This window comes from Orbicella franksi, chromosome 15 (assembly GCF_964199315.1).
Source record: "Orbicella franksi chromosome 15, jaOrbFran1.1, whole genome shotgun sequence".
Taxonomy (NCBI): Eukaryota; Metazoa; Cnidaria; class Anthozoa; order Scleractinia; family Merulinidae; genus Orbicella; species Orbicella franksi.
Window position 1 is genome coordinate 20583831 of NC_138159.1, and position 285384 is coordinate 20869214.

General features: G+C 39.1%; 21 protein-coding genes, 2 long non-coding RNA genes and 1 pseudogene across 53 annotated transcripts in view; 8 read left to right on the forward strand and 16 right to left on the reverse strand.

The window, feature by feature from the left end:
• The window catches only part of LOC145470799 (tensin-3-like), a 52328-nt gene extending 50957 nt beyond the window's left edge, over positions 1-1371 (forward strand). For all 4 annotated transcript variants that reach the window (XM_081454641.1, XM_081454642.1, XM_081454644.1 and 1 more), the window contains exon 35: positions 1-1371. This exon is cut by the window's left edge and continues 2098 nt beyond it. The gene's annotated coding sequence lies outside the window, so the exon portion shown is untranslated.
• Positions 1372-11143: 9772 nt separating this feature from the next.
• LOC145470815 (tensin-3-like) lies at positions 11144-17589 on the reverse strand. The gene is given in 12 exon segments (XM_081454669.1): positions 11144-11692; positions 12043-12081; positions 13007-13075; positions 13656-13824; positions 14090-14146; positions 15426-15503; positions 15850-15948; positions 16426-16563; positions 16723-16818; positions 17033-17235; positions 17325-17547; positions 17550-17589. Coding segments are annotated over 12 exon segments (1344 nt in total). The 3' UTR covers positions 11144-11559.
• Positions 17590-22303: 4714 nt separating this feature from the next.
• LOC145470830 (uncharacterized) lies at positions 22304-37360 on the reverse strand. Of its 7 annotated transcripts, none has more exons than XM_081454703.1 (4): positions 37066-37360; positions 36536-36814; positions 35988-36056; positions 22304-23030 (listed from the first exon to the last, which is right to left on the reverse strand). In XM_081454703.1, the coding sequence occupies exons 1-4, from the start codon at positions 37159-37161 to the stop codon at positions 23004-23006; spliced, it is 471 nt and encodes a 156-aa protein (XP_081310829.1). In that variant the 5' UTR covers positions 37162-37360; the 3' UTR covers positions 22304-23003. The 7 variants fall into 7 exon arrangements, with proteins under 7 accessions (XP_081310829.1, XP_081310827.1, XP_081310830.1 ...); XM_081454701.1 differs by having other exon boundaries at positions 35988-36059; XM_081454702.1 differs by lacking the exon at positions 22304-23030 and adding an exon at positions 33916-34666.
• On the reverse strand, positions 23567-29756 carry LOC145470835 (tensin-3-like). The gene is made up of 11 exons (XM_081454708.1): positions 29396-29756; positions 29104-29306; positions 28794-28889; positions 28496-28633; positions 27920-28018; positions 27492-27569; positions 26155-26211; positions 25721-25889; positions 25072-25140; positions 24098-24136; positions 23567-23747 (listed from the first exon to the last, which is right to left on the reverse strand). The coding sequence occupies exons 1-11, from the start codon at positions 29659-29661 to the stop codon at positions 23615-23617; spliced, it is 1347 nt and encodes a 448-aa protein (XP_081310834.1). The 5' UTR covers positions 29662-29756; the 3' UTR covers positions 23567-23614.
• On the forward strand, positions 32859-55087 carry LOC145470802 (cap-specific mRNA (nucleoside-2'-O-)-methyltransferase 1-like). Of its 3 annotated transcripts, XM_081454650.1 has the most exons (28): positions 32859-33488; positions 33737-33867; positions 37612-37719; positions 38362-38468; positions 39033-39203; positions 39855-40010; positions 40262-40354; positions 40724-40795; positions 41159-41253; positions 41344-41416; positions 41960-42086; positions 42180-42245; positions 43682-43791; positions 44329-44425; positions 44560-44692; positions 45654-45768; positions 46283-46350; positions 46651-46707; positions 47422-47482; positions 47758-47826; positions 48210-48344; positions 48891-49028; positions 49302-49393; positions 51092-51160; positions 51858-51911; positions 52382-52494; positions 53267-53375; positions 54008-55087. In XM_081454650.1, the coding sequence occupies exons 3-28, from the start codon at positions 37653-37655 to the stop codon at positions 54150-54152; spliced, it is 2592 nt and encodes an 863-aa protein (XP_081310776.1). In that variant the 5' UTR covers positions 32859-33488; positions 33737-33867; positions 37612-37652; the 3' UTR covers positions 54153-55087. The 3 variants fall into 3 exon arrangements, with proteins under 3 accessions (XP_081310776.1, XP_081310774.1, XP_081310775.1); XM_081454649.1 differs by lacking the exons at positions 32859-33488; positions 33737-33867 and adding an exon at positions 37361-37445; XM_081454648.1 differs by lacking the exons at positions 32859-33488; positions 33737-33867 and having other exon boundaries at positions 37353-37719.
• A 1389-nt stretch (positions 55088-56476) lies between these two features.
• Positions 56477-93259, reverse strand: LOC145470804 (uncharacterized). 3 transcript variants are annotated; one of them, XM_081454653.1, is made up of 5 exons: positions 93240-93259; positions 61829-62617; positions 61381-61470; positions 59994-60077; positions 56477-59499 (listed from the first exon to the last, which is right to left on the reverse strand). In XM_081454653.1, the coding sequence occupies exons 2-5, from the start codon at positions 62572-62574 to the stop codon at positions 58170-58172; spliced, it is 2250 nt and encodes a 749-aa protein (XP_081310779.1). In that variant the 5' UTR covers positions 62575-62617; positions 93240-93259; the 3' UTR covers positions 56477-58169. The 3 variants fall into 3 exon arrangements, with proteins under 3 accessions (XP_081310779.1, XP_081310778.1, XP_081310777.1); XM_081454652.1 differs by lacking the exon at positions 93240-93259 and adding an exon at positions 63335-63461; XM_081454651.1 differs by lacking the exon at positions 93240-93259 and having other exon boundaries at positions 61829-63398.
• Positions 63608-71602, forward strand: LOC145470805 (uncharacterized). Its single transcript, XM_081454654.1, has 3 exons — positions 63608-64375; positions 67191-68401; positions 70522-71602. Exons 1-3 carry the CDS (start codon positions 63608-63610, stop codon positions 70604-70606), a joined length of 2064 nt encoding a protein of 687 aa, XP_081310780.1. The 3' UTR covers positions 70607-71602.
• LOC145470798 (uncharacterized) lies at positions 71616-81785 on the reverse strand. Its single transcript, XM_081454640.1, has 5 exons — positions 81662-81785; positions 79381-79495; positions 78484-78807; positions 77080-77340; positions 71616-76707 (listed from the first exon to the last, which is right to left on the reverse strand). Exons 2-5 carry the CDS (start codon positions 79487-79489, stop codon positions 72539-72541), a joined length of 4863 nt encoding a protein of 1620 aa, XP_081310766.1. The 5' UTR covers positions 79490-79495; positions 81662-81785; the 3' UTR covers positions 71616-72538.
• Positions 83221-88441, reverse strand: LOC145469296 (outer dynein arm-docking complex subunit 2-like). The gene is made up of 10 exons (XM_081452977.1): positions 88364-88441; positions 87617-87861; positions 87403-87481; positions 86741-86922; positions 86452-86515; positions 86284-86334; positions 85278-85355; positions 84917-85027; positions 83702-83923; positions 83221-83479 (listed from the first exon to the last, which is right to left on the reverse strand). The coding sequence occupies exons 1-10, from the start codon at positions 88439-88441 to the stop codon at positions 83330-83332; spliced, it is 1260 nt and encodes a 419-aa protein (XP_081309103.1). The 3' UTR covers positions 83221-83329.
• LOC145469297 (ATP-dependent DNA helicase RecQ-like) lies at positions 90538-90951 on the forward strand. The gene has a single exon (XM_081452978.1). It carries the CDS (start codon positions 90538-90540, stop codon positions 90949-90951), a length of 414 nt encoding a protein of 137 aa, XP_081309104.1.
• A 2827-nt stretch (positions 93260-96086) lies between the features above and the next one.
• Positions 96087-100299, forward strand: LOC145469299 (uncharacterized; annotated as a pseudogene). The gene is made up of 2 exons (XR_014042295.1): positions 96087-97030; positions 100073-100299. The product of XR_014042295.1 is annotated as an uncharacterized LOC145469299 (transcript).
• On the reverse strand, positions 100291-112760 carry LOC145470834 (uncharacterized). The gene is made up of 5 exons (XM_081454707.1): positions 112674-112760; positions 110775-110889; positions 109894-110217; positions 108253-108513; positions 100291-107914 (listed from the first exon to the last, which is right to left on the reverse strand). Exons 2-5 carry the CDS (start codon positions 110881-110883, stop codon positions 103749-103751), a joined length of 4860 nt encoding a protein of 1619 aa, XP_081310833.1. The 5' UTR covers positions 110884-110889; positions 112674-112760; the 3' UTR covers positions 100291-103748.
• A 1511-nt stretch (positions 112761-114271) lies between these two features.
• Positions 114272-117088, reverse strand: LOC145469300 (outer dynein arm-docking complex subunit 2-like). The gene is made up of 5 exons (XM_081452979.1): positions 117074-117088; positions 116299-116376; positions 115938-116048; positions 114713-114934; positions 114272-114490 (listed from the first exon to the last, which is right to left on the reverse strand). Exons 1-5 carry the CDS (start codon positions 117086-117088, stop codon positions 114341-114343), a joined length of 576 nt encoding a protein of 191 aa, XP_081309105.1. The 3' UTR covers positions 114272-114340.
• A 215-nt stretch (positions 117089-117303) lies between these two features.
• LOC145470807 (uncharacterized) lies at positions 117304-128484 on the reverse strand. The gene is made up of 20 exons (XM_081454656.1): positions 127946-128484; positions 127007-127075; positions 126114-126182; positions 125865-125927; positions 125424-125512; positions 124936-125055; positions 124432-124497; positions 123245-123362; positions 122462-122521; positions 122223-122369; positions 121301-121376; positions 120936-121072; positions 120406-120557; positions 120065-120176; positions 119262-119372; positions 118601-118755; positions 118297-118375; positions 117767-117948; positions 117478-117541; positions 117304-117360 (listed from the first exon to the last, which is right to left on the reverse strand). The coding sequence occupies exons 1-20, from the start codon at positions 127982-127984 to the stop codon at positions 117304-117306; spliced, it is 1965 nt and encodes a 654-aa protein (XP_081310782.1). The 5' UTR covers positions 127985-128484.
• Positions 128485-130161: 1677 nt separating this feature from the next.
• On the reverse strand, positions 130162-131461 carry LOC145470818 (carbohydrate sulfotransferase 3-like). The gene has a single exon (XM_081454671.1). It carries the CDS (start codon positions 131287-131289, stop codon positions 130165-130167), a length of 1125 nt encoding a protein of 374 aa, XP_081310797.1. The 5' UTR covers positions 131290-131461; the 3' UTR covers positions 130162-130164.
• Positions 131462-131884: 423 nt separating this feature from the next.
• LOC145470806 (uncharacterized) lies at positions 131885-134287 on the forward strand. The gene has a single exon (XM_081454655.1). The coding sequence runs from the start codon at positions 132008-132010 to the stop codon at positions 134063-134065; it is 2058 nt and encodes a 685-aa protein (XP_081310781.1). The 5' UTR covers positions 131885-132007; the 3' UTR covers positions 134066-134287.
• A 19787-nt stretch (positions 134288-154074) lies between these two features.
• LOC145470832 (uncharacterized) lies at positions 154075-160298 on the forward strand. 2 transcript variants are annotated; one of them, XR_014042535.1, is made up of 6 exons: positions 154075-154172; positions 154321-154355; positions 155257-155368; positions 156354-157105; positions 159555-159651; positions 160215-160298. It is a non-coding gene; the product is annotated as an uncharacterized LOC145470832 (long non-coding RNA). The 2 variants fall into 2 exon arrangements; XR_014042534.1 differs by having other exon boundaries at positions 156354-156425.
• Positions 160299-167673: 7375 nt separating this feature from the next.
• LOC145469301 (uncharacterized) lies at positions 167674-173356 on the reverse strand. Its single transcript, XR_014042296.1, has 5 exons — positions 173298-173356; positions 173177-173247; positions 172790-172896; positions 170303-170433; positions 167674-168739 (listed from the first exon to the last, which is right to left on the reverse strand). It is a non-coding gene; the product is annotated as an uncharacterized LOC145469301 (long non-coding RNA).
• LOC145470825 (homeobox protein otx5-B-like) lies at positions 168746-264741 on the forward strand. Of its 5 annotated transcripts, none has more exons than XM_081454690.1 (4): positions 168746-170024; positions 247753-253570; positions 258622-258773; positions 264337-264741. In XM_081454690.1, exons 2-4 carry the CDS (start codon positions 253450-253452, stop codon positions 264739-264741), a joined length of 678 nt encoding a protein of 225 aa, XP_081310816.1. In that variant the 5' UTR covers positions 168746-170024; positions 247753-253449. The 5 variants fall into 5 exon arrangements, with proteins under 5 accessions (XP_081310816.1, XP_081310815.1, XP_081310817.1 ...); XM_081454689.1 differs by lacking the exon at positions 168746-170024 and having other exon boundaries at positions 244313-251636; positions 253427-253570; XM_081454691.1 differs by lacking the exon at positions 168746-170024 and adding an exon at positions 244313-246324 and having other exon boundaries at positions 253427-253570.
• Positions 175680-185679, reverse strand: LOC145470824 (uncharacterized). Of its 4 annotated transcripts, none has more exons than XM_081454684.1 (4): positions 185161-185679; positions 182244-182382; positions 178652-178803; positions 175681-177766 (listed from the first exon to the last, which is right to left on the reverse strand). In XM_081454684.1, the coding sequence occupies exons 2-4, from the start codon at positions 182344-182346 to the stop codon at positions 177308-177310; spliced, it is 714 nt and encodes a 237-aa protein (XP_081310810.1). In that variant the 5' UTR covers positions 182347-182382; positions 185161-185679; the 3' UTR covers positions 175681-177307. The 4 variants fall into 4 exon arrangements, with proteins under 4 accessions (XP_081310812.1, XP_081310810.1, XP_081310809.1 ...); XM_081454683.1 differs by having other exon boundaries at positions 185157-185679; XM_081454685.1 differs by lacking the exon at positions 185161-185679 and adding an exon at positions 184074-184541.
• LOC145470823 (homeobox protein otx5-B-like) lies at positions 186226-194140 on the reverse strand. 3 transcript variants are annotated; one of them, XM_081454681.1, is made up of 4 exons: positions 193944-194140; positions 192770-192892; positions 191038-191189; positions 186226-188908 (listed from the first exon to the last, which is right to left on the reverse strand). In XM_081454681.1, exons 2-4 carry the CDS (start codon positions 192861-192863, stop codon positions 188495-188497), a joined length of 660 nt encoding a protein of 219 aa, XP_081310807.1. In that variant the 5' UTR covers positions 192864-192892; positions 193944-194140; the 3' UTR covers positions 186226-188494. The 3 variants fall into 3 exon arrangements, with proteins under 3 accessions (XP_081310807.1, XP_081310806.1, XP_081310808.1); XM_081454680.1 differs by lacking the exon at positions 193944-194140 and having other exon boundaries at positions 192770-193028; XM_081454682.1 differs by lacking the exons at positions 192770-192892; positions 193944-194140 and adding an exon at positions 191792-192750 and having other exon boundaries at positions 186227-188908.
• Positions 198439-215056, reverse strand: LOC145470822 (homeobox protein OTX2-like). 4 transcript variants are annotated; one of them, XM_081454676.1, is made up of 4 exons: positions 205578-215056; positions 204693-204827; positions 202449-202600; positions 198439-201039 (listed from the first exon to the last, which is right to left on the reverse strand). In XM_081454676.1, the coding sequence occupies exons 1-4, from the start codon at positions 205735-205737 to the stop codon at positions 200602-200604; spliced, it is 885 nt and encodes a 294-aa protein (XP_081310802.1). In that variant the 5' UTR covers positions 205738-215056; the 3' UTR covers positions 198439-200601. The 4 variants fall into 4 exon arrangements, with proteins under 4 accessions (XP_081310802.1, XP_081310804.1, XP_081310805.1 ...); XM_081454678.1 differs by having other exon boundaries at positions 214355-215042; XM_081454679.1 differs by having other exon boundaries at positions 210205-215042.
• Positions 222528-238225, reverse strand: LOC145470827 (homeobox protein otx5-B-like). 3 transcript variants are annotated; one of them, XM_081454694.1, is made up of 5 exons: positions 237910-238225; positions 235583-235705; positions 229498-229645; positions 228008-228159; positions 222531-225825 (listed from the first exon to the last, which is right to left on the reverse strand). In XM_081454694.1, the coding sequence occupies exons 3-5, from the start codon at positions 229598-229600 to the stop codon at positions 225475-225477; spliced, it is 606 nt and encodes a 201-aa protein (XP_081310820.1). In that variant the 5' UTR covers positions 229601-229645; positions 235583-235705; positions 237910-238225; the 3' UTR covers positions 222531-225474. The 3 variants fall into 3 exon arrangements, with proteins under 3 accessions (XP_081310821.1, XP_081310820.1, XP_081310819.1); XM_081454695.1 differs by lacking the exons at positions 235583-235705; positions 237910-238225 and adding an exon at positions 231880-233177 and having other exon boundaries at positions 222528-225825; XM_081454693.1 differs by having other exon boundaries at positions 235583-238225.
• Positions 264742-268043: 3302 nt separating the features above from the next.
• Positions 268044-280230, reverse strand: LOC145470808 (PHD finger protein 10-like). 2 transcript variants are annotated; one of them, XM_081454657.1, is made up of 16 exons: positions 279878-280230; positions 278205-278499; positions 277520-277597; positions 277004-277071; positions 276430-276495; positions 275875-276003; positions 275362-275471; positions 274517-274649; positions 274033-274119; positions 272758-272866; positions 272077-272189; positions 271461-271536; positions 270494-270582; positions 269270-269334; positions 268648-268757; positions 268044-268199 (listed from the first exon to the last, which is right to left on the reverse strand). In XM_081454657.1, exons 1-16 carry the CDS (start codon positions 280019-280021, stop codon positions 268063-268065), a joined length of 1809 nt encoding a protein of 602 aa, XP_081310783.1. In that variant the 5' UTR covers positions 280022-280230; the 3' UTR covers positions 268044-268062. The 2 variants fall into 2 exon arrangements, with proteins under 2 accessions (XP_081310783.1, XP_081310784.1); XM_081454658.1 differs by lacking the exon at positions 279878-280230 and adding an exon at positions 278840-279331 and having other exon boundaries at positions 278205-278493.
• Positions 280231-285384: the final 5154 nt, after the last annotated feature.

Here is a 285384-nt window from a genome sequence, read left to right on the forward strand (position 1 = left end):
TGCCAAACTTTGACGTAGCTCCTGTAATATTATTTCAGAAACTTCACAAAAAGCACTTTTAAATGATTGACAAGCTTAAGATTCCGCAAGCCAATCTCTCGGTTGATTGGAGAACAGCGAAAGAAAAATATATTATCTTTTTCCCCTCGCTGGCGCGCTTTTCGCTTACCCCCACCCAGGAGCCAGGGTAGCCAATCAGATGGCGCGCCTGACAATAGACAACAGCATCAATTTGACGCGGGAATATGCTTGGATCTTTGCCACTGTCCCGACAGTCGAACTGTTCGCTTTTCAAACAGGTCCGCCGGCGTTTTCGCGCCAAATTGAGATTTCCCAGTATCGGTTACATCACGTGACGTGTTCAAACCAATCGCAGGTTCTCTATCCTGGTCGAATTGAAATTTTAAGTGTTGGTTTTTGTGGAGGGAGGAAAACCGAAGTACTTGGAGAAAAACCCTCGGAGTAAGGCGTGAACCAACAACAAACTCAACCATCATATGGCACCCGGCCAGAATTGAACCCGGGACACATCGGTGGGAAGCGAGCGCTTTCATCACTGCGCCATCCCTGCTCCCCATAAAACCTCGGGACAAAGGTGCCGGGCCAAGCGATGTGTCGTGATACCCGAGTTTCTTAATGTTTCGCTGCTCGCAATCGGTCTTATCCTTACCTAGTTTCTTTTTAGTGATTCTGACTCCCTTAGCTCGTTGCCGGTTTAATAGCTTCTGTTGAAGGTAATTTTGAACGCTGTGTAAATATATCGTAGTAATTTACTACAGATAACGTCACACTGACTAAATGAAGGAAATGTTAGTGGTTGTGTTTTGCTCTGATTTACCTGTAAAACGATGTGAAGGAGATCGTGCTTGACTTTTACAACTCCTGCTTTTGTTTTTAAAGCAGTATTTGATAGTTTGTAGTTCTGGACGATAAATTGTGACATCTCAATTTTAAACTTAGCATGTCATTTCTTATGGCAGTCTCGCCCCCTTGGTATGTCTAAATATAGTTCAGATCACTATCTCATGCATGATGACGCATCGATGTCGAGGTGTGACAAAGGATCGGGACAAAAGCACGTAGTGATCTGAACTATGTTTGGACATAAAACAGAATGTGCCGCAGCATCACTATCTTTTAGATACCCTAGTATACAGATTCAACCAAGCCTAAAAGCGGAGCTTCTGGGCCAGATTGTTTAAATCCCGAATAAGCTAACCGCTTTAACCCAGGATAAGCGAGAATTTTGCTTTGAGTTTTGTGATCTTGTGCTTTGAGTTTTCTGGGCCGGATTTTTTAAAGCCCGAATAAGCTAACCCAGGATAAGCGAGAATTTTGATTTAAGTTTTGTGACCTTGCGGTGAGGTTTGCTGTCAATCGAAAAACCAGTACTTTGTCAGCGGTCAACTTTAAAAAACACGTGACCTCGATGAGCTCTAAGCTTGAGCTCTCAATATGGTCACGTGATACTGGTCAACGGATACCTTATTTTGACAGGTGTCAATTGACCATAACATGGATGTCCAATATCAAAGATGTACGCCGTAAACCAAGGCTGCATGTCTCGGTCAATTGGAGTATGACCGCCATGTTGCGCAACGTCGTCCTCGTCGTGCGTGCGCGCCCACGAGCAATACCCCTAGCCATGATAACCATGAGAAAATCAATTTGTGGGTTTCCATTCCTTTCCTATATGGGTATGGTGCTCCGCTTGGCGGCCTTCGGGCTGCCAGAGCTTCGCTAATAAGTCTAGCCATAGTTAATAGAAGAAAATGGTTAGGAAACCTGCAAAAATTCTCTGTTGTATGTTTTTGTTGGTTATTTTGGGGGTTGACCCGGCACAAAATCCGGAACACAAAAGGTGGTTATGTGCGCTCATACAACTAACCAATAGCAGCATTGCGATTATGTAATTCATGCAGTGTATGAGAATAAAACAAAAGATGTGCGGGGTCAAAGACCTTCCAACATTACATGACGGAATGCACGGGGCTTCTACTCTAAGTACCGCAGAGAAATGGTAGGAAATTTCCTAGCATTCCTTACATACTCTCACTAGCGTTCTTCGTCTTGCGGCCCGAGAAGGCGTCATAATCTGTTTCAGTGACATGTCGATGATATTAAATAAAAAAATAAACCAGAAAGGGCCGATGGAATATGAGACAAGCTTTTTAAAAAATGAAGTCACGATATTAACAGTGCTTTAAAAGTAAATAGTGCGTTCGAGCCATTTCCGATGCTTTCAAATGATGGCGGACTCCACCGACGCCAATAATCCGGAACAAAACAAGGTCATTATATATGGGATCACGTCTAAACACACGTGAAGAAAGACTTGGGCAGGAAAAAAACGTGAGCGAACAAAACCGGGAATGCCGATAAATCAAGTAATCCCGCAATGATGAACGAATTACACAACATGAACCTTCCTTTCCTTCTCCCCCTGAACCAAGTTCAGATCTAAGAACTGAACTTAAAGATACCAAAGTGCCTACGAATGGATGTTGAGCACGGCGAGCAGACGTAAATGTCTTGCTTACCCAATGAAAGCCATCACAAGAAACTGTGAGCTTGCATCGAGATGTCTGTCCGGGCGTAAAGGAGCGTTTGATTCAAGTTAATCAATCTAAAACAGATCTTAGGAATAAAAACCCAGATGATCTGGAATACTTGTCTAAGTATGTCGTTGGCAGTGGAAGCCACGTGCAGTATATCATGCTCGGCAATTAAAAAAGCGCGAGGAGAAACTTAGTACATGGAGCTAAGATATATTGTCGGTGCTTTAGGTGACCATGCACGGCTACCAATGGCTTGGCCAATGGCTCGTACACACAACGAATCGTGAAAGTCCGTAAGTAGCAACCTCCGAAAGAAGTGAGCCCACCCCCCATCCCGTGAAAAGTGGAGGAACTAAGGTTCAAAAGTATAATTATTTTTTCAATCAATAACCTGAATAACGTACGATAAACTGATGACGATTCAACTAGGGAAGGTATAGCTTATTCCAGGAGGCGTCATGAAGCGCCCTGGTAAAACCAACCCTGCAAAATTTTCATCAAGTAACAAGAAGGTACTAACAGCACCTTTTCTTCAAATTGTAATCGGAAGTTCTCGCGCGTTTAAAGATGCGCCACACTCGCGCTTTAGGTGCGGCGATCCCAACAAATGCTTACTTAACTTTTTAAAGATACTACTTTTAGCCCTCCCCCAAATCTACACACGTGTATTTCATATGTGGAAGTCTCTCGATTTACACAGTGCTTGGGTGACAGATTCTCGCCCCTATCAACGTTCTTTTCTCTTGTAAGTTCTCGCGCATTTAGAGATCCGCCACACTCGAGTTCTAGGTGCGGGAATCCCAACCAACGATTACCTAACTTTTTAAAGATGCTAGTTTCAGCCCTCCACCAAATCTATACTTGTGTATCTCACTTGTGGAAAACTGTCCATTTGCACAGGGTTTGGGGTGGAGATTCTCACCCATATCAACTTTCTTTACTCTCGTAAGTTCTGGCGCGTTTAGAGATGCGTCACAGTCGCATTTTAGGCGTGGGGATCCTAAACAATGCTTACCTAACTTTTTAAAGATGCTAGATTTAGCCCTCCCCCAAATCAACACACATGTATTTCACTTGTAGAAGTCTGTCTATTTGGACAGTGGTTGGGTGAGAGATTCTCGCCCCTATCAACGTTCTTTTCTCTCGTAAGTTCTCGCGCGTTTAGAGATGGGCCACAGTCGCGTTTTAGGTGCAGGATATCCCAACCAATGCTTACCTAACTTTTTAAAGATGCTAGATTTAGCCCTCCCCCAAATCTACACAGGTGTATTTCACTTGTGGAAAACTGTCCATTTGCACAGGGTTTGGGGTGGAAATTCTCACTCATATTAACTTTCTTTACTCATGTAAGTTCTCGCGCGTTTAGAGATGCGCCACACTGGCGTTTTAGGTGCAGCGCAGGGATCCCAACCAATGCTTACCTAACTTTTTAAAGATGCTACTTTTAGCCCTCCCCCAAATCTACACACGTGTATTTCATTTGTGGAAGTCTCTCGATTTAGACAGTGCTTGGGTGAGAGATTCTCGCTTCTCTCAATGTCTTTTTCTTTCTTAAGTTCTCGCGCGCTTAGAGATGCGCCACACACGTGTTTTAGGTGCAGGGATCCCAGCCAATGCTTACCTAACTTTTTAAACATGCTACTTTTAGCCCTCCCCCAAATCTAGACACGTGTATTTCATTTGTTGAAGTCTCTCGATTTAGACAGTGCTTGGGTGACAGATTCTCGCCCCTATCAACGTTCTTTTCTCTCGTAAGTTCTCGTGCGTTTAGACATGCGCCACACTCCTGTTTTAGGGGCGGGGATCCCAACCAATGCTTAGCTAAGTTTTTAAGCATGCTAGATTTAGGCCTCCCCGAAATCTACACATGTGTATTTCACTTGTGGAAGTCTATCGATTTGGACAGTGCTTGGGGGAGAGATTGTTGCCCCTATCAATTTGTTTTTCTGTTGTAAGTTTTCGTGCGTTTGGAGATGCGCCACACTCACGTTCTAGGTACGGGAACGCCAAACAATGCTTACCTAACTTTTTAAAGATGCTAGACTTGGCCCTTCCCTAAATCTCCACACGTGTATTTGACTTGTGGAAGTCTACCAATTTGGACAGTGCTTGGGTTGGAGGTTCTCGCCCATATCAACTTTTTTTCTCTCGTAAGTTCTCGCGCGTTTAGAGATGCGCCATACTGGCGTTTTAGGTGCAGGGATCCCAAACAATGCTTACTTAACTTTTTAAAGATGCTACTTTTAAGCCTCCCCAAATCTACCCATCTGTATTTCACTTGTGGAAGTCTATCAATTTGGACAGTGTTTGGGTTGGAGATTCTCGCCCGTATCAACTTTTTTTTTTCTCGTAAGTTCTTGTGCGTATACAGATGCGCCACACCCGTGTTTTCGGTGCAGGAATCCCAATTAATGTTCACTTAACTTTTTTAAGATGCTACTTTCGGCCCTTTCCCAAATCTACACACGTGTATTTTACTTGTGGAAGTCTATCGATTTGGACAGTGCTTCGGTGAGAAATTCTCGCCCATATCAACTTTCTTTCCTCTAGTAAGTTCTCGCGCGTTTAGAGATGCGCCCCACTCGTGGTTTCGGTGTGAGGATCTCAAACTATGTTTACTGGACCTTTTAAAGATGCTAGATTTGGCCCTTTCTCAAATCTACACACGTGTAGTTTACTTATGGTAGTCTGTCGCTTTGGACAATGCCTGGGTTGGAGATTCTCGCCCATTTATATTTTTCTCTTGCGTGGTTTAGTCGCGTGCTTTTTTCGAATTAGTTTAGAGTCCCTGAGACACGGAAATATCGCCCAATTTCCTGGAAATCGACCTAAAGTTGGCCAAAATCACGCTGTGCGTAGCCCGTTCTCCACGACTGTAAGCACTCTCCAAATCAATAGACTTCCACAAGTTAAATACACGTGTGTAGATTTGGTGGAGGGCTAAAAGTGTCATCTTTTAAAAGTTAGGTAAGCACTGGTTCGGATCCCCGCACCTAAAACGCGAGTGTGGCGCATCTCTAAACGCGTGAGAACCGTACGAGAGAAACGAAAGTTGATATGGGCGAGAATCTCCAACCTAAGCACTGTCCAAATCGATAGACTTCCACAAGTGAAATAAGTTTGTGTAGAATTGGTGGAGGGCCAAAACTAGCATTTTTAAAGAGCCCTCTAAGCATAGTCTGGGATCCCTACACCAAAAACGTGAGTGTGGCGCATCGGTAAACACGCGAAAACACGCGAGTAAAAAAGAAGTTATCAATGGGCGAGAATCTTTAACCCAGGCATTGTGTAAAGCGACAGACGTCCACAAGTGAAATACACATGTTTAGGTTTGGGAAAGGGCCAAATGTAACATCTTTAAAAAGTCCGGTAAGCATAGTTTAAGATCACGACACCAAAATCGCGAGTGTGGCGCATCTCTAAACGCGCGAAAACACGCGAGAGAAAAAAATATAAATGAGCGAGAATCTCCATCCCAAGCATTGTCCAAAGTGGCAGACTTCCAGAAGTGAAATATATGTGTGTAGATTTGGGAAAGGGCAAAGTTTGGGATCCCCACATCTAAAACGCGAGTATGCGGCCTCGCTTAACGTGCGAAAACACGCGGGAGAAAAGAAAATTGACATGGGAAAGAATATCTAACCCAAGCACTGTCCAAATCGATAGACTTCAACAAGTGAAATACACTTGTGTAGATTTGGGGGAGGGCCAAAACAAGTATTTTTAAAGAGCCCCGTAAGCATAGTTTAGGATCCCCACACAAAAAACGCGAGTGTGCCGCATCGCTAAACGCGCGAAAACACGCGAGTGAAGGAATATAAATGGCTGAAAATCTTTAACCCAAGCATTGTCCAAAGCGACAGACTTCCACAAGTGAAATAAACGTGTGTAGATTTGTAAGAGGGCTAAAAGTAGCATCTTTAAAAAGTTAAGTAAGCATTGTTTAAGATCCCCGCACCTAAAACGCGAGTGTAGCGCATCTCTAAACGCGCGAGAACTTACAACAGAAAAGAAAGTTGATAGGGGCGAGAATATCTCACCCAAACACTGTCCAAATCGATAGACTTTCACATGTGAAATACACGTGTGTAGATTTGGGGGAGGGCTAAAAGTAGCGTCTTTAAAAAGCTGAGTAAGCATTGGTTAAGATCACCGCACTTCTGGAAAATATACTGCGATGATCATTCTTCACTTTCATCTACAACCGCAGTTCATATATGAATTATTTCATATAAACTTCACATCATTTCACTCCTCACGGGAAGATATGAACTCAATTAAGTGGCCTCGCCCCCAATGTGTGGCTTCATAGCTCAGTTGGTAGAGCATCGCACCGGTATCGCGGAGGTCACGGGTTCGAATCCCGTTGAAGCCCTGATTTTTTTCAGGCTTCTTCTTTCCAATTGCTTAAATTGGAAAATATACTGCGAAGTTGTGTTGTGTTGTGTAAAAAGGGTAAACCTACGACTCGTATAAAATGCGAAAAAGTCTCTAAATTAACTTGAGTATTTTTGAGCAAAAATTCCTCTTGGGAGTTGGAAGGGTTATGTGATCGGTGAGTGAGGGAGTTATGCATGTGCGCGTATCACACCAATCACAGTGCGGGTTGTATCAAAGAACGAATCAAATTGCCTGTTAGAAAATAAGATGGTATCTACATTAATCTGGAGGCGTGTCAGATTACTGTAGTTTGTTCAGTCAAACATTTTATGGCTTACTATTTAGCTATCTTACCATGACCGATGTAACATCGCATTTACATCATAAATTCCCAGTTTGTTTCTTGCTGTACATCACAACCAAAAAAAACTTGTCAAATTAACCAAATCGTTACTGTAAACGGCTCCATGAATGCTCCTATCTCCGACACTTCACACAAAAAAATAATTCTTGGACGCCTTGCGTGCCTATGTTTTTTTTTTTTTTGCCCTCGGCTGTGTAATTGTGCGATATTTTCTACACAATAACTTCAATTGCCGAGCATGATAATACTGCACGTGGCTCCCACTGCCAACGACATACTCAGACAAATATTCCAGATCATCTGGGTTTTTATTCCTAAGATCTGTTTTAGATTGATTAAGGTGGGACTTAAGCTAAAAACACTTAAAAACACACCATGTTTCAAACATTTTTTCGTGGCTAAGAGTTAACTCCAAACCATGGCAAAGTATACATTCTTAAAAAGCTCAAAGAGCAAAGATTATGAAAAAAATTAATATTTGTGTACCCTATAACTGTATTGTAACCTGACACCGGCTGATTAAATCTGCCACCTGCTGGGGAATGCCAGGGCTTACTTGAGAAAAGATAACTCCTACTAGAACTGATCAAAAGGAATGATTTTTACATTTTACAAAAGAAGACAAACAGCTTGCTGGGATAAGCATAGAGATTTTTGAAAAGTTAAAAACACGTGAAATGATGACCAGTTAAATCTGATGCAGAAACTCTAGCATACGTTTCAATACATAACTTTGACAGAATGCACTGGATGGAAAAGGTCTATGCTTATCCCACAGAACGTACCAAAAACAACAAATCCTGAAAATTTGAGCTCAATTGAATAAATCCTTCTCAAGATATCTTTTCTAGAAGGCGCTATGGAAAATAACTCGTTTTGAGAAAACGAGCTTTAAACTTACAGTAACAGTACTTGTCAAAATAAAACTTCAATACCTTAAGATTCAAGTTCCTTAAAAAACAAAACTTCGAATTTCTTTCAGAATTTTAGGTTAAGTCCCGCCTTAATCAAACGCTCCTCAGAGTTTGTTGTGATGGCTTTCATTGGGTAAACAAGACATTTACGTCTGCTCGCCGCGCTCAACATCCATTCGTAGGCGCTTTGGTATCTTTAAGTTCAGTTCTTAGATCTGAACTTGGTTCAGGGGGAGAAGCAGAGGAAGGTTCATGTTGTGTAATTCGTTCATCATTGCGAGATTACTTGATTTATCGGCATTTCCCGGTTTTGTCCGCTCACGTTTTTTTCCTGCCCAAGTCTTTCTTCACGTGTGTTTAGACGTGATCCGATATATAATGACCTTGTTTTGTTCCAGATTATTGGCGTCGGTGGAGTCCGCCATCATTTGAAAGCATCGGAAATGGCTTTTAAAGCACTATTAATATCGTGACCATTTTAAAAGCTTCTGTTATATTCCATCGGCCCTTTCTGTCACTGAAACAGATTATGACGCCTTCCCTGACCGCAAGACAAAGAACCCTAATGAGAGTATGTAAGGAGTGCTAGGAAAGTTTCCTACCATTTCTCTGCAGTACTTACAGTAAAAGCTCCGTGCGTCCCGTCATGATGCCAGCCTGTTTGTTCGCTTCTTTGATGTTTACCGGCCTTCCTAACCATTTCCCAATTTTTAACCCAGTTTCCAGGCTAATCACCGGTTCTCTGTGACCGTTGTGCATTGTTTTAAAAAGCGTCACTGTTTTGAAACCCGGATAAATATTATCAATTATAAGCTCTCTCATTTTTACTAATTCTGGATTGTCGTGGTTCATTTTGTTTTGTGATCTACGTATTTTCAATTTCTTACACGAATACATGTAAGAAATTCCTTCAGTAAGTCTGTTTGGCCTTATCTGTAATACACAACGAATCTTGAGTAATTACTACGATATATTTTATTATACACAGCGTTCAAAATTACCTTCAACCGAAGGTTAACTGCAACAAGCTAATGGAGTCAGAATCACTAAAAATTACCTGGTTAAGGATAGGACGGATTGCGTGCAGCGACTTGGAAAAATTAAGGGATTTAGGGATCGCGACACGACACTTGGTCCGGTACCCTGGTCCCGTTGGTTTTCTTTCTTCGTTCTGTCGGTAAGGTCGTGGCGACTCGTTTTCACCTCTTCGTGGCTCACATTTGATCGATTGCCAAAAGGAAAGAGAAACCTCTGGAATCAGGGTAATGGCCCGAAAGTCATAAAACAAGAGAAATAATTTTCACTCGACCTCGATCTGTTTTCTTCGGTTTTATTCCCCGAGCCTTGATTGTCAACATATCGAAATGGGATATTCTCCAAGCTAAATTAATGATCTTCCGTAGCAAAAACTCTACGAATGCGCGCGGAACATCACCAGATACCATGCATTAAATATTTTCCTCCCGATCAATTGGTCTGAACACACCACGCGAGTGATGGAACAAAACTGGGAACCTCAATCTGGCGCAAATGTCCGCGAACGGACGGATATGTCCCCGGACAAAGACCCAAGCATATTTTCGCGCCAAATTGATGCTATTGTTTTTTTTTGTATAACTTACTGACCGACTATCAGGAAGGCGCGCAATATGATTGGCCATCCTGGCTCTTGGTTTGGGGGCGAGCGAAAATCCCGCTAGGTGGGGGGAAAAGATTTGTTTTGTCTTCTGCTATTCCCTAGTCAACCGAGAGCCTGGCCTGGCTGACGGAACCTTGAGCTGGTAAACCTTTGAAAGTGGTTTTAACATCGATTTTTTGGGTGAAGTTCCTGAAATAATATTAAGCGTTCACTACTTGAAAATACTTCTAACAACTAAGTTGCGATTAAAATTAAACAAACTTGCAAAAATGAGTACTTGTTTTAATATTTCCTCTGTTAAAAACTAGATATAAAGCATACATCAGGCAACCGCCATATTTAAACTACCTTGACGATGAATATAAATTATTTACAAAACATCAAAGCTAATATAAACTATCTTGTTACTACGGGATATATTTGTTGTTTATTTTGAGGGATCCTGGGATCAAACTGTGTCCTCATCAAGGAGATTACATGTATTTGGGGCCAATATGGCGTTTATTCATGTACGTATATAGGTAAAATTCTATCAATCTTCTGTAACTTCAAATTACCATTATCAAAAATTTACCTTTTCATAATTTTTGAGTACAACGTAACTTAGTCTTATTAAATGTTGTTTCTGACGAATGAGCTTGCGAAGAAGGCAGAAAGTACTCTTTTGTCGGCACGTGACCCAACGCGGCCTGGGCTTCAGGCCGGTGTATCATGGGTAGAAAGAAAGGGGTATACAGGGGGGAGTGTAGCACGTGATAGTCATCTAGGCCTCTGAACCAATCCTGTTCAGAGCTCCGTTTAATTTTTTCATTTTAGTTTTCAAGATAGTTTTACTTCACTATCCACAGTCTTATGTTTGTTAAGTCTCCGTAGGAAGGCTACCAATCGTCGGAGCATGAGCCATGGTTCTGTTTTTTTCCCCTAGGGTTTTTTCCCAAGTTTTTTTCTGGCCTTCGTTCTAATTGTACTCTATTGTAGGCGGTTGCTCAGCTCCGGTATTATTATTTTTTTTTTGTATTAGCGCTCTTTACTTGCAATTTCTCTAGTGCACTAGCTTAAATGATACGATATATATTTGTATTTTGGGTTTTCTGGTCCAAAGTAGAGGACAACCCAGCCTAACTGGCATAATATGCCTGTCTATGGGGTATTGGTCCAAAATAGTGGACAACCCAGCCTAACTGGCATGACATGTTTGTACATGAGGATTTCAGTCAAAAGTTGTGGACACCCATACTATCTGCTAGTTGTAGGAAAATTTCTTTGCTCTATAAGGTCTATTAGTTTTTAACAACACGTTATATTTCTATCCTCGGGAAATTTTGGCCCAAAGTAGCGGACACTCTCGCCATAATGGCAGTCAGATGTAAAGCTCGTTTAGTCTGCGTTATGTTCGTGCACGTAACAACTCCAGCGACCTTTGCATTTCAACAATTTTTCAGGTGCAAGGAAGTTGAAATCTGTTCTTGATTCGCGAACGTCATTGAGTGTGGACGTTCCGTGGAGAATCTCGTTGCTTGTTACTCTGCTGCCTTCGTGTTCTACGATAATGCTCCCCATGCATGACACGAGGCTTGTGTATATATGAGCTGATTACGCGACATTTACAATCCCAAGATGTCGATACCAAATCTATAATTCTAGTAATGTCGCTTGCTTGTGTACTGAACTATATTGCGTTACGATGCGTTATGTTACGTTACGTTACGTGGATGAAGTCATGGATCTGTTGAGTATGTTAACTAGGATGCTTGATGGCCAGTCCTTAGAGATTTCTCCGAATAAGTGGCACTCATTGTGTACTCCGCCAGTTTGTCGTAGCACAAGACCAAATGACCTGACGAACAACAACAACAGAGTTATCAAACACAACACAGAAACGCGCAAAATCCAAGATTCCCCCCACTCCTGTTACCCCCACCCACCCACCCCTCCGTCCTCCTGTAAGCCCTGTTACCCAGACCGATTCCTCCAATTCGCCATACACATTTTTAGACTCAGGTGGATAGTCCTTTACACTCAGCCTCTCCCTTTCCCCCTTCGGGGACAAAGTTCCACTATAACTCACCCCCCTTCCCTTGAAGATACTCTCTCTGACTGGTTAACCTTAGCTATCAACCACCCTTCTATCAGTATATTCCTTTTGCTGGGTTCCTGCTATTTTTAATGTTTGTACGCGTGACTTACTTTGACTTGCCACTGTATGTCGGCGTCTTCAGATCCCACCTGAAATAAATTAAACAGACAACAGAGGAGTTAACTCGGATGGATTGAACTGTAGAGATTTTACAGTTGGCTATAATTGTCTTAAATACTTCACAAATATCTAGAGAAGGTTTTTAAGTTGTTTTTATCAGTACTCTCACCAAAATCCATCGATACTAAAGAAACTAAAGCGAATCATACTCGTCTCAATAATCCTACAGAGACCAGTCATTCACGTTTTCGCCGGTGCGGACAAAAACGCTGTTTGTCACAACCTCGTTCCCAGGCCTTTTCCTGGCTTGGGGGCGGGGCGTTGAGGAGCATTGACTTGTCAAATCCAGTAGGTAGGACTTCAAAAACATCCTGACTGTGGAACAAGCGTGTGAATGCATGCGTGTGGAATGGGCGTGGAATGTGTGTGAGTAATGCAAATCAGTTTCATAACATGGGTGTGTAGCATTTTATCCGTTAGTTGAATAAATGGACTCGTCGAGTAAAGGTCGTCTCTTCGAAACTACACTGAACCTTCAGCATATATTCGAAACACTTCATTTGAAGAGGTTTTAAATTTAAAGATGGAATATTACCGTTGTTTAAAGAACATCCGACTCGACGAAGCACTGACAAAAAATCTGGTTCGCTCGAAGAGACCGCCATCTTGACAGTTTCGTTTAACACACGATAACTTAGTACACCCAGGATATTTGGGTAATCTGAGATCATTTGACCGGCCGATCCCAGGGCGTTTTCCCACCCCGCCCCCAAGCCAGGGAAAAGGCCCTAGGAACGAGGTTATGTTTGTCACCCTATTTGTCACTTTTGTTTTATTGCTTTAGAGATTTTTTTTTTTTTTTGCGTCACAGATTGATCTAGTCTGCGTGACAGATTGATAAACGTTTACGTGACGAATCGGGCAATGAATACAATTCTCTGGTCTTAGTCATACCTTTTATCACTGGGATCCATCCCACAATAGAGTATCGACTTCATGTGGAAATGTTGTCTGAAGAATACTCTGCAAAGGAAAATACAGGTAACGTTATTAATTTTTGTCATTTCAGAGGTAAACGAAATGAAATGTGACTATACATCTTCATGTTATACATTATGCATTAGGCCATCTTTGGTCCTGATGGGGAGCATAGGGCGTCAACCACTGATGGACCTCCACCTGACTCTATATTTTGCAGTTCTCTCTGCCTTTATCCAAGTGATATTCTTGTTGGCCGTTTCATTCTCGTCCTCATCTTATGGTCATAATTCGGTTTTAATGATCCCTGCTCGATCTCTACTTGTAATAGAGACCCGGCAAAATTTCCCATAGTTTCGGTTTCAGTAACCCGATGAATCCACCCCGTAGGGGGTTAGCCTTCGCAGCTGCACCAGAGCTCCATTTGCTGCCCCGTTTCAGAGTTCCAGTCAGGTCTTCACAGTTACCGTAGCGGCCCTGAGGAATAAAGGTTCTCCACCGTACTTCACCCTGATTGGCGATCCCCTACTTTAGAACGTTGCCCAGGGTGCATGACGGGGACGTGGAGCTGGACTTTACACCCCTTCATGTTATGCAATGGTGATAAATTCTAGCGAGTACTTACTTTCGTTCGTTATCAGTCAGAGTCATTCCTTGTGGTGTGACCTTGAAGCTGACAGTAGTGAATTTCTTGGCAGCCTCTTCAGTTGATAGTTGTTCCACAGTTCGCTGTATCGCGCTTGGTCCAGTAAACATTTCAACCTCACAGCGGCCGAGATACATGAGTGAACCAACTAAAAGACAGAAAAAAAGACACCAGTAAGTCTTATTTCAAACAAACAGTCGTTATTGTGAGTTTTCGTTATTCTTTGGTTATCTTCGGAAGCACTCGGAAATCCTCGTAGCTTATCGGAGTATGTTCGCACTTTTCGGCGACTTCTTGGGAAATGTTCGGTAAGAGATCGGAATGTTGCCGGGGATGATATAACGCAGTGGTTGCAGAACAGATTCCTCAGGATGTTCCCCGAGACAAACGAATAAAAAAATAGTTGGTATTACCTGCGCCCTCAGGCCAGGATTGGCTGTCTTCTTTATTGGTAGACTGATCCTTGTCCTCTGACAGGAGGTGTGAAAAAAAGAAAAAAGAAATTTCCAGGTCGGCATTTGTAGCCAAGTAAGAACAGTCCAGAAGATTGTCAAATTGGGGATATTATCTTGAAATAGCGCCTAAATCATTAACATAATGACACCAAAAAAAAAACTAACATAAATAAAAAGAAGAGTAAGAAATATACTCAGTCTCCAGCTGTGGGTGATTCAGTGCGCCTGTGATCCTCTCTAACGCGGGTTCACTGAAACAACTACGGCTGGAGACTGGGCCTAAGTAGGAAAGGGAGGATGGCATAGAAAGGGTGGGAGGGGAGGGAGATAAGGTAAAAAGAACAGTATTCTGACAGTGTTTCATACATCATAAGGAGGGGGAGAATAGGACTACAAAAATCCGCCAATCCGTGCCTTTTTCCCGCCTAATCCGTCGATCCGCCAATATTTCTGTTCAAATCCGAAACCACAATCCGGAAACAGAAGTATAAAAGTTCAAAAGTAAAGTGGTAAATGTGAATGCCATTGTTAATTTCGCAAAAATAGTAAAGAAAGCAGCATACTTGATGGCTATAACATAGTACAAGTCTAATAACAGTCTCACACCTGAGTTTAAATAAGTTTTGTTCGGACAAAAAAATTTGGGTGAACCCATTAACCCTTTGAGCCCCAATTACGCAGATATGCGTAATTAATGGTCGTGCTCTTTTTACCACTTGTGACGTCATCAATTCATATATCATCAGATATTCTTGATAAGCGGATAGTAGTACTAGGCTAGGCCTTTCCGTACAATGGTCAGGTTTAGATATTGACGACATTCCGACGTCTTTTTTGGCGAAAGTTTGGTATTCAAAGGGTTAACATACCGACCAAGACTGAAGAAAGATCCATGATCCAAATTTCGCTTAGGACCCAAGATCCGAACATCAAGACAGGCACAATCCGGAATCCGCGCCATAATTTACAGCTAATCCACGATCCACTGTGTTTTCAAAATCCGCGAATCCGCTCGGTTTACCGCAAAACTCCATAATCCACGCGCTTTTTAAGGCCAAATCCGTCGATCCGAAAACCTATTCACCCCATTCCATAAGTCAAGCTGTTTTAGAAGATTTTGTAATGTAGACAACGATCTTTAGATACAACACTGCAGGGATAATTCATGTTAAACAAGATTGAAACGAGCCCGAAGATTATTTGATCAACAATTAAATTCCTCTTTAACAAATCAATGCAAAGTCGAGCGCGTGGCTTATGCGAATTTGATATTTGATCGCGAAAATCAACATACCTTGAGAAGGCATGGTCAGTCTGATTGGTAACGCCAAAGGCGTGATGGTATGTTGATAAACGAAAGCAGCCAAACTCCCTAAACAAACAAACAAACAAACAAACAAACAAACAAACAAAGAGAATTACATTTATATCATTGAAAGTTGTAAACGATCTCGGCGAAGAAGTTTGATCTTAATCAGGTTTTCAACCGTGAAATCCCAGTTAAAAGTACATCACACAAGAACAAACAAAAAGCGACCTTAGACCAGTTGTTTTAACTTTCCGTGAGTATTGTAGAAGTCCTTTCCAGCGTTATCATTTTTCCGGTTTCCTTGCCCGCAAGATACTTCGTCCTTCGTATGCTCGTTTGTACGTTAAAAGCGAACAGTTTGCCGCAAAAATTCCATCAAACGAGTGAGCTGTGTTCGACCAGAACTTACCAAACACAGGTTCATCGTTGTATCCTTTCAGTCGGACGCCATTCTTAGTCGTCTCGATCAGGAAATGCCGCACAAGTTCATTGATAAGATCAACTTTAGCTGCAAAAGAAAACAAGACGCTGAATTTAACCGTGGTTGTCTTCAGACTTTGGTTGCTTTTTACTTTCCGGTATCACCATTAAAACAGGAAGTAACCAACTAAGTGAACCAGTAGAGGTACAAAATTGAGGGGCTAATTAAGCTACATGAATAAGAAGCCAAGAGGAAGAAATCTACTGAGAGAGCCAGTAGAGGGACAAAATTAAGGGGCAAATTGAGCTACACGAATAAGGAGCCAACAGGAAGTAACCTACTAAAAGAACCGTTAGAGGTACAAACTTGAGGGGTCAATTGAGCTATACGAATAAGGAATCAATTTAGCTACACATTTATAGAGCCAAAGGAAAGTGACAATTAAGTGACCAATGGAGGTCCACAAGAGAGGAGCCAGTGAGGCACACAATTAGGGTGAACACTCACAGGGAAATGCACATATCCAAGAAGAGAGGAAGTAGTTTCAAGAAATGTTCAACTTACTTAGATTGTCTTGTAGTCCCTGAAGCACATGCGCAGGAGGCACCGCTACCTTGGGAGCCAAACCAAAGGCTCCTGGGAAGAACTGACTATCCCGGATGATAAAAGAGCCTGGTTCCGAGTCTTTAAGAATATCGTTAGCTGCAAGCAGAAACGAAAGAAAAAAAAGACTTCCTCAACCACATACTCTGCCTGAATGCATGAATAGATTGTTAAAATACAGGAAACTTTTGTTGAACTCAAGCCACTCAGTTTGTGAGCAAGTAACGCGAAAGACAGCAAGTGAAGAGGAAGGCATACCCTCATTTCTTGTAATGGTGGGTTTATACCAAAATGAAGCCGTGTCCCGGTCGAATTTCAAGCCTGGAATCTTTGGACTGTCTGGATAAAAAACGAGTAAAAAAAAAGGAAATCAAATAAAAATCAAATGTTAATTCAGGGGCGACTCTAGTTATTTACCCTTACAATGTAAATGCATGGTAAAATAAGAGGGCATTAGGGTGTACATGCGTGTTCAAAAGCGTTCTCGCGCGTGTCAGCAGCATGTCCTCGAACATGCGTGGATTGCCCGAGACTAAGGAAGCCTGCACGGATAGAAGATACTACTTACTGTCGCCCGACAAGTCAGACAATACGCTATTTGTAGACCCGTATCCTTTGTCCGATTGAGAATGAGATTTCTTTCTCCGTGTCGTATTTTCAAAGGTACTAGATCTCTCCGACAACACAGAACTCCTGTAACTACTGTCCAGGCCTCCACTCTTGAAACTATGGGGAGTACTGAAGCGACTGAGTTGGGCTGGCTGTGGGACGCTGGCGTTGTGAAAAATAAACAACAGAAGTCGTGTAAGAGTGACCGATGTAAAATCTATCAATACAATGATATTGCAATAACTGTTTACCTAAAATCAGCGATCTCCGAAAGAATGTCCTTGATAGCCTCCCAATCAACGTCATCTGTTGGCGTCTTAGCCTGGATCTGCTCCACGCCGCCCTCCACCCTCGGGGTATCTACCGGGCTAATCCTCTCTAGGGTGGTGTGAGCCTCAGTTGAGACGCCATTTCCGGGACTACGAAGGTAAACAAGCAACATTGTAAGTGTAATAGGTAAATCTAATTTCCCAAACACTGTAAACACAGTGTCAGGCAAATCAGACATGAGAACATTAGAAACTATCAGGACTAACACCAGGCAGCGAATTCAACCCTTTTTAGTCAGCAAAGTCCTTAAAATTGTTGATATAAAGACAAACCACATAAAAGAACGGCATTTAGCAGTTTATGGTACATCAGTCGCCAGAGCCAACTTTTCAATACTATTCCAAGTACCAAGAAGAAAGTTCAAATTACGACACACAGCGAAGTATTTTGACAGAACTTTGAGGCGCGTTTGGATATTTGATTAGACATTGTGTCAGATTGTTTATAGCGTTTCAAACAAAGCTAAAAGTTAGGAGAATCGGAGGAACAGAATTCTAGAATATCTATACTACTTAAGATCATATGTTCACAACACCGTCACTGTTATGGTATCCTATGTTTTCTTAACTTTGATAATTTCTTATCAGTTCAGTAGGTTAGAAGTTTAAGCATTTAAACTGTGGTTAATGAGCTCTGTAGTCTACATCATAGCTGTCATCTAAGGTTGTCACCAGTTCTGTTATCTTCTCCCTATTAGCCATTGTGCAATAGCCTTAGGACAATGTCCAATGCAACGCAATCGTTTTACCATATAGGAAATCATACGACAAAGCTCCCAGTGATTTTCCACCTTGCTCTCATGTAATTTCAGCGTGCTATACCCCTTCCAACTCCTTCAATCCCCAGTTAGTAAAATCCCATTGTTTTCTGACCCTGTCCCAGTTGTAAGCTAGTATTCAAGCTAGGCCGTTCTCCGCTTCCCCTCCCTCCCTCCCTGTATTGGTAGCTTTGTCCTTTCCTATCTTTTTCCTCCATCTGGTTGTAATTACCTTACGTGAGAAGGTGGCTTTCGCCTGCTGAACGTTCTCGGTTTATTCACTGCCACGTTCTATTTGTTATATTGTGTGTAAACCATAGCTGCTTGGTCAATAAAGGTTTTTAACGTTCAAAGTTCCACTGCAGTTTAGAATCACAAAGTGGCAAAACTATCGATATAATTGTCACGTATCGTATCCTCGTCTATCATGTACCACAGGAAAAGTAAAGGAAACATTTATCGATATCTCTTCTTGTAGTATTTGGCTGGAAACGAGCGGTCAGAACTGTGATAATCGCAGTTATTTAAGTCAAAAGACTTTTAGTATGCTGCTAAACTGGCGTGACATTGGTGCAATTCGAATCATGATTATGAAAAAGTTCGGCGACTTACCAGTTAAAGAGAAACGACTTCATGGTCAGACGCAATGCTCAATGTGGATTAGAGAAGGGGGAAATGGGAAATATAACGCATAAATCGACTTCCGCACGGGGTCGGAAAAACTCCAGGTCTTGAACAAAAACAAAATACTGCAAAACACAGGAACATTGTCTAGAACGAGGCGCAATATATGATTGTCTTAGAAGCGGTATTGCGCAAGCTTTGAAAAGTTTTATCAACTGTTTCCATCAGGCTCCACACGCTAATTATTAGAACGCATGGGTGATTTGTTTTGTGAATTATTCTTACAATCAGATAAGAACTCCCTCGAAGGTACAAGCTAGTGCCTATTGCGTAGATTCGTCTCGTCTGGCAATGATAAAGCAGATTTGCGACAGTGAGATTACGGGTTGTTGGAAAGGTGGATAACGCTATCCACCTGATAAATCACTATCCAGTGTATAGCGCGGTTTGTTTTGTTAGCACTCATCCACTGGTAGCGATTTGTCCTGTGGATAGCGTTATCCATCCTTCGAATATCGAAAATCAATCGACTTAATAGATTTCGATCACCGATTGCTATCGATTGATATATCAATTGATAACAATCAAACTCACAGTAGCCTGCAGTACAGGCGGATTAGCAGGCTCTGGCGCGATAGTCCGCTAATCCACCTGTTCTGCAGGCTAAACTCACAGAAATTTTTTTAATCGATTGCCATCGATTGACAAAAATCGTTAGCAGTCGATTATTCCTGTCTTCAGGAATATCGATTGTTATCGATTAAAAAAAAACAACATTAACCTCTGAACAATATGTCAATTTTTCCGGACTACTCAAAGATGGTGTTGTTATTATGTAAAACAATACTTGAAGCCTGAAACAACACGACTCGATTTAAAGATTCAAAGTAAACTAGCAAAGGAAGGTGTAAAGCCCAATTGTTTCGGTTAGTTATTTTTGTTCTTGTTATTTTGCTGATGATTGTAAAAGATAAGCAGGCCATGAAGATAAAATGACTCAAAAAAAAAAAACCATTACAGACAAATTTTGTGCAACATTTTATCAGTGTAACTTGTACAAGGACAAACATTTTTTCCCATAATAATAGATAACAGTCGAGCTCACAACTTTTTTTCTTCATCGATTTTCATCAATTGCCATTGGTCAACGATTGATTGTTATCGATTGTTATCGATTATCGGCTTATTGATTGATTACACCTGGTATACAATGGTTAGACGTAATGGATTCTGGTCAAGATATCGTGAGCCTACCTCTGTGTGGTATTAAATTTTTTCTCGAGGTTAAAATTGCGGATTGACAATTTTTGTGTGTTGAAAAGATCTAATTTATCGGCCAGGGTTTAATATTAGTCTGTTTTGATTCGGTTCATTACTCTTGTGATCAACCATAAATAAGGAGCGATAACAACTGAGCCATTTGATGAATATTTAGGCCTCGTCCACACTGCACCTATAATCTAAAAACACAACAATCACCGGTCAGTTTAGATTTGTGTTGGAGGAAACCTCGGTCAGGCAAGTCGCATTAATATCGTGGCTACATAGTTGTCGAACCGAAGGTGCGTTGTCTAAATGTTTTTCGACCACACATAAACCAGTTTGAAGAGCGTTTTCAAAAAACGCCGTTTTTGTGACGGATTAGTGTGGACGGTATGCCTAACCGTAGAAATAAAGCTGCGTTTTCTCCGGCGTACTGTGGACGCTGCCTTAGTTGATACTGTCGTTTTCCTTTTGAACTCATTCATGAGTGAAACGGAATGGAGAAGGCAGAAGTTGTAGACCGTGAACGGATGTTGTAGAGCGTGGACGGAAGTTGTAGACCGTGAACGGAAGTTGTAGAGCGTGGACGGAAGTTGCAGGCCGCGAACGGAAGTTGTAGAGCGTGGACGGAAGTTGCAGGCCGCGAACGGAAGTACATACTACCCTTCTCACCTAAGTACAAGTCAAAATAAATCTCTATGCATTCTCGTCCCAAGAGGCCGCGTTCCTTTTTGGTCAGCATCAAGAATCGCGATTTCTGGCCGGGTCCGATTTTCTGAACATGCGCAGTGGATTCGTTTCGAACTCTCAGCCAATCAGATTTATCAACCGATCTATCAGACTTGACTCTGAGCATGCGCAAATCACAGTTTCTGAACTTCTAAAGCCCTGTTCACACTACGCTGGAGAAATTTGAAAACGCAGTTTTATTTCTGCGGTTAGACCTACCATCCACAGTAATCCGTCACGAAAACAGAGCTTTTCGAAAACGCTCTTCAAACCGGAGGAATTTGAAAACGCCGGCTTTGCGCTCTAGTGTGGACGAAAAACATTTTAAAAGCGAAGCTTTTCGGAAGCGATAACGTTGCGGTACACATGATGTTCCCCCGTCTGAGTTTTCCTCAACCACAAATCTAAAAAGAACCGGTTATTGTCGCGTTTTCAAATTCCTCCGGCGGAAAACATTTGATCCGTTTTAAGAGTGAATTCCTCCGGCGTATTGTAGACGGGACCTAAAATTTGCAACTTGAATCGAGAAACCGAAATGCCCACATATAGGGGACCCTAAATGAGTCATTTTAAGGTCATTCCCCAGTATTGCATTGCGCATCCCTACTGCGCATAATTTAAACGCGTGATTAGCGCGCGCGCATTAAAAAATGGCGGCTTTTTCTTTACGGCTGGACCTCGCCATAGAGGTAAATCGTCGTTTTCTCGCAAACGAGTATGGTGACCTATCATTTTTTTCTGTTGTTTTGAATTGAGTAATAAATTTCTCTGTGTAAAATAAATATGGACCAATTCTCAGTGTAGAACAAAAAACAATCGTCGGAAACGTGAATTGGCAAGCAATCGTGACTACAATCATGGTGCTATTATAAGGATTTATATAGGTATAAACAAGGTGCTGTTGCTGCTAAACGAACATGAGGACCCCTCATTTTTTTTCAAAATTTAAGTTCCTATAATATAAACAATCAATGGGCAAAGTTTCATAAAAATCTCAGTGCAGACTCTATTTCAGTGGAATGACCCTAATACGCGCTACCACGAGGAAATCAACGATGCAGTCATGGAAGCCATACTGGTTAAACGCATATTTGCTTTCGTATTGGTAAGTAATCATTGCTTTATTACTATGCTTTTCCTTTGGAACTCTTCAACATGAAACGCACACACCAGTCATGGCAGCCACTGGCACTGATGTTTCGTGCAATCACGCGCTCATTCACCCAAATCATTCGTGCTTCACGCATAAACCATTGCACGGATGAAACTGCTGGATGTCGAGCATTTTACATGACTAAACATGTAAACAATGGGGCATAATCACAGTGATTATTGACAGTGAGTTTTTTATAGGTGGATAGCGTTATCCACATTTTGAACAACTGGGAACAGCTGATTGCTCATTTTGTACCATGTAACCGCGTCGTCCATGGGCCTATCATTCAATTTCCAGAATTGTCAACGCAAAAAATTCCTGTTGGAAGGTACGTACTAATAAATAATATTAAGATTCGAACTGTTGTCAAGTCAAGTCAGTCAAGTCAACATTTATTCAAACACGAAATCGTATCATAATTACATGGTCTTCCTAACAGTCGTGTTAAGTGGAAGATACTGCCCACTGGAACTGGTACACGCCATGCGTAAACTCGTTCACACAGATCCCATCCACACTACGCCAGATAAATTTGAAAACGGAGGTTTCACTCTGAAAACGCACCAAATGTTTTCCGTCCACACTACGCGGGAGAAACTGTGAAAATGCAACAATCACCGGCCATTTTGGAGGAAACCTAGGTCAGGGAAATCACATTATTATCGTGACGGCATCGTTTTCGTAAAACTCCGTTTTCAAAATGTTTTCCGTCCTCACTGGAACGCAAAGCCAGCGTTCTCAAATTTCTCCTGTTTGAAGAGCGTTTTTTGAAAAGTTCCGTTTCGGTAACGGATTAGTGTGGACGGTAGGTCTAACCGTAGAAATAAAGCTGCGTTTTCAAATCTATTTACATCTTCTATGACACACCAAAAAGACATAAGTCAATAAAATATCATGTAAAATACCACAAGTGTTATTTTTTAAAAAAGAAAAAAACTGGATGACTTATAAATTGACGTTCAAATGCTTGAAAGGAAGTCTATGTACATGATATAAACAGAAAGTTTTTCCAGTACGAAAATGAGGAGCACGTTATGTGTATGACAAATACAAGTGGAAAGATGTCCTGCATCAACTTGTTAGATGGCTGATATGTCCCTGTAGACAAAGAAGAACAGTTTTTAATGATAAAGTAAGAAATGTCACAATAGGAAAACAGTGACTACAATGCACAAAATGCTTTTGTGATGGGTTTTGTACATTAGAGCGGTTTTGAATCGAGTGTCGAAAAACCAAAACCAACGTAATCACTCTAGCCAATCACAAAGGACACAGACAATCCAACGAACCAATCAAAGCTCGAAGTAATTACATGTAACTGACTCAAAGCATGGGAAAATGAGTGTGAGTGAGTCACAATTGGTTTTGGTTTTACTTCTGATTGGATGAAAAAGAGGCATGGATTTTTTATGCCAGTCGTGTAGTGCAGTTGATGTGAAACCAACCACCGTAGGAAAAAAGATGGCAGCTGTACATTTTATCACAATACCTTGCGACCCTAACACAGCCTGTAAGGCACAAAGAAAGCCAATTTTTTACAATATTTGTCCCTGTACAAAGGACATTGTTTATGCTAGGTTTGAAGATTTTGTAACTCTTCTGTACGTTTTTAGGAACGTTGTTGGCTTGCTTGTGTACTGAACTATATTGCGTTACGATGCGTTACGTTACGTTACGTTACGTTACGTGGATGAAGTCATGGATCTGTTGAGTATGATAACTAGAATGTTTGATGGCCAGTCCTTAGAGATTTCTCCGAATAAGTGGCACTCGTTGTGTACTCCGCCAGTTTGTCGTAGTACAAGACCAAATGACCTGACGAACAACAACAACAGAATTATCAAACACAACACAGAAACGCGCAAAATCCAAGATTCCCCCCACTCCTGTTACCCCCACCCACCCACCCCTCCGTCCTCCTGTAAGCTCTGTTACTCAGACCGATTCCTCCAATTCGCCATACACATTTTTAGACTCAGGTAGATAGTCCTTTATACTCAGCCTCTCCCCTTCCCCCTTCGGGGACAAAGTTCCACTATAACTCACCCCCCTTCCCTTGAAGATACCCCCACTGACTGGTTAACCTTAGCTATCAACCACCCTTCTATCAGTATATTCCTTTTGCTGGGTTCCTGCTATTTTTAATGTTTGTACGCGTGACTTACTTTGACTTGCCACTGTATGTCGACGTCTTCAGATCCCATCTGTAATAAATTAAACAGACAACAGAGGAGTTAACTCGGATGGATTGAACTGTAGAGATTTTACAGTTGGCTATAATTGTCTTAAATACTTCACAAATATCTAGAGAAGGTTTTTAAGTTGTTTTTATCAGTACTCTCACCAAAATCCATCGATACTAAAGAAACTAAAGCGAATCATACTCGTCTCAATAATCCTACAGAGACCAGTCATTCACGTTTTCGCCGGTGCGGACAAAAACGCTGTTTGTCACAACCTCGTTCCCAGGCCTTTTCCTGGCTTGGGGGCGGGGTGTTGAGGAGCATTGACTTGTCAAATCCAGTAGGTAGGACTTCAAAAACATCCTGACTGTGGAACAAGCGTGTGAATGCATGCGTGTGGAATGGGCGTGGAATGTGTGTGAGTAATGCAAATCAGTTTCATGACATGGGTGTGTAGCATTTTATCCGTTAGTTGAATAAATGGACTCGTCGAGTAAAGGTCGTCTCTTCAAAACTACACTGAACCTTCAGCATATATTCGAAACACTTCATTTGAAGAGGTTTTAAATTTAAAGATGGAATATTACCGTTGTTTAAAGAACATCCGACTCGACGAAGCACTGACAAAAAATCTGGTTCGCTCGAAGAGACCGCCATCTTGACAGTTTCGTTTAACACACGATAACTTAGTACACCCAGGATATTTGGGTAATCTGAGATCATGTGAGCAGCCGATCCCAGGGCGTTTTCCCACCCCGCCCTGCCCCCAAGCCAGGGAAAAGGCCCTAGGAACGAGGTTATGTTTGTCACCCTATTTGTTACTTTTGTTTTATTGCTTTGGAGATTGTTTTGTTTTTTTTTTTTGCGTCACAGATTGATCTAGTCTGCGTGACAGATTGATAAACGTTTACGTGACGAATCGGGCAATGAATACAATTCTCTGGTCTTAGTCATACCTTTTATCACTGGGATCTATCCCACAATAGAGTATCGACTTCATGTGGAAATGTTGTCTGAAGAATACTCTGCAAAGGAAAATACAGGTAACGTTATTAATTTTTGTCATTTCAGAGGTAAACGAAATGAAATGTGACTATACGTCTTCATGTTATACATTATGCATTAGGCCATCTTTGGTCCTGATGGGGAGCATAGGACGTCAACTACTGATGGACCTCCACCTGACTCTATATTTTGCAGTTCTCTCTGCCTTTATCCAAGTGATATTCTTGTTGGCCGTTTCATTCTTGTCCTCATCTTATGGTCATAATTCGGTTTTAATGATCCCTGCTCGATCTCTACTTGTAATAGAGACCCGGCAAAGTTTCCCATAGTTTCGGTTTCAATAACCCGATGAATCCACCACGTAGGGGGTTAGCCTTCGCAGCTGCACCAGAGCTCCATTTGCTGCCCCGTTTCAGAGTTCCAGTCAGGTCTTCACAGTTACCGTAGCGGCCCTGAGGAATAAAGGTTCTCCACCGTACTTCACCCTGATTGGCGATCCCCTACTTTAGAACGTTGCCCAGGGTGCATGACGGGGACGTGGAGCTGGACTTTACACCCCTTCATGTTATGCAATGGTGATAAATTCTAGCGAGTACTTACTTTCGTTCGTTATCAGTCAGAGTCATTCCTTGTGGTGTGACCTTGAAGCTGACAGTAGTGAATTTCTTGGCAGCCTCTTCAGTTGATAGTTGTTCCACAGTTCGCTGTATCGCGCTTGGTCCAGTAAGCATTTCAACCTCACAGCGGCCGAGATACATGAGTGAACCAACTAAAAGACAGAAAAAAAGACACCAGTAAGTCTTATTTCAAACAAACAGTCGTTATTGTGAGTTTTCGTTATTCTTTGGTTATCTTCGGAAGCACTCGGAAATCCTCGTAGCTTATCGGAGTATGTTCGCACTTTTCGGCGACTTCTTGGGAAATGTTCGGTAAGAGATCGGAATGTTGCCGGGGATGATATAACGCAGTGGTTGCAGAACAGATTCCTCAGGATGTTCCCCGAGACAAACGAATAAAAAAATAGTTGGTATTACCTGCGCCCTCAGGCCAGGATTGGCTGTCTTCTTTATTGGTAGACTGATCCTTGTCCTCTGACAGGAGGTGTGAAAAAAAGAAAAAAGAAATTCCCAGGTCGGCATTTGTAGCCAAGTAAGAACAGTCCAGAAGATTGTCAAATTGGGGATATTATCTTGAAATAGCGCCTAAATCATTAACATAATGACACCAAAAAAAAAACTAACATATATAAAAAGAAGAGTAAGAAATATACTCAGTCTCCAGCTGTGGGTGATTCAGTGCGCCTGTGATCCTCTCTAACGTGGGTTCACTGAAACAACTACGGCTGGAGACTGGGCCTAAGTAGGAAAGGGAGGATAGCATAGAAAGGGTGGGAGGGGAGGGAGATAAGGTAAAAAGAACAGTATTCTGACAGTGTTTCATACATCATAAGGAGGGGGTGAATAGGGCCACACAAATCCGCCAATCCGTGCCTTTTTCCTGCCTAATCCCTCGATCCGCCAATATTTTTGTTCAAATCCGAAACCACAATCCGGAAACAGAAGTATAAAAGTTCAAAAGTAAAGTGGTAAATGTGAATGCCATTGTTAATTTCGCAAAAATAGTAAAGAAAGCAGCATACTTCACGGCTATAACATAGTACAAGTCTAATAACAGTCTCACACCTGAGTTTAAATAAGTTTTGTTCGGAAAAAAAAAGTTTGGGTGAACCCATTAACCCTTTGAGCCCCAATTACGCAGATATGCGTAATTAATGGTCGTGCTCTTTTTACCACTTGTGACGTCATCAATTCATATATCATCAGATATTCTTGATAAGCGGATAGTAGTACTAGGCTAGGCCTTTCCGTACAATGGTCAGGTTTAGATATTGACGACATTCCGACGTCTTTTTTGGCGAAAGTTTGGTATTCAAAGGGTTAACATACCGACCAAGACTGAAGAAAGATCCATGATCCAAATTTCGCTTAGGACCCAAGATCCGAACATCAAGACAGGCACAATCCGGAATCCGCGCCATAATTTACAGCTAATCCACGATCCACTGTGTTTTCAAAATCCGCGAATCCGCTCGGTTTACCGCAAAACTCCATAATCCACGCGCTTTTTAAGGCCAAATCCGTCGATCCGAAAACCTATTCACCCCATTCCATAAGTCAAGCTGTTTTAGAAGATTTTGTAATGTAGACAACGATCTTTAGATACAACACTGTAGGGATAATTCATGTTAAACAAGATTGAAACGAGCCCGAAGATTATTTGATCAACAATTAAATTCCTCTTTAACAAATCAATGCAAAGTCGAGCGCGTGGCTTATGCGAATTTGATATTTGATCGCGAAAATCAACATACCTTGAGAAGGCATGGTCAGTCTGATTGGTAACGCCAAAGGCGTGATGGTATGTTGATAAACGAAAGCAGCCAAACTCCCTAAACAAACAAACAAACAAACAAACAAACAAACAAACAAACAAAGAGAATTACATTTATATCATTGAAAGTTGTAAACGATCTCGGCGAAGAAGTTTGATCTTAATCAGGTTTTCAACCGTGAAATCCCAGTTAAAAGTACATCACACAAGAACAAACAAAAAGCGACCTTAGACCAGTTGTTTTAACTTTCCGTGAGTATTGTAGAAGTCCTTTCCAGCGTTATCATTTTTCCGGTTTCCTTGCCCGCAAGATACTTCGTCCTTCGTATGCTCGTTTGTACGTTAAAAGCGAACAGTTTGCCGCAAAAATTCCATCAAACGAGTGAGCTGTGTTCGACCAGAACTTACCAAACACAGGTTCATCGTTGTATCCTTTCAGTCGGACGCCATTCTTAGTCGTCTCGATCAGGAAATGCCGCACAAGTTCATTGATAAGATCAACTTTAGCTGCAAAAGAAAACAAGACGCTGAATTTAACCGTGGTTGTCTTCAGACTTTGGTTGCTTTTTACTTTCCGGTATCACCATTAAAACAGGAAGTAACCAACTAAGTGAACCAGTAGAGGTACAAAATTGAGGGGCTAATTAAGCTACATGAATAAGAAGCCAAGAGGAAGAAATCTACTGAGAGAGCCAGTAGAGGGACAAAATTAAGGGGCAAATTGAGCTACACGAATAAGGAGCCAACAGGAAGTAACCTACTAAAAGAACCGTTAGAGGTACAAACTTGAGGGGTCAATTGAGCTATACGAATAAGGAATCAATTTAGCTACACATTTATAGAGCCAAAGGAAAGTGACAATTAAGTGACCAATGGAGGTCCACAAGAGAGGAGCCAGTGAGGCACACAATTAGGGTGAACACTCACAGGGAAATACACATATCCAAGAAGAGAGGAAGTAGTTTCAAGAAATGTTCAACTTACTTAGATTGTCTTGTAGTCCCTGAAGCACATGCGCAGGAGGCACCGCTACCTTGAGAGCCAAACCAAAGGCTCCTGGGAAGAACTGACTATCCCGGATGATGAAAGAGCCTGGTTCCGAGTTTTTGAGAATATCGTTAGCTGCAAGCAGAAACGAAAGAAAAAAAAAAACTTCCTCAACCACATACTCTGCCTGAATGCATGAATAGATTGTTAAAATACAGGAAACTTTTGTTGAACTCAAGCCACTCAGTTTGTGAGCAAGTAACGCGAAAGACAGCAAGTGAAGAGGAAGGCATACCCTCATTTCTTGTAATGGTGGGTTTATACCAAAATGAAGACGTGTCCCGGTCGAATTTCAGTCCTGGAATCTTTGGACTGTCTGGATAAGAAACGACTAAAAAAAAAAGAAATCAAATAAAAATCAAATATTAATTCAGGGGTGACTCTAGTTATTTACCCTTACAATGTAAATGCATGGTAAAATAAGAGGGCATTAGGGTATACATGCGTGTTCAAAAGCGTTCTCGCGCGTGTCAGCAGCATGTCCTCGGACATGCGTGGATTGCCCGAGACTAAGGAAGCCTGCACGGATAGAAGATACTACTTACTGTCGTCCGACAAGTCAGACAATACGCTATTTGTAGACCCGTATCCTTTGTCCGATTGAGAATGAGATTTCTTTCTCCGTGTCGTATTTTCAAAGGTACCAGATCTCTCCGACAACACAGAACTCCTGTAACTACTGTCCAGGCCTCCACTCTTGAAACTATGAGGAGTACTGAAGCGACTGAGTTGGGCTGGCTGTGGGACGCTGGCGTTGTGAAAAATAAACAACAGAAGTCGTGTAAGAGTGACCGATGTAAAATCTATCAATACAATGATATTGCAATAACTGTTTACCTAAAATCAGCGATCTCCGAAAGAATGTCCTTGATAGCTTCCCAATCAACGTCATCTGTTGGCGTCTTAGCCTGGATCTGCTCCACGCCGCCCTCCACCCTCGGGGTATCTACCGGGCTAATCCTCTCTAGGGTGGTGTGAGCCTCAGTTGAGACGCCATTTCCGGGACTACGAAGGTAAACAAGCAACATTGTAAGTGTAATAGGTAAATCTAATTTCCCCAAACACTGTAAACACAGTGTCAGGCAAATCAGACATGAGAACATTAGAAACTATCAGGACTAACACCAGGCAGCGAATTCAACCCTTTTTAGTCAGCAAAGTCCTTAAAATTGTTGATATAAAGACAAACCACATAAAAGAACGGCATTTAGCAGTTTATGGTACATCAGTCGCCAGAGCCAACTTTTCAATACTATTCCAAGTACCAAGAAGAAAGTTCAAATTACGACACACAGCGAAGTATTTTGACAGAACCTTGAGGCGCGTTTGGAAATTTGATTAGACATTGTGTCAGATTGTTTATAGCGTTTCAAACAAAGCTAAAAGTTAGGAGAATCGGAGGAACAGAATTCTAGAATATCTATACTACTTAAGATCATATGTTCACAACACCGTCACTGTTATGGTATCCTATGTTTTCTTAACTTTGATAATTTCTTATCAGTTCAGTAGGTTAGAAGTTTAAGCATTTAAACTGTGGTTAATGAGCTCTGTAGTCTACATCATAGCTGTCATCTAAGGTTGTCACCAGTTCTGTTATCTTCTCCCTATTAGCCATTGTGCAATAGCCTTAGGACAATGTCCAATGCAAGGCAATCGTTTTACAATATAGGAAATCACACGACAAAGCTCCCAGTGATTTTCCACCTTGCTCTCATGTAATTTCAGCGTGCTATACCCCTCCCAACTCCTTCAATACCCAGTTAGTAAAATCACATTGTTTTCTGACCCTGTCCCAGTTGTAAGCTAGTATTCAAGCTAGGCCGTTCTCCGCTTCCCCTCCCTCCCTCCCTGTATTGGTAGCTTTGTTCTTTCCTATCTTTTTCCTCCATCTGGTTGTAATTACCTTACGTGAGAAGGTGGCTTTCGCCTGCTGAACGTTCTCGGTTTATTCACTGCCACGTTCTATTTGTTATATTGTGTGTAAACCATAGCTGCTTGGTCAATAAAGGTTTTAACGTTCAAAGTTCCACTGCAGTTTAGAATCACAAAGTGGCAAAACTATCGATATAATTGTCACGTATCGTATCCTCGTCTATCATGTACCACAGGAAAAGTAAAGGGAACATTTATCGATATCTCTTCTTGTAGTATTTGGCTGGAAACGAGCGGTCAGAACTGTGATAATCGCAGTTATTTGAGTCAAAAGATTTTTAGTATGCTGCTAAACTGGCGTGACATTGGTGCAATTCGAATCATGATTATGAAAAAGTTCGGCGACTTACCAGTTAAAGAGAAACGACTTCATGGTCAGACGCAATGCTCAATGTGGATTAGAGAAGGGGGAAATGGGAAATATAACGCATAAATCGACTTCCGCACGGGGTCGGAAAAACTCCAGGTCTTGAACAAAAACAAAATACTGCAAAACACAGGAACATTGTCTAGAACGAGGCGCAATATATGATTGTCTTAGAAGCGGTATTGCGCAAGCTTTGAAAAGTTTTATCAACTGTTTCCATCAGGCTCCACACGCTAATTATTAGAACGCATGGGTGATTTGTTTTGTGAATTATTCTTACAATCAGATAAGAACTCCCTCGAAGGTACAAGCTAGTGCCTATTGCGTAGATTCGTCTCGTCTGACAATGATAAAGCAGATTTGCGACAGTGAGATTACGGGTTGTTGGAAAGGTGGATAACGCTATCCACCGGATAAATCACTATCCAGTGTATAGCGCGGTTTGTTTTGTTAGCACTCATCCACTGGTAGCGATTTGTCCTGTGGATAGCGTTATCCATCCTTCGAATATCGAAAATCAATCGATTTAATAGATTTCGATCACCGATTGCTATCGATTGATATATCAATTGATAACAATCGAACTCACAGTAGCCTGCAGTACAGACGGATTAGCGGGTTCTGGCGCGATAGTCCGCTAATCCACCTGTTCTGCAGGCTAAACTCACAGAAATTTTTTTAATCGATTGCCATCGATTGACAAAAATCGTTAGCAGTCGATTATTCCTGTCTTCAGGAATATCGATTGTTATCGATTAAAAAAAACCAACATTAACCTTTGAACAATATGTCAATTTTTCCGGACTACTCAAAGATGGTGTTGTTATTATGTAAAACAATACTTGAAGCCTGAAACAACACGACTCGATTTAAAGATTCAAAGTAAACTAGCAAAGGAAGGTGTAAAGCCCAATTGTTTCGGTTAGTTATTTCTGTTCTTGTTATTTTGCTGATGATTGTAAAAGATACGCAGGCCATGAAGATAAAATGACTCAAAAAAAACCCATTACAGACAAATTTTGTGAAACATTTTATCAGCGTAACTTGTACAAGGACAAACATTTTTTCCCATAATAATAGATAACAGTCGAACTCGCAACTCTTTTTCTTCATCGATTTTCATCAATTGCCATTGGTCAACGATTGATTGTTATCGATTGTTTTCGATTATGGGCTTATTGATTGATTACACCTGGTATACAATGGTTAGACGTAACGGATTCTGGTCAAGATATCGTGAGCCTACCTCTGTGTGGTATTAAATTTTCTCTCGACGTTAAAATCGCGGATTGACAATTTTTTGTGTTCAAAAGATCTAATTTATCCAGGGTTTAATTTTAGTCTGTTTTGATTCGGTTGATTGCTCTTGTGACCAACCACAAATAAGGAGCGATAACAACTGAGCCATTTGATGAATATTTAGGCCTCGTCCACACTGCACCTATAATCTAAAAACAGAACAATCACCGGTCAGTTTAGATTTGTGTTGGAGGAAACCTCGGTCAGGGAAGTCGCATTAATATCGTGGCTACATAGTTGTCGAACCGAAGGTGCGTTGTCTAAATGTTTTTCGACCACACATAAACCAGTTTGAAGAGCGTTTTTGAAAAGCTCCGTTTTCGTGACGGATTAGTGTGGACGGTAGGTCTAACCGTAGAAATAAAGCTGCGTTTTCTCCGGCGTAGTGTGGACACTGCTTTAGTTGATACTGTCGTTTTCCTTTTTAACTCATTCACGAGTGAAACGGAATGGAGAAGGCAGAAATTGTAGACCGTGAACGGAAGTTGTAGAGCGTGGACGGAAGTTGCAGGCCGCGAACGGAAGTTGTAGAGCGTGGACGGAAGTTGTAGACCGTGAACGGAAGTTGTAGAGCGTGGACGGAAGTTGCAGGCCGCGAACGGAAGTAAATACTACCCTTCTCCCCCAAGTACAAATCAAAATAAATCTCTATGCATTCTCGTCCCAACAGGCCGCGTTCCTTTTGGTCAGCATCATAAATCGCGATTTCTGGCTGGGTCCGATTTTCGGAGCATGCGCAGAGGATTCGTTTCGTACTCTCAGCCAATCAGATTTATCAACCGATTTATCAGACTTAACTCTGAGCATGCGCAAATCACAGTTTCTGAACTTCTAAAGCCCTGTTCACACTACGCTGGAGAAATTTGAAAACGCAGTTTTATTTCTGCGGTTAGACCTACCATCCACACTAATCCGTCACGAAAACAGAGCTTTTCGAAAACGCTCTTCAAACCGGAGGAATTTGAAAACGCCGGCTTTGCGCTCTAGTGTGGACGGAAAACATTTTAAAAGCGAAGCTTTTCGGAAGCCATAACGTTGCGGTACTCATGATGTTCCCCCGTCTGAGTTTTCCTCAACCACAAATCTAAAAAGAACCGGTTATTGTTGCGTTTTCAACTTCCTCCGGCTGAAAACATTTGATGCGTTTTAAGAGTGTATTCCTCCGGCGTATTGTAGACGGAACCTAAAATTTGCAACTTGGATCGAGAAATCGAAATGTTCACACACAGAGGACCCTAAATGAGTCATTTTAATACGCGCTACCACGAGGAAATCAACGATGCAGTCATGGAAGCCATACTGGTTAAACGCATATTTGCTTTCGTATTGGTAAGTAATCATTGCTTTATTACTATGCTTTTCCTTTGGAACTCTTCAACATGAAACGCACACATCAGTTATGGGAGCCACTGGCACTGATGTTTCGTGCAATCACGCGCTCATTCACCCAAATCATTCGTGTTTCACGCATAAACCATTTCACGGATGAAACTGCTGGATGTCGAGCATTTTACATGATTAAACATTTAAACAATGGGGCATAATCACAGTGATTATTGACAGTGAGTTTTTTATAGGTGGATAGCGTTATCCACATTTTGAACAACTGGGAACAGCTGATTGCTCATTTTGTACCATGTGACAGCGTCGTCCACGTGTCTATCATTGAATTTCCAAAATTGTGAACGCAAAAAGTTCCTGCTGGAAGGTACGTACTGATAAATAATATTAATTCTAACTGTTGTCAAGTCAAGTCAGTCAAGTCAATATTTATTCAAACACAAACTCGTATCCTATTTACATGGCCTTCCTAAGAGTCGTGTTAAGTGGAAGATACTGCCAATTGGAACTGGTACACGCCATGCGTAAACTCGTTCACACAGATCCCATCCACACTACGTCAGATAAATTTGCAAACAGAGGTTTCACTCTGAAAACGCACCAAATGTTATCCGTCCACACTACGCGGGAGAAACTGTGAAAACGCAACAATCACCGGTCATTTTGGAGGAAACCTAGGTCAGGGAAATCACATTATTATCGTGACAGCATCGTTTTCGTAAAACTCCGTTTTCAAAGTGTTTTCCGTCCACACTGGAACGCAAAGCCGGCGTTCTCAAATTTCTCCTGTTTGAAGAGCGTTTTTTGAAAAGCTCCGTTTTGGTGACGGATTAGTGTGGACGATAGGCCTAACCGTAGAAATAAAGCTGCGTTTTCAAATTTTTCCGGCGTAATGTGGACGGGTCCACAGATCTATTTACATCTTCTATAACACACCAAAAAGACAGAAGTCAATAAGATATCTGTAAAATACCAAAAGTGATATTTTTTTAAAAAGAAAAAAACAGGATGACTTATAAATTAACGTTCAAATGCTTGAAAGGAAGTCTATTTACATGATATAAACAGAAAGTTTTTCCAGTACGAAAATGAGGAGCACGTTATGTGTATGACAAATACAAGTGGAAAGATGTCCTGCATCAACTTGTTAGATGGTTGATATGTCCCTGTGGATAAAGAAGAACAGTTTTTAATGATAAAGTAAGAAATGTCACAATAGGAAAACAGTGATTACAATGCACAAAATGCTTTTGTGATGGGTTTTGTACATTAGAGCGGTTTTGAATTGAGTGTCGAAAAACCAAAACCAACGTAATCACTCTAGCCAATCACAAAGGACACAGACAATACAGTGAACCAATCAAGCTCAAAGTAATTACATGCAGCTGACGCGAAGCATGGGAAAATGAGTGTGAGTGAGTCAATTGGTTTTACTTCTGATTGGATGAAAAAGAGGCATGGATTTTTTATGCCAATCGTGTAGTGCAGTTGATGCGAAACCAATTACTTTTCGACACTCAAATGAAAACCACTCTATGATTCTTTTTTTTTTTTTTTTTTTTTTTTTTTTTTTTACAATCTGCAAAAGTAATAGCAATCAACCAAAATTTTATAGTTCTAAAACTAAATACAATGATTCCTTGCAAAGAGATACATGTCCTCAAATATTAACTCCAGTATTGAAATTTCTTCTCTTTGGCTGTACTTTTCATGCCTGTTTGTTTACAACTATCTAATGACTTACATTTTCTGTCACTGATTGCTATCATAGATTTTTACAAGGAAACCCTGTAAGGGGATCAACTGTGTGAATTTCAAACCTTGTAATGTCACAATTTTGGGAGTTTCTCACATCCCTTTTGGAAGTCATGTCATTTGTTGTCATTTTATTGGCCTTCACGCTACTACTTTCGTGCACTATGCATGTTAGAATTTTACTTGCACAGGGTCTCTTCAAGAGATTGCCATGGAAGTCCCTGAACAGGGTTGCCTCAAGACGTTATTTTACATTATTTTAGATGTACAATTTGCTCAAATTTCTTAAATCTCTACTGTCTGTTATGAGCACAATAACAGGCCAATTTCAATGTATTAAAATTCTATCTCCAAGGCTCAGGGGAATAAAACAAAGGAAACAAATGATCCGTTCCTTATCTTCAGGGCAATTTCTTTTGTGTTATTCCCTCAAGCCTCCGAGCCAAGTTAGAAAATTGGCCTATTTCCTTAGCATTATAGGGATGCAATGCATGTGCAGGACCTTGCAACAGTATGATAGGTAGTGTTATTTGTATTGCTGAGATTGCATAATTGAATATTGAGGAGCTCTGGCATCTAAGTGGAAAATCTATGACAAAAAATAGTGAAATACACCAGGCCCTTTTACACTGTAGACAATGCTGTAGAGAGATTCAATGATCAATAGACTCCTGGGATTACATTTTACCTCAATATACCCAGAATAAAGTTCTGGGTTCTGACCAAACTTACCGGTTCACCTCTCAAACAGCGAGAGCAGGAGGGTGAAGATAAATGATGTTCTGCTAGCAGTGTGGGAGTCTGCAAAGATTATCATACCTTTAATACCTTTCTTGTTATAAATCTCAATGAAAGTACTAATTCTTTTGATGTTGTTATCAATATTGCTAGTAAGTATAAGGCAAGGCAAAGTCTGCATCCAAGCCTTGTGGCCCATCAGGGTGGTGGTTATCTCCGAAAACTGGACAGTTTTCATGGCATGAAGTGACTATGAGTATTTTCTACTCCCCCCACTTAATGGGGTGCAAGTCCATTGCATAGATACCAAGCATTAAATTCTCCGCCATCCATTTGTGTGCCTGGGTGGAGATGGGCGTGCATTGTGGGTGTGAAGTGAAGGCCAACAACACAATGCAAATACCCTGGCCAGAGCTTGGACCCCCAAAAAAGGCTGCCAGCAGACTAGCCTGTCCACAACACTACTTACCATAAGACCACCAGACCTCCCCATTAGGAATTAAAAGTGTTGGTCAAATGCATCCAAAAAAATATTCACTTACTAAAAGGCTCTGTCGGTGTACTCCTGCTTGACTTCTTGTCATTGCTGAATCATATGAAATGTCCATTTCTTGACAATTGTTTGCCCGATACACAATGTTACAATTGATGTCCAAGTGGCCGTTATGTTCGGCGGCATTACGATCTGACAACGGCTGGTTATAATCATGTACTCGATTTTCTAAGATCGTAGGCTGTGTACAACTCAATAATCTGTTCTCTGTCTCCAGATTAGATGTATTTTCTGTGTGCCAAGAGGAATCTTCTAGACAAGGTCGTTTCTGAAAGTTAATTGGAACAAATTTGAAGTACAAAAATTCAAAATGTACAGTATTTCCGGCTTCGACGATCGAGCGATCACGAACACACCTACCACTGATCCGAAAATACGATGTATGTATCAAAAACCGCAGTATCTTTGTAGTGTACTGAAGCAGCAAAACAACTCACGGCGTCTAGCGAACCCTTTTTTCCGAAACAAAATTATAATCAACACGTGTTATTGTGTAGCATAAAAGCTCAAATAATTTACCTTCGATTGTATTTCTGTATAACTTTCCATGGCTGCCTGTCGCTTTCTCGCAAAATTGCAGGAGTTAACTAGATCTAAAGAAAGTTCGACTTCCATCTTCAGAGATGCTTGCAAAAACAGAAAGTATGTTGGTTTGCAACAAGTTTGCAACTGTTTACAAACCGTTTTTCTTTTTGTCAAGCAATGTAACCCATGATGCCCTTAGGTCCTTAACGGTATCAATTACTGTATCATATACGAAGAAGTGAATGAATATTCTTCTCTCCAGTCTACGGCGAGCACTTTGTCATCAAAATGGCGGTTCTTGATCGATTCCGAAAATGTCGAAAAGTTTTCCATTAGTTTGCGTGAACCGTTTAATCAGAAATACAGAGAAAAAGGTGCTATTTTTGCAGATGATGCCCTGCAACTTTCTTTTGTATCAAATAAGCTTCTTTTCACTAAAAACGTTAGTTTAACCCAGCTGAAAGTGTGGAAACTACTTCCGGCTTCCTGTCCTGTAATTGACAAAAATTAAGCTTACGTAGTTTTATCTTGTCCTGCAAGTATAATCACGGAGTGTTGAATGACCAAAGTCAGAGTGGACGATGTCTAAACGTAAACTTGAGGATCCGACACCAGCTGATGGGATCAAGATTTTCAAAAAGGAAAGAAGTGAGTTTTATATTAACAGAAGCGTGGCGGTTGATTATTATCGTTCATTGTTTTGAATGTTTAAAAGATTAGCTCTAACAAGAGGAAATCTCCCCAACATAGCTCTTGTTGTGCTCAACGTTTTTTTCCTCCACTAAAAGAGAAAAATATTTAATGGTAGACTTCTCCTAAAAACGAAAACCATAGTAATGAGGTAAATGCAGCTTTATGGAGATACAGCAAGTGAGAAGCTGCAAAATTTCAAAAACATCTTGGTCTCAAACTATGCTGCAATTGGTTCCTTTGGAAAAACAAAGACTTACAGTCTGCAAAGTTATAATTATTAGATGAAGAATAGAACTACCATAATTTATATTCATTTGTAAGGGTTTTTACTTGTCAGTGTTTTGTGTTGTTTCACAGAATATCCATACCCTCACTGAATTCTTTTTGGTTTGAATGATCACAGCTCTCTCCTGCTGCCCAGTTTTGATTTAGCATCATACTTTTCTCTGATAGTCTACATTTTGGTTTTTGAGACCTCCAACCCTGCAGAGTTTCCACTGACCTTCCAATGCTTCCATAGGGTGGATATAGATAACTTTCTGGAACCACACAAGTCATATTTAGCATTAAAATTATTAATCGTGTTTTGTATTCCAGATCTTTCAAGCAGTGAGTCTGAGGAAGAACTCTCCTCTCCTTCTTATGCAAGCTTCCTTCACTTTGATCAAAAACCAGTTTACAGTGATGTTGTCAAGAAACAAATGGTAAGTGTTACATATTGTGTCTGGATTAGCACAAGCATAATCTTTGTCATCAAATAATTAATTAAATCCAGTAAATATTTCTTTTTATTTATATTGACCATTGTGTTACACCTCACATTTTCTTACATTAATATTATACTGCAGGGTCGGTATACACAAGTATACAGTATTTTGATGCCAAAATTGGGCCTTTTATGGTACAAAGTATACATTGTTTTTCCAAATGTTGGTATTTCACATGAATTTAAGGAGAAATTTTACGTACAGTGGGTTTTTCTTTTCAGGTATATTTTTATACCACTATCTCACCCTCCCTCCCCTATGGCTGACCCTGATACTGGTGTCAGATCGTTTATTTGGTCTCACCTGTCTTTTCCTCATTTCTTATGCAGTTCATATGCATTCACCTGGCTCTTTGATCCATACTACACAACTGTAATAATTACGAATAATTATACATATATATTTCTCATACTTTATTACCATTAAGTTCTGTTTCCAACCAGTTCTTCTTAGGCCATGTTTAATCCCTGAGTCATCTGGATTTTTCATTATTGTTTTCAGGAAAGAATGGGTTACAAGGAAGGAACAGTTCTTGGAAAGTCAACTCAGGGGCAATCAAAACTTCTAGATCACTTCAAAAAAGAACATAGCCTTAAAGATGAAAAGCCTGCCGTACAAGAAAATGCCTCTCAGCCGGAATCAAGCTACAGTGACTTTGCTCAAAGACAAATGGTATAGTCCATGTACCCAAGCATTGCTTGCAGTTGTTAATTTCTTCTGATTGGTGCCCATCATAAGGAAATGGGGTGGATATGTAAAGTGCTGTTCTCTTTAAGTTCCTTTTAATCCCATCTCAGTGCATTCTCTTTCCACTGTTCTCCTCCATGTTTCCCTTGGCTGTTCTCATTTACTTTTCCCACTTGGTGCCCAGGTAGAAGTCACCATCACCTGTGGGTGTTGGCTTAGCGTCCTGTGTGGAACACGGGGGCGGATCTAGGATTTATCAAGGAGGTTGGCTGGTACCCCGGGCTTGCAGAGTCAATGGTCCCTAATTGTTGTTGGTTGAGAATTGGAACTGAATTGAAAACTGGTTTACTAGAAATACCAGCAATGCCACAAAGTATAAACTACAATGAGGTACCTGTTCAGAGAGTTTGCCTTTATTTCTACCATAATATTCACAACCTTTTTCAAATTTTTTTATGTTTTGCTTCTCCAAAAGGGGGAGGGGAGCTGAGGGGAGGCTAGCCACCCAATCCACCTCCCTCTCATGAATCTGTCCCTGGGAACATGAATTATCCATCTCCATCACTTGTGTCACTCTTGTATACTGATTCGTTTTTATTCCTGCTCATCTGTAATTTTTTTCTTTGTCTTCCCAAGGAAAACATGGGCTTTGAACCTGGAAGAGGTCTTGGGAGATATGGTCAAGGAAGAGCTGATATTATTGAGGCATCACAACAACGAGGAAGGCGTGGTCTGGGCTTTAGAGTTGAAGGTTTTGATGACAAAGATTTTACATGGGAAGAGGAAGAAGAGGTACATCAGTTATTCCATTGTATTCTATTTTCTTCATTTTTACTCTAGATAAGGCGATTGAAATAAACATTAATGAGATGTATAGGTGAGTTTTCTCGACTTTCTGTGAATAACAATGAGAATGTACTATTTTGTTCATCATGAATAGAAAGTATAACATCCAGATATAATGTAATTATGGTTTTGACCCCTTTCTCCATCTGCTTTTAATAGAATTTTATTGTAGGGAGTCTTGTGATTTTTTTTCCCAGGTGGTGATAGAGGAGCCTAAAGCTTGCATTCCATCTTGTACCAGACCCCCACCAACAAGAGAGGAGATGGAGGACTGGATCACAGTTAGCAAGGTTTGGTGGCACAGTTTTGTACATGCAAGCACAGCACTGAAAGTTCTTGTGCACCTCTCTATTATGATATCTTAAGAGGCAGAATTAAATAACTATTTCTGAGAAATACTGTAGTTGTATAGAGGTATCAATAAGAGTGAAATGTATGGATGAGTAATATCACAGTCAGGATGAAAACTCAAATGTTCCACCATTATCATGAGGTCAATATGGAAAATACCTTCTATTCATAGAGGCACTGATCTTGTAAGATAATGTTACTTCAAATGAACATCAAATTAAAATATGTTTACTTAATAATTTTATTTATTAACTTAATGCATCATTCACAAATGAATTAATTAAGATTTGTGTGTTTTTAACTTACAGAAAAAAACAACAATTGATAATGAAATTCAATTCTGCAGTGAGGATGTTCTGCTGGAGATTCTCAAGAGCAAGGTAAGGCTTAACCAACTATAATTGTAATTAATAACTGTATTCTTGATGAAACAGAGAACTTTAAGATAAAGATCAGGAATGAAGAAACCAGTGGAGTTATATTGCAACTTGATGGTTTGTAAAGTGCAAATTGAATAGAAGAGTGACTACTCCCCCTGGATAGGATACTAGCCCATTGTCATCCAGGTGGGTCTTATACAAGACTTGTACATGTACCTACTGTTTGATTAATGTGGCTGTGGAAACCACTGACTGTTGATGGGTAGAAATCAAGCTGGTTAATATTGGTACTAACAGTGCAATTGTTGAAATCAAAGCATTGTAAGTTACCAATATTATTTTTTATCCCTTTTTTGTCATCAGACTGTATTTGATGCTCTTGTTGGTGATGAGTTTCTGAAAGCAAGGACTCGAGCCAATCCATATGAGTTTATCAGAGGAGCCATCTTTCAAAACAGGTTAAAAAAACTACATTGATTCTGTTGACCGAGTTGTTATCCTTTTTTCTAATTTAATTAAACTTATTTATGAAATGTATTCATCCACAGGGCAGCTATGAAAATGGCCAACATGGATTCTGCTTTTGACTTCATGTTCACCAGCCCCAAAAATGACAGAGGGGTAAGTAAATTTTGTCTAAAATGATATGCACTTGCTCCACATGCTCTTGAAAATAAACAACTTTGCGGGGGATATTTGCATAAAATTGATTTTGCTGTTGTTCACACTTCTCCAAAGTCAACATTTCCTTCCTCACTGGCACCTCAAGATCTCAGGCTATAAATCTTCCACCTCTTTGGTTCTATAATTAACTGTAAATAAAGTGCAATAACAGGGCTTGATAAAAACTTGAATTCCAGCCCACACTTTGGACAAGCAGCTCTCAAATTTTGATTGCCCTGGACAAGTCCTAGTTTACTATTTTAAATGGAAAGTTGGCAGACGGGCGCCGATTGTCTGGGTCCTTGCCTATTGGGCAAGTGAGAATAAAACTTACTTGCCTGCTAAGCTATTTGCCTGTGAGGAAAATTATTTTGTTCCTTTCCTGAGCAGAGCTCTGTCTCATGATCTACAGTTGATCTGCAAAAAGACAGTAGATTTTCCCTTTTACAAACAGGCACTACAAATATAATAGCACTTTTTTCTGTTATCAATTGGTTCTAGAGAGAAGTGGTTGGACCCAATGAGCTGTTGTACTTTGCTGATGTGTGTGCAGGACCTGGTGGGTTTTCAGAATATGTGCTGTGGCGTAAAGGTTGGCAAGCCAAAGGATTTGGCTTCACCTTGAAAGGTACATGACTTTGTGCATTGTCCATACATTATGTGTTACAAATCAGAACTAAAAAAAATTCAAATCGTTGAATTTTTAATTCCTTTTTTAAAGGTGACAACGACTTTAAGCTTGAAGAGTTCTTAGCAGGGACACCAGAAACATTTGAACCACATTACGGTAAGAGTTAATGAAAAAAGGTCTGTGCAAATGCTACAGCAATAACTTAGTTCTTGCCTGAAGACCAGTCATTTTTAATTAAAAACAAATTTTGTGTTTGATCATTACTTTCTCCATGAAAATAATTCCTGTCCACTTGAAAATATACCCACTAGGAGAGCATCTGCTGTTAGTAGTTACGTCTTTGAAGCTAGATGTGAATCATACTCTGGTCTTATTTTACACATTGTTTGGGCTTTTACATAGTCCTGATAATGTAACTTGTTTTAGGTGTCCCCAATTAGCAGCAATGCTAAATCTTGTTGACATGTAAATAAAGTTATTATATTATTATCACTAAGTAGTTCTACATGTAATACTTGTAGAGTTGGGTAACATGATCCATTATGTTACCCACCTGACAGAAGGAAGAGGTTGCGGCACAGTGGCTCAACAGTAACTGTTATTGTTCTAGACTTTGGATTGAGCAGTCTAGGTTCAAGCCCTGGACAGGGTCACTGTGTTGTGTTCTTGTGCAAGGCACTTTATCCTCTTTTTGCCTCTCTTCACCCAAGTGTTTAAGGTCATTCCACTGAAATAGAACCTGCACTGAGATTTTTGTGAAACTTTTCCTATTGATTGTTTATATTATAGGAACTTAAATTCTGAGATAAAAATGAGGGGTCCCCATGTTTATTTAGGAGCAACAGCACCTTGTTTATAACCATATAAATCCTCATAATAGCACCATGATTGTAGTCACGATTGCTTGCTAAATTCACGTTTCCGACGATTGCTTTTTGTTCTACACTGAGAATTGGTCCATATTTATTTTACACAGAGAAATTTATTACTAATTCAAAACAACAGAACAAAATGATAGGTCCCCAACTCATTTGCGAGAAAATGATGATTTACCTCTATGGCAAGGTCCAGCTGTAAACAAAAAGCCGCCATTTTTTAATGCGCACTCGCTAATCATGTGTGAAATTATGCGCCGTAAGGACGCGCAATGCAATACTGGGGAATGACCTTAAATGGGTGCCTTCAAAATTAAGGCTGATTGGGGTAAGCCTGTGATGAACTACATGTAGTTTCCCATGCAGGGAGAAGTAAAAATACTCCTGGTTTCTTCAAGCTACAGAGACGAGGATAAGCTCTGGCTCTGTGGGCCTCTAGCCTGATGCAGACTTTACTTCTTTTACCCCAAGGAAGGTCTGAGGGGAGGGGCTAATTTCAAAAGCCAAACTTTGGTTTTTGAGGAAAGTTCACACACATGAAGCTAATAAGCTATTCAGTAATTTCCAGAGGTCCAAGGACTTTAAAGCAAAACCTTTTTGTGGCAGAGGTAGGGTATGTAATTTATGGAACAGTACTAAGAGTCATCTGGCCCCACTCTCCACACAGAGAAGCAGAACTGATGATGATGACTGACAAGCATATTTTGTACTGTCTAGGTGTTCATGATGATGGAGATATCTTCAATGAGGAGAACTTGGTGGAGTTTAGAAGATTTGTGATGGAGGCAACTGATAATAAAGGAGTTCATTTTGTGATGGCAGATGGCGTAAGTAAAAGTAGCAGGTCTTAACGTCATGTGTTTGGCCAAAACTGTTAGGTACTCATCTTAGTGATGTATTGTAAAATAATGTTTACTTAGTATCATTTACAGTTAAATGCATTTTAACTAAATTAACAATAAAGAGAAGCTGGCACTGACATCAGTTTATCAGCAGTTCCTGGATGTTAGCACAGGTGCATTATGGCCCATCATAGTGGCATGTTTTAGTGTGGCATAGTCCTGTGGTTTTTGGGTGGGGCTCCTGCTTTTTCTTGTTCTGCCCCTGCCTCTTCATCCCTTTTCTACTGTTATTTCAGTGCAATGGGTGCCTGGATGACCGTATGTTGGGACTCGTGGCTGGGTAGGAGGCCCCTTAACATCCTGGGCACCCATTTTCCATACTGCTTGATGCAGTTGTTAAACTGTAGTTGGAAGTTGATATTACAATAATTTGGAGTGTTAGAAAGTACACAAATGTTTGCATGCATTACAAGCAGTTTTGCATGATCAGGAGGCAACTCCTTTTTTCATTTTTGATTACAGGGATTCTCAGTTGCAGGACAGGAGAACATCCAAGAAATTCTTAGCAAACAGTTATATCTGTGTCAGTTTCTTTGTGCACTCTCCATTCTAAGACAAGGTATTTGATGTTTGAAACAATACATGTATATATAAATTATACCTGTTTAGTTACCTTTAGTTTACAGCTGTACATAGCTGCTTTTTTCTATTTTGGTAAATAGAAAATATATAAGTCGGTATTTTGTCCTTCAGGTGGCCACTTTGTATGCAAAGTGTTTGATCTCTTCACGCCATTTAGTATTGGTCTGGTATACCTGATGTACCGTGTCTTTGATGAGTTGTATGTCTTCAAACCTGTGACCAGCAGACCGGCTAATTCTGAGAGGTAAAGCAAATATTCCAATACAAAACAAGTAGACTTAAAAATATCATTGACTACAATATAAATGTATTGTCTTTGTGCAATGTGTGCACCATAAAATGCTCAGAACTAGCAGTAACTGAAATATATTAACTAATAGTGTTCAGAAATATGAATCGTAAGACTTAGAGGTGTGGCAATCTACTGGTAAATAATAGTTAGTGCATTAATCTCAGGTCTGATTGAGTTGTCAGAATTCATGCGCTGACAGCCAACATTTTCAATGTTAGTGCTCTTTGGTCAAGAAAATAATTAATCTTACAGTGCTTCTCAGCTCCACTCAACAGCAACAACAACAACAACTTTATTTTACCCCAGAATTTCAGTTAGAAACAAAAAAATATATATATAGGGGTGCTAGCCCATACCTGAAATAACCTATTAAGAGTTAAAAATGCCAGGCAGCCAATATTTTACATGTTTAGGTCAGGGGCACAAAACAAACAAACATAGATGCAAACACACATGTAAATGGGTAGTGGCAAATTGTCAGTGCAGCAACCTGTTGAAAATGTTTGGGAGTAGCCTGTGGTGGATTTTTTTCTTTTTAGTTTAAGGCTTGTAGTCAGTCTTATTTTGATCATTGTAGCTCAAATGATAAGTATTTTAACTGAACTTATCATATGGCTTGTTCTTGTAGCTAATATAACGCACGCTCTGATTGGCTAATTGTATAGTAGGACATTATTCTCCAGTAATGCCCACAGGCCAATTACGGGCTTACAAAAACAAAGCAAAAAGTCATAATAAACAACTTATCAACCTCAAACGTTCGGTCTTTACAGGAAAATCGCAAACCTCCACCTTGCTGTATTAGCCTCGCTATCGCTCGATCAATATGGCAAGATCCCGGTCTGAGGTTTTCCCATAAAGACCTCACTCTTGGTTAATAAGTAGTTATTATCAGTGTCTTTTCTTAATTCAGGTACATAGTGTGCAAAGGTCTTCGTGGCAACAGTCAAGCTGTTCATGAGCACATGTTTAATGTGAATGTTAGAATCAATAGATTAAAGGTTGAGGGTATAGAGGATGTAAATGAGGTCAGTGGTACTAACAGTTTAATTAAACTTGTATTTGTGTAAAAGATGTCCATGTTATTAATTATGCTGTCTATTAGAAGTGTCCATTTGGACAGGTGCCCTTAATGTGGTGTAATATTAAGCTAGCGTTTGAATGGTGTCTCATGTGCTAAGAGAGTTATGTATCTGTTAGCTCTTTGGACGCATTGCTGGCCTATGGTACAAGGTGGATCTTCTATTATTGACAGAAGACTTTACTCTTACAGTGCCTCTCTCTGTCAGGTCAAAAACTAGTACTGTTCAGATAAATGCTGGTGGTAACCCTGCGAGGGACTAACATCCCATCCAGGGTGGGGTAAATTAACTCCTAGTCGTTTCATGTTAAAGAAGGCAGAGATAAGTGCAGGCGTGTTGGACCACAAGGTTGGAAATGCAGATTACCTTAGTTGCCTATCTTCACATGTAGATTTTTTAAGTTAAAAAAAAGCCAAAATAAGGTAATATTATAATAATAATTATATCATTTATTTCCTAGATTGTCCCATTGCATATTTTGATGGAAGATGAAGAATTCTCCTCATATATGGCTGAGTCAAATGACAAGTATGTAAATTCAGTATTAATATCTATTGGATGGACAATGATTTGTTTATGATAAATTTAATCTATTTAGTAAACAGAAAACGTAAAAAAATATATATATTCTGCTCTGTAAAAAATTTCTCTGAGTCAACAACTTACAGAGTATAGTTATTTAAATATTACTATCCTTTGATTAATGAATACATACATGTACTATCTTTACTTGGGTACCTGGTGTACAAGCTTTAACCACTAGTCATGACTCTGTATAAAAAGCATTTAGAACTTTCAGTCAAACTTGTGCAATCCTACTTGTTTCAGAATAGGAAGGATACAAGCCAACTCACTGAAGAAATTAAGAGCTTATGTCCAAGACACGTAAGTTTTATACTGTGTTATCTTGACTAATTGCCTCTTAGTAAATCTCATTCATTGCTGTGCCATTTTGTTAACATAGTTATCGTTTTAGTTGTTATAATGGCTGGTAATTTAAATACAGTGCTTGATGGTAGAGCAGTTTTCAAGTGAGTGTCATAAAACCAAAGCCAAGTGAAAGTAATCACTCTAGCCAATCACAAAGGACATAGACAATCCAACGAACCAATCAACACTCGAAGTAAATACTTGTCGCGGACGCGAAGCGCGGGAAAACGCATGTGAACAAGTTATGATTGGTTTTGGTTTTACTTTCTGATTGGATGAAAAAGTAGCGTGAGTCTTTTAAGCCAATCGTGTAGTGTGGTAATGCAAAACTAGTAACTCAGGTCTTTGGGAATACTACTTATAGTTTACTAGCAGTAATCAGAGATTATGAGAGTGCGTTCGACACTCTCACTTTAATATATATATACCGTAAATAAATGATTTCACTAGCTGACTTTTAACCTTTGTCTATTGGTAAAATCAATTTTTTTCAGCAGCAACCGAGGTTTTACAGTTAGATACATGTATGTATAGTGTCAAAGTCCATGCTAGTGAAAAGGTCACGATTTGTGTAGTGTAGTAATGGAAAACAAGTAACTCAGGTCTTTGGGAATACTACTTATATTTTATTATAATTATTGCTGTTATTTTCCAATTTTGTTTTGTTAGAACGTTAATGGGACATTACGATCAGGGAGAGGTCAAGAAGAAATGTCTAGAAAAGTGGAAGGTGAGGATATCATCTCCTTTTTCATCGAAGAAGCTCTAGAAATTTTTTTAATAGGCAGGCACTTTTCGTAACTGAACTTTACGTAATGTTACCACCTCCTCCAGGAAGATACAATGTATTATCTCTCTAAGCTGTTTGAGGTTGGTAAGGTCAAGATTTCTAGCCGAGAGAAATTGACTATTCTGTTCAACGTACATGTAGCTCTCACAAACACATGACCTGAAGACATTTAATAATTTTTATAATAAATTATTGTAAATTCTGATTAATGTTAGATTCCAGAGCAGGCACGTGCAGCTCATAGAGCAGCAGATCCTGATGTCAAGTTTGATGAACTTTGGAAGGTAAGTTATTAAATTAAATTATTATATGGCTGAACTGGTCCGCGATGAAAAGGAGACTTCTGATTGGTTCTCTTAGCGGTCCGAATTTTGCTAAACGGACCGCTCAGATGGAGTGCTCACGAATTAATCTTGGTGAATTGCTTTTTAATTCATTGCACAAATGAACAGTTTTTTGTTAAGTAGAAATCTTTTACTATCATGTTTGGAGGACAATTTCAGTTAAATGTTCACAAAAGCGACGTGAGAAACGTGAGAGCGTAAATTTTGTTTTTTTGCATTGCACCTCATCATCTTCATTACCAAAACCAAAATCAAATTTCAATCCCATTTGATGAGAATTTCATCTCCTTGCCTTTATAATCATGGCTGTTTCTTTCTTCAAGGGTATTGATGACGATCATTGTTTTGATGCCGAAGCTACGATGGTGACATCCAAGAACATTCAGAACCTTAAATGTCTGTACAATTACAAGTGCTTTGTATCTGGAGGAGAAAGATTTTTTATCATGGGTCTTGGGGTAAGTGTAACCGTTTATGTCACACACGTACGTCACGAAATAGTTCGTCACGCACTTAGTGCATCACATGGTCTATTGCGGTCACCCTCCCACAGGCGAGGCACTGTTTAATTATAATTTCTTGTTTTCCTCATTTCCAAATAGTAATAGACCACTTCCGAGTTGCCTTTCGCCTCTGTGTCATAACGAGTCTGCATTCGAAACCATTCATATGGAAGTGTGTTCCGCCTACATGTTCATTTTCTTGCAAATCAAACTCACTTTCATTCAAAAAGTTTTGCACGAAGACTCGTTTTGAAACAGAGACACATTACTACGCTACGTGATTGGCTCGCGCCACTTTTTCATCCAATCAGAACCGATCGTGACTTTCTCACACATTTTTTCCCGCGCTTTGCGTACGCGTTCCGCTACATGTATTTAAGTCGTGATTGGATCGTTGGATTGTTTGTGTCCTTTGTGATTGGCTAGAGTGATTACTATCGTTTTGGTTTTACGACACTCAATTTAAAACTGCTCTGCCATCATGGTTGTGTTTGGTTTTAGCGCAGTAATGTCTACAAGTGGGATGGCAAACCAAACTTCCGCAGCTCAATAAGATGGCATAAGCTGGAAAATTTTAACTTGGAACTTCCTCGCGACACTCTGATTGAAGTGGAAATAGTGCAAGAGCTACGGGGAGAGGTAAGTGATAAACCGACAACTTCTCCTTCTCTTTTTATAACAAATCAAAGAAAGCAGGTAATGAGTACAAATGTTTTGATCATCTCGAGTTGTCATTTGGATTGTCACGGATCGCTCCTCTCCACAGAAGTATCGTGATTACCCGAGTAAACTCGGGAAGGAGATTACGTGACATAAAGAGGTGACAACTTGTGTATGATTGAATTCTTGCAAGAAAAAGTTAAAATACAGTACTTGTATTCATCTTGCTTTGCGCTTTTCTCTTAAAAAAAGGGCAAAGGCCAGAGGAGGGCTGCAGCTGTTCACATCGTTGATGCGGTAATTCTCGGAGGCAAAGATGTGAGGAGTAAGCACTATCATGAAAGGTAACACGAAGTATCCACATTTGTCTCTCTCAGAAAGCGCTTACTTGACCTTGGTTTCGTTAAATTGCAGCTTGAAATGAACAGGAATGTTGCTAAATCCTCTCATATTCTCCACTTTAGAAACATTTTTACAGCAAACTTAACACTATCGACTGACAAACACTGACTTTTTCATTCGACTCTGAAGGTGACTTCTGCTCAGGTTTTCAACACGTCCATCACCTACACCAGTCCTTTTCAGGGATCTCTCCCGAACCATCACACTAGATAATTTACTGAAGTACCACAGCTGAACTTTTTGTTCACTTGTGTTTTAACAACCCATTGTTATCACTTTAAAACTTGGAGATATGCCGTATAAATGTAACGCATAACTGTCTTACGTTTTATCCTTCAATTCAAATCACACATGCTGGAGAAAATAAGCGTTATAGCCATCATAGAAAACACAGTGTCAAGCTGTGTACAATAGGATCGAATACTTTATGCCCACCATTCGCCAGTGGCAAAACTACCAATCACAATCAAGAATTCTCGATCCGCCGAACGAGTATATAATACCAAAAAAATATGCCAGGTGCGGAGTGTTACCGAGTATTGGTCTCTACCACTCCATTCTATCGGCAACTGATGAGATCCAGAAGGATCGAAACCGCGGTCTTGCCTGATCTACAAGGCTACGAGCCTCCTAACAAAAGAGGGACTATTAACAGTCTCCAGAAAACCTGACAACATCGCAACTAAAAGCAATGACAACCACAACGTGGAGCTGGATGAACAATCATAGGAAGAACTCCTAAATTCAGAGCTTTTGCCTGAACAAAACCACACAATATCATAAGCAACACGCTAAACGGTCCACAGACTTGCGCGTGAACACCTACTTTTGCAGTTCCAGAACGAACAAACTGGAAGGACAAAAAGCTCGATGAAATTGATGCAAGAAGCATAAGAACGTCTCTCTAAGACAGACTCATAGCTTTCAACAAGGAAAGCTACAGCTATCTCTGGCGAAGCCGGACAAAGATAAATATGACACCCGTGATAACAAGCAGCATAACTTGCAACAGTAAATCAAACAGCCGGGCCCGGCGAAATAATACAAAATGCAAGTAACCAACATGCTCACGGAATATTTCAAACTTTGTCCCTCCAGAGCTAATATTTAGAGAGCTTAAAACATATCTTGCAATCAAATGAGCTAAAAAAAATAGCACGTGGCCAAAAACAGAGGTGTCAAACTCAACAAATTACACGCGGATAGCAGCGGAAACCACGCAGACCTATGACCTCTAACGGCTCTACTCTGGTGAAATGTCCTCCTAAAAACAGGATTATTGCTTAGCGAAATATTCAAAGATCCCCCTATCGTACAATACAAAAGGGGCAGATCCTCAAAGATATACTAGTTCGAGCAAAACTCTCAAAGCGGCTATGACACGTGGATAGGAGTTGTGTAGGCCTGTCAACCCATTGTTATCACTTTAGAAACATTTTTACAGCAAACTTAACACTATCGACTGACAAACACTGACTTTTTCATTCGACTCTGAAGGTGACTTCTGCTCAGGTTTTCAACACGTCCATCACCTACACCAGTCCTTTTCAGGGATCTCTCCCGAACCATCACACTAGATAATTTACTGAAGTACCACAGCTGAACTTTTTGTTCACTTGTGTTTTTGGCTTGGCTTATAGAATGGCCATGGCTGGATTACTAGTTAAGGCTGTCAACAAACCAACACGTCCAGAGATGGTTCCATTAAGGTATGTATCGATGTTTCAGAACTTCAGAAAGAGCTCTGGGGAACTTAGGACATTAGTCAAATATCTGACTAATAGGCATAAGTAGAAAGACGTCAGGTTCTCGAAGTGGGTCGGTTCTTAACGTGGAATTGAAGACAATAACCACAGTAGTTTGAGTTACTTTGGCCAGGTACAAAATTACCCTTAATTGAATGAAACCTGAAAATAGTAGTTTACTAAGATAGAAAAACACCTAAGAGATAATAATAAACCATAAAGAAACAAGGGTGGTGAAGGATGGAGAAGATTAACACGGATTACAAACGATGAACTTGAAAACTTTAGGCTAAACTTTTCAAGATGCGCAAACCGTGACGTAGCTCTTTTAAAAAAAGTTACTTTTTGGAGAAAAACTGAGAAAATTTTATTAAATATTGTACTGGTCGCACGGTGTGACCATACAGGCCAGAGGAGCCAGGCAGCCAGTTAAGATAATTTGTAGGTATAGATAAGAGACGAGAGAGACCTCATTGCAGAATGATTTCCTTCGTGTCTTAAAAGATTTTGACTGATGTGCTGCAAGATTTTCTGCCTAGTGAAAATGTGAACCATATTCCAACGTATTTTAGAACCTTATCTCAGAAGTAGGTAGTGAGTAACGGATTTTCCTGTGTGGATGTATTTTAAGAATGAAGACTAATATAATTTTGTATTTCAGGCTCAAACAAGTTTTCCGTCTGGATAGCAGTTCACTTAAAGATATTTTCTCGAGGTAAACCGGTTTCACTGTTGGATTAAGGCCTGGTCAGTTCAATCTTTTCGACTCTTTGGGAAGCGTCTTTGTCAGCCTGGATGGAATACTAGTCCATCGAAGGCTTAAAAGGTTAAAGACATTGCAGAAGTTATAATACTAGTGTATTACTAGTGTCTAAGTAGGTAGAGCGGGTTCAATTCAGTATCGTAAATCCAAAACCATAGCAACCACTCTAGCCAATCACAAAGGGCACAGACAATGCAGTGAACCAATCAAAACTTGAAGTAATCACATGTAGCTGACGCAAAGCGCGGGAAAACGGGGGCGAACGAGTTACGAGTGGTTTTGGTTTTACTTCTGATTGGATGAAAAAGTGGCGCGAATTTTTTAAGCCAACCGTGTAGCTTAGAGATGTAAAACCAATTACTTTTCGACACTCAATATAAAACCTTTCTAACATAGCTAATAGTGTTTACAACTAATTTCAGAATCGAGATGAAAGTTGTCAAAGGAATGGGCCGAGTACCTCGAGAGTGTTTTGTGCTGGAGGACGGCAGCCATCTTCTTCCCAAAGGAATTTTCTTTATTAAACGTATTCAAGGTATGCTATGAACATTTTCCTATTACAACTGGTCAGCAAGATCACCACTGTTTTATTTTTTCGTAACAAAATAACCACGTACGTTCCATCTTTTGCTTGCTTTCAATTTGTCATGTGAATGAATGAAGAACGCGTTGCAGCCCCAAACCCTAACAATGAAAAAACATAGCTTTCTCTACAGTAATTGCCTGGACGCCAGTTGTGGAATTTACCATCATTTACCTGAACACTGCAAGGTCTTTACTGAAATAATTTAGCTTCTCCTAGACACTCAGTAGAACCCCACGCTCCCCTCCCTCTCCTGCACATTCTGCCTCCCTCCATTAAACGGCTTAATGCTGAATAAAACCCCAATGAGGATAGAATCCAAGATACAACGCTTCAGCGTTCCCAGACAGAAATCATTGCACTCTAAATCTCCATTACATTGCCTTTGGGAGCAGCGAGAGTTAGCAATTTTGTCCACATTTTAAGAAGAGAAAAGCTCTTGGCTCTTTGGGTGTAATATTCAAGGTTAAATTGGCTTCAAAAAACTGCAAAAATTCTAGGTGGTGAAAGTGCTAATGATACATTCTTTGTAAAATTTTGAAATTTTAAACCTGCATAAATCGGTCTCAAATTTCTTGGTACAATTTATCTTGCTATGCTCTTTCAATACCCAGAAGTGATACTTTTGTAGCTCGACCAAAAACCGAATCGCTTATGCTGAGGAGGCAAAGACTCCGCTATAAATTGACAGGTTTTTCTTTTTATTAAATCTGCCTCCACACAGAGCCGTGGACCTATGCTCACAGTCGATCAGCTAAAAGGTTGTATTTCTACAATAAAGATACTAACGAGTCGACGTTTGAGAGTCCACGAGATTCAGTGGCGTCCTTCAAGTGAGTTTTCTTGCTAAGGGTGTCCTCATAATTCTATCATGTAATGAAACACGAACATCTTTGATTTTATAGATTTACCTTGAATAGCAGAATCTCGTTTATAGCTGCGAGGGTTGCCATAGGTCTGGATAAAGGCAAGGGGGGGGGGGGGAATCTTCAGTTCAGGGAAAAGTCGCAGAATTTTGTATCTGGTCAGAGACATTTTCGATTTCTTGTGAAATTCAGCAACTTTGCACTTAAAGGTTTTGGTAAAAGATGTTCTTCAAATTATCCGTATTACTATGGCAATTAGAAAATTGTTTTCTGCAAATGAAATTTGCAACTTTAAAGTTGGCTTCTTTTCATTAGACCAGTCTATCTACAGTATCATTAGTGAAAGCTGTTTTCTGGAAAGTAAGGGAAAAGTCAGGAAATTTTCTCTTTAAGGAAACTCTCTTCATTGTACTAATTGACTTAAGTTTCACTTGTTCTCAGTTCGGAGAATACGGTAGTACATGTACATCAACGGCGAAATTTTTCAACCGGCTGTTATTGTTGTTGTTGTTGTTGTTTCAAATCGTATAGATAACTATTTTGAAAAGAAATTCAGATGTGCATATAATTCTTTGTTTTGCTGTTTGCTCCTGACACAGATCATCTCTCGGTACACGTTATTACTGGCCATGGGATGATACGGAAATGAGTCAAGATGACGAGACCAGAGTGGATCGGACAAATCTTAATGATTTCTTTACTTCGGTACAAAACGACTTTTTACAAGGTCCAGCAAGAAAATGACAGCGCGATTGTTAGTTTAGTAACGGCCGGTCCTCAGCAGAAAGGTACTTCTCATCTTCAAGCCAAGAAAAGAACACTATTTTTGCAGAGGGATGTTTGACCATCAGTCACATATCTGTTATTTATTGGACATACGCGACAGGCTGGCGCTACAATTCAGCCTTGGAAAGCAAGCCAAGTTCAGCAAAGAGCTGTTTAAAATTTCCCCCCTTGGCGCCGCCCACATTGATGCATTTTCGAACCGCTTCGCTTTCACCGCAAAACGCTTGCATCCAAACTGGTGTTTTCCAAAGTCTCCCTTTTTCGCCGTCCAAACCAATTCGTTTTCGAAATGCTCTTTAAGTTGCCCCCAGTTTTCACACAGCTTTTAATCCTATGCATCTTCATTGAAAAAGGTTCAGCATTTTCGTTTGTTGTAGGGTGGATAAGATGAAAAGACACTCATCCAAAAGTATGCCTTTAATAACGCATTTTCATAGTTTACGTTATTGAGTGTAACTTCTATGTTTGTAAGTCACACCCAATCAAATTGGGAAAAAAAAATTGGGAATTGCGTTTTGTATGACTTGCGTAATTTTGTAAGATAGTGTAATTTCGGTTGTGTTTCGTGTAATTGTATACAGTATGGTTGTTGTTTTTAGGTTATAAAAGGCCATAAGTTTCACCAAAACTGACATGACTAACACTATGATTCTATGCTGTTTTTTTGCGGACATTTTCACATTTCCACAGAAAATGCCGAATTTTAAACTGACAACATGAAACCTTAAATTCTTGTGTTGCATTTTAGTAAATCTTAGGTAAATTTTAGCGTCTGATTTCAGTACTCACTTGCTGTGTACATTTAAAGGCTATTTATAATTTAAGGTTTATTTTAAGAAAGAAGCTACATCAGCCTGTGAGACACTGAAAATAAAAGCCAATAAAAGACATGTTCGAGAAAACGTTGGTTGGTCTTGGTTGTCATACAATAACAAATGCCATGCTGCACAAGGAAAGATGTCGCCAGATTGCTGCAAACTGAAAATTTACAGGCGCACTATTTTGATTAACTGATTTATTCCTATGGTTTCTTCACCATACTTTAAAATGCAACTTCATCCCGTGTTAAAAATAAATTATTGCACTGGAAAGAAAAGATTGTGGATCCACAGAGAGAAGTATAAAAACGGCCTGCATTTAGTTAATCAGTTGTCAATCATAAGTCACTCAGTTGTGTTTGTTCCTCTAATTAGAGACTGGTCACAGACTGTAAACAGTGTTGATGTCTCTAAAAAGATAACTATGGATAACGATCTTTTTTTTTTTTTTAAATAGTACTGTGCCTCTGATAAGCAGACACTTACCAGGGTCACTACTAAACATTTTAAACTCTCATGAGGGGAAAGCTCTTGGAAGTGGACACCTGCCCTGGTCCAAATTGTGCCCACCTGGGCGAGTCCACACGCTCATTGACCAAAGGTTTATTCTGATGGGCCTTCCACGAGTTTTCAAAACTCTAAACTCGTGCAAAATATCTTTGGTGCCGTTTGCTTTGTGTCTACTGACACTGCTTTGTTTTGTGAATTGGGACACTTCTTTGAAAAGTACTTAAAATAACAAGGTCATCTCTTGGGGAGGCTGGGCATTAGCCTCTGTATGCTATGCACAAGGAAATCTGAGATCCTCTATTTGAATTAAGAATGGTCAATGGTTGCCTTGCCAATATATTTATATGAAAACCTTTTTTCAACACTGTATGAAGTCTGGCTAATTTCTTTTTAATTTGCCAAGTTGACTTCACATTTGTACATTCTAATGGTTGTCACGCACTCCTCTCTAGGGAGGAAAGATTGCATGGCAAGCCTTTGGAAGCACCCCTTATAATTTTCTTGTAATGTCTTCCAAATAAGCACAGAATTACAAGCAATATATTTATTTTAGTACCTTTATTAACCACTTCTTAAATTCTAAACACAATATGATGAAAAAACAACAAAGAACAATAATATTTTGCATGTCTGCCACTTCTTTTTGTTATATCAAACTTGTGATGAACCAAATTGGACTCCAGACACATGGTCGTCCAATTTGGATCATCACTGGTATGATTTTGGAGTGAATTGGATTCTGCTAAAACCTGTTACCATTACTCCCTAAATCCCAAATTATGTTTGAACAATAACATTACATAATTATGTATCACCCACATGATTTTTCCTCCAAAACAAATTTTTGAACGTTATAAGGATAATTACATATTATACCACAAAGTGATTCAGAGTACAAACACTGAGAACCCTGTAGTTGTTGTACATGTATAAAGTTCTTTTTTAGTTCACAGAACAGTTTCCTTGCCTTTATTGTTCTGTATACATATGTATTTGCTTTTGCAGTCTTTTACATGTAGTCTCTTTGTGTATTCAGTTAGTAAGGGTGCAACTTGAAAAATGACAAGCGTAAAAGGGAGAGAGGGGCTTCGGGTACCGCACTCCCCGCTAACTTTTTCCCTTACTGTTTTTTACATTGCTCACCAACTAACCAAACACCTAGAAGGGGCTAAGTACATGTAGTGTATTATAAAAAACTCTTTTGCAGCAGTTAAGTACATTTATATGTATCCCCTTGCTATCTCATTTATAAACACATCCCGCCTGCCTGTTTATCATCAACAATTATAACCAGAACATAGAGTTCTGCATACACTCTGATTACCTGAAAAATAATTAGGTAGGAAACCCCCCCCCCCCCCCAAAAAAAAAAACCTTTACAAAGTTCAATTAAAAGTCCATAAAAGTTTGTAATTTAAAGTCATACCCTATTAAATCCAAGCCTTACACGCTGGATACTTTGAAACGTTTTTCTTGTTACATAGCTAATTACATGTATTTATAAGTTATCACGGAAATCAGAAGTTAAATGTTGAGCTCTCAGGGACCCAATTTCAAGTTCAGTAGGGATGTAAGGAAGTCTTCTTCAGTAGCCTGTGGGTAAAGAATTATTTTTGTCCACCTTAGTAGATTTTATGCCCCGCCTGGCCAATATGCAGAACTTAATTAGTCAATTGATGAATTCATGATTGAACTACTGAGAAACACTTTAAGGCCATATCATCCTGCTTGCTCTAAATTGGTTCTACTACAGTGATAACAAGGTCTCTTCGAGCCTCAGATTTGGAGCAACTGGTTCTTACATTGTACATAGACCCTTTGCATAAATGGTGCCAATATTTGAATAACATATACTTATACATCCTAAGCCTCACACACATGTGAAAAATCCTTTGTCTGGAAACATCAGTACAATGCTAAGGATGTACAAAGTATTGATATTCAAATTCAGTTGCCATTTATACAAAGAACTACATAATACCATTATGTATCACATAAGCCCTTGAGTTTCCTGGAGTGACAAAAATCTAATTTCTCCCTAACCCTAAGAGAATTGGCCTTATGGCCAGTGACATGTCATGACGTGCGCTGGGAAATGACAGATACAAGTATAGCAAGTAGCATACATCTGAAAACCACCCCTTTCAAAGACATCAGATATCATTCAAGGGTGGTTTTCACTAGCGCATGCGCATAAAGCATAAGCAGATGCAGTAAAATGCTGATAATTAGCGCCTTTTGTTGGAAATTTCCCAAACAATTATCAGCATCTTACTGTGTCTGCGTATGTCAGCTTATAAGCACATTAATTAGTACTTGACGAAACCATTAAGATTCAGTGCCTTAAACCGTACATGTACTCTGTCCTGCATTTTCTGACTGTTCTGTTTGGTTACTATGCTCCATGCTTTGATGTCTTCACTCAACTCAGGATCCTCTGTGTACTGATTCTCTCCGATGTGTTCTAAAATTTCAGTTTGATTACTCAGTTCTCATTCCAGCTGTTCACTCATTCTATTAATATCTGATTGTTCAGTTTGATTTTTAAGCTTGGAATGTTCAACATGTTCACTTAGCTCAGCATCTTTTGTTTGCTCACATGTTCATGTACATGTACATGTAGTTCCCTATGGTTATCATCTTCCATTTATTCAATGTGGCCAGCATTTTCTGCTTGTTCAGCTTGATCACTCGGCTCAGAACATTTTATCACTTCACCCTGTTTAGCATTTCCCATTTGCTTGCTTTTACCATCATTGTCAGCATTTTCCATCGTCTTATGTTGTTCACAATCTTCAGTTGTTTGCATTGATTTGCTTTGCTCGCAATGTCCAGTATTTTCTGTTTGCTCATTATGTCCACAATGTTCAGTTGCTTCCTCTTCTTTACTTTGTTCAAAACTTTCCGTTGTTTCCATTGGTTCACTTTGCTCGCAATGCTCAGTATTTTCTGTTTGCTCATTTTGTCCACAATGTTCAGTTGTTTCCTCTTCTTTGCTTTGTTCCAAATTTTCAGCACTTTCCACTTGCTCATCATTTTCACTTCTTTCTTTTTGCGCACATTGTTCACCATGTTGAGGACTTTCTTTCTGTGGACTCTCGTCAGACTGAACTGTTTCCATTTCCTCTGTTGGTTCAGACTGCTCAGCATCTTCCCCCTTTTTGGTACCTTTCCTTGCTTTTGACCCCTTGCCCTTAATTTTCTTGATGCAATGATCGAGATTCTCATTTTTATCTGCGTGGAGTCGAATATGCTTTTTAAGGGAATGCTGGTGACGGTAGGTTTTCTTGCATACCCAACAAGTATAGGGTCTCTCTCCAGTGTGTATTCGAATATGCTGAATAACATTTTTCTTCATTGAAAAGCACTTCTCACACTGCGGACATTTGTACGGCTTCTCTCCTGTGTGCATCCTGTAGTGTGCTCTTAGCCGCTTCTTGCATCCAAACGCTCTTTCACAGCGATCACATGGAAATGGTTTTTCACCTGTGTGAGTTCTTTCATGGATTTTCAGATCTGAGTTTTGTATAAAACTCCAGCCACACACTTGGCATTTGAATGGTTTCTCCTCAGCATGAGAGTTTTGATGCCTCTTCAAACTTGACAGCCGCGAGAACACTTTATCACATGGAACACACCTGTAAGGTTTTTCATTATTGTGTGTTCTGATGTGCCGGCTGAGACTTGAAGGCCCTGAGAGACACTTTTCACAATGAGGACATTTGAATTTATTTCCAGGTACCAGAGTTCCTTCTTCTTTGTCCTGACCCAAGTTTTCCAACGGTGTCGTGAGATCTTCAACATTATTGTCTGCCTCAGTCATGCTGGCCACAGCTGTATCACCATTAAGGGCAGGCAAAATGTCTTCCCCCGCATCAATAATGCCATTGCCATCTGTATGGTGTGATGTCACAAGCAAAAAATGCTCACTACTCAAGGCTACTTGAATTGTTTGGCATGCAAGAACATCTTCATTGCTGAAAAAGATTTATAAACACACCTTTAAACATTAAATTGTAGTTCCAATATCCAAAAGGGGGAGATGCAGTGGCCTCATGGTTAGTGCACTTGTCCCTGGATCAAGCGGTCTGGGTGTGAGTCCTGGCTGTGGGCATTGTGTTGTATTCTTGGGTACGACACTTTACTCTCACAGTTCCTCTCTCCACCCAGGTGTATGAATGGGTACCGGCAAACTTAATGCTGGGGGTAACCCTGTGATGGACTAGCATCCCATCGAGAGGGAATAGAAATAAGAGTTCCTAGTTGCTTCAACTGGCCACTTAGCTTGTATGCAGACTTTACCAGCTACATACATTTTCCTACCAATATCCAAAGTGAACCCAAAAGATCAAAGCTGTACTTTAAATAAAGTTTAAAAGGATAAATAAGAGAATCAGTTAGATTTGAAACAAAACAAGCTATTTGTCTAGACTGATCACTGCTCTTGCTATTTAACGTATTTGTTATGTACCTGCAGTGGACATCTGAATTATCATCTGCCGAAGTTTGATTTTGCTCATCAGGTGTTGCAACTAATCTTTCACCGTCTTCCTTTCTGCTGGCCAAAGAAAAAGAACTCTAAACACTCTCAAAGGTTAGAGCATTTGTATTTAACCAAACAAAAACCCTCAGAATGTACACTATAAGCTGAGGTAGTTTCACGTCACAAGTAAAAAAAAGTATAATTTTTGTATTTTTGTAGTAAACCTGGAAAGTCGGTCCAAGTGACCCCATACTGCTAGAGCATAGAGCATCCTGGTTCCATAGCATTAAGTATCAAGTATCTCTACCTTTAATTCGATAGGGGAGGGTTAAACCCCAGCATTCAATTATCCAGATCCCACCTATAAATACACCTGGATGGAGGTGCACTGTGAGAGTAAAGTGCTTTGCCCAAGGGTCACGCAATACAATGACCCTAGTCCAGCATGCAAATAATTAGGTTAAAGCTAATGATCTTAGCCTCAAACACAGTAACAGTGAGCAAGGCTGTCAATAGGTTTTCAGTCACCTGTTGCCTTGATCTGCACACCAGTAACAAAACTGTTACTTAGTGGGCGAATTGTATCAACAAAAGCAATTTCACCTGTAACGTCAAGTGCCTTAGTATCACACATACTTAGATGTAACAAGTGTTACAGGTTACAGCCCTTAATTACAGCTCTGGTGGGGGTGGGCAAGCATTAACTTCTATCCTTGTTAGGGATGTATGTACCGGTAACCAATGTTATATTTTTACATGCCCAGAGGAACAAATTGGGATGGTAATTTGTCTTATCAATGCATTAACAACACTGAGTTACTGCCTTGCAAAGTGGAAGTTGGGTGCCTGGGGTATCCAGGAGCTTCCACTATTGGCAGCCAGCTCCTACATGTAGATGAAGACTGCACCCGTGACTGGCAACCCAGCCATGAGCCCCCATGCAGAAGGGAGAAAAGCAGGTACCCATAACACTGATAAAGACAGTGGAAAGAGAAGGGAGGGACAGGGGAGGGGAAACAACCTCTGAGAAGAATCCCCATGCTTGAAACTGTAATGCTCATGGAAAACCCTGACTCAATGCAAAACTACAATGCCTTGTGGCCCAAGAACACATGGAGTCCTGGCTCATGCACAGATATAAATGCCGCTGACTGCAAAGGCAAGAATTGCGCTCCTTGTTGTTAACTTCTGTTAAATTGCATTTACTGCATTATAATATATGCTTTGCTATCAATTTCTGCTCCTTTCAGCTACGCTGTACTCATTTACCAACAAAGGATGTGGCCAATCACAGTGAACTCCAACTTAGAATTTCACAATAGAGTCAAATCAAGAATTGGACAGTCTCGTGTCTGGAACAAATTTTGAACTGTACCTGCTTGAGGAAACAGACTTCCTTTGCGTCACTTTGGTTTTGTTTTTCTTGCGAGGCCAGGCACTTGACTGGTCACTGAGCGCCTTGTCACTAAAAGCAAAGGCAATAATTAAAAATATGCCATCCATTTAATTATTTATAACTAACTGAATTCCCTTCCTAAATACTCTAAAATATTAGGGTTGAAAGGGTTGAAAGACGAGGTTTTTTCAACAGTTTTTGCAGAGGACCACAAAAATGGTGCACCTGGGTAAAAGATAATAAAACTAAAAAAAATATTGGTCAATATCTTTGTTGAAAGCCACCAGGCAAAGAGAGGTTCAAAGTTAGTCAAATTTCCCTTTTTTCCTAGCCCTTAACAAAATCCCAGAAAGGCCAAACAAAATATACAAAAGGTTGTCTAACACAAATGTTACAGTGTAAACCTGAACAAGCTTACTATACTAACCTTGATGAGGTAAAATCTGGTCTAGCTGTGTGAAGTCGCATGTGCTTCTTAAGCGTGTGCTGATGACGGTATGTCTTCTTGCACACTTCACACATGAATGGTCTTTCACCAGTGTGTATTCGAATGTGCTGGATGACATTTTTCCTCATTGAAAAGCACTTCTCACACTGCGGACATTTGTACGGCTTCTCTCCTGTGTGCATCCTGTAGTGCGCTCTTAGTCGCTTCTTGCATCCAAACGCTCTTTCACAGCGATCACATGGAAATGGTTTTTCACCTGTGTGAGTTCTTTCGTGGATTTTCAGATCTGAGTTTTGTATAAAACTCCAGCCACACACTTGGCATTTAAATGGCTTTTCATCTGAATGAGAACTTTCATGCCTCTTCAAACTGGACAACCGGGAAAACACTTTTTTGCATTGAACACACTCAAAAGGTTTCTCGTTGCTGTGGGTTTTAATATGCCGACTAAGACTTGATGGCCCTGAAAAGGATTTGTTGCACTGAAGACATTTAAACTGCTTGTCACCTGTGGAGTCTTTCTTGGATGAACTGTTGTCATGAACAGTCTTCAACAAGGATGTGCTATCACCTGGAACAAGTATGCCCGCATCTTCAGCCATCATCACGGTCTCAACTTCAATTGCTGACACATTTTCAGATTCACAGGGTGTCCTTTCAATGCTAATGTCAGGACTAGCTGACAAAATCAACAGCTGCAGCTGGTCAGGATTGACCGTATCCATGGGCTGAATTTGAAACTTCTGTAGATCTAAGATTACTTCATTCCTAAAGGACAAACAAATTAAAGACACAAAACAAAACAGTGAATAAAAGAGATGTTTTTGCACCCTACTGCCTGAAATAACAAGCATGTACAGCTGAAGAATGAAGCAGTTACATGTACTAACAGCAGTGTTCCTGTACTGCTGTGCACTGCCATGATCACAAAACGTTTCTTGCAATTACATGTACAGGGTGTGTGCTACAAAATACATCGTTTTGAGAGCTTTGTCGAAATCCAATTAAATCGCCTAAGCAAATTCAACCTCTCTATAGTCAGCCTTGCAGTCTACAGGATACTAAAGGGCTATAAATTTAATTCTCCTAAGACTGTTAACCGCTATGTAAACCACAATTTTATTTTTCAGAACTATAAGAAATGCACATAGATCGGTGAAGGAAGAAAAAACGAACAAACCAAATAACATTAAAACCGATCTTACTGCTGATGATCTGGACTACATGAAACCAGTTGGTTCTAACATACTGCGAACTAAAAGACAGCATTAGGAGGCTGAAGCGAGTAAGCTTAGTTTTACAAATTACATGTATCGCTTGAACTGATCAAGTTGAATTTAATCTCACTCGTACAACGAATGGTCTTTCCTTTCTCTCCCGTTTCTCTAATAGCGACCAGTTTCGCATGAAGTGAAAACCGAAGCGCTTCAGCTTACCTGCAGATAATAGAAACAAGAGATTCACAGTCTAAATAAAGCAACTTACCCTCTTTGGGCTAAAACGCCCGGATCACTGGCCGCCATTTTCCTGTCAGACAATTTCTGTCCCAGAGTTCTTTTCAGCCTAGTACACGTAAACCGCGCGCGTCGCGTCAAAGCGCGCGTTTGGAGACACGCACGTGCCCACGATGAAATTACAAGTTTTTTGTCGGGTAGGGAGGGAAGTTTTTAACCAAACGAGCCCACCATCATACCTATCAGCGGATAAACTAGGACCCTCCATTTTCATTTCGCTTTCATTATTTGCGTGAGAGCGATCATGACTTTTTACCCTAAAGCTGGCGTTAATGTGGAAAAATATTACAAAGATTCGTATGGCTCAATCGAAAATTTGATCTCTTTGGCCAAGAATGGTGATATCACTGCCCAAGCAGACCTTGGCTCAGCTTACTCTGAAGGAGTTGAGAATTTTGTGGAGAAGGACGTGGAGAAGGCAATCGGATGGTTAAATTCCGCTGTAGATAATGGTTATGTTCTTCCTTTTATCCTCACAAGACTTGGTGCATTGCTGGATGGGAAAGGAACGCCACATTACCAGCGAAAGGCGTACGAGATGTATCACAGGGCAGCAAAGTTTGGATGCGCCCAATCACAGTTCAATTTAGCAGAAATGTATCGTTGTGGGGTTGAGGGAGTTGTAAACAAAGACATCAAAGAAGCATTTGAATGGTACAAAAGAGCCGTTAATGAGAGTGAATCTGAGGCATCTACAGATCTGGGGGGAGTTGGTCGACTTGTTGCTGGAGCAATGAAAACAACGGAGAATGCGCTTGGTGGTGGAACAAGAAAAAAGGTTTTGACACTTTTGCACAAGTATTACCTTGATGGAGATTGCCCAGAGGGCCGACCACAACCTACCAAAGCTGTTCACTATTTGACCAGAGCAGCTGAGCTGGGCGATACTGAGGCACAATTGAAGCTAGGAGAAATATATTTGAACGGAAGTTGTGAGCAAATCAAAGATGTTAAAAAGGCAAAGAGATGGCTTGGAAAAGCTGCTGCTAGTGGTGATGTCATGGCGAGTCAGGTAAGTAGCTATTACTAGGAGCTATTGTAGCTTATAGCGGTTGTTTTAGTGCTACTGTAGGCTTATTTCCAGTTAGCAATGGTTTAATTGTGAAACCAAAGCCAAAATTATTCAGGGCTACAGCAGCTTGGTCATTGTTAACTGAACAATGTGACTGAAAGTTGCTCTCTGCCTCGTTCACCCTGGAAGTAAAATACCATGATTACAAGGAGGTTCAACAAACTTTGAAAAAGCAAACATCAGTCTTTTCTCCATGAATGTTGCCGCACGTTGCTTGATCAGTGTTGTCAAGTCCTAGGGTTGATTTCTTTCAGTAAACTAGATGCTCTTGTGCTTGGTTAGCAAAACACATTGCCTTGCTACTTAAAAAAAGTGTGTTAATGCTAACCGGTGGCTCTCTTTCACTTGAACTTATCCATTCCACCCAATCATTGCAATTAGTTTTCATTCCATTTGGTAGCTATTGAGTTTCATTAATCAACAATCAAATCAACTGTGTGCATAATGTCATGACATATTCCATATACATGTCCCACGTACACATATTTAACAGGGCTAACCAAATAGTAGCCTGCGTAGCAAGCGTTTCCGTGGGGTTCGGAAGCAAAGAAAGACCGAGGAATGGGATTTTCGTTGTTTTGCCTATGCCTAAAATGGGGCGAAAGCCAAAAAAAAAAGTAAGAGGGGGTGGGGGAGGGGAAGGAAGGAAACGCTTGTGGACAAACCCCTGGATTTTGAAAATCCCTATTCATCAGCGAACGGGGTTCGTGATTGGCTGAGCTAGTCCAATATTATTGACATGTGTCGATCAAAGGTATTAACCTTCTGAGTACCAGAAAAAAGGGGAAGACGCGCTCGAAGCTTGTTTACAAAACGCTTTAACTTTTCTCGCCGAATGAGGATTTAGTCGTGAGCTTTGACAGTACGGTAGAAAAGAAATCCTTTAGTACAATGCTGACGCTTTGGTTTTTCGAGGCCTGCACATTATTGCAGAAGCAAGTGCGACAGAAATATTTGCAGCTGTACCTTTAATTTTAACATCACTTTCTTGAATGCCACATGCGCCAAGGACAAGATAATAAACCACGGGCGGGGACAGAAAATTCACACTACTACGTGGGAAAACCTAGTGATTTCATCTGGCTTGTTACATAGCAACATGTTTTCGTAAGTACTCTGACATTTCATTAGAAGCATTTTTGTTGACAGCATTTAGAACCTCTGGGTACAATTCTGAATGATTTGTTTTAGGTTTAGCTGCTGCATGCCAGTTTTTGTCACACATTTGCCTTACCTCGTTGTGGGGAATTCTTACGAGGACATTTCCGGAGTTGGTTTATAAACAACTTTGACTCAGAGGCCACCTAGGGCAAGATTATCTTTATTCAGATACTGGTCAAGACTATCGTTATTTTCCCTCTCAGATGTTTGAAGCCTCTCTTGCCCAAATTCCAAAGTTTTCCGAGAAGACTTTCCGTTGTTTGTTTTGTTACAGGCGATAACACTCGAACCGATTTGCGGATCTGGCATTTCCAGCAAACGCTTCCTTACTGGAGTTGCCTTTGCAGGAGTTGACTTGCTAATTTTACCTTGTATCGATTCCTGGAGGAATGAATACAATGATCCAAGATTTCGAATCTTGCGTGCACAAGGATTACAAACGCAACTTGAATACTTCTCATATTTTAACTTTCTGGCAGATTTGTGCTAAAACTTCACCCTTGCAGTCCTTCCTTTTTAATTTAGACGGATTAAGTAGAAATATACCGTAGGTTATAGTTTGTTTTGGTTCAAAGTTCACTTCTGCAACGGAAGGCCGATGTTTTTATTGGTTAATTTATGACAGCCGATGACAGCACGAAATCTCAGTGTGCGCACTCAGGCATGAAAGGCCAAGTGGGCGGTTTTCAAAATCCAGGGATTTCTCTGCAAGCGTTTCCTTCCTTCCTTCCCCTCCCCCTCACCCCTCTTTTACCCTCTCCATTTTTCACACTGTATTTCTTTGCTCTCGAACCCCACAGAAACGCTTGCCACACAGGCTAACCAAATAGTACATTATACAAAGCATAATACATGTATATACATTTGGCCAAGCGTTAAAAGCGGAGCTCCTGGGCCAGGTTGTTAAAGGCCCGATTATTTTGTTTTTGTAACTCTGCATCGCGGTTTTCTGTTTATATTGTTTGGCCTTGTGTTTTGAGTTTAAATAATCTCAAACTACACACAACATAAGCTGTGAAAAACATTTTTATACAAAAAAAATTATAATTAGGTTAAGGCTTAATCCTGGGTTAGCGTTAACCGGCTTCTGAACATCCTGGCCGTGATTATAGCAAGTTAACCTGACATGAGCCAGTGATCCAATCGAAAACCCTGCTCTTGGTCAGCTGTCAACTTAATAAACCGTGATCTTGATGAGCTTTTAACTTGGGCCTGCGATATGGTCACATGATACTGGTCAGTGGATACCTTGATTTGACAGCTGTTAATTGATCATAACATGGATCTCTAAACAAAAATCTAAGATGTATACAATAAACCAAGGCTGTAGAATATGTATCTTCTTGTATATTTCCTTGTGACGAATTGAATAAATAAATTAAAATTAAAAATGTTGTGCAACATCGTCGTTTTTTGTGGGGTGCTTGTGCTGGGGCTCTATGCTGCTAGCCATGTTGACCATGTAAAAAGAGCTGCATGGTTTTTTATTTCTATGCATGTGTGTGGTTCTCTTCCTATAGTTAGGGTGTTCAGTTCTGCTTGGCGGCCCGAGCTTTACTATAAATTAACAGTACTGCATTTTTGTTTCATGTAGCTTCTTCAGGAGTGCGGACCTGGTGATGACACAAAACACAATGCTTCAGAAGTCAGTAAGGAGGTTTTCATTCAGTCATTTAGTATCATGGGTGAGAAACTGAGGCAGAGAGCTGAAGCCAATAAACACCCATTTGCGGTTACTCAACCTGTGCCTTTTTCAGAAGAAATGTTAAGACAGTTTGATTCCTTTCCAACAGCCAGAATTTACCTTCAAGCTTACAAACTGGTGAAGGAAGGCCTTGAAGTTCTTCGTAAAAGTAACTTTACTGATGCAAGAGGAATTTCTCTTATAGCTCATGGATACTTAACTGAGAATTCTATACTACAAGCATTTCCTTTACGACAAAATGAACTGTTACCCAACATTCTCCAGCTTTGTGAGGAAAACTTGTACAAAAATCCTTGTTTTTTTGAAGGGCTTCTTTTGTCTATTGCTTTCCGTGGTTATGCATTAGCAGGCAAAGTTTCTTTGGAAAGTATGAAAGGTGACAGCAAAACGCTTATGTGCTTTGACAACTTAATTCACTTTATTCAAAAGGCTGAACCTAACAGCCCTCCTTCAGTTGATCCCTTTGAGTTTGATAAGAATTACAGCAGCTGGCTTCATGTTTTGTATCACCACATGGCAGCAATTTACACCATTGCAGAAGCTGCCGAAAAAGCTGCTGAAGCTTTTGAAAGTTCCCTTAAGTGCTGCCCATCTTATTACGATGCTAAAAGGGGGCTTGGGTATAACTTAATGACTCTTTACAGCTCTAAAACTGTGGAATGCAATCAAGATATACCTGAAGAATTGCCATCTAATAAATCAAGACCATGGGACAGAGAAATGTCAAAATATGCTTCTTGGACCACAGAAGAATTGAGAGACACTGCGGTGAAAGTGTTGCAGGAGTACCTGGTGGAGGCACCACAGTGTGCTAAACACTACCCAAATGCTTGTTATTATCTTGCAAGGGGTGCGTTTCTTAACACAAACATGAGTGAATTCAGAAAGTATTTTGAACTGGGCCAAGATGCAGAAGAAAAGAGACTTCCTTTCTTTCGTCCTGTTGATCTGCCTATAAAAGATATGTTGTCCCCAAGGTACCAACTGTTTGCTAATGTTAAGAAACCTGTTAGTTGTGGCAACAAGTCTTGCACCAAGAAAGTTAAGGAGAGTGACTTGAAATCCTGTGGCCGCTGTGGGAAGCAAAAATACTGCAGCAAGTAAGTAACGTTTTTTATTTTAAATTATTTCCTGTTGTACTAAGTGTAGTCTGCAGTAAAGGAATTTTTGTTGGGCGATTTTCATCGCATATCTGCCACCATCAAGGAGTTGCAAAACATGGAGGGTTGAGTATCAGAGAATGAGGGTTGGGAGGAGAAAGAATCTCTCCCTCTCCCTCCCCGACCTTGTTCCTACTCCCGAGGCCACTTTTTTCCACTCCCCGAACCTAAGATGGTGCTAGCTCGCCCACCCAAAATGTGCCTGAAGTGCATTGAAGGCTATTTAGCAAGCAAATAATAAATTGTAAGAAAGATTAAAAGTATTTCAAACGACTTTTCGATGGATCAAGCCTCATTCTCAAGACTGATGTCGTTAATGTTAACGTTAAAGTTATTTTGCAAGTTGAGTTTGAAATGGGTTGCCTCTCTGATGATTAATAATGGTAATAGGACTGAGTGGAGTCCAATTCGGTCTGTAATCATACGAGTGATTAACAAAATCGGACGACCGCGAAGCGGGAGTCCGATTTGTTAATCACGAGTATGATTACAGACCGAATTGGACGACGCGAAGCCCTGTTACCAATTAATCAAAACTATGACAAAATTCGAGAAACGAACAAACCATCGATTGAGCGCTGAACGATTTAACGTCGTTATGAATGCTGAAAAACACAGCAGTTTACACAACAACTGTCCAGTTACAAGCATGACGCGTACACTGTCCAATTAATGCTCAAATCGGGCTGCTGATAGCCAATCACTTTCGAGAATTTTGTTATAGTTTTGATTAGTACATTTAAATAATCCACGCATACGTGTACTGGAATGCAATCCATTTCAAACTCAACTCGTAAGTATCAACTCTGACAACTAACATTAACGACCTCAGTCTTGAGAATGATACTTGATGCATCAAAATCTGGATTAACAATACTTGAATTAATCTTTGTTGTCAAATGCTTTAACAAGCAACCCATTATTTGATCAAATAATTATACCAAATTAAGAAGCTATGCGTAAAATTAAGGAACATCAGACTGAAATGAACAAATTAAAAAATATCTTTATTCTCAAGAGTTATCAAGCTCCAATCTGTTCATCCCAAGAATAAAGACCATTAATTATGGTTCTTAAGTATAGCTGAACTCTCTCGATGAAGAAATCGGAACTGCATCAACTTTAACAGTGCGACTACTCAAACCAGGCCACCTAGAAGAAAACCAACCAATCAAAACGTAAACCTAGAACCATGGACTGGCAGCTTCTCGTGATGGCAAGCAATAAAATTTCTTAACTCTAAGAGATTCAGTCCTTGATGGCAAATTATCATACTTATAAATTTGGCTTGAAAAATGTTGTCTGAAAACTCATTATGGGACAAGTAAACTGAAACCGTCGAAAAGGCTACAAAATTTAGGATCGAATCTTACCAATCAACAAATGGCAAAGTTTCCTGAGACGTTTGCAACACCTTGAACTTATATTCTTAACTGCTGGGTTGGGTTTTGTCCAATTTTACAGAACAGAGTAGAGTTCCACTTTCGATCTCAGGTCCTCTTAAGAAAAAAATGCTTGAAACTGCCCATTGCAAATTACTCAATTTACTAGAAGTCTCAAAGAAAACTAATTTTTGGGTTGAGATAGCGAGATGTTTGCGATAAGAGAGTTCGAGATTAACAGTGCCACTTTTAGTCTCTTACGCTACCAATATCTGGGTCTTCAGGCAACATTTCTTCCCAAATAACAACTAGGAGACTGCAGCTTTGAAATGATTACAAAAATAATTTTAAAAAAACAGTAATACTGTTGTGTTTAAAATAGGCAAGTGTGACTATTGGCTAGTAGCAGGTACTTGAGTAATAATAGGGCGTGAGTTGGAACAGTGTGCAAGAGCGAGAAAGCACTTGCAGGTGTAGATGTGACTTTACCGTATGTTTCGCACCACTTCAAATATTCGTGCCCTACATTATTATTCAAGTACCTGCTACACAGGCTTTTCTCACTGGTCATGTACTCCACTAGTTAAAGATGGTAGATTCCTATTGAAACTGCTTCTGTGCAAAGGGTTTAAACCATTGGCTTCTTGTATGCTTGTGTTGATCTCACTGTTTCTACAGGGGCTGTCAGACAGCAGATTGGAAAAATCACAAAGTCAGTTGCACTGCTTCAAGAGTACCAAAGGCAAAGAATGCTTGCCTATAATGTTACACCGTGGTGCAGCAAGTGATCGTAAAATACAGACTTCTGCTTGCCCTGTTTCCTCTTTTATCACAAAGCCATTAATCTGGCTCACCCTGGAGGGTGTTTTTTTAATTTATTTTAAATCTCTGATTTTGAGTAGCCAAAAATAGGCTAGTATCTCTAAGAAAATTGAAATCAAAATTTTTGCAATATTGCATATTACAAAAAAGGTATCAACATGTGGCACAATTATTGCTTACAAAAATTATACTATTTGAAATAAAACTAATATTCACTGTTTTCATACAGTTTTGTCTGTGGAAACTATTCTCCACACACCTTTCAATGGTCTACACCATTTTATGATAGTGAAACCACTCGCCTGCAGTACGTGCCTTCACTTGAAGTTTGAACATTTTATGTCTATTAAAGTGTACAGACCATGAAAAAAATGCCAATTTGTTAAACGTTATACTCAGAAGCTATTACCACTCCTGATAAGGAGCCAAATAATCAAGGAAAACTGTGAGCTTCTCTCCTTGCTCAGCAAACATGGCCCAGAAAAAGGCTTTCTTGTAAATTTGTGAAGTGCTCCAAGGACGCCACATTTCATTATCACGTTGAAGATTTCTGGACTGTAGATATCTATGGTGAGGCTTTTATCATAAGCAGTTGGCAACTGCAGTGGGTGGCTATCTAGACGTTGAGTTTGAACTTTTATGATGAATTTCTGACGAGAGTTGCGTTTGAGTTTAGGTCCCTCTCCAATACCTTTTAAATGAGTGCCGAACGTTCGCATTGAGACTGTTCGTCCATCTGATTTGAAATAAGGAATAGTGTCGACTGTTACAGAATAGCGACCTTTGAGGGCAAAACATAATGTCTGATATGTGGGTCTGTGTTTACTTTGACATTCCTTACTGTAGTTAGATGCAATGTGACAATTGGAGCACATCATGAGGCGTTCTACGTCATTTCTTGAACGAGTGCAATACGTGCAGCCGCTGTAAAGTCGTGCACAAACTTCTATGGAATGATACTTGCCTTCTTCATTGTTAAATTCTTTGTTTCCATTGAGAATCGGAGGATTTGAATACAACTCGTTCTTTTCCCCTGGTGGAAGATAAAATTCAGACCGAGAATCGTACTCTCCAAACAATTGGCTATCAGTAAGAAAGATATCTTTGTTCCTTTGATATTCGAGCCAAGGGTCACTATGATCTCCAACAATGTTAGATTCCAGATAAACTCGTCCGGAAAAATTGACACTAATGAAAATGCCACTACCTTTGTTGCCGGAAAGGACATTTCTTGCTATGTTAGCTGACGCTCGCGTTTTGGCGGGGAACCCCCAGAATCCATTCTCAAATATTTTGTTGTCGCTGATCATGACTTGAGAATTAAAATCCAGAGAAAGACCAAAGGGTCTGCTGTGATGAATATGGTTGTTTCGTGTGAAATCGTGGTCTTGTTTTGGACAGCAAGAATACCTCTCTTGCATTTTCGAAAATCTCATTTCCATCAATACCACATTCTCCTGCATCTGGACCAATCAAGATGCCGTGAACACCACCGTCAAATATCCTGTTTTCAGACGCAGTAAATTCCTCACCATTTCTTGCTTCCAAACCACCCTGGTGGTTTCGGTACACTTCACATTTCCTCACTGATAATCGAGAGCCTTGACGTGCATAGCAGTTACAAGTAGAGTGTTAAAAACGTACAACGCCATAAAGATTCCATCTCCAGGGATAATTTTCACCCCGTCGGTTTGTACTGCATGTGTAATGATCGAGGGGATGGACTGAGAACGTAAAATTTGAGACACTTGGTGTCTGGTATGCACCTATAAGTGTTCTTTTAGCGTAGTGTTTACGCGTACTTCTATCCTGGCGAATGCGTATTAAGAAAACCTGTATGTTGTACAACCTTATATGTCCTACATGGCAACCTTTACCACTCTTGATAAGGAGCCAAGCGATCAAGGAAAACTGTCAGCTTCTCTCCTCTCTTAGCAAACATGGCCCAGAAGAAAACTTTTTTGCTTGTGAATTTGTGCAAAGCTCCAAGAACACCACATTCCATTATCACGTTGAAAATTTCCGGACTTTGGATGTTGCAATCTATAGTGAGGCTTTTGTCGTAAACGGTCAGCAATTGCAATGGGTGGCTATTTAAAGTTTGCGTTTGAATCTTAACGATTAACTTCTTACTACTGTTACGCTTGGGTTTAGGACCCTCTCCAATACCTTTTAAATGAGTACCAAATGTTCGATGCGATACATTTCCTGGCTCGACGCTAGGGATCATCTCCACTGTTACAGAAAAGCGACTTCTGAGGGCGGCACATAAAGTCTTATGTTTTGGTCTGTGTTTACGTCGACATTCTTTGCAGCAGTAAGATGCAATGTGGCAATTCGGGCACTTAATAACGCGTTCTACTTCATCTCTTGAGCGGCGGCAATACGTGCATCCACTGTAACGTTGTTCAACAACCTCCCTGGGATGGTGCATGCCTTCTTCGTTATTAACTTCCTCGTTTCCGCTAAGAAATGGAGGAATGGAGTAACAGTCGTTCTCTCCCGATGGAAAACCTAGAAGAGCAGCAACTTTGCTATCTATTGAGCTGCGATGAATGCGGAGATTATTGGCTTTGTCTTGATACTCAAGCCAAGGACCACAATGGTCTCGAACGATGTTTGATTCCAGATGAACTCTTCCAGAGTAATTGATACCAATGAAGATGCCACCACATTTGTTGCCAGTGATGACGTTTCCTACTACGTGTGCCGATGTTCGTGACTTAGCAAGTATCCCCCAGAATCCATTCTCGAATATCCTGTTATTACGAATCGTCATTTGAGAATTGTCATCCAGAGAAAGCCCGAAAGGTCTATTATGGTGAATATCGTTGTTGCATATCTCTATTTCGTTCGTAGTATGGAGGGCAAGAATGCCTTCTCTTTCATTTTCGAAGATCTTGTTACCATCGATGTCACATTCCCCTGCATCTGGGCCAATCAAGATGCCGTGATAACCGTTGTCAAAGATCCTGTTTTCGGACGCAACAAGTTTCCCGCCTTCTCTTGCTTCTAAACCAGCCTGATGGTTCCTGTACACTTCACATTTTCTGATCAATAATCTAGCACCTTCGCCAGCAACTAGAGCGCCTCCACCCCCACAGTCACAAATGACACAGTTTTCAATCAGTGCAGAGCTCCCACATAACACCTGGACTCCAGGATAACCACCAATGCCAGACTTTGATTCTGAATCTCCGAACTTTCCTGTCCGATTACAAACAGGCTTCCCTAGAGAGGCTGCTATACATCCTGATCCTCCATTGCATTCTGGATAGTCGTCACAGCTTGTCTCTCCTCCTGAAATGCTACAGTGGTTCATGTGAATAGATCCTTTGTCTCGACAGACCAACGGAACATTACCTTTGGGAAATGTGATATTTTCAAAATAACAACTTGCAAGGGTAACTGCGCAGCCTTTTGTACAATTCAAAACGGTCCTGGGCCCTAGACCTACAATCTGTACATCCGTAAAAATACCAAAAAGAGTTAAATTATACGCTCCCTCATGCAGTAGCATGGTCTCGTTTTCTTGCGTGGTCATCAAAGCAAATGCAAGTTGTGTTTCATTGCTTATCTCTCTGCAGCGAACTTCTGAAAGTTCTGGAAACCTCTTGCAAAATGTTTTGTCCAGACGGAGATTGTTATCAAAATGAACGGCCACTGCTAATGCTGCTCGTGCCTGCCCCGTGAGCTGAGTAGATCCACGTTTAACTAGTTCTTGGAGAGCCCAAGCCTTGCGTAGCAGCGCCTTGTCGTAGCATGGCGTCAAAGAAAGACACTGTTGACAGTCATCAAGAGCATTCTGTGGCTGGCCAAGCTTCAAATAGCAAAGAGCCCTGTTAGAGAACAGTCGATAGTCGCCTGACGATAAAGCAATGGCGCTGGAGTATAGATCTAATGCCTCTTCAAACTTCTTACTTTTTACTGCAAGGTTTCCCTTTTCTCTTAGCTGGTTGGCTTCCTCTTCCTTCTTATTTTGAGAGATGTCTACTTCAGCCATGTCGTGGTGTTTAGGAAGAGGCTGTCTCATACAACAAGATATCAGCTTGTAGTCCCTGTCTTTGAGTGGCATATCGATGAAATAAGGTGGCAAATTAGGATCTTCCTCTGAGGATGACCTTTCGAGGTTGACCAGGAACTCTAGTTTCATTTCTTGTATTGCTTGAGCCTTGACTTTCTCTTGAGAGACACTGAAAAATATCGCTGCCTCATTGAAGATGCGCACGGTTTCTTCTGTGTATAGCAAGGTGGGGACCGATTCCTGATGTTTGGTTGAGAAGGTGAGCAAATGCTCCTGCAAATAAGTGGCATGCGAAGCCAACTTTCCCCACAGCTGTAACGAAGGAGGATTCTCTACACTAAAAACAGCGTCCTCAACAAAACGTTCGCACACTTCTGTAGGTGAACGTGTGTTGGCTAATGCGTAGTGAAGGACACGTACTGCACAAGTTAGAACGCCTAACTCAGTTTGTTCTTTCTTCATGTCACTTCGGATTACTTCTTGCACCAGACGATGTACACTAAAGGAATGTGTCCCATATCTTTGGAAAAGGGAGAACTTAGTAAGAAGAGACACTATCTCGGCCTGGTCACACAAATCGCCAATGGCTTCAGCATCATCTACTTTGTTGAGGCCTTCATTGATCACTTCATAAGGAATATCGTCGGGACCAAGAAAGGCGGACACTTTCATCACAAGAATCGGAATTTCTCCAAGTTCCTTCTCTTTTGAGATTTGACTGATGTGGTCAAAATTCAGCAACCATGTAGTGTGGATAGCCAGGCGTTCACGTGAAGTGTTTTCTACCAGATTCCGGGCGTTACTCTTTTTCAAGAGAAGTAGCTTCTGCTCCCTATATTTCTTCATGTACTCTTTTATGGGTTGACGAAGACATCTTATATAAGCTGCAGCTTGATCAAGAGCTAAAGGAAGCCCACCAAGCTCTCGTACCAGCTCACAAATCTCACTGTCGTTCTCTCCAGCTATTCCCGTTCGCATTCGCAGAAACTGAATCCCTTCTTCATCTGTCAAGCATTTTAACTCGATGCAAACGTTTTCTTCGATACCCGTTTCTTCTCCAATTTCCGTTGCTTCTCTCCTTGTGGTTATGATAATATGGCCATGCGCCGTTTGTTTCCAGTGGCCAGTGAGCAACTTTCGCATGTTCGCAGACATTTTAAGCTCGTCAAGATTGTCAACAACCAAACACCACAACTTTTCGCGCCTTCTCAGCCAATCAAGAGTTCTTGACAAGGAATTAGAAAACTCTTTTTCAAGAGTTCCAATTTGGCGCGCCATCTCGCTGAGGGATATTTGAAAAAGATCGTTGTTCTCGCCTGAGATCCAAAAAATACCGCCTGGATATTCCTCCTTCTCTTTTTGACGCCAGAGCAACTCGACAGCAAGAGATGTTTTTCCTACACCTCCGAGACCGCAAATCGCTACTTCAGCACAACCCCTCTTGATGTTTTTCAGCTGCTCTGCTATTGCCTCTAGCTCGGTTTCGCGACCACAAAAGCAAGGATTGCGACTGGCTACTTGAAAAAATTCAACGTCGGCTGTTGCATTTATATTACTCTCTTCTAGAGCTTTAAGCCGAGATTCTAACTGACTCTGCCCGATTTCTAGGTCCTCAACCTTCGAGGTTAGATTATCTTGTCCCTCTTTCAAAGACGTGACATCTGTCTCCAGGTCGCTCTGCCTTTCGTCTAACCGGGCAATGTTCCCTTCATTTGTATCTTGGCGTTTTTCAATGTTTGTTAAGCTGTTAGAAATATCTCCAATTGTACTTGACAAGACTTCGTTTTTTTCCAATTGCTCCTTTCGCTCTGCCTCCATTCGGCTTTCAATGTCGGTTATACGCTTATCAAATTTACTTATTTCATCTCCGACATCCTGAAATGCTGTACTTATCTTCTTGGCTTCATCAGCACTTGATTTTTTGATGGCTTCGAGGTCCTGGTTTAGGGTAGTAACCTCGGCACTTACGAGGTTCATTAAATCCTTATCCACTGGACATCCCATGCACAATATCATGCCTACCACGGAAATAAATAAATATGTCAGATACACGTACCATTTACTGTTGACAAGCAAAAAATGACCGACTATTTAGCACGCCACAGGCTCGGATATGGAGGGTAACCTCATTCCACGTTTTGACACAAACAAACTGATTGACTGAATTGATTGAACACAAGTTTGTTCCATAAATCTAGTAGACGTACCAGTGTTGTAAGTAGTGTGAATCACAAAGTAAAAATTAAATCAATAAATCAATAAAACACTAGTTGAAATCAGTATGCAGGTTGCCTTCAGGATAGGTTATTCCCAATAAAGAACAACGAAAGGGGCAGTGAGATGTTCTCAGGATCACTAGAAGATGGGCAAAACTCATTCAAATTACTAACCCTTTGTTTCCCAGTCATGGAGATCATCAAGTTCTTTATCTTCATCAGCTTTTGGAAGCCCCAGTGAGCGAATCAGTGTTTCCATGAGCTGAAAACACTTTTGGAATTCTGACTCGGTCCAGTGGTCAAAGTTGCAATGGCCCCACTCATTTCTCACTTTGGCGCGTACATCCTTTGCATTGGTTTGAATGCGAGCATGAAAAACAGATGCATTCGACAGAATCCCTAGCACCGCTGACAGGTCGCACGTGTTATCAAACCCTGTAAAGAGACACTAAAATTAGTATTGCATGGGTAAGCACTTCGCAGAAGAGTGTAACCCATACACAGTGGGGCATCCATTCTAAAGGGGTTGGTATGGAACAGAATTTGGGCGTATTTAAAAACGAAATGGCAAAATGATGAAATGGCACCGCGGTTAGCCGAAACAGCACTCAGGTTAGCCTAAATATTGATCACTAACACGAACGAACATAGCCCTCATCCAAAAATAGCCATAAAATTTCAGACTTCTTAGCGAATCCTGAAACTAACTAACTCGCCTGTATAAGTGTAACTGTCGCACCCAGCGTAGCAACTCAAACGCCACTTGATCCCCTTCACTCAGAAACAATCATTATGGCAACATCAGGCATTGCTAAATCCGAAAAGAACATGAACTGGTGTTGTATGAAATAATTATATAAGTCCATGCAGTAAGCAAAACTGCACGTTTGCATCTGAGGACCAACGATTTCCGGATCTGGAGGACGTGGACTTCTTCTGGTTCAATGTGAGGAGCTCCTTATTGATCGATTTCAGGGGAACAAGAATTACTTTCAAATAATTCTTCTCTAGAAGAGACACAATTGGCCATGGGCAGAAAATATCAGTTAGTTGGTTGGTAGTGAAAATCAAAAATTTTGCCAGCAACACAGTTGTTTAGAAGGAACAAGAATCACCAGTCAGCGCTCGATTCCACCAGTCTGTGATTATCCACAAGATAGCAGCATGCCTGGTGGTGGGGGACTCCCATACAAAGAGGACGGGGTGCATGCTTGTCGTACCTTTTAGAGTTCAAAAAAGTGGTTTTGATATCTCTTAGGGTGGTCAGCCTCAAAAGGTCCACCGCGGGGACCCCCGCAGGTGCTTTTGCGGTATGTTTTCAAATTGATAGAGATTTAAGACAATGCTTTCACAAACTTTACGAGAAGGTATTCAAAGCAATTGTTTTTATTGCAACAATTTCTGAAAATTATGAAAGTGTGAGTTAATGTGTTGTTTTAGAATTAGTACCTCTCAGGGGTGAAAAAATTTCAGGCTATGCCCACAAAACAGGTGCGTGGTACCTTGGTAACAAAATTTTGGACAAGCAGCCCTGTTCTTTCTATATGGGAGATTCCCCCAGGCAGCATATTGTCTCACCTGTGAACTTAGCCATATGTGGTTCAAGGTACAGTTTAGCCAGATCTACATCTGTGGTAACTTTATAATCATACAAATGTTCCTTTTTCTTGAACCTTCCCCAGTTGTTGTTGATGCTACTGTAATTCAACTTAAATGATCCATCGTGAGTTAACTGGGAACCAAAGACTTGAGTGTCAATTTTATTAGAGCCCTTTAGTGATGTATAGTGTTTGGAAATTTCTTGACCAGTAAAATCGCGGAGAACTGGTAGAAGAAGCCTGTTCAGGCAAATGCCGATCACAACCCATCTCTTCTGCTTGTCTCCAAGGTCAAAGCTGCTGACTGCAAAAATTAAATTTAAAAAAACAAACAAAAAGATTAGACATACAAGGGTGGAATCATCAGGGAATTGAAGTCTTATCAATCAGTCAATCCTAGCAGTGGCTGTTGATTCACCAATGTATTCAAGTGTCAATCATGTCGTAAAATCTCTTTTGCAAAAGACTCCTAAAAAAGCTCCCAAACTGTAAACTTCCCAAGCCATAAAAATGTATCAGTAAGTTTATATTATTAAAGCTACTTGTTAAGTTCTCCCCATTCAATATCACCCTTTGGATCAAGATGGCTTGTTGCAAAAATCATGTTCAACCACAATACAATAGGCCATTTCCATATAATTTCTCAATATTGGACCGGAACTAGCTTGCAAATGAAGCTAATGTGGGGGCTCTTTTGAAATGTAAATTACATTTAATCTCTTTTTAATGATTTATTCCCCTACATGAGCCTCCAACGCAAGCTAGTTCCAGTCGAATACCAAGAATACAAATATGGCCTATTCTGAGACCCCGTCAGTGTGTATTGTACATACATGTGAGCCTCAAATGCTACTTCAATCTAGTCATTAGTGCTTACCTGGTCCGGCTGCAGCTGATGGTGCAGATAGAATTATGGGGGCTGCAGAAGGCCCTGGAAGTGTTGTTGGCATAAATGAGATTATTCTGTGGCCCCCACCTGTTGCCATGCCAGCCTAAAATTAAATGTGCATCTGTCTTCAGTATAAAGTCTGGAAACCCCTATCTAGCTGCAGCTAGCATAGCACACTGTGTATTGCTAATGTGAATAGAGCTAAATTTATGCCTGTAATCAATGACTTCAGGTGCTCTTTCATCTTACATTGAATTATCAGCTAACCAGAGCACATGAAAAAAGATTAAAAAGGCTGGTTAAATATGCATTTTTACATAACTGCAGAAATTCTTGCCTGCTCATTGGCTAATTTTCATTTACAGACACAAGAATTTATAAGTTTGGTGATAATTGATTGACATCAGTTTTTCAAACCTCTGTCCTGTTATTGACAAGGAATTTTGTCATAACATTGTCAACACAGTCTGTGGATCCACTTGCCTGTCACCTCATGGATCCACAACTACTTTGACAATGTTATGATGAAAATATAAATGATTAATAACAGGACAGACACATGAAAAACTGACATCAATTTTTTTAAAATTACCACATATCCTTGGTTATCAATTCCCCCTTCTTATTTGCCCATCTGTTTTAGGCTATGTGATCTAGATCTGTCCTTTCAACATACAACAATGATGTGTATGTTTATTTCCGGTTTTAAGCCTCGCCCACAAGGGATATATGTCCTCCCCACATCTACCTTTAAAGGGCTTTTTGTGATACTCATCTCCTTGTGTGGTTAGAAGAGCAGTCATTTCCACAGCTTATATGTATTATTATACATTGAACTCACTATCTCTTTTCTGATTGGCTGAAAGCGTACCGTGAATTTTCGAAATCTGTGCCCGTGATGTCATAACTGCAGATTATACAATAATCATATCAAGGACACTCAAGGTCACGGGTAATCATGTCATGTATGACCGCAGTGCATGACTGTCTAAGGGTAGTCATGTCAAGTTCATGTACTTTGTGCTGCCTGCCATTAGTGAAGAAGCAAAAACATGACTTTCATTTTTTTTTCTGTTCAGTGTATAATAAAACAATTATCAGATTCCGTTTTTGTGATATCCAGAATAATCGAGGTCTCGGTAAGGGTTATCAACCTCAGCCTTCGGCTTTGGCTGATAAACCCTACCTCAACCTTGATTATTCTGGATATCACAAAAACCTCATCCAATAATTGTCTAATATTACAGTTTTCCTGTCATTTATTCATGTTCAGAAAAAGTAAGAAAATAAATGTAGTGTTCATACAATGTTTGGTTGGTTTGCATTAGGCAGGGGTTGGATATTCAAAATAATAATGTAAATTAAAATTTAAAGCTGTCAACATCCTCATGTTCCCACAGAGTGCTTAAAATTGAGAAATAAATTCAATGCATGCTTTAAATTCTGAGCCAAACTGTTTTCAGAGATCAAAATTCCGAACTATGATCTCCACCCTACATTTTTCTCATGTGGACCCAGATGAAAAATTATGTTGATTCTTGCTCTTATTTGGAACCCCAAAAGCTTTAGAAGTGAAAATTTTTCAATCATGTTAATCAATCACTAGCACAATTCAGTTATTGTTCACATCTGTTTATATAAAGATCTATTTCTGCCTTTTTGACAACAGAATATCAGCCTAATCATTGAACAACTGGGAATAGATAAATCATAATCTGGTGGATAAGAGTTGACAGAAGACACTATGTTACCTAGTGGATAGTGATTTGTCATTCCTCCTTTGAACAAGCATTAATTGGCCAGTAGTTTGGATTTCAGAATTTTGCTGACGTCACATGAAATTCGTTCGAACAATCAAACTGAATCAAATGCTTCATAAAGGTTCTAATGGCTAGAATATTGCCACAATTGTAACGATGAAAAGCAAGATTCTGGCTTTTACTTTTCTTTCACTGATTTTCTATTTTTTCCACTTCAGCTTTTGTAGATTGATTGTGCTCTAGTGTTGGTTTCTTGCGGATTCCGCCATTTTGACTGCTTCCGGGATTCATGTTTTGTTAAATTTATATAACCCGAAATTGAAAACGTCCACTTAACTGTACTTGAGATAAAAGCAGTCGAACAGAATCTAACGACACGAAGTGCACTATTATTTTACCGAAAAATCGTGCATTTCACTATCTTTTGCTCCAATAATTTAGCTTATGAATTAATTGATGTAAGCTTACTTTTCCTGTTACGTTGCTGCAAATATCATCTCTAAGCTTACCTCTCGTTTAAAATGTTACGCTTAACAGTAAAGAATGACTCGATTAGTTGTTAATTCCGTTTTCCACCTGCAATTCGCCAAGAAAACAGTTTTCAAAAGCAACATAAAATGAGAGACGAATCTCGACTTAGCTGATTCGAAGAACTCGACAAATGTTGATTCCCGGAAAAAATAGAATTCCCGGAAAAATATAAATCGATGAACTGGCATGGAGTGACGGGTGAATTGAACGGAGGAATATAGCTACGGAAGCGAAAAATTTGTATTTCTTTGACAACTTTCACAATTAATGGTTCATGAAAGGGCTGAAAAAATATTGAAGTAAAATCTGGAAAAGGTAAAGCCGTGCCGACATTTCACACAGATTCTGCGCGAACCTGAGGAGTCCTCCATTAGCTAGTACATTTCTATTTCCTGTTGTCTTCAAATCCACATGACCAGCACAAAATCGGAATAGAGATTATTTCTGCTTAATTGTTTGTAATTACTAACTGTAACTGGTCTTTTCTTAATTTTTTTTGACGTGAAAAAATCTTATTTTGTGATATCTGTGCAGACGCTTTGGCCACGCAAGACACTTGACATTCCACCGTTCAACGTTCCTCGTCAACCTGGCCCAGCTTCCAAAATTTCTTGTTTCTCTGACGAACCCTTCCTCTCTTTCCAGGAAAAGGGAATTACCACCTAGCACATTTTTGAGTTTTTATCGTTCGTTACAAACATCTAAAAAGTGATAATAGATTCAATCTTCATGACGCGTTGATTCTCTGAGAGATTTTTTATGAACATTACATGGATGTTGCCTAGTTCATAGACCTCTATATTTCGCCGCGATCAATCGTTTCGGATCACGTGATCCGGGACAAAACATGTGAAGGCTTGGAAGAAAGCCGCACAGGAACTAGGTAAACATGCGGAGTGTACGTACTATTTGGCTGACATAGGATGAGTAGTTTGTCATTTAATATTTCAGTCAAGTCTCTGAAACAGAATATTCCTCTTTTCACGGAACAGACTTATCTTCAGGAAAAAACTGTTAAATACTGAGAGGCTTATGTTGCTTTAAAAACACCTGCGTTAACCTAAATTAAAAGTTTATTTTCGACAGCTGTATTTTGTCTGTATTTTTATAATGCTATTTTTTAGGAGTTTCTGTCACGCTAAGTTTAAGAGTTTCTGTCACGCTAAGTTTAGGAGTTTCTGTCACGCAAGGTTTCAATTTATGCTTTTTCATTTGAATACTTCACTGGTGGTATTAGGCCTCTAAATATTGGGTTAAAACGACAAGAAAAAGAGAAAGGAGCACTACGAAGCCAGATTGAACTCAGATTATGTTTTCCCTGAGCTAAGGGAAACCAGCCTCCAAACGTTTCAGAGCATGCGGGGACAACCCCAATGTCATAGCTTCCATTGGAATTAAAGGTGAATTAAAAATGTTGAAGAATGAAGGGAATTAAACAGTCGTTGAATACAGTCGAAAGATGATAAGCTGTGTTAAGCGGCCTCTAATGACGGTTACAATAAAAACCCTGAAGCCTTTTTTTTGAAATAATTACGACTCGTTTTTAATAAAACCACAACTACATTGAAGACAATAATTATTGAGCTCGAACTTCGTGCTCAGTGTGATTTAAATATCGTGGGATATTGGGCTCTTTATACAGAATCTCAATCAGACTCATTTTCTAAGTTAGTGTTGGATTCCTTCTCGTATTTCGCGCGTTCGTTCGCCATTGCCAGTTGTCTCATGTTCAACAGACACCCTGCGGCAGCCTCTTGTAAGCCAGCATCTTCTGAGCCAACCATCTCCAGCAACAGCTGAAAAGGTAAAATAGATAAGGGGCTGATAAACTGATCATCAGTCGATTGACTGCGTGGTTGATTATCGATTGATTGATTGATTTGTTTATTGGTTGATTGTTGAATCAGTCCACTATAATATCAGTATACACGATATAACAACAAATTCTCACAACTACATTAAAAGATACGTATGGCGATTGGTAAGGAGAGTTGATATCTCGAGCTTGGAAGCATTACCTTGACAACTCCGCTGCGGTGCATTGTGATACAACTGTCAGGGTTTTTCCCAAGCTGCTCAAGAGCCCGCATTGCAGACCGCTGTACTATAATGTCATGTGACGCCAGGTACTCTACCATGGGCTTCACTGCGCCTTCCTCAGAGAATCTTTTGGCGTTGTTGCCCCATTTACTGCACATGGCGATGGCTTCAGCAAGATGACGCCTTAGAACTATATCAGTCTGAACATGGAAATAGAAAGCTGTTAATTCCTGAAAAAAATACTGACTGCATCGGCGGGAAAGTGGAACACTTCGCCATTTATCAACTTGAAGTTGATACAAAATTTTAAATCGTATCGTGTTCACAAATGAAAAATTATATCGTCTTGGTAGAGTTGATTCATCAAACTTCGCTTTCTGTCATGATGAAGATGAGTCCATCGGGCATTTACTTTTCTTCTGCACGAGATCTGCCGAGGTTTGGAAACACGTCTTGTCCTGGGTACGAGACAAGAATATCTATGTTGGAACTTTGACCGAAACAGATCTGATTTTTGGAAAATTTGACGAGAATTATATCTTGATCAATCACATCTTGTTTCTAGGCAAATATTATAATTCTTCTAGGAAGTGTATGAGTTGATTGCCTTCTTTTCGTGGTTTTATTGCCACAGCAGGACGCATATATATATATATTTAAGCTCCACTGACATCGCTAGGAAAAGAGACAAGATACTTCCCAACTTAAAGCTTATTCATGCTTTTTTAATGGTTTTTTTCTAATTAGTCATACCGTAACTTTATTATTTTGTCTTCGGTAATCGTAACCCCTTAATATTGTATTATTCTGCTGTAGTCGCGCCTTGAATTGTGTGTGTGTTTGAGAGTGATAGTGAATTATCATTTGCTCGATTATGTTATGTATTTGCTTTCTTTTGCTTCTTATTAAGAAGTTTGTAAGAATTTTTAATGCTGCTGTTTTTCTTCTCTTTTTTCCCTAAAAACTACTAAAAGACAAAACAAAACTTGAAGTTAATAGAAGTAGATTTACCAGCCGCAGTATAACGGGTCTGTGAAGCTGTAAAGCTAATGAGAGCTCGGCTATAAGATAAAATTTCAGCCCATTTCTGATCTATAATTCCTGTTATTGTCACCAGTAGGCCTGATTGACAAGCGCCTCGCCAACGTACTGTTGCTGCGATGCAATGTAACTGACGCAGCTGATGTTCTTACCTTATGTGTGAGGTGCGCCAAGTGACGAACAACCTCGTAATCTGTGATCACTCCTAAATTCTCTGGATCACACGCCACTATTGATATCACTGCGCAAGCGCTGGTCAGGACCTGAAATATTTGTAAACGTGTGTTAGTGAAGAGGGCGTTAGGTTAGCTTTTTTGTTTGTGTGTGTAAATAATAATAAATAAACAAATAATGAAAGTATTTCATTTTAGGAATAAGGACAGTCAGGATGGTCAATAAAACTCTTGCCTTAATGTTCCTGGTGTGATTTCATCCTGGAATTAAATATGCGTATTGATGTTTTGATATCAACAATAATGTATAAAATATCAAGCGGCATACAAGTGTACTTACTTCCAAATCATCAGATTTGAGCAAGCGAACAGTCAGATCCAGGCCCCCTACAAAGGATCGGGCGGTTTCCCAGGCTTCCTACAAGCAAAACCTCTTGTAAGGTAAATTAATAGCATTGTGTGACAAAAAAGTGTTAATGTATGTTTTTCGAGATCTTGATGATATCATACTGCGCATTCAACTCGAACAGCAATCTTTTGTAGTAAAGTAATTGTAGGACTACGAGTAGTTCTTTTTTCGCTTGGTCCGTCGAGCGAGACCGTAAATAAACCGCGAGGAAAAAATGGCCTCTCGCACGCTTCTCGCTCTCAGGATCTCCCGCGGCCATTTTTTTTCTTGCGGGAAGTCGCGTTACGCGCGACGGACTAGGCGAAAGGGGGACTACTCGTAGTCTAAGTGACTGTAAGCCACGGCCGCTCTTCTACACGTCCTTAAGGTCATTCCCCAGTATTGCATTGCGCATCCCTACTGTGCATAATTTCACGCGTGATTAGCGCGCGCGCATTAAAAAATGGCGCATTTTTCTTTACGGCTGGACCTAGCCATAGAGGTAAATCGTCATTTTCTCCCAAACGAGTATGGTGACCTATAATTTTTTTCTGGTTTTTTTTTTTTTTAACTGAGTAATAAATTTCTCTGTGTAAAATAAATGTGGACCAATTCTCAGTGTAGAGCAAAAAACAATCGTCGGAAACGTGAATTTAACAAGCAATCGTGCTATTATAAGGATTTATTGGGTATAAAAAAGGTGCTGTTGCTCCTAAACGAACATGGGGACCCCTCATTTTTATCTCAAAATTTAAGTTCCTACAATATAAACAATCAATAGGCAAAGTTATACAAAAATCTCTGTGCAAGTTCAATAATTTCAGTGGAATGACCTTAAGTAAAGGTCATCTACAACAAAGTAGTTAAATTTATGTCCACCTCAGAAATTATAATTAAATTATTCACCTAGAGTACCCAAAGAACACAACAGTTAGGTAACATAGAAGTTATTTCATACCGGTGTGTCTTGCATTAGTCTGTAAACGGCCCAGGTTGCCCCAGCAACTACCTGTAAATTAGAAAAATACGTCGTGTTATTCACATCAGTTGTACACTCAGCCTTGACTGTAAATTGCACATTTTGTTTTGACTGACAGGCTGAACTATTAGCAAAACTTCGACTTGCCCTGTTGTTTCTTGACTTCATAAGCGACCATAGTAGTCTTAGTCCTTCAAGCCTGTTGAAAACTCTGGAAACCATAAATAAAGCAATAACTGCAATTGTAAGGCGTCAGTCCAGGGCTTGGATTAAAACAGTGACTTTGCCATGCGCCAGGAGTACCCTAGACAGTTAAAATGCTCCTCACACACGATAACTGTTTGCATAAACCCATTCCTCTCCCCTATTTTATTATAAAACGTTCCATCAACTTTCCAACTACTTACAACTTTCCATCAACTTTTCAACTACTTACGCACGACAGTTACTATTCACAGCGCATGCTGCAATGGCTCTTGCCGCTGTTCCAGTGAGCTCTTCATTTGGAATGTTTAAGATGTCCACAAGTGTCTTACAGCCTTTGCACCGTAATACTTCCAATGGAACTTTAGGATCTTTGGCAATTTCTTCAATGGCTCCAACAACATGGAGTTGAACCTTGGTTGAACATCAAAATCAGAGAATTAAAATCAGGGATCGTTTAGTTTCCTTCCATGGTCACATCCAAGTCTGTTTTTGGGTACCCAACAGTGTTGGCAAAATAAATTAATGCATCAAGGAAAGTTCAACCACGTTTTATAACGGATAAAGTTGTGTGAACAACAGCAGCCATTTCCATATACACTGACTGCACGCATCCAATTCAACTGAATACTTCGCGCGAATGAATCCGCGAAACGTTTTACATTTATTTCTTTATGTCACCTTTGCTAATTATTTATTTACTCACATCGTAATTTCTATAAATATGCCTTGAGTTATTTTTGATTTATTCATTTGACAATGATGACACGAAGTCGTTGCTTTGCGTTCGCTAATTTTACTTAAATTTTTTTCGAAATCGCTTTTTGTTATAACAAACAAATCAAATATAACGGGTCCAAATCGCATTCATCCGGAAGTCCTTTCAATACTAACTTGCTCAGGAAGTTCGTCTCCGCCCTCGTCTCCCTGGAGAAGCCAGATAAGGGTCTCCAAAGCCTTGACCTCCATTAGTCTGGCAAAAAAAATCAACAAAAAGCAAATAACAATTAAAAGAAAAATAAACAAATGCTTTACACATAGGTACTGGAGATGGCTGTGAGTCCGATACAACACGTACGTGCTATCTGGTTTCTGTTTCTTTCATTACTTAAAATATACTTTCTTGACGTGAGCCTTCAATAACTTCCTTCGACCATGTTTATCACAGTCTAAACCACTGAAGTGCATGCACACTCGCCTTCTAACATTGTATTCGCTGATTGCACATTTCCACATAGCACCGGTCACAGCCGCCAACAGCTTCTTGTTATCTTGGCGGGAAAGAAGTGAGACGAGTGTGCCTAGGGCCCCGAAGTCATATACAGCCTTTCTTGTCTGTTCGTTCACGGCACACTGCCAAGTAATTGGTAAAAAGCACTCAGAGGTCTTTAAGCGACGGTACGGTTCGTATTAAAGTCGTACCTCCGTTAACGGAGATACTATAAACAAGCACTGCACTTGGTAGCCTCTAATAAGCAGATATTTCTGCTAATTTGCTCTTTTTTCGGGCCCCAATCGTTTCTGACAGCACGCACGACTGTTCGTTTTTTTGTTTCGTGTTGCGTTTAAATTTTAGTTCCCACTCAACCACATGTTGTAAACAGTTGTATCCATAGACAAGTGACGCTTACTTTTAAATCCAAATGGCATATTCGAGCTTTCCCCGCTTTTGGCGAATTAAGTGTTTTCCCGCACTTGGCTCGGGATGCGGATTACACGCTTTTTTATGGGACTTTTGATTGGTCCGTTGTCTTAATCCTTGTGTATGCTAGGAGTGATTTTAATTTAACGAGAGCCAATTAAAAAATAAACTTACCAATTAAACCAATCAACTAGTTTAAAAACGTTATTTTACCTTGAATATCGCATTGGCACAGTAACCCTGAAGCTCCTCATTGTCTGTTACCAAGCGCTGCACTATTGCCGTTATCATACTTTCCTTCAAACCCTCGGCGCAAGGACGAAACCAATCGCAATCTCAACATACTTGTAATGTTAGGTCCGGGATTCAGCCCAGACCACATTGATGGAAGGCGAGCGCTCTCACCTTCGCACCATCCCTACCTTCAAAAATACTCTATCATATAAAACCTGCTTCGCTTTACGACTGCTTCTTTCTAAAGAACTGCAGATTCGCAATCCTTAAATAACTTGCGTGGCCAGGCTCAGACTTATTCTTGGGCAAACAACACAAAGAAGTGGGGTTGAGACTCAAGAAGAGAATTTTGTGTTTAAAAATGGAAAAAGTGTAGTCAGGAGATGTCATAAGGTCTATGGAAAAAGGTTTGCCACTGACTTATGTTGGTATGAAATAACTTCTACTGCTTAAGGTGGCCGAACACAGTTTTCAAGTACCTATGCCTAATTCACCATTACTTTTAAACTATTTCTGCTTTGGCGCCCGTTTTTGCAAGAGTCAAGATTAACCACAGAAGGGTTTATTCTCGCATTTTGGCTAAGGTGTGTGCTGTTGCTATGGCAACGGGGCTGGTTAAAAACAAGGCTTAAAAAATGGTTTTTGTTTATTTAAAAAAAATCCAGTCGTTAGATTTTTTTCATCATTTGCCCACCACGAATTGACATTAAATCCCTTCTGTCAACACTGTTCTAATAAAATTTTGACATAGACGATTTTCGTAATTCCCCGTAAATCGTTTTCACTGCCTGTTCTGTATTATTAAAAATTCCCTATGTCAAAATTTAGATTTTTTGTGATACATCATTCACGTAGTTTCTGAACTATTTTTCTGCTAAATTTCTTGAAATTCTAACCACTGGATCGTTAGAAATCGGCAAGTTTCTGCAAAAGCAATCGGTCTCAATTTTTGGAGCAACTGCGCATGCGCTGCATTCAACTGGGTTCTTTCGGTAACAAAGAAAAAGTTGAGAATTGCGGAGTTCCGTGCATCGTTACCTTTTTTAATACATCTTTGTAATAAAAGACTAAAGCCATCAATACACTGCGTTCAAATATAGAGAAAAATAGCACAGATAGTGCGGGTGTTGAGTAAATAAAATGAACGCTGGATCGCTCTATTAACGGCATATTTGTTTTTTCCAATCCTTGTGCCCGCGCTGAATTACATCAGCAAAAGAGCGCGCGAAAACTGTGTTTGGCCACCTTAAGCCTTCATCAATGATATGAAAACGAAATTCGTTATCATGCGCTATTTAAAGTAACGTGACGCGAAGCTTGCGCGCGATACCTTTTAAGCTTCTGGAAGTACGATATGATCGCTTCCAGCGTTCTGGTCCAAAGTAGAGTACCAGGCTTCGAGGAAAAGTCGCTCGTGGTAATTAGCTTCGGAACCAATTCAACGACCTTGACGTTTTCAAAGTTCATGTTGTGGTTAAAATGGTGGACATGGCTTGCAACTTTGGAGTTTGCAATATGGCGGACGAAGGAAGGCTTATTATATGGTCTTATATGAAGAGGTAGAACAAAGACCAAAGACCCCAAACGCAAATGCTGCATAGGCAGGAACTTTCGATCTCCTACAAGAATACCCGAACAAAGTCCGATGATCACTCATAAAACGTTGTACGAGATTATCTACTTGCTCATCCGAAATCATCGAGCAGTCTGTTATCTCCTCTAGCCCATGTAACGTTTATGTTCAGTTGTGTATGTTTGGGGTCTTTGTTCTACCCCTTCTCCCCTTCAAAAAATAGGCCTTCCTTCGTTCAGAAATTATAGAGCAGGAGCTGGGACCTAATGATGCGTGAAGGCGGTGCGCAGAAAATGTTGAATGAATATTGCACCGTGTTGAACCAATATTTCGATCGTGAATGTGAATGAATATAAACCGTTGAATGTGAATGAATACATCCCGTAAATGTGAGTAAAGATATTCGTAAATACGAAATACGTCGTTAAATGTGAATTAATATATTTCTTGAATATAAATTTAGTTGTTGAATGTGAATAAATATATTCGTGAATAATAATAACAACATTAAATGTGAATGAATATAAACTTTGTGAATTTTGCACCATTTCGCCAACCATATCAAAGGCCACGGGATAACATGTATTGCGTGATTACCAGAAGAAAACAGTGTAAGCATGTCTGTCTGGAAGAGATAGATGTGTTTGTTCCTGCGCCAAGCGGAGCTGGGAAAAAGTTTGACTTTATAGCTCCATATTCGTTTGATTGTTTGAATGGAGATCAAGCGAATAGCAACTCCATCGTCCTGGTGGTGGTTCCGCTAATTTCCCTGATGAAAGATCAGGTCTCTAACCTAAATTTCCGTGGAATTCCAGCTTCCTATGTAGGAGACGATTGTTCTGAACAACAGATACAGGATATTTTAGATCTTAAAGTTAAACTGGTATTTGGAAGTCCGGAGGCGATTCTAAACAACTATCGCCACATTTTTCGTCGATTGAAAAGCAATTTAAAATGCGTCTTCGTCGACGAAAGTCATTGTATAGCTAAATAGTGAGTGCTGTTTTATTTCATTTATCTCTAATTTTAAACTAGGTCGAGTTTATTTAACTTTAACTGCAGTAATGGAATTCAGTAGTGGTTTGCGGCTTCGTTTTTGTCTGCGCAATTTCGGCACAAAATGTTTGTCAGAAGTGAACCTTCGCCACTCGATATCTCCTGTCCGGCGATCAATTCGAGACTCAAACAAGCTTTGGTCTTTTTTGGTGACCCGATATCGTCAATTTTCGTTTAAAATCTTTGTTCGTAATCACTTTAGTACAGAGTAAACAAATTTGCTCTTTCGACGCCTGAGGCACACACGTTCGATTGTTTTGGTCGGAGTGCAACCGATACTTCCCGCCATTCAATTCAACGATTTCCAAAATAACCCATGTTAGTATATTCTCAGCTCCGACTATTGCATTTCTAGCTCTCTGATTGGCTCAAAAACTCCGACTATGAGCCATTAGTCGGAGTTTTACCTTATATGGAAAACAGTGCGCCAAGTTTAAAAATTTTCCGCTCTGTAAAATTGTTGAAATAAAAATCGGCGGCAAAAACCCGATTAAGAATATACTAAAACAATTATTCCATTCGACCTTGTTGGATATGAAGTGATCATAACCAACTCGCGCTACGCGCTCGTTGGTTATTTATCACTTCATATCCAACGCGGTTTCATGGAATAATTGTTAATTATTCTCGCATTTTGATTAGTTCTCGCCTATGATCTATTAGAGGACAGACCCACGATTGACGTCATCATTTCAAAGTTTTTCCCTCTGTGTTTAAAATGGCGGAAAGTTTTGAGAATTTAGATAGTATTTTACATGACTGGGGAATGATAAGGTACAAAAAGCCTCGTCGATCGCGAGGCATTGAACAGGCATGAGAGTCTGGAAGAAGAAAGAAGCCGTTTCTTTTCTAGAAAATGACTCAGAAAAAATACTCGAGCAGTCTCAGTCGGCAGTCGAGCGAGACTGAGCCAAACACAAATTGATCTTGAAATTACTTTAAGGTAAGAAACTATTGCTTTGTCCCGAATTCAACAAAACCAATGAGCAAAATGTTTATGAGATTAATTTATTTAAAAGTTCAACTTTTCTTAGTCTCAAAATGATTGTTGACACAGTTGAAATAAACGCCTAAGCTTAAGTTTAACCTTGTTTTCCGACGCGAATGTTCCAGTCCGTTTCAGGGCAGAGTAGCGAGAAAAGCAGAGCTCACTACAGCTCACGGCCAACTGTATTCCAGCTATAAGGTGTCTCCGACACTATATCAAACTGATTTGAGAATCACCAACCACAGAAGACACAAATTTCCACCGTCACTAACGCTCCTTTCATCCAAAACTCGAATCGAATGGCCTCCAGTGTTGACCGCAGCTGCAAGTTTTCCTAGCGTATTTTTTCAACTCCTGTAATATTCAAGACAACATCCAAGCTTTTCGGCTAACACTGCCCCTCTGATGATAAAAACGAACTTGACTTTACAGCATTTTCTTAACGATTTGTAGATTTCGCAGTTCAATTCTGCTTGCGCTGTAAGTTTTCAATTCACGAGAAGCGATTTTCGACTAAAGTTTGACAGTGGCGTGATTTTTCTGGACCAATCACAATTCTTTGCTACACATAACAATCAATGAGATTACTTCATTTTGTATAGACAATAGATTACGTCATCAAATGCCTTTTTTTCGTTTTCGCCAAAGTGGGTAAAGGCCGGCTTTCGAGTTATGTAAGATTTTAAAATAAAGAAGTTTTTCTGTTGTTTCTTTATTATATAAAACAAATAGATTCCATGTTGCCGTGCGTCTGTTCAGTAATAGATCACAGAAGACGTCAAAATGTGGTAAGAACATCAGTGACACACTCGGCTATTGCCTCGTGTGCCACTTTGTTGTTCTTACCACATTTTGACGTCATCTGTGATCTATCACAGAACAGACGCACTGCAACATGGAATCTATTTGTTAAATGTAATCTGAGGCACCAGTTGCGAGTCACGCCACTCCTGATTTTTGGCGCGAAACGCAAATGAAAACCCTTCAAGCGAGATAGGTAGACCTCTCGCGACTTCGCCGCTCGCTCGGCCGCTTTGCGACCTTAAAAACGGCCGCTTCACGGCCTAACATATTCTACCCTGAAATTCACGAGGTCGACTTGTGGTAGGTCTACGTTTTTCCTTTCTTTCCCGTTTCTCTAATAGCGGCCAGTTTCGGATAGTGTGAAAACTGAAGCGCTTCAGCTTTGCTGCAGGTGATAGAAACAAGAGATTCACGGTCTAAATGAAGCAACTTACCCTCTTTGGGATAAAACGCCCGGATCAATGACTGCCATTTTCCTTTCAGACAATTCCTGTCCCAGAGTTCTTTTTAGCTTAGTACACGTAAACCGCGCGCGTCGCGTCCAAGCGCACGTTTCGAGGCACGCACGTGCCCACGATGAAACTGCGAATTTTTTGTCGGGTAGGAAGGGGAGTTTTAACCATACGAACCCACCATCATACCGGTCACCCCAAAACGTAGACCATGCATACTGCAGACTGCAGACCGTGCAGACTGAGTACTCTTTTTCTACCATTTGACTCCCTTTTTTCGCTTCTAGTGACAAAATAGTGTTCAATATGTCGTAATGTTTGTTATTTATCCACAGGCGGCACAAACTCAACGTCTGACTGTTGATTCACGCGTTTAATAGACTTTCTATGGGAAATTCATTTTACTGGTCCTAAATATACTAAAATCAAGCATAAAAATAAACTTCCATACATTCTGGGCGCAAATTGCGTCAATTTTCGACGAGTTTGTGGTTTTATTTATTTTGTCCAATTTGTTGTTGTGTGTGTTTTTTTTTTTTTTGATTTTCTTAGTCTTCGTTCTCCTCTTAACTGGTTCATAAAACAAAGCAAGGACGGTGACTCTAAGCGACCTCGTCCCACAAATCGCTCTTGCTTCACAAGGCACAGAATCGCCATTAGACTAGGAGTATTTGGTTTCCTCTTTCGCTTAGTTGAACATGACTGTAAGTAAACCTCGAGGAAAAAAATGCTCGCATGAAATTTTTTCCTTGAGGTGATGCGTCACGCACGATGGACTAAGCGAAAGAGGGACCACTCATAGTCTAAATCGCCATAAAATCAGAACTGCCCTAAGGACAGATAAATTAACCATCGCATCAACTCATCACGGCAACCGTACTGCGCTGAGAATTTCAAATGTTATTCGGTTTTCTGTGATCGATCTTTCCATGCGCTAGGCTTTTTTGGCGTGATCGCAGTCACACTCCAACAGCCATTTGGAATTACACTTTGTACACCAAGAGTAGAAAATGCACATGTTACGTGTGACATTACATTACAAGTGAAGTTTATTTCTACATTTTAAAATAGCTTTACTTAAGCATATTTAGGACTAAAGGGAGTTTCCCTTGCAAAGTCTATAACACATCAACAGACACATACCACCGAGTCTGCACGGCCTGTGGATAACAAACACTCCAACATATGATTGAACAGAACCAAAAAATATTCGAGTCAAAAGTAAATGCAAAAACAAGAATAAGAAGAACAAAGTACTCAGTCTGCACAATCTGCTTGCACGGTCTGCGGTCTGCAGTCTGCAGTCTGCATAGTCTGCGTTTTGGGGTGACCGCCATCATACCTACCAGCGGATAAACGAGGACCCTCCATTTTCATTTCCCTTTCAGTTTTATATATTTCCGTGAGAACGATCATGAATTTTTACCCTAAAGCTGAGGTTAATATGGAAAAACATTACAAATATTCGTATGGCTCAATCGAAAATTTGATCTCTTTGGCCAAGAATGGCAATGTCACTGCCCAAAGCGGCGTCGAGAAAACTTGGATCGGACAGGACCGGATCACGGATCGGATCACGGACCGGATCACGGACCGGATCACGGACGGGATCACGGACCGGATCACGGATCGGATCACGGATTGGATCACAGAAAAAAAAAAAAAAAACAAAGTTTTAAAGAAAAAAATCCCCCAAAAAATCAAATCGTTTATAAGATAATAATAAATAAAAGATAAAAGTGGAAGACTAAAATATGTTAAATAAAAATAAGAATCCTGAATTTGACGCAATGACATGTTAATTACAGAGAATGACAAGAGGTCTTTTAAAAAGCCACATAACCGCTTAATTTACGACGAAATTAAATTGTAATGAATAGGCATATGTAGTTATATTTGAACGTTAGTTGGCTCGAAGCTTGCGTGAACCTCCCATTCTCGTTTTTAAAATTGTTGTTCGTATCAGTAGCTAATTCTCGGCTACATTTTCGTGTCAGATGTGAGCGTTACAGTTAGCGTTACAGTTAATGAGAAAGCTTATGTACGAAAACTTACGGACATGGCTTGCTTTAAAGGAGCTACGTCACGATTTGCGCGCCTTGAAAAAACTAGCCTAGTTTTTCAAGTTCGTCATTTGCAGTCCTCGTTAATCTTTGCCATCCTTAACGATCCTCATTTCGTTTTGATTTGTTCTTGCCTCTTAAGTGTTTTTTATCCTAGAACACGATCATTTTAAGGTTTTATTCGATTTAAAGGCAACTCTTTACGACCCTAAAAATGACTCTAAAAATCTTGACGTAACTCCTAAAATGTTGTTTTTTCTCGGGTTGCGTTATCGTTCACACTATCGATGTTGTTCCTATAAACAGCTATATTTCCTTGAAATACAAATGGTTTGTTTCGTTTTATTCCAGTGCGAGATATCGTATTCCAAACTCTCATCTTGCAAAAGTATAGACTTGTCTCAAAAACGGAAATAGTTTGAAATCATCAGGTGTTTAATTTTTTTAGTGTTTTTAGTTTTTGTTTCGATTCATACGTTCGTCCTATTATCACCATGCTGATTCGTTTTATGACAGTTTACCATTGATGCAAGTGAATATATGAAATATCAACAGTAGTGTATCTTTGTTTCATGTAGCTCCTTCAGCAGTGCAGACCAGGTGATGACACAAAACATGATGCTTCAGAAGTCAGTGAGGAGGTTTTCACTCAGTCAATTAGTATCATGGGTGAGAAAGTGAGGCAGAGAGCTGAAGCCAGTAAACACCCATTTGCGATTACTCAACCTGTGACTTTTTCAGAAGAAATGTTAAGACAGTTTGATTCCTTTCCAATGCCAGAGGAATTTCTCTCATAGCTCATGGATACTTACCTGAGAATTCTATACTACAAGCATTTCCTGAAATACAAAATTTATTGTTATCTGACATTCTTTGGCTTTGTGAGGAAAATTTACTCAAAAATCCTTGTTTTTTGAAGGAGTACTTCTCCTGTCTGTGGCTTTGTGTGGTTATGAATCAGGGGGAAAAGTTTCTGAGGAAAGTTTCAAAGTTCAAAAGACTCATGGGCATCACAAACTTAATTCACTATATTGGAAAGGCTGAACCTCATAGCCTTCCGTCTGAAACACCCATTGAGTTTGATAAGAATTACAGCAGCTGGCTTCATCTTTTGTATTACTACAAGGCGGCAATTTACACTATTGCTGAAGCTGCTGGAAAAGTGGCTGAAGCTTTTGAGAATTCCCTTAAATGCTGCCCATCTTATTGTGACTCCAAAAGGGGACTTGGGTATAACTTAATGAGGCTTTGCACTACAACTTTGAAATGCGATCAAGATGAACCTGTACAGTTGCCACCTAAATTTTATGAACAAAAAAACTTTTGACAGAAAAATGTCAAAATATGATTCTTGGACTACAAAAAAATTGAGAGACACTACAGTAAAAGTGTTGCAAGAGTACCTGGTGGAGGCACCACAGTGTGTTAAAAACTACCCAAATGCTTGTTATAATCTTGCATACTGTGCTGTAGTAGACAAAAACATGAGTGAATTAAGTATTATGAACTTGGCCAAGATGCAGAAGAACAGAGACTTTCTTTCTTTGGTCCTGTTGATCTGCCTATGAAAGTTATGTTGTCTCCATTCTACCAACTTTTTGCTAATGTAAAGCAACGTGTTAGTTGTGGCAACAAGGCTTGCACCAAGAAAGTTAAGGAGAGTGACTTAAAATCCTGCTCCCACTGTGGGAAACAAAAATAATGCAGCAAGTGAGTAGAGAGCTTGAAATTAAGAGCAGAAAATATCCATGGCTGCTTTAATTTATTATATTTCATTTTCTACTGTATTCCTAACAATTTCCATGATATGATACCAGAATTTCATTCAGTATAGAACATACCCTCTGTGATTAGATTAAGAGCTAGTTAGCTGTGTTAGTTTCTGACAAATCAACTGCCTGGTCAGTTTCTAATTTCCCCTTGGTGACTGAGGTGTGCCACTCAGAAGCCCCTCAACAAATATGTTACCTCCTGGCTGTGACATAGAAATGTTACTTATTAACAAGTGTTACTCTGAGTTCTTCCTGGTCCACTTTTTTTTGTTTTGTGGGTGGGAAGGGGCGAGGTGGACGTTTTTTGTTGGTTTAAGTTAATCAATGTTGCTTTCTTTGGCCTTCAACTTTTCATGTTGCAGAGACACTCCACTGACTTTCTGCCTCCTCTGGTGGGGTTTGTCGAACTCTTGGGGAACATTTTAAAGGTTTCACCAGATCTGTTACAAGGATGTATCATAAACTAAAGAAAGGAGAACTTATTTAATAATAAAGTGTATTATCGTTTGTCTCACGATGTAGTCACTTGAGATGTAGATCGCGACGTTTCGACTGCTTACTGCTAGTCTTCTTCAGGCGATAAGGTCGACTGATTGCACGGTATCATTTATATCACAAAGGTCGGCTGTGATTGGTGCATTTCGATCCTCCTATTGTTCCATTGTTCCGGCGAGTAGCTGTTCCGTCAGTGGTCCGCTGTTGTACCGTTCTCCTGCTGTTGTGTTTCTTGATCGTGGGTATCCATGCTTCAGGAATTTCAATTCCACTGTCCCTGTTGATGTTGTTAGGGTGAAGTCTTATGTGAATAGCTTCCTTGACCCTACGTGTGTACCAGTGAGGATCTCGATCAATAAACTTGACCTCATTCCAGATAGGATAGTGGCCGGTCTCGTGGGTATGTTCAGAAACGGCGGAGGTCTGGGTACGGGCGAGTCGTATATCCCTGTCGTGTTCTTTGATCCTCTCCTGCATAGATCTCCCTGTTTCCCCGATGTAGACTTTGCCGCACTCACAGGGAATCCTGTAGACAACACCATCTTGTTTAGCCGGGTTGACGGGTGTCCTTTGGTCGCACTAAGTGTGACCGAAGTGTCGTGTCGGACTTAAAGACGGTGCGAATGCCTTGTTGTTCTAGGCAGCGGCGGAGAGACTCCGAAGCTCCTTGGACATAAGGTAAAACGACGGTGGATTTAAATTCCGCGACAGGCTCTCTTCTTGGGGTTGTTCGTGCCTTTGTGATCTTCTGTACAAAAGAGGAGGGATATCCGTTAGAAACAAGTACAAATGACAGATGTTTTTTCTCTCCAGCGATTACTGATGGTTTGGTGACGAGACGTTTAGCCCGGTCGTACAGAGAGAAGAAACATCTGTCATTTGTATTTGTACTTGTCCACTATCCTATCTGGAATGAGGTCAAGTTTATTGATCGAGATCCTCACTGGTACACACGTAGGGTCAAGGAAGCTATTCACATAAGACTTCACCCTAACAACATCAACAGGGACAGTGGAATTGAAATTCCTGAAGCATGGATACCCACGATCAAGAAACACAACAACAGGAGAACGGTACAACAGCGGACCACTGACGGAACAGCTACTCGCCGGAACAATGGAACAATAGGAGGATCGAAATGCACCAATCACAGCCGACCTTTGTGATATAAATGATACCGTGCAATCAGTCGACCTTATCGCCTGAAGAAGACTAGCAGTAAGCAGTCGAAACGTCGCGATCTACATCTCAAGTGACTACATCGTGAGACAAATGATAATACACTTTATTATTGCATCTACCACGATGAATAACAACAACCTTTTCCTCGAGAACTTTTTTATACACAATAACAAAAGAAGCCATCCATAAAAAGGAACATTACTGACTCAAACATACAAATCAAATTATGTAACCCAGAGGTTTTCACAGGCGGGGAAAACTATTTGAATTGAACTTGTTTTGTGAGAGAAACTTTCCACTAGATGGTCAAACCAGACGGGCAAAATCATCCTCACAGCTGGCCAATTTACACAGTGCCTGCCTGATGTAACCATATTTGTATCAGTGAGAGATCTTTTTGTGACACAATTTTTTTGCTTTTGTCTTGTATTGTGACAAGAATTACATAAATGAACATGTTTTTGGGTTAGAAGGGGAAGGAACCCAGAAGTGAATGGGGAAGGAACTCTATACTATGGAAGTTAGGAGAGAGGGTAGGAAGTGAGATTCCCAAGGTGACAGGAACCATAATAGAAAAGGAAAGCTTTTGCAATAATGTTATGCAACTATGAAGAAACCACAAAGAAATTCGAACCATAAAAAAGTGGCCTGTGTGCAGGCTCTTATGTGCTGCAGCGCAACCAAAGGCGAAGTCACAACAGACGAGCATGCACGCTAAGAGTGCCAGTGAGAGGCCTGACTTGTTCTGCAGCGCATGAGAGCTTGCTTGCAGGTACGTAGGAAGGGGTGCGATCTGGGAGTAAAAGCCATATGGGATGTGGAAGTTCAGCACCTTCTGTCCCTTTCCTCCTTTGTGGGTGAAACGTGTTCCTTAAGGGGGAATTGTGCCACCTATTTATGTGACGTCTTGAGATGTAGAAGGCTTGTTGATTCATTAAAATCCCATATTGTTATTTGGAGTGATTTTCCCATTTTAGCTGATACGAAAATACTCTATGATGGTTAAAGAAAGCTTGAACTCTGTACATTATACTGCCATGAAACACTCCGAGCATTTGAGAACACTCGAGAAGTGCAGAAAGATTCGCCTGCCATATGTTTTTTTCTAATTTTTTTGTGTTTTAATTTCAAATCCCTGCCGTGTTTTATGGCCATATAATACATGATTTAGATTTCTTCCTCTTCACGGGGGAGGGAGGAAGGCTTTTTGTATCTCAGATATGGGGGGCTTATTTTCGGGGGGGGGGGGTTATTGAATTTTACAGGAGATGAAGGCACACTTACAAATTTTCTTTTTCTACAGAGACTGTCAAGTGGCAGACTGGAAAAATCACAAAGTTACTTGCACTACTTCCAAAGAACCCAAGGCAAAGGGCAGACGTGTCTGGAGTTTGTTTGGGTTCGACGAAATAGGATTGTAAGCAGATTTTTGTCTGTGCAAGAGGGGTGACTTGCCCACTGTGTACATGCTTTTAAAGATGATTTCCAGTCCGTACTGCGCACTCTCTCCAATTTTTTTTTTTTTGTTTTTTTTTTGCGTTTTTGTTTTGCGTCATGTAAGACATCACAAAATGTAAACATTTCGCAACCAAAGTAAATTCAAAGTTTCAAAACAACCGCCATCATGGGTGCAAAGCGCGCGGTTGAAGTTTTATGCCTCGTTCTTTTTCATATCACTTGATGAAACAACTTCGCAGCTGTAAAAATCAATGAAGCTTTTGGAAAAAGAATTTGAAAGGCCTCAAAGATAAGATATGTGGTTCGTAACGAATAACATCGATTCACATTCCATCGAGCGAGATTTACAATGTTTATAAACATTAGGATGCTGAGATTGTGCGGTACGTCAAAGATAACAAAAATGTTTGTTACAGCTGTACAGCTGTTTTCTATCGCGGTCAAAAATATTTTAACTCTCTTCCCCTTGAGATCACTGGCTCTTCATCTCTTGTATCCTTCAGGAAAAAAACATAAAACATCTATCATAAGCAATTACTAATTCTTTTAAGCGTACAAATATGGCTTGCCAATACGTCATTCACTATAATGTATAGTTTTAGTCATGTATTTTTAGGGAGGAAACCTAAGTTTACATGCCCTGTGGTTTTTATTTGGTTCCCTCGCCATTTTTTTTCTGTATTTGTTTTGCATACTTATAATTGTAATATCTTTGTATCTTTTTTTTTGATGCCAGATGAAATAAATAAAGTCGAGTTTTTTAGTACTCTGTATCATCCTGAAGACGCGTTTGAATGAAGCTTGGTCGAACGCCTCGCATTTTTTTAGGTGCGATTTCAAAATGGCATATTGCGAGTATTCCATGAGTATTTATTCCCTCTTGCTTTCGAAATATTAGTTTTTGGAGTTTGAAATGGAAAGAAAGAATGCCATAGAATACTAAACCGGCAAAGAAGTGCACATCAAGGTCTTAAAAGTTATAAAGTGATACTAAATAAAGTTTTGTATGATTGACTGACTAACTGAAATTAAAACACTGTGTCCAGTTTGAAATGTTACATAGTACAATTGTCCATTGTCGGCTATTACCCAACATTTTCGCCTGATCATCCATTTATTAAGCGATGACGTCATCGTCATCGGTTCTAGCTGGCGAGCAGCATTTTTTTGGATTAGTGACTTCGCACTTTTTTCGGGCTCCGCTTATGTCACGCATGATTTACCCCCTTGTGGAAGCGAAATGCACTCTGGGAGCATAATAAACACCAAAAATTCGTCATCTTTGGTTTTTGCGGCCGACCTTTGGAGCTTGTAGGATCCGCGGAGTGCCTTTTTTTTCAGCTTTTAAACGAGGATTTTGAGTGTGGATCGTGCTTTATCGAGTATCGGATAAATTTGGGCTCACGGACAAACTCATAATAAGAACATATCGTCCATTTATTACAACTTTAGATCGACAAGCAAGTCGCACACTTGCTAGGTCAAGGGTCCACATTAAATTTACGTATTGGTGAGCGTTGTTTAGGCCGGATCTTTGCATGTCTTGAATTGAATTGAATGAACACCGTCAGAGCACTGTATGAGCATTGTATGAGCACTGAAATATCTGAACTAAACTTATCTGTGGACTGAAATATTGGTGAAATTGGACTTGAATTGAAGAAGAGCATTGAAACCAGTTGGCTGTGAAACCAGTTGAGATAGCAGAAAGCAACGGAGAACAGTGTAACGAAAAGGTGAGCTATCTGCAGGTTTTGTCTTGATCAGAATTGGTTTACGTTGCTTAGATCATGGTTTCTTTAAAGCAATACAGAGCGGCGGTAGGGTTACACAACATTCATTTGAAAGCCAAAGAATACTTAAGTTGTGTAAGAGGAAAGTTCTCGTCTATGCTATTGTTTAAGTTTTACCTGGAGGCGATATATCTTCCAACTTTGAAAAAGTAATCCGCTCGTGGCAAATGAGTTACTATGCAAGGTTTTGTTTCACTCAAATGCCTGTGTATCGTTTTTACATTCCTTTGTTGATTCGACTAGCTAATGATGTGGAAATGAATCCTGAGCGTTGTTACCGTGTGGATTGTTCTAAAACTGTCACGGCTGACTATCATCAAGGTGACGTTTCACTGTTTGGAATGAGTGCCAGTCAACAAAGTGTAGCTGGAGACTGACCGGAGTTTTTTTCAATGATTGTTGTATTGCATCTTGGTGTAGAGAAAAGCTAAATGAAATATTGATACAAGGCAATGTTATGTATTCTCACATTAGTAATTTAGCAGGAGAGGACTTTTTGTTATTTTAAACTGATAAGATGCTCGCGACATGTGCGACCCTGATGTCGCATAACTATGTCGGCGACATTTTAAGATCAAAGAACCCTATAATCAAAGCAGGTCAGTATCCTGCCTAATGGCCTTGAAAGAACATTTTTTCTTTTTCTTTTGTTGCAATGTCAATCCAATTAGATTTCAAAACACAAGCACGCCTTGTGCACAGAACTCTTGCTTCAACATTTTCTCAATTGTCACAAAACGTTAACAGTTGTAATTCTTCTGTACGGGCGCAGTAAAACGACGAACACTCGCAGAATTCGACATAGCAATTTAATCCGGTAGTATTACATCGAGACTTGTAATCCGACTCTTCAAGCAACAGAAAAACACACACGCAACAAGCACTCACACCCACACCCACTCGCATATAATTGAAATGTTCTACAGTCCCTTGGGACGTCTGATTGCACGCCCATAACGTTTCCTGTATTTGACATCTTTGTGGGCTTCTACATTTTCAGTATGGCGAACCACTTTAATCCGCGCGAATTTCAACGCTTTCAGTTTTCATAGCACAGTGGAAATGACTCGCAGCCGATTTGCTTTCAACAGCAAAACGCACAGCTACAAGCAGCTTCGTCGTTACCTCCGAGTCCAGAGCAGCCTTCTGTTTCACAACAGAAACATTCTCGGGAGAGAAAACGTCTAAAAAGAAAAAGTCAAGCCACAGGGAGCAATGATGCTGTAACGATGAGAAAGTGCTTTTCAGCTTTGGGCCGATGATATAATAGTTATTATCAGAATGGTATCGTATATCTTTTATGTCGCAAACGTGCGTCCCCAGTAACCCTCTGGGGGTAAATGCTCCGACAAACTTGTGTAACAAAAACAAAACAAGTCCGCAGCGCGACACATGCCTTACGTTTGAGCATCCGTTTGTTTGTTTCTTTTCCAATTTTCTAGACAGAATTTTAGAAATGGCAGTTGAATGTCATCGCTTCTGCATGCATTGCGTGCCGTTTATAGTCCTTGTTGGAGACTAAAAAACACAACCCAGTGAGTCTGGCCATGGATTGAACTGGGCCATTCAGGACGGAAAGGGCACCAACGATTATTCCCTGGCAAACGTCAGTATTCGGAAGTCTTCAGTGATAAATTGGCACACACTCGGCCAGTCAGCATGCAGACACTTGTTGTGTTGATTACACTTTGAAAGCTGATTACTCTTTGAATTTCCTAAGTAGGGGCTCTACCACTCTTGATAAGGAGCTAAGTGGTCAAGGAAAACTGTCAGCTTCTCTTGCTCAGCAAACATGGCCCAGAAAAAGGCTTTCTTACTTGTGAATTTGTTTAAAGCTCCAAGGACACCACATTCCATTATTACGTTGAAGATTTCTGGACTTTTAATGTCACAATCTATGGTGAGGCTTTTGTCATAAGCAATCATCGACTGCAGTGGATGGCTATTCAGAGATTGTGTTTGAACCTTTATGATGAATTTCTGACGAGTGTTGCGTTTGAGTTTGGGCCCCTCTCCAATACCTTTTAAATGAGTGCCAAATATTCGCATTGCGCATTGTTGCCCGTTTGGTTTCAAATGAGGAATAGTGTCGACTGTTACAGAATAGCGACCCTTGAGGGCAAAACATAATGTCTTGTGTGTGGGTCTGTGTCTACTTCGACATTCCTTGCTGCAGTAAGATGCAATGTGACAATTGGAGCACATCATGAGGGGTTCTACGTCATTTCTTGACCGACGGCAATACGTGCAGCCGCTGTAAGGTCGTGCACAAACTTCTCTGGGATGATACATGCCTTCGCTGTTATTAAACTCCTTGTTTGCGTGCAGAAAGGGAGGATTTGAATAAAACTTCTTTTCTCCAGGTACAAGACGTAGTGCAGCATTGACTTCCTTTATTTTACTGCAATCTATTTCAAGGGAACCATTCTGGTTTTCATACTCGAGCCATGGGCCACTATGATCTCGAACAATGTTTGATTCCAGATAAACTCGTCCGGAAAAATTGACACCAATGAAAATGCCACCACATTTGTTGCCGGAAAGAACATTTCTTGCTATGTGAGCTGACGTTCGCGATTTGGCGAGGATCCCCCAGAATCCATTCTCAAATATCTTGTTGTCGCTGATCACGAGTTGAGAATTATTATCTAGAGAAAGACCAAAGGGTCTGTTGTGATGAATATCATTTTTTCGTATGACAATCTTGGTCTTGTTTTGGAGGGCAAAAATCCCTTCTCCTGCATTTTCGAAGATCTTATTACCATCGATGTCACATTCGCCTGCATCTGGGCCAATCACGATGCCGTGAAAACCACTGTCAAATAACCTGTTTTCGGACGCTATGAGTTCCCCACCTTCTCTTGCTTCTAAACCAGCCTGGTGGTTTCGGTACACTTCACATTTTTTGACCAATAATCGAGAACCTTTGCCAACAACTAGCGCGCCTCCACCTCCACAGTCACAAATGACGCAGTTTTCTATCAGTGCAGAGCTCCCACATAATACCTGGATTCCAGGAGAACCACCAATGCCAGACTTTGATTTTGCATCTCCAAACTTCCCAGTCCGATCACAAACAGGCTTACCTAAAGAGGCTGCTATACATCCTGATCCTCCGTTGCATTCCGGATAGTCGTCACAGCTTGTCTCTCCTCCTGAAATCCTACAGTGGTTCATGTGAATAGATCCTTTGCCTTGACAGACCAAAGGAACATTCCCTTTGGGAAATGTGATATTCTCAAAATAACATCTGGCGTTGGCAACTACGCAGCCTCTTGTGCAATTCAAAACGGTCCTTGGGCCTAGACCTACAATCTGCTGATCTGTGAAAGTAACAAACATAGTAAAGTTATACGCTCCTTCATGCAGCAGCGTGGTCTCGTTTTCTTGCGTGGTCAAAGGAAATGCCAGTTGTGTTTCATTGCTTATCTCTCTGATGCGTACTTCTGAAAGCTCTGGAAACTTTTCCCAAAACGTTTTTTCACGACGAAGATTGGAATCGAAATAAACGGCGACTGCTAATGCTGCTCGCGCTTGCCCTTTCAGTTGAGTAGATCCACTTTTAACTAGTTCTTGAAGAGCCCAAGCCTTTCGCTGCAGCGCCTTGCTGTAGTTGGGCTTCAAAGACAGACACTGTTGACAGTCATCTAGAGCATTATGTGGCTCGCCAAGCTTCAATTGGCAAAGAGCCCTATTGCTGAATAGTCGATAGTCGCCTGACGACAAAGCAATCGCGCTGGAATAAAGATCTAATGCCTCTTTAAACCTGTTCCTTTCTACTGCAAGATTTCCTTTTTCTCTGAGCTTGTCGGCTTCCTTTTCCTTGTTATTTCGAGAGGCATCTGCTTCAGCCATGTCGTCGTGTCTAGGAAGAGGCTGTCTCATACAACAAGATATCAGCTTGTAGTCCCTGTCTTTGAGGGGTACGTCGATGAAATAAGGTGGCAAATTAGGATCTTCCCCTGAGGATGACCTCTCGACGTTGACTAGGAACTGCAGTTTCATTTCTTGCATTGCCTGAGCCTTGACTTTCTCTTGAGAGACACTGAAAAATATCGCTGCCTCATTGAAGATGCGCACGGTTTCTTCTGTGTATAGCAAGGTGGGGACCGATTCTTGATGTTTGGTTGAGAAGGTACGCAAATGCTCCTGCAAATAAGTGGCATGCGAAGCCAACTTTCCCCACAGCTGTAACGAAGGAGGATTCTCCACACTAAAAACAGCATCTTCAACAAAACTTTCGCACACTTCTGACGGCGAACGTGTGTTGGACAATGCATGGTGAAGGACACGAACTGCAATAGTTAGAACGCCTAACTCAGTTTGTTCTTTCTTCATGTCACTTCGGATTACTTCTTGCACCAGACGATGTACACTAAAGGAATGTGTCCCATATCTTTGGAAAAGGGAGAACTTGGTAAGAAGAGACACTATCTCGGCTTGGTCACGCATATCGCTAACGGCTTCAGTATCGTCCACTTTGTTGAGGCCTTTATTGATCACTTCATAAGGAATATCGTCGGGGCCAAGAAAGGCAGACACTTTCATCACAAGAGTCGGGATTTCTCCAAGTTCCATCTCCTTTGAGATTTGACTGATGTGGTCAAAATTCAGCAACCATGTAGTGTGGATAGCCAGGCGTTCACGTGAGGTGTTTTCCACCAGATTCCGGGCCTTCTGCTTTTTCAGGAGAAGTAGCTTCTGCTTCCTATATTGCTTAACGTACTCTTTTATGGGCTGATGAAGACATCGTATGTAAGCTGCAGCTTGATCAAGTGCTAAAGGAAGCCCACCAAGCTCTCGCACCAGCTCACGAATCTCACTGTCATTCTCTCCAGCTGTTCCCGTTCGCATTCGCAGAAACTGAATCCCTTCTTCATCTGCCAAGCATTTTAACTCAACGCAAAAGTTTTCTTCGATACCCGTTTCTTCTCCAATTTCCACTGCTTCTCTCCTTGTGGTTATGATAATATGGCCATGCGCCGCTTGTTTCCAGTGGCCAGTGAGCAGCTTTCGCATGTCTGCAGATATTTCACGCTCGTCAAGATTGTCAACGACTAAACACCACAATTTTTCTCGCCTTCTCAGCCAATCAAGTGTTCCTAACAAGGAATTACCAAACTCTTCTTCCAGAGTTCCAATTTGGCGCGCCATCTCGCTAAGGGATATTTGAAAAAGATTGTTGTTTTCGCCTGAAATCCAAAAAATTCCGCCTGGAAATTCCTCACTCTCTTTTTGCCGCCAAAGGAACTCAACAGCAAGAGATGTTTTTCCCACACCACCGAGACCGCAAATCGCTGTCTCAACACAACCATTCTTGATACTTTTCAGCTGCTTTGCAATTGCCTCTAGCTCGGTTTCGCGACCACAGAAACACTGATTGCGATTGGGTACTTGAAAAATGTCAACATCAGCTGTTGCATTTATATTACTCTCTTCTAGAGCTTTAAGCCGAGATTCTAACTGACTCTGCCCGATTTCTAGGCTCACAACCTTCGAAGTTAGACTATCCTGTTCCTCTTTCAAAGACGTGACGGTTGTTTCCAGGTCGCTTTGCCTTTCGTCTAACCAGGCAATGTTCCCTTTATTCGTATCTTGGCGTTTTTCAATGTTTGTTAAGCTGTTCGAAATATCTCCAATTGCACTTGACAAGGCTTCGTTTTTTTCCACTTGTTCCTTTCGCTCTGCCTCCATTCGGCTTTCAATGTCGGCTATACGCTTATCAAATTTATTCATTTCATCTGTGACATCCTGAAGTGCTGCACTTATCTTCTTAGCTTCATCAGCACTTGATTTCTTGATGGCTTCGAGGTCCTGGGCCAGGTTAGTAACCTCGGCACTTACGAGGTTCATTAACTCCTTATCCACTGGGCATCCCATGCACAATGTCAAGCCTACCACGGAAATAAATAAATATGTCAGATACCCGTAACAATAACTGGAGACAAGCCAAAAATGACCTGCCTTAATTTAGCACGTCACAAGCTCGGATATGGAGGCTCGGATATGGAGGGTAACCTCATTCCACACAAACAAACAAATTTATAAACTGAATAGATTGAACACGAGTTTGTTCCATAAATGTAGAGTGAAGAACAATTTAAACACTGCTGTGCAGGTTGCCTTCAGGACAGGTTATTCCCAATAATGAAAAACAGAAAAGGCAGCGAGGCCGAACAGCGGATGCTCTCAGGATCACTATATGTGCAAAATAAACATTCAAGTTACTAACCCTTTTTTTCCCAGTCCTGGAGGTCATCAAGGTCTTTATCTTCATCTGCTTTAAGAAGCCCCAGTGAACGAATCAATGTTTCCATGAGCTGAAAACAGTTCTGGTATTCTGGCTCGGTCCAGTGGTCAAAGTTGCAATGGCCCCACTCATTTCGCACTTTGGCGCGTACATCCTTGGCATTGGTTTTAATGCGAGCATGAAAAACAGATGCATTGGACAGAATCCCTAGCACTGCTGATAGGTCGCACGTGATATCAAACCCTGCAAAGAGACAATAAATTTAGTATTTTACGGGTTATCACGTCGCAGAAGAGGGTTAACCCACATATAGTGGGACTTCCATTAAAAAGGGGCGGGTGTATGCAACTGAATTCCTAGCCTACATGCAGTTCACACCAGGTATGTGCTACTGTGGGAAACGCTAGCCTCCAAGAATAACGATTCCCCACGAATCTAACAAAGAGAAAAAGAAATCAGGACAAATTATACTCACAAGTCCACGGGCAGGTTTATTGGCTCAGAGGCTCCTTGCTCAACTGGTTAAAACTCAACTGGTTTGGTACATCTCTCGACTGGTTTACAAGGTCAACTGAACTCAAATCACAAAACGCTTATCTTTTATACTCTTTACTGCATGCAATGTTGCATGCAAGCGAACTAAAGGTTAATTTCTGGTCCTTGACACATGTCTTTCTCGGCTATTTGACAAAATTACTTATTTGAATGAAATTGATATACCACGTGGGTCTGCTATCATCGACTCAAGTCTGCTCAAATCACGCTATCCATAATACTAGCTCCAGTCTCCGACACTACTGATAGCCATAAAGTTTGAAACGTAATGCCCCTTTCCCTGTCGAAACTAGCCCTCATCCAACACTAGCCTTAAATTTCAAAATTGTTAGCGAATCCTGAAACTAACTAACTTGCCCGGGAAAGTAACGTCGTTCCGAAAGTAGAGACTCAAACGTCACTTCATAAGTTATTGTTCGTAGAGACAATGGAAATATCAGGCACAAGAAGCTATATCGAACTGAACTGATGTTTGTATCAATTAGATGGCCAACACGCGGTCAAAAAATACGTTTTAGCTACCCGGAAAGTTGCGACCCTTAGAAAGTAACGATAAGTAGACATTTGAGAACCAACGATTTCTGGATCTGGAGGACTTTGACTTCTTGTGGTTCAATTTGGGGAGCTTGAGTCTTAATGCATACCATTTCTCTAGTGAACAAGAACTACTTTTAAGTAATTCTTCTCCATAATGGGTTTTGTCAGGTAGAAAACTCTACATTTAAGTAGCTGGGAATATTTTTTCTTGAGCAACCAAACCTAGATATAGGGCAGTTCAGCTGGCTGGTAGTGAAAGTCAAACATTTTGCCAACAACTTGGTTGTTTTCAAGGAAACAGAATTACCAGTCACAGCAAGATGGTATTCGAAGAAATTGTCTTTATCACTATTCAAAACATTGTGAAAGTGTGAGTTAATGTGTTGTTTTATAATTGGTACCTCAAAGGGTGAAAAAAAATTAAGCCACACCCACAAAACAAGCTCTTGGTACCTTGGTAACAGAATTTCCAATGAGCACTCCTGTCCTTTTATAAACGAGTCCCACCCCCCAGGCAACATATTGTCTCACCTGTAAACTTAGCCATGTGTGGTTCAAGGTACAGTTTAGCCAGATCTACATCTGTGGTAACTTTGTAATCATATGAACTTTCCTTTCTCTTGAACTTCCTCAAGTTGTTGTTGATGCTACTGTAATTCAACTTAAAAGATCCATCATGAGTTAACTGGGAACCAAAGACTTGAGTGTCAATTCTATTTAAGCTCTTTAGCGATGCATAGTGTTTGGAAATTTCTTGACTGGTAAAATCGCGAAGAACTGGTAGAAGAAGCCTGTTCAGGCAAATACCGATCACAACCCATCTCTTCTGCTTGTCTCCAAGATAAAAGCTGCTGACTACGAATATAAAGTAAGAAAAAACACAAACCAAAAGATTAGACATGCAAGACACATACATAATACCAATCAGTCAATTCTAGCAGTGGCCGACTGGATTCACCAAGTATTCAAGTAAAAATCATGACTTTGTGGTAGGATATATGTTTCCCTTGAAAAAGCACCCAAATTGTAAACATCCCAAGTCATAAAAATGCATCAGTACAAGTTTATTACAGTCACTAATGCCCAGTTCTTCTCATTAGATATTGCCCTTTGGATCATGATAGTTTGTTACAAAAATCATGTTGAAACAGAAGACAATAGACCATTTTCATGTTCTCGGTATTGCTCTGGAACTAGCTTGTAATGTAATTGAGGGTAATGGAGGGAGTCTTTTTGAATGCAAATGACATTAATCTCTTTTTCATGATATTCCCCTGCACAGGCCTCCATTGTGAGCTAGTTCCAGTCCAATACTGAGAATACAAATATGGCCTATTCTGAGACCCTGTCAGTGTATATTGCACATACATGTGAGCCTTAAATGTCACTTCAATCTAGTCATTAGTGCTTACCTGGCCCGGCTGCAGCTGATGGTGCAGATAGAATTATGGGGGCTGCAGAAGGCCCTGGAGGTGTTGTTGGCACACATGAGATTATGCTGTGGCCCCCACCTGTTGCCATGCCACCCTAAAATTAAACGAGCATCTGTCTTCAGTATAAAGTCACTCACTCGACAAAAAACTAACAGTGGAAACTCCCTATCTAGCTACAGCTAGCATAACACACTGTGCATAAATACTAATGTGAACGGAGTTAAATTTATGCCTGTAATCAATGAGGGTGGTTTTTAATCTAACATGTACATTGAATTATCAGCTTACCAGAGCACATGAAAAAAGATTAAAATTAGGCTGGTTGAATACGCATTTTTATATAACTGCAGAAATTTTTGTATGCTCATTGGTTCATTTTCATTTACAGACACATGAATTTATAAGTTTACTAATAATTTATTGACATCAGTGTTTCAAACCTCTGTCCTGTTATTGACAAGGAATTTTGTCATTACATTGTCAAACAGTGCGTGGATCCACTTGCCTGTCACCTTGTGGATCCACAACTACTTTGGTAATGTTATGATGAAATAAATGATTAATAACAGGACAGACACATGAAAAACGAACATCAATTTTTTAAAAATTACCATTCATCCTTGGTTATCAATTCCCCCTCCTTATTTGTCCATCAGTTTTAGGCTATGTGATCTAGATCTGTCCTCTCAACATACAACAATGATGTGTAAGCTTATTTCCAGTTTTAAGCCTTCCCCCAAAAGGGATATATGCCCTCCCCACATCTACCATATTTAAAGGGCTTTTTGTGACATTCATCTCCTTGTATGGTTAGAAGAGCAGTCATTTCCACAGCTTAGATGTAAATATTACAGTTTTCCTGTCACTTATTCATGTCCAGAAACAGTAAGAAAATAAATACAATGTTAATACGATGTTTGGTTGGTTTGCATTATGGCAGGGGTTGGATATTTAACATAATAACGTAAATTAAAATTTAAAGCTGTCAACATCCTCATGTTCCCACGGAGCACTTAAAATTGAGAAATGAATTTATTGCTTTGAATTGTGAGCCTAAAACTGTTTTCAAAAATCAAAATTCAGAACTTCGATCTCCACCCCACATTTTTCTTATGTGGACCCAGATGAAAAATGATGTTGATTCTTGCTCTTATTTGGAACCCCCAACGCTTTAGAAGTAAAGATTTTTCAATCATGTCAATCGATCACTAGCACAATTTATCAATGTTCACATCTGTTTATATAAAGATCTATTTCTGCATATTTGACAACAGAATATCAGCCTAATCATTGAACAACTGGGAATAGATAAATCATTATCTGATGGATAAGAGTGGACAGAGGATACTATGCTACCTAGTGGATAGTGATTTGTTGAAATTCCTCCTTTGAACAAGCATTAACTGGCCAGTAGTTTGGATTTCAGAATTTCGGTGACGTCACATGAAATTCGTTTGAACAATCAAACTGAGTCAAATGCTTCATAAAGTTTCTAATGGCTTGAATATTGTCACAATTAAAACGATGAAGAGCAAAATTCTGGCTTTTGCTTTTCTTTCACAGATTTTCCATTTTGTCCACTTCAGCTTTTGTAGATTGATTGTTCTCTATGTGTTGGTTTCTTGCGGATTCCGCCATTTTGACTGCTTCCGGGATTCATGTTTTGTTAAATTTATATAACCCGAAATTGAAAACGTTCACTTAACTGTACTTGAGATAAAAGCAGTCGAACGGAATCTAACGACACGAAGTACACTATTATTTTACCGAAAAATCGTCCATTTGACTATCTTTTGCTACAATAATTTAGCTTATAAATTAATTGATGTAAGCTTACTTTTCCTGTTACGTTGCTGCAAATATCATCTCTAAGCTTACCTCTCGTTTAAAATGTTACGCTTAACAGTAAAGAATGACTCGATTAGTTGTTAATTCCGTTTTCCACCAGCAATTCGCCAAGAAAACAGTTTTCAAAGGCAACATAGAATGAGAGACGAATCTCGACTTAGCTGATTCGAAGAACTTGACAAATGTTGATTCCCAGAAAATTTAGAATTCCCGGAAATATGGAAATGAAAGAACTGGTATGGAGTGACGGGTGAATTGAACGGAGGAATATGGCTACGGAAGCGAAAAAATTGTATTGCTTTGACAAGTTTCACAATTAATGATTTATGAAAGGGCTGAAAAAAAATTGAAGTAAAATCTGAAAAAGGTAAAGCCGTGCCGATATTTCACACAGATTCTGCACAAACTTGAGGAGTCCTCCATTAGCTGGTCCACATGACCGGCACAAAATCGGAATAGAGATTATTTCTGCTTCATCGCATGTAATTACTAACCGTAACTGTTTTTTCTTAATTTTTTGATGTGAAAAAATCTTATTTTGTGATATCTGTGCAGACGCTTTGGCCACACACGACACTTGACATTCCGCCGTTCAACGTTCCTCGTCAACCATGCCCAGCTTCCAAAAATTCTTCTTTTTCTGACGAACCGTTCCTCTCTTTCCAGGAAAACGGGGTTACCACCTAGCACATTTTTGAGCCTTTATCTTTCGTTGCAAACATCTAAAAAGTGATAATAGATTCAATTTTCATGACGCGGTGATTCTCTAAAAGATTATGAACATTACATGTATGTTGCCTAGTTCCTAGGCCTCAATATTTCGCCGCGGTCAATCGCACTGGGTCACGTGATCCGGGGCAAAAAGTGTGAAGACCTGGGAGAAAGCCGCACAGGAACTAGGCAAACATGTGGAGTGTACGTACTATTTGGCTGACAAAGGTGGAGTAGTTTGTCATTAAATATTTCATTGAAGTCTGTTTGAAACAGAATATTTCTCTTTTCACGGAACAGACATATCTTCAGGAGAAAATTGTTAAATACTGAGAGGCTTATGTTGCTTTAAAAAGACCCACGTTAACCTAAATTAAAAGTTTATTTTCGAGCGCTGTATTTTGTCCGTATTTTTATAATGCTATTTTTAGGAGTTTCTGTCACGCTAAGTTTAAGAGTTTCTGTCACGCTAAGTTTAGGAATTTCTGTCACGCGCAGTTTGTGAGTTTCTGCCACGCTACGTTTCAATTTATGCTTTTTCATTTGAGTACTTCACTGGTGGAATTAGGCCTCTAAATATTGGGTTAAAGCGACAAAAAAAGAGAAAGAAACATTACGAAGCCAGATTGAACTCAGATTATGTTTTCCGTAAGCTAAGGGAAACCAGCCTCCAAACGTTTCAGAGTATGCAGGGACAACCCCATTGTGATAGCTTCCATTGGAAATAAAGGTGAATTAAAAATGTTGAAGAATGAAGGGAATTAAACAGTCGTTGAATACAGTCGAAAGATGACAAGCTAAATTACAATGTAAGCGGCCTCTAATGACAGTTACAAAATAAAACCCTGAAGCCTTTTTGTTTTCAAATAATTACGACTCGTTTTTAATAAAACCACAACTACATTGAAGACAATAATTATTGAGCTCGAACTTCGTGCTCAGTGTGACTTAAATATCGTGGGATATTAGGCTCCTTATGCAGAATCTCAATCAGACTCATTTTCTAAGTTAGTGTAGGATTCCTTTTCGTGTTTCGCGCGTTCGTTCGCCATTGCCAGTTGTCTCATGTTCAACAGACACCCAGCGGCAGCCTCTTGTAAGCCAGCATCTTCTGAGCCAACCATCTCCAGCAACAGCTGAAAACGTAAAATAGAGAGGGGACTGATTAACTGATTATCAGTCGATTGACTGCGTGGTTGATTATCGATTGATTGATTGATTTGTTTATTGGTTAATTGTTGAATCAGTCCAATATGATATCAGTATACACGATATAACAACAAATTCTCACAACTATATTAAAAGATACGTGAGGCGATTGGTAAGGAGAGTTAAGATCTCGAGCTTAGAAGCGTTACCTTGACAACTCCACTGCGGTGCATTGTGATACAACTGTCAGGGTTTTTCCCAAGCTGCTCAAGAGCCCGCATTGCAGACCGCTGTACTATAATGTCATGTGACGCCAGGTACTCTACCATGGGCTTCACTGCGCCTTCCTCAGAGAACCTTTTAGCGTTGTTGCCCCATTTACTGCACATGGCGATGGCTTCAGCAAGATGACGCCTTAGAACTATATCAGTCTGAACATGGAAATACAAAGTTGTTAATTCCTGAAAAAAATACTGGCTGCATCGGTGGGAAAGTGGAACACTTCGCTACTTATCAACTTAAAGTTGATACAAAATTTTAAATCGTATCGTATTCATAAATGAAAAATTATATCGTCTTGGTAGAGTTGATTCATCAAACTGCGCTTTCTGTCATGATGAAGATGAATCCATCGGGCATTTACTTTTCTTCTGCACGAGATCTGCCGAGTTTTGGAAACACGTCCTGTCCTGGGTACGAGACAAGAATATCTATGTTGGAACTTTGACCGAAACAGATCTGATTTTTGGAAAATTTGACGTTAACCGACGAGAATTATATCTTGATCAATCACATCTTGTTTCTACGCAAATATTATTTTTCTTCTAGGAATTGTATGAATTGATTGCCTTCTTTTCGTGGTTTTATTGCCACAGCAGGACGCATATATATATAAAATTGAGCTCCACTGACATCGCTAGGAAAAGAGACAAGATACTTCCCAACTTAAAGCTTATTCATGCTTTTTTAATGCTTTTTTTCTAATTAGTCATACCGTAACTTTATTATTCTGTCTTCGGTAATCGTAACCCCTTAATATTGTATTATTCTGTTGCAGTCGCGCCTTGAATTGTGTGTGTGTTTGAGAGTGATAGTGAATTATCATTTGCTCGATTATGTTATATATTTGCTTTCTTTTGCTTCTTTGTAAGAAGTTTGTAAGAATTTTTAATGCTGCTGTTTTTCTTCTCTTTTTTCCCTAAAAACTACTAAAAGACAAAATAAAACTTGAAGTTAATAGAAGTAGATTTAACAGCCGCAGTATAACGGGTCTGTGAAGCTGTAAAGCTAATGAGAGCTCGGCTATAAGATAAAATTTCAGCCCATTTCTGATCTATAATTCCTGTTATTGTCACCAGTAGGTCTGATTGACAAGCGCCTCGCCAACGTACTGTTGCTGCGATGCAATGTAACTGACGCAGCTGATGTTCTTACCTTATGTGTGAGGTGCGCCAAGTGACGAACAACCTCGTAATCTGTGATCACTCCTAAATTCTCTGGATCACACGCCACTATTGATATCACTGCACAAGCGCTGGTCAGAACCTGAAATATTTGTGAATGTGTGTTAGTGAAGAGGGCGTTAGGTTAGCTTTTTTGTTTGTGTGTGTAAATAATAATAAATAAACAAATAATGAAAGTATTTCATTTTAGGAATAAGGACAGTCAGGATGGTCAATAAAACTCTTGCCTTAATGTTCCTGGTGTGATTTCATCCTGGAATTAAATATGCTTATTGATGTTTTGATATCAACAATAATGTATAAAATATCACGCGGCATACAAGTGTACTTACTTCCAAATCATCAGATTTGAGCAAGCGAACAGTCAGATCCAGGCCCCCTACAAAGGATCGGGCGGTTTCCCAGGCTTCCTACAAGCAAAACCTCTTGTAAGGTAAATTAATAGCATTGTGACAAAAAAGTGTTAATGTACTGCGCATTCAACTCGAACAGCAATCTTTTGTAGAAAAGTAATTGTAGGACTACGAGTAGTCCCTTTTTCGCTTAGTCCGTCGAGCGAGACCGTAAATAAACCGCGAGGAAAAAATGGCCTCACGCACACTTCTCGCTCTCAGGATCTCCCGCGGCCATTTTTTTTCTTGCGGGAAGTCGCGTTACGCGCGACGGACTAGGCGAAAGGGGGACTACTCGTAGTCTAAGTGATCGTAAGCCACGGCCGCTCTTCTACACGTCCTTAAGGTCATTCCTAAGTATTGCATTGCGCATCCCTACTACGCATAATTTCACGCGTAATTAGCGCGCGCGCATTAAAAAATGGCGCATTTTTCTTTACGGCTGGACCTCGCCATAGAGGCAAATCGTCATTTTCTCGCAAACGAGTATGGTGACCTATCATTTTTTTCTGTTTTTTTTTTTAAACTGAGTAATAAATTTCTCTGTGTAAAATAAATGTGGACCAATTCTCAGTGTAGAGCAAGAAAAGCTGTATATGACTGTATATGACGTTTCGTCGGAAACGTGAATTTAACAAGCAATCGTGACTACGAACATGGTGCTATTATAAGGATTTATTGGGTATAAAAAAGGTGCTGTTGAACCTAAACGAACATGGGGACCCGTCATTTTTATCTCAAAATTTAAGTTCCTACAATATAAACAATCAATAGGCAAAGTTATACAAAAATCTCAGTGCAAGTTCAATAATTTCAGTGGAATGACCTTAAGTAAAGGTCATCTACAACAAAGTAGTTAAATTCATGTCCACCTCAGAAATTATAATTAAATTATTCACCTAGAGTACCCAAAGAACATAACAGTTAGGTAACATAGAAGTTATTTCATACCGGTGTGTCTTGCATTAGTCTGTAAACGGCCCAGGCTGCCCCAGCAACTACCTGTAAATTAGAAAAATACGTCGTGTTATTCACATCAGTTGTACACTCAGCCTTGACTGCAAATCGCACATCTTGTTTTGACTGACAGGCTAAACTGTTAGCAAAACTTCGACTTGCCTTGTTGTTTCTTGACTTCATAAGCGACCATAGTAGTCTTAGTCCTTCAAGCCTGTTGAAAACTCTGGAAACCATAAATAAAGCAATAACTGCAAATGTAAGGCGTTAGTCCAGGGCTTGGATTAAAACAGTGACTTTGCCATGAGCCAGGAGTACCCTAGACAGTTAAAATGCTCCTCACACACGATAACTGTTTGCATAAACCCATTCCTCTCCCCCATTTTATTATACAACGTTCCGTCAACTTTCCAACAACTTACAACTTTCCATCAACTTTCCAACTACTTACGCTCGACAGCTACTATTCACAGCGCATGCTGCAATGGCTCTTGCCGCTGTTCCAGTGAGCTCTTCATTTGGAATGTTTAAGATGTCCACAAGTGTCTTACAGCCTTTGCACCGTAATACTTCCAATGGACCTTTAGGATCTTTGGCAATTTCTCCAATGGCTCCAACAATATGGAGTTGAACCTTGGTTGAACATCAAAATCAGAGAATTAAAATCAAAGATCATTTAGTTTCCTTCCATGATCACATCTCAGTCTATTTTTGGGTACTCAACAGTGTTGAATGAATCGTTTTACATTTATTCCTTTATGTCACCTCTGCTAATTATTTATTTCCTCACATCGTAATTTCTATAAATATGCCTTGAGTTATTTTGATTTATTCATTTGACAATGATGACACGAAGTCGTTGCTTTACTTTCGCTAATTTTATTGCTTACATTTTTTTTCGAAATCGCTTTTTGTTATAACAAACAAATCAAATATAGTGGGTCCAAATCGCATTCATCCGGAAGTCCTTTCAATACTAACTTGCTCAGGAAGTTCGTCTCCGCCCTCGTCTCCCTGGAGAAGCCAGATAAGGGTCTCCAAAGCCTTGACTTCCATTAGTCTGGTAAAATATCAACAAAAAACAAAAACAACAATTAAAGTAAAAATAAACAAATGCTTTACACATAGGTACTGGAGATGGCTGTGAGTCCGATTCAACACGTACGTGCTATCTGGTTTCTGTTACTTTCATTACTTAAAAAATACCCTCTTGACGTGGGCCTTCAATAACTTTCTTCGACCGTGCTTATCACAGTCTAAACCACTGAAGTGCATGCACACTCGCCTTCTAACATTGTATTCGCTGATTGCACATTTCCATATAGCACCGGTCACAGCCGCCAACAGCTTCTTGTTATCTTGGCGGGAAAGAAGTGAGACGAGTGTGTCCAGGCCACCGCAGTCATATACAGCTTTTCTTGTCTGTTCGTCCACGGCACACTGCCAAGTAATTGGTAAGAAAAAAAATCAGAGGCCTGTAAACGAAGGTGCGGTTCGCATTAAAATCGCACCTCCGTTAACGGAGATACCACAAACAAGCACTGCACTTGTGGCCTCTAATTAGCGGATATTTCTGCTAATTTGCTCTGTTTTCTGGTCCTAGTCGTTTCTGACAGCAGGCACGACTGTTCGTGTTTTTGTTTCTTGTTGCGTTTTTAATTCTAGTTCCCACTCAACCACATGTTGTAGGCATCTGTATCCATAAATAAGCTACGCTTACTTTCAAACCCCAAATGGCTTATTCGAGCTTTCCCGCGCTTTTCGCGAATTACATGTTATCCTGCGCTTGGCTCGGGGTACTGGTTACACTCTTTTTTATGGGACTTTTGATTGGTCCATTGTCTTAATGCTTGTGTATGCTAGGAGTGATTTTAATTTAACGAAATCCAATTAGAAAATAAACTTACCAATTAAACCAATCAACTGGTTTAAAAAGGTTATTTTACCTTGAATATGGCGTTGGCACAGTAACCCTGAAGCTCCTCATTGTCTGTTACCAAGCGCTGCACTATTGCCGCTATCATACTTTCCTTATAGAAAGCTTCTCTAAAACGACTCTGAAACACAAAGTGAAAATATTTGTCGCAAAAAACAACTTAAAATCATGATAAGGTTGCTAGAACTCCTAAGTTTAGTACTAGAAAAGGTCTTAATATCGCCTAAATTAACTGCATGCGAATAACTGTTTAAGTCGAGGGCTGCAAGGCGTAACGGTCTTTTCTCGTGATCTGCTTGCAAAAACATGTACTCTTGTTTGGAAAGAGCTCTGTGGCCGTCTTGAAGGCTTTGTCAAGAGCGAATTGGAATAAAGAATTGTTCGTTTTTGTATGAGGAGGAAAACCGGAGAATTTTGAAGAAGAACGCTCGACGCAAGGACGAAACCAATCACAATCTCAACATACTTGTGATGCTGGGTCCTGGATTCAGTCCCGGCCACACTGATTGAAGGCGAGCGCTCTCACCTTCATTCTGCGTCACCTCTGCCTTCAAAACTACTCTATAATGTAAAACCTACTTTACTTTACTGCTGCTTCGATCCAAGAAACTGTAGATTCTAAATCCTTAAATAACTTACGTGGCCAGGCTTAGACTTATTCTTGGGACAAAAAAAAAACACGAGGAAGTGGGGTTGAGACTAAAGTCAACAAAAGAATTTTGTGTCCTTCATATTCTTCTCGTGGCTTGATTACGTCAAAATAAATCTGGCAACGCAGTCTGATACTGCTATATAAGTGCATTTACTTATTACCTCCACTGCACACTCTTGAGCAAGTCCTACAATAGGGACGAGGAACTCCTCTTTGTCCAGCCGGATGAGTTTGGCAAGTAACGGGACACTACCAGCCTTGAAGATTGCTGACCTACAAGTACAGATGTAGGTCAAACAATCTGAAGTGTTAATTAAAATTCAAAACATTTTCATTTGAAGAGATTTTGTCAAGTGCAAGCCTTCTGCAAGAATCACAGGCTCGGTCTGCTTACAAGCGAGAGTTCGACCTAAAGAGGTGCCATTGCATGCCTCCCCTGTATGCTGTTCATATGCATCTTTGTTAGTTGGCTACTACGTGAAAATCGCGTGACAGAACAAACCTACTGCGCGTGCTCTTGCTGCAACTCCACAGCGCAAGCGCTGCATTTCGTGCAACTTCCAGATCTGATCCGTGGTGGCCTGGGGATTGGTTATCAGAGCTCCTTCTTCCAGTACTTCGCGTTCGTCCGTCTTCATAGTCTAGAAGACCAACCTAACAAAGGAGAAAAAATTCTTAGAATTCATTAAGTGCATAAGAGCCGCCACGAACAAAGCTCTTCTTGGAAAAGTAAAGGTGTGGTGCTCAAATTGTGCTTGAATAAAATTCTGAAGAAATTATAATTATATGTTTCCCTGGGTAGGAGTTTAGTCAATCGCTCGTTATTGCGAAGAACGTTGTTGGGGTTTGGCAAACGTTTGGCGATACCCATTTGTACACCTTGGTGGCAAAAGGCACTGTGAGAAACCTCTCTTGCATGCCCAAAAGCATAACACGAAACATATCAATGGAAAGGCACGAGTCAGGGAAGAACGAGTCGGATGTCAAACCCTCTCCTCCTTCAGCAACCTTGAACTTTATATGGAGTCTCACCAGTTTTTGTAGCCCTCCATGTCTTTTCAGAATATTTCTCCCTAGACTGGATTTCGCCATGTTTGCCAGGTTAGCTGCTGCTAAGCTTTGTACTTCCTGTGGACAATCGGTGATGAGGTTCACAAGGATCTGAACCCCTAAGGAGCATAAAATGAACACCTAAATTCTCCTTTTGATCTCCATGTATTATCATAGTAATAGTTAGAAGAATTGATCTAAGTATCAAGACAACTCCCCAAGATCAATAACACTTAGCCCTCTGTACGCATTGCGAACCTATTTTTCTTGATAGCGTTCCTAAATTCTTCTGGTCTGTTTGATTGATCATGTGTTTTGTAAGGAGATGTTGTATGTACATCACTAACCTCCCATGTTGATAACTGCTCGCCTGTTGTATTTACTATTTAATGTCAACTGTTGAAGAACCTTTAAGGCACCAACCTAAAAAGTGGATAAATTAAATCTGTATTTAGCAAAAGCAATAAATAACAAATAACTAATGATTGAAAATCAAGGCACGATTTCGTCCAGGAGGCAAAGACGCCTTTCTTTCTTGTTTAATTGGTTGAGAACTTTAGGACCCCAACAAAAATGCGCATAATGGTGCATGAGCAGTTGCTTGCTATTTGATTGGCTGAGAAATTAGGGAAAACGGCATTAAGATGTCAAAACGTTGCACGTGCAGTTGCTTGCTCTTTCATTGGCTGAAAAGTTGGGGAAACCGATGTAAAGACGTCGAGAAGTTGTTCGAGTTGTAACTTGCTCTTTGAGAATGTGAGAATGTTGTGAGCACGACCCAAAACTTTATTCTGACTACACTAACGCGAAACATTAAGTGCAAATAGTTCATTGAGGATGCGTCAGTCAGTCTTCTGATGCAGATGTATTCGGTCTTATGAGATAAACTTTACCCTTGCAAATTTCAACTATTGGTTCTAACAATTAGAACCTGTGCTACGCCAGACTCGATACACCACTAATAAGATGTGCCAAAAAATATGCGGAAAGGTTTCCTCAGCTAATGTAGCAGCACAAGACCCCGAAGAAAGGGTACAAAATCAATCAGCTAGAACACTTTCAATTATACATACAAACTGTTATAGCAAAAGTTTTATAAACAAGTGAATCACGAAAACTGACAAACCTAGAATGACCTAAATCTCCCGCCAAATGCCTAATAGTCCCTTAACGTCCCATGACACTCCGCGAGCCTATCCATCGTGACGGCAGGATAATAATTTCTGACTAATTTGTCCCTCAATCTTCAGAAATTACATCTGTTTATACCTGACAGGTCACGTGGTCGGTTCTGAGAATATTGACAAGGATTGTTAATCCATTGACATCTCTGATGGCCATCTGAGTCATCTCCTGTGTTAAGTTGAAGTCCGTCAGGCCGCACAGCGTGATAACCGTGGCGACCTGGTTGCCAATCTGAAAACAGGAATTTCAAGTCAAGCTGGATTTAGAGGAACCGTTCAGAGACGTCAATACAGGACCGATTAGTGAAAAGTACCTGTTCTTACCTTTAAAAACTTGACAAGCCTTTGTATTTGCCAATACTCGGAGGGAAGATCAGCCACGCTCTGTAAGATAAAGACAGTTGATAGAAGAGAATGGTTATTAAAACCCTACAAAGTTCTTTGTTGTGTGTTTTTGTGTTCGTTTTTGGCCTCGACCGTGTCCTAAACACAACAGTTGTTTACTTCTGACTTTAGGAACTAATCAATAGAAATGTTTCGGTTAAGTGATTCATGCCTAGTGTATGAGCGTAAAAATTAAGATTGTGCACAGTCGTGGACCTTTCGACATAACCCTTGCCATCTTTCTTTGCTCCTTTGATGTTTTCCGGGCTTCATAACCTTTCCCCTCTATTAACTATGATAAACATGACAACAAAGATGTAGACAGGGAAGATGGGTAGAAAAATGAAGCTTTTTTTCTCTCATCGATGGATCGCAAGCGACCCTTTACTATTTTTTAATTTTGTCCACAACTGGTTGTCTAGTTATATGATCAGCCCTTTTCGGCAAAGAAAACTCCTACTTGGCCAAGGCTTGCGTGGCATGCGTTGCGCCCTCTGGCTTTATCGCGTCTGTCAATTCTTCATTTTTTTAAATTTGCTTTTTCCATTGATGCGTTATTTCAGAAAATTTAAACAGAATCAGTGGACTTTAGCCGATATCTATGCAAAGTGATGATTAATTCATCTATCATTTGTTGTTATTAGTTGTTTTTATTTACGTGTATTTATTATCACAACACAGCAGTTATTTCAGCTACCACTGCCGGCCGTATAGCGGGCTCACCACTTTGCCGTCCAACACTCTGTCATCTTCCTCTTCGCTCTCTGTTGAACTCTCCGCCTGCTCTGTTGGAATTCTGGGAACCGTTGACCGCCTGTGGACGTTTTGCTTGTTGTTTCGGCTTGTTACATAGAATGATAAAAATTAAGACGGAATCCACCAGAAGTTCGAGTAACAATTAAGTGGACAAAAACCTAGTACTAAGATTATTTACATCGCATTGCAAACTTCTGTACGACTGTTATAAATATCTTCTCAAAAAATCATTTCTAGCAACACCGAATGTCGAAAACAAATGTTGAACTTTGTACGAAATACTTGAAAGTACAGGTGTAATGAAACGGAGGATGAGATTTTACCTGCGTTTGCACAATTTCTCTGATTTTTGAAATTTATTTTCTCTCGTTCCCATGGGAAATTATTTTCGGTGTTATTTCCGGCAACTATTTATATCTTTAGCTTTGAGAAAATGTATAAAGGACTGTAAAATACTTAAAATTATTCTGGTACCAGATTTTTGTCCACTAAAAACTGAAATTACTCGATTTCCTATCGGTTTTCGTCTTAATTGTGATAAAATACCAGAGCAAAAGTACCGCAAATACTGTAAGGCACATTCTGATTCTGGATCAACTTGATCAACATTTGTATTTCAGAGAGAGATGCACGGTAGAGCACGTTTTGCCAGTTTTAACAGATACCAGTTGCATGGTGGCAATTGGCTAACTGTGTTATCTGCATTTATACAGCTATCGTTGCTGTGTGCCTGTGAAACATAGTAATTGGTGAAATTGGTGGTCAAATTTCTGGGTGGCAAAGGCACTAATGAGCTCATACATTCTATGTAAAATCTTGAGTTTTTAAACCCGCGTCGCAAAAAAGTTTTATTATACCCCTTCAACATTAAGAGTTGATATTTCTGTAGCTTGATCACTGAGAAACTGAATCGATTATGCTGATGAGACAAATATTACAAAATACAAAAAGTAGTCACAACAAACTATAGCTCAGCTTACGGTTACAAGCACATAGTTATATTTAGAGTTAGTACAAATCCCAAGACTTTCTTTAAGGAAAGAAAATAAAAAACGACAGACATTGCATTCATTTTCGGTGGAGAAGTTTCGTTAACTAATTGGAGGAGCAATTTATTGGGATTGAGAAGGTTAATTAGTTTACTTCATGTGTACCTTTCTTTGCGAGTTTGTTTCACTTTGGGTTGTGGCGGCTTTATAACTTCCTTCGCTTCTTCATCACTGTGACAATGGATAAAAAAATACATAAACTAGCGATAAATTGCAAATACAGATGCTTGACATCAAGGTATAGCTTGTTTTTATCCTCATTGACGAAATACTGTTATTGCTCGATTTCCATTTTTGATAAGTTTATGGACCGGGCTGTTACGAAGTTGTTATTTAATGGCCCGTTTACAACTAAGATCAAGATTCATTTTTAATTAAAATTACACGTAACAATGTTGAGCGGTCCTGTACATTATTGAGCAACTTTTCTAGAAGTCGGAGTTAACTGTAAAACAAGAAAAGGAAACTGTATTTGTAGTACTTTTCCCAACAGACAATCCAAACACGGTGCGAGACGGCATCAATGGGAAACTAGCACTAGCACGCCTTGCGTGCCTACCTTTCCTACAGTTATCTGCTAGCTTGAAGCGACTAACAGTCCCTTTTTACCTGTCATCTCCAGCAACAAGTCTTATGTCTTTCCATCTCATGGAGCGCTGTCGATGATAAAGGTTTTTTTCGTTGCTAGTTTTGTTTGTTTTCTTTTGAACTTTCTTTTTGACCGGCTTTCTGTAGAGATAGGAATCAAATGAATTAAGGATGACGTAACGATTTTTCATGTGAAATACAGATTCAATTCTTTAGGAGTCTGCTACTTATAATTGCCTGCTTGCATAATGTGTGTCTTATATTCTTGGAAAAAGGAGTGAAGCAACTTCATTAATTTACGGTAGCAAGAAGCTTGTTGGCAAAAAAACTGAAGACAACACACGAAATTATAGATTTTATACAAGTTAGACAATTAAATTTCACATATACCAAACATTTAAAGCTGAATACGTGACACTTTCTGATAGGTAACATGAAAGGGAATCCCAGTGTTGGTAAGAAAACAGATTGTTGTTTTCAAGTTAATATCTTTATTTAGGGTTTCACACCTTTCAACTTGCTTTTCTTTTTGCTTTTCATCTTCTGACTTCCCATCCTCTGGCTCGCTCTCACTCAAATATTTATCCAGGAAGGAGTTCTACGAGGAAAATACCATAGAAATCTCAGTCAAAAAGATGTGTTAATTTTTGAAGGGAGTTCCCTTCCCCGTGCTGGCAATAACAAATTGCCAGCTTGATTTGACTCATCGTTGAAGTACAATTTGCATTGACTTGTCTATTTTATAGCTTTGATTTGCCGTGTTTGAAACGACATTGAGCCTGAGGGAAACCCATACATTATGACCATTATGGCCGAGGAGCTAATTTGTTACCAAACCGTTGTGTGTATAAGCTCGTATATATATTGCAATTGTGGTTCCCTTTTCAGTGCAAAGTTTACTAGAAATTTTACATATATGTCATGACAAGTCGTTTTTTTTTTCTACTTACTTTCCTTTCCAACTTGTCCTCCTGTTGACTTGGAGTTTCTTCAATCGACTTGTCCACTCGTGCCTGTAAAATAAATATGTCTATTATCAGTATGTGCCGCGTAGGCCCTTCACGATCAAGGCATGCTCTACACGCAGTTATATTTATCATATGCATTAAAAAGTAACCATGACCATGGCAATGTACAAAAGAAACGCGAAAGCACACTCTTTTCCATGCTGATCAAAACTGTTATTACATTGCACTTACCTCATCTTTGATGTTGCTTGATTCGTTCGGAGCATGGCTGTCATTCGTATCGCGACTTTCTGTGTTTTCCTGCCAATAAAGAAATGTTATAATCCATCAAATATTTTTGCTCGCGAGCGATTGGTCTACACGCGTCACGTGACCGAATGTTCCCCAGCTAAAACTTGGGAATATCCACGATTATTATACGGTAAGGTAGTCTTGAGGTAAATCCGAGCGTTCTGATTGGTTCTTTCTTAGTCGGGATTTCGCCATACGGACCGTTTCCATAGAAACGGTCATAAGCTGTGTATTTTTTGTTCTCGAAATCCGGCAAATTCAAAACAAGCATGGCCCGAGTGCCACTAATAAACTACTTACTAACCTAGCTAGCTCGAGCCGTACTGGGGAATGTTGGCCCTCGGTCGTTTTTGTACGGACCTCGCTGCGCTCGGTCCGTACTGCCACGACCTCGGGCCAATGTTCCCCAGTACGGCCCTCGCGCTCGGTTAGTTTTAAAATTTTCGAAACTGCGCTTGTTGCGAAAAATATTTGAAGGATAACAAACACAATAGCCTCCATTTGACTTTGAAAATATGCTCGGATATTTGCCCTTGGACATTATCTGTTACTCGAAGCTCACAGTTGTCCTCGAGCTTCGCTCACGGAAAACTGTTCGCTTCTCGGAACAGATAATGTCTGCGGACAAATATCCGAACATATTTTCGCGCCAAATGGAGGCTATTGTTTATATATTTACCAAAAGCAGACTCTGTAAATGGTGAGATTAGAAGCCGCTTACCTAACTTCATATCTGTTACTTTCTATCGATCGATCCGAAAGTTTGTTAAATTTACTTTCATTTACAGGGAGAGTGAAGTGTCTTATAAATGCAATACAAGATGAATACTTACGAGAATTTCATTTGTGGTTGTATTTTCGATCCGTGTCTTCTCTTTCACTGGAATCTCTTCACCTGCCGTCTGTAAGCTCAATACCAATTTCCATTAGTTTGAAACAAAGATTTAAACTATCGGCGCGGAGAGAGAAAAACAGCTTCATGCTGTTGGCTTCAAAATATTTTCATCTTTATGCTAAGGTTATATAAAAAAAACTGTGGATGATTCCACACGGCCCGATGAAAGGAGAGATAACCTGAGACATTGCTATTGTATTTTCTAATCACCTGCCAATTATGAAATGAGACTCCACCTTGCAAATGCCCTTTAATAAAAAGTCGTTAAAGAACGCTGCAGAATTTTTACCATAATCATTTCGTCTTGATTGTCTTCATATTTTGGCAAATTCATTTGAGATCCAGGCTTGATTGTTAGTTCTTAACACTTTCTGCCAATTCTTCATCAAATAACGTAAAAATATAACTAGAACAAACCTAGAGACCGCACTCGTCAGTGTTAGAGGGTGAAGAAATGATATAGCGACCCTCCTGGGGAAAACGGACCAGGGCGCTCGTCCTGCCTTTCAGGGGTTAAAAGAGTGGTTTTGATACCTCTTCGAGTGTTGAGCCTCGAGATGTCCATAGCAGGAACGTTTGTGGTACTTTTTAAGGTATTGAGCCGAAAAAAATGGATAATGATAATGAGAGATAATGTGTTGTTTTAGAACTGGTACCTCTTAGGGTGAAAAAAACTTCAAGCCACGCCCACAAAACAGGACCTTGGTACATCTTAGGAGTTCTTTTCAAAATTTCGGTCGAGCACCCCCTCCCTTTTAATATGGGAGTCTCCCCCCCCCGGATAGCGACAGGTGGCCTAATAAAAACTTCCCGGCGTACAGTTGTTTTGGGCCAAGTCTATCTTTATACTAATCTACGACTATAAAAAGAAACCGACCTCAAGCCGTGTATCCATTTCATTGTCAATGTCCGACATTGCGTGTTTTGACCTGCAAGATGCAAAAATATTAAACCGTACGTAATTTACCCTACCTGATGCTAATGTGAAGCTAGCGATAGGCTGGCTACTACCACGATTAGAACGAGGACGAGGACAAAGACGGGGGCGATGACAAGGACGAGGACGAGACGACGACGAGCTCGAGGAGAGGACGAGGACGAGGCGACGACGATGACGCCGACGACCAGACGACGACGCCGACGACGAGCACACGACGACGACAGCTACAGCTACTTCTACCACCAATACTACTACAGGCACTATTCTATACAGGTTTGTAATTCGCAAAGCCCCCTACTTTTTTCATGCTGTAACGATCTCTATTTATTTTCGGTTTGTTATTATTACTTCAAAACTTGCCTGCTATCGCATTTTGTAAAGTGTGGAATATTCGGCTGCAAATGCCTTGCTTTGATGCAGGACCTTGCGGAAATTGACTAGTTTTCAATTCAGCTCATCCGACAAGAGCTCTGTTGCTGTTTACTTCATGTTAATTTTCTCAATTTGAATTGTAAGCCAATCAACACATGAAATATTAAAAACAACGCACTTTACTCCACATGTCCAAATTGTAAAACATCGAATATTTGCATGTTTTATCGAACGCCGAATTAAAGCGCCATGAAGTCGAAAAAAAACTTCAGACAGAAACCCGGCTTTAAGTATTAGCCAAGGAAGCGAAAATACCGGGTAATGTTGTCTCACAAAATAGCTACTTTTGAGTACCCTGACAAATTCACAATTTACATGCGAAATGAAAAAAAGAGTTTAGTTTAGCTGTTGTCAATTTAGAAAAATATGCTTACTTCGTGGGAGAATCAATTTTCTCAGACTATACTGACATGTGAAAAGCAATATTTCGATATTTGATCATAGATTTCCCAGAAATTAACAAGAATTTAGCTCTCTTGCCACGTTTAATAAAGAAGAAATATTACAGTTTGCTTTTTATGTTTGAAATACATTAAACAGTGAACAAAAATGTAATACAAACTCGCTGCAAATTTCTCTAAAACGGTTTGCAAAATTGCAGAAGATAAAACTAGACTTGATGTAATGTGTTTGGGCCCATATCTTTTCGGATACCTGGCCTAAATCTGCCCTTAAATCACTTCATTGAATCCCTAAGAGACTTGTAATATATCCCTTTTTCTTGTATACATGAAGTCAACGAATTCTACTGCTAAGATTTAACCGATAACGTTCCGTTACTGTTTTGGAAACTTCCGTAACCCCATACATTAAATTCATTCATGGACGTTTAATTATGCGATGTTACTTCACTAAACTTAAGAAACATAGACAGATAACTTGAACCACTTACCTTAAAATAATGATCTCCGGCGATAACAGAATACGATTTCAAACCATCTGTTTCCACTTCAGAAAAAAAAAAAAGCCTAAACCACCCCTCCGCGTTTTTATTTAAATGCAGATCCTGCCAATAAACACGACCATTTTTGACTTTAAAATTTCGAAAACCAAATTAAAATGAAGACTGTGATGAAGGAACATGAAGGTAAACAATAGTACACTTAGGATATGATTGGGTTTCCATAGCAACTTATGCCATGCAGTTAGCAGGTGCTTGGACCAATTATACGCGGAAAATTGACACCCCTTTGTTCAGATATGTTTAATATTCAACATCAGTTGAATATCTGTTTGAATTCTTACTTATAGAACCAAAAAAGACAAAGGTATATGTCTGAAGAAAGTTGCAAAGTTAAAGGAGCCCAGTCACGGTTTGCACATTTTGAAAAGTTTAGCCTAAATTTTTCAAATTCGTCGTTTGCAATCCGTGTCAATCTTCGCCATTCTTGACCATCCTTGTTCCTTTATGGTTTATTATTATCTCTCTGATGTTTTTCTATCTTAGTAAACTATTATTTTCAGGTTTCCTTCCATTTAAAGGAGATTTTGTACGTGCCCCAAAAAAGACAAAACACCGTGACTGAGCTCCTTTAACAAGTTTACCAGATACTTAAATGCATGGTGGAGTAATTTCAATTTTGCCACCAGAATTCACTTTGTAATGTCTTGATATTTACGGCTGGAAATTGCAACCTGAACTTTGTAAACACTTTTGACGACGCCTATCTTCAAAGTCAAAATAACATGAATAACCTAGATAAATTTCGCTGTTTTCTTTATGTTTACAATGGAAGGTCTTTTAAGAACGGTATCTCCTTAGTTAGAAGCGGCTCGCTAAGGTCGTGCTGAAGATGTTCAGAGCCATTGGCAAAAATGTACCCGGTTAGTTTCATCAGTGGCGCACAGGCCTCCTCAAACAAGGAAACTAGCGAGGAGTCTCGGTCGAATCTCCAATGACCTATCCTCTTAACATCATTTTCCGACACCTTAAAAGTTGATACTCCGGTTCCCACAGGCTTTTCACCTTCCACAATCCACTTATATATCGACTCAACCATGGAGAGACCAACAAAGTTGTACAACTCGTCTGCCGTGCTGAGAGCATTTCCTACAATATCTTCATAACGGATTACCTTGTATCGGCCTTTAAACCAGTTTAACCAGTTTTCCTTTGCATAGTTTATATTGTTGGAAACTTGCGAGCACATTAACTCAGCGTGCTGCTTCACTAGTTCCCTTCCTTCCGTGGTTAAAGAACTTGAAGTAAGCAATTTTCTCTTTGGTCCTCCCATGATGAAGAATTTACGGCCCAGCAAAGATGACACCACAGCACGTGGATCCCTCACAAGATGTATAATCAAACAGTCAAATCTAGCTGGGTCCGCAGTGCAGACCCTCTGGAGTTCTTGGATTCCAATATTTCGTGGCAGTCGTGTTTGCATGACTTTCGCCACGGTTAATTTCTTAGCTTTGCAAGCATTACCTACTGCCTCTTTGGTGAATTCTGGACTTGAAAACCGCCAATAAGTAAATCTCTTTAATCTCCTCACGAACGGAGGAATTACCCTTTCCAAAGTAACGTCCTCTCGAAATCCGCAGTCAAAAACGTCCCTAAACAGAGTTGAAAAATCAGATTTGTACTCATCATTAGTTGCGTTATCAAACGGATTCCACTCGTTCCCATAAACAGCTCTCCTTAAGTGGTGCAGGGGCTCATACAGATAGAATACATCAGGATGCAGGTTAAATATGTTCCCAGCAAATGTTGAACCAGAACTCATATGTGTTAAAATGATGACATTCCATCTTTTGGTGTCTCTAGTTGCAGTAGATGGTTTAATTGAAGGGGAGGTTCCTAGTTCATCGATAACAGGTTCAGGCTGGAAATCTTGTGACTCCTGCGTCATAACTGAAACAACCAAGACAACAATGGCCGCAATACAAGAAACAAACAAGGCGAAGATTTTTCCACGATTACCAGGACAACTGCAACAACAACAACAATAACAGTAGAATTCAGTCACGTCAAATACATTTTACCTCAAATCTCTTTTAAGCCTCCTCTCTTCTCAAACAAGCCGTCACTCTAATTAATTACCCCTCCTTTTTGGAGCAAGAATCAAGCCCCCTGTCCATTTTTAGCACCCCCCCCCCCCCCGCCAACCCCCATTTTCGTTTACAGCCGGGACAAAAATTGGGGAACATAACTGGGTCTTGTACAATGGCTCTAGAGATCTGGTGTACTGATTTCCATTATGCTTTAACATAACGCTTTAATACAAAAATTGCTGAGTAAGAAAAAGCTATCGGATGTTTTATTTTACAATACCGATTATTAAGATGTAGATCATTGGATAATGAGTTCAAGAGTTTTAATTGGCTTAGCCAACACGTGTTATGAACCATTATACCATCATCTACAAATATGGTAAGCGTACGCGCGATATTTTTGGGGCGCTTTTATCTTTATATTAGTCTAGTTTGCTATATTTTGGGGGCGGTTTTAATAAAACAGTTATTCTACTCGCGCTTGTTGGATATGAAATCATTATAGCCAACTCATATCCAACGCACGCTGGTTGAAAAACTGTTAAATTCTCTTTCTGATAATGTGACAATTTTTGAATGAGATTAAATTTCAATGAACATTTCGAAATAAAAATGAGCGATAGAAATTTTACACAACGTTTCGATGTCGTCATGACATCATTATCAAAAGACAAGAAAATAACGGTTCAACAGTCTGGCGGTTCAACAGTTCTTTGCCGAGGTTTAAAGTTTTCCTTGCCACAACGAATATCCGCCATTAATGTACAAGCTAGTTTCGAGAAATTGTACTGGAAACTGGAGCGCACTCTATCCGATGACAAGAAAGAGTTAATCGCAGCCACCCTCCGATCGATTGCACTTAATTACATCGAGAGCAAATTACCGAAGCCACCGAAAACACTGCAAAGGGCCATAAAGCAGCTGAAACAACTAGATAACATCGTCGTAACGAAGCCAGATAAAGGTACCGGTGTAGTCGTTATGAACAAATCTGATTATGTTTATAGCCTTCTGGGTCAGGCATCTATAAACGATACATCTATATTCGCTCCTGTCAGCTTGCAGAGACCAAAAATGAAAGGCCGACCATTGAAACATTACCACCCCCTGTTGCAGAAGGAGAAGCACCTCGATTCTGTGGTTCGTAAGATTTTGCCAAAGGAGATTGCCAATTCCGTTTGTCAGAAAGGCTCACGCCTTGCCCACCGTTATGGTCTTCCAAAGACACGCAAAGATAAGTTATCAATGAGACCAATCTTGTCTGCCACGGGCACCTACAACTGTGCGCTCGCCAAGTGGCTTGATGAAAAACTGAAGCCGCTGTCAGTTAATCGCTACACGATTTCTGATACGTTCGCTTTTGCGGAAGAGATTCAAAACCTAAAAGTCGACGAAAATGACATTTTGGTATCCTATGATGTCACGTCTTTGTTTACTAATGTACCACTTAAGGAAACTATCGAAATAATCGCCGAAAAAGCGTTCGTAAACAACTGGTTTAACGAAACACACAAGTTAAACATCACTCAGCCTGACCTGATTCAACTTCTAGAAGTAGCAACTAAGAACCAATTGTTCCAGTTCGATGGCAAGCTTTATGAACAGACTGACGGAGTGGCAATGGGCTCACCTTTGGGACCCCTTATGGCAAACGCATTTCTCTCCTCCATCGAAGAGAAATTAGAACATGACAACAAGCTCCCAGAGTTTTATAGGCGGTACGTCGATGACACGCTTGCCACGATGAAGGATGTGCCAGCAGCAGAAGCCTTTTTAACAACACTTAACAACTGTCACCCATCCATAAATTTCACAATGGAACTAGCTTCTGACAACAAGTTATCATTTATTGGTATGGAAATACTTAAGAAAGGTCACAAACTGGAAACCAGTGTTTACCGGAAGTCAACGAATACCGGCCTACTACTCCATCACCAAGGCCATTTGGACAAAAGGAACAAGAAATCGCTCATTAAAACCACGGTAAACCGTGCTTTTCACCTGTCGTCCACATGGGAGTCTTTCGTGACTGAATGTGATCGCCTGAAGCTGATGTTTACGAACCTCAAGTACCCTGAAAGCCTAATTAACTCCATCAGTTCTCACTTTGTCACCTCAATGATGACCAAAGATCCTCTCGTGCCACCTCAACTACCCGTCAACGAAGATACTGTTCACCGAGTGGTATTGCCATTTAAAGATCAAACGTCGGCCGATGCAGTGAAAAAACAACTATCTGACCTGAGCAAGAAAATCGATCACACTGTTCAACCAGTATTCAAGAGTCGCAAAATCTGTGAAGATCTCAAGATGCGTGAACCAAAACCATCTCTAATTAATCAACAATGCGTAGTGTACAATTACCAATGTGATCTGTGCGATGCAGAGTATGTCGGGTATACCAGCCGGCATTTGCACCAACGTATTGATGAACACAGGTTCTCCGCAATCGGAAAGTATTTAAAGAACGATCACGGCCTTTATAACATCGACGACCTTGCCAATAATTTTTCCGTCCTAAAGAAATACAACGGAAAACTGGATTGTTTGATTTACGAAATGCCATTTATTAGAAAGAAGAAACCTAGCCTGAACACGCAATCGGATTCCATCCGCGCGAAACTATTTGTTTAAACAAATATGTTAATGAACAATCACACCTCTCCCCGCATATATAACACTGTTGAACCGTTGTTTTCTTGTCACTTGACAATGATGTCATGACGACATCGAAACGTTGTGTAAAATTTCTATCGCTCATTTTTATTTTGAAATGTGACAATTCTTAGTTTTTTTTACCCCCAAAGTAGTTGTTTCTCCCTTTCGTTTTCAGTGCTGTTTTCTTGAAGTTCTTTGACCGGCCTGCTCTCGACAAGTGCTACACCGGTATAGTGTCCCATGAACGCTCGTGGGGCCATTTAGGGTCCAGGCTATCCATCTTAGAGCTATTGTTAGCCGTTGTTAGGCAACCTGTTAACACGGTGAATTAATGTCCCCATCGCTCTTTGTCCACGTTGAGTTGTATTTTACTGCTTGATTGGTGGGTGGTCTTAATAGTTTTCGATCCAGCCGCAAAATATAGAATCTGAATAGCGAAACGGCTTGCACGATAATTATTGTCAAATGTACAAACAGACAAATATAAAATTTTAAAAATTCAAAATTTTACAAGTAATGTAAATTCGCATGAATATGCAACTGGCAATGTCTTCCCTAACTCGTAGTTACGATAAACCGGCAGGTTTATTTGACTCTTTCATTGTTTTTTTCTTTTTTGTGCCAGCGTGATGGCGACTCTTTTGTGATTTAGTAACTTCTATTGCTTCCATGTCTCCCGTTCACGGACTTGAAATCGGATAATGCAACGTTCCTTTCAGAAATACTAATCAGATCGCAGCTTTGTATTGTAATGCCTCCCAATTTAAAATCCTTAATCACCCCATACAGAGCCTGAGTGGCCATGAAAGCGTGGCAATTTCATTTTACATCTTTGTTCAAAAATAATTGAGTATATTCGTGTGATTAGTTTTGCAATGTAAACATATCGGTTTACATTTGCCGCCATTTTCATCAACGTGCGGACGACGTATCATTTAAAATCATGACATTTTAACATCTTTACGAAACGGCCGTTATTAGGTATTCTAAGTGTTTTAAATTTTTGAAGTGTTCAAGGTTAAATCGAGGCCAAACGCGCAGACCAACATTTTTTGCACGAAATATTTTGTTCAATACTTTTGTTTTCATGTCTTTCTTTACGCCTGTATGTATTTTTCTCGCTTCCTTTAAGTGTCACTTATGTTAATATATTTCTCATTCGTCCTTGTACTAGTAAAATTGTCGTAAAATTCTGTTTAGGAAAAGATAAACAGCGAAACGTTTCTTTTTTAGAACTGATGCTCTTCAGCTTTCTTTTTTCAGCGGAGAATATGCGTAATTAGACTATTAAAAATAAAACAACTTCCTTCACTAAGAGCGTAATGACAGTTTAAAAGTAGAATCAATATAATCTGTCATAAGCTTGTTCGTTTGTTTGATGTTGTCGCTCTTCTTTTTAAATGCTTGTTTTTACATAATCTCCAGAATGGTTGTAATTTTTAGTGGAAATGTTTAGTATTTTAAGTACAATTTTATGAATAGCTGTATTTTATATGTAAATGCTGATCGCCAGTTAATACCAGTGATCCAGTGATCACTGATTGGCCTTTCAGGTTAAATAAAGTCTTTTATTTTTATTTTAAGCTCAACGAAAATTGCAATTTTAAACTTTAACTGCGTTCTTTTTTATAATTTAATTACGATTCCAAATTTTTCAAGGTAGAAACATCAACTCGGAAAAAAATTCCGCGTTCCAGATGGGATTTGAACCCGCGACCCTCCGTGATCTAGTCGGATGCTCTAACCACTGAGCTACTGGAGACTCTATGGTGAGCAAGGGTGAAATGTGGGTCTTTGACTGGAACCGCATCGCGCAGTCATACAGCCAAATGATGTCTTGGCGCATATGAACTCACTAACTGCATCGCGCAGTCACATTAAGGCATATCAAAGATGCAACCAACCACCCTCCAAAGTGGGTATTATAAGGAAAATTTTCAAGGTAGAAATTTTTCAAGGTAGAAACATCAACTCGGAAAAAAATTCCGAGTTCCAGATGGGATCCCATCTGAGTTGATGTTTCTACCTTGAAAAATTTCTACCTTGAAAATTTTCCTTATAATATTGCAAATTTTATGGTTATATTTCATTGGTAGAGCAACTCTAAATACGTTTCAAAATGGAGATTCGAGTGGAATTAGTTAACCTAATTTACCGACCCAGCACAACGCGAGTAAAAAAAACACACTTCGATAAACCTAGTATTTTACCGTAGACTCGAAGGCGTGTGGCTCGCCATGATCAGTTGTATTGGTTGTATGATGTTCTCTCACAATTTAGCATCTGCTTGATTTACAGTGTGTCGAGACGACTACGTACGAGCCCCAGGTACTACGATGCCAAGGGAACGGAGATCCCTGGTAAAAATTGTCAGCTCTCACCAGGAGTCATATGGCTCCTGTTACGTTCTCACTAATTAAAATTTCGTTAAATAAATTCTCAAACACCCTTGTGAGAAAATAAACGTGTGTCGCACGTTAAAGCGCGTGGATCAGCAAAAAAAAAAAAAAAGGCTCATGGAATTCACAAGAAAGCACGAAAATGCTTTTCAAGACTAATACGTGTAGAACAGGCGTGAAACACGCGTGAAAATGCAAAAATCGAAAGAAAGGAAATGGAAATGTTACTTAAGTCTGAAACATAGACGTGTGTGACACACGTTAACGCGCGTGGATCAGCGTGAAAAAAAGGAAGGAATTAACAAGCGGTTAAGAAGAAGATTGACGCTTTTTAAAAGCAGGACAGATTGTGTTGAGAGAAAAATTCCTATCACTTTTTCTTCGAAAAATGATTCACATCTTTTTTGAGATCGCGCGCAGTTGAACGAAAGGTATAAACATCAATTCCGTTTTGACACTCGCTCGTCACCTTGCTAGAAGCAATTTCAGACGAAAAAGGTCAACTTTTTTTTTCCAGATATATACTGGAGAGAAAAAACATTGAAGAATCTCTTGCTTTGATTTTTAAGGGTGCTAGCTGATTCAAGATTTGAAGTGAGCCTTTCTTTTGTTAACCCTTCACCTTCTCCTCGACCTTGTTCGTAGAGCTTTTCTCTTTTAATTTGGAACTACGGTTTTTCTTCAGATATCACTTTTGACATGTAGACAGGTTAAAGATCGATTCCCAGTTCGCTGCATCCAGGGTCCACTCCAACGTTCCTAAACGTAAGGCGTTAGGACGATTTACACCCGTAGTTTGCTCCGGCCTCCTACACAGGCCACGGGAAATAACGCTTTACAGCTCTCGCGAAGGCACGTGGTACTGAAAAATATGGCGTGTTTTTAGTGTAATCTTACCCTCAGTAACTTCGAACTCTCGATAACTCGAACCTCCCGCTTATGGTTAGCCAAATGTTGCAAAATTCAACAACTTGCCCCTTCATATTCGACAACTTATATTTATGTTCAACAACATATATTTATATTCAACAATACGCATTTTCTTTCAACTTCAACCAAAATTCTTTTCATTCAACAAAAATATTTGTTCAACTTCGAATTCAACCCAAATGATTTTCATTCAACAAAAATAATTATTCGGCTTCTACCAAAATCATTTTCATTCGACAATATTTGTTCAACTTCAACCACAATCATTTTTATTCAACAACAATAATAATTCAACTTCTATCATGCATAGTGATTTAATAACATACCTTCTTTTATGACAAAGGTTTTCAATGTTCCCGGACATTCAAAATATCGTCATTCAACAAAATTCCCCGTCCCTTCCCCCGAACTACCCCGAACGCTGTTACAAATCCCTAGTGTTTTGGGTATCCGAAACACTGAAAGCGTAAAACTGACGCAAGTGAAATCATTCACAATTCTGCTCAAAACCCATTTATCTTCTTACGAAGCTTTGTCTTAATAAATTAAAGCGTTCTTTAGCTTGATATAAACACAATAGTCCGCAGTACATACAAAACCGACTGTTTTCAGCGACATACAAAACCGACTATTTTCAATTCCCGATAACTTGAACTCCGATAACTCGAACCTTTTTCGACCTTTTTTAATTTCCCTTGAAGGTTTGAGTTATCGGGAGTCGACAAGGCAGGTCTGAAACAGCGTTCTGATATAAGGGTCAGGGGCAGGTTATAAATATTAAGAGCGTTCGAATTTATTTTTGGTCAGGTCAGAAATAGGGTAGGGAAAATCGTAGATTTTGGCCATAAATAGAGTAAGGGTTTTGGGAAGCGGGCCGCACAAAATATTCAATTTTTCTGGGAGTAACCTTCCCCTCCTTCCACCCGCTTGCCCCTCCCCACACACACACCCGGGCAAAGTATGGATTACGCGCGAATATTGTCACGACACCAACTCGCGCGGGTAACGCGCGAGATCAGTGAACGCTCCAAGTTAGCCCAGCATTCTTTGCAACAACAGTTTGTCCATGTTGTTGAACGAGGCTGAAAAAAAGGCAGACTAACAGGTTAATTTGTTCTTATTCATTGTGTATTTAGTACCTTTCCTTGTAGTGCTTTCATGCTTTGTTCGTATGGAGGACTTTCTCCTTATCAGTGTACCTGATAACAGTGTATATTCAAAGAAGAACTTCGCTTGGAGCTGGCGAGCTTTGTTGGCAAGCGATTGAACTCGGATTACAGGTAAGCTTTTTGGACAAACAAGATATATTTGATTTATTTACATTGTAGTAATATGCATTTCTTCCCCTTTTGATTGGGTTCCAGCTTGCTTCTAAGTTAGCTTCGTTCTGCATGAAACATCATCACGTATGTCCCCCCCCCCGGCCATATGTGTATGAGTGTTGCCCCCCACCGGTGGTATCTTCAGTATCCTCGTGAGTATTGCCCCCCCCCCCCCGCACACACAGCAGACAAGATCAAATAAATAGAATGGCTATTTCTGCCTTTGAAGATGTATAATTTTATCTCAGATAAATTATTTGTCTCTGTTTAATCATAACGAGATTTTTTAGAGTAATTTATCTGGAATGAGACAACACATGGCAATTAAGTTTATGTGTAGACTGCTATATGTTATGGAAATTAATTTCTTGGAAATGCTTTTTTACTTGTATTGTACATACATGTATTTGTATCAGTCAATTTGATACCACCACATCCCCTCCCTATGCCCACGAGGGAGGGGGTACTCCCAGAAAAATTGGGTGGGGGCACTTCCGAAAACCCTTACCCTATTTAAGAGCAAACAATTGATGACCAATGATGACCAAAGATCCTCTCGTACCACCTCAACTACGCGTCAACGAAGATACTGTTCACCGAGTGGTATTGCCATTTAAAGATCAAAAGTCGGCCGATGCAGTGAAAAAACAACTATCTGACCTGAGCAAGAAAATCGATCACACTGTTCAACCAGTATTCAAGAGTCGCAAAATCTGTGAAGATCTCAAGATGCGTGAACCAAAACCATCTCTAATTAATCAACAATGCGTAGTGTACAATTACCAATGTGATCTGTGCGATGCAGAGTATGTCGGGTATACCAGCCGGCATTTGCACAAACGTACTGATGAACACAGGTTCTCCGCAATCGGAAAGCATTTAAAGAACGATCACGGCCTTTATAACATCGACGACCTTGCCAATAATTTTTCTGTGCTAAAGAAATGCAACGGAAAACTGGATTGTTTGATTTACGAAATGCCATTTATTAGAAAGAAGAAAGCTAGCCTGAACACGCAATCGGATTCCATCCGCGCGAAACTATTTGTTTAAACAAATATGTTAATGAACAATCACACCTCTCCCCGCATATATAACACTGTTGAACCGTTATTTTCTTGTCACTTGATAATGATGCCATGACGACATCGAAACGTTGTGTAAAATTTCTATCGCTCATTTTTATTTTGACATGTGACAATTCTTAGTGTTTTTTACCCCCAAAGTAGTTGTTTCTCCCTTTCGTTTTCAGTGCTGTTTTCTTGAAGTTCTTTGACCGGCCTGCTCTCGACAAGTGCTACACCGGTATAGTGTCCCATGAACGCTCGTGGGGTCATTTAGGGTCCAGGCTATCCATCTTAGAGCTATTGTTAGGCAACCTGTTAACACGGTGAATTAATGTCCCCTTCCCTCTTTGTCCACGTTGAGTTGTATTTTACTGCTTGATTGGTGGGTGGTCTTAATAGTTTTCGATCCAGCCGCAAAATATAGAATCTGAATAGCGAAACGGCTTGCACGATAATTATTGTCAAATGTACAAACAGACAAATATAAAATTTTAAAAACTCAAAATTTTACAAATAATGTAAATTCGCATGAATATGCAACTGGCAATGTCTTCCCTAACTCGTAGTTACGATAAACCGGCAGGTTTATTTGACTCTTTCATTGTTTTTTTCTTTTTTGTGCCAGCGTGATGGCGACTCTTTTGTGATTTAGTAACTTCTATTGCTTCCATGTCTCCCGTTCACGGACTTGAAATCGGATAATGCAACGTTCCTTTCAGAAATACTAATCAGATCGCAGCTTTGTATTGTAATGCCTCCCAATTTAAAATCCTTAATCACCCCATACAGAGCCTGAGTGGCCATGAAAGCGTGGCAATTTCATTTTACATCTTTGTTCAAAAATAATTGAGTATATTCGTGTGATTAGTTTTGCAATGTAAACATATCGGTTTACATTTGCCGCCATTTTCATCAACGTGCGGACGACGTATCATTTAAAATCATGACATTTTAACATCTTTACGAAACGGCCGTTATTAGGTATTCTAAGTGTTTTAAATTTTTGAAGTGTTCAAGGTTAAATCGAGGCCAAACGCGCAGACCAACATTTTTTGCACGAAATATTTTATTCAATACTTTTGTTTTCATGTCTTTCTTTACGCCTGTATGTATTTTTCTCGCTTCCTTTAAGTGTCACTTATGTTAATATATTTCTCATTCGTCCTTGTACTAGTAAAATTGTCGTAAAATTCTGTTTAGGAAAAGATAAACAGCGAAACGTTTCTTTTTTAGAACTGATGCTCTTCAGCTTTCTTTTTTCAGCGGAGAATATGCATAATTAGACTATTAAAAATAAAACAACTTCCTTCACTAAGAGCGTAATGACAGTTTAAAAGTAGAATCAATATAATCTGTCATAAGCTTGTTAGTTTGTTTGTTGTTGTCGCTCTTCTTTTTAAATGCTTGTTTTTACATAATCTCCAGAATGGTTGTGATTTTTAGTGGAAATGTTTAGTATTTAAAGTACAATTTTATGAATAGCTGTATTTTATATGTAAATGCTGATCGCCAGTTAATACCAGTGATCCAGTGATCACTGATTGGCTTTTCAGGTTAAATAAAGTCTTTTATTTTTATTTCAAGCTCAACGAAAATTGCAATTTTAAACTTTAACTGCGTTCTATTTTATAATTTAATTACGATTCCAAATTTTTCAAGGTAGAAACATCAACTCGGAAAAAAAAAATTCCGCGTTCCAGATGGGATTTGAACCCACGACTCTCCGTGATCTAGTCGGATGCTCTAACCACTGAGCTACTGGAGACTCTATGGTGAGCAAGGGTGAAATGTGGGTCTTTGACTGGAACCGCATCGCGCAGTCATACAGCCAAATGATGTCTTGGCGCATATGAACTCACTAACTGCATCGCGCAGTCACATAAAGGCATATCAAAGATGCAACCAACCACCCTCCAAAGTGGGTATTATAAGGAAAATTTTCAAGGTAGAAATTTTTCAAGGTAGAAACATCAACTCGGAAAAAAATTCCGAGTTCCAGATGGGATCCCATCTGAGTTGATGTTTCTACCTTGAAAAATTTCTACCTTGAAAATTTTCCTTATAATATTGCAAATTTTATGGTTATATTTCATTGGTAGAGCAACTCTAAATACGTTTCAAAATGGAGATTCGAGTGGAATTAGTTAACCTAATTTACCGACCCAGCACAACGCGAGTAAAAAAAACACACTTCGATAAACCTAGTATTTTACCGTAGACTCGAAGGCGTGTGGCTCGCCATGATCAGTTGTATTGGTTGTATGATGTTCTCTCACAATTTAGCATCTGCTTGATTTACAGTGTGTCGAGACGACTACGTAAGAGCCCCAGGTACAACGATGCCAAGGGAACGGAGATCCCTGGTAAAAATTGTCAGTTCTCACCAGGAGTCATATGGCTCCTGTTCTCACTAATTAAAATTTCGTTAAATAAATTCTCAAACACCCTTGTGAGAAAATAAACGTGTGTCGCACGTTAAAGCGCGTGGATCAGCCCAGAAAAAGGCTCATGGAATTCACAAGAAGGCACGAAAATGCTTTTCAAGATTAATACGTGTAGAACAGTCGTGAAACACGCGTGAAAATGCAAAAATCGAAAGAAAGGCATGGAAATGTTACTTAAGTCTGAAACATAGACGTGTGTGACACACGTTAACGCGCGTGGTTAACGAGCGGTTAAGAAGAAGATTGACGCTTTTTAAAAGCAGGACAGATTGTGTTGAGAGAAAAATTCCTATCACTTTTTCTTCGAAAAATGATTCACATCTTTTTTGAGATCGCGAGCAGTTGAACGAAAGGTATAAAACGTCAATTCCGTTTTGACACTCGCTCGTCACCTTGCTAGAAGCAATTTCAGACGAAAAAAGTCAACCTTTTTTTTTCGAGATATATACTGAAGAGAAAAAACAATGAACAATCTGTTGCTTTGATTTTTAAGGGTGCTAGCTGATTCAAGATTTGAAGTCAGCCTTTCTTTTGTTAACCCTTCACCTTCTCCTCGACCTTGTTCGTAGAGCTTTTCTCTTTTAATTTGGAACTACGGTTTTTCTTCAGATATCGCTTTTGACATGTAGACAGGTTAAAGATCGATTCCCAGTTCGCTACATCCAGGGTCCACTCCAACGTTCCTAAACGTAAGGCGTTCGGACGATTTACGCCCGTAGTTTGCCCCGGCTTCCTACACAGGCCATGGGAAATAACGCTTTACAGCTCTCGCGAAGGCACGTGGTACTGAAAAATATGGCGTGTTTTTAGTGTAATTTTACCCTCAGTAACTTCGAACTCTCGATAACTCGAACCTCCCGCTTATGGTTAGCCAAATGTTGCAAAATTCAACAACTTACACCTTCATATTCAACAACTTATATTTATGTTCAACAACATATATTTATATTCAACAATACGCATTTTCTTTCAACTTCAACCGAAATTCTTTTCATTCAACAAAAATAATTATTCGGCTTCTACCAAAATCATTTTCATTCGACAATATTTGTTCAACTTCAACCACAATCATTTTTATTCAACAATAATAATAATTCAACTTCTATCATGCATAGTGATTTAATAACATACCTTCTTTTATGACAAAGGTTTTCAATGTTCCCGGACATTCAAAATATCGTCATTCAACAAAATTCCCCGTCCCTTCCCCCGAACTATCCCGAACGCTGTAGCAAAGTATGGATTACGTGCGAATATTGTCACGACACCAACTCGCGCGGGTAACGCGCGAGATCAGTGAACGCTCCAAGCTAGCCCAGCACTCTTTGCAACAACAGTTCGTCCATGTTGTTGAACGAGACTGAAAAAAAGGCAGACTAACAGGTTAATTTGTTCTTATTCATTGTGTATTTAGTACCTTTTCTTGTAGTGCTTTCATGCTTTGTTCGTATGGAAGACTTTCTCCTTATCAGTGTACCTGATAACAGTGTATATTCAAAGAAGAACTTCGCTTGGAGCTGGCGAGCTTTGTTGGCAAGCGATTGAACTCGGATTACAGGTAAGCTTTTTGGACAAACAAGATATATTTGATTTATTTACATCGTAGCAATATGCATTTCTTCCCCTTTTGATTGGGTTCCAGCTTGCGTCTAAGTTAGCTTCGTTCTGCATGAAACATCATCATGTATGTTCCCCCCCCCCCCCGGCCATGTGTGTATGAGTGTTGCCCCCCACCGGGGGTATCTTTAGTATTCTCGCGAGGGTTACCCCCCAACACACACACAGCAGACAAGATCAAATAAATAGAATGGCTATTTCTGCCTTTGAAGATGTATAATTTTATCTCAGATAAATTATTTGTCTTTGTTTAATCATTACGAGATTTTTTAGAGTAATTTATCTGGAATGAGACAACACATGGCAATTAAGTTTATGTGTAGACTGCTATATGTTTTGGAAATTAATTTCTTGGAAATGCTTTTTACTTGTATTGTACATACATGTATTTGTATCAGTCAATTTGATACCACCACATCCCCTCCCTATGCCCATGAGGGAGGGGGTACTCCCAGAAAAATTGGGTGGGGGCACTTCCGAAAACCCTTACCCTATTTAAGAGCAAACAATTTTTTTTTATTTTTGCTATGATTTTTCCTATCCTGTTAATGCTCTGACCAAAAATTTGATACCCTATTTAAGTACTGACCCTTTCATCAATACCCTAGCTGTTTCAGACCTGGCAACATTTAAGAGTGTTTTGTACACACAACGTAAAGCTTGCAAGGGATGTTGCCATTTCAGCCAATTTTTTATCAAGATAGGTTAAATTTAAGTAAGAAATTTCGCCAACTACCGCATGTATTCTACTAGCTTTCTCTAAGATTTTTCTCGATGCTGGTTTATTATCTGATATTTTGTTGTGGGCATTGTCTGAAAAACAATACATTTTGCAAGTTACCCAAATCTGCAAAATACTTTGAAAATAATTTATGACGACTGGCAGTGAAAAAGTTTGAAATGTTTTGTTTTGTTCAATCTGTTAATCACCAGTTAAGTGCAATGTGCAGATGCTAAAATGAATTGTCGATGAAATAAAAAAATAATAATAACTGCACTTTGGTATTCAAAAGTTCTACAGGGCAGGGGGATGAGTGTTTTCAAGTTCCAAAATGTCAATTGTGTATCACCACAATCAAAGAGACTTAGTTTCGATTTCTACTGAATTCCAATTACTTTGACAATTAGGCTTTATCGAATTATTGATCAGTAGAAAGTGAAAATGGTGATTACAATTTGCCATTCAGTGGTTTTATCGTTGGTTTTTTTATGGAGTTCAAAAACATTGTGAGTTTTCAAAAATATTCAATTTTCATTTCTGCCAAACTCTCATTACTTTGACTATGCAGATTTATTACAATGCATTATTGATGAATTTAGAAATCAAAATTGGGATTTCACTATGTGATTTGGATATTTTATTTCTTTTTAAAACTAAACTCTCATAACTTTGTTTGAACTTTTGCTGAAGTGATAAGTACAAAATGAATGTCAATTACCTGTTCTGTTTATTAATCCCTTTGAAATTAGGCTACAAAGTCTTGGTTGTTTTACGGTCCAGAACTCACGGAGAATCCATGAAAATAATTACCCCCCATTTGGGTTGTGTTTTTCTTGACAAAACATTATGGGCCATTGTAAAGTTAGTGATGTGAGGGTACATGTACAAGGAAATCGCTGCTGAAATGCAATGTACGTTATAAAGCTCTCAGAACCACAAATACGCACTACTTGAGGATATAGCTGTCTCTACATTTCCATACAATATAATCTCGAAGTCATATTTACAGATTCTCTTGAAATATTGCAAAATTCTTTATTATAAATTTACACTTGCAGGAACAAAAATAAAAAGGCACTTAATTTTCTTGAGAATTTAGCCATCTCTAAACTTGGATACAATTTAATTTGTAATTCATGTTAAAAGATTTCCTTGAAACACTTGAAACTTCTTATAATTATTTTAAAATTTACAATTACAAAGAAAGTTAAAAACATGCATTTAATTTCCTTGAGGATGTAGCCGTCTCCAAAGTTGGATACTATTTCAATCGTTAATTCACATTTTATGAAATTGTCTTGAAATGTTGCAAAATTCTTAAAATTAGTTGGAAATTTACCATCACAATTTAAAGTTGCATTAAATTATCCAGTCGTTGTTGTTTTTTAATCCCGTTTATAGTATGTCTTTGTGTTTAATACCTCATTTCATTGCTGTATTTGTGAGGCAAAAAATGTGTTTAGTTGCTCAGTTTGGAAAATGATTTTCCGGATTTTTTTTTTTTTTCCGGGACCAACGCTTTTGAGGTCAAAATCGGTGAAAGCATCAAAGCTACAGCTCATTATGATTAGCAAATATATCGCTGTTTGAATTTGTGAGTATCAAGACAAAATGGGTCCAGCTCCAAAATGACGAGATTGGGCTCTCTGAAGCTCATTGACCCAATGACCAGTTTCTAATGTTTTAATATTGTGTTTTAATTTATCTGAGTTAATGTCGTTGTTCCTAGTGAAAGTAAGTGAACCGTGGCGACTTGCGATTGAACCAGAGCTATTACGCAAATACAAACAACTTGTGATGGCGTTAATGGGGGAACACTGCCTTGCGTTTGGTTAGCCCATGCGACTTCCGGCGATAGCGTGACAAAACAACCTCACTTATCTCCCCAGCACTATGAGCTGAATAACAGACAGCATGTGCTGGATCGGACAAGAGTATCGGTTAGCAAGCGATGTTCAAAGGCGATGAAAAAACAACAAGCTTGGGGGAAGTCGCTGCACAGACTTAACCGCACCACACAGGAGTGACCCCTTGTTTGTTATACAGGAATACATGACCAACCTCGTCTCCAAAGGGAGGGAGGGAGGGAAAATTAAATGATAGATTTACAATAAGTAATAGCTACGTTGCTTAGACGAACTCAGAATGGACTCTGAACAGTTTTCCGAGCTTTTATATGGAGACGTTCGTCTGCTTGTAAGCCAGTAGAAAAGGCTGTACTACCGAACAGCTTACCCTAACACGTGTAACATCTTAAACATGAATAGTGCTTTAATGCTTTGCACCAATGCTATGGTACGTTATAACGTTCAGAAGATAACAATAATAATAATAATAATAATAGATTTATATAGCGCCATATCCATGGCTCATGGCGCTTTACAGTAAAAAATGTTATTAAAAATAAAATTTACATTAAAAATTTACATCAGTGATAAAAAATTACCAACAAATAAAATAGCTAAGCTGTAAAAATGAAAGTAAAACTAGGAATCATTAAAACCTTTAAATAAAAACTGACTAACTTAACTAAGTGGCTGACTAACTAACTAGCTAAACTATCTAATCTACTAACAAAGCTACAATGTTTTAGGTTTAGCTACAATAACGCTTACAGTTTGTTGACCTTTGGAATATAGCTGCTCAATAGCTCTATAGAAAGTGATGCCGCCATGAACGGCTCATTCGGAACGTACGTCACGCTCCATTAACTATATTTTACTGACGTGACAGTAAAATCTCATTTAAAGAGGTTTTCCTGAACAATTGTAGTGCGCTAAAAGGGAAGTGCATATACATTGTAATTCGCTACAAATATTGGGAAATTAACAATTGACAAGCTAAAGGGGAGCATTCAAAATGCTACAGAAAATCCACGTAGTGCAAGACGGCAAAACTTAATTTCATAACAAAAGTTGTGAGGAAACGTGTGTGGGAATAAAAGAAAGATAGATACAAAATAACCTCTGGAAAAACTGCAAATCGCAAGAGGACACTGAGATACATTGGAGGCGCTGGAAAAAGCGCAAAACAGAGGTTGCGTAATGTAAGTGAGGAATGCGCAATGGGAAAATCTCAATTACTGGATAAGAATATGCATAAAAACAGGCACAGATAATCAACACAGGATGCAAAAGAGCGAAGCACTTTGAATTAATAACCAGATTTGCAGGGAAACGCGCACGAAAAGAAAGTTTGATCATAAGCATATCACCTAGACTAGGTTATATGCTTCTGGTTTGATACAATGGATCCTCTGGAAAAAGCACGAAAATGGTGAATGCATAATGCGGTGCAAGCGGGGGGGGGGGGGGGGGTGGAGGGGCTGACACACACTGGGGAACTTGCGAGCTAATGGACAAGGGGAGACGTGAAAAGAGGCAAAAGATAATCAAATTAAACGGATGATCAAATTTACTAGGAGTAGCATATTGAAAAAAAATTTAAAGCTCTGGGAGTGGCGCCAAAACAAGGAATACGGAAAGCGGGATTGGGGGAGGAACACAACCGGGAACCCTCAAGTTAATGAACACAGAGACTAAAGAAAATTGTGCTAAGACGATACAAGTTGAATTTCATGACCAAACTCGGAAATGCGTTAGAGCATTGGAACGGGAAAGGACAGTCAATGTAACCTCTGGAGATATTGCTAAAAGCAGGGAGCAACTGCGCTGTTAATGTGAAGCCTGAGGAACTGAATTTTTCCGTGTTTTGAAAATTAGTGGGAAAGTATTCTCTTGTCTCAAAGTATGAATGATCAAGTGATCTGTATAGAGTTTTTAGGAGTATGGGTTTTCTAATTCTTCCTCTTATCCCGAGAACTATGGAATCGTCTGTTTGCACCCGAGATGCTTGGGACTTTTTGTGTGGGACCATCTACATGTACAGTCATTCTAGTTTTTCATAGAATCTAAAAATTTCAGTTATGAATGTTAAAGTTTATCTTGGTTCTTTCTTCAAGTCATTATTGGCCCTCTTGCTGTAGTTTCAACAAAGTGCAGTATTCTTCAATGAATTTAAAAAGATTTATCTTACCTTTCGTTCCTCCAGTTTATTGCAACTGGGAAGCGTGGAAAACATGCTCGAACTCCTGGGAATTCTGGGTACTTTCAAGATGGGGGAACACTCGTATCAGAGCTCCCTGCATTCAAAATCCTGGTCGCTTTCATCGCTTTAACATTGTTCAAACTTCGCGACCCTTGGGCCAGCATTTTTTTAGCATTGTTCAAACTTCCCGATCCCGGGGCCAACATTTATGTTCAAAGTTTGCTAAAATTCCCCATGTGGGGTGTGCACAGATGTTCAAAGTGCCCACCTCTTCCCTTGGTCCCCCCCTCAGGCATAACACTGATAGCTGCATTAGTTAAAAATTCTGCAGTCTGCAGTCTGCAAATGTCATACACCATGATCGTGTGTACCAAAGGTACCCACAGTAGAGTGTCAACCAGTGTATTATATTTGCAGACCCCAGTTGCAGACTACACTTAGGCCTAAATAGTGATCAGTTTAGCCTGAATAGTGCCCAGGTTAGCTTGTCTACAGTTAGCTTTCGGTAACAGAAATGGAAGTACAATATTGGGTTGAAAATCTCCAGTCTGCAGTCTGCTGTCTACAGTCTGCAATCTGCAGATGTCATACACTGAGTGTCAAAGGATATCAGTGATAAACGTTCGATCAAAATTACCCTACAAGGGTTGGTACAGCTACATGCAGACTACTCTAAACTGTGGAAGAATTCAAAATGGCAGGAGCCAAAAGCTTCTTGTTTTCAGTAACTTCAACCTTGTATGTGTTATCTCCCTCCTTAGGTTTAAGGACTTTGTTTGTCTAAACATCTAAACGCCATTTTCTCCTGAAGCAATAAAACACAAGCTTGGCTTACATGTAGTTGCAGAACCAGCTAGGAAAGCAGACTTTTAGTGAAGAAGTGGTAAGTTCTCTGATCATTAAGCACCTTGATTAAGTTTACTATGATACAAATAAACTTTAGTAGATGTTTTAATTTTAGCAATAGGAATAAGCTTAACCCCAATTCTATATGGATTTATTTTAAAAGTCAGTCCAAGAAAAATTACTAGGAGCCTAAAGGTGCCCAGCACTTCAGCTTATATGAAAAAAGTAAGTTTTTCCAGTCGCCCAAAGGGAGAAGTTAGTCATCTGTGGCACCTGGGCACTTCTAGAGCACAGCCCTGGAAGTACACTTTGATGGCATGAAAAATATTAGCTCAAACTTTCCAAATGCACAGCTACTCAAACTGCAGGCAGAAGATCCAATACAAAAACTAAAAATATCTCAACAACAAACACTTTGTGCTTGTGTCCTTGTCACTGCTTCAGGGGGTGCCTGGAAAACCTGAATTGCGAATAGTGAATAATCGCAAATAGCAAATAGCGAATAGTCCCGAATAGTGCGAGTAGTCTCGAATAGTATGAATAGTGGCGAACAGTCGCGAAAAGTGACGAATAGTCATCAGTAGTCACTGCTTTAGATCTAATATCCTACATTAATTAATTATCTAAATAAGCAACAGAATTTCTGTGAATTTATTACCTTAAGTTCATGTCATGTCGGAATCCACCTTGAAGGATCTGCTCCAAAAGATGCCGCTTGGAAAACTGAGTTTTTTTGCATATGTTATTTCTCAAAAACGAAGCACAAATCAACAAAAACAATAATGCAATGACGCTTTTCATGTCAAAACAAGTAAGTCTGCCAAAAATTAGCTCGATCCTGCAAAAAATAAAAATCAGCCCAAAAAGCTATGTACGACCTTTTTGCATGAAAGCCTTATATTATGAACCCTTGGTGACAGGGATGGAGTGCAAATGAGCAATTTTAAATTTAAAATCAAAGCAAAATTAAATCAAAGTACTTTTTAATCCTTATTTTCAGTGTTTTTTAATCCGTTTTGGGGCTAGGAAATTCATAGCAATTGAAAGTTTTCGAAGGTCTTTTGGTATTATTCACCGTTTTTGTATTATAAACAAGGATTTTTCTTGCTTAAAATTAGTGGCAAAATTCTGCTTATTGGTGATAACATTATTTTACACACAGTGAGTCTTGGTTGCACACTTGCACTATTCAGGGCTCCCAAAAAGTGCTGTCTGATCTTACAGGACAAGTACTTGCCCAGGGCAAGCAAAATTTGAGTGCTACTTGTCCCAAGGGGAAGCTGGAATTCAATTTGTTTTTTTTCCTGAGCCCATACTGTTGAGTTAGATCACATGGATTTACTGGCCACATGTATTTAGTATATTGACCACTTCTTCCCCTAGACTCACAAAGCTCTTGTAGCCAGTAGAAATTGAGATGTCTTAAAATGTTTCAATTCAGGTGAAATCACTTCTCTTGCATTCATACACATTGTTAAAGGCTCTTACTTTGAATGTAGAGGGTATACATCACCACTTGTTTCTGAATTAAGACTTCACTTGAGTAGTTACATGTAATGTTTTTAAACTAAACACAGTTCCCTTGAGGATATTTTCATAATTTATTGTAAATATATTGGTCAAGTGATACACTATGTGAATAACTGTAATTTAGGCAATGTTTGACTTGAGCTAGTGCTGGTCAGCAGCCTTTCAGGGGGGAGGCATGCTCTGTGGGTTCTCATACAGGATTTTGCAGGACTTAAGAGTGTTGCTTGCTAGCTGTGGAAGAACTTGCAGTTTGCTTTGTGTGCCATTCATGTTTGTAGCATGCTTTTTCACCCTGCCTCCCTTCCTTTCACAGCTGACAGTAAATATACATGTGTGGGTAATAAGTATCTTCACTGATTCTGTCAGTATTACAGTGCCTGGTGGTTGCCGCTAACAGTGTTGCCATGGATACCTGCATGGGCTGCTTGAGGCTCATATCTTGCTTGGCTCCACCTTTCCCAAGGGACCTTTCCCAAGCTCATGAATTGGTGGTGAGTCTAACAGTTGGTGGGTTAAGCATGTTAAGCCTGTAAGGCATGTGCTGTATACAATTACATGACTGTATTCCTTTGGATTAATTAAATATTATTTACATGTAGTTTATAAATATCTTTCATTTGTTTTCCTCATCAGGAGAAAAGAGCTCAAGTGATAATGTTCTCTGTGACTAGATACCAAGAAACACAGAATTGCATTCAGTTAAGTATTTGCCCAACTTCATCCTGTATATCACAAAACGCTACACTGCTGCAGCCTTTATGTGTAAATTATTGTGAAGATGTCAAACCCAGAATAAATATGGCCTGGTCCTGTGACAATTTGTTTTAACTGACTGAGAAAATTTCATTCCAATTTTTCTGACAGAGACTATTTCAATAAATTATTGTTTACTATTTCAAGTTAATTAATAAATTAGGGGGCAAGGAAAATTTGATTTATCCATCAATCCAAGACAATTATTTTTATAAAAGAGTGTAAGGTCACACAAATATGGATATGGTCAGTTCCACCAAAAACTCTACCACAGTTTCTTGATCTGTGAAGCATAGACTGGTCCCTCACCCAAATTGCCTGTGAGTGCAAGATTTTAAGAAAACCTGTTCAGGAACAATTAGCTGTCTGCAAGTGCTGAGTGGATCTTGAGCTTTGGCCCACAAGGGAGCTGGTTCCACCAAAAATCTCTTCCTGAGTTTCTTGATCTGTGAAGCATCAACAGGTCTCTCATCCAAATTCCCAGCACAAGATTAAAAAAAACCCTTGTTTAGGGAACAATTGGACTGTGTTCATGCTCTGAATGGATCGTGAGCTTTGTACGGGAGATGGGTGTAAGAACTGGACCACAAGGGAGCTGGTTCCACCAAAAATCTTTTCCTGAGTTTTTTGATCTGTGAAGCATAAACTGGTCCCTCATCCAAATTGCCAGCACAAGAGAAAAACACTTGTTTAGGAACAATTGGACTGTCTTCATATGCAGAATGGATCTTGAACTTTGTACAGGAGATGGGTGCAAGAACTGGCCCACAAGGGAGCTGGTTCCACCAAAAATCTCTTCTGAGTTTCTTGATCTGTGAAGCATAGACTGGTCCCACATCCAAATTGCCAGCACAAGATAAAAAAAAAAAACATTTGTTTAGGAACAATTGGACTGTCTGGATGCACTGAATGGATCTTGAGCTTTGTACAGGAGATGGGTGTAAGAACTGGCCCACAAGGGAGCTGGTTCCACCAAAAATCTCTTCCTGAGTTTCTTGATCTGTGAAGCATAGACTTGGTCCCACAAAGAAGGTGAAAAATAAGAACTTGTGTCAGAACCAGCACTCTCTTCATGCCTGAGTGGATCTTGAGCTTTGTACAGGAGATGGGTGTAAGAACTGGCCAACAAGGGAGCTGGTTCCACCAAAAAATCTCTTCCTGAGTCTCTTGATCTGTGAAACATTGACTGGTCCCACATTCCAAATTGCCAGCACAAGAGAAAAAAAAAAACTTGTTTAGGAACAACTGGATTGTCTTCATACATGGAATGGATCTTGAACTTTGTACAGGAGATGGGTGCAAGAACTGGCCCACAAGGGAGCTGGTTCCACCAAAAATCTCTTCCTGAGTTTCTTGATCTGTGAAGCATAGACTGGTCCCACATCCAAATTGCCAGCACAAGATAAAAAAAAAATTGTTTAGGGACAATTGGACTGTCTGGATGCGCTGAATGGATCTTGAGCTTTGTACAGGAGATGGGTGTAAGAACTGGCCCACAAGGGAGCTGGTTCCACCAAAAATCTCTGTCTGAGTTTCTTGATCTCTGAAGCATAGAGTGGTCCCATATCCAAATTGCTAGCGCAAGATAAAAAAAAAAAAATGTTTAGGAACAATTGAACTTTCTGCATGCGCTGAATGGATCTTGAGCTTTGTACAGGAGATGGGTGTAAGAACTGGCCCACAAGGTAGCTGGTTCCACCAAAAAATCTCTTTCTGAGTTTCTTGATCTGTGAAGCATAGACTGGTCTTATATTCAAATTGCGAGTACAAGACAAAATTGATCTGGAACTCCACACGAGATTGGTGTAAGAATTGACCTGTGTAGGAGTTGATTTCATATTGCCTTTTTCTGGTGCCTTTGTTTCCCTGTGTGTAAAAGAAACTGATACTACAAAAGAACATGGTCAGCAGCCTAATAGATTGTTGCTCTGATTTGAATCTCAACTTTTGCATTATTGAAACTGATCTTGAGAAAGTTTTAGTTTTCTCTTTTCTTAGAATTTAATTAACTTACCTATTTATTTTTTTTTCTGACTTCAGTTTTACAACCCAGATAAAATTTGAAAATTTATGTGACTGCTCAGCTCACTCACTATATGTACTCTTTTGAGTAGGATTTTGCCAAGTATTAAATCAATTTTATTCACTGTTTTGATTACTTAATATTATTTATTTTCTGGCAAATAAATGGCTGGTGCTGACCTGCAAACTGAGGAGAAAATTACTAATTAAATAATGATTAGAATTTATGATAATTTATTATCATTAATATTAATAATTTACTGATTAATTAATATTCTTCAAATAAAATGTTTAACCTCCACAGGATTTTAAGACCAAAGGTATTCAACCTTACGACCAAGGATGTTGAACATGGCAATCTTTCATCCATTTCACCAGAATACAGGTAGTCTCATTTGGAAACGTCAGATTGTCTTGAAATAGGTCCGCTAGGCGTACATATGGAACTAGCCTTAATTACTTACCCTTTACCCATGTTCGGTTTGGTTATAATTCAATCAATCATTTTTTATTCCTTAATGTACATTTTACAGTTGGACTGGCTCATGGATAGCTAGCTCTAGTCTAGGTGGGCCAGTCTACCAATAGTTACAAATGCTTTTTATTATTATTATTATTATTATTATTATTATTATTATTATTATTATTGTTATTATTATTATTAGTATTATTGTTGTTGTTGTTAAAAAAATAGGAAAATAGAAAGTTAGGGAAAAGTGAATAGAATGAAAAAGAAAAAGTGGGAAAAGAATGAGAAAAGAAGTGAAGGGTAATTAGAGATCCAAATTTGGTGTTACCATTCATTGAAAGTGTAATCTGTCCTGTGGATCTGCACACAATGTTCTGTTTTGGATGCAACTCTGCAAGAAATTGTACTATGCTCGTAAAAGGCATTACAAAAAACAAGAAATCAGTTGGGGTATCTGCAAAACGATTGACTACAGTATTCAATCAGAATGCATTGTATACCTGACAGCCAATCATCGACTCAGATAACTGAAAAATACAGCTATTCGATCACAGCACACATCATACTGTATATTTCAAATGTTGTATATTTTTCTTTTTGCGGAAGTCTATGTTGGGATGATAAATTTATGAACCCAGCTTTGAAGTACATGTATGTAAATCATGGCAAAGACAATTATATATTTGTAATGTAGTTCTGAATTTAAGGCAAATTTTATTAGTGACGGTCATGGAAAAGTCAACGTGGCATTGATTATTAGTTAGCACTTCAGAACTGTTTGTTTAAAATCAGTTTATTGTAGTCAGTTAAATTGCTGTAGTGTAACACAAACAATTATAGTAGATGTGTTTACGTTAGACAATTTGCATCTTATTTGTGTTTATTCTTCGTCTTTTATTATAAGACGACACCTAGTACGAAATTTGATAGGGAAGTGGAATAAAGGTAAAACATTTTTGTTTTTGACACTTAAATAAAGGTTCTTATCTTGTTCTTTCAGGTATCAACGGTGGCTGGTTTCAAATGTTCAAGAAGGTGACTTTCCAAAGCATCATATACACTGTTGAAAAAGTTCCTCTCACATTTTTCGTTAACAAGAGAGACAAACTCAAGTAAGTCATATTGCTAACATTTACTGTGGATTTGATTATTTGATCAGCTATGCTGAATGTTACCTCAATCAGCGCGTTTGACTTACCCAGGTTTACCAGATTTAAAATCTGTGACAAAATTCTGTAGCCAGAATCAGTTAATGGGACGAAAACAGTTACCTGCTGGCTGTTTTAATGAAAAAAAATCTCGGTAAATAATTAAGTGAGATTTCAGACTAATTATCAATGCAGGTTTGAGTCAGATTTCGAGATATGATGTCACATCAGGGTAGCAGGAGACCTGCTCCTTGAAAGATGGGTCACTCAGCCAAAGTTGTGCTGGCTGGCAAACCCAGGGGTCTCTCCCTTATAAGCCTAACCCTATGCCAGGAACGGGTTGTTACCTGTAGGTTTTATGATCGAAACTACACGCAGATCTAAAAGAAAATATTACATTAAAGTACTTGCACAATGGTTGTAAGAAAATTGTTTGGTTGGCGTCTTTGCATTATCCCAACATGCTGTAAATTGTCTTGTTACAAATCTTGTGCTGTTAGAATGATGTTTTTGTTGGCGAGAAATTTTGTTAGAGAGAAATGCAGAGAGATGGGTGTGAGAACTGACCTGCAAAGGAGTTGGGTTCTCCAAGTATATTTTTTCTCCGGCCCCTGTGTTTCTGTGTCCTTAACATAGCGTGGTTTTCACATCAAAACAGTTCAAAATAGAAACTTGCCTGGTTTTGAAGTTAGACTATCATGATCTGCATCAGCATGATACAAATTGATTGAACAGCTGTTTTTGGAGTTGAGTCTGCGATCAAATATTATTTTGTCTTAAAAGGCATGCAAACGAGGCGAAAGGGTCAATACAATGCAGAATTGACCCTTTCGCCTCGTTTGTGTGTCAAGTCGCTGATAATTGCAATAACAGCTATCGAGCTAGCGTTAGTACAAACCCGCTAAATGAAAAGGAAACACTGTTCAAATAATGTTCTTACCCTCCACAGCTTTAAAAACCAAAGTTGTTCAAGTTAACAAAGATGTTAAACGTGATAATAATTGGTTTCGCTACAATACAGGTGAGCCCCACTTAGATATAAATGGCTACGAATAGGTCCAATATGCGTACATGTGGTACTACGTTCATTATACTTCAACGGCGTTTGGTTTGGTTGCAACAGCGATAGGGATCCGATTTGGTCATGATCAATGTTGGTTGAAATTGCAATTTAGTTTGAGAATTTTCAAAATAACATATCAATGCTACTGTGTGGACCGGAGTACAATGTTCTGTTTTACAACCTCAGAACCATATGTAACATGTGTGGCTGGCGGGATTCGCGCGCGAGTGATTTTTGGCGGCGGAACCGCCATTTTTGAGTTATTTTTTTGTAAAAAAAAATACCTCTTAGTTGGTGCGTCGGGTATGTTATGGACGCGTCAATGGATGAGTGAGTGAGTGAGAGATGTATGTATGTCACACCAATCAGATTGGATCTACTATAAACAGCCAATCAATTTTTTGTTGTAAAGGTAAATGGTATGTGAGAAGATTTGATCCCGATAGAGTTCAGAACGGCCATATTTATTCTTCTATAAAAGAGGAGGGAGCATTCATATGTTGGGTTTACTTCGACATTTTCTGTGGGTTAGGCTGAGGATTTTAGTTAAATGAATGAGATGAGCCTTGAGGTTTGAAACAGTTCGTGGGTTAGTGGTATCCAAATGCAACGACATATTTTTATTTTTAGTTACAAAGGTAACTTGATACTTTTGTTTTTCACAAGGAGTAAATTTAATTAGGTCACGAATCGTCGCGTCTAGATAGTTCTTAGGACATGTTTTAGAGGGGACGAGACAGTTCTAACGTTTACAATAGTAAGTGGGGGTAACGATTGTTTTGTTCTTGTTGCATGCAAATATAGAGAGGATATTACGCGGTGGCGAGAAGATATGAATTTTATGTTCGAGTGGCAAGAACAATATCTCACTCGTTCGCTTCGCTCACTCGTGAGATATTGTTCTTGCCACGAGAACATAAGATTCATATCTTCGAGCCAACGTGTAATGTTTTTTTTATTATATGGAGAAACCAATTCAACAAAAGCAAAAGGCGGGAATCGTGCCGTCATTGAACGATACGACACTCACAAAGGTGACATACGGAAAATACGCCACTCGGGTCCCGGATGAAGTGGCGTATGGAATCTACGAGTGGTTTAGTTCCCAGTAAAACACTCTTCTCCATATAATAAAACGAGATATTTTTGTTTTTTAGTTACAAAGTGTAACTTGACACTCTTGTTTTTCACAAGGGAGTAAATTCAATTAGAGCGGACGAACCGTCACCACTCTTTCCCATGAGATGTTTGCTATCTTTAGTAACAAATGGTAACTTAACACTTTTGTTTTTTATATGGGAGTAAATTCAATTAGAGCTGACAAGTTATCGGCTGTTGTTTCCAGGACATTAAACAAAAAAGAAGCCTTCATTTCTGCACGGTTTTTACGTCTCTGCTATAGCAGTTTAATAGTTTTATTTGATGACATTCATTTCAGTCCGATATTTTTAAAGGTAAAAAGTATGAAAACTGTTCAAATGTTCTTTGAAGACTGCCCGGCACCGAGTTAAAGTGCAATATAATTAAATCAGACTTTCAACGTGTCAGAGGTTTTTTTCTCTTTGTTTCTATTTTCGATGAAGTTGTGTTGTGTTGTGCAAAAAGGTAAACTTACGGCTCGTATAAAATGCGAAAAAGTCTCTCAATTAACTTGATCATGAGTATTTTTGAGCAAAAATTCCTCTTGGGGTTGGAAGGGTTATGTGATCGGTGAATGAGGGAGTTATGAATGTACGCGTGTCACACCAATCACGGTGCGGGTTGTATCAAAGAACGAATCAAATTGCCTGTTAGAAAAAATAAGATGGTATCTACATTATTCTGGAGACGTGTCAGATTACTGTAGTTTGTTCAGTCAAACATTTTATGGCTTACTATTTAGCTATCTTACCATGACCGATGTAACATCGCAACCAAAAAACACTTGTTAAATTAACCAAATCATTACTGTACCATGAATGCTCCTATCTCCGACACTTCACACAAAAAATACCTCTTGCACGCCTTGCGTGCCTATGTTATTGATTTTGTAGGAAGCGTGAACCAACCTTCAAAGCTTTCTTGAGTTTTTTTATTTAACTTTACCGCTACATAATTCAAGTTGCAAAACGTCAGAGAAATTTCACTACTGAGAATAACGAAACCGGTAATTAGACAAACATTGCGACATTTGCTGAACTTTGCTGCGTATTTAGTATAAGAATATCGAATACATCGAGCTATAAAAGTTTTGGAACCATGTAGCAAGTTCGTTTGGCCAGGAGAAGTCATATTGGCGTCCTTTTCCATCCGTGTAAAAAGTAACGGTTTTTTAATGGTTGAACGCGAATTACATTTTGCGATAAATTATTTGCTCTTTTTCCTTCAATGTAAGCGATCGGCTTTTGCATTGTAAAATTGATTTTTTAAAAATTGGTACACGAGGAAGGTTCGGTCAATTGATTTCTGGTTTTAAAAAGGAAAAAAAGTACTTCTATACGCCAGGGCCGGGAATCGAACTCGCGACTCTGTCTAGTCCCGGAGCGAGAGGCGCGCACCAAACCACTGCGCCAACTCGACTTGATATAACTCAATTTGGAAAACTTGACTACATAAGCGTACTAATGGTCAGCGTGACGTACCTAAACAGCGCACAATGTAATACTTTGGTGCTTAATTGTTTTTGTTTTGTTTTGGGGGGAAATTTTATCTCGCTAAAGATACAAACGTAAAATTTTTGATCCTCAGCTTTGAAAGTATTAAAACGTTGAACAAGCAAATAATTATAAATTTGTCATGTTTACAGTTATCGCAGCGTTCTGAGATAATGAAATCAGTCTAACTTTAATAATCACTACTGGTCGTAAAAAAGGTTAATTTAAAGGGAGCTGATTATTTGCGAATTGGAAAATATATGTATATATATATTTCAAAAAATAGCTTATTGCGTTGTGAAAAAAGCGTGACGTGTTTATCGCAGAACGGAAGAACGGCATAATTTGCATCTTATTTGCATTTATTCTTACCTTATATTTTAATTTATACGGAAAGTTAACAGTGACAGTCGGATAAGATTAACTTCTTTTTATTACTTTTTGTTTCCCTTAGGCTTCAACAGCGAGCAGCTTCAAAGTTTGAGAAGATGCTTTCAAGGACATCATGCACGTTATCGAATGAATCCTCTGAACGCGATGGGCAAATTCGGGTAAGTCGTATTGTTTATGTATTTGCTATAGGTAATCTTATCTCGTTCATATCAAGGCATTCAACAAACCCAAGTTTACGAGTGTGTAAGGAATTTTAGGTACAGAACTAGACAGATTTTAAAGGGTTGAAACCTTTTGTTGCATATTTGGCCGTTAACTTGATTAGATGTCAACAGTACTTTTGCAAACGTGAAGATCAAAGCAAATTTCGCTACGATCGATTTTGAATCGTGCCGGTTCAGGGACAGCTACATGCAGATTTAAAAGTGAAAGAAAATATTCTTTGTGAGAAATCGCGCAGTGAGAGTATCATAATGGAGGTTCAAGTGAAAAAACGTGTCTCGCTATAGTTGATTTTGATTGTGCCGGTTTTGGTACATCAAGTACAAGTGCATGTAAAATTCGGAGATATTGTTTAAGTTTAAGTCATCGAAGGTATTGTATAAGTCTAAGTAGCTTCTAACTAAGTTGTTACGATCACGTTCTTTTGGAATAATATTCTAAGTCTCTTAATTGGTGGGAAATATTTGTATGTTCTAAGTCACATTCTCTTCTATTTCAGATGCCTCTGAAATGACAAATGTGGGGAAAGTCGAGAGACAAAAGACAATCTTGCAAATGCCCTGAAAAAAATGAGTACCAGACAGGAAAATTCTCAACCTTGGAAGAAAAAAAAATTGATGTGAAAAACAACCACACCAATAACTAGCATTTCGTTTATACTTACAGCGAGAGTTTTGAGCTCTCGTCCTTGTGGTACAACTTTGCATGCACGCATGCGCGTTTGGTATCATATTTTATCATAAAATTTTTAAAGTCTTTTGGCGGGAAACGTTTGTATATGTAGAGTTCACTTGCGACCTCTTTCTTTCAGATGCCTTGAAAATGACAAGTTTTATGAAGTGGCCAAAGAAAAATTGTCAACCTTGGAAGGAAGGCAAAAATTGATGTGGAACACCGCCACCTCCCCGCCACCACCACTAACTAGCATTTCTTTTATACTAATAGCAAGAGTTTGGTCCACCCATCCTTGTGGTACAGTAGCCTCTAATACGCATGCGTACTAGGTGAGTGTCCCAGTTACAACAAACCGAATGTACTGTGCGTCGTGACTGTAAGTAACTGAAAACTTCGTGTCAGTTTAAGCCGAAGTTCAAACCTCGGGTTTCCCGACACGGAGGTATCAGTTACTTGTAAGTCGTGACTGTAAGTAACCGATAACTTCGTGTTGGGGAATCCGACGTTTTTTCGGGTTACCCGACACGAAGTTATTAGTTACCTACAGTCACCACTTACAAGTAACTGATACCGCCGTGTCGGGAAACCCGAAGTTTGAACTTCGTTTTAAACCGACACGAAGTTTTCAGTTACTTACAGTCACGACGTACAGTACATTAGGTTTCTTGTAACTGGGGCACTCATTTAGTACGCATGCGTATTAAAGGCTACTGTACCACAAGGATGGGTGGACCAAACTCTTGCTATGACTATAAAAAAAATGCTAGTTAGTGGTGGTGGCGGGGAGGTGGCGGTGTTTCACATCAATTTTTTGCCTTCCTTCCGAGATTGAAATTTTTCTTGTCTGGTACTCGTCATTTGTACGGCATCTGCAAAAGAGCCTTGTAAGCATGGTTTTCAGTAAACTGACACAAGTTTGTAACATGATTAAGTCAATTTATTTTGTAATACTACAGCAGACAAAAACCAATAAAGATTAATATTACAGTACAAATCTTTCGCGTTCAATAAACAACAGTGTACACGTACACGCTAAGTCCCTAACTCTTCGTCTTCTTACCTCCGCCATATTCTGAAGATGTTATGATCATAATAAAACCTTCATTTACGAACCCTGTGTTATTTTCCTCTAATAGCTAAAATTTTCTACCGCGATAATCACAATATGTGGAACTAGATTATAAACTAATGACCCGCGACAGAGCTATATTACTAAACCTTTGAGAAAAATAAAACAATTACATACCGCCGCTGTTTTCCATCGGCAACTACAAAGTTTACGAATAATTAATAGACTTGAAGAACATTTAAAAATTCTTTCAACATATAACTGCCACTAAGTCTAAATAAACTTAGAAACTTCTATTCGCGATTTGCTGCAAAAAGTAAGTACGAAAGATTGAAGGGTTTTAAGCTAGCCGCGCTGTACGCAAACAACAACAGTAACATGTGAATTATAATGATCACAGAATGACATTCGATAAAATTACGATTTGCATTGTTTTTGAAATAAACAATCTGAATGACTATGAACTTCGCGGATATTCCAGATCGTAAACATTAACTTTTGGTGAGAAAATGCGTCATCCTTTTCATTGCCGCGGCTTACAAACCAAATAAATTCATCGGCACAGGAGCAATTTTTGTCCCTACTCGATTGGAAATAGTGAAGTAAATAAAATTGAAATTTTCCTTTTTCTTTCACAAGAAGCTGTTGAAACTTGAAAAAAATACCCGAAACTAATTTTATCCTGCGAATTTTCACCAGGCTAAAATGAAAGCCTATTTTTTTCTTTGAGGTAGCCAGCCGGGTTTTTCCCCTTACGGTTTTCAAGTTTCCTTCCTTTGGTAGGTAATTCGACTATAGAGTCATGACTCCACTAAAATATTGTTTGCCACAAAGTCAGATTCCAAAAACTATTTCTTAGAAGTAAGAGATGTCTAACCTGTCACCGGTACATACACTACTCGTTAGACATATAAAACCTATCGGCTAGTCACTCTCAGGCATCACCATGGTGTATGATCAATTCATCTTGAGGTTATTAACAGTCTACCCAGGCCTCAGCTGCTCCTCGTGACTGAAAAAGCGTCCTACCTGGAATATATAAAAACAATTTCTCAGAATTCAGTTACAGCAATATTGTCTATCACTATTTTACGAATAATTTGTCGTTTCATTACGAACAAACAAATGATGACACGTAAAAGGGACCGTGTCACAGTTGAGTTTGGTCTATATTATTTCGTTTAGCCAAATACTCGCTATAAAACACTATAGATCTAAACACTACAGATCTAACTGACAAAACCATAGCTTCATTACAAACAAATTCCTGGGCGTTATAATTAAAGGTGACAAACAAAGGAGATTAAGTTTAAAAACTGTTCATGTCTAACAGTTTTTCAAAAACCCATATCGCAATCCGTTTCAATATAGGTTTTTGAAAACTTGAGAAATTTTCTTTCGAAGGCACAATTCCATAGGCCTTCAAAACAGCATTCTTATAAAGTAATGTTGCTACATCACTTCTTCACTGTTTTTAAATGGTTGTTTTTATATTTCACTCAATTTGGCGGCCATTTTTCGAATGTCAAACTTTGGCTTAGACTCGTGACACAGCTCCTTTAAGCACCATTCGGTAAATACTTCTTAATCTTAAAAATCCATTAAATACCGTAAATCCTCGAATTAGCGCCTCCTCGAATAAGCGCCGCCTTCGAATAAGCGTCCCTCCTATCGGCCGAAATTTAAAATAAGCGCCCCCCTCGAATAAGCGCCCCGCCTCCACCCATTTTGTGGACCAGTAATGAGACAAAGGGTGTATAGTTTTCGTCATGTAGTATTAGATTTGTACATTGTTTCAGTTTGTGAACACGTTTAGTGAACACGTTAAGTACTAACGGTGTCGCGATTTAAGCTTTAGGATCAGCTTTTTATGTCAATAAACAGCTTATATTAGTGTTTACGCGCAGATGATATATTAAAAAAATGATCATGTCAGGCTACGATTTAGGAAAAATTAAATAAGCGCCTCCCCCACTCGAATAAGCGCCCCCGTCTTCTCCTAAATTTGAAATAAGCGCCCCGGGCGCTAATTCGAAGATTTACGGTATTTAAAAGGAGTAATAGCTTAACATAAAGGGTAGCACACACACGAGAGTTCGTTAGACGAAGTTCAAGACACCACAGTAAGATGTTATATTTCTGAAACCTCTATGTAATCGCTGTACCCGCTTCCTCTCTTATTTTAAGGCTGATTGTATACTTGTGACTTGTTACTGATCTATTGTCTTAAGAATCATGTCTTAAGTGGCTCGTTCCGAGGGGAAGTGTGGAAGCTGTGTGCCGAAGAATGAATAATAACCAAAGACTAAAGTACCGGGCCATGCTTGCTTGTTGTGTATAATTTTGTTAACAAAAAACAACAACAACAACAACATAAAAAACTAGTAACTTAAGGCTGCCGCACACTAGCCGGTTTTTGTCGCTACTAACTGCGTTGAGGCTTAGGGCCGAGTCATCCAAAATCAAGATGGCGCTTATTTCACTGACGTGACTCTCGTGACATTTCCTAATTGGTTGAGGAGCGCGCGAGCTCCCACAAATTGTCTTGGTCCACCGCACACTAGCTGACAAGGCCCGACAAGACGTTTTGAGATCTAGCACCGTCCGATATCGCCCGACAAGCCCCGATCATGTCGCAGACTTGTCTGAATTCACTGCACACTAGCCGACAAGTGAAGATTTTTTGTCGGCCGACAAAAAATCGGCAAGTGTGCGGCGGCCTTTAATCTCTTATATTTTTGTCAAGCTTAAGATCCATGACCGGCCGGAGGAACTTTCGACAGAAAGTCTCGTAGCTAATGTTGGCTTTCCTTTTCATTTTGAAGCCAGAAAAAAAAAAATGCCCATTTCATATTGACCTGGAAGGGGGCGGGGCGAACAAAGTGTGAGTTCAACAGCAAAAGTGGCCAAATGTCGTGACTTTTCAAAGTTATTGGGGAACATAACGTGACTTCACGTCCTTAGATTTTCATTCCTTTTTTTCTCAAAAATACCAGTAATCCAAGATGGCGGATCGAAGATGTATGATGCCATTTTGGCTAGATACGACTTGATAACTGCCACGCGATTTGAACTAAACACCACGTTCGTTTGATTTGTCTAACGTTTTCATTCCCGCTCCACAGTCTAGATGAACATAGGTTCGGTTACGGCTCGAAACTTTTCTTTTTTGCCTTCTTGTTTTGTTTTTGGATGCGCCTGTTCACTGTTTTGACCGCTTAAAACTTTTCAAGAACGGGAAAAGATATAGGCAAAGCTTAAAATAGCATGTTCTTGTTTAACTAATTAATTTCTCCACCTAACTTCCAAGTATAAATATTCTCGTCAAGACATATTGAATAGACATTTAATTCTTTCACTAAGGTAAAATGAAATCGCAGCAAGTCTAACAGTGAAGATAAGTTTTGCAAGACGACGCAGTGGTACCAATCACGTCTAGATAGTCACGTGACTACAAAAAAAAAGGTCCCTACGCTCTTAGTAAAATACATGTTTCACGAATTCCACCAGCCAGAAAAAGAAATGATGAAGGATGCAAAGATCTGTTGAAATACACACAGCAGATTAAAGTGCCCCTATGATCAAATTCTCGACATTCATTTTCGTGCGCAATAGATCTCTCCTAATTATGTTGCCAAATTTCAATCTATTACGAACATCAGAACTCGCGTTTCTTGGACCTTTACTTCCGAGAATTTGCGGCCGGAATTAACTTTCCTTGTTCAAAGTTTTGGTTGAGAATTGGAGTAAATGAAGTCATTTTCTCAAAAATACCGCACGGGTTGAAATTATAATAACGATTAGTACAGCAATTCCCATAAAGAATAACAAAAACTTTGGCTCTTATATTCGTGCAGTTTTTCTACGCTAATTAGATTAGATTCTGAGCTCGGGATTTCTACGCGGTAATAGTTGATTCGGCCTTCGGCCTCATCAACTATCACCTCATAGAAATCGAGAGCGAATAATCTAATTGTTTTAGTAGAATCCTAACTGAAATTAACGCAAATAACGGTTTCCAATTATTTTTCTCCGCATGATTGAACTACAGGCTTTAACACAATCGCGCGTATTGAATTGTCCTTGGTAATTTGTAGTTGTTTACGCGCGCGCACCCGGTTTTTCAATAATTTCAAGTTTTTAAAGTCAAGAAACCGTCCATTTCCTTTTTTTTCAGTCGTCTCAGGAATTTAATTATCTATTTACATCTAAACTTCCTTCCAAAACTTCGGAAAAACGACAAAAAAAGTCGCATTTCGTGGACGATCGACAGCTAATGCACTCTAATGGCTGATAGTATACGAGTAGCTTAGCCAATCAGATTGCAGCATTTGCATTAGTATACTAGCAGAATTCTACTACTTGTCATTATAATTTTAACCCGTGTGGTATTTTTGAGTAAATGACGTCATTTACTCAAATTCTCGACCAAGACTTGGAACAAGGAAAATTAATGGCGGCCGCAAATTCTCGGAAATGAAGGTCCAAAAAACGTGAGTTCTAATATTCGTAATAGATTGAAATATCGCAACATATCTAGAAAAGACCTATTGTGTTAAAAAATGTTAAAAAAAAAAATGGATAAGAAGAATTTGATCATAGGGGCACTTTACACAAATCCTCTGAGAAAGGATGCTCCCCCATTCCCCCATACCCCCCGCCCCCACCAAAAGTAGCTGAAACGCTCCCGAAGAAAAGTCTCTTCTTTAAAGAAAAGTCCCCCACCACGTCCTGACAATAGTTTGATTCTGTCGTTTACACTGTCGGGTGCACCGAATCTCTCATGCGCTTACGTGTATATAACACAGTCACCTTCATGTCGATAAACGATCGGAAGTGTCACGAAAGGCGACGACCAGGAACCATTTCCAATCGTACTTTTTTGAAAGCCGCAAAATTTTGTTAAATTGAAAACGCATAATTTAGGTCAAAATTTATCCTTGGTTCTGAATTTAAAACTTTCAAGATATCAATGAAATACTCACAAAAAATCTTGCAGCATTCAAATGCTAAATAGGCAGAAGCTGTGATATTTGATGAATAGACCTTTTTCGACTGGGCGGTTTGTTGCCTCATCAGGAGCGTAGCCAGGGGAGGGTTTCCACCGGTTCTGGACCCCCCCTTTTGGGTTATGAAAATGGATATTATTTCAAGAGGAAAAAAAGTATCGGAACCCCCCTTTCGAAATACCGCGCGACGAGATTTTCGTTTTTGAAGAAGAACAAAAGAAAATCAATTTAAAAAGGCATCACATGCTATATCGCAGGTTACAATATTATAAGGGTGCATAAGTTGGACGGATCATACGAGCTTCCTGTATATAGAGCCTGCAATGTGGAACTTTTTCGTTGGCGGCGCAAGTGGCTAAATGCGGATCAAGACCTACCCAGCAGTGCAGATCAGGCATTAGAAGAATGCAACCGTGAATTCTTTCCAAACGTACATAAATTGCTGCGCATCTTATGTAGGTGGCCAATTACCTCTGAAGAATGTGAGCGATCGTTCAACACATTGCAGCTATTGAAAACTCATCTGAGGGCGACCATGACCAGTGAGCGAGAGTCTGGACTTGCGCTAATGAACATCCATTATGGTAGGCAAATTGGCATCGGTGCAACAATCGACATTTTTGCAAAGTCCTTGCAAAGATGTCGATTGTGGAAATTTGTGCTCGGAATTAAGGAAACGCCATTTCTGAAGACCCAAAATTCAAACATTTTCCGGGGGAACATGCCCCCGGCCCCCCTAGTAAAGAGCGCCTCCGGCGCTCGATTGTCAATCGGGCAAGCAATATACATTAGCAACCCCTCTATTCAAAAAGGCTGGCTACGCCCCTGCCCATTTCAGACCATGTGATGATACTCTTGAGAATTCTTCCTTTCAAATTTTCAAATAGTCGCGTGCATATGAATAAATAATTTTTAGATGGATAAAAGAACAATTCTCTAGAGAATATCACGTGGTCTGTAATGGGACAACAAACTGCCCAAGCGAAATAGGTCTATTGTTTGTGTAGACAATCAGATGTGTACTGCGTGGTGTACTGGAGATCACTGTCGCTATTCAATCCGGAATTCAAAACCGTCACAGGTTCAAATACAGCTCGCGTCTTTATTTTTCCTTTTTCTTTCCTTTTTATATCTTTTTTTTTTTTCCAATGGACGCGCTTGTTTACTGTTTGTACCCCTTTCAAAATTGAGATAGAATTAAAAAATAAAAAATAAAAAATAAACAACCAAAGAGGAACTGTCCGTGGTTGACTAGTAATTTCTTGGACTGATTACAATTCAACTCAGTCAGGGCGGTAAATCAGCATTGAGATGAAGGTCCACCGGATTAAATTTATAATTATTTGACAGCAGCTAAGCAAGGTTACCAAAATATCCACGTGGGGCGATTCATATTTTTTTGGTGTTCACAGTAGGAGCCATAGTTCTTAAATTATTTCAAAACGTTTATAACATTCTCAAACGGCAATCGCGTCTGCTTTGTCACATGACCACAAGTGACCAAGGCCCTATAGAACAATGAAGGCACGAGCAAAGAAAATTCACATTTTGATCAACCGAAACAAACGAATAATTTTCCTCTCTTACTCTCGCAACATTTTCGCAACGAAATATCAAACACTTTCTCCGTGTTTCTATCAAATTACAGAAACACTTGTGAAAGTTTGACGAACACGAAAAAGACGTTGAAACATTCGCTTGCGCCTCGCGTTCCCATCACTCGAAAAAACAAGGGGATTGTTTCTATATTTTGAATAGTATTTCACGCATTTTCTCCTGAGTTATGTTATCATAAGAAAAGTGAATGAAAACGAGATTCAATCGCAGCTAATCCGCTGAAAAATTATTATAGTTATTTACTCCACCCTCCCGAAAAGAATCAGCGAACGACAGAAAATTCTACTTAGAGGGCCCTAGTCAGACACACCTTTGTTTTTGTTCACATGCGAGCGTTCGGCTATTATATTTTACTCGGAGCATGTCGAAACGAAGGAAATCACAGTGAAACAACTAAAGATAATTAAACAGACCCAATAGAGCTCCTTTCAATGTAGATTAATCTAAAAATAGTATGGAATTTAGAAAGCTGTGCAAGTTGTCAAGAGTGCACTCAGATTCAGCTTCAGGAGGATAATTGAGAATCTAAGCCAGCTTACGTTTTGTGCATAAGAACACGTGTTTACCTGGGTCCTGGACTGCAATAAAATCATCCATCTCTAATGATGGTGAATGTGTTCATCCTCTTCTTGCTTTGTCCTGATTTGTCTCCACCTGAAAAAGAGAAAGATCAGAAAGATTAAGATCAAATGATTAATAGACCCTTTGCATAAATGGCGCCTACATTTAAATGACAATACTTACACATCATTAGCCTCACATTCATGTAAAGAAAAATTCTTTGTCTTGAAACATGAGTACGAGGCTAAGGATGTGTCAACTATTGTCATTCAAATTTAGGCGCCATTTACGCAAAGGATCTATGGCTGGCATGGTGTGCTAACTGGTTCCTAACCCAAGGAACCTGGCCAGTGTACTCTGTTAAGACACTTTACTCTCAGACAGCGGCTGTCTCAGCCTAAGAGTATAAATGGGTAACTACATTTCTGTTCTAACCTCCTACGTAGATGATCTTTGGGCTCTTCACAGAATCTGAATTTGCTGGGTGGAAGCAACCCTTTTGCAAGTCAGTTCTTACACCCATCTCTTGTAAAAAGCCCAAATCCATTTGATAGTCCAGATTCCAAAACAAGTCCTTATTTTGTATCTTTCTTGTGGGACCAAGTCTTTGCATCACAGATCAAGAAACTCAGGAAGAGAATTTGCTGGGTGGAACCAACCCTTTTACAGGTCAGTCTTTACACCCATTTCCTGTACAAAGCTCAAGATCCATTCAGCGCATGAAGACAGTCCAGGCTCCAATACAAGTTCTTATTTTTCACCTGTTTCTTATGGGACCAAGTCTGGGCCTAACAGATCACGAAACTCAGGAAGAGAATTTGCTGGGTGAAACCAACCCTTTGACAGGTCAGTTCTTTTACCCAAGATATCTCTTGTACAAAGCTCAACTGATCCATTCAGCACATGCAGACAGTCCAGGTTCCGAAACAAGTTCTCATTTTTCACCTGTTTTGTGGGACCAAGTCTCTACGTCACAGACCAACAAAGTGAGGTCCAAGAGAATTTGCTAGGTGGAACCAACCCTTTTACAAGTCAGTTCTTACACCCATCTCTTGTTCAAAGCTCAAGATCCATTAAGCCTATGAAGACAGTCCAGGTTCCAAAACAAGCCCTAATTTTTCGCCTTTTTTGTGGGACTAAGTCTCTGCCTCACAGTCCAAAAAACTGAGGAAGAGAATTTGCTGGGTGGAACCACCCTTTTACAGGTCAGTTCTTACAGTCATCTCTTGTACAAAGCTCGAGATCCATTCAGCACATGCAGACAGTCCAGGCTCCAAAAAAGGAGTCTTATCTTGTAACTTGTTTTTTTTTTTTTTTTTTTTTTTTTTTTTTGTGTGTGTGTGTGTGTGTGTGTGTGTGTGTGTGTGTGTGTGTGTGTGTGACCTATTCTTTGCTTCACCAATCAAAAAATTCAGATAGAGAATTTGTTGGATAGAACCAATCCCAATCTGGGCCAGTTCTTTCATTATACACATATTTCTTGTTCAAAAGGTCCATTTGGTACATGCAAAACATCCATGTTCCTAAACAAGTTTATTAGATGATATCTTGTTAGTGTGATTGTGATGTTAGACTAATCTTTTTTGTTGTATTGTACATCTAGAACTGAAATGTTCCTAGTAACCTCTGTGATCACAGGCCAATATGTGCACTTACCATACTGCTGTCTGATAGTCCAGCTCAGTGATCGTTAAGATACGATGCTTAATTTGAGTCTCCAGAAATTGTTAGGGGTCTTCATGTAAGTCACAATCCCTCTCCTCTTATCTTCCCAGTGTTACAGATCCCTTGATCAAACAAAAAAAAACATTAGTTTTGTAGGTCAAACTGATTCATCTGCCTAATATATCAAGTTAAATTGAAGCACACAAGTTTGGACCTAAAAAAACATAGCTATCTGGTTCAGCCAATTCCCATTTAACAATTATAATATTATTACCCTGGGAACTCAATGTTTGTTTTAGTATTGTCTCATAACCCCCTGACTGATCTATTTTTAACTTTAGAACCAATAGAACTTTAACTATTGACAGTTTTGCTTCAGGTGTCCATATAACCTAAATTATGTAGGTCAAATTATTCTCACATTTTTATTAGTTCTCACTTGTGATCAAATGGACCTATTAAAACATTTCTTTGCTTCTCCACTGGTTAAAACTGATTCCATGTTGCCATGTGCTTGTTCAGTAAAAGATCACAGAAGACATCAAAATGTGGTAAGAACATCAGTGACGCACTCAACTGTCATCTCATGCACTGTATATTTTTTTACCATATTTTGACCTCATCTGTGATCTACTACTGAACAGATGCACAGCAACATGGAATCTATTTGTTAACCTTTTGAGCCCCAATTATCCATATATCTGTGTAATTAATGGTCGTGTTCTTTGCATCACTTGTGACATCATCAATTTAAATGTCATCAGATATTCTTGATAAGCAGATAGTAGACTAGGCTAGGCCTTTCCGTACAATGGTCCGGTTTAGATATCAATGACATTCTGACGTTGCAAATCGAAAAACAACGATTGACTTATCAGTTTTGGTGCAAAAGTGGTGGTAAAATGGTCCACTACGTCTATGATTGATCAAGGTCCATTTCTAGGCTTCGCCCACAATTAACATCCAACTTTTCACAGCAGCCAGAAAGAATATGCAACGCAAAAGGTAGCCAGAGTAAAAGGGCCGAGAAAAAAAGAAAGGAAAGGAGCAACAAACAAAATTGAGAACGGTTAATGGCAAAAAAAAAGTCCAAATTTTGGCTTATGCGCATGCCCGCATGCTCAATTTTGTATGTAATCCTAAAAAAATCTCTCCTTTTGGTAAAAAAAAAGCTTTCTTAGCAAAACTTACTAACTTTATTTAGCATCATGGCAGCCAAAAAACCTGACTAAGTGGTTAAAAATGGTATTTTTGGCGAAAGTTTGGTATCAAAGGGTTAAATTGGCAATTTTAAAGAACAAGATTTCTCTTAACTTTCAGATTGACCACATTGAGACCTTATGAAAAAAATATGAAAAAAAATTTAAAAAGCAGACAGCAGACAGCAGTGTCACCAGAGTCATCAAGTTGTCACACGGTTGTTGCCTGAAGCAGGGTTGTCTGGAAAATCCTAATAGCGAATTGCAAATAGTCGCAAATAGCGAACAGCGAATAATCGCGAATAACGAATAGCAAATAGTACTAATAGTGCGAATAGTCTCAAATAGTGCGAATAATGGCGAACAGTCTCAAATAGTGGCAAACAGTAGCAAATAGTGGCAAATCGTAGCAAATAGCATACCCAGTATCTTGCAGTGAACCTTGCAGCTGCAACGTAGGATGGGATTTTCCCACTAAAAAGCACACACACTTAACAGGACAAAAGGTGTTTCTAAACATAATTTCTTCTGTTTTAACCACTGCAAAAGCGTAGTTACATCTATATTAGGTTATCCTTGTGTTTTCTGTTTTCTTAATGTTGGTGATGGACAGCCCTAGCCTGAGTCTGGAGAAGAAAAGAATAGTTCTCCATTTAAATTTGTACTTGGAAATGTGATTATAGTGTTTCAGGAAATATTCGCCAGTGATCCAATCAGGACCATCTGTTATTTATGTGCTCATTTAGTAATATGATACATCTTTCACAAATGGAATATTCCGTATGGAGTTGCTTTCTGTCTGTCTAAGTTCGTCGTTTCTCCTTGTTGTGCGTAGCTCTGATATGCTCATTGATAAGCAGACAAACACCGCATTTGGTGTAACAATTTCTCTGTTTCCAACAATAAAAGTAGCAAAATGTTGGGGGAGGGAGGGGGGTGGGGGTGCAAAAATCAATACTAGGCTCACTTAATGATGTAATTTACCACAATGTGTTCTCTCAAAATAAAACGTTCTTCTTATCTAGGAATTTACTCCCTTAAGATAAGATAAAAAGCTAGTAATGGTGATGTACATGTATACATGCAACATTCTAACGTTAGGAATTATTACTACAGGAAAACTACTTTTCCACATTTGCTGAAACTGTGTTATCTAGAGAGGCTCACTGGGTCCACTTTGTGTAGCTTCTTTGTACATTTCCTACACCTTTGCATTTTCAAGCAGGCTGGTAGTTCCTTGTGATTCATATATCTGGCATAACTTCACCAAAGAGCTTACCAGTTCACTAAACCACATTTTCGCCTCCATGAACTTTCCTGTTGCAAAAACCATACCAGTGCGAGCATGTAAGGGACAGCTTAGTCCCTGACCTAACCCTTCAGATCCTTAAAAATGCAAAAAGAGATAATTAATTTTAATATCAGGAGTTATGACATTTTTTTATTTACCATCTAAAACCACTGTCACAGTATTGTAAACTTCCGAACGTAATGTTCAACCCTTGTTACTCTCAGAATTAGCAGCCTTTGGGGCTTGTTACCTTGAGCAGTTGTTACTTTTAGGGACCAAAAAAACGTTATATTAAATGGGATTTTTTAGTGGTCACAATTGTTTGACATTACTTTTGGGGGTCATTATTTTCGGAAGTTTACAGTAGTTACTAACTGAGGTTACTTGTGCAGCTATACAGTGGCAGATCTGACAAGTCACATCCCTCTGCAGTGTCAGTATCCCCTCTGTTTGAAGATCTGAGACCAGGACTTGAACAATTAAAGAAAATCCGAACCCGAGACTCGCTAGGTAGAAGTGGAACAAGCCTGATGAAAAAAAGGTGGGGAGGCTCATTTAAAATAGAGGAAGGTCAGCCATCAGCTGCAACACAACACAGAAGAAAAAGGAAAAATTGAAATTGATGTTTAAAACTTTGAATGATCAGTCTCCAGAGTACCTGAAAGGTCTATTTAAACCATTCAGCACAGACTATGGACTTAGAAATAGTGAAAACAAATTGGCTCTGTCTAAGCCCCATGCCTATTTTTTGAAACGTAGTTTCTGCTACAGTGGGGCACATTTGAATAGCCTTCCACCTAACGTCAGAGCCATTAGATCTTTTATTAACTTTAGATATGAGATAAAATCGCCAACTGTCCTCCTGGTACTCCCACACGGTAAACATGTAAATCAGTTTGTTTTTTTTTTTTAAATATATCTCAATCTTGTAAATGATGCTTCTACCGTGTGTAAATAAAGTGCTAATGTATATATATGTATGTATATGTATGTATGTAAGATGGTGGCAAATAGACGAAGACGGCATTGATGATTGTGTATGTCCTTTGCTGGGGAGGCTCCCAAATGACAAGGGCGGGGATGGTTGTCAGAAAATTTGACGGAACAGGCTTGATTACCAGCCGCTGTTCAGGAAAGGAGCCTGTGCTAGTAGATTGAACTTGAGAGACTGGTGGAAATTGAGCCTACAAATGGAAATAAGAGCGTTTGTTTTGCTATTGTTTCATAGAGCGCACCCTTAAAGATAGCTAAAAATAAAGGCATTTTGTCACAAACAGCCTAAGTGAGACCAGAATCCTTAATTAAAAAATGGACCGTCCCATTTGAAGGACTTACAGTACCTGTACATTATGTATCGTTTGCTTTCATTGGGCCATTCCATTTTTCATCCGCACCTTCCCCAACCCCCCCCCCCCCCCCCCACCCACCCTATTGAGGACCTAGGAAATCTGAAGGGGAAGGGGAGTCTATAAAGGCTGTTTCTGACGGGGCAGCTGTGGCGACACCTTGAACTTGATCTTTTAATAAATTTTGAAGGGGGAAGTGTGTTGGCACTTTGAACTTCCTTTCTTAGGGGATAACAAGTTTACTTTTCTGAGGAGGTAAAATTGAAGGCTCCTCAACAGCGTGGGGGGCGGTGGGGTGGGGGTGCGGATAATAAATGGAATGGCCCATTTCAAAACACATTTCTGCGAGAGCAACCTTTTAACTCTGGGAGAATAAAAGAAAATTCCGCTTACTCTTTTGAGGAATCTGTACTCCATCTTAATTCTTTATCGCATGGTGGATCCCGCGGAGAGCGCCGTTTTGGTGGTAAAGACGTCTCGAAGAGTAAACAGCCGTCGGTTTATTTGACTTCGCGTAAACTGTGCGCTGCACGGCCGTGAGTAGACTTGCAACGAGTCGAACTTTACTTTAACAATCCTTCATTTATTCGTCGAGCCAGGGAAGAATTATTGGAAACGACTTTTAGAAAGTCTAGGAAGTGAGTTGAAAACGAAGACTTTCTCCCCCAAATGGCGGCCATCTTGGTTCCGCCGGTGCTACCCTGCGCCTGCATTCACATCGCTCAGCGAATTCTCCCCACTCGAAAAATACTATTTGAGCTTCTGTTAATGATCTGTTCCTTTAGTGCGAGACGATGGAGGGACCTTTTGAACATTCTGATTGTTGCTAAATTAAATGCCAATTGAGCATTTATAGTTTAGCACTGATGCGCGATATATTGTAAGACGAATGGCAAGATTCCCGTGTTTTGTTCACGTTTATGATGTTGGGCAGATTTCCTCCCTTGACTCAATATACATCTGATCTCAGTGCCTTCATACACCATTATTATCTTTCCTACGACTTCATACGACCTTTATTCACCTTCATGTGGCCTTTTCCAGGCGTTCAGTTGGGGCATAGTTAGGTTGGGAAGCAGTGCGAAAAATGGAGAAAGATGGTGTGCCGAGAGCTTTCTCTTTCTCGCTTTCTGTCGCCGCGCTTCTCCCCTATGTTTTCGCTTGCCGTTTTTTTGCGCCTGGCTAACATGCATACACCTCGAGCGACTTTTATTTTCACCCACTTTTGACCTGATAAGTAGCAATCAAGCCACTGGGTTCGAACCAAAGCAAAGAAAGAAATTTACAATGAAAACTAGCTCAAGGAGAGCAAAATTAAAGAACATTAAAGACCTTATTACTCTTAAGAGCACCTTTTGATTGTTTGGTTGTCGTGTTAAATTTTTAAGTCCAGGTCTGAAGAGCTTCTTGTACTTATTTAAATTATTGATAACGGTCATGGCAGACGATATTTATTCCGTCCTCATAGCATATTTTTACACTTAAAATTTGACGCTTTCAACTACTCGGAGCCAAACAAACCTCAACTGAATTGTGTTCTTTTCAGTTGGTTCTGAAACATGCCCCGCTCAAAGGAGGCTTTTAACAGATTATTTGGTCCTGGGACCGGTGGTGGGAAAATGAGCGCTCTTTACTTTTCTTTAGTTTACTTTCGGGTAACTATTTCGTAACAACAACTTCCTCAGTTCGTTCAAAGAAGAGCGCAAAAGAGAAGGTGTCGAAAACTTGCGTAAACAACGAAAAGTGTGCGTGCGGATGAGGTTTATTTTGTATTTCCTAGGTGTGAAGAAGTCCCATTTTGTGGACAGGCTAGTAAAGGTCTTCTTTCGGGTAAATAGATGTTGAGAAAGTATCACTGTGGCGTTCGATGAGAATGTCCAGGAAAGGGATTGTGTTGTTCTCTTCGAATTCAACGGTAATTTTGATATTTACGTGACAGTTACGGAGGTAAGGTAGTGCAGTGTAGAAACTAAGTTGCTGTGTTTTTACTGTCGAACAAGGTGAAGGTATCGTCAACGTATCGAAACCAAATAGAAGGGCGAGTGTTACTTTACTTTATTACAATTCATGGTACTAAAAATAATTACATGTAAACACAAAATAATCATAATATAAAAGAGTCCAGGACGTCATATATAGACAGATCACCGAATTGGTTAGAAGTACATGTTATATCTAAGTACTCAGTACTAAAAGTGTAAATAATATTGTTAAACAATATAAACCTGAATGAAACTGAATGAAGTTGGTGGGATGGATTGCAGCGGAAGTCAAGTCTGGCAGAGGGCTCTCAAAGATGTCACTGACTGATCGGGAAGGTTGATAACTTCCTTGCCCCTGGATGTTTGCTAGAGTTTGACAGTTTTGCTTTAGCTCTGTCACATCCGCCTGCGGTAATGTGACTCCTCTAAAATCGAGGGTGGTGGTTATTTTTTTGGTGGCTCTGGCTTGATCTGGTGGGGGTGGGGATGTCCTTCTTTTTTCTGCGTCTGGTTTATTTTGTATTGGATGTTACTGTTTTTTTCTTTTTTCTTTTTTCTTTTTTTTTTTTTTTTTTGCTGTCGATATTTAGCTCACCAAGTAAATTTAAGTGCCCTGTTTCGGCTTAACAGGGACCGCTGAATAAGAAAACCCAAGGCTCATTAGTACAGTGTTAAACTCAATGTGAAAATACATCACACATGCCAGCAGAAAAGTTCAGGAAAGTAAGATGAAACAATAAACATAGTCTTCGATAGTTTCATTCTCACTTGTATTTGCTAATATTGAGATGGAGACTAACACTGTACAGATCCTTTCTTGGGCTTTTTTATTTAACGGAAACTTGGTTAAATCGAGAGAGGACTATAGACCTTTCTTACATTCTAACAAACAATGGCACCGAGTCGAGGTTATGGTGGACAAAAATGCAGCAAATGTATGAAAATGCCCACCCCAGCCTCGCTCTGGTGCTATTGGACGTTCGCTCCGAAGTTGAATGCGGGAAAAGACTATTCTTTGCTATATTCTGGGATATGAGCGACCGGGATGTCATTTGTCATTTGTATAATGCGTAATAACCTCTCTGGCATTTTTCTATGCGAGTAAATTGTTATTTTCAGTTTCCATCGTTCTGAACGCGGTCAATTCTTGACCTTAATATAATATTTCGTCAGTCAAATTAGTGTTGCATGGTAACCGACGTGAAATAATTGGCTTGTATACCTGGGTTAATTGCCATATTGCTCGAGATCGGCGCACCAAGGTTAGCAGCATTTGGGAACCCTTGCACTTTGCTTGAATGAAGTTGGGCTGGTTGCATTGCAGCGGAAGTTAGGTCCGCCAGAAGGCTCTCAAAGTTGTTATTGACTGACCGGGAAGGCTGATAACTTCCTTGCCTCTGGATGTTTGTTAGAGTTTGACAGTTTTGCTTTAGCAGCTCTGCCACATCCGCCTGCGGTAATGTGACTCCTCTAAAATCGAGGGCATTGGTTATTTTCTCTTCGGCTCTGGCTTGATCCGGTGGGGGTGGGAGTGGGTGTGGGGATGTCTTCCCTTTTTCTGGCTCTGGTTTATTTTGTATTGGATGTTGCTGTTTTTTCTGCTGTCGATATTTAGCTCGTTTATTTTTAAACCAAACCTGGCGAAAGAGAAATAAGAATAGAATGTAGTTAGATATAATAAAATATAATACGCGACCTTATAAACAATCTGTTTGAAGTTTAAAAATGATTTCACATGTACATGAAATCTAAGCTCCGAGCTTCCAAAGTGATCAACGTCATCAACAGTCACCTGATTTAAACGAAACTCAGAAGAACTTTGAGAATGTTAATCTTCTAAAATTGAGGTCTAGTTGTAAATGAGACTACAGTCAATCTTAAATTGATTTTTTTTAAAATTATTATTGTTTTATTAGTTTTATGTTATTTCATGTTTTATATTTTACTGTTATACTTTTATATAATTTATCTATTTGAGTGATATTCAATTAGTTTTTTCCTCAAAAAATAATGTTTTCTATATGAGCGATATTTAACTATTTTTTCCCCTCATTTTATTGTTATCTCTGTCATGCGTTTTGTACATGAACCCCTGGCTCGGACACCGACGGCAACCTCTTCCCACGAATGACATTAATAAATTGATTGACTGATTGATTGATTGATTGATTGAAAAAAGATGCGAAAAAGCTTTAGTGTCCCATTCTCGTGTCTCAAGTCATGACGTGTAATTAATATCTAACAATGTAGAAATGACACGAGCTTCAAGTTAAGGATAAGAGAAATAAGGCAAAATTATTTATATCAAGGTTCGTTTAGGGATGAATTGTTTTATTCCCTCAAGCCTCGGAGCCAAATTAGAATTTTCAACTATATCTAACATATAAAGTATCAAAACAACCCCACCCCACCCCCCTGTAACAGATGCGCTAAAATCTCGGGAGAGTTAGGATGGAGTGAGCTGACCTGCCAAGAAACAAATAAAATTTAGGCAATACCATGGATATATTTGATATTTATACCTGCACTCGGCTCTCAGGAAGATTGATTTTATTCGCGACTTCTTCCCTCATAAACACGTCAGGATATTTTGTTTTTGCGAAGAGCTCTTCCAGAATTTCAAGCTGAGATTTCGTGAACGTTGTTCGCTCTCGGCGCTGTTTCCGTGGAGGAACTGAAAAAGAGATAAATTATTGTGCATTCAGACGCTTTCAAATCCTTTTTTACGTATTGACACTTGAGGCCTCGTCCACACTACGCCGGAGGAATTTAAAAACCCAACAACCACGTCACCGGTCATTTTGGATTTGTGTTTGAGGAAAACTCGGTCAGGGAGATCACGTGATTATCGTGACGCCATCGTTTTCGAAAAGCTCCGTTTGCAAAATGTTTTCCGTCCGCACGAAAACGAAAAACCGGCGTTTTCAAATTCCTCCGGTTTGAAAACCGTTTTGGCTACGTTTTCGTGACGGACTAATGTGGACGGAAGGCCTAACCCAGGCCTAACTCCTGGCCTTACCGGAGAAATGAAGATGCTTTTTCAAATTTCTCCACCGTAGTGTGAACGCTGTCTTAAACGTATCAACAGACGCGGTTATAGGGAAGGGTTTAGGGTGATGCACCCCCCCCCCCTCTTTGAGTAGCATTTTAAAACAATGCACATTTGGCAATTGCATTATTATTCTTGATTTCCTGCTTGATAAAAAGGAAACTCCAGATTTTATATCATGCCTTCACAAACGTTTTTCAAGTGTCAGAGTGTTTAGAGGGTAAAATCGGAAATATCTTTCGGGCGCATGGCCCCGGACCCCCTATACTAGAAGCTCTAGTCTGTGGTGCTCACCATCCACGCAGTAGCGTTGAAAAGTAAGGTGTACAAACACCCCCCCCCCCCCCCGTCCCATTTCAGGAATTCCTGGATCCGTCCCTGGTTAACTTTATCATTGACGTCTCTAGTCTATCTAGAAAGAAAATAATTAATACAAATATGTAAGGATAAAATAACATTGCGGAATCTGGACTTCTCGAACCTCTCGATTACTGAAAGCAAAAGTAGTTCAGTCAGATTTATTTTACTGTACTTTTCCACCTGATATCTCTACCTCTCATTCTCTCGAACCATTGAAAGCTTGAGAAACTTGATATCACACTTTATTTAAACAGTGACAAATGCAACGATTTAGGAAGCATGTGATGTATTTCAGCATGACTTATTAATTCCCCAACTCAGCGATAACGATTTAATTTGGTAGACAAGTAAGGACAAACGACATGATCACATAAAAAAAGGCGGGAATCACTAACACTGGCGAGCATGGAAATAGATTCACCAAATAATTTTCGAAAGAAAAAAAAATAGAGACATGCATATGAAGGCTTATCGAAGTTTTTCAAATTCCTTTGAAATTAAACAATTCTAGTTGTAAATTTAACCGTTTTAATTATATATCATACGGTAGTCGTTTAAAAAAATGTATAGCGAAGATATCAGTGATCTCTGTTACTCAGTGTTATTGATGCGTCAACGGGAGAACCGTAAGTTGGCTGGGGAAAAAAAGTGTTCTTTTGTTTTGACATTTAAATTACAGATTTCTTCCTTAACTAAATCTTAGTAAAACTACATGCTGCAACAAGGTCTTTGCTGAAGTGAAGGGAGGGAAACTTTCCTGTGTGTTGCATTGTACAGTTATAAGTAAACCCTTGACAGCGCCCCTTTAACAGGCCAACACTACTGTCGGGGAGTTACCGATGTGCTTTTCTTTGGGCCAGGGGTGTGTAGCGTGCTGGTCGCGTGCCAGTCGTGTGCCAGTCGTGTGCCAGTCGTGTGCCAGTCGTGTGCCAGTCGTGTGCCTTTCTAAGCCCTGCTCACTTTTCAGGCCAACAAGATAAGTTTTATCTGCATATTTAGGCTGGAAGGCACTTTTAATTGTGCTTATACCTTTTTTACTCACCCTCTCTTTCTTCATCTACTTTCTTGCTATTTTGTCGTTGAGAAACCGAGTCGAGGTTTTGAAAACTGAATATAAGCCGGCTTAGTTAACACAAAATTACCCCTAATTGTGATCCAATTTAATCACCTGTCTGTCGTCCCTGTTAATCCTTTCCTCCTTGCCAAAATACCAGTGGTAAATCAGTGCCTTTTGCTCCATAGTACTGTTTTCAGTAGCTAATTTTCAAAACCCTTTATCAATGGCACGTGAAATAATTAGTCAATTGAATTGATATAATTTAATTTCATCGCTAGCTCGTCGTGCTTGGCAATTCTTTCTATTCTTCCTATAAAAACGGCCTGCATCGATGGCAAGTGAATTGCTGCTAATACAAATCATCATTATTTGTGCCTTCTCAATTCTCACATCCAAGCCTAAACTGGTATTTCGAGAGGCCATTGAACAAAACTAGCATTAAATTGAACAATAATGGCTCAACATCAGCTAAAACAATAAATCCCCAATTAGAAGCTTCAGGTATATGTCGTTAATTTACTGGCGCCGTGACGAATTTGCTGCATAGACTTAGAGTGTTAGCCTTTCTTCTCTTTCCCATTGCAAGCGAATAACTCTTGAAATTCTAATTTGCTTCCTGTTCACCCTGATCGATCAAGTGTTGCGAAAGGAGAGAGTCACAAGTGAACAAGAGATTGAAAATCACAAGAGATTGAAAATCAGTATTTACCTTCCATAAATGGGCTTGGCGCTAAACATTGCAGACAACTCCAGTAGGGTGAATATACTGTCCAATTGAACGCCATTACTCCAAGCTCAAAAAAGCTAGGAAGCTAGAGATCTTTGCTTGACCGAACTAGCGACAAATGCTTTTGTGCGATTTGTTACTAAAATGTACAGATGAATGCCCACCTGAGTGCGTGACCTGTCTCTACATCTCGTGACACAGCTCTCACACATCGTTGATATAGATTAACCAGCTTATAGTAGCTTATACTAGTTTGGTTGGATGAGACAATGGTACAGTCGAGAGGACGCCAAACCTCCTCGACTTTAACTCGATTATTGTAGCAATCTCTCGGAAAAATTAAGCAGTGTAGTTTAAAATTGGTTGCTTGTCACCAACGGACTGTTTTGTTATACTGCCGGAAACGCAAACTGAAAAGTGTAACTAAGGAAACAACCTGCTAAAAGGGAGAAAATGTGAACGGAAAGGAACTGAACACTCGTCAAATTTTAAGTGTTCATGTGGATTTCGGAAGGGATCACTTAAAAGAAGAAGGGATAAACGTTTGCTTCGCCACCAGGCACTGTAGTTAACACGGACATTGCGTAAATCAACTTGTGCGACATTGGCATTTTTCTGATGACTTTGTTCCGTATTAAACGATAAGCTGTTTCCTTGTTAAGGCTAAGTCTACAATTCACACTTGAATACAGTAATCTAACACGAAAGCATAAAGTTTAACTTTTAGCGTTGAAACAGTGATTCACCACCTATAAACGCACACATCTGGGTGGAAAATAACATTCACTAAACAACATAAGCCCTGAGTTAAAGTGTTATTTTGTGCGTGATTCATATAGCGTGTATTAACACGAGAGATGTCCGTGAAAGGAAGTTCACTTGAGAACATTTCCGTGTAAGATTAAATACAATGAGACATACCTCCATATTGAAGCACCTCGGGGCTGATATAGTCCATATTGAACGAATTGAGGTTGATATAGTTCACTGAAGAAGGGGGAAGACTTCCAAACACACCATCCATTTCTTCCGCTTTCTTTTATCTTCAGCTTGGCAAAACCTGTAGTTTTAGGGAGAATGTCAGCCTTTACGGCGCCTTAGTTGGCCTAAGACCCTGTTAGGGTGTGTTTGCGCTAAAGTTGAAAATAATCAATGATCACGGAGAGCTGCCTAAGTTAACCTGATATCAACTGAAAGAGTTACCCTTGGCGAGTAGTTGGCTCAAGTTTGCTTATTTTGACTGAAACACGATCGAATATATCTTATATCTCGGCTCTATATACAATCTTTAGATAAAAAAGAAGTGGTATTCCACCGATTCCTCTGTTAGCTGAGTTTTCAGTCTGTTGGCAAAGTCTTCACGTAGCCTATTCCTGTTATTATTTTTACAAGCAATTGTTCTATCTCTTTATTATTGTAGCGCCCTAAATTAGCTCCGCTCGGTCCACGAAACAGATAAAATCATGTCATACATCCGGTTATCAGTTTGTTTTGCAGTCACAAGCAAGTCACACCCGAAGTTTTAATTTCCTTGTCTATTTCTTAGCAAAACATAAGTATGATTAGTCTAAAAACCCACTGACCTTTTCGATAAAGGGTGTCACTATAACCTTGATCTGTCAATCGACAGCCAGTTTCTCATTACACACAGTGTTTTGGTAAACGATACTAAAGTTCAAAAAGTTCTGATTTACAGTAATTTTCCTTATAATTTAATTAGTTCTTGATTATTCCAAGGAAAAAAATTGTCGGAGGAGGGATGGTGGAGGATGGTGGTGGTGGGGGGCTGGGAACTCAGAAGGGGTGGGGAAGCACTTCTGACTATGTTGGGAGGCTCCAAAGGTTTAACGTTCTCCAGCCAACCCAACCAAGCTGGAGAGATATGAAACAGTACGTATTTTACGAGTCGAAGTATAACAAAGGGAACGGGAAACTGTCGTTTAGGCAATCAAAAGGCCCTTTCAAACAAACGCATCTAACTGAGACATCTAAGTAGTCTTAAGGGCATTGCTCAATTCAGAATTATAAAAACTGAGGGCGATGAAAGTCTGTATACTGTTTGTATATAACTGGGGTATTTTTTTTGTGGAATATAATATCCATGAAAGGGTTAAATTTACCATAAAAAAATGTTATATACCGCTAGTACTAATGACTCCTGCTGTTTTCAAGATTCGTGATAAGTGTTGTTGGACTCAGACGTAACAACCATCAGACCATGATAACGATGCTTTTAGCCTTGTAGTCTGTTTCATTGTATTTAGTTTGTAACCGTTTGCTGTTTACAATACACCGTACAATAACAAACAAAACTTGATCTTTACTCAGAGAAGTCGATGTACTGAATACAAGTCAGGGCAGCCCAAGCCACATGTCTTTCTTGTGGACAATGTTTTGATATTTGATATTTCACCCACCACACACATCGAACAACCAAATCATCTGAGTTAGGATCAACCTCGATCTAATGTGATTCATTCTTGTTCTCTTGCAATAAAACGTTTTTTTATATTTATCTCGGAATTCTAGAGAGCTCAGGCTCTCTAAACGGCTCGTCATATAGTACAGAAAGATGTATGCGATAAGAGGAATTTTCACAGTTAGGGAGAATTGTTCAGCCAAGGAGATTGAAACGATTATAGTCCGAGCTTTCTTAACGGACGCTCTCAGCGGACAGCTTTAATACTTAGGGCTGGCTTTAGAAAATCCCCCTTGAGCTCAAATAAATACCTTTCCAAGACTTTTCTTTACCTTTCTTGGCTCCCCAAGCGTAAGGGAACATTCCGAGAAAAAAATCCTATTAGCCTCCATCGGATTTTAACTTCGCACCTCTGCCTTCCAGAATGATTTTTCACTGCAAATAAAGCGGCCACCCATAGCTTACACTGCGAATGGCAAGTTACAAAGATCAATCCCGTAAAGGATACTTTTTGGTGTCTGCCTACTAGTGGATGCGGCAGTGGAAAAGTTCCTAAGCATCGCGTGATTTGGCAAGGCCATTAGCGCAGCACAGAAAATCGAGAACAGAACTGACGTAATGCGTAACTGTAGGCCCGTGCTGGGCTTTGAACCAAAATAGGTCCGCTATGCATACATGAGCGATTCACATATGGAATCGAATTATGTGGAATGCTGTAAATTGAAATGAAAGGAAGCCAATTGGCGATTACAATGAGAGATTAACAACAACGGGGCGAAATAAGGTTTTTTTTGTCCGCAAGGCTTAGCTTTCTGATGAACGAAACTTCTTCGTAGACCAAGCTGAAAACCGCGTTTGAAATGATTACTAGCATTTACACCGAAACTTAAACAAACGCGATCGCTTTTTGATCTGAATTGAGAAGTTGGGGTTTTAATTTAATTGACATACTGTGCACAATTTAGGCTTTCAGTTTAATATGTGTAAGTTTCAATATTGAACATGTCAGAGGCGTTGTTAGTTCGCTAAGCTTACACGACAGCTATGAAAATCCGTTTAGCTTTTTTTTATGTCAAGTCACCACCACTTATTTTCCGTGGCAATAAGCAATGCATATTCAGTTAGAAATTCTAAATGAATTTCAAATCATTATTCGCATCGTTATAATTAGTTTACCTCTGCCTATTTTTCGCTAACAAAGTATACGGTCTTCTATGTATTCAATTAAGTTTGATTATGGAGTGTCCGTGATCACTGGCAACAGCCGAAGCGAAATCATTTTGATCTTTTAAAACCTTTAAAGAAGGATATAACCGCGACCTTTTAACGGAAAATGAGAGCTTTGGGAACAAATATTTTGTCTAGTTAAAACTAATATAGCTTCTTACTTTCTTATTTATAAACAATTGCCTCACCTACGTGTTTTTATCGTGGAGTAACCTGTTTATCCTTCGACGAGCCGAGTTTCTTACTAATATTTAAAAAAAATGACTTGCCGTTTTGGTATTTCCTCGTCTAGCAGTTTTCTGATCTAACCGTCTCTCGATACAAATACAAGATTCCTAATTTGGCTTTACAAATATTCCTTTCAACGGACACGCACAGGCATGACCTTAATGTAACAGGAGAACAGGAAGAGGAACTTTTGAAAAGCCACAGGCTCCCCCACCTCTGCTCAGACCGGAGACTTTTCAGGAAACCGTTAGACACATGTCCATTTCTTGTAGATGACTAGGCAGTTTTTCATGATTAACAGAGTTTTAAAAGCTTACAAAGCTGTTTAACGCGTTTTGACGATAGCGGGGTTGGGATTGCAGTACACTTGATGAAAGCCGTGGATTAGCAATTGTGCCGTTTTGCCCCAGGCTAGATTTACACTTTACTATTTTTGATGATCAGGTAACCTTGCACTGTCGAATGACTGCGTTTTTTTTTTTTTTTTTTGCTACCTACGAAGAATATTATGCCGAGAAACTGTTCAATGCTAACGTCACTTTTTTTTAAATTGGGCATATTTTTTTTGGATTGATCACAATATTCCTCTCCCTTTAACTGGATTTAATTAATAATTCCCTCAGTTTTGGTCAAGAAAACTTAAGGGACAATCGAAACTGTCGTCTGTTTTAACTTCCGTTTATAGTAAAAAGAAAAAAAGTTTCAAACACGTGCCTTGCTTGCTTGTCTTAAGTTACATGAATCGATTCCGCGTGTTTTGATCAAGTCTCAAAAAAGTGACAATTCTGTTTGATCTGATCAATAAAGTCGATAGTTAAAAAAAAAAAATTAAAAAAATATATAAAAATGGATTGATTTATTAACGAGGCTTTTTAAACTGCATTTCTTGTCCTCAAACTGTCTAGTCCTCTGCTTGTCAGGATAGAAATGAAACTTTTGGCACAATACAAGAGCTGATTATTTTTCAACTTCTAGCCAAGAGCTTGTCGGTTTATAGTTGTTGAAGTCATTAATTAACTGGATACATTTTATTGAATAGCTGGCTTGGACATGTCCGAAAACTTAAGGAAGTGCGCAATACCTGAAGTATGTTTTCACCGCCAGCATTTCGGTTTATCTAGTAACGAGGTTAAGGTCGTGGTATATTTCGCCTTTATACAATACTCCTCTTTGATGATAAACGACGCCGAAGATAGGCATTCATTAAAGCTAGACGTTGTTTCATTATAGCGTGTTCTTGTTTTTTCCTGTCCATGCCCTTGTCTCTAGGCAACGAGAAGAAACACTAAGAGCCTCTATTATTTAAAACAATCACCACTTCAAAACTGTTTGAGGCAATTCTGATACACACAGAAACTGTTTACATCTAATTAAGTAGCTTGTGGCACCGTTTGAATACAAACGAAACTTAAGAATTGTACGAACGTGCTTTACTGGTTAGGTTTATATCCGTATTCGTCTCACTCGGAAATGAAGTCGACCAACGGGAACTTGCAGTCTCTCACGTAATAACGTCTACGACTTCGAAACACTTTCTACAAGTTGATCATATCTGATATTCACTGTAATTTTTATTATCATTATGATTTGTTTGAATAAGCGCACTTTTATTCCCTCAATGTGTTATTGTAATTAATCCCACATCATTAAATGCTTAATACAGATGACGGTATTTGTCATAACCGGAACTTGCGGCAATTTCAGCGACAAAAACTCCTCTAAAAACGCTGGCTTTACATTTAAAAAATCACGAGAGATAGCTTGGAAGGAGAATTAAATTAATTAAAAGACCAGTGATGTCTCCAACTTTCCACTTCTTCGGTGTTTCTTAAAACACTGGTCAAACTCCAGCAGTTAATTTATATCCCTGTACTTTACGCCGCCCTGAGGCAAAAACATAGCATTGTTCATCCCCTGTTCTTTACTCTAATGCTGCTCGAGAGAAACGAAACAACATGTCTTTCAAATAAAGCCATGATTTTTTTTCTTCTTCTTCCCATGATTTTGACACTAGCTGTGATGCCTGAGGCCAAACAACAGAGAAGTCCACATCAAGCTAAAGCTTAAAAAGATATTCCGACCCTTTCACCCCGAGGTACAATGTACGTCTTTGGTAGCCTTTTTGACGTCTTCGTATTCACGTCACAGTATCAGGTACCGGATGAACAAATGATGTCTAGCTCATTCGATTATCATTCATCCAGGTTTAACGTCCAAAATGTTTTCGTGTTTGAGAAGAAGAATAAAGGAGCAATTAGAACAAGGACAAAAATGCCAGGAAGTTACGAGTGAAAATTAAAGAAGAAAGGCATGGCAAAGGCAACTACACGTGTTCTCCTTCAGAAGATATGGAAAAAAATTCCTATTTTGGTGCGGGAATTTAAAAGGAGATTGCCTGGGCATTTCATTTTGACCTATACCTCCGAAAAGGATAGATTTACTCAGCGTACAAAAAACAATATTTTCTGGGATCTGTTTAATGACTCACTGGCCACTTGTTAAACATTTCCGTCAGTTTCTGAACCAATACAAGAGAGCAGTTTGTTTTGAAACTAACAGCTGATTCTGAGCGAAGACGTTACCACTAGCTGTAATGATCTGCTATAAACAACTCTTCATACTACCCCTCAGTTTGGTTAACTTTAATTTTATTTCTTTTCATTCCTCGTAGGTAACAGTTTGTTTTCTGTTAACTTGGTTACGCGCGTAAAAAGTACATTGTGTTCTCATACGGTCTATTAGAGTTTTTAAAATTAATTTTGGGTGTGTTTACTGTATAGCAATAACTTGTGACTACAGTATAACAGTGTAAAGCGAAATTTTGCGCTCTTGATTTCTCATCTGACTGCAGTTTCCATAGGCAAGTACATGAACAAGCTGGTAAAATCAGCATCAAAATTTATCGTGAAGTAAAACGTTAGCCGATCCTAACCATAAGACAACATAAGTACTATTAATTTTTTACACACCTTAGTGAAGGGAAGGGAACAAAACAATGGCAGTGGCTGGGTGCAAACGAGAGGCTGGTTTGGGGTCTAATTCAAACACTAACAACAGCAACACAATAGCATAAGGCTAGACCAAGAAAACATGCACGATGTTTTTGAAACATGGGGTCTACAAAATGCATTCTACTGTAGATAACAATTAATGTTTTTCACGTGGTTTTGGCTACTAAATGTACAGTTCAAAACAACTAACCGAAATTTAAAAGTGCTGGTTACATATGGCACATGAAAGTTCTGCATTTAGATTTAAATATTTTTGTTACACTGGTATTTAGGTTATGTACTGCATATCATATAAAGGAGGGTGTAAAATAACTTGGTTGTACGTTGTGATTGATTGACATCCAGTTATTCATTGGTATGTTTTTGGCATAAGGGAAATCTTGCTTGTGGATGGACGGGCCCATCATGGTGTTATTGACCGCATTTGAGGGCTGATATCCTGTGTTTCTCTGGATATTTACCAGTGCTTGCATATTCTGTTCCAGGGTATTTGTGCTTTGCTGTGGCCATGAAGCTGCTGTGTTATAATTGAACTTGCTGACTGGCTTTGCTGTAGATATCTGTATGCTCCTCTTTGCTGGCTTCCCTGGATCTTGTACGAGCGGTGATGAGTTTTTTCTCTTCGCCGGGTACGTCTTGTTTTGGGTTCCCGTCTGTTTGTCTTGCTGCCGACATTTTGCGCGTTTGTTTTTAAACCAAACCTGTGAGAAGAGGCATTAATCTGGATGAGTGTGAACGTAAGAAAAAACCACTTATAGATTTGGTCTCGTATCTCGATTTTTCACGAGATAAACGTTAAACTCTCCGTCTGTTTTCAGGCTATTTAGTAGATCTTGTTCAACGAGAACATTTTTTTTTCAAATATAAATGCACACAAACTCGGACAAAGCAGAAACAAAAAATGCAGCTAGCAATTTTAACGTTGGTGCCGGACCCATACATCGCGTGCGTGCATTTCTCATCATTCAACTTATCAAAGTGCAAATTGACTAACAAAGAAGATCACGCTAACCAAATTGCCATACGTTATTCTATTTCTTAATCCTTTGCATTGCAGATGTCAAATTGCCCAACGTGATCACCAAAGTCTGTGTACTGTCTATCGAGATGCGCATCACAACGAATGGTTTCCTTTTTTTTTTTTTTTTTCCAGTAACACATGTTTCGTGCGAATCGCGCACATTACTCCAAGAGGTGGTGCATATCTGTCGACGCCGCTAACATTTCATTGACGAGATCACATTGTTACTCAAGAAGGAAATAACAATGGCTTGCCAGGGGTTAAGCTTTGATAAATTTGCGGGTAATTAATTGAACGCTTAAACATTGCCAATCGCACTAATTTGACTCTAATCTGGTTTGTTTTGTCCACCAAGGGACGCCTTTGAAAACAAGTCATGGGGATTTGCGGTCGGATTTGTCAACTTCACACGCGAGAATGGGTCTTAGCTGTGAGTAACATGCTGCATGGGATGGGGGACGAGGGAAGGTTATTTGTACATAAAAGTTGATAAGTACGTGCGGTAGATTTTGCTGTGGTTTTGGAACGTCCAGTTTGGTGCAGTCAGAAACGTTTCACATTCCATATTTACCCTATCTTGTACTTTAAATTTATAAAATTAACTCTGGATGTTTTTTTAGATGTGAAACAGGGCAGGGAATTCTGTATGGCAGCCCTCCCTAAAGGGATATACAGTTCCATCCATGCCAGTCGATTTTCAAATTTTTTCCAAAATAACCAGTGCTATTTTAAAACGTACTGTAAATGGTTGATAACAGACATTAAGCCACGCCAGAAATAAACCGCCGTAAGAAAACTACCGTTTTAGGACAAGAATTACAACGGTTTTGATGATGAATTAATCCAATCGTTTGCAGTCGCTGTCACTCGGTGAGGTGAGTTGGTCGGTCGGATAATAAACAAAATACAAAAGAAATATGGACAAATCTGACTGTATTTACGTGTAGACTGCCGGCATATTGCGTGGAAGCCACTAGAAGCTTTTTAGGTTTTTGAACTCTTAAAAGTTGTAAAACTCTAGAAGGTGTCCGAAGAAGTCTCTGTGAGGGCTCACTGATTTAGATGCCAGACTTACTTGATGCAGATGTAAATGATGCGTATTAAACTTGGAAATGCCAGAAAAATAGAAGCATTCAATGAATATAAAAACATTTTTTTTCCCTTCATCCAAAAACTGCGTAGGTGGAACATGGGGATGGCCATAGGTTTGTTCTTCTACAACAAAGTTGTTAAAGACCCTCCACAAATAAAAATCTAAGTGGTCACAAGTTTCATTGACCATTGTAAGGGTATGAGTTGTTTAGATAGTTTTTCAAAGAATCCTGATGACGTTCAAGACGAAAGAAAGCAGGTCTCTGCCATTTCGTAGACTCATCTTTTTTATATCAATTTTTTTTGTCAATGAAAACAGACAGATGACCTGACGGTGAATGGCAAAAACTCACATAGAGCTGAGCTCGTTGTCTTTGATGTGTCTCCAAACTCTCAAAGCGATCATTGGAAAAAAATAAAATTAAATAAAAAAGCGGTGCATTTGGTTGGGAGAATTGAAATTTTTAGCTTGGGATTGAAGTGATATAAAAAAATTCATCTCCTGAATCTCTGCTACCTTGCGCTGATTAGAAAAGGTCATTGTTCACAGACTCCATGAAGTCCGATTCCCACTTTTTATCTCAGCTGTACTGTTGTCCACCAGTATTACAAGGCCTGGTGAAATCCCTGACTCGCGAAAAATCAAGAGTTATTACCTGCTATTAATCATAATTACGCTACGTACGTTATTCTAGGTAGATATTTAGTGATATTCACCTGTACTCTGCTTTCAGGCAGGTTTATTTTCATGGCCACTTCCTCTCTCATGAAGATGTCAGGATATTTTGTTTTGGCGAAGAGCTCATCCAGTATTTCCAGCTGAGATTTGGTAAAGGTGGTTCGTTCTCGCCGCTGTTTTCTTGGAGGACCTTTGAAGGAGACGTTACAACATTAACTAGATATCATTGAAAATTCTTTTAGAAATTAACTCAATCAGTTGCTATCAGGCGAGCAGATCTTGTTTCCCATTTTAAGGGACAAATTAGATAGGACATTCTTTAGTCTTCCACCACGCATTGCATTTTTATGCCACGAATCACCAACAAATTAAAACATAATTTGCCCGAGCTCTTGCTGACCTGGCAAATTTCTTCTTTTGTGTTAAATTCAGTTCTGCTCTCCAAAAAATGAAAAAGAAGGAAAAAGAACTGTGGTTTCCGCTTTAGCAATTTTTCCGTGCCATGATCTTCATTTCTCTAGGGCGGAAATTCATATCTGTTTAGATCTCTCGTCTGGATAAATCCAAGACAGCTCAGCGGAAGATGTGAACACTGCTAAAAGTTCAGTATATGCTGGAATGGTATAACTACAGTAACCTTCCTTACTTTAATAAAGTTTTGGATAAAGATGAGCGAAGACATGCCTTCTCGGCCAACGAGGTTCAAACAATTTAGCCCTCAGGGAGTAATGTGAATGTTTGGTTAAGAAATAAAAATTCAGAATGGGATCTCAAGTTTGAAAGCTAATTTACCTTCAAAAAACCTTGACATTAAACACTGGGAACACCCTACACAGGGTAGTGAATATCCTGGCCAAAAGAACTCCATGAATATCAGAAAGACGTATCAAAAGGTTCCTTCCTCTTTCCCAGGCAAAACGTTTATGATCGGTTGATACGATGATGTGAACAGTTTGGTTAACAATCATAAACCTTGCCCCAGCCTTTGATGACGGATTATACCACTATTTGTGGCTTAGCTGGGAGGATAATGCTAAGCCGACAAGAATTAAGCCAGTCTTTAAATATCGATATTCCGTGACATATTTTGCAAGTTGAAGATAATAACAAGTTTTAAAAAAGTCGTATCTACGCACCAGGCGTGGATTACAAGCTTTTATAACTGCTGAATGGTAACAGCTGTGCTTAACGTGCGTTAAAACGACTAGGCAGAACTCCATTCACTGGAAAATTAATACTACGCCAGGCCAGAGATAACAACAGAAAAATAACAGGTTTTGGCACAGGCTATATCACCTCATATAAACTGTCCGGACCGAGGGGAAGGAAAGGAAGTCAATTAGACTAAATAATGTCAAACCCTTCGATCAAATAAAGATATTTTAGGTCCCCCAAGCAGTGCTAGTACAACTTGCAACTTAATCGACGGTCACTCAGATTAACTAAAGGAAATTATGGCCTTTTAAATGCATTGTACATTAAAACAGACAAATGAATATCGTGAAACCGAAGGACGAATGCTATTATGTTTCCACGCATGTTTACAGCTATAGCTACATTTGTGAGCACACAGTCTAAATATTAATAGAACTGCCTCCTGACAGGAACTAAGAAAAATTGGCTAATCCCAAAACCCACTTAGCGCTTTAGGCATTACCGAGGAAAGATTATCCCGGTTGAGAAATATCAAAGATATTAAATGGTTACAAACGACATCCAGACATGCAAGCTAAGTAGACCACCCCAATTAAGCTGAATCGAAAGCCTTACCGTACATTGGGACCAAGTCCGGGTAGAAGAACTCTGTGTTGGGAGCCTCGAAGTTAAAGCTACTCATTGCACAAGATGGTAGGCGAGTGTCCATTATTGCTCTTTTCTTTTGTCTTTCAGGACCTAGCGTGCAAGCCATGAAAAGTGTTATCATAAACTTTGACCTGCAAGGGAAGCCCTTCACACGTGCAAGATCTTGTGGCTAGGGTTGTCTTGCGAGAAATCACGAAAACGCTATCGATAACAAACCCAAGATTCCATTTTTGTCTTGGCCATCTTAAAAGGTCACGTCATTATCTTTTAAGTTGTGGCTAATCAGCTCTATACATCGGTTTCTTCTGATGAATGATTATTTCATTTGAGATCACGCAAAAAAAGCTGCATCACTATGCTTTCTGTAAACTGTTTGATTGACAGCCATCATCGTCCTCATCACTTATAGGCTTTTGTTCTCATTTGCTGTTTATTGGACATGTAGTGGAGAGAGAATGGAAACGAGTAGCAAGCTGCTTAGGGAGGGATGGAAAGTAAAAATTTTTTCACGCTGGAACTATTTTAAAATACAAAAATTTTATGTGTGAAAGCAATTCATAGCTAACTTGACTAAAGAAAGGCGATTTCTTACAAGGATCCGCTTCTGGGTTTCGTAAAACCTTTCCGGAACATTCTGTAACATAGCTCTGCCAATCTGCCAATCGACATGTCACCCGGCCCATAACTGATATATCAAACACATGAATTGTACTCTAAACTATCTCTAAAAGGAAAATCTTCTGCGACGTCGCCTTGGGTTACGCTGCTGTCACTAAAAATGCAATATTCATGCAATAATACAATCAATAGCAGAATAACAACTCTAGGCTTTTAGACCATAATCAAAATCGATGGAAGACGGCAACTTCGTTGGCTTTGTGCAGCTGAGTATCAGAGTCAGTTTAACTGAACACTGAACATATAAAAAATCGAGCATTGAAATCGATGATAACTAATGCTTCGCGCGCTTTCACATTGCAGGTTAGGTCGTTTGTTCTCTTTGCTTGTTTTTTTTTTACTGATTTAGCTTTCATTGCAGCACAAAGGTTGAGGCCAATAAAACTTGAAATCTGGCTTATTTTCTACTTAAAAAAGCAACGGAATGAACTTAAAAATTTCAAAAAATAAATATTTTACGTACCAGATAAACACTTCTCTCCCCTCTAGCTTTCAGTTCTTGTCCTCCTGTCTTTGAAAATCACTTCGGAATGTTCCTTCTACTCTACAAGCATCACGATTTTCATGTCGTGCGGTTTGCCACCCTCTCGAGTCGAACATGGATTCTTTTGTTGGAAATTCTAGAACAATCACAAAACTTTGTGGAACTTTGAAAAGCCACAGCAACATCACTAATTAAGACGACCCTCAGGAACTTTGTGATGAGTTGTGAACAAATGAAAGCCCCTATGTCATATTTATAGTCACGTCCGTCTTTTTCAGTCGTTCTGACAGTTTCACAGTGATGTAATTACGTAATTTTATTTTATTTAGTTTTTATGTCTTTATAGTCATTCATCGTTGAAATATTTAATTAAAATAACGATGAAAGACGTACCCGAACTGAAGCCTAGAAAGATCAAATTTAAGATGATCGCGGGCAAGAGAAAATATATTATTTTTGGTGATCACCAACTACATGAACACAAAAGACAAGTAGATGAGGTGTTTGCACTGAGACACTCCAACAGATTAGTATTATGTTTTAATTTCTAAAAGCAGTTTCCCTGTCGAGAACTATCACGCAAGGGAAAAATCTGAGAATACAATCAGGTTTCGAAATGTTGGGTTTTGTAGAGGAAGGAAAATAGGATCCTAGGGGGAAACCGGGATTGAACGAGACAAGGTCCTCGCCATTTTATGACTGGCATATCAGTCAGTGGCCAACCCCTGCTCTCCGTGCTATTGAGCAAATTGTCTGTCTCTAGGCCTTCATCACGCAAGAGCAGAGGTCATGGAAAAGGGGTGTTTTCAGGAAGGCAAGGCAAGAAAATTCAGATGCACGATGTGTTTGCATAACAACGAATTACTGAACAGAGTCAGTTGCTGTTTTCGTCGCAAAATAATCTCGTTGAAACAAAGAAAAATAAAAGCTGGATCTTTTAGATGCTATGCTACAAAGATAGCTGTTGCAAGAGGAGCGCTAGTGTCACAAAGCCTTTATTTGGCCAAAAAACAACATTGATGGCATAAATAACGATATCAGGCCAGGAAGGAAAAATATCAAGCCGTTAATTAAATTAATTAACCGCAATTACACCAGTCCTCAATCGAAAAGAGAAATGAACTAATACCGCAAATATCTTTCTGTTTTTCCAGTTGAAACAATAGGATAACACAAATCTCCTTGCTGCTTACATGATGAGATTAAATAAGACTAAAAATCAAAATTAACAAACTCATCTATAAATTTTAAGTTGTTCAGATTCCCTTTTTGACAATTTACCCAGCGAGTTTCAAAAAGTGGGATCACTGCGAAATGTCAAACTTAAAATGTAAATATAAATAATAAACTTCTGCCTTTTGTTTTGTTTTCAACATTTCTCGAATAAATCAGCCTCATAAAACTTTGTAGGAGAGGATGTTTCTTTCCTGTTTATCTTTATGCTGCGTGATATTGTTCGGATAATCATGGTTTTAATGTTAACCACAAGAATCAAAATACTGTTGATTTCTGGTCGTTTGAAAGGAAGCCGAGTGTTAAAAAGCAGCTAATTAAGTCCTGAAATAAAAAAGGGGAAATAATCCAATTTTTCTTGAATTCTTACCGACAGTTGAAATAATTCACAACTTTAAACGCCAGATATTTTTCAAAACGAATAATTAAACTGTAAACAGATGGTTCAAGAAACATTTTTTTTGCCTTTACAATTGCATGTTCGAAAGAACGTTGTCTGTCAACATATTGAAACACTTCTGCCCCACGGACGTATACTTGGGGCCGGAAAAAATACGTCGCATTATGAAAACTATGTCTAACATCTGCTTTAAAATCATCGGCTATGTCACGTCCGTGTGGTCGGCTTGGTACATTTTTTACTTAGAAAGAAAAATAAAACAAAAAATTGGGAAGAATAAAAAAAGCTGATGACACAACAGCTTAAAAGCACTTGAGCACAATCTCATACGAATTTCTTGCACCAAGTTAGAACTTAGTACAGTACGTAAAGTTTGCAGAAGGACATATAAATGATGGTGGCACTGCATTTTTTTCATTTTTTTTTTATTTTCACAAAAAAACTGGAAAACCACTGTTAACCTGACTGTATACGACAGATGGCTTGCTCCGCGCAGTGTTTTCCACCTGCTTTCAGTACGATTGCCTTACTATGAAAAACACGCAATAGGCACGCACTGATACAAAATGGAGGTTTGTAAGACAAGTTTACTCATGGCTTAGCTCCTTTTAATAAGTCCAGCAGAAAGATACATTCAGTAACTTGTGTGTGCAGTGTTCATGACCGACGTGGAACGGAGTGGGCGCGAGTCGTCGAACATGACTATGTATTTTACGTCAAAGACTAGAAAATCGAAAGCAAGTTTAAGGATCGGTGTGGTTTTAAGTTACTTTGTTGTTCAAGTGGATTTGTGGCGCATAGTTTTTTCGCTCTTTAATGTTATGTAAAAAGTGGCTCGTCAAATTCTAATGTTCTATCTTTGTATTAACAAGCCGGTCAAGCTTGTAACAATATGGGTGCAGTCATTTTTGCGGCAGGGAAACTCGTTCTCGACAGTACTCCACGTTGCGTGAGTCTAATGGCAAGCAAGCAGTGAAAGCCGGTTGAAAAACCTACTACAGCAAAACTGATGATATTAAAATCTCTTAAAATGACTGCAATAGTTTTAAACACAATAGCTTCCATTTGTACACGTACTGCAAATTGACCTTTAAGTCGGTCTGCTACTGCAATATCTTCAAAAGTGTAAGAGTACAACCTCCATATTGTAACATGAGTAATATTGTAGTGCTTGAACTTTTTTAATATTATTTTTCATAATTTAATTAAGTCCCCACACTGCAACAGTGATGATAATATGTAATTTGTTATAGCTGGTTTTCTTACCACAATGTTCAACGCGCTCTCTGATTGGCTTCTTCGAGGTCTCGGGACATATTACAATGAAACTGTTTCCCGCCAAAAGTTTCTGAGCGTGTACAGTATTGTAGAGTCTATGACGTCAAAAAGTCTGTGACGTCAGCGAGTAAAAGTGAACTGTGCCTTTCCCTCTTTTTTTCTTTTTCGTAATTTTTGACGCTTTATTACATTAAATTTAGCGCGCTCTTTCACCCTCAAGTTATTTTTTTGTCTGGTAAAGTTTTACCATGTAGTTCCCATCCTTTTTCATTGCGTTTACAAATATTTGTTAAAAGACAGCAATAAGGTCAGCGTTATTGTTGTTTTCAATCAACTCATGTCTTTGATAGCTTTTGATGAGCTATTTAACAAATTAACATACTTTCTTGTCCCCCCGCCGTGAGACCAATTATTAGTTCCCCTCTGAACCAATTATGTTACAGCCAGTAGGCGTGGTGCAATATTTTTTTTTTGTATTACAGCCTGTATACTTCTGCTCAACTTTCATTTCATCCCGTGCAATACAGTTTACAATGTATGAATAATTTAATTTTGCAGCCGAACTCTGTAGTACAGATTACAAGTTTTCCGTGCTCTCTTTGATGTATTTTTGACATTGAATTCAATATGCACACTACACTACAATTATTGCAAGCTCTTCACTGCAATAACTTTGATATTGAAGCATGCTATACTGCTTTATTTATATATTTCCGACTGCAAATTGCAAAATTTGTAATATTTCCGTCACAAAATTACAAATTTCACAACTGCAGCCTGCAAACATGCTAACATATTTTTGACAAGCAAGGATCTTCGGCTATTGTATCCAGTTTTGTTTAAGAGCCGTTTGATTGACTCTTCAATATTTTCATATCAGACAATGGAAATATTGGAAGGCGAGTCATTTAGATAAATTAATAACAAGTGAAGTGCAAAAATGCCTCAGTGTATTTTTGAACTCTCCGAGTTTACTACGGTTTCTTCCCTTCACTTACCTCTTGACTTTCCTTGTGCTTAATTTAGTTTCTCCACTGCTCAGACTGCTGAAGAGTTCCTAATCTTTGTTACGTTTGTTTATCCACGTCTTTAAAATGAATAACACGACCTATAATATATTCTGCCCTATCTAATATGTTGTTCAGTTTTCAATAGGCCATTCCCGAGTTGCCTCTCGCCTCTGTGTTAAAACGAGTCTTCATGCATGCAAAAACCATTCATATGAAAATGTGTTCCCCCTACATGTTCATTTTCATGCAGATCAAACTCACTTTCATATGAAAAGTTTTGCACGAGGCCTCGTTTTGAAACAGAGGCACAAGATGACTCGCTAATGACCTATTCAAAGTCAGATTTTCGAAACGATAACAACAAACAAACAGTTCTAATTTTCACGCAAAAACATGTACATTCCAGTTGTACAGAGATGTACATATTTGTCACATAAATACCTTGAACAGACACACCCTGCAGGGAGTTAATTAAACAATGATTTTGCAAGGGAACCAATGAATTACGCTTACTAACTTACGAATAAGGCTTGGTGGAGAGAGGGGAGGGGTGGGTGGGTGCTTTTTATGTTTGACGATGCCAATCAGAACTGCGACATTGTACCCGCGGGAGGCAGACTCCAATATAAAAAGGTACGAGGAGCACCCACGTCCTATCATATTGGAGTCCCCCCTCGGCATGGAAATTTTCCATTGCCCAAATCTTCACTTTGCCTGGCTTCTTCATTTTTCTTTCATTTTTTTCTCCCTTTCTTTTTCTGTTCTTTCCCTTCTGATTCACTATTCGTTTCGTTCCCTTCATTCTTTCTTTCTTCAATTTTACTAAAATAACGTTTGCCCTGACCTTTCTAACAGCAGAAAACGGAAATTTCAGCTGGATAAATGATAGATTTATCATCAAATTTGAGTACAGGCATTCACAGTGACTAACTTACGGGAAATACCTGAACTTGTTCATATAGTAAATAAGTTGCCATGGGAAAATATGAGGGTTGACGCTTCTTGTGCTATGCATTGCATATTTACCCTTTAATTCCCTTCTGTCCAGCGTGAGAGGAGAGTGGTACTGAAAGCAGGAAACCAGACAACGCCTTTATCAGGACCTGGTGAAGCGGAGACAAGTTAAATTATCTGCCTTTTAAGTTATTTACAGTAGATGTGAACTGCTCTGTTATCGTCGAGCTGTTTCAGACTTGGGCCAGGGTAACCACTTCTCAAAATGTTACATTTTTATTTAATCTCTTTACTACACCATACTTGGGGTTAATTCTGAGAATAACTGACTGTAGAAAAAAATGGAATGAAAAATTATCATGATTAAAGGAATGTCAATCTTTATTTAAGAAATAGAAAACATGTGCCGCGCTGTTTCTATCGAGTTTTAGTATAAATCAACTAGCGTTCTACCACGAAAGCCGTTCTCTGATTGGCTACGCTACTCACTATCTATTATGCTGTAAATAGTGAATAGCGTTGCAGTGTACCCTTGTTAACAAAATGACGGCCGCTTCTTGGCGTTTTCGAAGTGTCCGTGAAGAGGGTTTAGATAAAGTTTTGAACTAGAGTTTTACACTAAAACAATTAGATTGTTCACTCTCGATTTCTATGCGTGATAGTTGACTCGGACTGCGCCCTCGTCAACTATCACGCGATAGAAATCTCGAGCTCATAATCTAATTGTTAAATAGAAACACGAGTGGAAGTTTGGGAGAACGAGAAATGCTGTGGGAACACGAGCCGACAGTTACTCCCAGACAGTTACGAGCTACTTCCAGACAGTTAATCATGGATTCCTAGAAATTGTCGAGAACATGTCTAAAAATTGAATCCTGTGATCCAGGAGAGTAGTCTATCGGCTTCTCTAAATCATGAAAATGACAGATTACATTGGCGTTTTTTTTTCTCAAGTAGAGCCTACAAGTCTCCCTTAAATCAGCTTTAGTCCCCTGTCTGACACCGTGGCCACTGACTCAAGTATGTGCACGTGGTAGGAAAAACACAACCCTTTATTTGTTTTCCAAGCCTCAAATAATATCAAATACCTATCCTCAATAAAACATATAGTCCAGTGATGGTCTAAGTTTGTTCTTTACATACGTTTTTGCTGTTAATTATGAAGTGAGCTATTTACAGTATGTGACGTCGATCGTGAAAAGGTAGAAAGTGTTTACACTGGACAAGCTAATGGCTTAAATTGTTCCTTCACTTATAGCTACGACTAGATATAACGCCAATCTCATACAGGAGTCAATGTCCCGAATAATATTGTCAATCCCGAAAGAGTCAGTTTAATTCACGATGAGAGAGTTCATATGATGAATTACCGTACTTGGAATCAGTCCTCTAAAGCTGTCTGCAAGCACATGCAATACTAGCGCGAATTGTAGCGTAAACAAGAGCTTATGTTCGATTAATATAAAAACCTGTTCGATAATTGATGAAAGTTACGGTTTTCGTCAAAAATATTTACCTCTATTTATATGTACTTCTTAACTGGTCAAAAGCGAAATGGAAAACCTGTCTGGTTTCTTTGACAAATTTTGGCAAAAGTGGAACCTGTTTTTCTAGCCGGTTAAAAATACATTAAAAGCGATGCTATTCTTTTTCAGTTTGTAACTATGTCATATATACAGTTAATACTTCGTAGACTTATCCTCAACTTTGTAAAAGATTTCTATAGTTACAGATGTATCGGTAACTTCATCTGAACGTATCTTTAACACATCATAACGGATGAGTCGACTATTCTGTTCCTCGACAACTCGTTTGTTACCGGACCATTGTTTGCCATGTAAGAAAAATATTGTTCATGACTGGGGTGAAAGTGAGGCTGCGAAGACGTTGTGTTAAAGTTATTCGACGAAAATCCATTTATACCGTTATTGATAAACTTCTGGTAGTTGGCTTGTCTGTGGAAGTTTGCCATTTCTTGAATGTTGTGTTTATTTGGCGGCCAAGTGGTTCCATTCAAGCTGAAGTTGCTGAATTGTTGCGGAGGAACTTGGACAGTACTCTTAGCTGCAGGTTCTTGTGCCTGTTGTATGGCCGGTGCTGGCGATTTTCTCTTGGCTACTGCTGGCTTGGGCTTGCTTTGAGTGCCTTGTTGTTGCTTGTTCTGCTGTCGAAACTTCGCTCTTCTGTTTTTAAACCACACCTAGGCAATTAAAGGAGAAATCATGTTAATAAATCTTAGGTAAAGACTTGACTGCAAACGAGAACTGATAAACTATAAAGGCAAGCAAAACGTTTTAAATATGTTTCAAAAGTAAACTGAATAAAAGTCCAGTTCCAAAACACAAATTAATGTAAATCAGTCACAAAGAAAATAACTGCAAACTGAACAGGACAATTTCAATAAAATGTCAAAAATTTAACCTGGTGTCTAACAATCACAGTGCCTGGTTTATAATGAGTGGGGCCTGTGTGGATTTGAATTTAAAACTTCTCTTTCGCTTTTTCTCAAGCTTCAGCGTTTTATTTCGTTGCAAGTTCCTGAGCAAATTGATTACCGAGATAGAAGAACATTAGATAAGATGACAAATAGAAAGGAATATTTTTAGCAAAAGCGTTTTGATGGCAAGACATCGCGTGAGTATAGAGTGTGATTACTGTTACCCAACACTTGAAAGGGCACGAAATTCAAAAACAGACAATCACAAAAAAATGAGACAGCTCACGCTAACAACTATTACGGTTTCAGCCTGTTTTCATCCACTTTTTTAAGCCAAGTAGTAAATTATGGCCTTAATTTAATTATTCTCAACCAATTTGCTTAGTTCCGGGTGACTTTAAAAACTCAGGCCGAAGTTAAGCGCTGGAAGAGATTTCGTGCGCATTTTCAACACGTGTTCAAAGTTCGCCTTATCTGTCGCCGTCGCGGGCGTTCTGTTATAAGATAACAGTTCTTTGTAAACAAAGGAGTTAAATATAATAACACTGATAGCAGAGTAATTTGTGGGTAATTAAGTACCTATAATCCGCTATCACCTGAGTTACGCCCCCTTTTAAACGCAACAAAATCAAGACGATTTTGGACATATCTATCATCTTTATTAAACGATAATTGTTTCCGTGGGCCATGCAATGACAAGAATGCCCCAAGAATAGCTCGAAATATTTTGAAAGATAATTTCAATTGCTGGGCGGCGACGATCCCCGTTCGATTACAAAACACATCAGCGGCGAATTAAATTGTAAGTTCATCACTTCCTCTAAGTGAGCTTTGGGCAACGCCGATACTTTTTGGCAATCAGCATGTCAATAAAATATGGTTAATTCGCTCATTGATAGTAGTATTTCTTCTGACATCTGCGTACAGGCAGATCGCTTTTTATAAAAGACATACCGAACATTTTAGGACTACACAAAAATGAACCAGATGAGGCACTCAGGTGATGAAACTGTGATAAATACAGCGCATATTTTCTGCATGGCATATTGCTTGAGACCAGTGCCTCAGAAAATAAAGATTTGCGCGGGTCACTGGATCAACTGAGAATTATGCTCCATTAGAGTTGGAAGACGTTAAAATACTATTGACCTCAAAGAAGCAATCGCTCTCACCTGCACTCTGCTTTCTGGTAGATTGATTTTCATGGCAACTTCCTCTCTCATGAAGATGTCAGGATATTTTGTCTTGGTGAAGAGCTCGTCCAAAATTTCAAGCTGAGCTTTGGTGTATGTTGTTCGCTCTCGGCGCTGTTTTCTTGGAGGACCTTGCCAAATTAATAAAGAATGGTATAACTGTTAATGAAGAAATGCTTGCCTGAATTGAAATACGGCATTTGTTAACCAGAACACAAGGAGGTGAATTACATCAAAAATAAAGAATGGTGTAACTATTAATGAGTAATGTTAGCCTGAATTAAAATACGACATTTATTTATTGACGAAAGCACAGGGATGTGAATTTGTTTGCATGTACATCTTTGTATCTTGCCCGGCTTGTCTCAAATTTCTAGTCAGTTGAAATCCTCTAAGGTACCATAGAGGAAACAGTTCAATTTTTAGCGATTAGCAGGTTCCTGCTATTTGTAGCCTCTATATAAATTTGATGGCTCAGTTTAGACCAGTTAAAGTCAACTGAGTTTTGCACTGAAAACTAAGGTGAATTCCTTAGTTTGGCTTCTGAGTTCAGAAGGTGGATTTTTATGAAGATAAACTCCAGAAAGACAGCAGCTCGACCTTTTGAGCTTTTCATCTATCTCGACTAAACTCAAAATCCTCGGCAATGGTTATCAAGCATTTAGTTTCTTTGTGATTTTACCAGGGGCATAATTACAAATCGGGATATTCCCATTCTGACGATTCATTAGGGGAGATTATTTACCCTTTATCCGGTCCTGATAACCGAGTGGAAGGGCTGACTTTATGTTTGTGGCCTTCTGTGAATACTGCTCTCTTTTCAAGTAAACCACGATGACATTAGGCAAACATTTCAAGCAAACTAACTGATAAAACCGATGGGAAAATGTTTACCTTCCAAAAATCTTGACGTTAGACACTGAGGGCAGCCCAAGCATGGTAAATAGCCGGGCCAAGCGAACTCCATCGCATGTGAGCCCATTTAAGTCGAGCTTATTCTCAAAATTTCTTTCCACAATTCGTCCTCTTATACCGAGAAAAACACAAATTGAGTGCCGGGTTTGGATATGCGGCTCTATATATCGCTTTTTCAGCATTAATCTTCATATCAATTAAGAAACTAGTAAACCATCTCTTATAAGGAAATTGTCAAATAAGACGGATTATCCGGGGGTTTTGTGTCAGACTCACCCAGCTGTAAGGATTATAATGCGTGAAGGGAAAAATCGTCATACCAAAGAACCCTAAATTTTCAGTAAAATGCAAGACCTTCCCGAAACCCCTAAGTACAATTGAACCCTGCTTTTTCGAACTCTAAGGGGAAACGAAAAATAGTTCGAAATAGCGGGAGCTCGAAATAACCGATGGTAAATGACTGAAGGGCAAATCTAAGGGAAATGATTTTGAGTTCGAAATAACGAGGAATTCGAAATAACCGAGTTCGAATTGGCGGGGTGCAACTGTAATTAAATGAGTACAGCAGCGGTTAAAGAAATGTAACGGTTAGCTGGGAGAGACATTCTTTTTATCAACAGAGATTTATAGAAGTATAACAGCTACACCTAAGTGAAAATCCAAAGGCCAAGGACATGCTTATAGGAAGCTAAGTTGAACTCCTGACTGAATTAAGCACTGGGTACTGTACTTCTTCCCAAATCGGAACAGATTTGCTTGGCATTGCTTCAGATTATCTCTTGGTTTAACTGGGCGCTGTCAGATTAGAGTCGTGAACAGGAAACGAATCAAAAAATTATATTCTAAAGCATTTTACGATGACATTAATGAGGAAAATAATCCGCATGGTTGATGCATAACGAAAACGAAACACAGAATGGAAAGATTTGCAGGTTTTTGATTTTGCAGCTTTTCAGTTTGAATTTACAGTGTATCATCAATTTTGCACTGATTCCCTAGCAGATGCAAAGAAACTGGAAATGTCTCAAAATACTTAAAATAAGTAAACGTTAATTGAGCCATACATTTGAGTATAAAATATTGGAATTATTCAGTGATTAATCCCAAAGTTAAGACCGGACGAAGCAATGTTGTTAGAGGTTTTGTCCCAGTGACTTAGCATTTTAAACAAAGACTAAACAATCCTTACACAGGAAAAAGGTAAGAACGACTAACTCTAAAACCACTTAGCCATATAGGAAAGATTATCGGGATTCAGGCAGAACTAATGATGTCTGAGCACGCAAACACTTGTGTTTTACTTCTTACCATACATCGAGGCTTCAGCAGGATCGTAGAAATCCATGCCAGGTGGAGGCCCATAGTTGTACCCATTCATTGCACAAGGTGGCAGGCGTCCGAAAATACCATTCATTTCTGCTTGCTTGTCTTGTCCGGCAGTGTCTAACAAGTTAGCATGGGATACAGACTGTTAGCGTGAAACATTTGACCCAGACATCAGATTCGCATGTGACCTGCACGCAGGTTCGATGCTTCAGAACTGTCACCGTGATCAAGTGACAGCTTTGAAAGCTGACATTCCATTTCCCGTTCAATTTGGACATTTAAATAACGGCGTTATCTTTCGCTAAGAAGAGATAAATACGCTTAATCGGTCTGCTGAAGAGAGATAATTTCATAGAGATCACGCAAAACTGAACACGGTAAAGTTTCTGCCTTGTCTCTTGCGCGACACCTGATATAGCATGTGACTACCGCTGCACGTGGTAACGCACCTTTGACATAACAAAAGGTTCTAAATTCCACGCGGACATGCATAAGAAAACTAACAGCGGAAAGAACTGGCTTCCCTCTGTAAATAAATCACAATTTATTTGTTTGCTTAAAAAATAAATAAACTTATTTTACGCTTTTTGGTGTTTTCAGTGAAAAACCGTGAAATCGCCAGCTGTTAGATTGCGTTTCTACAGCTGTCTCGAATGGTCATAAGCGCCTCCCTAACTCTAGCTCTACGCCGTGGAAACAAGAAAACACAATTTCCTCAATCTTTGATAACACAAACACGAAAAGTATTGCCTCCCATAGATCTAGAGTTATGGTAAAACGGTTTTCAACCAATCGTTTGAGACGCAGTGAATTCTTTATGTAATAATTACGAATAAAAAATTATTTTGACAAAGAATTGAGCTTCACGTTCTTTCTGGAGTCGCCTTTTGGTAAAACGCCAAGCAGTTGTTGTAATCTGCTTGAGAGTCACTTTCAGGGTTTCCGACAGTTGCTGGTCATCAGATAATTGAGAGAAAACAATAGATGCCCTCAGGGAAGTTGGGACATAACCCGAGGAAAGAGCCATTGATTGCACAACCAATTTTTGATGTGTCGTAGTTGCTTCACGTTTGTTAAATCTTGAAACAGACGTTCACTAAATTTAAATCGCGGTCAGTGAAGTGTTAATCTGTTTCACTTGCAACAGACCTTTTATTTAACAATCTTATCAATATGAATGTGTTGTTGAAAATTCACCGGCAAATTTAGATGTGGGCGAAGAGCATATTTTTACTCTGACTGGTTATTTATAGCGCATTAACACCCCTTCCGGATAATTCTGACCAAATCTAGATTTATCGCGCAATGCCGACACTGAGATGACAATGACCACGTAGATGTTTTTTAAAATGCTTAGGAAATCGTAAAAGTACACGTTTTACTTGACAATTCTTGTCACTTTTCCTCACCTTTGTCCTAATTAATGTTTTGTAAAGGAATGCCCGGAAGGCGGTGACACTTTGATATTTTCATGATAACTGGGGCACTCTTCATTGCAAAGTATTGTTTAATGAAATGATCTGGCTACGATAAACTGGGTCAACATCATATGTGTGAACTTTACATTCTGAATACATCATGATCAAAAGTATATAAAAGCGGAAAGAGTTGTGAACAAACTAGTTTCTGATCTGTCAACAAATTTCACGAAATTGCTAACGTCAATTTATCTATTGGAAAGTGCTTCAGTAAGGCGGGGTGAACACTCCCTTAAGCTGAGCGTCAAAACAAATAGTAACAGAAATAAAACAACGAAATTCTCGAGTCTTCAAGGTTGGAGAGGTGCCAGTGTAGACACATACACGAACTAACTTGACGTCTACTTGTACGTCATAAAATATCCTGTTCTACATTGCACATCACGTACAGCGGTATGCGGAATGACGGTGCATTCCGCATTGCAAATATTCCTCCTTAATGTTTTTTTTTACATATTGAAAAAAAAAATCGTTACCAAAATAGTTTTGACATGGTCAGCAACTCAGAGATTATGAGAATTTGACTGAGGGTCATCTTAGTAGTAAATGTAGTTCACAAATGAATTTTCTTTACGTAATTGTCTGTTCATTTTCTTGAAGAAAAATGTCTTGACTGTAAGCTTTTCTGGTCTGCGAAACATTAACTCCCGTGAAAGTTTGGGAGCACTCGAAAAAGGCTGTGGCTCGTGTTCCCATGCTATTTCTTGTTTTCCCAAACGTCTACCTATGTTTCTGTCATGTTTATTATTTAGGATAATCTTAGTAGTAAAAGTAGATCACAAATGAATTGTCTCACGGTACCCATTATCATGGTCATTTTCCTGAAGGAAGTGTCTTGTTGGCTGTAAGCTGTGGTAAAAACACGTATCTATTCCTAATAAAACTGAAAAAAACACCCTAAAAGTTGGAGCTTGTTAAAATGGTTACTGTGATATAATTTTATACAAATTAAACGCAGAGCCAAATGACCTAGCAATGGCAAAGAAAATTGAAGAATTTACAATCATATTAGTGCCGGACTGATTTCCATCGTTTTTCTCGAGGTGTTTTTAAGAAGTAAAAGAAAACCATTCCTCCCTATTTCCATCGAGTCTTGGAAACATTAACGCTCATGAGGTTTGGGAGAACTCGAAAAAGTTTTGTAACACTCTCTTTCGGCTCGTGCTTTCGTTCTCGCAAACTTCTACTCGTGTCTCTATCATGTTTAATATTTGTTAAATAACATCACACACTCTTGGATATTATTTAAAGTGAAACACTTAAAGAACACTCCTAGTACACCAGAATAGGGCTGCCTTTCAACATGCTAATTGGCGTTTATGTAAGGATCAGTGTTCAAATTAAGCCTTAGCTTGACCTACCTAAAGCAATCCTTTGCCTTCTCAAGCGGGCTCTTGAATCAGTCTCTGCCTGAAGCCTTAAAGACGAGACTTTGGTAGTTTTATATCTGCTCAGGTTATAGCTATGGCGTTTCTTTGTTTTCTTTGCCGATGGGTTTCAATATTGAGTATTCGTGCTTACAGGTAAACCGCGTGTTCAGCATTTAAGGTGTGAATTCAAGGCTATATTTAGCACCCACTTCGAACTTACTGCACTACGTCAGAAAACTCAGGAAGTTTTAGCGCAACTCTACAACTGACGACATGACCATAAATTCCAGTCGAGGTTGCTGGAATTAATTCAAGTTGTTTTCACCATTAAAATGACCTTCATTCTTGCAAATTATTTTCCTTTGACAGTGCTTAGTCAAAAACGTTTTCCAGGCGTTTATCACATTTTTGAACCGAAATCACGCGGTATAGGAGTGCTTCTCATGACCCGTGCCGGCCGGTTGTAAACACAAAGCAAGTCGTATGTGACAGATTGCCAGGCAAAGTTTATTATCTTGATCTCAATGATTATAACCTCATTTATCGAAATCCTTATTACTTCCTTCTTCCAACTATAGGCGTTGGCTTATGAATTCTTCATTAAAATACTGCTCAATAGCTTTACTTGAATGGTCACACACCTGCGGTTTACTGTTAGAAGAAACGTCAGAACACTTAAATACCGACTCGCGGTTTGACTCAGAGTTTTAAACATAATCGAGGAAACACTCTTTGTCAACGGAAAGAAGCGACAAATGGATTAAAACGAAACCATCTGAGGACTGAGGGCCATTGCCAAGGTTAAGCGGCAGGGGTCTAGCTAAATGGTTTTAATTTCGCGAGCAAACCTGTCACAAGCAAATGGCTTGTCCCATGATTGTCAATGCAACCTTACAGTCACCCCAATTAAAATCTAGCTGTGAGTTTAGAACACTGCTATCGTTACTGTAAAGAAACACTCTCTGAGCAGCACTTCTTCCACGAACAGTTTTTATAAACTAGCCCATCGTTTTTAGTAGATGCTTGAGAACCACCAAACTAAAGAAAGATGTCCGGGGAGACCTCAATCATGAAAGATCAATTCTCTCGAGGTCCAAATGGATGACCTAAGAAATATCTTTACCTTAATTTAGTTTAATTTACCTTATCTTTACCTTAAGTTTTGTATAAATAAAGGTTGTATGTATACGTATGTATGTATGTATGTATGTATGTAATAAACATTGTATATTACTGTGTGGTCTTGATTAACACCCGCTGACAAAGAATAAGACGATATTTTAGCAATGAAAGGAAAGCTTCATCGGTTTGTAGAGGCTAATCCGCTCATACCTTACTTCATGCAACCACGAAAGCTTGTTTCTGGTCCACAACATTTCCTCTTTTAAGTATTCACTGGGTCAAAACATCAGAGAATCTCGGAGGTTTTCGTGATCTTTTTAACTCCATCGTGTACAATTAGTTTATAGCAATTTAAAGCGAATTCACGTAAAGTTCCTGGTAGAAGTAATATCATTATCATCAGCGTAGTTAAAATCTAGGTTTCAATCTTATTGCTAAGTATGGAAAACAGATCATTGTACAAGCTTAATATATTATAAAGCAATCGGTAAGCATCAATTTTACACTTGCTCGATTATACCTGTGTGCGAAAATCTGGATTGAAAAAGAAATTCTGCAGCAGAAATGCCCGGGGGGAGGGAGGACTCCTATATGGAGCGGACGGGGATGCTCGTCGGAAATTTTGAATTTAACCCCTAAAAGAGACCAATCTGGGCGTGGCCGAAGCTTATGCAGACCCCTAAAAGAGACCAGTTTATAAAACAGACAAATAAAAAGTACAGTGACTTTAAATGATGGCGAATTTGTTTATATGAATTGAGTAAATATAAAGAATCAAAATTCTTTCTGTTTTGTTATTTCTTCGCGTGCAACCCTTAACGAGACCTTGACGGCTAAAAATAATGACATTTTGCCCAGAACACCCTAAGCGAGACCAAAATCCGAAATTTACACCCCTAAGCGAGACGACGAGCGTCCCCGTGCATTCCATATGGGAGTCCCCCCCCCCCCCGGGCAGAAATGTCGTCGTTCAAAACACACCCTGCTGTAAACAAAGGACAAGCTCTGATTGGCTAACATGGTTTCAATCTGCCCATTGGCCGGTTGAATCCTCACGACAGCTCCTTAATTTGGTTTGATGTAAACAAAGGCTGATTTCACTTCAAATTGTTCTAAGATGGACCCATTATATAATTATTTATTTATTTCGAAAGTACAGAGTAAACAAAGAAATAAACAATGTTAAACGCAGTTGTGCTGCTAGATCAAGATCTAGTTTGGTCGCTACTGTGTATAATATTAATACGTTTAAACAAAGCTTAGCTAAGGTAAGTTTAAATCGAATTAATCTCAACAGCGAAGGGTTCCTTCACATGTACAACTACATGTATTTTACAATACGACGACAATCTGAGGTCCATATAGGCAAACAAGCTGAGACGAAAAACATATCCATAAACGTTGCAGATTGGGGATGGAACAACTGACGTTGTTTCTTCAATGAGCAATTTTTACAAATGAGCTGCCAAGATTCTGGACAATACAGACCGAAAAATAAGACGCTTTATTCTAAATTTACTTTACCTTTGTCGTTTATCTTTCCTGTTTCGTCTCTATGCGGCGTTTAACAAGTCTTCAAAGCGAAGTTTACTTTCCCATAGAACAATAACATAGCTTGTAGATTTTAGAATAGTTGGCATATTTCCCTTCCGTGCAGTAAGATTGACTTGGAGACACTTCAAGTGGCATGAAAGGAGGAAGAAAGTCTTAACATAGTTATCGTGTTGATGGTGAAAATATTGGAGTTATATAATGTCTTTGCTGTCCTACAGATCTCATCTTGTGAAGAGTATTTGACAAGTTCTTGTGCTTTTTGCCAAGGCCAGAAACACGAAATACGAAAAGAGTGGATAGAAAATCCGAAACTGGAATTACACGTCCCACTTAACTGAAATATCTTTATTTCATCGACAAATAAGACAATCTAGCATGCGTATGTGATGGCCTGGAATTTTGCTATTTTTTGTCGTATTTCAGGGCATGTAGTTTGCCTAATCGTGATCGATCAAAGTCCTTTCTAATATAATAAGACACTCACGGAGTCACGTCTATGTATTTATGGACGTGCACAGTCAAGTTTTGGGAAAACAGTTTGACAGAGATCTGTGTATAGTAAACCCATAGAATCAATTTGATCAATTTATTGAGAAACAAATTAAGCAGCAAAATACTCACTAGAATCGAATTTTGTCCACAAAAATCAACCACCTTGTAAGGCCTCGCAATTCCACGTGAAAGAATATTACTCAGTGCTAAACACTTTTTAGTTGCAGTCACACACCAGCAAGCTAGGGTTTCTCCACAAAATTAAAAGTTAGAGCCATGTTATAGAGCATTGATGTTGACACGGCAGTACCACATCAAAATGCTTAGTAGCTTTTAGCACTTCAATGGTTACATTCAAGAATTTCATACACAAAATAAAAAGCACACAACTAAAGGCTTGAGTCTATTAAGACCAGGGTTAATGCTGTCTAAGTAGTGCGCTGGGATCCGTGTGCTGTAGGGTCAAATTTGGCGATGCATGCAAGATTCACTTTATAGTACACGACGGTTTAAGTTAGCTATTTGGTAAAACATGTGGTTTTGCAAACCATGCTTGCTTTAGAGGAGAACACTTAAAGATCCTAAAAGAATCTCCTTAAGAAAAAAGAAAGAAAAAAAAAACCAGCCAAAGCATTCCTGAATGGCTACAAGGAGTTAACTATATGTACCTCACCATATATCTTTATAACTGTGGTTTACGAGGGTAAAAATTCTGGTGTCCAAATTGATTTAGCCAGTAGTTGTATAGATTGGAGAGAAGAGAAAATGACTGGGGGACAGTCTCCTTATTTTCTCTTGGTCTAAGATCCTGAGATTGCAGTTCTTTCAGTCAGATGTAAAGAAACGCAATTAGTTAAACTTTGATATTCACTCGACAGGAACTTACAATGTTATCCAAGGAAACAGACACTTCTCATAGCTCTTTTATTTAAATGAACGATTGTTTTTCTCTGCTTTATGAGCCAACGTTTTGGACCAAAAATACGACATGTGGTTCCATCCATTGTGTAACGTTTTGACTCAAAACCTGAACTTCGGACCAAAACACTTGTACCTTAGAATTCGCACCGTATGAAACGTATTTTATGAATCAAGAAGATTATGCTTTTACGTCAATAGTCCCATATGGACTTCATATGCTTTGTTTGTTCAGTAGCAACTAGTACATGTATGTTTTCTGTCCTTTGTTGTGGTCAACACCAAAACGTGTAAGCGACCACGAAGATAAAATCCATTTGCTTTTATTCTTTCAATGATTATTTCTTTCGTGACCCTTTCAAATTGTCAGTTCGAATGAATATCTGTCACGAAAATAAGCAGAAATTGAATCATGTTTTCATTTCATCAAGAAGAATGGAAATATTAACAACACGTTTAATTCCGGAGCGCTCAACGAAATGTGAGGGAACCCTTAGCTGAGACGTCAAATGAAAATGAAATTTCTCGTGTAAGCTGAATTTTGCAAAGGATGGAAATCTTCGAGGAATTTCTTCAATTGATTTCAACTTGTCCAATAGCTTTTACAACGCGTCGATTTAAACAAATAAAGGAGCTGATTTTCCCATTTTCCCCCGTTCTTACCAATACACATGTTCATTATCAGAAAACGCTACTGAAAACGGTAAATATAACATGAGTCATATGTTTGACAACATTAACGAGCCGGTTTACTTTGGAAAAAAACGCGAAAATAAACTTTCGAGGAAAATTGTGGCAGTTTATTTAAACGCCGTTTTGACGCATCCTTGGCAAACATTTTCCCCATATAAACATATTTCAATGTCCATAGAAAAAACAAATCGAAGCGTTTTAGTTGACATTGCGTGTTTCGTGGTTATGTTTCTTATCCGCGTGTCAATAAAACACGTCCCCCACAGATGTGAACTTGGCGGGAAATGTCACGCGCGGAACGTCACTGATTGTGTAACATCCGTTTCTTGATGAATGAAATAGACAGTGACCTGTTTTTCTACCGGAGACAGCGATAAATCATCTCTATTGTTAATTTTCAAGCCACAGGAGGAAAGTTGGACGTTAATTTGAATTAATTCCGACCAAAAATCACAAACCTTTTTTCGCACACACGAAATACTGTTTATCACGGATTAGCATTATCCCATTATCAACGTATAAAACGACATTCCCCATCAACGTTTAAGTAATTGCAATTATATTTTCGCTGAAAGGTGTTTCTGTGTCACCATTGTTGTCTCGGCATTGGCACTTTGACAGACAAAGAGCTGGGATTTGTAGGCGAGTGGGAAACTACTGCGTTAGTTGTTGGTTGCTTTTGTATGCACGTAAAAGCACACTTTTCCTTTCTCCAAGAACAGGAAATTGTCAAATTGGTTTGACGCTGTGGGTTTGTCAAATATTGATTACAGCAACGCCCCCTCATTTACACTTAATTTCGCACAAAACGGTTGTATGCATTGGACTTTGCCAAGCACTTAAACATTCGAGATGAGCAGTTTTTTTTTCATTTGCGACCTGCGTTGAAACACTAACTCTGCAACTGTTCACTGCACTGATTAATATACAAACTTTATCTCAATTTCTAGCTAGCGCTAACATATCATTTCTTCAAACAACTGATATGATAGCAAGCGATTTGTACTTTCCCGTCACTTCCCCGAGGATAACAAAACATTGTATCTGCACGCTTGGATTTAGATCACTAACCTTTTTCCTATGAGAGAATTGAGCCTAATCGTAAGTGTCTTGCAAATAAAGTGCACTACATGCTTTCAGTTAGAACGCGGGAGACAATATGAGCATGTTTTTCAGAGCAGGGTATTGAAAGATGAACAGTATGCTCGTTGTATTTGGCGTTATCAAATTGGATTTTGCTTTGACAGTTACCAGGACAATGTGTTAAAATTTTGGATTTCTCTTACAAAGTGTGGACTGGACATGTTTCCGCTAGCAGATGAAATCACAATTCGACCATGGTGTATAGTCGAAGAATTGAAGATTAGATACACTGTCCGCTTTGTGGTTAACACTGCAACTAGTACAGTTCATTAGCAGAACACAACACCCAGCTAGCAATCACTCGCCAAAAAATGTCCGGTCGCGTAGGCTCTGCTAGAGTATGTATCCGAATTGTTCATAGCGCGCAGTACATTGTTCATTTGCAAAGGCCTTTTAGAGCATTTAGGTTGTAAGACGCGCAAGAAATCGACACAGGCACGTGTGCCGCACGCGAAAGAAAAGCAAAGGATGTCAATTTTGTGCTGTACCCAGCGTTATTATATATTAAACACTTCTTATCGTTTGAGCTCCTTGTGCTTCCCATTGTAATATGTGGTAGAAATCCCGGGTAGAAATCAACTGCGGTGTAACAGGGGAGGAGGAGGAGCGGAAAAGGCGAGACGAGAATTTACGTTTATGCATATTTGCTTCACAACACGGTGTATGTTATGACTGCATGCATAGCTCGGTATTTCGCCACGGTTTAGTGACCTACACTGCAACAAAACACTGACGCCGACTTTCGTCGAAAGACCGGACGACATTGAAGTAAACGAACTTGTGTTCTCGAAGGCAAGAGGACATAGGACTCAAGATGTTATAAATTAAAGCACATTTACGATATATTAAGCCATTGTTCTATAGCCAGACTTACCTAAAGTTCCCAAGATTTCGTTAGCCTACTTCACTGAAATTGTGTTATAGGTATCACAACGCTGTAATTTCCTAAAATTAATTGATAAGGGCCAAAAACTCTTGCTTGGGGCTAATTTACCTCCTTTCTAATCCAGTGTCGTTGCTTCCAAATCTTTTCCGGGGCTGTCTGGCACTTTGGAGCTCTAACTGAAAGCTCTGCTACACATACGGGGTGTCTTGAGATAGAACAGGGTCTAAAGAATTTCTGCTCTGTGTCAAAATATAATGCCTCCAAATTTAGCTGGCGTGGCTCGGTGAAGACCCGTATGACCCCTGGTGGTTGAGGTATTGGCTTATTAGCGAAGGTGTTGTCTTTGTATCGTAATGGACACTAGTAAAATATCAAAGGCGCCAGAGTCTAGACATTTCTTTCTGTTTCCTTGCTCAAATTGCCATTTTTTCTAGAATTGTTTCTAGAATTTTAGAGTACAAAGATCTGGGATGTACGTGTTTCAACTCTAAAGCAATTACACTCCTCCAGCTTTTGTTAAAGATTTTTAATTTCTTCCTTTGTCAGCTCTGGTTTTGCATGACTTGGACAATTTCGGCATTTGGCACTTTTGGCAGACAATAGAAAGGGCTGTCTAAAATTCATTTCCGTTGAATACATTAAATAAATAAAAAATGTTTTTTGTTTTTGTTTTTGAATTTCCTTGTCCACCTTTACATTTTTCGTTTGGGAAAAACCTTTATTCCCAGATCAGATTTATAATTAGCAGGGAATTAATTAGCTAGGGAGGGAAGGAATCTCTACCCCTACGTAATATTTTGACAACAGTTCACAAAACAACAAATTAACAGGCATTTTTCAATGCAGGGGATTAGCAGAAATTTATAATAGGCAGGATTTACTCAAGTGTAATTATCTGGACTCGGATAATTCTCTTTTTATAGGCTCACGGCAGTCTTAGAACACCTTTTCTTATCGGTCGGAGGGAAGAAGAATTGCTCAACAGACTTATTTAGGAATGCAATGTACGAGCTAGGAACTAACAGCGGTCTAAATGACAAATTGAGCCAGCGGAGTTTTGAAATTTCTCAGGCATGTAGGTCAAGGAATGGAAACTTTAGATGAACAGAAAATTGAGAGTAGGCTGAAAGCGGATCAACTTTTAAAAATAGGGTTTATCGATGCGTGCAGTCAGTGTTAGATTTCCCACAGAATAAAAGTCGAGAAAACCTGGTAACTGTTGTAACAATTTCTTAGAATGACTGAAACGCGGCTTTTTAACTGAAACCTATGCTTGAAACGATCTCTATTTCCAAGACTGATCAACACCTGAATTCTCCTAACAATATCAATTCATTTTCAGTGGCGGATCCAGACCTTGAGCTAAGGGGGGTGGGGCGGTTTTTTTTGCTTGTCCTGCCGGTTTTTCCTTTTTTACCCAAAATAAGGGGAGCAGCACCCCGGATCCGCCACTGATTTTGAAGTAGACCAGAGTTGAGAATAAAGAATATCATCAGGTTGTGATATCTTTTTGTTGTACCACTGACTTCCATAGAGGTAACATTTCAAAAAGAAACCAACAACAAAACGTACATTATTTGCGAAAAATTTCGGACGTTCTATTTTTGGACGAAAACTTTTTATCTCATTTCGAACAAATTTCGGACAACAATTTCGGACGCTTTGCTGAAACACAACTTGTAAAGTAAATTTATCTAGCTAAAAAAACCCGAATTAGGCTGAAACAACATCACGAAATGGTAGTTTTACTTCAACCTGAGGGTTTTACGAATACAACGACGAGAAAATAACACAAATCCTAGCAAGCGTTACATATGTTAAGTAGTGTCTCAACTAGAGTTCCCTCCATAAAGCCCAGCATAAAGGAAACGAAGTGCTTTGGAGCTACTTTAAGTTGTATACTTTGCTGTAAATATTTCGGACGCTTAAAACTTTCGGACGGATGTATGGCAGACACTTTTTTTTTGTCCGAAATTAAAATCGTAGGAAAGTTTTGAAAATAATGTAGTAAAGAATGCGTTTCCAACCCTTGGCCAGAAAGGTTTCGGGCTCACTCTTCAAAGAAAGTATGAAAAAAATCAATAATTTGAATCCGTAACAAAACTGACTTTTGTCAATTCCAACTTACTTCGCCAGAATAGACTTAGATATTAGAATTTATTTCACCAAGACATACTTGATTTTACAAGTTCAGCCTTCGCTTAATAATAAGTTAGTACCTTTTGGTACTTCATGTCGTTTTCAAAACATTCACAGCAATCCTGATGTCTTGCTGCATTTAATTTTATTGACAACGTGTAAGTGAGATTGCCACTGAAGCATTGTCTTTATCAATCTAAATTCTGCGACATAAATGGCATAAATCAGAGGGGCGACTTTCGCTACTTGAAATTCGCCGACACCCATTTACACAAAACTCTGGGTTGATCGAAATCCAATTTTTGCTAATCTGGGTGCTCTGGCTTATTTCCCCTTGTTTGAAAAGTGTCCATTTATCTCCTAATTTTCGATTTTAGCCTTGAGCTAAGTTAACGTAAAGGAAAAAAACGAATGAAATTAAAGAAAAAATCCCTGCTTTGAATAACTTGGCCCTGGGCGAGAGAGACATTCGGCATTTTCATCAGGGTGTCCTGCTAAGACCATAGTCTCTTGGTCTTGCTCACGATCACAGCGAAATGAAATAGGTCCAGCTCAAATCCTCACCTCAAAATCGTAGAGCATTTAACCCTATCAAGGAAATCGGTCTGGCAATTCTTCAGATTTAAATTATCTTTAATTGATTGAAACGTTGTAATTGTCACATTTGCTAACTTGCACTCAAGATTGTTAAAAGTCGCGACGGAGGCCTTTCCTGAAAAATGATAAATTAACAAGATTGAGACAAAGGTGGAAGGAAAGACACTTGATTTATATGAGACGTGAACTGAGAACAATTTATATAATAACAGATTATTGTTACTGAGTTTTAAGGAACTTAGACAGTGCGACGAGGGCTGAAGACAAGGAAAGTAATGTGACAACTCATTAATAAAAACAACGCGGTGGGTGAGAATGGAATGAGAAGCATACGGATTGACCGGAGGTGTAGAAGGAAGAGAACAATATATTTATAGTAGGTAAAAAGGAAACGTTTCCAAGTTTGTTTTAAAAAAACAACAACAACAAAAACCCCCCAGATATTTCAAGATAAGGAGAAACTTAAGGCACAAGGAAACAATTCAATCGGGCGTGGTTGTTACCTGAGTTGTTAAGTTCTACCTTTGATAAAGACTCTCCCTGTACCTAGTCGTCGGTTAAAGACTGTTCTCGGTTGTCATGGAAACTATTTTTTTTTTCTCTTTTTTAAAATTCTTTTTTGTTATTTATTCCTTTCAAGTGTCAGTATTTTGCATTTTTCTTATAGCTTAAACGTTCTTGTAAAAAGCTATTATTATTATTATAATTATTATTATTATTATCATGATTATTATTACTATTATTATTATTATTATTATTATTATTACCATTATTATTGTTGTATACCTTGTAAATAGCTAATCTTATTATATCTATAACATTCTGGGAAGCACCTCGAATGGGTACCCTGGCGCTTTCTCTTTTGGGAATGAATCTCTTTTCTTCTTTTTTCAACTTTTTGCCCTTTTACATAAACCATTGTTACATAAAAACTGTTAAAGGAAAGGGAGGACGGACAACTACTGACGGTAAAAAGGGTCAAAACATTTAATAAAAACGTTTCGGTCAGAGACCTTCGGTTACTACAACTTTTGAATAAAAACTAGCTTTAAATGAGATTAAAGTGCTAGTGATTACGTAATTAAGATTGAAATGCTAGTGATTATGTAATAAGTGACAACTATCAAATAAGGTACAAGATTACATAAAAGAACAGAAAGTGGTGCTAATTAATTGACGACAAAAAACAAAACAAAACAAAACAAAATCAACGAAACAAAAAATACTGAATAAGGCGACAAAAAGCTACTCTGAAAATAATTAACAAAAGATGAGAGATAAAACCCAAAAATGCAAAAAAAAAAAAAAAAATTAAAAACCAAACCAGCTAAAACGAATAGGATGACTGAAGAAACAAGCGGCAAGTACTAGAAACAGGTGAACTCACCCTCACTTAACGTAAACATCAACCGAACCAAAATCCCAAAACAAGGCCTTTAGAGCCTGAAAGGGCTGATAAACAACAAAATCCCTGGAGGGGCCCTTAAACAATATTAATCATAATAAGTTCCCTGGGCAGGGCTTTTGAAACCACCTAACACCTAAAAGGCTGTCAAAATACAAGAAAAGGGTATTTCAACGATTAATCAGGAACGTAAGCTATGGGAGCGGAAATTAATTAAAACAAATTCTGTTTTTTGAATCAAATTCCCTTCTTTTATTTAAACCGTGGGATGCCAAAGAGAACAGCTGAGCACTCCAATAAGCCTCTTGTAATTAAAAACTTATCGATCTCAGAAGAATTGTTTGGGGCCTGCACCTGATCAATACATTGAAATGAAAAATCACCTAGAGTATGTTGGATATTGTTGAAATACACTGCTACTTCACAAGTTGCTTATTGGAATACACAAGAGGCTTATTGGAGTGCTCAGCTGTTCTCTTTGACACCCCACGGTTTAAATCTGATCTCTCATGCAGTTGCGAATTTTCTTTGGTCTTATAAAATTTCTGTTTAGCATTATATTAGTCGTACAACAAAACACTACAGATCGATCACAAAAGAAGACATTAGTTTCCATTTCTTATTTAACAGTCACTCCGTTAACATGTTCGCTGGTAAGGTCCACAATCAATATTTTAGCACAATAATTGACTCCAAAGTAAAAGTCAGTTGTGAAAAACGTGTTGATTGAGCTCAAAAGGCCATTAATGAAAAACACAACGTTACTGTGACTTATGGTTTAAAGAAAAAAGTTAAGCTTCTTTGCCTTCGAGATAAACTGGGTTTAGTTAAGTGTCATAAGAAATGGGTATTTCTTTGCTTTTAAATGAATTCTTATAAGAGAGTAAAGGGTAGATTATCCCACTAATATAATCATAGCGATTTTTTTGTCTGTTTATCAGCTCAAACAGGCGACCTGTAGGCAAGATTGTCCTCTGTTAGGCCTGTCTCTGCATAATCCGGATAGTTAATTGAGAAGCACCTCAAATGAAAACAATCGCAGACAAGATATCACTTATAGTCTTTAGTTATAATCTTTCAACTGAATTGATGTGATTTCCTCATAAGCCGCAAAAAGTTAATTCAGCCAGCTAACACACACAGTCTGAAAATCGGCAGAGAGAGAGATGAGCAGACACATTCAGAAACCGTGGAGAGTGTGTGGAGAAGATGAATACTGTGCGAATTCCACATTTCCAGTGAACTGCAGAATTTTGAAATTCATAGACATCGAAGTTCTCAGATTTGACAAGTTTCTATAACTCTACAAACGTGGTATAATATTAATGAAAATTTCCCACGCTTTTTTCTAATTAGCTTATTTATGAAATAATCGGTTGGATTTCTAATTGAAAAATGCAAACATTGATCTGTACTAGTTCTGATCTGTCTATTCACAGACGATACTAAGGTATTGTTAAAGCCGTCCCATAAGGTTTAGCACGTGCTGGTGTTCCAAAACTGTGATAAATCGGGATGTGGTAACCGCGAGATGTTATGACTATTCGAGAGTCGGCCAGTTTTCATATACTATACTGATTCGCCGCTCTAGAGGCATATTCTTTTCAGCTTTGATCTCTAGATCTGTTTTGAGACAAAAATAATAACAGATTCTGTCTTCTCACTTCTTCTTTAAAAAACGCTTGAAAGTTTACAAATCTGTCGATAATCAACTAGCCTGTAAATTTAGCCGCCTTTCAGTGTTTTTTCTCATTAATCAGGCAAAATAAATAACGTTAAGACTCCAGCGAGCTTTATCCAGTCTAATCTTTTACTCATCTGTCAGTTATTTGCGGTCTTTCTAACTTTCCAATCAGCGCGGATCTGCGCATTTTCAGCATATATAGTTATCACGGTGAGAAAGCACGAGTCTGTAAATACCGAACATTATAAGAAACGTGGGAAGACTTTTCCGACTTCGGGACGATAAACAACACGGTTTTTTAAATGTTTAGATAACCTGATTATAGAGAAACGATTCTTTGTCAGGTTAAGCTAAAATCTTCCCCTGAGCCGTCTACAAAAACAGTGCGGCAGCTTATACTTTGTTAGTCGGATAATTTTCCTTTTTATTTTATTCTCCTTTTTATTCTCAGTATCAGTATGTTGCCAAGCAGACGTCCAGACAAGTCACGAAAGCGAAGAAATTCGTCAACTTGAGTATGCTAGTTTTCTGTGCGAACAAGCTTTCAAAGATCAAAATAAACTTCAGACCAAACGTCTGACAATCAGTGTGCAGAATTAATGTCAAAGTTAGTAAGTTGGTATATCATGTATCCAGTGGCCCGAAAAATAAAACTGATGACGATGACGACTATGATCACGTGGATGATGATGCTGATGATGACGTCGTTGATGATGATGATGATGACGATGATGACGATCACGACTAATAATTAATAATAATTTATTTCTTAGACAATTGTAGCGTCTCACTTGCTTATCAAGTCCAGAAAGAGTAAGAGACGGCGGTTTGCTCTTTGGGTTCTACCAGGAGCCCATTACCGGGCTCCTGGTTCTACCATTTCAAATTTACATTCCTTAATTAATGTACATACTTATTCCAAAAGAAAACGAAAATTCAGGTTCACTACATGCCGTGTTTTCCATCCTCACTTATACTTTTCAGACATTTGACAAGCCTTTGTTTTAAGAGTTTGCTTGTTACACAAAGGCTGATCCTGATCTATAGATGATCTACAAAAATATCTGTTTACAATTTAGTCCTGTCTCTTCTGGTAACATCGTGAGAACTCCGAGAAAGAGAGAGAGCCACAGTAAATATATATTTTTACATTGAGTTCAGTTTAGTCCTAGGAGGGGACCGGAGGACAATAAGCCTAAGATTTATGATTTTGGTTTGATTTCGTTTTAACGTACCCTTATTTAGTGGGAAACGGCTTCTCAGTTTGACAATTCAATAGGATTTTTTTATTTATTTACCGGTATTGAACTTAACAGTGTCAAATCTTTCCTCGCGCACACTTCTGAACACTTCTCTTTGCTGTGAGAAAACTCAAATCACAGCAGGCATATATAGCGACAAATGCAACTTATCTGTAGGTAATTAACGATGTTTAAAAAAACTCTACTCCTCAGTAACAAGGTAACAGACTTATGTTAACAGACGTATGTTAACAGACTTGTCGAATATAATATTTAATACTCGCCACTTGCCCTTATTAAACAATATTCCACAAATTTAAATTATTAGCAATGTGTACAGAGGTGACCAAAATGAAGACTAAACTTATTTTCATAAATATCTCAGATTTCTGCATAGATCTTATTACTTTAAAAAACAACAGCTTAATCTTTTCGGCTCTAACTTCCAACTTCTTTACGGTCTCAGACCAAATAAAAATAAGTTATTTTATCTAAACCACTCACTGTTAGTACGTGAGAACAACTCGTCTCTTATCACTTTGGGAGAGCCTCCACTGTGTTTATACTCTGCTAGTTTTAAATCGCGTCTAATTGAGAATTAACTCAGCATTTCAGTCAAATTAATCTGAAATCTCATTAAAACGTTCAATTGTCTCCTTTAGGCCTTAAAGATTCACCGACTCTCCTCTATTCCCATCTCTTGAAAATCTTTCGCAAGAATAAGTTTCAAAATCTATAGTAGTTATGCAACAACAAACAATGTAGACCATTACTAGGGTTCCATGAAAGTAGCATTTGACGCTTACACAAGGGTGATTAAACTCTATTTTCGCCTTGTACAAATCGCCTGCATCTCAAGAAAATTGGTAAGGAGAATTTAAAACAGTATAATGAAATCTGACTTGATGTTTGAACAGATTCTCCCTAGTGATCCTTCAGGGTGTCTGTAGAAACTCTGAGGAGAGCTTGGAATTTTTCTGCTGACATTGAGCAGCGGAACGTGCATATCTGTGTTAGAAATAAAACAGCGTTCCTTTTTAAATAAGTGTATTTATGACAAATCATTTTAAATTGTATTGCGCCGAAGGGCAAATAAACTGTCCATTGTATCATCCCATTATATCTCTGACTTTTTTTTGAACTTTTTCGTTTTCCACGCAGATAGAAACTACATCAATAAATTAGCAGCTGATAAGCCCAGTTGAAGTTTCAATTGAAGTTGTTCTTTCGAAAGAAAACAATTATCTGAAATCGTTTCGATATGGAATGCAACGAATTACCCAGAGGGCATGGAACATTTTTGGATAGCTATCAACAAATAAAGGGATAGAAATTTTGATAAAGACGTTTGCTTTAAAATACGTTTATCATATATTTTTTACCCTACAGTCCTTTTGTGAGTGGATTGGTTGACCTCGAGCAAAGCCCTTATAACGCTACCCGTGCATCGATGACGCGAAAAGAAAGGTTTATGAATACAGCTGAACCACAGAGGAAACGAAAACTAATTCGAAATAGCGGGAATTGGAAATAACCGATAGTAAATGACTGAAGGGCAATTGTATCCAAGGACAATTGCTTTGAGTTCGAAATAACGGGGAGTTCGAAACTAACGGAGTTCGAATTAACGGGGTCCAACTGTTCCTCGAAATGTGTATGCATATGAATGATGCATACACATAAATCATGATAAATAACGGAGAAAAATATAAAGGGCGTATAGCAAACTGGCAATGGTCATGTTAAGAATCTCAACTAAGAAGAGCTTTGAACTTAGGATCATTAAGTTACAACCCTTGCTAAATAAGTCAATTAAAATATTTAGAGAGGAAGTTACATCAGCTTTAGCTCAGTGATTTTCATGCGGGCCCTCTATCGTGGTCGAATTCGAATTTGGAAATGTTGGTTCTTGTAGAGGGAGGAAAACCGAAGAACACGAAGAAAAACCCTCCAAGCAAGGCGTGTACCAACAACAAACTCAAGCCACATACAGCACGGGGCAGAAATCGAGGCGAGCGCTCTCACCACTGCGCCAACTCTGCTCCCCAAAAGCTTAGAATGTATAGAGTGCAGGTTTCAAGCCCTTGCAAGAAATTTTCGCAAATATACCGGGACCTGTCGACCGCGCTGGCGTCAACAAGAGGAAAAAACATTGCCCTGTTATATATGCACATCATTGTCATACAAACGACAAATCAAATTTTTTGACGTATGTTATTCCATGTATAATTTTTTTTGCGTAAATTCGATTTATGGCTGTTTAACATTTTTTACAATGAAGCTTAACTTATGCAATCATTTCGTATATTAAACGAATTCAAAATAATATAAAGAAACACTTTCCTTCATGAACCCATTCAGCCCTTTGATTCATTGGTCATCCTTGCAGATCCATGCAAAATCAAAATTACTGATCATATGAACTGCAAGAAGACCAGCAAAGATAGCTTGCTTTTTGGTATCAGAACTGAAAGAGTATGTCCATTTAGCTTCATTAACAAAAATATATAATTATATTTAAGCATATGATCATTTCATTAAATGGTTGGCCCATCGGCCCGTTTATATACCTATTTATAACACTATATGTCTAAAACCTTTCTCCTTCTCCTTATTTACATTATACAGGTTGGCTCCGTCGAATCAAACAACAGTTAGTTTACTATGACAGTATGTCGTATGATGTGATGGCACATATGCTATAATTGATAAGGGCTTCGTTTAACCTATCGAAACGTAAGCCAGTAAGAGCTAATGGCAAAAATATAAGACAAAATTATACGATAATACTTTCATTCTTCATGGAAAAGTATTTTAGTATACTGAATTTGTAATATTTTTTAAAATATCGATCAGGTAGCTTTCAAGTAAAAATATGCATGTTGTTGACATTAGAAACAAGTGGAAGCTACATTAACTTGATGGGCAGCAGAACAAACAAAAAAAGCGCTTCAAACACAGTGCACGCTGCAGTTGAAAGATCGCTATGGATACAGATCAAACGCCCCCTTTCCATTTGTCTGGGTCATGAAAGAAGATTCTACCTTGTGGATGAAATCCTAAAGTGTGACCATTCATATGAGAGCTAATGAGAAATACTTCTCGTTGATACTGTTAAGTAATTTACTTTCCTAAGTGATTGCTCCACTGAATTGTCAAGTTTGTACCTTTGCACATGTAGGAGCTAAAAGGTAATTCCTCTTGTTATTTCTTGGAACAATTTGAATACTTTTTGACGCGGGCAGGTGGAAAATATTACGAAAAATCACAGCTGGCAACAGCTAGCAGTACAAGATATGCATGGTGATCTACGAGGAAGAGTTAATTGGTCCAATCCTGGAAATCAAGGGCTAAAAAACCAAACCAATTCTTCTCCTGAGTGATAAAAGGACACAATAACACTTAATAGCTTCATGCTAAATCCGGAAGTTGCCAGCGTCGAACGGTCGGGTCTATTCAAAAACGCATGTAAGAGGACACCAACACTTGCAAACTAAACAACTAAGAAAAGCAGTCATCCACGCTAACATTTACTCGTTCATAATCCAACAAGGAGTCAATATACCTTATTTACCCACATCAAGTTACAACGCATCTGATTTCCCAGCTTTCGTGCCGAGAGAGCCAGGAGTCTGCATTCTTGTGGTCCCCAACGAACGGACGCGTTATTCCAAAGTCGACCTTACCTCACAGAAAGATATTGATAAAACTCTAAAAGGTTTTGCCCGCTAATGCCAAAGAAAAACAGGTTTTGTTTCTTGAAAGTCACGTTTTAGAGGATTCTAAGAATAAGTCTAGAACGTTGATCCCTTAAATGCGTTTCGGAGGAAGCGATACTTCTATCGTATTAGACACTAAACAAGGTTTCTTCAGCTGGCTTGTAGACTATATAAGGATTACTGTCAAAGAACTGTATTTGCAGAATAAGCTATTTACTAAACTAACTGGTTTTGTGAAAAACCCCGCATATATTAACATAGTTTTCTTACATTTTTAAAAGGGCTTTTTGCCTCTTTTTAGAATCTCCATGACAACACACAATTTATCTGGGTGCCATCGGATGCATGTGCGCATGCTCTAAAGGCATATAAGATCCACCGTTTGGACTTGAACAGTAATACGGAGGGGGAGGTGGTGGTGGCATAAATGAAGGATTTGCACTGGACATAGCCATACTGTTGTTGATAACGGCGTGTGATGGATATGTGGGCATAGGCCGAACTGAATCGTGAGCGGGGCTCCAGATATTGGCGCTGCAGCTGGCGTATCTGCAGGGAGAAGGCCCTGCTTGACTGGTGTCCTTGTTGGCGGCGGGTGTCTTTGGCTTGGGTTTGGGTTTGGGCTCTCCCTTACTCTGTTGCCGTACTTTGGCGCGTCGATTTTTGAACCACACCTGTTGTATGATCAAAATAAACAAAAAATACTCCGTTTAATTGCAAATGGCGCCTGCGAAACAAGTGGAATTCAATTGTTGTCTAGTGGTTTGTTTATTTTGTATCTAGTGGCGGTTTATACTGAGTAGTAATAGCGGTTTGAACAGATAAGACGGGAAAAACTAACGAAAGCTTGATTAGAAGCTTTACCAGGAAAAGTTGATCTAACAACTCAATAAAACTCAGTTAACAAGTTAGGAAGGTTACAGTGATGTTTTTTATCGCGGTTTTATACAACTTTTCGCCGGTTTAAGTGAGCGTGACTTTTGGGAAAGGCCTTAAGTAGTTTTTTCTGGAAAGTTTCATTTTGAAATAAATACAATATAGAGCTAGACACGTAATATAACAACGCACGCAAAACGGAGGTCAAGCTCACTGTCGAGACAAGCCTGCACACGCGATCATAAAACACGCGCATGTATAACATAAAGAGACATTCTTCTTGGAGTAAAATCAAATTTGTTTGATAATATCGCGAAATATAGGTTCTTTATTAGCCTAAAAGGTTCGAATGAAAGAAAAATTAACCTTAAAGACATTACGTGAGAACAGATGGGTTGTCTGAGGGCGTGAAATGTTTGACACTACAATTGTGTGTACGTACACAACACAGGCACCCTTAAAAGGCTAAATGCTCGGAAGTTGAAATATTTTAATTTAATTAACTGAATTACACCTGACTTGGGGCTAGGCTGGGGCCAAACTGCATACGAATTTTTTCTATCTGAAATTGGCAATTAAAACTGAAAAATTAAAATGATGCTTTACTGTTTTGCATCCCACTCAATTTTCATTCAGTTAAATTCTCGACAACAAAACGTCCTGTAGGAATGACGTATGAAGACTCAATAACATGTTTTTCAGTTTGGATGTGTCCTGTTTGAAAGTACCTTAACCTGGTCATTTTAGGGTAAATTCATCATTTAGTAAAAAAAATGGGTGCTCAAGTATTAAGATTTATCACATTTTATTGTTTAAAACACGAACTAAATGGAACAATTTTCCACAAACGACCGACTACGACTGTGAGTTTCAGTTGTACAATTCTTAAGTTGGGATTATGTTGACCGTTTTTCACTATCACGGCTTCTACGTAGTTTTCTTGTTAATATGGACAGGTTATTCCCTTTGTCTTCCTCCATATTTGATACTTTTGACGAGAAGGAATCATCTCTTAACACACGAACCAAATGAATTGGGAGACGTTGAAGAATTGACCCCAAAATTGGCAAATCAAGTAAACGTGCCGGAAAAAATGGGAAAACTTTTCTTCATTGCGCAGCCAATTTGCGGTTAACAAAAAACCGTCTTGTCTTCTTTAAATGTTGTCAAGTTTGGTCCAAAGCACGTATAGAAAATGTGTTTGCTGGAGGCCAAAAAGACAACCGATTATCTCTGTCCTAACTGAGTTCAGAGTAGTTCCAGCAGGATTTTGCCAAGAATTGACACAGGTTTATTGTTCTGAAGCCACCAACAAAACGTGAAACTATGCTATAGAGTAACCCCGATGTAACAGGAAAAAGTTTTGCATGCTTAACACACGTTTACATTTGGGGCCAAACATCAGTTCAAGAACCAAAACAAAGACATATTGACAAATTTGCGAGAAAAGAATTTGAAGATGCTTAGCTTGTTGTAACTCCATCAATTTGTGGAATTCAAGGAAACAGAGAGGAATGGCGTGCAAAATCTTTAACTTTGTATTTAGGGAGTTGTAATTCCACCTGAGTGACTCGACTGGGAAAAAGAGAGAAGAAGAAGAGAGAAAAGAGAACAAACTCTCTGATCTTTGTGAAAATACCTAGTGTATTCATATCAAACGTTTGGAGTTAAGCAGTGCCAACATTCCCGGCCCCACCTCGCTACCTTCGACTCTTTTGAAATACAAAGTTTCCTAACGTTCTCAGTTGTCTTTTTACAGTCAAAATCGAGTTATAGAAAAGACAGGTTTTACAATAATTGCCAGTAGGCAAGCTTCAGGCATTCCGATGGGCATATTTTATAGCTTGTCGCATGCCCCCCGATTAGGGACTCACTTGACACCGTTGTCGCCATCCTCTAGCTCTCCGCCTTCACTGCAATGTTGCACGTCTAGAGAATAAGAGTATTCATTAACTCAGAAAAAACTGAGATCTTTTTTACCTGAACCCTGGATTCTGGTAGATTGATTTTCATGGCAACTTCTTCTCTCATAAAGATATCAGGATACTTTGTCTTGGAGAATAGCTCCTCCAATATTTCTAGTTGTGCTTTGGTGAAAGTTGTCCTCTCACGTCTTTGTTTTCTTGGGTAGCCTGAAAATATAGTTGCATGGAATCACGAGAAAATTCTTTGAAATTTCTTCTGCATTGGTTGGATACCTCATACAGCAATATCTCAGCCTTAGAACATCGGCATTTCGTTATCCTACTGCAAGCAGTGGAACCTTCACCAAACCAATTAAATTTGAGTTATAGGAATCGTGGACAATTCTCTAAATTTTCTTTCTCTAAATGTCCTTTCTCCTAAACTTAAATACAACAATCAGTGAAGTCTTGATATGTTAAACATTGTATAAAAATATTTACTTTGGTGCTTTCTGAATTTCAAACAATGGTATGCTCGGCTGTGATCTTTAAAGAGACCAGGTGCGATATTTTCAGAGGTATTCAGTTTGGTAAAATTGAAAGAATAAATATTTGAGTTGATCTGTTTCTTCAGCAGGCGCCCATTTATCATTTGCAATGCCAATAATAAACTGGAAATAACATTGCACTGTTCAAATTGCGGTCTCTTTATCATGTTTTTTATTGTTTTACTGATCTCACTAAGAAGAACACTGACGATATTTCCGTTGTCATTGGAAAGATAACTGTAAATGCCGTCAAATCAAAGCTACAGTCATTAACCACAGAAGCGGCCAAATGTATATTTTCAGTAATAATGTTATCATTAATGTCAGGCTTCACAGCAGCGGCTTTCCTAGCCGCAAACGAGTAGTTAGGATATTTCAACAGGAAGAATGTATCTATGCCCCTTAATGGACGCTTGTCTAAAAATACGTAGTCGTTTGAAAATCGGCCTAACTTAAATAGTTTTCGCGCCCACAAATCCTAGATGAAAATCAGGCACGTTCCACGCTGCAGCAGATTTGAACGATTTGTGACCATCTTAACAAGAATCAAACTTGATGATTATATTTATGTGCAATAGGCAAAAATCCGTTGAGACAAATACGAAACAGATGTTAACGAATCTAGTGTGATTGCCAATATTTGGGAAAAAGTACTAATTTATCTCGCGTTTTGTCCCCGGTGAGGGCTCTTAAATAGGCTTTGTCGAAGCTTGCACTCATCGAAATGCCTTTCACGAATTCTAAATCCACGCATCTGGGAGGTCTCGCTTAACTAGAAAACGCACTAAATAGACAAGAATCGAGCTAACCAATGGTGGTTTCAAAGACCTCTCGAAGTATCTAACACAGCCCGAAAATAGGAAAAAACTTCCTTCTTCTGAAAAGACTATTCTTCTGGTCACCGCGAACTCATTCGAATTGTCATAACCATAATGTGTTAGTACAATGCCGACTCTGACGAGGCATTATGCATGTGTTCTTTCATGTCTAAAAATAAAGTTGAAATCTTGACTCTTACCATAAGGTGGAGCAACCATTGGGGAAAACATGTCGGCGGTTCTTGGAGGCATGTTAAGTCCATTGACCGGGTACGGTGGATAATGGTTCAGAAAGCCCGCCATTTTGGATTCTTGGTGTAAACTAGAGAGTGAGTTGTAGGCCGCGTGCTATGGAATCAAATGAAAACACGAAATGATGAGCTCGCGGCTTAGTCGCGCGACCTTCTTTACCGGCTTGGCCCCTGAAGGCCCCCCCTGCAGATCATACCTGTCAAGGTATTAATACAAAAGACGGGACAGAAAATCCGCTTGTTAAAGGACCTTCCTGAAATTCAACATAATAAAAACAAGCCCCTGAAAGCTACACCCAACTTGCCAGATTATTTGGATCCAGGTCAAGGAAACTATGCGTGCGATTAGGTGACCAAACCTTAGCGAATTTTGCAGCCCGCCGTTCCACGCCAGTGAACGAGGCTAGCGTTTTTATTTGTCGTACATCAAAACAAGAATATTCATTGCTCTTTTTCTAATTTAAGGCTATGTGGGAGGTCGAACAATTTGCAATGGTAGCCAAAAAGGAAGCCGCATTGCTCCAAAATGAAAAATTCACATTGGATTAAGACTGTCACGATGTCACGAGAATTGAAACCATGCACGTTTTCGCGCTAGAACCCTCTTCGTGAATATTCTCAAACGGAAACATTCAAACACTTATCTATCCTGGAACATTTCCCTTCCATTAACAGCTAGCGTTAAAATAACTACAAAAGGTTCGACGGCTCTCGTGATAAAATCCCATCGTAAAAAGGGAAAAATTCAAGTTTAACTGCGGAAAAATGCCGTTAATTTTCATTGCGGAAGTCCATTCCGTGATGATGGGTTACGAAATTAGTGACATTTGTTGAAGAGGATTCCGCAAATCTATAGCACTTGAAAAGAAAATAACAAAATCTGCAAGGAGACATAATAAAACTGACACGGTCTAGTTTTTGTTATTAATTACGAGAACCAATAGGAGCCATTGAGTTAATTAATAAGTATGATTTTTGCTCCAAAGAAGTCATTGAAATAAGCGAGAACAAAAGTATAATGATTGTTAACAATTGTCGCAGCGAATCACCTAGAAAGACTGCTTAGAACTCACTCGCACACAATCTATTAAGTTTTAAAACCGTTCTGATATATCCAGTTTAAAAGAAGTCGTATTGTTTAAGAAACGAAAAAGCCAATTGCGCTATCACGCTTTCGTTCTGTCGTTTAGCATCTAGTTAACGCACCGCTGACGTTAGTTAATTGGAAAACACGTCATCAGTCGTATTGTGAAGGAATTCTGTTGACGCCGATCTGAGCAGAGATCTATAGAATAATTTCATTTCATTGTCCACGAACTTTTCAACCTTTTTGAGCTAAGAAAAACCTCAGAACTTCAGAACATCAAAGTGGTTGAAAGTAGTTGATACGTTAAAGAGCTCTTTCCGTCCAAACGATGACAAAAAGTTAATCAGCAGTTACTTTTTTTTCTTTTTGGCTTGGAATTTATTCAAGTAGAATATGAGACAGAGATTTTTTTTTTCATAGCTTTGAAAAGATACCCAACCGATTGCAAGTCAAACAATCCTGAAAATCGTGTTACAAACAAACAAAAAATCATGCACATCAATGATTTTGTCCGACAGAAGGTCACAAGATTTATAGGCTTTCGTGTTTGTTTCACCCTGAGAAAAAAGGTAAAGAGACATAGAGGAGTCATATAGTATTTTCTTAATTCAATGATCTGATATGGCGATTAAGCCGACCCAGGTGAAACTTCAGATCGACCCTATCCCACCCACAAAAACTTGACTGAGCTACTGCAGTCCCCGATATTACAGTAAAAGCCGGGAACCTTACAATTACTGAACTCGGGTCCAAACTTTCTGTGAAGACATTTCTTTTGGCTGAGGATTAACTTAATTTCACTAGCTATTTTTCTGCTAGTAAATAGGAAATACAGGTCAATAAAGACCAGACGATCAGGATGAGGAATCAATTCTTTGGTGCATGCGAGCGTTTCGTGATGAAGAAGTCGTTGGATGGAAGTAATAATTGGAAATGAAAGGTCGTAATTCAAAATCTCGCTTAAAACACGTGTGGAGAATCAGTTTACAAGATTAATTAATCACCAAACTCGTTGTAAGAGTGAGTTGAAAAAGTGTAAGCACTGCGGATATGTTGTCGCGTTCTGATCCGCGAGAAGATAATAAAACAGACCTGGTACTTACTTTTGTCGTTAATTTACGAAAGGAAACCGCAGAGTCGTAGATATTGAAAGATTGCGATTGATAGCCTTGTTTCACGACGAGTGAGTTGTAGCTAATGACTAAACAGAAGGGTGAGTGCACTGAAAAACACTGAGTACTCACTAATTGAACAGCTCGCGTTTCCTTGAGGAAAGAATTGAGAACACATTTGGAAAAGTAAGAACTCGGGATGGGCAGGCATCCGTCTTGTGTCTCATACACAGAAAAGGACATTGCTTCTTTCTTTGATGTCCTTTGTCACAACTTGCTCGTCATGCAATAAAGCCAATGGCTTCCTGATTCGAGACATTGCTAGTGACTCCTTATGGCCGTTAAGTTGAAAGAATAACCTCCTTTAATTTAATTTTTCAAAGAATAGGACGGATGTTCCATGGATTCGCGCGCACTAATCCAGTGACAACTTCAGTTTACTGAAGGCTTTAATCATTTTGTTTAACGAAAGTATTGCATGAAATGACACAAGAATGGGGCGGCCTAGCGAAAAGCTTAATTCTCAAAGACACGAAAAACGTAGTGATCCTTTTATTCCATAGTTGTATTTGCGCCACCACACAACGGCCGCCAAAAGTCAACTTTTATCATGTCACTCAAGATGGATGGATTCGTATCTATCCCGAATTCAAAAGATTTTCAATTAGAACCAAAGGTGAACTAATTAGCGATTTAATTTTAAGACTGTTAGGTTTTTGGGCCTTGCTTATAAGCTCAGGCTATTGGAAAAAGCGGGCAGTCTGTAACACGCCACCCTTGGTAAACAAAGAGAACGACTGCCTCATCGGTTTAACACTGAAACTCTCGGCACCAAGTCAAAGTTTTGTTTTACGTGAAACAGTTGTCTCTTTTTTCTGAATTTAACGACATGTCACGGAGGCAAAGATCTTTTAGTTAGTGGGTCTGGAATTTTAAAACAAGAAAATGTCAGCTTCTTCCTTTTATATCGCTTCCCAGACATAACATCTAGATCTGCTGTCTTTTAAATGCTTATCTTGGTGGGTTCGAGTGAAGCTTCTCGACTTTTCATGAGTGGGTGGGTTACTCGGTTTTATTCAATCGTATAAATTGTTTCTACAGATCAGACAAAGCTGACAATAAAGCCATTCTTTTTTGAACACCCCCTCTCAACCCCCAGTTCCTTTGTTAACCAATTAAGAAAAAGGTTCTGTGCCAAATGTGCCTTTAGAGCCTATTATTTAGGTCAGTTGTTTGTAATCAAGATATTGAAACGTTTTTCTCAAAGATCGTGAAAGAACTTAAACCATTCATCACGGATGGGGCAAAAGGTTGGCCAAAGTTGTGGCCAAAAATTTTAAACCCTAATTTAATTCCCCTGTTTCATTTTATAACAAACGTAATGCTAAAAGACAAAGTAAGATATAACACTGAATCTTTAATCAAAAAATTTACTTTCATTTTCAACAAAAAAGGATGCGTTTTATTGAAAAATTCGTAGTAAAGCAAAATTCAAATTAAGTCGCCTGTTGTGGCTTTTCTCAAATGAAAGGCTGATATTCTACAGAATAAAGTGTTATTATACTCAAGCACAAGAGAGTGATTCAGTCAACCTTGAAAAAATTAAAAAAAAAATGCTTTCGCTAAGCTGAGATTTTGAGATTGTACTCTAAAGTTTCTTGGCAAAAGAGTATTAGATTGGAATAAAACCGAATACTCAGTAACATTTTATTGGCATTACTTCAATCAATTTTTAAATCCTAAAATTCAATTTGCTTTTCCCCCGAACACGGACATTTTTTGCGCATTGCAAAATTGAACACTCGAATCTTCTTTTTGTACCCTCGTGAGTGACGAATTCATGCACGAACATTTGCTTTGTTCGCCAAGTTTCCGGATTAGGATTTACGCTGTGGTTTTTCGATCAATTTCAGGCACACAACGTGGAACTAAGTGAGAGCAAGGCGACACGATCATGGAGTAGCTCAATGCAAACGTTGACAAAAAGAAAACAATTTCTTATTTCATTGGCTTCCGTTAGAAACCACATGGTGAGGGGTACTCCAGGACTCCCGCTTGGAATTCAAACATTTATTTAGAAAACCCTCCCGCTGCGCGTCAGCAGAACATTATTTTGTTCTTTTGAGTGGAATCCCCGTTTCATCTTAGTCCAAATGTTTGTCTGTTCACGCATTTTTGTGTTCAGTCAGTGACGACCTACATGAACAAGAAAACAGTTGCGCCATTAGTAAGTATCTAATTTACGTTCGTGATCTATAAACAGTCTTATATAAACAGTACTCCAAACTGTGTTTCCTTTGGTCTCAATGACTAAGGGATCGGTCACCCGATAAGCGATCTCAAACACCCTTTGCGTTGTTCAAATGGCCTAAGACAATTTTTACGCAATTATCTCCACACAACGTACAGATCGACACTTCGAAATACTGATTGCACCGAGTTCTTTCAGAGATAAAGATACTTTTAACTGTCCTTTATAACATGCTGATCTCGAAGTCGATATGAAGTGCAAGCAAACACAAACTTTAACACGAAACGCTCAATCTAACAGGGAACTGTAAAAACATCGACGTAAATATTGATCCAGGAAGGTCGTTAAATTCGTACAAAGCTTGTTGCTTTTTTGTAATTTCTCGGGTCATAGCAGAGATCAAGACAGGTAAGCCCCATAGCACATGTCTGTTGTAGGTCGTCCTGTCTCTTTTAATACTAATCTTAAAAGGTTGTCTGTCTATTAACCGCGAAACAGTTGACCATCTGTGTGGGAAACTCACCTCTTGTGTGAGTTCTCAGACTCTGCGGTTGACAAGTGGGAAATATTTCTGAGTGAAAACACAACGAGAACCGTTTGACAAGTGCTGTAATGACTACAACGTGAAGGCAGATATATCGATACAAGCGCTTTGCGGGATTTCGTGGATTCTTATTATCGGAATAATTGGTTTTTGAAAGCGTTTGGTGATCTTTCTTTCACCTCGAAGGATTATTTCTTTTCTATCCTATTATTAAAGGGCCTAAAGGAATAGCTGTTTCCAAATACGACAGCTTATAAAGGCAATGTCGCCTTATTGGTGTGCAATGCAATTTTCCTATCAAGCTACAGTAACTAAAATCATCGGGAACAAAGAGTTTATTGTTGGCTTTTTCTTCGCAATCCTTGGGGCGGTGTTTAACACAGCATGTTGTTGTGTTGATGAATACGACACGGTCATAAGCCTCTGTAAATTGTCCTGGATTCCGTGCTCGTCTAGCTGAAGAACTTGTCCCTCCCACAAGCTGATAAACAGGCAGGTAAAATTCGACTTAGCTAGAAAATACGCTCAGTGCTAAATCTCGGTCGAGAAGTACTTAGCACGTTTTTCGTAAGGAAGTGATTTCGCTCGACTTTCCGGGCATCAATGGTCGGGTCATTAACTACGGCTCTGACAACCTCTGCCTACAATTTAGTCGCGTTGACTTAAAGGTTAAAATTATTCTGCCTTCTAAGTAACACATATCTAAACCAGAAACAGAGCTGTGTAATCCAAGCACGGATTTAATAAAGACTAACGGGAGCTGCTTGTCAAATGGCGGAACGAAATCAGTCGAGATGCTCTGATTAGTATGACTGTCTGCTGCGCTTTCGTTTTGCAATGTTGCTGTTTCACTGGCTTTTAATAGCTTTAGTAGCTTATTTTTTAACCCTGTTTAATACAGTAATGAAAAATATTTAAAGATGTTCTGAAAACAAGAATGGCGTATAGATGGAGCATGGATTAAATTGAGAAGTCAAGATTACTCTACCACGGTAGAATAAAACATGGCGGGGGCAGATGAAGATGCGATTGTCACTTACCAGTTGCGATTCGCACTAGTAATTTCGTTTCTTGAACTGGCCGAGAGGTATACTCACAGAGCAAACCAGAACTTGTGCTCTTAGCTCTAACTGAAGACTGTGTAGAAATCCTTTCGGTCAGTGCTGGAATGAAAACAAAAACGGAATGAGCAGCGATGAGTGTGTTACCATCATGTGCGAGGCTCCCCGCAGAAAAAGGTTAATATAACATTAACATCGTTAGAGATCCTCGGCAAGAGATTTCCTGCGCTATGCCCAACGTTGTGACTTCTGGAGTAACTTTTACCTCTCAAAGCTGTGATGAGTCAAAATAAAGTACAATCCCCCTTTTCTGTCTTCCCTCAATCAGTTCTAAAGTGATTGTCTTGTAGCTTCCATTACCCTTTGCCTCTTATAATTGTTTTTATCCTTGTATATTAAACTTGGAAGGGCATGACAAGATAGAGTTTTGTTATTTTAATCACGAGAGGCGGGGTACATTTCCAGATGCTGCGGCGCGAATATTTTGCGGCAATGTTCTAAACCTCTTCAAAAGGCAACTGTTATTAAAATCGCGTTCAATAAATCCAAATTGTCCATAGTGTTTATTTCCACAACATTTTGCGAAGGATCTCATCAATTCTAATTTGCAGCACTTTAGCAAAGTAATAAAGTAAAAAGGGAATGTTTTGGCAATTATCTCATTCAGGTCTATTTGCATTCAAAAGGGAACATAGCTGGCGCTTTGGGCGCCCTTCAAAGAACTTGAACCAAAACCAAAACCCCTTGAACTAAATAACGATCTTAGAGCCACATTAACTCACACTGATACAATAGCATTCGTTTCAATTGTGCCAATATTCAACGAAATCGACTATTTTCCTGCTCTTGAGAGCAATTCTGAATTGTATTGATCACCGTAAAACAAAAGCTTACATCACTCGAAGTTCGTCATTCGGCCTTTCAAGATTCCGACTCTCGGTGGAAGAGAAGTAATTAGTTGTAATTAACAAGATCGATTTCACTGGTTGAAAGGAAACATTAACTAAAACGTTTGTTCTACCACAGGTCATGACTCTGCTATCAATAATAAATTTCAATATTTATATTTGCTACTCCATTATAGTTAAACATTGGCTCCGACTCTCACAATCGACGCAATTGACTTCTGATCTCTGAAATTTTTGTTTAAATTTGATAATTGAAAATTTCTTTTCTTAGGCAGATAATTTTCAATATTTCACTTCAGCTTTTCCTTTGTTTCTTCTGGGGTTGATAATTTTCAATATTTTACTTCTGTTGACCGTTAAAAGCGTTCGATCTTTCGCGTACTTTTTTCTTCGACGCCTTTTCTTTGAAGAAGATAAACACAGCTCAGTGTGTTGTGTATATTAATTTTTGGCGCCCAACTCTTTTGAGATGACACTGTTTTGAAATTTCTTGCAATAAAAATTGACAGGAGGTTCATAAAATCTGAAGTGAAATCGGAGGGATTAAACCTTGCTGTCCTCGCGAATTGTACCACTAAGGGTCTCGCCGGAAATTAAATCAAATCCGAATTTTATTAGTTCCTCGCTTCGTTTGCTCGCTTGGTTCTTTTACTAGAGCAACCTAAGAACTAGTTAACACAATTCGTAATGTAAAGGCAACAGCCATAGACATCGAATACAAGATGCTCACACTAATTATCGACATACCGACTATATAACTAAAACAAAGTCATGACAATTCATATCGTTTGCGAATCCAATAAATTTTGTTTTTATAAACATGATCATTCTGATAAAAGCAAAAAACAGTTTTTACCATATCTGCCTTTGTGCGGAGCGATCTCAGTTTCTATTGTCGTGTAACGGTTAGCTATTGGTTTGCCTAGATATTAAAGCTGTACTCGAGAAGAATCTTTTCGGAAATCCCTTCCTACAAGTCAGTGAAAGACAGCGCCTCTCACCGGAAAGAAGGCCGAGTCGTATATAAATTGCAATCCAACCAAGATCGACCATTGACAGAAATGGAAACTTCTACATATCAATTAACCCTCGCTAATTTTGGCGATGTTCTGTCATCGCGGTAAATTTTCATAAACGGATCAACGTCTTAAACCTTCGCCCGTGATAATTGCAGTGGTATTTTGAAGAGTAAAGCAGCGACCGCTTTTCGGAAGACGAAATAAAATTAGTAAGGTCTTTATTAGTTCTTACACGCGTACTTTGCAACTCTTATAAACAACCTGAAAATGAAATTCCCTCGAAATTTTTCTTGCAAAAAAACCTAGCGTGCACGAAAATAACTTCATTAATTAAAATATACACAGGACTCTACCGCGACTCCTAAAATTGTAGGCTTACCTTTATATTCAAACTCTGTGTAGGTTTCTGTTGACCGTTATTTACTGACACAAACACAGGAAATTTTAAACAAACCAGCGTTGAATACAACCGTAATGTGCACAGCAGTCAATATCAACCGGAGTTGTCAACCAAATAAAAGTACCTCGAATATCTTCCTTGCTCTCGTGATATGTACGTGATTTATATTCCAGCCCTTATGGACTTAAAGGTCAATACGACTACCACACCAGTACTCTGTCAATAGGCATATTTTTACTTGGGACACGCAAGGGCATTTCTGGAAAATGCTCATTTCGCCAGACAGATTTAACCTCAATTTAACAACAATATACAAAAGAGGACTTACTTTGAGATTTTGGATTTTTTCCAACTCAGAGAAGTTGAAAAGACGGTGGTTTGGCGATAAAAGCCGTGACACAAACGTATATTCAGGGAGAGTTATTTTCCACAAAGTTCCGGCTTAGGGGGTGAAAGATTAAGGCATTTTTGAGAGTAGAATTACGCGTTTGGCATTTAAACGCCTCGCATCATTGCTCTAAAATCTGACAAGGCTCAAAATTGTGAGCGACGCAAACCAGCAGAGCTAACTAGAGCAAGAGCATGTAACCAAGACACGTCATGGAGTCTGATGCACTGGTTTTCGCTGGTACTATCGCCTCAGTTCAACGCTTACAAAACTTATGTAAATCATCAGTTAACGGCCAGGTCGAAAACACACGTACAGGAGGGGTCGTTTTAAAAACTTCACTTGAGACGAATGGATCCAGCCCTGAAAAGCTTAAATTTTCTAATTTTGGAGTTTGTAACAATGCTCCTAAACTTTGAAGGGCCGCAAGTTTCAGAACATCATGTGTTTTGAAAGAAACGTCATGTCAAACGCGTCTCATCAACTGCACACAATGCGTATTCCACCCTTAAGTATATACGGATTAGTTGAGCTTACAGACGCGCTAAACCAGCTTTCGACATAATTCTCGCACTATGAGTAGCATCATTGCGTGTTTGCAAGAAGCTTTTTAGAGCCTTATAGGACATAAGAAACTAGATTAGCCGGCTACAGTGAGACTATTTAACTCAAATCGTCGCCGATTCTTCCCTCACCTTTTTGCAGCAAAGGTAAATAACATTTTGAAGCAGCCCTGTCGCATAAAGTTTTAAAAAATACATGCCTCATCAAAAGGCTTGTTAACAGGACGAAATGTGTTACTTAATATAGACCTGATAAAAGTTCTTTGCACCATGTTTTAATTTCCTCGATGTTTAGTCTCAACCATTGAACTCCTAAGAGTACAGCAGGAGATCAGTAGAAATTGGCCAAATTGTGTAAAATTTCCATTTGGTTAAAACTGAAAACAAACACCACATAAAAGCACTGTTCTACAGCTTTCATTTGAATGTTCATACTTCCTAACAAATTTAATCGCGGGACTCAAAACTTAGTCCACATTCTGATGTGATTGAGGGTGTCATTTTGGCTCTGGACGGGAAATGTTAAGCCTTCAATTTCTGTAGATATAACGTGAAATGGAAACACTGCTACATACGTGCAATCACTGTTTACAAATAAACCCTTAGATGTGTTAAACTTTCTGCGACAGCACGATAGAAAAAATTGTTTTACCCACTTCTAGTGCCATTTCCTGGCTTAGCGCTTTTTTTAGTAAGCCATTCTTGTTATCGGCGGTCAAGAGGAAACAGGTTTGATAATTTTGGGCTTACTGCTGGGTTGGAAAAATGCCGCATTATAAACATTAATAAAAATAAGCATTTACACATTTCTTGGAAAAGATAGAGTTAAAAATACATGCATATCAAGTCGAAATTCGACCGAGTGAAAGACTTATGTCTTTTAAAGTAATCAGGTCGTTTCGTGAGTAAACTATCTATTTCAGGAGAGTAAGTTTGCGTGTTTCAAGCATTCCAGAATTTAATCACTACAGACTGTGGTCCGTCTGGTATTGTACGCTCTCGAATCCAAGAGCTTGATTCCATGCAGGCAAACAAAATAGTATTAGGAGGTCGAGCATCTCTTTGTTGCTATAACTGACACGTGGGTTAAGCTGAAATGGTAAAAGATTTCAAAGTCTTTTAGATACTCACTTGAGATTTTTCCACAAGATAGACTGGAAGACCATTGAGTGAGGAGAAAGTGGTCTCTCGTTCGATGAACCTTCTATCCTTCGTGCACATGTTTTAATTGTGGGAAATCTCGACCGCACACTTCAAACACATTTAATGCACACGCGGGGCACGCAAAAATCTATTTTATAAACCTACACAGAGTGCTCATTAGAAAAATGAAAGAGAAAAACGTGCCCAGAGTACGACAAGTGCTCGTTTCTGAGCGAAGAACAGGACCTCTAAGTAACACGTGCAGACGAGAATATCAACTTTGAATACGAGTATACTTGTTCAATGTATTTGCAGTTTGGTAATTTGTACATTTAAATTACAAGAGCTGGCTTTAGAGTCTATGTAGTCGACTGGTGATGGAATTAAAGTTGGTGCGGAAAGATTTTCTATTTGCGAGACTGGCAAAGCTTGTACAGTTTTCCATTGCCGCACCTGACTTGGTGCGGGTTCTCAGGTTTCTATCCCCAACTACCGACGAAAACGTTTGAGAAGTTTTTCCAGTGTTTTATTCTTAGACAACATGGTATATCATGATTATAAGCAAATAATCAGCAGAACACCTTTGGATTCAATGCAACCGTTATCCACTCTGTTAAGAAGTTGACATTCTCTAAAGAAAGAGACGGTTATCCGCTCAACGACTGAAAAAAACCCAATGTCAAAATTCAATCGCTTTTCAATGACCACACGTGTTATCGACTCTAGACAGGAAGAAAATTCCGTATTGTTTCAATGGTTAAGTGATTTATAACTTTCACTAAATATTATAACCGGAGTCATTCAACGGTTTCACCAAGCATCAGTTATTACCTGCTATCCGAGGAAACGAACTAAACATAAATCAACAAAATTAATCAGCATTTAGACCCTCGTAGTTGGGAATCAGTCATTTTTTTTTTCTTACTAAAGCGTCGTCTCTGAAGAGTTCTCGAGACTTAACTTTATTTAGATTTACAAAGCTATGATCTAACTAGCGAATTTAATCACAATCGACTAGGTGACTGACTTGCTTTAAATCTTGATTTCAGTGAAATACGTCTAAGCCTGGTAGATTCGAATTTCGCATTGCCTGTGGGCTTTATATAATGCCATGAAAATATATCGCGTCAAGAGACGCGTCCCATCCCATGTATGGTATGAATAAAATACAAATAACGCTTTGTTAACTTAATGTTGAATACAAAAATTGAGTACCTTGCTTCTCCGAATCTCTTTGGCCTTTGAATTCAACTGAGCGAGTTTTAAACTTCTTCTGATAATTAGGTGTTTTGACTTCAATTTATCAGTCAACAACTGACTAAACGGCTCGTTTTGTAAATTTATGCGACGAGTTTTTTAGCACTTCCTTATCGGAAAGCCGTGAAATATTTGTCATAAATTAGCCCTGGAGGCCGCACGGAGCTTCAAAGACAATCTGTTCGGCCATAAAGTCGTAAGATTATTAAACAGAGGACGGCTAATGGTTTCGGGCCATGCTGCTTTTGACAAAAAAGACGACAGGAATAACTCATCATTCTATAGTAATCTTTTGTTTCGGGTAATTTGTCAGTGTAAAGTGAGTTTATAGAGGAAAAGAAGGAAAACAAATGTGTAAAACGTTATCATCCTTTGTGAATCGAGTACGTGCCAAAAACAACGATTTTTCTTTTAGATGAAAAAACAACATAAAACTTCGATATTATTCGGAAAGATGATTTTGCAGAGTCAGTGAAGAGAGTTTTATTCAATCCTTCTCTTGGATTGTGGATTATTGAATGAAACTGCTGATCCATGGGGCAAAGGGGGTTTTAGACGAAAAGGAAGAATAAAATATATTCCTTTTGATGTATATGATAAAAATGGTAGCTTTTGGTATTTCCTAGAAGTAACACGTTTCACAAAAAAGCGAAGGAATACTCTAAGGCAAACATTTCGCTATCTCAGCCTTGTAAACGATATTTTAAATAACCACGAATGTGTTTAAATCTCTTCCAAAATGTTTACTTCACACACAGCATAGAAGTCAAAGGCAAGACATTTGAATAAACTATGAACCCCTGTTGTACATCTTCTTGTGAAGCAAAATGCATCGTTGTTTTCACTTAAAAAAACGCGAAAAGAAAAAGAAAAAAAAGGAAGAAAATTTACCTCCTTGAATCGATTAATTAAATTTAAAAATTATTTGAATAATGCCCTGTTTAGTTAAAGATCGCCTTTGTACTAAAAACCTGACGTTTCTGTACAGGGAGTCTTGTCCAAACGCTGACTGTAAATTTGCATTATAAAGGCAGAGACAAGAGCCTACTTGTTTAACCTCGAAAATTTCTCCGCGCTTCGATTGCATCTCGGAATATTCTTAGAAAAGGCGTATATCTTGTTTGTTTAACGTTTCGTTTTATATTTCGCGCGCAGATTGACGCACAGTCCCATTCTACGTTGGCAAGCGAAAAACAGCAAGAAAATATAGAGACTTTAGTAGAGAACGTTCGCCAAAGATAACTGTTTAGTAAAAGTTTTTGAAAGTAGGTCGAGGCTTGCGAAAATATACCGAGGATGGCGATTGTCAAAGCTCACCGACAATTAGTCTTTGGATGAGTGGACCAGTGAACCTTGTCGGAACTTTGAAATATTCTTTGAAATGAAAATTAGGCCGATTCTTCAGATGCTTTGGCCAATTTGGAAAAGCTTGCCGCAAGCCTGAGATAATGAATTTTTCATCATGCAGACCAAGGTTTGTAACGCGGCAAACGGGGCGGCTTTGAATTGCAAGATAAAACCGCCATAACATCGAAAAATAAATTAAATTGCTTTGAATAAGTTACGGCGGAGAGAATAAATTCAGTTTGTCTCTATTCCTTCTCAGTTAGGTCAGACACAAAAGAGATATTCGTCGAAATCAGTCACCATTCCCTTAGATACGTGTTTTGTCCAAGTTTCAGCGACAGTTTCTCAATTCCTGGCGTATAATTCAAGGCCATGCAATAAATGTATCTGTATGATCTCGGCTTGTTTCCTTCAATGAACTTTCAATCATTGCTACTTTGACTTCGTATATATATTGACCTGCAGACGGACCAGTTGAAAATATAAATATCATATCGGCCCAGAGAACTTTAAAACCCTGTTGTTTACTCGCTGCAGTTGTTGTGTACAAAGCTGCAACCGATTTTGCAGCATGACTCACTAATTATACCGTACTGGGTTAAAAAATGTCCCGCGAACCCAGTGTTTGCATGGTTTGGCCTTAATTATTAAATATTTTGTCTTTCACTACCTTCTAGTCTCTTATTTGAAGAATAATTACAATTTATACAAAGAAAACTGGCCAGAATTGGTATAAAACATGCATTTTCAGCTCACTTGTGTCTCTTATGGAGGGATGAAACTTTTTAATTAAATTTCTGTCAATTTGGCGTGACCTTATGAGACGGTATACATATTGGTCGGGCCATTCAAGGCAGGAATATACAGGGTTTATCCTTCGCGTGCTCCTGCCTAAACTGTGCTTTATAATTGTCGGCTCGAGGGCGTATAATCTCATTACCAAGCCTGTAAGCATCAAATAGAATACACCTGTGAAAACAATACCTCCGATTCCACACACCAACGAATCACAACGGCCATGGCATTCTTCAACATGCTGTTTGAGATCCAAACCTTCGAACAAGCGAATTTAATATCGTGTCTTCTTACTCGCGCGAAAGAAGACGGAAATTACTTTCAACGAAGCGGTTAGACTAGAATTTAAGTAGGGTCTGCATCAAGCAAGGGTGTGTTTATTTTACGAAGTGTCTAAGACGCAGTAAAGCGCTTAGATATCAATGCTCACTCGGCAGGATTACAGAAGTGGATTCGTGTTGTTTTGTTGCCTTTAGGTAAACATTTAAACGGCAGTTGTGCAAACTTTGAGTTGAACATTCCAACAAACTACACCGTTAGGTTGTTTTTGAAACGGAATACACATTTGATCTTTTTCAGAAAAAAAAAAAAAAAATCGTGCACCATAAATTCGAACCGCTAAATGGCAACGCTTTTAAGATAAACAGAAAAGAGGATTGCTTGGTGGGATTATAAATTATTTTGCTTTTGCTTTTAAGAAGAGATGACTTTTTAAAAACAACGAAGTCGCTGTGGAGGACTCTCGCTATTTAATGAGAAATAACCCTTTTAGTAAAACGTTGGTAGAAATGAAGATCACTGTGTGCTATTTAATTTTATTTTCTTTTTTAACGGTCAAGGAAATATATCAAGTAAACAAATTTCTAAAGCAATAAGCTGTGGAGTTTTTCGAAAACTAAAAGCGATGAAATATTTTGCTTATACCGTCAAAATAGCGTGTACTCTATATTGATAGCAAATTTAAAGGGAATCGGATTTTCAGCTGAGAAGTACGTAAGAATTCGCAAGAGTTTAACTCGGTAAACGTTATATTTTGTTATAAAAACAATGTCTGTGGGTGCCCACAAAGCGGAGAGCGCTCTAACTTTTCACGAAGTTATGGCTTTGCCTCTCCGTAAGATATCTGAAGGGAAATTTAGAGTCATGATCGAGGTAACATAAAACGAAGGGGCATGGACACTCGCTGGAAAAAGGTAGCTTCAACAGCGCCTGAAATTTAGGGAAATCGCTCGCGCAAAGAAGTTTAAAAATGAGTTAAAGTAATTAAGTGATCCGTTTTTATCTCCCGTGTGAAAACAGTGATCGGTTTAAACAAGGGGAACATTGACTGATGCGTTTGAAAGAGCCGCAAATCAACACGGCGAAACTTGAATTGTTTAAAATGACGCCCAATGAGTCATTCCTCCGGCCGGGAAATGTCTGTTTTCCTTTGAAAATGTTTAGTTAAACCATTATACCAGCAAAGTGCAGGTTTCTTTAGGCCTCAAGCCTTGTTCAAAGGGATTAGAAATAATTCAGTTTGATCTTTCTGTTAAATGAAAAAAAGGCAATTTAACTAAGAAGTTAATTTTTCATGGAGAAAGTAAAAGAACCCTCAATTTCCGAGCAAAACTCATAATCGAGGCACTTGTACAGATGGCAAAACATTCAGATACCTTCGGCAAGCTTTTTATTGTTACGGAAAACTCATTTGCCGCCATAATTTCGCTTTTATTGAGGTAATCAAATCCGCAATTATATCTTCTTGGTGTCAATAGAAACAATTTTATTAAAGTTTTAATTTAATTAGTGGCATGAAAAAATAAAAGCGATCGCTTAATTTTGCCTCTAAGTACTCAACAACCGTGTACAGTATTTAGATTGAAAGGATATTGTTTCAGTAATAATTGTTAATATCCTTGCAGCAATCTTGGCGGTTCGCTTTGTTGGAAACCGTGTGTATTGGGGAAATTTACATTGGGCCCAAGTGAATTAACCGTGTCGACTTCTTTCAGTTTGGCCGTGTGACGCAGGCGTAACGCAAGAACTGTATTGAAGATTATCACGAGTTTCTCACCATGAAAACAGACGGGAAAACACTGTAGGTTTGGTGGTAAAATGTTCAAAGTTTTTAACTCGATGACATACCGCGGACTCGCAAAGAACAGTCAAAATACGTCACTGAAAAAGGGCCGCATTAACCGGAAAAGGATACGAGAGATATTAGAGCGAGTCAGAAGAAGCGAAATGCTTTCTGATGCAAATTATGCAATAAACTAATCAGTGATCTAATTTGTTCTTTTCTTGTCGCTTCACAGACGGCCGAAATGAGGCCGAGCCGACATTTAGGAACAAAAGGCGAGCAATGAATATTTTCCACTGCCCATATATTCAAAATGAACTACGCGGAATCGAAATTAACTCAATTAAGCGAGCGAGCGCACAGGGCAGCTGTTGAGAGTTGTGCCTCGCACCTTGAACAATTGCATTTGAAGTTTTCCATTGTTCCCTATAATGACGGTCCACAAAGCTCTCAGTATCTTGGAGGCGTGAGCCGAAAGGCAATACTCTCTTTCTCGCGCGCCACAGTAAAATGACCCTACTGTGCTTACTTTACATATAAGGTAAAAGCGTGTTTCAGGCCTCTTTGACTTGTCAGTCAATTGACACTTTACTGCACGCAACCGGCTAAGTCATCAAACAGGATTTGCTGACCGCGGTAAACTTACCACGAGTTGCGTTTCAAACGCCACGGACTCACTTTGAATTTTGACAGCGTTTTCTATTATTGAATTTTTTCAGCTCGCGGTGGCATCTCGGGCAAATAGGTTTTGCTGGTTGTGAGAGAATTCCGTTGTTAAAGGCTTTGCTGGTGCGGGTTCGTCGAGACGAAATTCAACTCAGTCATTCTAGGACGATAAGGTATGGTTCAACACGCTTGAATAGTTTTTTAAACGTTCTTTCAGGTAAATAGGAATTAAAAGTTCTGGCGAGAAAATGAATCGCGTGTCTTAACCAACAACAATGAATAATTATGATAAATTTATGCTACGGACGACTCTAACGCAATGTTATTAAGATTGTTGTTTAGCTTGGCTAGGAGCACTGGTTCGTCGTTTAAACGGTGTTGAGATAGCATATATTGCTTCTAATATTACTTATAAGGAGCTTTTTAATTATTGCTCAAGAGCACATATACATTGATATTAGACTCGGGGTAAAAATTGAGATAGAAATTTACAGTTGGAAGTGCGATGTTGAGTTCGCAACATGCGAGTATGTGTCAAACTGGCAGCACCGAGTCTGTGCGGATAATTGCTTATTTACCGAGACTTAACTGCTATTCAATTAATTGATAGTAAATGTCAGGGCTAAATCCAGTATTTAGAAGGCTTCGAATTTAGCAGGGCTCGTGTTTGTACAAGAACAGTACACAATAATCGAGTCCACAACTCCAAACTAACTCCAACTGCGCCAAGTCATTTTCGTATTCTCCAGAAAAATAACGCTCTTGGGTTGACTAGCGAGTCGTGCTGCTGTTAACTTGTCAAATCAATCGCTCTACTGAATCGATATTTTGATAAGCTTCACTGGATTGCATTCAAAGCAACGCTTTTGAGAACAAAATCCAACACTTTAATGCTTTGAAACCGATAATAGGATCTACAACGGGTTCAGTAGATATACGATTCACCCGACAAAAAACTCGTGGTCACATCGCCCACATACTACAACAACACAAATTCGTCCCCGGCGAGTTCTTCAGAGTCGTTCCATCCGGCAACACAGGCTTTCGATCATTAAAGTTTCTGCTTGGTTGAAGAGGTTGAGCGAGTCTTCTAGGCATTGCTCAGACGATTTCGTGATTAGACACCCAAGGAAGAATGTGGAAATATTTTTTTTCTCTCCTCTCCCGTCGACTCGACTACTGGATCACTCTATTCTTTTGAATCGACTTCCAGGAGGACAGGAAGCCGGAAACTTTCATGCTGCTGTCTCAACCGAGCCACATTTTCAAAACATGACACACTTTCATAGCAACCTCCGTCCTTTTCCTCACCTAAAACGAACAGAAAACGTCCTAGCCACAGAATTGGACGCAGCTGACGAATATCAACGGTCGAACGACCGGTTCCAAAGCACGACGTTGTTTTGGTGACGCGGTGTAGATAGTGATGGAACGCTCTCTTGGGGAGGATGTTGTTGTGTTCATCTGTGGTACACCGGGACAACGCAATTCAGGCCATGCGTGTTTTCCTTGAAACAACACACGGGCAGGAGTCCAAACCACTCTTTCCGTTGCCCCTTCAGATTGATTTTTTGTGGTATTTGTGTCATGTGTGTGCCGAGTATTTTTCTTTGTTGGCATTTCAGAGAACAAGCACCTTGAGAGTTTCAGATAATTAGTGCAAAAATCAATTCTACTTCCTATGCTATCTTATCATTTGTTTCTATTTTCGTGTGAAGCTCTATTAAAATCTCTAGAATCCAAATACAAAATTTGGTTCCTTGTGTACTTTGCTAGGCAGAATGACTAGGTCAGAGACTGACTGATTTTATTCATCCTCTCACTGAGGCACCCTTCCAGAACTTCAGATGGCAAATGTCTTCGTTCAACTTGTCGTTTCAGACACAGCCACTAGAAAATCTCAACATTGTCTGTGTGGAAAAACGCTATCACATTCCATCATGTAAGAACTAACAGAAGCTTCTGTTACTTTTCCTGAGTCGTTTCCTACCGGCGGTTTAAGGCAGATACAATCAGACGGTAAATTGTCTTTCACTGCACTGACAACATATCTACTTGTTGTTCGGCTGCACAGTATCACCTGGATCAAACATAAGAGCCCTTTGGACAAATTTTAGCCTGACACGGAACTTACTGGCCTGTATTATTTTTTCCTTTAGAACAGGTATGTGAGGGTTTTTGAACTGTTTCGTATCTCGAAATAAGATTCAGGCCCAAAAAGTGTATTGTAGAGAATTTCGCTACGATACTGTCGCAGTCCTTCGGTAGACTGAAGGGCCTCTGAAGGTATGCCAAAATGACCTATGACAATTCCCTTGGAAAATGTGCACCAAATATAACTTTGTGACGGTTTTGGTTATTACTTCCTTCTTGAATTATTGTGAGCCGATGTGTATAAGGCCAATTTGTGATCGAGTACAGCTTTTTACTGAATGTATAGGAAATCGGGTAATCAAACTACAGTGGAACTTCGTCATGCGGATACACAACTTGGAGTACAGTTCTGTCGTGACAAAAAAGCTGAATCTTACAGCTTAAAATGTAGATCCTCTAAGTGCTATTTCAAAGACATTTTGGGAAATCTAAGCTCGTTTTCGGCTGCCTGTTGATCTTTGAGACATTAGTGATATCATGCGTTGAGTTTTAAGAACTGAACTGGTCATTAATCGAGTGCGATAAAGCCTTTGGCTTTCAACATAATAGAAAGGAAGGTAATTGAATGCTGTTTCAGGAGCTTCTTCGTTTTTCAGTGGCGAATGAGAATCTTGTCTGTAAAATAAATTCTTCTTGGCAACGATTAGGAGGTAAATAAAGCCGAGAATTAAATACCCTGATTTTAGCCGATACTTGGCTTCGGCGTAAAGTCATTGGCATGATATTTCCACATGCAGTCACCTCGTCAAACTGCGAAACAATGAATTGAAGAAAACTGACTGTAAACGTTCCAATTCCATAAAAGCGTGTTCTTGCAAATATAAGTTCAAAGATGAGCATATTTTCCCTTGGTTTAATTTTTAGATATTGTGAGTTTGTATGTCCTCTGTTTTCCTATTAAAGGAAACGAGAAGAAAAAGAATTCCAGCAGGAGCTGTATTTGCGTGAATTTTCACAATCCCACCCATTCGAATGTAATTTTGGCAAACCAGCTCAAGGTTGGCTGATTTTTGATCAAATTATACTGTGAAATAGATGGATCTCCGATGATTTACTAGACTAATGAGACTGCTCTAATGCTCGTGAACATGAAGCTACCGAGCAAATCATAGGTAAGAAAAACTCTCTCACGCATCGAGGTCATTAGTTTAAGAAGCTTGGTGTCTTATCAACTTTTTCGTAAATGTGGATGTTTGGAGATTGAGATATCAAGACTTCGTGACTTCGTATTCGATATAAAGCAATAACCACATTTACGTTAATGTAGCTTCAGGAAACCACATAAAAAGGATTAAATCAGTTGAAGTAGCTTGTAAGACTTCCTTGACGAAGAAGTTAAACGGCTGCAGAAGAGAGAATGTGGTTTCGGTGACGCCCAGCTCTTAGGACATAGAGACTCACTGAGCTGACCAATTGTCTTTTAGAACAATTTAAATTGCTTTAAAAATACCATAGTTGGTTAACATGATTTATCCGAATCCACAAATTAGAAATAAAACGACACAGTCATTTGGCAATGCTATGGAGACCCCAAGGACTGCTTAGCTTGAAACATGCCTTTGATGAATTTCTTGACTGAAATCTATTTAGGGAGCTGTAAATGTTTCATTCGACAGGTGATAAATGGAAAAAAAAAAAAACATTTAACCAAAGCTGTGTGCGGCTTTTTTTTTTTTTCCCAAACTTAATTAAACGTTAACTTGTATTTCAAGGTTGTAATTCAGCTTGTCAAATAAAATTGCTTTCATCTCTGCTAGCACGCTATGCATGCGTCTGAAGTTTAAACACATTGCAGGGTCGAGTTATTTATGGTTTTGTGGAAAGTTAAAATAAGTCCTCCCCACATTTCCCTTTATAACTAAAATCGATAGCCTATAAACCGCAGACATAAAGGGAGCTAATTTTGTCTTTTCAACCAGATACGACGGTTCTGGTGACCTTTACAGGCATGCTTTGTTAAGCACACCACGCAAGTGAACAAACATGCCTTATCTTTATAAGATCTGCTTTTGAAACAAAGCATTCACATACTTTTAAAGGTAAAAGACATCATGAGAAAATTGAGTAAGTAGAGTAGCTGCTTTCTTCTCATGTTTTCCCCTTGGGATAGTTTTTCTCGTATTTGAACAGAAATTGAGTATTCATGTATTATGCACCGTCGGAATTGGTCAAAATATCCTGCAGTTTTCAACGAAACGTAATGAATCAGTAAAGAAGCATCTTTTAAGCGTTTTGAGGCATGGCTACCCAATTCAAGCTTTATAAATATCGTTTTTTCTTTTTGAAGACGATCGCTTTTTGGACTAAACAAAAGCAACGAATCCGCGATTTCAGCATTAGTTAATTACCTAATGTACCTCATTTGCTGTAACTCGTCTATCTATCTTTGCCAATTCCCTACAGTTCCACTGAACCAGACTGATTGTAATTCGAAAATGGCCTGAATGTGAGCCGTGTGAACCTCTAGCAAAGTAGGAATGAATTACATATCAGCTTTTATTCCGAAAAGGTTCCATTTGGGGTTCAAATATGAATACAATAGGGCATATGTATTTTTGATCAAAATAGTGATAGGCCATTGAATTGATGTGAAAGCTCAATGTTCCACTGAAGCCAAATGGGTGCAAACAGTTAACATGACTAATTTATCACGGAAAGCAATTTTATAGTCAGAATATATACCATACTTAACTTAGACTTGCGAGGAAAAACAACTTTGTTTTCGAATTCATAGTCATGTCGCAGTATAGCTGGCACCTTTTTGATATTTAGCTTGAATCATATGATGTCGTAAACATGGGTTAGGTGCGCTGATATTGGCTCACAATACTATACTGTGTTGTTTGGATGTTCAAAGTGTTTTAGTTGCCGCCCTTATTCCATTCCATCATGAAATGGACGAGAAACAAGCTTTTTACTGAATCTTTACTGCCCATGAATTGCTGATTAGGCAACTTCATCATTGGGTCTTTTCAAATGGGAGTCAACAGCATTTGTGAATTGTATCGTGCAGGAAAGCAAGTCTTGTCTTTTATTATTTCTTTTCTCTGGATGGGTTTCGTTAAAGGTGCAATATTACTAGTGAAAAATTAAACAAGAAAATACCAGTAAGGTAATTGCGTATCAGGAAGCAGTTTGCGTGCTTTTGAAGTAAGGACACGACTTTAAAAGGGTTAAGAGACGTGAAATATCGTGTTGCGTTAGAATGCTTTGGAACGTTTACAACCAGGGCCCATCTACAGCGTACCTTGAAAGTGAGACATTCTTATCTGAGCAAATCTGTTTCAGATTTCTCGTTTAAACAGTTTTACAGCTAAGTCGATCAGCACAGGTAAGTAACGAAACATTTCAATCAAGAATTCCTTGCAATAGCTTCTGTTCTGTGCACCCGATTGTTAAATCACAGTGAAAAGATCAGGCTATCAATGTTCCCTGGCGAATTTTCGCTCAGAGCCGGGTAGATTCGTCTTATTCCCTCAGAAACCATTTAGACAGTACCGGAATTAGATAACAAAGTCGTGATATCATTGAAGAGGTAAACTAAAGGGATGGAGAAAACTTTACAATTGATCAGAACAATGGAAACCTTTCGGAAAACTTACAAAATCGAAAATCCCTACATAGCGGAAATTGACGTATTGAGATAACGTTTTATTTTAATGGAGTTCATTAACATTATCCTCTGGATAGAAGATTTTGGTATGAATACACATGTAGACATTCAGAAGAAATATAATAGTAATCAGAGTAGCGTACTAATCCTTCAAAGTAAATGCAAAAACAACCACGTATGAAAAACCGCGAATCAAGATTAACTTGGGAAAATACATCACTGACGGTCAATGTAACAATCCTTACTCTTTTCTAGCTCTAAAAAAAATCTTACAAAAACATCGCAAATATGATAGAACTCCATCGTCTTGTAGCAATGTCTGGCTTGAATAAGTCACCTACGCACGGTTCTTAAATTCACTGATTTAAGTCTACGACGCTTCGGCCCTGAGGTGGACGAATGACACTTGACAATAGGTAATGGTTGGGCCGTAATGGTTGTGTCATTTCTTTCAAAACACAGAGAATGAAAGCATTCACGTCCGATTTTCTCTGACCGCAAAGAAAGCCCCAACACGTCCATTACGCAATACTTGCTTGGAACGTCACGAAGGATGTGATAAGCCGCAGAAAAATACTAATTAGATCTGGATCTAAAGCTTGTACGTTTCTTTGAAGAAACACAAAAAGCTATTTTAGAGGAAATGTGGTACAAATGTGGAATATTTTAAACCACAAACTAGGCATGACAGCTAGGCTTGATGACAATCATAATTCGCTTATTGCTCTAAATGAAATGAAACCCGCCCCCCCAATTAGTTGATTGAAAACACGACTCTGGTGATATACATTACACTGGTTGTCTCGGCGCCTCGCAGGCCATTATTTCATGTCTGTCACCGTAGAAGTCCTATAATCATTTGGATCAGGCAATTGGAGGTTAACTTTAGGGAACAAAACAACTTTGAAATGAGAAATTGCGTTGACACCTTGGGTTTAAAGCGTATCTTTTATCACCATGTGACTTTGGCGCCACTTAAACACCCCAGAATGCAGAGATAGAGAAAACCAGATATTTGCTTTTAGCACATAAATCACTGTCACCTGCCCACATGATAAGAAACATGTATGTTAAATCATTGCTCATAAACGTCGACGCCGATTTACAACAGATAGAAATACACCTTTACCACACACATAGCCAAAACAATAACTTGCGAATACAACACATCTTTACAAAGAAAAGTATTGTCCCAGCGAACACAAAAAAATCACATTAATCGAATCATCCATACCTGAGTGATCACTTACAAGAACGGAACCAGAGCTAAATTTATTTTGATGCTATCAGAGCCTGGTATCACATGGGCGTGTTGATTATTTGACTCACAGTAATTCAAGGCTATATATACTTTGAATAGAAACAGGGAAAACATAATTGAATGCATTCCTTTGTACGCTGAAAACTGACAGCTCGTCTCTCTGTTGGTGGTATCAGTGTTATAGACCAGAGACTGAATGGGAGTAATTTTATAATCACAAGCGCTGTCTGTTTCTCTCTCTTCTCAGCGGACTCGGTTGACTGCGACAAAATGGCGGGCTATTTTGGTCATGTCGGAGGACATGTGCCTCCTTATTCAGTAGGTGGCCATGGATTGAGTCATCCTGCTCCAAATATCGATTTCTTCAGCCAAATGGCACCTCCACCATGCGGTAAGTTGTTTTGTAATAGACATTAAAGCCAATTACGAGCTTTATAGTTTGGTAAATGGAGGGCATGATGAGGTTGCCGTTGCTTCAGTTACAGCCGTCTACTGTTGTTCCGGGCAACTTTGCTACGCCTAGGACGGTATATTAGTGGACATATTACATTCCATCTTTCTAGGCTCACTGGAACTGCTGAAATAATTGAGAGTTAGTAAGAAAACTTAGCTTTGCAAATTAAGAATTCCAAGTTCCCGAAGCGTGAAGGTCATGGGATCGAAAACGTCCTTGCAGATGAGGCGCAAATTTCATGAAAAGATGCGCCCTGAGATCTTTATGATTTCTTATTCACGTAAACTTATTTACCGACCATGCCAAAATTGTAGAAGTCCGACGGGCTGGGTTGCAGTTTTCGAGGTAATCCGCAACCTTGGGAATAGCGCAGCGACATTCGTTGGGGCACGTTGTAGCATGCTTATTTTGAAGGCTTTTTAACCTTTTGGTAACCTAAGAAAAGCAATTCAATTTGCTAATAGAAACAACGATTTACATGTACGGATTTTCACATAAAAGCATTGTTTAAACAGTTCTTGTTTGCTATATAATTACACATCGTTAGAGGCTTAATAAATCATCATTCCGTTTGCGGTAATGTGAATAAAATTGCAATGGACGACACTAGATGACAGAATTGAACCAGAAGGAGTTACGCGGTAATAGTTTTAGTTTTGTCTACACACTTGTCTAATTTGTCGAAGAAGGCTCCACTAATTTATGACATTGAGTGCAATTATGTCTGGTCTGTTGATAAAACAAACGTCCACATGCGTCAGGATCCACTTTTGATGTTTTGACACCACACTGTCGAAGTTTCTTGCCCTTCGTTCAATCATACTGCCAAGTGTGGTTTCCTTCAGCATTTTAGGTCATGTGTGGATCGTTAATGAGCCATTTTAATAACGATTCTAACAACTATTCGGTTAAACACGAGAATAAACTTTGTGTTCTAATGATTACCTTGTCAAAACACTTCATTCCAGTTATGGCGCGACATCCGTCTTTAATTAGAGTCTTGTGGTTACTTCAGAGATCGTATGCGGGCAAACAAAATCTCACATTTTTTTTTCTTTACAAGTCGTTACAGCATATGCAATGCACTTCTGATGCCATTCTATTTCTGTGAAAGCTCTCACATGTCATAAAATCGAATGTGTTTACTTTTCAAATGTTCAGACGCCCATGCGGTGGCAATATGGTGGACGTAACTTCTCCCTGCATGGGAGCAAGATGTTGTTGGGTTGGTAGCCTGGGATGGTGTCCATGCAGTACAAGGTCTCAGAAAACGTTTAACAGCAGCAATAATTTTCATCTCAAATAGTATTGTACATGTAGGTGCAAGAGAGTTACAGGGAAAACAATTTGGACAAAAACTTGTAGATGCTGCTTGGACAAAAACCTGAAGTATGACGATTCAATCTAATTGCTCGTAGAGAATTCTCGTGGTTCTGTCTTCTGCATGTTTTTCTTTGCTCTCTGTGTGCAGTGGCTGGTTGGTTTGCCACGAAAAAAGAAATCTAAGTTACGACTATGCGGTGAAGGCTGTCGTCAACTATGTTCTCGTGTTTGTTCTGTTTTTGTTTGTTGTTTGTTAAATGTGCTTGTAACTTTTGAATCTGTTAGGTTACCTTCTGCAGTGTAAAAATTATGAAATGAAAGCTGCTGATGATTTGGACAAATTCAATCGAAATTGTGAAAGTCGGTCAGTGGATAGAAATCTAGAACAGAAACCTAACTTAACGGTGTATGAAAATGAAGAAATTCCTTAATCCATTAAACTCTTTAATGGCAATAACATCAACTAAGAGATCGATCGTTCTAATCCAGTGGAAATATTTCTCAGTTACATGTGGACGTATGTGATATTGTCTAAAATCTGTACAATGCCTAAATTTGGGCCCCTCGTGAATTCGTCTAACAATTTATGTTTAAGTGTAAGTATTTTGGGTCCAGCTGTCGCTCTTAGCAGCAAGGAGATGTGTAGTCTGTAGCGTATGTTATATAAAAGAATTAAAGACATTTGTTGCTTGTTCAGTAGCATTGTCCAACTATGTCCGTAATGTTGGCTTGGAATAATAACGAATACAGACAGTATTTGGCCTCCGAAGCCGCTTATAAACTACATTTCCAAAATCTCTCCTCAAAATTTAAAAGTTGCAAAGAACAGTCTCTGTTCGTTTGGGTGAAGGCAATGTGAGCAACTCAGTGCTAAACAAAATTCGGTATGGAATTATCTAATCCATACATTTTTCAGTGTTGTGAAAGTTTCAACTGCTAGGAAACGGGCGTTAGGGTCCGGAAGCTCGGCGATATAGTCCTGCTTGGCTAAGTATCAGACGTTGTGGGTAATAACCACATATCTGGCGTTGGAGTTTACGGAAGGAATGAATGGCAACAGGGGCGAGGTCAACGTATTTGGCTGCTGCTAACATTGTTTACGGGTCTCAAATGCATACTTTGGGTTTGTTTTATTACAGGAGAACATTTTTTCGTTTTAATCTCTTTAAGGCAACGAGAGACACTTCCTCTACTCCTCCACGTCGATGATATTTCGTTTCGTTTGGTGTTCTTGTCTACCTGGCGACATTTACACAGGAATTAGGCATATGTTGTTATGATATTTCCTTATTTCCTTGAAGAGCTTATGAACTAACAGTTACACGAATTTAACGAGCATGCACGCAAAGATTAAAGAAATAGTTATGCATTACTGAATAAAGCTGACGGAAGTTAGAGCTACATTTGAAGGGCTGAAATTTTAAAACAAGTCTTACACTTTCACCTCGGAATTACAAAGTAAATTCAGAAATAAAGGGGACTTACAAATCTCAATTGCAAGTTATTGTGACATACTGTAAGATGTTTCAGATACGTTATTTTACTTCAAAGTGATACTCGACTGGATTGTTTTCAGCTAAACTAACCATTTCAAGAGTTAACTTAGATAAAGACAGTTTCTATTTCTCGCTTTACAGACTGAAAAAGATTTCGTTTCTGGTAATTCAGTAAGGCACACTGTAAATATACCCAAGTTATCGTGACTCAATTGACTTCAGACAAGTTCATTACGTGTTATGATTTGTTAGTGGAGTTTATCAAACCCCCCTTCACCATTGACTAAGATCATATCATTTCCTCTTTTCTGTGGTTATCAAAACATTCTTTGTTTTTTAACTTAGCATGAAGTCTTTTCAGCCTACCCTAGTTTTCGTAAACATTATTATTGCTCCATGAACGCTTCTTGAATAAAATGCAAAACCTGCGGGCGAAGAGTTAACAAACGGTGTGTTTTGACGCAATTTTCTCAGACACTCACAGAAGATGGAATATTGTCAAACAGTCCGTCGACGTTTTTGTGTGTGATTTTCCACTTGATACGAAGAACCAGATCGACAAAATTATAGATCACTGCATGTAGAATAAATTACGCCTAGAGGTACAGAATTGGTGACTTTTATAATCAATTAGCCTGTGTTCCTTGGCCAGGGTGAAAGATGTTTGTACATAATGCCTGGCTACAACCTCGTGCAGATACTTCGTTCTACTTAACCAGTGGCTCAAGCATGCGCAGTAGAAACCAAGCCTACCAGTGAAAGTCAACAAGTATGTATTACTACGCATGTTTGAAATAGGGCGTATAATCGCGTGATGCGTGAAGTGTAACACGGGGAGTGTAACACAAAATCTCAGTAGGTAACAAGTTCTCAAACACAATACAGTCTGTTTGTATTGAATTATTCATGACGTTATTTCAGACGTGAAAAATAATATAAAGTTGAAGCAGGGAATAAGGATTACACTGAAGTGTATAACCCTGAAAATGTCCAGCCAAGGAACCAATCCCAAGGAAATATGAAATTGAAAAGCCATTCTATCGTTTTATAATTTTATTTCTCCAACTGAACCAGGAATTCAGTGCAGTCTTCTCCAATTCTTTTGATAAATTCTCTGTTTTGGTATAATTGGTAGGCGAGGCAAAGTTCGAGGCAAATCCCAGCTGGTCGTCAATGTTACCATGAGTTTAACGTTTCTTGTGGTTTTGGGTTAAGCCATATGGTTAAGCGTCTAAGAATCTTTACCGCTCTACATGGATACTAATCTATCGCAAGTTCATATACCAAGGAAATATGTCTTCTCTCGAAGATGTATCATGGCCGTACAGTCATTTCCAGTCCAAACTCATTGTAAACAGATGATTAAAACATAGCTGGACGGTTTCATTATTTTTTTTCTCATCTACCTAAAACAGCTCGGCAACAACACGCTGTGTAAAAGGGGTCTTTATGTATGATGACACAGAATGTGTACGTATAACTAATTTCAAACTTATATGACAAATGACTTTATCTCACTTAGGTCCTCAAAGACACTGCCCTAGCGGTTAGTCTCCATTTAAAGGCAAATTGTTTCTCGTTTTACAAAGCATAACCAGTTGTTTAGCTGCTTAGATATATTTGGTCTTAACTCGTTTTGCGTATAGCAGTTGTTTATAGTGTTAACTGTCTTGGAAAATTACACAACGATACCTAAGAGCTTCTTTCAATCCAGTTTTCTGTTTTCTGACTTTTGATGTATTTTAGAGCTGTAAATTAAAGTAAGCATGTCCAGTTAAAACAAACAGCTTAAAATGTACTCTTGTCGTAAAATATTATTAGTTTTTGTAGAGCTGTACAAGACAGAAAAAGTTGATTACCTATCACATTGGGTAGAACAATTATGCTTTCACGATCACTTTTTATCTTCTCATGACATGACTGCTTGACTTTGTATTGATAAGACGCTGATCAGGTGTTAATTCTCAAAGGCTTAGTCTATCCTACTCTTATGCACTCCAAAGATCACTTCATAAATTCTCCTAAGTACTTGCTTACATTTGGTTTTAAATATACTAGTTCTAAGAATTTAATAGCATATCACTGAAGACTATTCTCTAGTTTATGGTTTTCTGAATACTTATGAGGGAGTTGAATTAAAGATGTGTTTTCTGTTTTCTCCCAACACAGCTCATCCACGAAAACAGCGCCGAGAACGAACGACTTTCACTAAAGCTCAGCTTGAAATTCTTGAAGAGCTTTTCACCAAAACAAAATATCCTGACATCTTCATGAGAGAGGAGGTCGCCATGAAAATCAGTCTCCCAGAAAGCAGAGTGCAGGTAAATATTTCGTTCTGCTGTTAATGATACTTTCAAATTGTCATGATAAACGAAAACCTGTAGAGGGATGTAGCAATTAGAGAGAAAATCAATTTGAGCTCCATTTTAACTCTTCCAGCTGCGCGAGATTTGCATATTGTTCTCAGCACGCGTTGCCGACCTATGATAAACAACGTGCGGAATAGTGTCAACAAACGCGCGCGGTTGTCGCGACTCGCGCGCAAAGACAAGCACGACATGGCATAAGGCTTTGACTCTCAAGCATAGGCTGCTAGACTTAAAAATGTGACATGATGTCAAGAGGTTGTTCCAGGTGACGCCTCGATAAATCGAAGGTAATTGTTGGACCCGATTTATTATCACCCTTAGACAAGATCGTTAAACTATAGATGTTGTTGCAAGTTATTTCCCGTTGTTTTTTCATTGAAATATCGGAGAAAAGTAAAGTGCAAGAAATCAAGTGCAAGACATCATTTCATGTTGCTGTACACAAAATTATCTTCAGACAAGCGATAACCTCTAAACAATAGATGATGAGGTTGAAAAATGCCACTACTCGAAATAGACAGGTGTGGTAAAGATGAGAGAAACAATTCGCAATTTTACTTTTATTCCTCTAGAGTAATAACCAAACACTAGCTACATTTGTGGAAAGAAAAAAGACTCAATAAATGGGGTTTCCTGCTTTGGAACCATTGTCTTAGCATAATGTTTTGCTTTTCCGTTAACCGTGAGCGTGTGAGAGCTTAAACTTCTCAACGAGAGAGAGTATTGGAAATCGCGACCTGTTTTAGTTGATAACACTTCCCCTAGTTTATTCACTTTAATTTCTGTTAAACGACGTTTTATGTTTTGGATACTAAGATGATAATTCACAAGGAGATTTCTTCGGTACCTCTCGGTCATGATTTATGTTTTATCATGGTTGGAAATAAACACAAATTCCATTCGTGAAGTCATGGGAGGACGGCAGTTCGATAGCAAAGATTGTCCAACACTTCAAATGGAAGTCCAAAATCTGAATTTGTTTACCTTTCACTCAGACAACGTAAATAGTTAGCTGAAGAAGACCATCCACAGTCGAGGGATATCCATGTCGTAATTGTATCATGATTTTGTGGAAGCCGTTGACTGATAAACCCCTAAATCATTTCATCTACAATTTATCATTTACACTTCGCTATAAGATAATGACTATATACCCTAGTAAAACAAGTACAGTGATGTGAATCGTTCAAAGTTTGAAATGTAGATTGCCAATGTACTGTTGTGTTATCTTTGTTCCCCGATAAGCTGCATTTTCTTTTTACTCTTACGATCATTCTTTTAATTCAATCCATGTTTTTTTTTATATATTGCGTGCTTTGAAATCGAAACATGGTAGTTAAAAGGTTACATTTGGAATATTGGATGTACCACATTTCTGTTCCTCTTACATAACATTCAATTGTTCTATCTTTAGGTTTTCATGTTAGCTATTTCGCCAAGTTTCGTTGACAGATTGTGAATCTAGAAAAATCTCTTACTGTCAAAGAAGTACTAATTTGGATCGTCTTTTAAGCCGAGAGAATGTTTTTCTCTACCCTACGTTTTCTTAAGTAAACTCTTCCTCTTCGAATACAAGCGTTTCGTTTCTGATATTAGTTGAAATGCAGAACTGTAGTCAAATATAAGTTTTCAGTTTCTGGCATATTATCTTTGCAGATCATCCGGACTACAAGATCATCTTTTACTTCATTTTCTCTGTTTTTAGCTACGTATTTTTCTGATATTACCTTCAATTATTTTTAACTGATTTGCCTAGAGATCAATATGTTTCTCTCTCATTTTGAGTACCATTTAGTTCATCTGTGAATTCATTTCGATTCTTCTCTAAAAATTAAGTTTTCTTTCAATGGGCAGAGGAGAGTCGGAAAAATGTTGCTATTCAAGTGTCGGTTCTTCTGTCGTTTACGGCTATCATTGTCCACCTCTGCCTTTTGATTTAAGTATGCGAAGTAACGTAAACAGTACGTTTTAGTAGGTTATTTTCGGGCGACCAGAGTCACTTCTGTTCTACAATAATGCAATTCATTCTAAGTAAGGGAGTAAATGAAACATCACAAATTTGAACTGCGGATGAAAGATTTGAAGACATCAGAGATAATCGCAGTTATGTATGTACGTGACTTGGGAAGTTGCAAAGATCAACATTACGTCTGAAAAAATTCAAGCTATATTTTCACAACTACTTAAGTTGCGCACACAACTGTCCTGATCCTCAAGTTTTTAAACAATTCATTTTGCTTATTAATCATTCAAAGATCAGCGTTACAAGGTCTTTACTGACAAATAGCGAAGGCTAATGGAGATGGAATACAGATAGCCTAACGAGACAAGCCCAGCATCATTTTGACAGTGAAAGAAGCCTCAGATAGTAGTCACACTATCGAAATACTTCGGGTTACAATTACAACAGAGAATGTTCTGAGTGTGGCTTAATTAAACTCTCGACGTTTAATGTAGACAAGGCGTTTTATATCTTGTACTCTAAAATTATGAAAACCTCATCAATACAATAAAGAAACTATGGCATCCTTTCTCAAGGCACTATGGAATGGTCAAAGGAAAAACAAAAGGAAAAAAAACCCGAAACATATCGTCGCGGTTCTTGTACGAAAACATTTTCAAGTTGGAGTTATGTTTACTACAGGAGGCAGAGGCTTTGTCGAGGCAGGAATTACTGGAAAATGCTGAAAAAATTAAAGTATATATCTCCGAACTAGTTAGAGAAAAGTGGAAGAAACAAAAAAGATCGAATTTATGTAAAATCATCATTAGGTTTTTGCGTGTTCTTGAAATGTTTTAGGGTAAGGGTGGAGAAAAATCTCTTTAAATCCTAGTCTGATAAAAGGTTCTTGAGTACATTTTTACTTTTCCTGTTTGTTTGATTACTTCATTTTAGGCTTCACGACAAAGACACATTACGTAAAACGTTTTCAGATATTTTAGTAAGTAATAGATTCCGAACCGATTCAACTAAAACTAAATGTCTGGAGTAGAACGTTGCAGCGTTTCAAGAAGACATTCCAAAACACTTTGGAAAACGAGAGGGTAAGAAGAGCGATGTTTTAAGATACTATTCTTCTAGTTTACCGAAAGGATTTGCAAAGTCAAAGCGAAAACTCAAGTGTTGCTATTCAGACTCCACTACATCATGGGTGTATAGAGGGTACAATGTCCGTTCATGCAGATAACTTATGGTTTTTAAGATCATCTTTAATTTACTTAACAGTTGCCAGTGACATCTACGACTTTATCTAAGTTATTCCTTATCACCGAAAGACCGCTGAAGATAACTTTCATCACGTGATTAACTGCCACGCCCTCTGAAAGAGTCGAGATTACATCGAGCGACGCCTTGCCGATGCAATATCTATGTTCTCAGTTCCATCACAGAAACATGTCAAATTGTAGCGGCTCGATTCATCCACGGTATTTTTAGCTACCTTACTTAAAATAGGTCGTTTGTGGTCTTAATTTGTCCAGTGCTTCAAGTGAGAAAGAAACCATCGCCCTGTACTGGTTTTTGTGAAATAAAAGTTATATTTTGTGGAATGTCAACTTACGATGCCAGAAAGAGCTGACAACGTAACTGCTAGAAAATGTAACACGGAATGTTAGAAGTATTTATCAGTTGATTACAGGTTATCGAAAAGTCTGGCAGTGTTAAATATTGTGCAAACAAAGAGAATGTTTCAGGAAATTTTCATGACATTTAGGAATGGAACTCGATCTATGCGCCATTACTGAAATAAGCTTAAAAGAAACAAGGACAACTTTATCAAGGGATCGACTGGTGTGGATTAGTTTCAACAAAAGACTTTGGCGATAAAAACTGTCTGGTCTTCTCAGTCACGGAAATTCAAAGTCACGAACTTGTGTTCAAGTTGCAACTCGATTCTCAGTAAAAATTGCGAAATATTTGTCATGCTCAAAACATGCACAGAATTATAAAAGTCGCATCTTTCTCATTGCGCGAATGTGAGAGAGAAGCAAGAAGCATTATGATTTGTTTTTACACCAAATCTCTTATTTTTTTTTTTATCACTTAGGGTACTCTATAAGGAGAAGGTATTTTAAAAAGAACTTCCTGTTGAAATGGAGGCAGACATTTTCATGTTGTAAACCGGAGTATGTTCTACTTTACATTTAAATCACTATGAAATTAACGTTTTCTTATGTATTAAAAGTCAGCTTTTGTGCTTAATTCTGCATAGAGGTTAGCTTGTTGGTGACATGACGGACCAAGTAAAAGCTATTGATCAGACTTTCATGAAAATGTTATACAAGCTCTACCTTTAAGTCTGTGGATGAAACCCTAGGATGTGACCATTCAAATGAAAGCTACTGAGCAGTACTTTCATGTGGTACTGTTTACTATGCTGTGCAAGGTGGCTCTATCTTTTTTTTGTAAGTCTGTGGATGAAACCCTGGTATGTGACCATTCAAATGAAAGCTATTGAGCAGTACTTTCATGTGGTACTGTTTATTATGTTGTACAAGGTGATTCTATCTTTTCTTCTAAGTCTGTGGATGAAACCCTAGTGTGTTACCATTCAAATGAAAGCTATTGAGCAGCACTTTCATGTGATACCGTTTGTCATGTTGTACAAGGTGGTTCTAACTCTTACGTGTGTGGACGAATGAAAACTCGTTGAACAACACTTCCCTTTGCCGTTAGTTATTAAAACTTCTGTTAATAATTTGAATCATTGTCGACTGTGACTAGTTTTTCACTTTTATATGTACCAGTATTCCACGCAAAACCCGTCACTTAATGTATACAAAACAGGAGTAGCTAAACCTATCTCTTATCTTGCCCATTTTACTTTGAAATAAAACGTAAAGAAGATTAAGATAAAAATCGCTATAGTTTTTTTTTTCTCTGCTTCTTTGTTACATCAAGCTCGCGGTGGTGTAATGATTTAAAAAATGCGAATAAATTGCGGTAGAAGATTGCGTAAATCGTCATTCCCATGGCCAGACAAAAACAATTTTAAAACTTTTAATCCCAGTCGGACGGTTGATACAAGCAGTGGGATAAATCCTGTATCACCGGTCTGAACAAAGAAGGCTGTTAGAAGGATTATCCATAGAGGAACGAAGGCATACTCCAGAGTAAATCCGATCAAGATCTGATGAAATATCTCACGCGAGACTGACAAGTTACGTTGACAGGTGCAATATAGAGATGACTATCTCAAGGCAGTTTTCAGTTTGTTGTATAACTGAGGTTTGGATTGAATTTGTTAAAACGACAACTAAAACAAAGTCAATCTTCAATTTTTTTGAAGTCTACCGTTGAATATTAAAAGTACACGTTTATCAGTGCAGTTAAAATAAAATGCAATTTCTTTGTGTAAGTAGCAATAGTCATATTTTAAGCGCAGTAAGATAATATCGATAAAGCAATCAAAGATTGGTTACGGTGAAATTAGTTTATGCTTCGCTAGCGGAGATCCTCCGAAGCTTATCCCAGCAATCATCATGACTGACTTTTGTTGTATTTTTACCGTTTTAGGTGTGGTTTAAGAACAGAAGAGCCAAGTGCCGTCAACTGGACAAAGCCGCCGAAAATAAACGAAAACTCGAGAAGAAATCCTCGCCTGGAACAGTTCCTCCTTCAAAAATCGAGCAAAAGAAATCAAGTCCTTCGCCTTACCAGCTGCCAAGCTGCAGTGCGAACATCAACAACATATGGCAGAACGGCCCAGCATCGACGCCACTAACACACAGTCAAAATTTCCCAACTCCTCCCGTGCTGACAAACAATTCTGGTCCGGTGTTCATGCCTCCCCCTCACCCTCCCCCTGCGCCTGCACCTCCGCCGTATTATCGACCAAACTCGGACTGTTCTTACATGTCGTCACCTTACATGCATATGAACAGGCCTGGCGAGCAGGCTTACCCCCCAACACATATGTAACGACTGTTTAGGAACAAACGTCTGTATATCTTGCTAAGAAGTCGTGCACAAGAGTCGTCTTCGCCGAAGGGAAGAGTAAGAACCGAGTTTCTCACGAAGATTGCCGAAGATGTCCGAACGTGACAAAGAGTACGCTAGACAAGCACATCGAACGTTTGGATTCGGCAAAACTCCCAAACGGGCAGTTCATGCTAACTTTAAGATGGAGTATTGTAAATAAGATTTTAAGCGCACAGCTGTCTCACTAGACGTGAGATTAGAACAACAACGATCGCTGTTAGAGTTCATTAATACAGAGTTTTATTGCTAAAGAAAGCAGGTTGGTCATTTATGAAACGAGGAGCTGCGTATCTATCATAGAGCATCTCAACGGCTCAAGAGTTACGCCGAATGCGAGTGGAGGAATGTGATAAGAAATGTAACAAGAAAAGGGTTGCTAGAAAGTTAGCAGGGAAGCATTGTCCTAAATACGAGTAGACTTTTCTAATGGTTGTCTTTTCATCTAAACACGTTCAAACTCTCAAAAGTCACTAACGCTGAGAAATGCTTTGTCATACAATGGGCAAATTGTTTTCTAGCCAAATACTTTGTTTACACCAAACACGAAAAAGTGACGATGAAACAGCAGGAAAAAAAGGAAGATAACTGAGATTCGGAAAAGTGGATATGGTTCATGAACTGGCAACTGGCAAACTATAACGCAACCCTTTAAGTTTTGATTCCTTCCCAAACCCTTCTCGTTTCAAAAGTGACCAGCAAGACATATATTTTTTTCTTAATTTTTCACGTGCATCCTTGTTCACTTATGTTTATATAAATGGAGGCTTTCCTCCAATGCAGTTAGAGACGCTAGTACATTTGCATAAATCAAAGCACATAAACACATATCAACGCATAGTAACTTGTTCTCGAATTTCCTTAACACATAATGAACTCAACGAACCAGTAATAAATTAGAATGAAGGGATATGCGGATTTTCATCACTTATCACTGTTCAACGTACAATTTCTTCTGACCGGTAGGCATGCATTTGCTACGCTTTGTTATGTAACTAGTTGGAAGAATTTGATTGCTTAGCGTTATTCTTGTGTCGACATTCCTGACTTTGAATTGTAATTTTGGCAAATTAGAGGGAACACAGTTATTAACACATTTTGGATTGGTTTTGCCCGTTGTAGCAACCCGTTTTTTCAATAGCATTGCTGAAAAGAGTATACCTTCCCCATTTTAGGTATTCCCAACCCTCCCCTCCCACCCTCTCAAATTCACTATCCTGCTGTAGTATGACAGTCGTTTACAACAACAAGACATGTTTCGCTAACCCGGCCCATTATACACGGAGCTTGGGTAGGTAAGGGAAAATAGGTTGAAGTCGCCATGTTAAACTGGGATTATATTAAAATACTCTCTACCCCGTGAAAGCCGAGAAATCAAATGCGAATAAGGCCATCGGTTTAAATCTAAATGAATCAGACGCCTGGTAACTACTGATTAGAGCGCATGCGTTTTAAGATTGCTCATGATCACCATCTGCTTACCAGTTACTCCGTAGGAATCACTGCTGACTGAAATTGCGCCAGCTATCGGAATGAGTCAGGCATTGTCAAACAAGAGCTTTTGCACTTACATCACATTGTAAAGTCAAGGTATAACTGACGGAAGTCACTAGACGGATCGGATATCTCACTGATATTAGTTATTTACACGATGAAGGCCATCATTCACTGAAATACGTTTGTTGTTGTTCTGAAGCAAATTTTAAGATTCCAATTTTGATCAGAACTTTGCAGTAAAATTAACATTTTGAAAAAAAAAACTTTTAAGATTGCAATAACTATCCGATTTCGCTCCTTCCCTTCAACAGTGCTCTTGATCTTAAAAAAAAACACTAGCTTTTTTTTGGCCCGAACCCCACCTCCACAACCATCCACGTTGTCACAATTTGTTAATCTCGAACCCAGCGTCAAACGGAGGGAGATCTGGGTACAAATTTAACAATTTGTTACCTAGAGAACTTTGTTTTTTTTTTTGTCAGGAATCTGCGGTGTATCGCAGGCCCTACTTTTTTCTCTGTGTTTGGATACTTCCATCTAATTAAAACCGCAAAATAGGCCCTTTACCCAAGTTAGACAGCCAACCAAATAAGCCTTATTTCATTGTCCCTCGGAGCGGACAACCATCTGGTTTAAAATAAAATGATTTTTTTCCCGTCACTTCGTTTGTACGAGTAGAAACCCATCTAGGTGAGACTGCAGTATACGCTATATTTCATGTCTCCCAGAGTAGACACCCATCTAATTTAGACTACAATATAAGGCCCCTTTTATTGTGTCTAGGCAGACTCGTACTTCTCGGTCATAAGCAGGGACCCATCTCAGATTAGACTCAACTATAAGCCATAATGTACGCGTTTCTGACCAGACGTCCATCTGATCAAGACTACAACAATGGCCCTCTTTTCTTGTGCCTAGACAACCATCAAAAATATTCCGCTGTTCTCCTTGTTCGAGAAGAGACCCATCTAAATAGGAACGCAACAAAGGTCTGTCCTTTTTCTCAGAAAAGGCCCACAATGCACACGCAATAAGTGGCGCAAGAACTTCTTTGGTCGCAAAAAGACGCAAGCCAGCAAAAAAGTGAAACTGACGTGTTTTGAGGTTTACCCGCAAGAGCTGTCGAAACGCAAGAAGTTGAAAATTACGCCGCAGGAGCCGGAAGCCGCAAGAAGCGCAAAAAGGTTACCAGATCCAGCAACACGATGTTTTCTTATCGGATCCCACAGTGACTGCCTACAAATGGCACATGACGCTCTTCAGTCGAATGTTGTGCTCTTGAACTATTAGATATTGACCAATTCTGGAATTAACATATACAAGCTGTCCGAGTACACAGTATTGCAATATTTGAATAGTGTACCATCTAATCTGGAATGAAAAATGGTTAGTTCTATCTTTAAATTCTGGGCATGGTTCTTTCATGATCATTTTGGCCGTGTTCGTTTCGAGATTTCTCAACACCGAATTTACCAGCTCGGCTGAATTACGATGGTGCTCCAGCACGTTTGCGAAATTTGCCCCAATTTGTAAAAGAGGCACGTTTGGACGGTTTTGCGCGCGTTTCACCTGAAGTGAGCATCAACGACCGCGATGAAAACAGTAACGGAATACTTCTCTAAATGAGCGGGCTAAAACCAAGTGACACGAGTACGGTAGCAGGCTTTGAACTTTACCAAAGCGAGCACAAGATTATTTATGAGAGTATTAACAAGAGAATACCGATAAAAGTTAGATGCACCAAGTAATAAATAGTGATGTGTAATTTTAGGTGGTCTTGTTTCTGTTCTTTCTGTGAAAGGAATCCATTCTCTCCTGTTTCTCTCCGCGGCACAGCACACAGCTGTACTTGCTCTTAGTCCTGGCCAGTTGTGCATAGGCTTTCTCGTCGATGCCATCACAATCTGTAAATGTAAAATTGTTTGCATGGGTGAAACCAGTAAGCTGATTTGGGGGAAGAAAGCTGCGACTTTCTTGTGACCGATTTTCAGATTTATCGTCAATTTTGTGTGAAGATTCAACGCCGAAATTCCAAGTTAGGCCTGGTAGACACATCTAACGAAGGGGAAAAGCGGTTCAATACGTAAATACATCTTTTTTGAAAAACTTCCTACCATGAGGCTGTAGAAGGTGAAGCGTCCCTATTAAGGCTGACGGACGAGACAGATATCGCGTTTGTACCTGGTCAGTGTTGTATTTTTTGTTCAGTAATAAGTCTTCTACCCATACAACTTCGATGGAAGATGCCACGAAAAACAATCGTTCACAAGCAATATGAAAAGATGAAGTAAAAAGGAGATCTTCACGAACCAGTGTCATTAAAAAAGCTGTGTAAAGGTAACTTATCCAAACCTGTGTGGACCCAGCGATCACACATGTCACAGCACACCATAGGCAAGTCAGATTCGTCGTTTCGGTAGACTTTTAAACAAACTGGGCAGAAATTCCCAGCTCTGAATAACCTGTGAGACCAAAGTGTAAAATATCTAGTTTCACAGTTACTCGCAAATATACTCAAAAGGGCTTAAACTCTTTTTCTACAGTATAATAAATAATACTGCATGCAAGTTAGTGATAATGCTTGACAAGTTCCATCCACGTGAGCTATGAGGGACGGACCATTATTTTTAGAGGAGAGGGCGGGGCGGGGGGAGGGAGGGGGGAGTAGGCAATTTCTAAAAAAAATAATTCCTGCATAGCAAAAACTGCTGAAGAAATAAATCGTGAAAGGGGAGCCATTAAGAAAAAAACATCGAGCAAGTGCTTTTTACTATCCAGGTCCTGTGTTTGACTTTTAAGAAAATACTTGCACAAGTCATTGTTGAACAAAAAAAATCATAGACAACCTAAAGGTGAGAAAACAACTCATGCCCCAGAAAATTGTTCACCCCCCTCAAAAAAATAATGGCCCGTCTCTAATCACAGTCCAGATAGTATACTGTAAACAGTTGCATTCTAACTGTTTCTGCTTTACCTTGAACACGCAGTGCACAGGGTTTGTAAAAACTGCACCTCGGATCCGTCACGCGGCTTGGTGTACTGTGGAGGGGAGAGTAAAGTCAATTAGAAAGGGAACGGCAGTCAGGGAGAAGGAAGCAATGCAGGTCGGCCCAGATAACGGCTTTGAAGGAGTGCAACAAACCACTCCCTTACACAAAGGGCTGTTTCAAGAAAGATTGTCCTACAAAAGCGTAAAAGCGTATGCGACAATGTCAAAAGGAACATTACTTGCAAAAAAATTTCGGACGATTTCACATTCGGACAAAAAAAGTGTCCGAAAATAAAACCGTCCGAAAAATTTACAGTACAGTAGAGTATAAAACTTCGAAATAGCTCCAAAGCTCTTAGGTTCCTTTATACCGGGCTTTATGGAGAGAACTCTCAGTTGTGACACTTTTTTTAAGAAACCACGACGGCGACGCCGAGGACAACGTGGATTAAAAAAATGATTTTATATTTTATCTACGAATCTCGCGGTACCCAAAAGTCATTTACTTTGTTTATCACTGTCAAAGCCATCACGAAACTGAATCTCGGACACATCGATAAATTCGAAATAAAAGTTCCTGAAATTAGCCATCGTGGTTCACGTTCTCCAGACAGCGCAGAGTTTGGTCATTTCATTTTGCTGTTTTGCAGAGGACGGCAATGGAATGTACAAAGAATTATAACGCACGCGCACAGCCATTGTTCCGCTCATTAAACCTTTTGTTTAGCAACGTTGCCGTTGCCGTTGCCGTCGCGGCTTTCTTAAACTCCCTATTGCTTGACGTACGTAACGACCTGATGGAATTTGTTATTTTCTCGTCGGTACATCTCTAAAACCTTGAGGGTGCAGTTAAACGATAATTTTGCCGGATGTTGTTTCAGTCTAACTCGTGTTCTGTAGGAGTAAACAAATTTCGCTATGTTTCCGCAGCAAAGGATCTGAAATTGTTTTCCGAATTACGGGTAATGATGGTTCACGACAACACACATCACCAATCTTAAAGTTGAGTAGGGAGGACACCTATGCCAATTTCTAATTAGTTCTCATCATCTTTGTTTGTTATCCAGCAAATTGAAATTACAGCTCTTTAAGATGTACAATGTAAATGAAAACGTTATTTTCTAGAAGATTCATTTCCTTATTCTCATCACCCTGCTGGTTGATAATGTATTGATAGTGTAAGGAGAAAATTAATGTTGATGAACAAACCTCGTGTTTCCATCTGGAAGTGTTTCCTTCACCTGGCGATCTCCTTAAGCACGAGGCGCACATACCACACATGTCACAGGTCCAGCGACCTGGTACAAGAAAAATCACAAACTCTTTATTTAGAAAACAACACACAAAAATAACAACAACATAATTATCATTCACAAACAAGTGATACCCATCAAAAGTAACCGTTTCATGAGAAATATTGAAGCACAAGGTATTCTTTTTTTGAGAAATCGACCTCAGAGTGATGTGAATGGTTTGCCTATATGTATCTCATTCCCATGGTCAAAAGATTGTACACATAAGCAAAATGTCGACGATTCATTTGTTTACAATAACATTAAAAATTTACCAGCAAATTAAAGAGAAGAATAAAGTACTAATTCGCTTATAGGGTGAAAGAAATTTCACACTTCAACCGTATGAAAAGTCGGTAAGTTTTTCGTCGAATATTTTGCCTCAAGTGTTAGAATGATACTGAGCAAAGTCCTAGAAACCAATTTTGTTTTGCAGAAGTCGCAACAGTTTCTCAGAACAGGAAAGACGTTTTCGTAGCATTGTTACATGTAAGTTTGTAACCTTTTGCATTCAGTGAATTAAATGAAATTTATCACAATACCTTCAACACACTGGAGAGAGAATTACTTCTTAGCCTGCATAGCAAGCGTTCAGGTACGAAGGGATTTTTCCGCATTCTGGCCGCGCGCAAATTGGAGCTAGAGAAAAAAAATCGACAAGGGAGGGGGTGGTGGGGCGAGCGAGGGAACGTCACTCCCTGCTTCGTCGAAGTTTTTGCTCCCGCTCCAATTTGCGCGCGGCCAGAATGCCGCGGAAAAGCTCTTCCGGTATGGGAACGCTTGCTAGATTATTTACTTCTCAGTGGCCTTGCAGAAGAAAGCAAAGAAGGTCAAATCCAAGAGTATAGGTATTTTTCCAAGTGCACCGTGTCACTGATACTCACCTACAGGTATTTGCTTTAATCCTACACAGAAACTGTGGTATCCACGATCACACTCGTCACAAAATAACATCTTATCCTGTAAACAAACAACTCTTCATTTGAGTACAAACGAATAAATTCTGTGATAATTACAGCTTTGCGATTACTGTATACTACCCACAGTCAGGACAGACTAAACAGAGGGGAGATCTCATACAAAAGAGATCTTTTACAGATTCGTCAGTGGCTCGTGGGAGGCTGGGGAAGGGACAACAGGGAGGGACGGGGGTATAGCAAAAAAGGACTTGCATAGATGCTGCATTGATTACCCGAATACCCGAATCAATTACATAATACACAACAAATGAAACCTACGTACACGTACATGTGTGTGTCTCGAGTTCCTTGTATCAGATTACAAACTACAGTCGAACCCTATAAAGCAGCCACCTATTAAACGGCCACCCCTTTTAGGCGGCCAGTAATCAAAGTCCCGATGAGGTTTTTCTATTGTTTTTACCTCTTTTAAGCGGCCACTATCCATTTCTCCAAGGGTGGCCGTTTAATAGGGGTGGAACTGTACGTAGCAACTATGGTTTTATTCCTCAATTAATATTTTGAGGACAATAATAATTACCTCATCAAATGGATCTCTACAGATGATGCAAGTCTTGCACTCCATGCACTGCCAGGGATAAGTTTGGATCACAGCAACCAGCTGGGTGTTCATGTCCAGACATGATGGGTGACCTGTGCAAACATACAAGTAAATGACCTTGGTTTCTTGCCAGCGTATAGCTGGTTTTTACACAACTTAAAATTTCAAAACGGAAAAAAATGTAACAGTTATAAACAACACCACAAGAGGCAAAGTGCAGATCTATTTATTGACTATCACGTGTGCTTGTGAACATTAGGATTACATTACACTACACAGATGGACATGCACAACACCATCATCTACATGCACATAAGTACATTTATTGTTTTCCAAGAGGGCACGGTAACAAATCCTGCAATCTGATTGGTTGTTAGCGTGGTCCAGATTTTCAAGTCCAATCTCTGACCACAGTCACGTAAGCCGCATACGATGTGTGTGTGGAAAAGGTCATCAATTATAACAGTGATTTGAGAGAGAAAGGAAAAAATGAATTGGTTATTTACTGTCTTAGGGTTGGTCTGTTTTGTGAAAAACTGTGACCTCAGACTTGAAAATGCACAGTTTTTCACCATACAGACCTCCTAGCTGACAAATATAACGTAATATGCACATGATGGCATAGTGCCTACAACATTTTAGGTACAAAATTGGACATACCACTGTTTTCGCATTGTGAGCAGTGTATAAGATCCTCCTGCAATCCTTTCTTGTTTGTATCAGGGCCTTTCAAGCATATACCACAAACAGCATCAGGGCGTTTTGGTGGCTGTGGAGATAAATGGTAATACATTAACATTGTATAAACACACTTATTACTGGAACCTAATTATCTTCAAAGAAGATCAGTTTGTGGGCTACTAGAATCTTTCATTTACAAATGTTTCAATAAAATGGACCAAATCCGTCTTGTACTTAAAAATACTGCTGAGGACTGCAAATCCTCCTCTCTGGATGGAAACAAAACTCTCTGAAGTTACTTGATAACACATGGACAAATTGCAATGTCAATGTTGTTTTTATTGTGTGTGTTAAGAGTCTCTGCACATGCTACATGTATACCCAAGACTTCAACATGAGGATGCTGACAAGGCTTCAAACATAGCTTGACTGTCTTGGACAGATAACAATCCTCACAAACGCTTAGATCAGGACTGCCATGGTTTGGACAAAAATTTCAGCACTATGCAGTCAGCACCTAAGGAGAAGCTTACTCTTTTCGTAAACAAGCATTGCATCTCTCAGGCTACCCCCAAAGACAGAAATATCTGATAGCATTTATGTTGCACATACATTGTATCATTATGATTGCCCAATGACCAAAGACAAACAAATTACACTGTAGGGAGAGGAATTGATGTTAAGTGAGAAGACCCCAGAGGTGGCGAGGGGGGGGGGGGGGACACTCCAATATAAAAAGGAGGGGGGTGCTCATCGGAAATTTTGAAAAGAACCCCTAACAGGTACCAAGATCCTGTTTTCTGGGTGTGGCATTTTTTTTTCACCCTAAAGAGGTACCAATTCTAAAACAGTACATTATTTCCTGCTATAATTTTTTGGCAAAATACCCTATAAGGTACCACAAAAGCTTTCCCTGTGGAGCTTTTGAGGCTCAACACTCTAAGAGGTACCAAAATTACTTTTTCAAGCCCTAAAAGGTACAACAAGCACCCCTGTCCTTTTTCTATGGTTCTCCCCCCCCCCCCCCCCCCCTCTCCAGAAGAAGACAAACATCTGCGGGAAACACACTGGTATGCATCTAGTTCATCTTGTATGATTGTCTGGGTGAGGGTACCTGTAGTTCTATAAAAGAATTGTTGTTGGTAACTGATGTTTCGACAATTGGAAATCACCTTCAGAGTCAGGTGAATAGTGTGATGTGCATCTATAACATATGCAGCATACCTGTATTTGCACTTGTGCCAATAAACTTACTTTATATTTTCCAGGAGTTTTCTTTGCTGGAGGTTCTTCGGGTTCCTCCTCTGAGCTGCTTCCACTCACCTCGTCTCCTGTTGACTCCTGATTCATAATATAATGTGAAATTATAAAACATCATCAGATAAGTGTTCTCTTACTCTTAAAATGAGTGGGAGAGAAGAAATGATCACTGCATTTCCGTAGTAAGCTTCAACAGAATGCTCTGTTACCTGAGGTATGAAGCAATATGCATTGGCAGTACACTGGAAGCAGTGGATGCCATAATTATAGTGAGTTTGCATACATAGATCAGCAACAAATGTAATGATTTATAAACATGCAAGTATGAGCATATGGTCTGCGATATTTTCTAAGCTACATGTATAAACAATTGCATAATATTAACTCAAGCCATAGAGGACCATTTGGAGTTGCAATCACAGATTTGGACCTTTTCAGATTAGCCTTTACACTAAAGAGAAAGTTAAGCTCAACCTACTGGCAGAGATATGTCATCAGATTCCTCAGATTCTTCTTGTTGTGGGGGTACATATGGGGCAGGAGGCAGTGGTGGTTTTGGCATTTCCATCACAGTGCCCAGTGGAAAGTTGTTCAGTTCCTCTGGGCTGTACCTGTATTATCAACAGAAAAAAAAAATCAACATCTTCTTCTGCCTTCCTTTCAAAATGTTGAAAACAAATAGAAATGAAAAATATCTTGTATGCTGAGAATCATTGAGTGATAATTCATTTGATAAAACTTAATCTGATCCTGTAGATTAGAGAAGCAGATTGACACAGATGCTGACATGTACCTACAGTTTTCATAGCATGAAGTGCTTCATAATATTATTTTCCCTTTACCTGACTGGAATACCCTTAGCAAATTTGCAAGACTAAAGGTTAACTCACAGGCTATGACTTGCTGGCTTGATTTTCCCCATATTGGATGAAAAATTGAGAGTGTGGATAAAAATCAGCACAATTTTTAAAACTCTGTTAAGTACCACAGATTTTACAGAACGAGTTGGTTTTTACACATGTACACATAAAGCAAAAAAGAAAAATAAAACAGCCTTTAAATTGGCTTGGGTGAATGAACAAACTAAACTAGTTATCTATACACATTTCAGAATTGAACTTACTGAAAATGCATCAAAAAGTATTGTAAGACAAGGGCTGTCTGAAGCATTTACAACTAGAATTTCACACTTCATGTTCTAACAATCTACACTGATCTGCCACACCTTTATTGTATGTTCCTAGGGAAGCAGACACTTTTAAATCAATGGCCAGCCTTAATGCTAAACAGATTTATGTATAGTCAGTTGCAGAGAGAAATTACCTTTTGAAGTATTCCTGGAATTGTCCTGGTAGAAGAGAAACAGGATATAGACTTGGTTTGGTGCATTGCTTTGGTAATCTTGTCGTCTTATTGGATGGGACATGAATTATCTACAATGACAAAAATGTTCACGCTTATATACATGTAGATGTTCAAGGAATTACTAGACTAGTTTCACCTAGTCTACATACGTACAACCTTAAGTAAATAATTATAATAAACTTGGCCATGTTCAAACTTGCATGTAAGAGTATGCAAGAGCAAGTTAATAAGAGTGTGAGGATAGAGATAACTTGAATGTGAAAAAGAAGGTGGCAATAATGATATTTTAAATATCTGGTTCACAGGAGGCACTTATATGAAGGGTGGCAACTAATGCAAAGGCAAGGAAATACATACATGTAGTTGAATGGTACACTCTGTAATGAAGCAAAAACAAAGCAATAGATGAGCAATACTTAAATGTAACTGTGAAGTCTAGGTTTCTAGGGATTTACAGAAGGTTTATCTTACTTGTGTCTGCATATCAAAGTATGAACACCTCTCTTCTCTTCTCTGCTGGGCCAGTTGTGCATTAAACTCAGCTGCATCTTTGATGGCTCGCTTAATGTAGTTTGCCACTTTCCTCGTCTCCAGTGCTTTCTAAAATGGAAGATGAAAACAAATAGTTTGAGTTCTATACTCAATGTAAACTTACATGTAGGTTGGTATAAGAAAACAATAACCTCTCATCATGCAGGTTATTACTAATCTACAGTAGCATAGAGGCATATTCATGAGATACAATGACATGGAATTTTTCATACTAAGCTAATGACGTACCGTACATAAATGTACAGCATTACACAGGTCTAAAGGTGGAGAGTCTGAGTTTCCAAATTATAGAAATGCTTCTGTGCAACATTTATGAATTTAATTACATCAAGCTTTTCTATATCAGGATGAAACCTGTGAGGGAGCTGCATAATTTACCATCATAATATTGTCATGGTAAATTATTATGTCCATGAACATGTGACAGTCTAGACAAAGAAAAAGGACATTAGTAGCTCTTTACACTGTCAGTACCTTCTCTTCTTCTGCTTTTTGAATGAGCCTTTGACGTTCTCTGATATGAGCAACTCTAATGTACTCCTTTAAAAAAATGAGATAAACTTACATGTAAAATGTGGTTACATCGTACCAGCAATTTTCGTTCTATTATTCATTATTGCACTGCAAATAAAAGTACAGTAACAAGAAAACAACTCACATGTGGAAATATTCCCAATCTCTCCTGTCTTTGATTTAGTCATGACAACAATAGTTTATATTAGTATTCTAATATGTAATTTTGCAGTCTCTATTGCTTCTTCAAAGTTTCACTACAACAAACGAAATGTATAAACAAGTTTCAAAATACAATTCATCTATAGTTGGTGATGTACAGTAATTACAACTTTCTGTTACGGCTGTTTTGTACACACGTACTTAAATATTTATTTGTTTGCCTGTTAATCAATATTGCTTTTCAGGATTTTTTTATTTTTTGTTTATTTATTTATTATTATTATTATTATTATTATTATTATTATTATTATTATATCAACAACAACAAACAAACAAGAAATAAAATTAATGGAATTGTCACTTTATATCTCACCTGATATTTTTTCGGAAAGCCATCGATCATAAGTTGACAGATATCCTCTGTCTTGTATGCCACTAATTCTATGTGTAAGAGGCAAATGATAATAATATTAACACTAGCCACCTTCTCTGAGTTCATGAAACTTAAAGGAGAACAATTTTGGGTCACATTTGTCTATATTGGGCAGGGCAGGGTTCAATTGAAAATTTTAACTGGAAGATCAATTTGTACAAATATGTTGATGTCACTGTCTCAATTCTGATAGGCTAAAGGCACCCAGCTAATAATTTTTATTGGTGGCACTGTTTTGTTACATCATATCTCAGGATAGCATGTAAAGAAGTGACAGGGATTTAAAACTAGTCCCTGGTACTTATGGAGAACTCTGCGTTAGTGCAAAAGTACATTGTACGTAATGCATGGGTTTTCCCATGTTTTTAATATCAGTAGTTTCACAATATGTACAATCTACATATACACAGAAGAAGAGGATTCCAAATAGTTTACAAGAATTATTTGTATATGTACCTTGAATTTCATCTGTGATAATCCCTTTTTCTTTGACATATAGTTTCTCGTCTTCTGCTATGATATGCTTTTCCAGATCTGAACATAAAAATATCAATGACTTCACGAGAGCCATGTCACAGGGAACAATAATATTATCTTATTTTAAAAAAATCACACACAACATTCTGTACATAGCTTCTCATTCCTTCTTCTACATGTACAGCAAGGCGCAATTTGTGCATTCCAGGGGAGGGGGGGGGGTACTCCCAGAAAAATTGGGTGGGGCTGTCCCGCCTGTTTCCAGAAACCCTTACCCTATTAATTTTATGACCAAAATCTGCTATTTCCCCTACCCTGCTTATGACCAGACCAAAAATTTGATACCCTGTGAATGGCTGTTGTGGATGGCACAGTTGCCCTAAAAATAATTTATGAAGGGCTTTTGTTGATGGTCTTATTAATAATGATGAAAAAGTAGCTCCCTCTAAAAAACATACTTAATTCAAGACTTAAGAGCAAAAACCATACCCTAGTTTATGACCAAAATGGCTAAAAACCATACTGTTTGGGGCCACCCATATCTATTTAGTACCCCCCCCCCCCCCTGGTGTGTGCATTCAACACGGTACAGTAAATTAAACCCATAAAATACTTGAAAGAGTTGGGACAAGGACATTGCAAATGAAGACCACTGAGCACTTGCCTGGATATTTCTCTTCAAGACTTTCAATTTCTAAGAACTGACAAACTTGATGTCGGAGTACATAAAACTCTCCTGTCCGGTCAGGGGGCCATTGGTATTCAAGCATTCTCTCAGCTGAAAAGGACTCTGGACCAGTTTCTGGGGTAGAGGGCTGGGGAGCTTGTTTGTCCACTGTTTCACTCGTGAGTTTGGCATTACATGTATTTTGATCATTTGTTAAATTCTCCTGTTGCTGTTCCTCTTGTGTTTCATTTTCTGTAGAGGCTTTTGGTTCCTTTGATACTGCTGTCTTTCTCTACAAAATTAATGAAATGACTAATGAGTAAATGAACAATTATATGGCTTCCTACAAGTGCATGTATCAGTATGCTATATTAGAAAACAGCCCTAAGAAAATACACCCGCTGATTGGTTAAGAATCATGTTTGCATAACTTGATGGAAACATAGAATTAGCATGAGCTGTTGACGCACATGCAAAGAGAATTTACATTTTGATAATCAAAGTAAACAAGCTTTTTTCCTTTTTTCGTCATGGTGTTTTCTAAAACAAATAGAAAACATGTTTTCCGTGTTTCTATTGAGTTATAGAAACACTCGTGAAAGCTTGGGAGAACTAGAAAAAGCTGTGGAAACACTTGCCTGCGACTTGTGTTCCCACAGCATTTCTTGTTCTCCCAAACTTCCACTCATGTTTCTATAACTCAATAAAAACACTGTACATGTTTTCTATTTCTTAAATGACAACAAGTGACAGGATTATGAAAGGTTATGGATGGTTTTGATAGACACAGTACGTGTATAATTTTGAATATATCTATCTTTCCTAAAATGCATATCTTTAATTATTATATCCTTCATGGCAAGAGACACATCTTCCTACAAAAAATCGAATTTAAACCCCCAAGCTTTGTTCTATTCTAAAGGCCAAAAGGCAAAATTTCTGTCACTATGGAAGCCTCTCCTCTCCTTACTGTAAATGGTAATAATTTAATATATGGTAAGCCTCAAAGCAAGACTGGATATATTATGTATTAAGTGTTAGTTGTAATCTTACTTCTAGTAATGTAATTTTTTTAACCTTGCATTTTGCAGTGAAAGTGATGTAAGTAATGTTTTGATAATAATAAAATGTTGGGAAAAAAATAAAAAATAAAAAAATAAAAATAATAATAATAATAATAATAATAATAATAATAATAATAATAATAATTTTGAATCTAGAAAATTTGATCAAGACTGTATGCTTCCAACCAGATTTTTAGACAGGTTTCTTCTACTGCAGATCGCAGAACGCGACATCCATACATACAAGTCACTAAAATTGTACACCAATATTTTTCTCGTCTTGAGACTAACTTTGTGAGCACAGTATGAGTTTTTTTTTCCTTTTTTTCAAAGTGTGTTTTGGACAAATATGTCGTGGAGTGTAACTCAGACCTGTATTTGATCGATTTAAGATTTTTTTTGGCAACCACCACCGACCCCACGACGATAAAAAAGTCGGAAGAACTTTTGAGATTTCTCTGCTTTGAGCGGTCTAGGTACTTTGCGGTAATTGATTCACTCATGCTAAGCGCTCGTTTGTTTACACTTTGTGATTGAAAAACATCCTCAAATACAAGTTAAATTACATTTGCTGAGCTACGATACTATTTCAAGACTAAAACAAACCTTTCGTGGCATCCTGAAGCGAAAATGTCTTCCACGTTTTGAACAAGCAGTCACGACAAAGCGGCCATTTGCAGGCGCGGTGACCAATTCAGACTGTACCAGTTTCCCTCGTATTCTCTGCAACGAGGCCGAAAGGACGGGCATTCGTACAAAAGATTGCCAAATTGGAATCACGTTTTAGTGCCATTCCGTTGTTTTCCTTAAAGGGAGTTACGGAGAGCAGTCGTGTATCAAGGAAATACTTAAACTAGAGGTTAATTTAGAAAATACATTCTCAGTCGTACACACGTGAATTCTCCGGGAACTGAGGTGAACTCTGAAAGGGGTGGCGAATGGTCCTTCAAAAACTCTGGGTCTCGCAAAATTTTAGGCGAATTTCACGGGTCTCACAGTCTCGTTTTTGTTAGCGGTTATGTGCGTCTCGCAGTCTAGATTTTTATACGAAGCTCTCTCGGAGTCTCGACTTTTTGCAAGGTTAAGGGCTTCGAAGTTCCGATTTGTTTGTTTGTTAGAGTAAATGACGTCTTCTCGTCACTTGATATTGAAGTTCAATAAAGCAACTTTCAAATCTCCGAGAAAAAGTTAATCCTAACTTCTGCCAAATTGTCTGAATTCCACAGAAAGCTACAAACCTTACCGCGACGTCAGTTTGGCGCCAGAAACAATTATTTTGTTCTAGGATATCCTCGGCGTAGTGTGTTATAGTCGAATTTCCAGTTCCAGCTTGTTCGCAAAGGCTGGCTAAAAGGCTAAAAGGGGAATTAAGAAGCCACACGTAACCCACGGTAGCTCATGATGAAACCCACGAAGTCGATGAACTTATCTGTTGTCCATTGAGGGATTGTGTAAAGGCACAAGTATTTACGACAAAAGGCTCCTTTGTAAGACTTCTGTACAAGCTCATTCTCGCTCATCATGTTCTTATAGCTCTCAACTAAATCTGGGGCTCGAATTTTAAGAGTCTGAGCCCCTCGCGCTCGTATTCAAAACACTTTGAAGTTTCGGTCTCGCAATCTAAAAAGTCAATATGTCTCGGACTCGCAAAGAAAAGCGCTGGTCTCGCATTTACCATTCACCACCCCTTCTGAATTCAGCTGTATACGTCTGAATTCATCTGAAAATAGTTTGAGTTGAACCAAGACATGACTGTCTAAAGGAACCTGACTTTTTACGGCGTTTTACATTTGTATAACTGCATAAAATGGTTTCATGAATAACTAAAATCACAATTTCTATGGTGAACAGTTGTCGACCCCCCACAACAGCTTGAATCAAATGACCTCCTCGAGAGAAATAATCTCTTAACTCTTCAAGCAAACATTACAAACAATCACTTTGTCGCTCGTAGAAAGAAAACAAAGTAAATGCTGCAATGTGAGCCCAACAAATACGGAAAGATTACCTCTTACAAATCATCGAAACTAATTATAATAAACAAGCAATAAGCAGTTTGTTTATCCAGAAAAAAATTCTGTTTGCCAAGAGCTAAAGCATTCTAGATTTCGTTTCAGTGTCCAGCTATTCTGGGCCAACAAACATAAGCAATCAATTCTAAAAACTCCCGGAGCGCCCTTAATTTTTACCCACGCGACGTTTTTCCAGCTCCGTCGCTCTCTGCTCTTTTGTTGTCCGTTCTGGTCTTTACCATTTATACGTCCAAAGAAAGCTGTTGGATTATTGTTTCCTTTTATTGTATTTCGGTAGACGAGAGAGAGACAATGTTTTGACCGACTCTTGGCCAAGCTTGAAAAGTTCATGATCCCTCATCAGTGTCGTTCAATATCATTTATGAGAATTTAGTGGTACCTCTGAGAAATGCAGTAACTCCCAGTTGATGGTTATCGTTATTCTCTTTACCGGAAGACAAGACAATGCATTGGCACTGTAAGAGGATATTAAATCTTGATCACACTATGAAGCCCGAAGTCTTAATTTGATTATAAATAGGCACAGCGTTAGATTTCAACTCGAAAAATGAAGGGTTTTCAATGCAGAATTGCGCAAGTTTGACCTGCAAATCAATAAGTTAGCACCTATAGCTAATTGAGACATGCAGAACCAACGATTGCACTTGAATATGATCATTTTCATAACATAAGGAGACCATGTGATTTTACACAGTGTTTTCACGCACGAGTCCTAAAAGCTCACACACACCACGCCTTACACAAGTGGCGGTTTTTCCGCTGGGGTAGAGTTGATGACTTTATAATTATGATATTGTTTAGTATTTCCTCTATAGTTGCAGCTCCTTTGGTGTGTACTGATTGAAAAGCAACAGAAACAACTTTTAACGCTAAACCAGTATGCCCCAAAATATCAACACCAACCCGGATGGAAGTAAGAAAGCTCACTTCTTAGCGGAAATTTCTCCTATAAGCAGTTTATAAAGAAAGCCCAGAGGTTGCTGGTCAATAGAATTTATTTCCTATTGATAAGAATTTGTGACCAGAATTTCTCTCTTTGTTAAAAGCTCGTTTTAGGCAATTAGGTTAAAAATGCGGTGTGGCCATAAATTTTTGTTTTAAACAAACCTAAGAAGACTTTGAACGAAACCATGTTCAAAAATAGATCAGTGTAACCTTTTCTAACTTTACTATAGAATTATTGCTTCGGTCTCGTCCCCGATTATGGCTCCTGTTCACACCCAAGGCACCAAAGCTTCCGCGTTTAAATGAAAAGGTTGTTTTCTTGTACTGATGTAAAAATAACTTTTGTCGCCATTCGCAGATAACCTGTCACTGCCCTCCCAGCCTGTTATAACACGATTACTAATCTGTTATCTACCGCTCATGGGGTTAACACCGATCGCACGCGAGAGGTGGTGGGAGGTCGCGGAGGTTTCAAAGAGTTTCACAACTTGTTTGAACTCTCTTGACAAGGGAACACTTTGTGGCAAGATCTTGTAAAATATTTCTCTTCCTGAGGGTTTAAGCTTACTTTAAAACTTGTTTAAGTACCAGGTCTTTGACTTAGTGAAGTTCTATCTCGATTATGAAAGCATGAAAGTAAAGCTAGCTTTGTTGTATGGCGTGTAGCACGGCTGCTTTTTGCAGAATGATCTTCTAGGATCTTCTTTAGATTACACCGGCTACATTGCGTTTAGTCAAGCGGACAAAATTACAATGGCAATTCAGCGAACACAGCACAGACTGCAGAAGAAATCAGCATTTCCCATTTTCTACTTTTCTCAAGCTATTTGGATCATATCTTTAAGAAATAACACTGCTACTAGTTAAGATGCCTCTGCAGTCTCTCGTTGTCTAGGACTGATAAACAAGACTGCCTGATGAACCATCGCTGTCTGATGCGCATGTAGATATCGTTGATTTATTATTGAGCAGATCAGTGTTTGCGGAATACAAAGCTAAAATAACAGAGGCTTGGATCTAAAGTCGAATGGATCATCAAAAATAACAACCCGATCGAGGATCTTACTTAATGGCGAGATCATGTAGTTAGATCTTAAACACGGCAACGCGAAATGGCAAGGAGTGTCATAAGCTATATGGCATTATATTGTCTTGTGACTGATCAGCACAGGATCTTTTGTTCTGTCTGCTTTAGTTTTACCTTTGAACCTTCCTATTTTGTCATTCTGCAGGTTGGAACTCCATCAAATTGACTGAGTCAAGGCAATGTAAACCATAGGTACATATATTTTTACAATGTACCTAAGTATACATGCATTTACATGTACACACATTCGTACGACACCACTCAAAAGAACAGTGTGAAGCCGCTCACGGGGGTGTTACAGTTTTCTTTCCGCTATACTTTGTGGTTTTTCACTTGCAGGCTGCCAGACTACAAAACTAAGGTGCTTTATCTCTTGTTCTAATAGTTCTAACCCAGAAATAAAATATTATAGCCGCATGTAATCTTTCTTTTGTTAGTCCTTTTCGATCAAGACCACAGTGTTTTAGTGACACGATAACCACAGAAAGGTGTTAACCAAAAAAATTTAATAAGCGGAACCCATGTTTTCTCGGATGTCTTTCATCGTGCTGTGACAAGTTCGACTCTATAGATCGTAACGTTATATGTAGTGTTCTGCATTGTTTAAATATATCGGAAGCAGATTGAAAAAAGTAAAAAGAAGAAAAAGGGTACATGAGTCTAGCTTGGCGAGAGTTTATAGATAGATAAGATCAGACATTTTATGCCGTTTAACGCCGGAAAGACGGTTTGATTTGCTGCAGGTTCTTGCACGATTCGCTCACTAAACTGGCGACTCTTCCAATATACGGTTCCTTACTGATTTAAGTGTCATCCCACGAGAGCTTTTGTTATTATTTTCACAGAAAAAAACACCATTTAAAACGATGCAAACCACGTGAAGAAAGAGTCAGCAATTTCTTACGAATGGCAAGCTCACCAAAAGCGAAAACCTATTTTCAGGTGAACAGTTCAGTTCACCTTCGTTGACTCATATTATGGAAATAAGAACTCTCATCACAACTCGACAAGACTAACTTGAATTGGGAATGAACTGAGAAAAGACGCCGAAGAAAGAGCGAATTTATCTCATACCAGTTTTTCGCCATATTTCCATAACTAGAGCTGTTCTGCCCTACCGGATTACTGCTCCAAAGGTGAATGTCTGGCGGGGCAAACGCGTGCTGTAAGCCGCTTGGAACTGCACTGAAATAAAACGATTACAACGTTGTTGCTCGAAAAATTTAGTCGAAAAAAATTGTTAACACGAAACGTGGAAAAATTGAAAAATAGAAAAGGCTAGCAGGTCTCAGCACAGAATCGAAAGGATCGGAAAACAAATTAAAGATTAGGAAATAGAGTAAACCAACAAAGCCCAAAAACAATGTTCATTAACTCCAGGTAAACAGGTCCAAGCAAACATACCCCCTTAAAGAGTCAAGAAATTAGAAACACAAAACAACTTTATTAAACTAACACAACGCATTTGAGTTCCCCCACGTTGAAGTACAACAGAACTTTTAGATTTTAATAAAAAGCCGTCATTTATTAACAAGGAAACTTATACGCCTCAATGGTAAGGTAATTTTGTTTCATGAAGTCTCTAATTAAAGTTTGCATAGATTTTTCAATAACAACATTTGGATGTTAGGAAAAAGTTGATTTTCGGAACGTACAGTTCCTAAAGTAACTAAAGTACCGGAGACAGAATCAAGACAAAAGTAATTAAAGCGATAATTAAGTAATTACACGCCAATTCAGTTCTCTCACACAGTTTGCAGATTAGACTGAAGTTTTACCGCCAAAGGAAAGCAAATCTCAAGCAAAGGTGTCAAAACAGCGAACTTCGATAATGTGTTCAAGAACTCCGTTAATTTCGCGCCTAAAATAAAAGCCTCTAGGCTAGAAAATAGCCTCAACTCAATATATAAACAGTTGTAATTCGTTTGTTGTAAATGCGAGCGTGTGAAAGTTTGTTTGAAGAAAAGTAAAAAACATAAGGTGTTGAGGCAGCGTAAACTTGTATGGGAGTCCATTTGTGGAATGTAACTCAACTCCTCTAGAGGTTG

Coding starts and splice junctions, on each gene's coding strand:
- LOC145470835 (XM_081454708.1), bottom strand. CDS start 29,661: ATGTTCTCATGTCTGATTTGCCTGACACTGTGTTTACAGTGTTTGGGG. Junction 29,307..29,395: donor TCGGAGATCGCTGATTTTAG/GTAAACAGTTAT, acceptor TCACAACGCCAG/CGTCCCACAGCCAGCCCAAC. Junction 24,137..25,071: donor ATAGATCCCAGTGATAAAAG/GTATGACTAAGA, acceptor AATTTATTACAG/ATGGGATCTGAAGACGTCGA.
- LOC145470830 (XM_081454697.1), bottom strand. CDS start 37,161: ATGGAAGTCGAACTTTCTTTAGATCTAGTTAACTCCTGCAATTTTGCG. Junction 36,815..37,065: donor ATACAGAAATACAATCGAAG/GTAAATTATTTG, acceptor ATTAACTTTCAG/AAACGACCTTGTCTAGAAGA. Junction 36,060..36,535: donor TACACCGACAGAGCCTTTTA/GTAAGTGAATAT, acceptor TGATAATCTTTG/CAGACTCCCACACTGCTAGC.
- LOC145470802 (XM_081454650.1), top strand. CDS start 37,653: ATGTCTAAACGTAAACTTGAGGATCCGACACCAGCTGATGGGATCAAG. Junction 43,792..44,328: donor ATTTTGTGATGGCAGATGGC/GTAAGTAAAAGT, acceptor TTTTGATTACAG/GGATTCTCAGTTGCAGGACA. Junction 44,693..45,653: donor AGACCGGCTAATTCTGAGAG/GTAAAGCAAATA, acceptor TTCTTAATTCAG/GTACATAGTGTGCAAAGGTC.
- LOC145470804 (XM_081454651.1), bottom strand. CDS start 62,703: ATGCTTGTTATTTCAGGCAGTAGGGTGCAAAAACATCTCTTTTATTCA. Junction 61,471..61,828: donor CCAGATTTTACCTCATCAAG/GTTAGTATAGTA, acceptor CTTTGCTTTTAG/TGACAAGGCGCTCAGTGACC. Junction 59,500..59,993: donor AATTCAGATGTCCACTGCAG/GTACATAACAAA, acceptor AATCTTTTTCAG/CAATGAAGATGTTCTTGCAT.
- LOC145470805 (XM_081454654.1), top strand. CDS start 63,608: ATGACTTTTTACCCTAAAGCTGGCGTTAATGTGGAAAAATATTACAAA. Junction 64,376..67,190: donor GTGATGTCATGGCGAGTCAG/GTAAGTAGCTAT, acceptor TGTTTCATGTAG/CTTCTTCAGGAGTGCGGACC. Junction 68,402..70,521: donor AAGCAAAAATACTGCAGCAA/GTAAGTAACGTT, acceptor CTGTTTCTACAG/GGGCTGTCAGACAGCAGATT.
- LOC145470798 (XM_081454640.1), bottom strand. CDS start 79,489: ATGGCAACAGGTGGGGGCCACAGAATAATCTCATTTATGCCAACAACA. Junction 77,341..78,483: donor ACATATGGCTAAGTTCACAG/GTGAGACAATAT, acceptor GTCTCTTTACAG/GGTTTGATAACACGTGCGAC. Junction 76,708..77,079: donor CCATGACTGGGAAACAAAGG/GTTAGTAATTTG, acceptor TTTCCGTGGTAG/GCATGATATTGTGCATGGGA.
- LOC145469296 (XM_081452977.1), bottom strand. CDS start 88,441: ATGATAACGGCAATAGTGCAGCGCTTGGTAACAGACAATGAGGAGCTT. Junction 87,482..87,616: donor GTCAAGAAAGTATATTTTAA/GTAATGAAAGAA, acceptor TTTTTTTGCCAG/ACTAATGGAGGTCAAGGCTT. Junction 86,516..86,740: donor GTGAATAGTAACTGTCGTGC/GTAAGTAGTTGA, acceptor TATGGTTTCCAG/AGTTTTCAACAGGCTTGAAG.
- LOC145469297 (XM_081452978.1), top strand. CDS start 90,538: ATGTATTGCGTGATTACCAGAAGAAAACAGTGTAAGCATGTCTGTCTG.
- LOC145470834 (XM_081454707.1), bottom strand. CDS start 110,883: ATGGCAACAGGTGGGGGCCACAGCATAATCTCATGTGTGCCAACAACA. Junction 110,218..110,774: donor ATCAGCTGCAGCCGGGCCAG/GTAAGCACTAAT, acceptor TTATATTCGTAG/TCAGCAGCTTTTATCTTGGA. Junction 107,915..108,252: donor CCAGGACTGGGAAAAAAAGG/GTTAGTAACTTG, acceptor TTTCCGTGGTAG/GCTTGACATTGTGCATGGGA.
- LOC145469300 (XM_081452979.1), bottom strand. Junction 116,049..116,298: donor TCAAATCTGATGATTTGGAA/GTAAGTACACTT, acceptor CAAATATTTCAG/GTTCTGACCAGCGCTTGTGC. Junction 114,491..114,712: donor ACCGCAGTGGAGTTGTCAAG/GTAACGCTTCTA, acceptor TTACGTTTTCAG/CTGTTGCTGGAGATGGTTGG.
- LOC145470807 (XM_081454656.1), bottom strand. CDS start 127,984: ATGTCGGACATTGACAATGAAATGGATACACGGCTTGAG. Junction 123,363..124,431: donor AAACAAACTCGCAAAGAAAG/GTACACATGAAG, acceptor CTATGTAACAAG/CCGAAACAACAAGCAAAACG. Junction 120,177..120,405: donor AGCAAGAGCACGCGCAGTAG/GTTTGTTCTGTC, acceptor CTGTACTTGTAG/GTCAGCAATCTTCAAGGCTG.
- LOC145470818 (XM_081454671.1), bottom strand. CDS start 131,289: ATGACGCAGGAGTCACAAGATTTCCAGCCTGAACCTGTTATCGATGAA.
- LOC145470806 (XM_081454655.1), top strand. CDS start 132,008: ATGAGATTAAATTTCAATGAACATTTCGAAATAAAAATGAGCGATAGA.
- LOC145470824 (XM_081454684.1), bottom strand. CDS start 182,346: ATGGATGGTGTGTTTGGAAGTCTTCCCCCTTCTTCAGTGAACTATATC. Junction 178,804..182,243: donor CGAGGTGCTTCAATATGGAG/GTATGTCTCATT, acceptor TCTCTTTTTCAG/TTCCTCCACGGAAACAGCGC. Junction 177,767..178,651: donor TTCCTGAGAGCCGAGTGCAG/GTATAAATATCA, acceptor CTCTTTCGCCAG/GTTTGGTTTAAAAATAAACG.
- LOC145470823 (XM_081454680.1), bottom strand. CDS start 192,923: ATGATAACACTTTTCATGGCTTGCACGCTAGGTCCTGAAAGACAAAAG. Junction 191,190..192,769: donor GGACTTGGTCCCAATGTACG/GTAAGGCTTTCG, acceptor TCTCCTTCAAAG/GTCCTCCAAGAAAACAGCGG. Junction 188,909..191,037: donor TGCCTGAAAGCAGAGTACAG/GTGAATATCACT, acceptor CTCTTCTCACAG/GTTTGGTTTAAAAACAAACG.
- LOC145470822 (XM_081454676.1), bottom strand. CDS start 205,737: ATGGCTCTTTCCTCGGGTTATGTCCCAACTTCCCTGAGGGCATCTATT. Junction 204,828..205,577: donor AAGGCGACTCCAGAAAGAAC/GTGAAGCTCAAT, acceptor CTAACTTGTTAG/ACACTGCCGGACAAGACAAG. Junction 202,601..204,692: donor TGCTGAAGCCTCGATGTATG/GTAAGAAGTAAA, acceptor TAATTTGGCAAG/GTCCTCCAAGAAAACAGCGC.
- LOC145470827 (XM_081454695.1), bottom strand. CDS start 231,990: ATGTCCTTTTCTGTGTATGAGACACAAGACGGATGCCTGCCCATCCCG. Junction 229,646..231,879: donor AAACGCGAGCTGTTCAATTA/GTGAGTACTCAG, acceptor TTGATTCCATAG/CACGCGGCCTACAACTCACT. Junction 228,160..229,497: donor AATGGTTGCTCCACCTTATG/GTAAGAGTCAAG, acceptor CTATATTTTCAG/GCTACCCAAGAAAACAAAGA.
- LOC145470825 (XM_081454690.1), top strand. CDS start 253,450: ATGGCGGGCTATTTTGGTCATGTCGGAGGACATGTGCCTCCTTATTCA. Junction 253,571..258,621: donor AATGGCACCTCCACCATGCG/GTAAGTTGTTTT, acceptor CTCCCAACACAG/CTCATCCACGAAAACAGCGC. Junction 258,774..264,336: donor TCCCAGAAAGCAGAGTGCAG/GTAAATATTTCG, acceptor TTACCGTTTTAG/GTGTGGTTTAAGAACAGAAG.
- LOC145470808 (XM_081454657.1), bottom strand. CDS start 280,021: ATGCCCGTCCTTTCGGCCTCGTTGCAGAGAATACGAGGGAAACTGGTA. Junction 271,537..272,076: donor GTAGAGATCCATTTGATGAG/GTAATTATTATT, acceptor GTTTGTTTACAG/GATAAGATGTTATTTTGTGA. Junction 269,335..270,493: donor CTTCCAGATGGAAACACGAG/GTTTGTTCATCA, acceptor TCCCCTCCACAG/TACACCAAGCCGCGTGACGG.